This window comes from Eublepharis macularius, chromosome 7, assembly GCF_028583425.1.
Source record: "Eublepharis macularius isolate TG4126 chromosome 7, MPM_Emac_v1.0, whole genome shotgun sequence".
Classification (NCBI taxonomy): domain Eukaryota; kingdom Metazoa; phylum Chordata; class Lepidosauria; order Squamata; family Eublepharidae; genus Eublepharis; species Eublepharis macularius.
The window spans coordinates 144,234,563-144,451,298 of NC_072796.1; the positions used below are offsets into that span (position 1 = coordinate 144,234,563).

A 216,736-nucleotide genomic window follows, 5' to 3' on the forward strand; every position below is an offset into this window, starting at 1 on the left:
CCTTGCGTGGATGTGGTTGCTCTTCCCATGGAGGGCAGCAACAAAACACAATTTCCCGTGCAATAACAATGTCTCCCTATTTTATTTACAGTAATTGCATAATTTAACAGAACTATACCACATGTAACCATTGCGTGTATACACCTTTGCGTGTATTCTTTAGGTCTACTTGTGATCTGTGAACTACACAGTTTATTGGAACCAAATCTTGGACTATACCCAACTCCAGTTGGAATATAAGGCGAGCTTGTATGAAATAATTAATGTGTACATGGTGCTAGGAAGCATTTGCACTTTAATACCTGTTGCAATATTAATAGAGCACTTGAAGCACTGGACACTTTATGTATGGACTTTGGAGCATATATGACGCCTGCAAAATAATTTTTCCTAGAACTGGTTACATGTGGTATAGTTCTGTTAAATTATGCAATTACTGTAAATAAAATAGGGAGACATTGTTATTGCACAGGAAATTGTGTTTTGTTGCTGCCATACTTACCGTGTTGCTCCATATTTTGTGCTAATTACTTCCCATGGAGGGGGCAGCCCCAGTGGCAGCCCTTCCAACCTGCCAGCCAGTAGACCCCTGGAAGGGGTCGTGTCAGATTAGGGACTGGGGCGGGGCAGGGCGGGCAGGCTGCTGTGGCGACCCAGTGGCGAGGGAAATGCCCTCTGCACATACTTCTCCACCTGTCTCTGGAATTCAAAAGGGGGGCCACCCTTGCACTAGCACTATTGCAGGGGTGTACGGCTTGGGACCTGTTGGTCTGCATTATGGCGTGGGGCAGGTATACCCCCCCCAGCAGGCAAGAAAAAGGAAGTTAATCCCGCCCCTCATAGGCCCCAGCACATGGCCGATGGCCTAGGCTGGTGCAACATGCAAACCTCTTCAAGATGTCTCCTGGGCCTGAGGCCCTGCGCAGTCCCCCAGGCATGCACACATGCACGCGCACACACGACACACACGTTTTAGCCAGCTTTACCCAGGCTGTGTTGTGGGGGGCAGTTTTTATTCCCATGGCGGCACAACCTCCCTCCCCCTTTCCCGCCAGCTCTTTCCCAGAACGGTTTCAGCAGCAGCTTCTCACCAGCATGTTGTGGTTAAAAAATAGACGCCGCTGCTGACCTTCCCCACAGTCTGGCAGTGCCCCCCCCCGCCCCCGTGTACCCGGGCCTTCTCCGGGCCTCCGCTGATTTACACAGATAGCCAGCTGGGTGCCCAAAATGTGCAACAAGAAAGGGAGACGCCCTGGGGCCAAGGTACAGGGAGAGTGCCCCTCCTGGGGGCCATTTGGGCCGTGCTAGGCTGGCATCTTCCAGACCGTTTGCCCTGCTTGCTTATCCTCTGAAGGTGCTTTTCTTCTTTACTTCAGCCAGTTCATTAAACGTGAAGCACAATCGCAAGTACACAGCGAGAGACAACGTCTCCACACCAAACAATACGGGGGAATAAACACGCAGGTTGCATTAACTGGCACAGAATAAAGCCGTGCTCTGGTGTGATCTTGACCTTTGCTATTGCAGTTTAGAGCCTCCATTTCACCCATCCCCACTCCCTGCAAGGGAGTCTGTGTGCTTGTGGCTGGCGGAAGGGGGAGCTGTGCCCAGAGGCAGAGATCTGCCATCTATGCTGCACAGTTGTGCCCAAGCAGAGCTCAAGGGGAGGCTGCTCTGCCAGTGGGGTGGGGGTGTCCTCCTGGATATCTCAGCCATGGGGGCGCATTGCCCCTCCCCACTGGTCCCTGGCCCCTGGTGACGATATTGTGGCTGTTTACAAAAGTGACGGAACATCGCCCCAGAGTAGGGCAATATAGTTGTTAGCCTGCTATGTTGCCTCTCTTCACTGTGGGAGCTCAAAGTACATGGGGGGAGGGGAGGCAGCTTCCTGTGCCCCCCTCGCCACCATGCTTTGGGACCACCACGCTGGCAAAAGCAGGGCTTCCTGTGGAGAGGTGCCCCTCCGTGTCTCCATAGAATTCCTCTAGCACTAACTACTAGAATCTACAACAGACATTTTTGGAAATTACACTACCCACCCGGTGTGGTAGGGAAACAGATCGCCAAAGCCGGAATGACACCAGACAGGCCCAAACAAAGCAACACGAGGACGCCACGGGTGGCCCCATACGGCCCTCGCCTCCGGCTGTTTCAGCCCACCCTCAGTGCCCTACAGCCTGTGCTGGACAATGCCCCCCCCCCTTCTCACCGGCAGTGGGAGGCAAACCTTTTTCTTGCCCACAGGCAGCCTCGCAACCTTAAACAACTCCACACTCACAGCAATGCACTTCCCAACGTGGGCGCAGACTTGGGGGGCAAACCAAGACACCCACTTCGTCCCCGTATTCACCCTAATGGCACAGCCACCGGGCCTGACAGCACCCAGCCGCTCCCGCCACTTGTTCCTCTTCCAATGTTGTCCATGCCATCAAGTGACAATGATGCCCTTCCACTCGCTGCACTGGACAACCAGGTCAGTCCCTACACAAAAGAATAAACGGACAGGAATCTGACATTTAAAATCACAAGGCTCAAAAGCTGGCTGTGGGGGAACGTTTTCGTGTGCCAGGACATTCCGTGGCCAATGCTGATCTCATGGCGGCCGTCCTCGGCCAGAGAAACCTCAAGGGAAGACTGCAACGCCTGGTTGCTGAAACGGAGTTCATTCACCAGTTCAGAACGATGGACTCCCCAGGGCTGAATATGGATATCAGATTCTTACCTCACTACAGATGCTACTTTTCTCCATTTCCTCCCCCGCTTTAATCAACATGTCACATTGTCCCTCTACATCCTCTCTGACTTCTTTGCAATGCCCCCCCCCCACCTTCTGAATGTGATATAAAGACTCGGGGATCTCCATTCCTATTTGTATATGATGAAGGGCGCCTGACCCTCGAAGCTTATCCCCGGGAAACTCCTGCTAAAGCACCTTGCTCAGCTGCTGGAGGCCAACATGGCCGCCACCGTGGGGTCAGGTAGCAATTTTCCTCAGGCCATTTTGGCTAGGGATCCTGACGGTGTTTTGCCACCTTCTGGGCATGGAGCAGGGGTCGCTGGGAGTGGGGGTGAGTAGTTGTGATTTTCCTACATTGTGCAGGGGGCTGGACTAGATGAGCCTGGAGGTCCCTTCCAACCCTAGGGTTCTATGGCTACCCACCTGAAAGCCCGCTTTCCCAGGGTCTTTACATGCAGCCACTACCGAAGCTCTGCGTGAGCCCTTGATGGACAGAAAGGGGAGATGCGCTGATCCTTCAGCACTGCCACAGTCAGGGCTGGGGGTGTGGTGGCCAAGTCGCTCTTCAACTCAAGGCCAGCCCTAGATGTTGAGCAGTGCTGCAGCCTGGGTCCAAGAAGAGGCAGGGGCACATCACAGAGCCATAGAAACAGAGAGCTGGGAGTGGGCACCAGGGGCATCTAGTCCAGCCCCCTGCACAACGCAGGAAATTCACAGCTATCTTCCCCCCCCACCTCCCCCAGTGCCCCCTGCTCGATGCCCAGAGGAAGGCAAAAAAACTTCCAGGATCTGGCCTGGGAGGAAATCCCTTCCTGACCCCAAAGTGGCGATTGGCCTTACCCTGAGCACGTAAGAAGGGCCTAGCCCCAGCTCAGTCCTTCCTGCCCTCCCTCCCCAGATCTGCCGGAATTCTTATTGAGTCAGAGAATCATCATTGCTGTCAGGGGGGCATCTAGCCCCACAGCGACCGCCCCCATCAGAGCTCCTGGCCCACATGCTGCCCCACACCGCGCCCCAGAGGTCCCAGCCATGCTTGCCGCCCAGCCCCAGAAGAAAACACCGGCGCTTGCGGACTGTTGCCAGCAGAGGGCTCTGCTCTCCCTCCCCAAAAGCTCATGTGGTTGTTCGTGTTCCAGGTGCCGCTGGGCCTCCGCTCGACTGTGCTCTGCCTACCTGGCCGCTGAAGGCCGTTCTCCTGGGATCGCAGCGCACGGTCTCCAGGCTTTGCCCCGCAGCTCTGGTGGTGAAGCCAGTGCTGTAGAGCCCTCCCAAGACTTCCGGCGCAGTCCTGCTCTCGGCCTGCTCTGCTGGCACCACGGTGGCTCTGGCTGTGCCAGACTGTACAGCTTGTCCCTTGACCGAGCCATTTTCCTGGCTCCTCACAGTGGCTCCCATGCGGTCTGTACTCCACACCCGTCTGCCTCAGAGCCCGTGGAGCTGAGCTGCGGCCCTGTGGCAGGGCTGGTGATGCCAGAGGCAATTCCACCCAGGCAGCTTGTGGCTGGGGTCAGGCCAAGGAGCCCCCCGTGATGGTACATCGGTGCCCTCCTCATCGTGTGGCCCTGGGCAATCATGTGGCATGCAACCAGCACAAAACCGAAGGAGAGAACAGAAGAGCTACCCCAAGGTCCCCCCAGGGCCTCTTGTGCCGGGCCCCTGCGGTCAGCCTGCCTGCCCCCCTTGATAGCCTCTGCGCGGACAGGTCCTTGGGTCACTCCACCCCAGAGGTGGCCCATCAGGCCATTGGTCTGCTTAGGCCAGGATCTTGGGTTCCAACTGGAGGCGGCTGCCAGGCAACAAGAGGTCTTCCATCACGGCCCCCCTGGCGCTGGCACCTTCTGCATGCACGGCAAGGGCTGAAGCGCCGGGCCCCACACAGGCCCCACACAGGCCCTGCCGCCACTCCAAGGCACGCCCAGGGGCTCCTTAGGAAGGCCAGGGAGCCTCCCTGTTGGCCTTCGGGGGCCCACCTTTTGGACCAGGCCCAGCCTCTTTCTCTTGAACTGCCCCTTGAGCAGCGATCGATGGTGGTTCATTGCAGGCCCTGCAGAACTTCACCCCCTCCTGGCTCCAGCAGACTCTGGGGTGAAAGAATTGGAGCCTTCAACTTGGGTGGCTCACAGAGTAGGCCGAGACATCTGATCAGAGGCTCCGTCGGTGCCTCGAGGCAGATGGCATGCACCCCCAAGGCACAGGAGCTGTCAGGGCAGGCCTCTGAACCGGCCCACGGGAGCTGTGGGCTGAGGACCAGCTCCGTTGTGGCGGGGAGGGAAGGTTTTGTGGGGGGTGGGGGAGGCTGGGAGCTGCGAGGGAGAAAGAAGGGCTCTTGGAGTGAGTCCAGTGGCACCTTAGAGACCAAAAAGCTTTACAGGGTGCAAGCTTTCGAGACTCAGCGCTCCCTTCTTCAGTCACGGGTAGGAATGGGGATCCCTGGGCCTTAATACCCCAGCCAAAGGTGGGTGGGGTGTCACAGGGGCTCTCGTAACAGGAGTGGGTGGGCAAGCTCAGAGCAGACAGGCACTCAAGCCCCCCTCCCTCACCGGATGCCAAGAGGGTCTGCCTGGTGCTGCATGGACGGCAGAGAGATGGGCTGCCGTGGGACCACTCGCTGGAGAGAATGTGTTCAAAGCCCACAACTTCTGCCGGACTGTTAACTTTCCCCCGTTAACTTTCTGAATAAACTTTGTTGTTCTTAACTTTAAAAGCCGCCATGTCACACCTGCCAGTTTTACCTCTGTTCTCAATCCAGGCTTGGATGGGTCTGTCCTCAGGCCAGATCTGATTCCCTTGAACCCCTTTCTCTCTTCATTGCCCGCTGGTGGGAGACCCAGTTGCTTTCTGCAAAGGATCCCATGGAGGCTGAGCAGGAGGCCAAAGGCTGCCCTAGGCAAATCCTCCTTCCATGGCCTCTGCAGGACTTCGTGTGCTTGGAATCCAGCTCTGAGAGGCCCCCATTTCAAAAGCCTTGCTTGTTTCCAGCCGCACTGTAAAGGTGAGCAGTGAAGGATGGACTCTGAAACGGCCCTTGGTCAGGAAGAGTTCTGAGCAGAGGATGTGGCCAGCATGTGTGTGTTTGTGTGTGTACTTCTCTGCCAGGGCTGGGCTGGTGTGTCATCCCAGGGCGGGGATGTAATGGGAAGCTTTAAAGCAAGGCAGCACCCCAGCCGGGCACAGAGGCAGCGGCGGCAGCAGCAGCAAGAGCACAGCAGTGCACGGCGGATCCCAGAGCGTCGCTCAGAACCTGCAGGTAAGGGCATGGATGAGGGCAAGGCAGGGGCCTCTTCAGCCCTTGGCAGTGCCTCACGGGCAGGGACTGTCTGCACTGAGGCAGGCCATCAAGCAGGGGTGCCCTTCCCTGGAGATGGCGGCCTCCCGTCCTGGGCATCCCAGCTTGCCTTCTTGGCGTGTGCGCTTCCTCTGCTGGAGGCAACGGCTAGACAGGGCCAGGGTTCTTGTGGCCCCGGGGGCTGCTGTGGCCAGTCGCCGTTCCCTGTCTCCAGTGGAGGGAGGGCGCCACATGAAGCCCCTTAGCTTATTCCTGAACAGCTGAGCAGAGGTCTGGCTTTCCTCTTAACACCCACCCACATCTCAGCCCCTTCCCTGCCTCCCACCCGGAAATCCCTGCCCAGAATGGGGCTCTCCCATCACTCCCTGGCTGGCCTCCCAAACGAACACTTGGCCGTATCTTGCTCCTGTCGCCTGACCGCTCTGAGGTTTTGTGGCAAGCGACCTGGGAGAGCTGCCACTTCTGCAGAGGTGGCGGGCCTTGGTCCATCCTCACAAATCCGGAAGAGGCCCCTTGCCTGCTGGTCCAGGTAGCAGGGAGGCTCAAGGGCCTCCCCCAAGAGAGGGTGTGGCGGGCAGCTGGAGACCCAACAGCAGGGCCACAGGGAGCTGCCTTGTGGGGTAGGAGAGCAGGGAAAGGCAGGGGAGGGGGGGCAGGAGACTGGGAAGGCAGCCACCCGGCAACCCTTTCCCAGGTCAGCTGGCTAGTGCAGGGCAGGCAGCTCCACACAGCACCGCTCAGGCCAGCCATGGGCACTCTGACCTGCCGTGCTGCAGCTGGCCAGCTGGGTGGCCAAGCCTCCAAAGGTGTAAGGAGAAGCAAGGGGAGTGCTTAGCCCCACCCCAGGGGGAAGGCATGGAGACTGGCAGGGCAGCCTCTGGCCCGCTCCCTGAGCACCCCAGGCACGGTTTGGCCTGGCCCTGAGATGCCAGCTCCTAGGGAGCTAACCTGTTGCCAGGGCCCTTTGGGGTGCACAAGAGCCCCATGGAAAGGAGGCCCCACAGTCCCCTGTCACCTCCTTAAATGCATGACCCTTGGAACCCCAAAGCTTCTGGGAGCCCGGGAGCCCATTCTGCGGCCTCTGGCCTCTGGCCTAGCAAGAATGCTTGCTTTGCTCTGGAAGTGGCTGCCAGAGGAAGGTTGGTCCTATTTTTTCAGGAATCAAGTCCTGCCTCTGGAGGAAGGAAGCTTAGATATGCCAGGGATGAAAACAAGGCGCCTCTGCAACCAGCCCCTGGGGGTCCTTTAGAACAGCCCTTTGAGGCGCACCTGGAAACCGAGAGGGATTTGTTTACCGTCCCTTTTAATCAGGGCATGTGAACTTTTTCTGAGAGTGCTTGCGTTTATTTACTGTTCTGTTTTTAAGTCTGTGAGTGAGTAGTGGCCATTATGGTAAACGGAACCTCAAGAGTCTGAGGCAGTCTACCTCTGAAAGCCAGGTGCTGGGGGACAAACAGCAAGGGAGGCCGGCATGGCGTGTTTGTGCCCTTCTCAGAGAGAGAGAAAAGGAGGGAGGGAGATGGCAGGTGAGGCCGGCAGCCCATCCAGGCTGAGCAAGCGGCTGTCTGGGTGGCATCGTCAGAGGAAAGGGGTGCTGTGAGAGGAAGTGGCGGGTGTCGCTGGCTCCTGTGACTGCCTTTCACTCTGGCCCTGCTGCTGCCACCACCCAGGTGCAAGCCCAGCTCCGGAGGTTCTCCGCTGGTGGGACCGGGGGAGGTGGGAGCGGCTTCCAACCCCCTTCCCCCCCCAAAAAAAAAGACCAGACAGGCCCTGGAGGTTCTGAGCTTTTGGCAAAGATCACTTTGGGGTTCCTGTTGAGAGCCACTCCGAGTGGCTTAAGCAGGTGCTGTTCCTCCCTCCCTCCCTGCCTGCCCACCAGTTCCTGGGCAGTCGAGGGCCCTGGTCTCTCCCGGCCAGCCTTGGCACTCCAGGGTCCCTTCAAGGCCTTGCCCGTCCCCTGCTGCCGCCTGATCCCTTGCAGTCCTCTGGCAGTCTCAGCAGCCAGCCGGTGCTGGGCCAAAGGCGCTCGCTGTTGGGGGGGGGGGTCATCTGTAAACCTCTTCCTTTCCCCCGCCCTCCTGCGTTCCTTTGGGGACATACGGGGCCGACCCCTCCCCAGTGAGCTCTCCTGGTCTCCCCCCCCCCAGCAGAGATGCCACGGAGGGGTGGTGGGCTCGGGGGAACACAGGCAGGAGGTAGAGCCGCCTCCTGGGGTGTGCCAAGGCCAGTCCACTGGGGGCTTGCAAGGGGCGCCATCCCCCCAGAAGAGGGCAGGAGGTGCTCAGGCCCCAGAGGCCTTCTGCGGCTGTACCAGGGCCCAGTGAGGAGGAAATGACACACAGGGAGGGGACGGGAAGCACCTGGGCCCTAATTGCTTCATGCCTCTTGGGCCCAATCCACATAATTAGCAGCCTCCCGTGACATTGCACAGCCCCATCGCTGGTCCCTGCAGCCAGAGATCCCGGGGGTCCTGGGGGGCTGTGCAGTCTCAGCCTGCACCTCACTGGGCAGCATCGCTCCTCTGCCTGCATGAGTTTCCCCCCCGCCCCCCCCTCCGGGAGTCCCAGGGCCCTGCCTGGCAGTGGCTCCCCAGGGCCCCCAGACGAGGCCCCTTTGCAGCCCACCGGCTTGGAAGCCGCCTTCCAACTGCAGCTGCCTGAGCCCTCCGCCATGCCCCTGCCGAAGGGTTGCTGAACAGGAGCCCCCGTGCCCCCCCCCCAGGCAAGAAGCCCCAGCGCTTCAGCAGCCACACTCCTGTGCCTGGCTGGCCTTAGGAAGTTTTGTGGCATCCCTGTTGGTGTTGCCCTGCTGGGAATGAACTGGGCATTTGCTGGAGCATCCGGCCCTGCGAAGGCAGAGACCCGATCCTGGTTTAGGAGGGGGGAAGGGGTCGGCAGAGCCCAAGAGGCCAAGGGGAAGGCCCCCCCCCCTGCCCCGCCTGTTTGTCTGGAAAGGCCTCTCTCAGTTCTGGGGCAAGACTCACCCCTTTGCGCCTGTTTCTGTCCAGGGTGGCCCCCCCACTGCCATGATTAGCTATGTTTGGAGCGTGACCTCACCAGCCAAGCAGCCTCGTCTTCATTCTGAACACAGTATTAGCCAGACAGAATAAATCACACTCCACAAGGCAGCAATTAGAATAATGAGCGAGTGGATGGCGCTGGGGAGCCATGGGGAACTGGGCACAAACCAGTTTTCTAGCTGGGGGGCAAAGATGGGTCACCTGCCTGGCTCAGGCCAGTGCCACAAACCGGGCCAGCCGCTGAGCTTGGTGTGCAATTTCCCTAAGGGGGAGGACACCCCGCTGTGCCTCTCCAGGCACCACCACTCAGCTTTGTGGGCTTTCTAGACACGCGGCATTGCTGGACAGCCTGCTCATTGGCCACAGAGGAGGAGGGCAAGGGCACAACCCGGCCCAGGCAGCGCAAACCCTGCCCAGCAGCCTCATTGCCAGGCGCCCACCTCAGCTGAACCAGCATACCAGCCTTGGCCAAACCCACCTGCAGGTGCCCTCGGCCCAGGCAGACCCTGTGTGCAGCCCTGGGGGGGGGGGTTCCTCTGCGGGAGAAATGCCCCGATTCTTCCCTGCAGCCGGCCAGCCAAGCGGGCTGAGTCCGTCTGTGGCCGCTGGGAGAGGCGCCAACGAGGTGCTGCCCTGGGTGTCAATTCCATGGCAGGGGGGCAGGATGGAAATGCTCTAAAAGAGTGAATGGAACAGGTGGGACGCAGCACGCCAGACCCGTGTGGTTACGGTCGGGGGCTATTCAATTTATATCCCGTCCCGCCCCCCCCCACAGGCGGGCTTAGGGCAGGTCAATCAGGGACCATGAGTGAGGTGCTGGCGGGGGGCGGGGGGGGGCTCTTTGGTCCTTGGAAATTGATTTAGCCGAATGAAGAAACTGTCCCATTTATTCCTGAAGCATCTGGGACGCAAGGGAAGCCCAGAGCTGAATTCAGACTTCTGCTAGAGAAGAAGAATAGAATCATAGGGTTGGAAGATACCTCCAGGGTCATCTAGCCCAACCCCTTGCACAATGCAGGAAATTCACAACTACCCCCCCACCACCACACACACACCCAGTGACCCCTGCTCTATGCCCAGAAGATGGCAAAACACTGTTAGGATCCCTAGCCAAACTGGCCTAGGGAAAGTTGCTAACTGACCCCAAGGTGGCAATTGGCTTTACCCTGGGCATGTAAGAAGGCTGTGAGAACGAAGCACTGATGCAAGTCTTCCTGCCCTCTCTCATGATCTGCCCAGGTTCACAGAATCAGCATTGCTGTCAGGTGGCCATCTAGCCTCTGCTTAAAAACCCCCAAAGAAGGAGAGTAGTAAGAGAGTAGTAAGGGGCCTCTAAATCCCAACTTACTAAATGGCCTTTTGGGGCAATGCCATGGGGCCTCCTAAAGACACAGGGCCAGGGCCAGTCCAGCCCTGTGGAGCTTCCCTGAGACAGGCAGTCAAAGGGCTGGCTCAGCCTCTGCCTGAGTGTGTGTGTGTGTGTGTGTGTGTGTGGTTTGCCCCACGCCAGCAGCTGGGCCTACACAGGTTAAATGCAGCATTTGGGGGAAGGACAAACCTCCCTGAGAAGAACTGACAAGGCCCGAAATTGAAAGTATAGAAAAATATAGAAATTGTATAGAAAGTAGCGCCAGAACTGATTAGGGCCTCTGCCAGCCCTGCCACGTCAGCCACCGTGGTCTTGTAGACAGAGAGCTGGATTAGACCCGAGGAGACCCAGGTCCAAGCCCCTGCTCACCCTGCAACTCACTGGCTGACCCTGGGCCAGTCACTTTCTCTCCCACGACATGACCCCCCTGACTGGGTAGCTGAGAGGATAAGATGGAGCCGTGGTCACTGCCCCAAGCTCTTTGGAGGAAGGCAGGGCAAAACTGTAGGGAAGAAAGAAACCAGCAGGCACGTGGGGGGTGGAGGGTGGGGGGCCTGTAATGGGAGGCAGCGGCCACACGAACCTGAACAGGCTATGAGAGTGTTCTGTTCCTTCTCTCTCTGCAGAGACTCGGGCGCCACTTCGGCAGGATCCACACCCAGAGCACAGGCAGATACGTTTGCACCACAGCCATGTCACAGACCAAGCATTTGACCAAAGGGGGCACAGAAGAGATGCCAATCGTGCAAGTCCGCGAAGAGCCACAGTGGCCCTTTCCGTGTCCAACACTGCTGGGAGGGGAGGCCATCGTAGCAGGCGTCCTGAAAGAGCCCAGCAAGGAGAAGCTGACCATCCAGAAGGCCATGCGGAAGGGCCTCCTGACCCGAGGGACGGGCTTGGCTCTGCTGGAGGCGCAAGCCGTGTCTGGCTGCATCCTGGACCCCATCAAGAACCGGAAGCTGTCGGTGAGAGATGCAACCAACGCTGGCCTGATAGACAGAGAGTATTTCAACACGCTCCTCATTGCAGAGAAAGCCGTGACTGGCTACACCGATCCTTTCTCGGGGAATAAAATCTCCCTCTTCCAGGCTATGAAGAAAGGCCTCTTGGTCAAAGACCACGGCATCCGCCTGCTGGAGGCCCAAGTTGCTACGGGGGGCCTCACCCACCCCATGCACAGCCACCGACTCCCTGTGGAGCTGGCCTACAAGTGGGGCTACATGGATGGAGAAATGTGCCACCTGATTGCAGACCCTGCCAACCACTCCAAAAGGTGCTTTGACCCCATTGCCCGTGAGAACCTGACCTACACGCAGCTTCTGCACAGGTGCGTCCCTGACCCTGAGACTGGGCTGCTCTTGGTCCAGGTAATGGAGAAGGGCTCCATCATCTCAAAGCTGGATAAGAGCACTCAGAAGTCGTTGCAGTCGGCCACAACCAAGGTCAACGTGGGTCTTTTCCAAGGGCAAGAAGTCTCTGCCTGGGACCTCCTCTTCTCCAGGTACATCCCTCTGCAGAAGAAGCAGGAGTTGCTACGGCAGTACAAAGCGGGCACCGTCACACTCCAGGACATCGTTACTATCCTCAATAACACCATTGCTGAGACAGAAGCCGAAAGAGACCCCTGCCCCGGAAAGGAGGAAAGACCCAGCCAAGAAATGGAGGTCTCGAAAAGTGTCTCAGAGCAAGAAGAACTAGAGACAGCTCTGAGGTCGAGGATGGTCAAGATTTCAGCAGGCGAGTTCCGTGGGCAAAAGGTCTCCGTCTGGGATTTACTCCATTCCAAGTATATCCCCGAAGAGAAAAAGAAGGAACTTCTGAAGCTCTACAAGTTTGGCATACTCACCACGGACCAAATGGAGGTGGTGGTCACGGCCATCGTCACCAAAATAGAGGAAGTAAGAGCCAAAGAGTTGGGCCATGTGGGTGGCCCAGGCCAGGAGATGGACACCATGGACGAGTCTGACACAGTCGACCCCCAAGAGGAAGAACTGAGGAAAACGTTAGGGTTGATCTGCATCCCTGTAACTCTTGGGGAGTTCAGAGGACAAAATGTCCCTTTGCTGGACATTATCTCGTCGAAATATTTTCCGCAGGATAAAAGACAGGAGCTGCTGGGGCTTTACAGGGCAGGGACGCTTAGCACAGAGCAGATGACCGCAGCTGTGAGTGGCATCCTGGAGAAATTAGAGGCCAGTCGAAAGAAGCTCATTGTAAAAGTGATCAATCGGAGCCGAGAGGCGCCTGGCTTCTGGGAGGGCCTGGTGGCAGCCGTTGCCCCCTGCAGCAGGGACCCCGATGACCTGCTGAAGTCCAAAATGGTGACGATTCCCGCGGGAGAGTCCAAGGGCCAGCAGCTGTCCGTGTGGGACCTCCTCTTCTCTCACTACATTGCCCGCGACAAAAGGGAGGAGCTGCTGAGGAAGTACCGAGAGGGTTCTTTTGGTGTGGAAGAGCTCTCCTCCATCCTTATTATCCTGGCCTCACTGCACGAGTTCTTTGACTCCCTGGAGGAGCAGACGGCAACTGGAACAAGTAGGCACGTCCCAGCAGGAGGAGCCCCTGGTCCTGGCACGGCAAGACTGGAGGAGGAGGAGGAGGAGGAGGAGGAGGAGGACAATGGTGGCGATGAACACCCCGAGGATGACAAGGAAGAGCAAGACAAGGACGAGGCGTTGAAGTCCAGGATGGTTTCAGTTGCTGTGGGTGAGTTCCGTGGGCAGAAGGTCTCCTTGTGGGATCTGTTGCACTCCAAGTATATGCCCGAGAAGAAAAGGAGGGAGATCTTGAGGCTGTACAGGATAGGAATTCTCACCCTAGACCAAACGGAAACCGTGATCACTGCGATTGTCGCCAAGGTCGGGGGAGAAATGGCCACCCCAGACCGGCACGTGAGAGCCTCCAGCCGAGATATAAGGAGAGGGAGTGGCTGCCTTGCCCCAGAGAAGCCCAGGACCAAAACCTTGGAGATTCTGACCATCAACTTCCCAGTAGGAGAGTTCCACGGCCGGAGGGTCTCCATGTGGGACCTCCTCTTCTCCGCATACGTCCCTGAGGCCCAACGGCAGGATCTCCTCGCGAGGTACATCACAGGGACCCTCAGCAGCCAGGAGATTCTGGCCATTCTCACCACCCTCATCGTGGAGGCACACAAGCCGAGAAGAACCCCCAGTGTGCTCCACCCACTGAGCGTGCTGCTCCCAGAGGCCCTAGGGCTGCCCCAGGACCAGAGAGCTTCTGTGCACGACCTGCACTCTCCTCTGCAGCAAGAAGGCCCCAGGGCGGGCAGGCTGACGGTCAGCGAGGTCACCGTGACCACCACGGTCATCAGTGGGCCTGAGCAAACACAGGGGTAGCTCCAGCCGTGGGAAGGAGGGGGGCAAGGGGAGGCCAAACGCAAAGGGCTGGGGGGCACATAATGCAAGTGGGGTGGGGAGGGACCAAGGGACAGGCGGGCAAGGGCGGGGCTGGGCTGGGAGGACTGGCAGAAGGTGGGGAGGGAGACTCCGGCCTTATTCCGAGCCAAGAACCATCCGCAGGCCACGTGGCCAGCTGTGATGCGAGACAGGAATGCCACGTTCCAACCACACACAATGGATGGGAGGCAGCGGGGTGTGTGTGTGTGTGTGTGGTGTGTGTGTGGTGTGTGTGTGTGGTGTGTGTGTGTGTGTGCGCGCGCACAGCCTCACTGCTCTTCCCCTCCCCTCTGGGTGGCCTGCTGCACCATACCTGATGAAGAGCACTTGGAAGGGCGTGAAAAGGGAAGGGGGGGGCATCCCATAGGGATTTGTGCCTGGAGCCTGCCAGGGAGTGAGTGAGTGTGTGTGTGTGTGTGAGAGAGAGAGAGAGAGGAAGGGAGAGAGAGGGAGACCTTGCCCAGGGCCTTCTCCCAAACTGGACTTGAGACTCTTTTGCAAGCGGAGAAAGAGAAGTTGCCTTGCAATGAGATAAAGGAAAGTGTTAAATAAAGCAAGCATTGCCCCTGAGCAGGGAGGCCGGGGGCTGGCCTCAAGGGGGGCTCTGGGTTCTCGTGCATCTGCTTGCCCCAGAGCACAGGGGCAAGCAGATGCTGGACAGCTCAGCTCCCAGATGCTGGCAGGCTGGGCATCCTCCCTTGCCTTGGCCCTGGGACTGGCCAGAGAGCCCGGCAGGGCTCCATGGCCGCCCTTTGGACCCAGGGTAGCCATCTCCCAGGGGGCCTCACTCTCTCCCAGACTGGCAGCTGCTCGCCAGACGACAGTCCCCCTGGAGCGAATGGCTGCTTTCAAAAGTGAACTCTAGGGCATTATACTGCGCTGAGGCCCCTCCCCTCCTCAAACCCCGCCCTCTTCAGGCTCCACCCCAGAAAACTCCAGGAATTCCCCAGCCTTCAGTTGGAGACCCGGGCTGAAGCCCAAGGCACAGTGGCTGGGGAACAGGTGCGCTTCCCGGGCAAGTCCAAGCAGCAGTTGGGCTGCAACAAAATAAGGGAACGGCTGCAGCCCACGGCGTCACCACGAGCTGTTTGCCCTGGAAACAGCAAGGACGGAAAAAAGGGGTGGGGGGGAATCCCCTCAAACTCAACCCAAACAGTGCAATGACCCACACAAATAGGCCGAGGTACAGTAAAAACCGACCAGACGCGTTTCGGCCCTATATATATAAACGTATATAACAAACATCTATAATAAATACTCTCTAATATATATATATATATATATATATATATATATATATATATATATATTATAATTGTGTGGGTGTGTTTGATCATAAATTGTTTTCAATTGACCACTGAGGAAGGCCTGAGGGCCGAAACGCGTCTGGTCGGTTTTTACTGTACCTCGGCCTGTTTGTGTGGGTCACTGCACGGTACCATCATCAGGCCTTATGTTTTAAACTTGTTTTTAATCTATATTGGTGCACGCCTATAATAAATACTCTCTAATACATTTAGGTTGTTACTTAACCCCTCTATTTTGTTGCCCTGGAAACAGACCACCTGGAAAGGCCTTGAAGTGCAGCCCCCCCCCCGCCCCCCAAGCCCAGGAATGGGCCTTTGACGAGCTCAGCGCGGTGGGGGGGTGGGGGTGGGGGGGGGCGGGATCAGGGAAGAGCGGAAGGGGCGGCGCGGACCCCGCAGGAGCCGTCAAGGCCGTCGAACAGAGAAGGGCCTGCGGGACAGGGAGGCCAGCGGCCACTTCTCCGGCCCAGGTTTCGCTCGGCTTCCAACCGCCTCAGCAGGGCTGGAGAGGGCAGTCGACACAGCTGGGCCTTTTCGCCACTGAGCAAGTTCCCTCTAGGCCGGCCTCCAAGGGCTGGAAAGAAATCCAGGTGGGGTTTGGGGAGGAGAGGGCCTCAGAATGGTATAATGCCATAGAGTCCTCCCCCCAAAGCAGCCCTTTCCCCCAGGGGAACTGATCTCTGGCACCTGGAGATCAGGTGTAATTCCGGGAGATCTCCAGTTATCCCCTGGAGACTGGCGACCCTCCCCTCTCCTGCTCTCCGGCCCGAGGCTTCCTGATCTGGCGCCTGCTGACAGCTACTGAGGAAGGGAAGGACACAAGCAAGAGGCACGGCAGGGACCTGCACCTGTGTGGAACCTGAGCGGGTCGGGCCTCTTTATTTCAGCGTTGAAGGAAGGAAGGATGGAAAGTGCCCGGGGTGAGGAAGATGGGCGTGTACTAGAGACGGCTTCCTAATAAGTGCTAACCATGCCAAAGACATTACCATGAAATTGGTTTGACATTGATTCTTGCAGGAGATAGGTAGAATATTATGGGAAGGGCAGGGGAGAGGTGGAGGCAGAGAAGAGCTTTGGGGGGGGGCCTCTCCGTCCCCCCCCTCCATTCCCTCGGGAGAAACAGAACCTCTGGCAGCAGAACCTGCCCTTGGAAGTGTGTGAAGGGGAGGGAGCCCGGCTGTGGCCCCAGGGGAGAGAGTGTGAACCCAACAAATTGCCTCTACCCGCCCGGGGTAAGCAGAGGCCCTGGAAGTACTCGGCTTCCCCCAGGCATGATAATTTATTGTATTCTATGGATGTTTATCCCACTTCTTTGCCAAAGCGCTGGGCGTGTGTGCAGGCGCATCTGTGCCCCAGGCATGCCTCCACAAACCTTGTGTCGCGGTGTTTGCGGTGGTGTGCCAAAGCAGACCAGGGCTGAATTCAGCAGGCGAGCAACCGCCTGGCCTTGCCTCTCGAGAGTGGCGCTCGTGAGAACCAACCGCAGGCTTGTTTCTCATCAGGTGTTTGGCCTCGGAGGAAGCGGGGGGCACGGCAGCCTGTAGGAATGGCTGTCAGGGTGGGAGAAGAGAGCCGTGGGGCGGGGCAGGGCCCAGGTGATGCCTCCACTCTCCATCTTTGGAGCACGGCAGATGGCTACCGAGCTCCCACCGACGGCAAGGAGGGAAGGAAGAGAAGCCAGCGGCAGCCAGCCATGTTCCTTCAGTGCATGGGTGTGTGTGTGTGTGTGTGTGTGAGTGAGGGGGGGGGCATATTTGTTTGTGGTCCATAGATTTGTTCGGTCTAGTGAATGCCAATAAAACTCTTTCTAAATACTAAACTGGTGTCCTCGTGTTCTCAAAGGATATCCCGGCGGAAAGGGTTGCTTCTGCCTGGTCTGGGGCCCTAGGAAGGAACGTCTGCAGCTGCCAAGCCAGCCCTCCGCAGCCCAGCGGCAGCTGCCCTGCCTGGCCACGCCGTGGCTTTTCAGGCGCCGGCGAAGGAGGGACTTGCCTGCCAGGAGGTGCCCAACTGCCACCGGGCCCTGGCCTCTCCCCGAGGGTGCTTCTGGGGGCACGTGAGCCCCGTCCTTCATTCTCCCACCTCAGACATTTCAGCTGCGCTTCAGAATCCTGCCAATATTTCAAATTCAAAGTGGCTCCCATTTTACAAGCCTCTCCCACAAGCTTGACAGCTGCCCGGCTACAAGTGCAGCAACAAAGCAAACTTAAGTGGAGAAAAAGAAAAGGGACAAGAATGACGGGGGAAGGGTGGGAATCTCACGCACACGTGCGCAAGGCCCCACACAGCACGTCTGGCTCATCCCCGAGCAGATGAAACCTCTGCCTCACCCGGGAGATGGCCGCTGTGCCTGTTGGCATCCCTAGAAGGCAGCTGGCACCTGAACCAAGCTGGTGGGGACTGAGCGGCATATGCCAGGACTGGGACTGACCTATCTGAGCCAGCTTGGGGTGTGTTCACAAGTGCCTCTGATCTAGGGTCGGGGTGGGTCTGGATTCCCACTCAAGACTGAGACAGCCTTCTGTTGCAGCCCTCCTCCATGCAACGCAGGCGGTCGGGTGCAGCCTCAGCCGGGCCAGCCAGGTCTCCTCTGCAAAATGCCTGCAAAGGATCCCGTCTGGTCCTTCTGGGGCACCGATGCAGCCAAGGCGCTGGACACAAAGCTGCCGAAGGAGCCTGCTTCAGAGGGTTCGCAGGCGAGCACCTGTGAAGGGAGCCAATGCACCAGAAGGGCCGCTCATTGCCCACTCCTGCCCAACAGGTGTTTTCTGCTAAAAGGAGCTTCGGGCACCATGCGCAGCGTCTCTTGGCATCCAGAATCACCTCTGAGAGCCACCTTCTCGTCTTTCTAAAGTGCATCTTCCATTGGCTTTTGAAAGGTTACATTCAGTGTTATGGTGTGCTTTGTGCTGAACAATTCTGTTAAGCTTTTAACTTAGCTGCAAAGGCGTGACGAGTGCAGAGATTTCTTCACCTGGCAGATGGCCTTCGAAAGGCAGACTATCTCCTTCCTTCCCAAGTTGTGAGAAAAGACGGGGGAGGAATTAGAACAAACATTGCTGCGCCTTGTGCTGGGAGCAGGCCACACAAGCCTCAAAGCACAGCGCATCTTCCCACACTTCAGGGCTCAGGAAATGTGCTAGGCAGATCCCCACATGGGTGGGGGGAGGGGGCTGGCACTGCCTGCCAGACCGTTGTAGTTAAGGTAACCCCCACCTCCAAGTTCCAGGAGTATTCTGGGAGAGGGAGAAAGAAGTTATATCTGCCCACTTTCTCTCTCACACAGTTGTTTTTTCTCTGAATTGAAAAGCTGCACAGTCTTTTCTCAGAGGGAAGGCGCTCCAAACACTACACCGTTTGAGTTGCCCTGTTCTGGAACTCTTCCAGAGCCATACTATCATTTCTTTTTGAGATACGGCAACCAGAACTATGCATATAACCTCTGCCCGCATGAGTTCTGTGGGGCTAATCAGGAGCAAGGAGTGACTATGCAGATGGGGTCATCAAGAAAGGATTTTTTTTGGACATGGCATACACTTTTGAGATGAAGCACTTCTATCAGGAGATGGTTTGCACCTCACGAGAGTAGGGAAAAATTGTTTGGTAAGAGCCTTGCAAACCTGATGAGGAGGGCTTTAAACTAAATTCCAAGCATAAAACTGGAGACGAGAACTCTAAAGATCTGCAGGGAGTGGCAGTGGGGGTCTGCTATGTGCTAGGAAACATTGACTCGCAAGTAAGTACAGAAACAAAAACCTCAGGGCACATAACCCATTGATTCCAATGTCTCTACACTAATGCACAGAGTATGCAAGGAGGAACTTGGAAGTCCTAATACAGGAAGGGGACTATGACATAATAGGCATTACTGAGACGTGGTGGAATGACACTCATAATTGGAATACTAGGACTGAGGGATCCAACTTGTTCAAAAAGGACAGACAAATAAGGAAGGGGGGAGGAGTAGCAGTATATGTAAAGGAAGCATATATTTGTGAGGAAATACATATATCTGAGCATGGAAATTCCGCTGAGAGTCTCTGGGTAATAATAAAAGGAATAAGAAATAATAGTGATACTACGATGGGGGTCTGCTATACACCACCAAGCCAAGCAGAAGACTTGGATGAGAAACTCCTAGAACAAAGTTCACAAAGAGACGGGACACAGTGGTCATGGGACATTTCAATTACCTGGATATCTGATGGAAGCCTAAGTCTGCTAAAACTAAAAGGTCAAATAAAGTGTATTGTCGAAGGCTTTCACGGCCGGAGAACGATTGTTGTTGTGGGTTTTCCGGGCTGTATTGCCGTGGTCTTGGCATTGTAGTTCCTGACGTTTCGCCAGCAGCTGTGGCTGGCATCTTCAGAGGTGTAGCACCAAAAGACAGAGATCTCTCAGTGACACACACTGTGACACTGAGAGATCTCTGTCTTTTGGTGCTACACCTCTGAAGATGCCAGCCACAGCTGCTGGCGAAACGTCAGGAACTACAATGCCAAGACCACGGCAATACAGCCCGGAAAACCCACAACAACCGTCAAATAAAGTCCTGACTTGTCTTGCTGACAACTTCATTTTTCAGAAAGTGGAGAGGGAAACAAGGGGTTCTGCTATCTTGGACTTGATTCTCACCAACAGGGAAGAACTGGTTGACGAAGTGAAAGTAAGTGGGCCCCCTGGGTAGCAGCAACCATGTAATTTTGGAATTTACAGTCTTGGGGAAGGGAAAAGCTTTACATTGTCAGACATATAGGTTGGACTTCAGGAAAGCAAATTTTAACAAAGCTCTGCTGGGGAGAATCCCGAGGTCAGAAATACTTAAGGAGAAGGGAGTTCAAGAGGGGTGGGAGTTTCTTAAAGGCGAAATATTGAAGGCATGATCACAAATGATTCCTACAAGAAGGAAAAATGGGAGGAGCCTAAAGAAGCCAAGGTGGCTCCATAAACAGCTTTCAAATGAACTGAGAAATAAAAAAGACTCATTTAGGAAATGGAAAGAGGGCCTTATAACCAAGGATGAATATAAATAAATAACCAATGCTTGCAGAGAGAGTATTGGAAAAGCTAAAGCTCAGTATGAGCTTAGGCTAGCAAGAGATGTTAAAAACAACAAAAAGGGCTTATTTGCTTATGTTCAAAGTAAGAAAAAGAGCAAGGACATGGTAGGCCCACTGCAGGGACAAGGAAGTGAAATTGTCACAGGTGATGAAGAGAGGGCAGAACTGCCCAATTCCACCTTTTCCTCAGTCTTCTCCGGCAAGGGAGATGGTGCTCAATATGGCGATAACAGATGATGGGGGAAAGGAATTACAGCTTAGGATCAGCATAGAGGTAGTAGGTAGGTAAACACCTAGTTTCTTTAAATGAAACGAAGTCCTCAGGGCCAGATGAATTGCACCCAAGGGTACGAAAAGAACTCGCAGATGTAACTTCTGAGCCTCTGTCCACCATTTTTGAGAATTTTTGGAGAACAAGCGAGATGCCAGAAGACTGGAGGTGGGCAAATGTTGCCCCCATCTTCAAGAAGGGGAAAAAGGAGGATCCAGGTAACTACCGACCCGTCAGCTTGACATCTATACTTGGAAAAGTCTTAGAACAAATCATCAAACAGTTGGTCCTTAAGCATTTAGAAAGGAAGGCTGTGATTACTAAGAGCCAGCATGGGTTTCTCAAGAACAAGTCTTGTCAGACTAATCTTATCTCTTTTTTTGAGAAGGTTACAACCTTGCTGGTTCAGGGAATGCTGTAGACATAGCTTATCTCGATTTCAGTAAGGCTTTTGCTATGGTTCCACATAATATCCTTGTGGACAAGCTGGTAAAATGTGGTTTGGATCCTATTAGTATTCGGTGGATCTGTAACTGGTTGACAGATTGCAACCAAAGAGTACTAGTTAATGGTTCCTCATCTTCTTGGAGAAGAGTGACAAGTGGAGTGTCTCAGAGCCTTGCTACAAGTGACATCTTACACGTGAACGGCACTTGATCATTTTCGCAAGTCTTTCTGGGAATTGAAGTCCCTCTCCCCCACCCCTTTTCCTTCTGTTTCTTCCCCTCTCTGTTAGAATGGCTGCCTGAAGAGACGGAGAAAGCCTACGATAGCAGCTTTTGCAAATCATCTTGCTGGGGGGTGGGGGATGCTCTGGAGAAAGCTGACATGTCGGTGAAGTCCCAGTGTCTTTCCCCTCTCTGTTAGAATCGCTGCCTTAAAAGTCAGAGAAAGCCTGCTTTTGCAAATCGCTCCTCCAGTCACAAGCCTGCTCTCCGTGATCTTTGGGGGCGGGCAGCTGCAACTTTGCTAATCGTCTTGCGGGGGGGGATGCTATAGAGAAAGCTGAGAAAGTCGCAGCTGCCCACCCCCAAAGATCATTGAGAGCAGGCTTGTGACTGGAGGAGCGATTTGCAAAAGCAGGCTTTCTCCGTCTCTTCAGGCAGCCATTCTAACAGAGAGGGGAAGGAACAGAAGGAAAAGGGGTGGGGGAGAGGGACTTCAATTCCCAGAAAGACTTGCGAAAATGATCAAGTGTCGTTCACGTGTAAGATGTCACTTGTAGTGAGGCTCTCAGGAACTGGTCTTAGGACCTGTTCTATTCAACATTTTTACAAATTATTTGGATGAAGGAATAGAGGGAATGTTTATTAAATTTTCAGATGATACTAAATTGGGAGGGGTAGCAAATATGGTCAAAGACAGAGTCAGGATACAGGATGATCTTGACAGGATGGAATACTGGTGTAAAACAAATTAAAATGAATTTCAAAAGAGATAAATGCAAAGTTCTGCATTTAGGAAGGAATAATCAAATGCATAATTATAGGGTGGGGGAGATTTGTCTTGGCAGTAGCATGTGCGAAAAGGATCTAGGGGTCTTAGCAGACCACACACTGAACATGCGTCAGCAGTGTGATGTGGAAGCTAAAAAGAAAGATGTGATTTTGGGCTGTATCAACAGAAGCAGAGTGTCCAGTTCACACAAAGTGATGGTATCACTCTACTCTGCTCTGGTTAGACCTCACCTAGAGTATTGTGTTCAGTTTTGGGCACCACAATTTCAGAAGGATATAGACAACCTGGAACGTGTCCACAGGAGGGCAATGAAGGTGGTGAGGGGTCTGGAGACCAAGTCCTAGGAGGAAAGGTTGAAGGAGCTCGGAATGTTTAGCCTGGAGGGGAGACGACTGAGAGGTGATACGATATTCATCTTGAAGTACTTGAAGGGCTGTCATATAAAGGATGGCGCTGAGTTGTTTTCTGCTGCCCCAGAAGGTCAGACCAGAACCAAAAGGTTGAAATTAAAACAAAAGAGTTTTCGGCTAAACATTAGGAAGAACTTCCTGACAGTGGAACTGTCCGGGGTCTGGGTCCCAGCCCCCAGACTTGGTAGGAGGGAACAGCAGGTCAGCCGGGCTGACGGGCAAACAGAGGGGGCAGCCAGCAGCCAGCAGGTCAACTGGTCAGACAGCAGACAGCAGGTCAACTGGTCAGCCAGCTGACAGCAGGTCAACCGGTCTGACTGGCAGGCAGAGGGGGCAGCTGGGGGACAGCAGGCCAACCCCTCCCACGGGCAAATGGAGCCAGAACCTGCCGGTGCCGGGGGCAAGGGGCAAAAGCCCAGGGCCTCAGGAGGCAGGGGGAGACAGAGAGAGGCCAGCGAGTCCCACTCCCCTGGGGAAGGAAAGGGGACTAAGCAAGGCGGAAGGGGGCAAGGGCAGAGGGATTGGGGGCCCAGCAGTCACCCACCCAAAGACCTTACCTGAGGAGGAGAAGCAGCAGCAGCCCCAACAACCCAAAGCCACGCCCCAGCTAGAAAATAGTAGCCTGGCCCAGGAGTTGCCAAAAGCCAAGCCACTCCAGGTGGGGCTATTGGAGGCACTCCACAGGAAGCCCTGGGCAACCAGCCAAGGAGCCGCAGCTGGACCCACCTTCAGCCATCAGCTCAGCCAGGGAGGCCGGGCTGCTAGCCAGGGGACTGCAGCTGGACAGGCCTTCAGCAATCAGCCAGGGCAGGGAGGCTGGGCAGCCAGGGAACACGGCACTGCTGGTGCTGGTCAGTGGGGCCAGATCAGCTACCCCAGCTGCAACTGCTTGGTGCAGCCCAAGACCAGGCTGGAAGAGGGGTGGGACAGTAGAAGGAAGCCCTATAAAAGCTGGCTGGGAAGAGCCCTGTGGTGGTGGGTGTGAGTAAGGAGTGATGGAGCGGAGTGAGAGCAGTGTGATGCAAGCATGGAGGTTTGGAGGAGAGCTCTGGGAGGAAGAAGAGGACGCAGAGGGTAAGCAGGCCAGGTTGAGCAGGCCAGCGAGTGGACTGAGAGGGAGTCTGGGTGAGGTATACCGCCCCTCCTTCCACAGAGCAGGGTCCTGCAGAATCCCTGGCCCCCCTATGATGTCAGGAGCAGACCGCCCAGTGCCACGCCCAACGGCAGCGGCGGCAAGCCCTGACAGGAACAGCTTCCTCAGTGGAACAGGCTTCCTCGGGAGGTGGTGGTCTCTCCGTCTTTGGAGGTTTTTAAGCAGAGGCTAGCTGGCCACCTGACAGCGATGCTGATTCTGTGAACTTAGGGAGGGCAGGAAGGGCTGCATTAGTTCTCATGGCCCTTTCTTACATGCCCAGGGTAAGGCCAATTGCCACCTTGGGGTCATGAAGCAGGTTTCCTGAGGCCAGTTCAGCTAGGGGTCTAGGAGGTGTATTGTCATCTTCTGGGCATGGAGCAGGAGTCCCTGGGGTGGTCGAGGTGTGTGTGTGTGTGTCGTTGTTGTGAATTTCCTGCATTGTGCAGGAGGTTGGACTAGATGACCCTGGAGACCCCTTCCAGCCTTCTGATTCCTTGATTCTATGATATCCACCACACTCTCCTAACAAATTCACAGGCAGAGGGACTCAGGGGGCGGGGGGTGAAGGGGCCATCAGAGCGAAGAGAACCCCTGGAGCAGCACAGCCTCTCCCTGCCCACTGATAGGCAGAGATGGACCACCCGAGCTCACCTTGGCATCTCTGTCACCACCACACTGGGACGGGCTGGCATGTGTCAAAGGTGCTTGTGTCATCCGGGAAAATGTGAAGATACCCTCTTAGAACCTGCTTGATGTTTTTCACTGAAACAACAAATTTGACAATGGCTATTATAACTGAGCACATCAAGCTGAGCCAGGCTGTTGGTCGCTCCAGCTCCTCTGGGTCAGGCAGGGAGGCCTTTCCCTGAGGGGCTCCTGGAGACCCTTCCGGTGGCAGATGAGACTGTGGGGCCTGCTGGCATGGCAGGGGCAGGGGCAGGGGCTGTAGCCCTCTCTGGCAGACATGCGAACCCCTGAAGCTGCCCCCTTGGAGTCAGGCATGGCCTTGGCCCCCCAGGTCAGCTTTGTCTCCTGGGCTCGCTGGGGTCCGAGGAAGACGTCTTTCCCCTCCCCTGCCCCCCCACCCCTTTGCTGGAGCTGCTGCCAGAGCGTGAGCCTGGGGGCTTCTGCATACAAAGCAAAGCTCTACCACGGAGCCCTGGCCCCTCCCGATGCAATTGCTTGCGTCTTCCTTAGATAACACAGGCTTTTGAATAAAGGTCTTATAACAGTTTCCTTGACTAGGCCAGAGAAATTTCCCTTTGCTAAGAACCAGTTGCATATTTTTGTGAGTGGAATTTTTCTCCCAGCAAGCCTGTAAAAACCGGGGTGGGGGGTGGGGTAGGGGTTCCAATGTGCATTGCCTAAGAAGAACAAAACTTCTGAAAGAATTAAGGGGTTTTTTTTAATGCATGCAAACAGCTGATCAAACTGAATCTGAAAGTAATGGATTGAAGACGATTCAGTAAAAATGTGGTGCTGGTGATTTGAAAGAGTTCCTGATAAGGGATAGAGTTTTCTGTGGTTCTAGAGATAACAACCTCAAAGAATGGCTGCTACACGAGGGAGGCGTATCTATAGACAAAGCAGAGCCTCAGAGATGGCGAAGGTGCAGACCAAAGAGCTGAATTCAGGGGAAGGAGGCTGTCCATGGAGCAAAGCACGAGACAATAAATCTTCAAAACCAGAAATACCTTCCTTGCAAGCAATTTTGGGGCTCTGTGTGTGTGTGTGTGTGTGTGTGTGTGTGTGTGTGTGTGTGTGGAGGGGGGAGAGACATTAAAACAACATTTTATTTGAAGAGATCGCCTCCTCTTTCTTGCTGCATTGGAAGTGGACCTTGGTATACATTGGGTAAGATCCGCACTTAATTCAGACCCAGACTGCTAGCTAATTTCCCCATAAAATAGCAGTTCTGGTAACAATTTAATGGGAAGGAGGCTGTCCATGGAGCAAAGCACGAGACGATAAGTCTTCAAAACCGGAAATACCTTCCTTGCAAGCAATTTTGGGGCAGGGTGTGTGGGGGGGGGAGGGGAGGAGACATGCATGCAAACATTGTGGAATGCTGTGTCTTCCTAAATGGTACAAGGTGTCTGGAGAACTTGTTGCCATGGGAAGTGTAATAATTTTGCAGGATGCTGTCATACCACAGGACAAAAAAATGACGCCTACACAGCAGAGGGCACTCTGATGTAGAAGCAAGAAAGACTGGAGGCAGGGACCAGACTTTGCCAATGTGGTTGAACGAGACAATTACCCCACTTAATCTGGACGCCAGGGTTCAAGTAATTAGCAGAACAGGGTTATAAAAATTTGCCGGTAAGGTCAAAACTGGGATCAATAAAAATCACTGTTTTGGGATCCACTGGAACAAATATTCCAGACTGCAGGCAGGCTGCGTGGCTCATGTCAAGTACAAAAATGATGTCCATAAATTCTTGTTCATTGTGGTACCCAAGAATGTGACACCCATCCTGAGCTTAGCAGCCTGTGTGACAACTAAGTCTGGTTGAACATGAATTTCCATTACAGGGCCTTACTAATCTAGGGTATGAAGCACTCATACAGAAATACACGGATTTGTGACTTCCTGTTTGGGATCCATGGAGGTCTAACGCAGCTCCACTTGCGGAGCTGACCGGACTGCCGTTTTAACCGGCCGGCGGGGTGAAAATAGCCCGCGGCCGACTGCTCTCAGGCGGGGAGCAGGCAAAGAACGCTCAAGACCCTAGGGTGAGCTAGATCTCGGACGAGGGGGGGCTCTACACAGTGAGTCTCCCCCCGATCCTTGAGGTCCCACCTTGCGACGGGTCGGCTATAATCTCTGCGGCAGTTTTGGGGCCAATTCGGCTGGCATAAGACCTACATACCCAAGCATCGATTGGGGGAAGAAGCTGAGAGGAGAACTTAAAATCGAAACAGCGATTACAACCCGAGAAAAGTGAAGAGAAGGTAAAGATCATTATCTTCTGAGACGGGACAGATTGATAAAAACAGAGAGGAAAAAAAGTAGATTTTTAAACTGCAACAGACTAGTGAAAAGGAGGGGAAGACTCGGCAGGAATCGAATTTAAAAAGAGACTAAGTTTAAAGAAGTTATTAAAGAAATGGGACTATTGTTTTGAATACCTGTGGCTTTGGAGCTGTGAGAAAAAGACACCATCGCGAGATCTGCTGTGGGAAGACGGGAGACAGGAAGTGCGTAATAACAATAGAGTGGCTGGAGAGAAGCGGCCCTTGCTGGAGGGCAGGAAGTAGGGAATCGCCATTTTTGAAAGGGGAAGGGTCGCGGCTTCAGCGGAAGAGGAAGTAGGCCATCTTGGATTACAAAATCATAGAGAAACCATAGAGAAAAGACGCCCGACATTTTGGACTCTTTAAAACTTAATTTCTATAAGAAGACCGGGACATTTAAAATAGAAAAACGTTAAATTTTACGCCACGGAGTTAAGGAAGAGAGCGGATTCGTGGGAGCGAGCTAAAGCAAGCCCCACGATGTCAAAAAAAGAGTGGCAATCGGCAATAGAAAACCTGGATAAAAACCTGGACAAAAAACTTTTAGATATGATTAAAGAACTTAAGGACACGAAATTGGAGCTGATAAAAGAGGTTAAAGAGGTTACACAGACAGTAAAATCGGAGCTGTCAGAAGTGAAAAAAGGTATGGAAACAATACGAAGTGAATTACAAGGAACGCAGCAGAGAGTTAAAACAGTAGAAGACGCGATGGAGAATTTAGCAGACACGCAACAAACAGAGATGAGATTGGTGAAGGGGAGAATGTCAGTTGCAGAAACTAAACATATGGAGAAGCAGCTACGTTTTCGTGGCTTGCCAGAAGTGGAAGGAAAGTCAGCGCAAGAACAGATGACTGAGGTGTTGGCTGAGTACCTGGGGAAGGAGGAGGAGGAAGTTGTGGCTATCCTAGATGTGGCATACCGTGTGAATTCGAGAATAGCAACCCAGAGGAAACTACCAAGAGATGTGATTGTGCAGTTTACAACACGAAATATGAAAGAGAGGATTGTGACAAAACAGTTTCAAGATCCATTGGAGATTGATGGCAAGACGATTATTATAATGAAGGAACTGCCCAGATCAGTGTTACTGGACCGGAAAAAATATAAAGTGCTAATTCAGATTTTGAAGGACATGAAAATCAGGTACAGATGGGAGTTACCGGAAGGAGTGTCCTTTGAGTTTGGAGGGGCCAAAAAACGCATCAGATCTGAGCGAGAGATGGAGCGATTTATTAAGGACAATGAAAAAGACTTACCAACAAGATCATGAGTATGGAGTGTAAAGTATTATCTTGGAATGTAAATGGACTAAACTCACCGAATAAGAGGAAAAATACTTTTCACTGGCTACTAAAACAAAAATGTGACATTGTTTGTTTGCAAGAGACCCATATCAGAAAGCAGGATGTAAAATATTTAAAATCTGGAAAATTGGGCAAAGAATATGTAGCGGCCTCCAACAAGAAAAAAAGAGGAGTGGTGTTGTACATAAAAGAGGAGCTACAGCCAAAATTTGTTATGAGAGATGTGGAAGCTAGATTTGTAGCAGTGGAATGTATTTGGAATTTAAAGAGAGTGTTGGTAGTCGGACTTTATGCACCTAACGGTGCAAAAGAAAGCTTCTTTGAGGATTTAAGGAAGCATTTAGACGATCTTGCATACGACCAGATAATTCTTGCTGGAGACTTCAATGGAGTGACAGACTTGGAACTAGACAAAAAGACTACAACGGCACAAAAGAAAAGAGGACTATTACCAAAGCTTTTTTTTGAGTTGATTCAACAAGAGACTCTTGAAGATGTATGGAGGAGAGAATATCCTAAAAGCAGACAGTTTACTTTTTATTCTGCAAGGCATTCTACATTATCAAGAATTGATATGATCTGGGCCTCAAAAGACTTAGCATTATGGACTAAGGAGGTAGAAATAATGCCTATGGTAGGCTCAGATCACAACCCAATTATGTGGAAATTTGGAAAAAAGAGAAAAAGGAAAGCATGGAGAATAAATGAGGACTTGTTACAGGAAAGAGAGAATATGGAAATACTGAGAAGAGAGACAAAGTTTTTTATACAATACAACGTGAATAAAGAAGTACCAACCAATAAAGTTTGGGATGCTTACAAGGCGGTTGTAAGGGGCATACTAATGGACTTAAATGGTAGAGCAAGAAAGAAGAAAGAGGAGAAAAGACAAGAGATTGAGGAGAAAATAAAAGCCAAAGAAACACAGCTAAAAAAGAGACCAGGGAAAAAGAAGGTATACCAGGAAATTAAAATACTTCAAGAACAGCTAACAGCAATGAGCAATAAAGAATTGGAGTGGAATCTCAAAAGACTGAATCAAAAAGCGTTTGAGGGTGCTAATAAACCTGGGAAGTACCTGGCATGGCAATTGAAGAAGAAAAGGGAAAAGAAGATAATAAATAAAATTTGCGAAGATAACAAAACGTATTTGGAGCAGGCTACCATTAGTAGAGCCTTTTATAAATTTTACGCTAAGCTGTATAATAAAAAAGAAGTAAACAAAGAATCAATAGCGTCATATTTGGAGAAAACCAAACTTCCAGAAATCTCGGAAGCTTGGAGAAATAAGTTGAATAGTGAAGTAACTGACGAGGAAATAAGTAAGGCAATACAATCTGCAAATCTAGGAAAGGCGCCAGGGCCAGATGGACTTACGGCTAAATTCTATAAGACAATGGCTAATGAACTGGCACCATTCCTAAAAGAGGTGATGAATGGGGTTTTAAGGGATCAAAGGATTCCAGAAACTTGGAGTGAAGCGAATATATCATTGATCCCAAAAGAGGGCCAAGACCTGACTAATGTGAAAAATTATAGACCTATATCGCTACTCAACAATGACTACAAAATTTTTGCGAAGATATTGGCGGAGAGATTGAAGGGGTGGCTCTCGGAAGTCATAGAGGAGGAACAAGCAGGCTTTTTGCCAGACAGACAAATAAGAGACAACTTAAGGACAGTGATCAATGCTATTGAATATTATGACAAGCGTTGTGACAAAGAGGTTGGTTTCTTCTTTGTTGACGCTGAAAAAGCGTTTGACAATTTAAACTGGGACTTTATGTTTGCCACTATGGAAAAGCTACAATTGGGAGAAAGATTCATCAGAGCAATTAAGGAAATTTATAGAGACCAGACTGCAGCAATTGTGGTGAATGATGAATTGACCAAGAAATTGACGATAAGTAAAGGAACAAGACAAGGTTGCCCGTTATCTCCATTGTTGTTCATTTTAGTATTGGAGATTCTGATGATACAAATACGTCAAGATGATGAAATTCGTGGAATAAAAATAAAGGACTATTCATACAAGGTCAGAGCATTTGCGGATGACATAATGTTAATTGTAGAGGACCCATTGGAGAACATGCCAAGAGTGATAGATAAGATCAAGGAGTTTGGAGACTTGGCAGGTTTCTTCATTAACAAAAAGAAGTCAAAGATATTATGCAAAAATATGACTAAGCAGAAACAACAATTGTTAATGGAAACAACGGATTGTGAAGTAACAAGTAAAGTGAAATATTTGGGAGTCGAATTAACTGCAAAGAACATAGATCTATTCAAAAACAATTATGAAAAACTATGGACTCAGATAGAGAGAGACTTGATTAAATGGAATAGATTGAATTTGTCATGGTTGGGTAGGATTGCAGCAGTTAAGATGAATGTGTTACCAAGAGTAATGTTTTTGCTACAGACAATACCAATCATCAGAGACTCCAAACAATTTGAAAAATGGCAGAGGAAAATATCAGATTTTGTTTGGGCAGGCAAGAAGCCTCGAGTGAAAGTGAAAGTTTTACAAGATGCAAAGGAAAGAGGCGGAATGCAACTGCCCAATCTGAGACTTTATCATGATGCAATCTGCCTAGTTTGGTTGAAAGAATGGATGACATTAAAGAACAAGAAACTATTAGCCCTAGAGGGATATAAAAAAATATTTGGATGGCACGCATATTTATGGCATGACAAAGTAAAGGTCAACTCGATGTTCCTGCATCACTTTGTTCGGAGAAGTCTATACATAATCTGGAAGAAGTACAGAATTTATCTACAAGAAGGAACCCCTTTGTGGGTGGTTCCATATGAGGTGATAGACCCGAGAGCTGTTGATAATGAACAACAATGTTTAACGTATAAAGAAATAACTAAAACTGAAGCATCCAAACTTAGAATAAAGACACAAGAGGAACTATCACCTAACTACGATTGGTTCCAGTATAGACAGATCAGAGACTTATATAATTCGGACTCTGTAAAGGGAGGTATACGAATAGAGAATTCGGAACTAGAGCAGACCCTTCTTAAAGAAGATAAGAAAAGAATATCCAAGGTATACCAAGTACTGTTGAAGTGGTATACCGAGGATGAGATAGTTAAAACACAAATGGTGAAATGGGCTATAAACTTTAATAAAGAAATAACAATGGAGGCATGGGAATACTTGTGGAAAACTACAATGAAGACAACGACATGTACTAATATCAAAGAGAACATTCATAAAATGATCTATCGTTGGTACATGACACCAAAGAAGATTGCGCTAGGGAATTTGAATACTTCTAATAAATGCTGGAAATGTAAGAAGCATGAGGGCTCCCTCTATCATATGTGGTGGTCGTGTGAGGTAGCCAGGCAGTACTGGGGGGAAATAATAAGAGAAATGAGTGAAATTTTACAATTTCAAATTAATAAGAACCCAGAACTCCTGCTACTGAACTTGGGAATGGAGGGAATTCCAGCCCAACACAGGACGTTGATATTTTATATGACAGCAGCAGCTAGACTTTTGTATGCGCAAAAATGGAAAGTACAAGAAGTGCCAACTATTGAAGATTGGACTTACAAATTGCTGTATATGGCTGAAATGGACAAGATGACAAGAAAATTGAGAGATCTGGACTCAGGGCAGTTCAACACAGACTGGGAGAAGCTGAAACAATACCTGGAGAAGAAATGGGAGGTGGGAGGAAAACTGTGGCAGTTTGAGAACTACTGAAGTATTGAAGTATTGAAGTAGAGGGGGGAGACTTTACCGGGGGGAGAAGAGATAAATGTGAATTAATAAGCAGTCAGATTAATAGATTGACATATATATAGATATATATAGGTTAACAAACAGAACATAGAGAAAATAATTAATTATAAGGACTAAATATAAGGAGCGATTAACTAACAATATTTTCTTTTTTTTCTGACAAGTTTTGTACCAAACTGAATGTCTGAAGATATAGATGGGTCAAATTGATTGACTACGTGAGGAGAGATATATAGAACTATTATAAAAAGATAGAATGAGTAATATATATAGAGAATAAGTCAAATTGTTTGATATAAACGAATGTATGATCTATATGGTTTATGATATATAGAAATACCTGAAATTGAAAAATTGGGATAAATTGTTTATCTAAGATAGAAACAAAGGCTTACAGTTTGGGCATATAATGTTAAAAATAGTTAAGGATGTACTGCTTAGAATAACGGAGAATATATATTTGTTTTAGATAGAGGAAGCTAATAAAAGTAAGGGAAAGGGGACAAAGGGTTGGAAAGCTGTTGGAAGTCAACGAAAAGGGGGGGGAAAGGGAGGGGGTTAGAGATGAAAAAATTGGGGAAAATTGAATGTAAATGTGGAAATAATGGATTCTAACCCAATAAAAATTTTTCAAAAAAAAAAAAAGAAATACACGGATTTGTTTACAGGGCAGGGCTGTTTGCCAGCTCAGCGCTCCACTCAGATTAACAAGGCCGTCTCCCCTGTAATCCCCACCCATACAGGAAAAAAACATTTGCTCTTAGGGATACACTGAAATATGAGCTCAAAAGGGCGCGAGCACAGGGGCTCTTAGCCTGGGGCGCCCATCTGGGCCCCCACCATTGCATGCAATGAGTAGAAGAAGGTTCCCCACCCCCCATAGGACAGGAAGAGCTCCACCAGTTATGGACTAGGAGACCAGGAACAGCTGGGATGGAAACACTACCTGTTGGACAACACTCACATCAGTACATCATGATTGTAGCTCTGGACTATTGCATGGCTCTGTGTGGCCACTAGCGCATCTTTGGGGTGCATCTTTGTGATTTGCTAACGATCTTTACCTGGGGCAGGATGTATGGTGAATGCCCTATACCAGTGCAGACGGGAGCTGGTAGATATAGGGGTGGGATTTATCAACTGTGTCTGATACTGGGCAAGAATCCACACTGCTTATCTAATCTCCGTGGCATCTTGAGAGCTGATCAGGCAGGGCCCCCCCCCATTTTCGTTATCCCTTTGGTAATACTACGCAGTGCCCGCTCAGGGTCCCTCTGGACGATCCACTTCTGCACGAGCAAGCGCTGGTTGGAGGGGGTGCTCCCTGCAGACACACGTCAGCTGACCGGAACGGCTTCCTTTAAAACGAGAGCGCTCAAATGAGCTCGGAATGCGCCCCCCACCCCCGGGGAGGGAACACTCCTGCCCCCCTCCACCCCGTTTTCCTGCGTGAAAAGAGGAGACGGGAGGGGGGGGGCCTGCTGCTTTGCTGACTTTGCTCCTCCCCGTGGGGAATCTGCGCAGAGATTCCCCCCATGGAGCTGCGGAACCAGTGGAACAACCCCCCCCCCTTGTGTGCGGTGTCCGCGTGAGAAAATGGCAGCGGGGGGAGGGCGGGAGCCTTTCCTCCCCTCGCGGTGCCATTCCGAGCTCCTTTGAGCTCTTCCTTTTAAAAAAGGGGCAGTTCCCCTCAGCTGACGTGTGTCTGCAGGGAACACGCTAGAACCGGAGAACGGCGATGCAGAAACGTCTCATGTAGCAAGATCCTCAGTGAGGCACAAAACTGCACACCTTGCTGGACTGTTGTAGGAAGAGGGAATGCCCTGGCTTGCATAACAGAGACATGGCTGGAAGAAAATGACGTGGTGTGTCTGTTTCAACCAACTCCTCCTGGTTATGAAGTCCCCCACCAACCCCACACGGGGGGCCAGGGAGGAGTTCCTATGATCCTTCAGCTTCTGCAGACTTGCGGTACAAACTATAGTTGGTATTAACTGTATGCTCCTTACACGGGGACAGATTAGGTATCCTGCTTGTCCCCCAGTCAGCACCCCTTATGAGTTCATAAAATCATAGAGACTTGGAAGGGGCCGACAGACCATCTAGTCCAACCCCGGCCGGAGCCGGAAGAGCCTAAAGCCTCCCTGACCAAGATTCGTCCAGCTGCTCCTTGAAGACTTGAAGGGCTCTCAGATGTGATGCTGGACACACGGGCTGATGGTTCTGGGTGACTTCAACATCCACGCTGAAGGTGACTGTTCAAAAACGGGCACTACTAATTATAGGGAAACTTCCCGCCCTTCGGGTCCATTGACATTCTGGCGCGAAACCCCAAAGAGTTACATGGGAACTGATTAGTTTAGGCTAGACAGACTACAGACTGAAATCATCACAGTCTCTGAGAAAAGATACGGTGTATTGTTGAAGGCTTTCACGGCCGGAGAACGATGGTTGTTGTGGGTTTTCCGGGCTGTATTGCCGTGGTCTTGGCATTGTAGTTCCTGACGTTTCGCCAGCAGCTGTGGCTGGCATCTTCAGAGGTGTAGCACCAAAAGACAGAGATCTCTCAGTGTCACAGTGATCTCTGTCTTTTGGTGCTACACCTCTGAAGATGCCAGCCACAGCTGCTGGCGAAACGTCAGGAACTACAATGCCAAGACTACGGCAATACAGCCCGGAAAACCCACAACAACCAAAAGATACGTTGCTTGTTGCTTCCAGGGACGCTTGCTCCAGAAGTGAAAGTAAATACCTGCAATAGATAACAGAAAGCCCCCCACTGGCTCGGTGCATTGTAAGTTAGCAGTTTACACACTCTCGGATGATTTATACAGAATGCTACCTTAGCAAACAGTTAAGACCAGCACAGAATGCACAACACAATATTGGCAGGTATGCTGGCATACATGACACACCTGGCCCAGCAGTAGAAAAGACTTAGGAGAATGAAAGGAAAGCTTACATGAATATGGTTATTACTTCCCTTCCAGTGACAAACAAAAAAAATCACAACATATTAAAGAAGAAAGGGATAGCAGTGGAGCACTGCAGACTGTGCTCCAACTTACGAATGTTTAATGGCTAGAAATTAAAGATGTGTGTGTGATCTGAGAATCAAAGACTGCTGGAATTTTAGAAGTGGGACAGACACCTCGTCACCTCCCCAGAGAAATGTTGCAGAAAATCCATCAGAGTAGGCAATAAAAAGTAGAAAAGGTGCTCAAGAAATGAGGTACTGATCCAGGATTAATCAGGCCAACTTGAAAGGGATATTTACACAACATGGAAATCCAAAGGAAGTGTTCAGTGAAAATGCCCCAAATCTTTCTGTACACATATCAGGCAGTGGGTCAGCCACTGGGATTTCCAGCATAACACATCTGGGGCAAACTTTCCTCAGCTGAGTAGACTTGTAGAAAGATCCGTAGAAAGACCATAAAAATCAGATGAAGAAGGCTTTTGGTAGCGGTGGTGATTTGCATAAGCCATGGCTGATTTACAGAAGCACATTCAGCCTTGCAGAATGCTTGGATCCTGGCTCGACTTTCCATGGGAAAATGCGTTAGAGCTACACTGCCGAGAGTCCATGCATTTCCAGAACTTGAACCAGAGGAGCAAGTTGGCACGAGAACTTTGTAAAGGGACAGCTGTGGAGCCGCCATATCCAAGGCCTTGTGTGATTCACGGTGCAGTCTTAAGTGGGTCTACTCAGAATCTGACTAAAGCCTGCTGAATAGGCCTTACTCCCAGAAAAGTCTTCTCAGCACTTCACTGCCAGACCGCCAATGGCAATTTATTGTGTTGAAGCCATTCCGATATAAAAGGTGTCTTAGGATATTTCCTCCGAAGACGCTGGTTCCAGTCTCAGTAAAACGATATAGAGTCCATGCAGTCAAGGGGAAAGGGCCATCAACAGGAGGCCGATCAAATTGCCATGATGAACCCATATTGAGGCTCAGCTAGAAGGACCAAGCCTCCAGACCGACGATTAGAAATATGATAATGCATGATAATGCCGTGTAATTTATCATGTTAATAGTTGACAATCATTTCTACAGATGATAAATTTTCATTACATAATTTAAATATGCATGTTTTCCAGAGGGAAGATGTAGGATGTAGTGATAGCCTTCACCATTTAGAGGCAGCTCTTTTTACTGAATACTTTATACTTAATATACTATACTTAATAGTGTTAGAATTGGTAGTTTGTCATGCGATGATAGCTCTAGAGCAAGGCTTGAGACGGAGGTATAAGACGCTCTGGTTGAGCTGCGTGTTAAAGTTGTTTTTAAGCCATTCCTCATTTGGGTATTCATTGCAGCAGACCCAGAAATCTCACGCAGCCCGAGCCCACGTAGGTGTTTAACGGTCCAGGCCAGCGTCTCGCAGTTACCCCAGAGAACAAACTGGGAGCCACTGCAGAAGTTTCAACGTAGGGCTTACAGGTGAAGAGTGACAAATGCCAGTCCACGTTCTGGCTGGGGGGTTCTGGATCAACAGCAACTTCCAAAGAGCTTCAGAAGAAGAATGTTAATTAGGCAAATCCGGTGGTTGCTGAGGCACGCCTTTGTTCGCAGTTACAGCATCCAGGGTGGCGCAAGTGCCAATGGCAACCTCCTACAGGTTCAGCGCAGGCCTGGAGAGACAGCAGGGACACTTGCTCAATACATAAATAAATAAATAAACAAACAAACAAACAAATAAATAAAGGGATGGGCACAGGTGGAGAAGTTGTCCATCCACAGCTGAGCATCCTTGACGGGAGGGGGCTCCCCCACCGGCACGGCCAAGGCCACCCCATCCCTTCGGAATCATGGTCTGAGATGCAGACCGCAAGGAAAACTGTTGTGTTGTTTTGCTCTACAAAAGGTGACACCAACTCCTGGTAACCTGCTCCCTTCCGGCGCCCCAGGCGCGGCCGCCCAGGTGGATGGCTTTGCTGTGTTCCTCCTTCCTCGAGCAAGCCTGCTTCAAAGGCTTCCTGTCCTGGCAGCCGGAGAAGCCCCATTAGCTTTGCACACTCACTCCGCTCAGCGGTTAGATCTGGCTATAAACAGCTCTCCCGAAAAGGAGTCTGTCTAGTCCCATTAGTTAGCTGGTGCCCTGAAGCGACTTCCTGAAGGAAATTAGTTTCCATGTGTCTGAAATGCGTAAATAGTTCGTCGACTGTGGGAACCGGCGGGCTGGAAACGGCGCCCCCTGCCCTTCACTCTTGTATTTACTGCCTTTCCAAAAAAGGAGGGTGAGGAAGAAAAAGGGGGGGGCAAGAAAGAGGGAGAGAGAACGAGGTCCTCTTGTTTGCTGGGAAACAACGCAAGGTCTTGGCGTCACTCATGAGATAGGTGTTTTGTGCCCCCTAGCCACACATGGTCCTTTTCTGTTTGTAGCCACAGCACACAGGGAGAAGCAGCTGTAGCCCCCACCCATCGCCCCAGTAGCTCTGTGGGTGACCTGGTTTCTACAACTCAGCCCATCGCAGGTTCTTGGGGCAGTTTGAGAACACAAAAACAGCGGCTACAGCCACTTCTTCCTGCATACTGTGGTCATAACCCGAAAATAACTGGTGTGTGTCTGGAGGCACAACTGCACATGTGACACCAAGCCCTCGTGTTGTTTCCCAACAAACGAGAACTTTGCGGAGTGTAGACAGACACTCAGAAGTTCTGTTGTGCCTGGTCTTGGGAGGGAGTGTCGAGACAACCAGATTGCATTGGCAACGTGCTCTTGAAACCGCTCTTGCAAGCGGCAGCAGGTTAGCTTTTGATCGGTGCTGCCGTGTCTCTGTCGACATGCGCCAACCCTGTGCAAAAGGAGTCCATAAACAGAGGCTCAGTCCAGGCAAGACAGGGTGCTGCCAGTCAATGCGAAGGCCTCTTGGGGAATCAGGAGCCCCCTGTCCTCCCCCTGAAAGCAGGCATGCTCTCTGGGGCTGCAGCGGGGCATGCCAGCCCAATGGCTAGAGATGTCTTCTCTGTGGCTCGTGGCACCTGCTACTAGCTTTGGCTGATAAGCCGCCTGTCACCGTTTCTTAGAAAGCAGGATTTGGCCACAGTGGCCCCATCCAGGTTAGATTACTCTTTGTGGGGACGCCTTTGAAGAATGTTCATAAATGAGGATGGGAGCTCTGTCTCTCCAAAGATTATACCCTGAAAATCTTGTGGTCTTTAAGGTGCTGCTGGGCTCGGACCCAAAAGCCAACAGCCAGGCTATCGTTGGGGTGGGATGCAGGGACCACATCACCCTCTGCTGAAAGAGCTGCCCTGACGGCACTATTTAGAGCAGGCTGGTTCTTACATTTCAGGCCCTAAAGGGCTTGGGGTCCGGATAAGCAAAGGACCGTCTCTTCCCCTACTGAACTGCCTGCTGGTTAAGATCTTCTTCTGAGGCCCTGCTCGCTGGGCCTCCGCCTTCAGAGGCGAGTTGGCAGCTACGAGAGACAGAGCGCAGCTGTCTCAGTGGAGGCATCTCATAGGCAGAAAATGCTTTTCTTCTTGAAAGTCGACTGGCCCCTGCAATGCTGGCTTTTAGATGCCAGGCGAAAGTGTTCCTGTTCAGCCGGGATTTTAAACTGTATTTTATCTCCTGCCTTCTTCTTTCTCACTTATACTGTTTGCTTTTATTTCAGCTTTTCCAATGCTGGTTGCTGTTTTAAAATACCGATAATGGTTTTTACTGTTGACTATTAGTTCCCTGAATTGTTTCCATTTCTATTTTGAATTGTATTGTTTGTTGTTTTATCATGTTAGCCATCATTAGCAGATACTGGAGAGCAGGGGATGTAAATATTAAATCCAGCAATAATAACATTTTTATCACACACACACCCTTCCAGCAAGCAGCTCAGAGTGAATGCCCAGGTATCTTTCACTGTCTTGGCTGAACATAGAACAGCAGTGATGTAAAAGGAGAGGTTTTGCCAGCTTATTTTTGTTCTCTTTTCTGTGTCAAATTCCACGGACCTCCATCTTTTTTCTTAACAATCAATAAGCATTTCTGATGTTTTGTAAGCTGTACAATGCCAGGCTGGGTACCTGCAACAGGCAGAGGGTAGGAAGGCAGCCGCGAGGCTCACGGATCAGGCCTGGTGGCCATTCCCTTTATCCTGACCTGGGACGCCCTGGGACACGGAGGCAGCATCGGAGCAAGTGGGGCTGAGCTAGCAGCACGGGGGTCCTTTGGTCCTGACCAGCCCTGGGTTCAGTATAAACTTGGAAAACGCCCCCCCCCCAGCCTCTCATTCCATACCGACAGTCTCATGTTCTTGTTCTGTATTTCTAAAAAAGGTCCACTTTTGCTTCTTTTGTTTAATAATAACACCCAGCTTGAGAGTTCTAAAAGTTTGGTAACTATTTTGTAACTTTTGGTCAATAAAAAGGGATTATCCTGTCAATATAATGGCTGTAAAGATTAGGCTAATTAAGTTAAAGCTTTATTTTTCTGGCTTTTTTCATTACAAAATCATGAATTAGCCCTCCCCCCTGTTAGTTTCTCCTGCAAGTTCAGGCTCAACAGACAAGATGGCTAGGTGGCTTAACCTTTCCTGCCCTGTTGTAGAACTTGCAGGTTTTGGTAAGTGCTAGCTTGCCGAAACTTCTTTCAGCTTCTTCCACAGTCACTGGTTTTGTGCCATGTACCTGTAGCGCCAGGCACACTTCATTGACAATTCCTTGCCGCTACGGTTCCCAGGCCCCTGTCCCAGCCTCTGCCCCTCCAACTCTGCCTCTTACCTGGGGCGGGGGGAGGTGTGGGAGGCAGGAGCTCCGGAGCAGGGCCCCATGTGCTTCAGGGCCTTTGTGGTTGCTCTGGGAACGTTATTATTCCTGGAGCAACAACAAAGGAGGTGGAGCGCAGGCACTTTGCGCGTGCGCACGGTAAGTACCCCCCCCCCCCAAGAATACCACCCGCCCCAAGACACCCCCTGTCTCCCAGTTTGGACCCTGGGGGGCTTGGCAACCCTAGCTGTCACAGAGTCAGTCTCTCTACTGAAATCGTTTTCGTCTTGATTTCGTTCCCTCTGCTTCTCTGATTACTGTATTGCTGCCTGACTGCAGAAAGGCCTTGAAAAACCGAAGCGTAGATTGATTCGCTTTTTTGGTCCCCTTTCCTTTACGTCGTTACATTTCTGGCTGCCTGATTTGTATTTACAGACATGGCCGCATGGGGTGTATAGGTGTGTGTCTGTGTGTGAATCGTGACTGTGTGTGCATCAGACACTTGCGTATATTTTGGGCCTGCAAATCCAACCAGCAGCAGCAGCAGTTGCTCCCACCGTCTTCCGGTGCTTTGCTTTGCTCTTCCCACCGGGCGTCCCAGCCTCCCTCCCTGCCTCCTGCCTGTGCAAAGGAACTCTGGGCCTGGGAGGCCTTGACAGGATCGACCCAAAGGAGGCCGAGCGGTTCAGCAGGGGGCTTGAAGCGGCTGCTCGAATGCTGCTTCGGATGGGTTCCAGCAAATCTCGCAAGGCCCGGACAACAGATACGGAGAAATAAGTTTCAATAAATGTCCTCAGGCACGATCTAGAGTTGATCCTCATGTTGTTCTCCTCGTGGTAACAGGATTGCAGCCGGGGCTGGTGCCCTCTGGGCCTTCTGGCCCCAGTAAAGTGTCCCGTCCCCCCCAATGGGCATTCAGATGGAAAAGCTTCTTCCCCCGTCCTGCAGCCTGCTTGGAAGGGGAGCCCTGCCTGCCGCTTCCCTTTCGGTCCTGCTGGGAAGAGCTGCTCGTGGTTCTCCCAGCTTCTCGCCTAGTTTGCCCCTTCAGAAAGGGGTGGTCAACGGGGCCTGCTTCTTTCCCCTCATCATTAGGGTGTGTGTGTATGTGTGTGTGTGTGTGTGTATTATCCTGATGCAGATGAACCTTTGGGATTTGTGAGTGGGGGGGGGTTCAAGGTCCCGGCAGCCCTGGGGGAGGGAGATCCCATCTTCTGCAAGGGCTGACCTCCTGCAGGCTGTGGGCGAAAGCACCAAGGGCCAGGGCCAGCCCCTGGCATTAGAGTGCTGCTGCTGCCCCCTAGTGGAACAAGGGATAACTCACCAAGGGCCAGATTCCCTTACACCTAGGCTTTCCTGCTGCAAGGGGCTAGGGTTGCCAGGTCCAGGTTGGGAAATGCCTGGAGATTTGGGGGGGGGGGAGCCTGGAGAGAGTGGGGTTTGGGGAGGGAAGGGGCCTCCGTGGGGTATAATGGCATAGAGTTCACCCTCCAAAGCAGCCATTTTCTCCAGGGGAACTAGTCGCTATCGCCTGGATATAAACTATAATTCCGGGAGATCTCCAGCTACCACCTGGAGTCTGGCAACCCTAGGCTTGGAGTAGATGTCCTCCTGAGCCCTCCCCTGCAGTGCTGGCTCCAGGTTTGGGGGCCCCTGGGCAGAGAATACCCAGCCCCTTCCTCACACCCATTGCTACGCTCCCCTTCTTGCCCTCCCCGCCACGTGCCACCATCTACCTGGGCATCCTTCCTTTGCCCACTTGCCAGCTCTCCCAATATCTGCAGTCCCAGTTGCCTACACTGCCTGCACGCCCGCTCCCTGATGGTGGCGAGGGCAGCTAGGAGTGCCCCTGCCGTGGCCACGAGGATCGCTGACGCCTTGTGCACCACCCGCATGCCCTTTTCCAGCAGCCCAAGGCAGCACATGAAGCAGGGAGCAGAAGGGACAGAGCACTCGCAAGCAGGCCGTGGAAGGGTCTGAGCGCAGGCCTCAGAGGAGATGCGTGAGTAGGGAGTCAGCGGCGGCGGCCCCACCAGAAGCCATGGGCCCGGGCAGCTGCCCCACCTCGCCCTGTGCTGAGGCAGGTCCTGGCTCCCCCCTCCCCTGGGCCTGCAACACCCCACTGGGCGGGCCTGCCCACCTCTGCAAAGCAAACCAGGAAGCTCATGCTGTGTCCTCGGGGTACCTTTCCTCCACGAAGCCAGCGACAGCATCTTCTGGTTCCTGTGGCACAGAACAGGAAAAGATCGGACCTCTCGAGGAGCCCTGCCAAACCAGGCTGAAGTGAGCTAGCGTGTTTCCGAAGCCTCTTTCTAATAGCAGCAAGATTCTTCTGCTAAGCACAGGAGCAGAGTATGGGGGCAACTGCCAACCCGACTGCTGCCACTAGACGAGGTGGAAAACTTCAGCTGCTCAGAAAGGAGGGTGGAAACGGTTTCCAGGAAGCTATCGAATGAATTCTGTCATCTGAGAGGAGCGTTGGTTCTGTGGCGTGCTAACTCTTGCCGGGCAGAAGATGGCCCCCTTCTTAGGATATCTTGGGATCTGGAGTCCCATTTAATGAAACTGACAGGACAGATCTGTGGGGTCTGATGCTTTTTGGAAGTGGGACCGCCTCCATGCAGCAAACCCGAGGGGGCCATCAGTGCAGCCTTAACAGCGTGCCGTGAGCACGGGGTCCAGAGATGCTGGGACGGGGTAAAGGTGAGGGAATGTTTCCCCACAAGGGGTGGCTCTGCCGTAGGCCCGCAACTCTGGAGCAGGCGTGGGAAGACGAGTCCTCTGCTGGCGAAGCGCCTGCCTGAGAAACATGTACCCAACAGACGCTCCTCGAAAGTTCACTGCAAAACTGTTCTCTGGCCCCTTTGACACACTGCCAACCATCCAGTGATGCCGCGGTTCCTCTTTTGGATGAGTTCAGCTTGCCCCCAGATCCCCCCCCGCCCGGTTCTGCCTGAACCCTTTCTTCCGGCTCCGCTGTCTTATCCACAGATTGAGACCCTCATGTTTGCCTGCCTGGCTGCGCCTCAGTGTGGAAACAAACCGTTTCTGAAATTACTTTGGAGGTCCTGAGCCTGATTTAGCAACCTACATTTTTCCTCCAAGACCTCACAACTCCCTTTCTCAACTCTGCTGGTGCCAGTGTTGCCAGGAGCCTGCCAGTGGCATGCAAACTCCCAACGCTTTGCCCCTCTGCCCACCAATCGCTGGCAATCAGCAAGAGGACACAGGGCAAATGGCTGTGTGCGCCCCCATGCCCCACACATCTCCAGCTCCTCTTCCCAAGTATCCCTGCTCCCCCCTCCAAGCTACAGGGCTGATCAGAGGCCCGCAGGGCTGGGGGCGGGGGGAATGGGTAAGACACAGAGACCTGCCTCCCTCCACTAGAACATACATGTCCCTCCGTGGGCCACCCCTGCAAGCCACCTGCCCCCATGGGAGCTGCCCCCAGCAGCCAGGTGGGAAGGAGGCGAGGGGTGAGCATCCTCAGCCCGACGCCGGCCGGACAGGGACGCAGCTGGGACTGCGCTAGACTTGATCAAACAGAGTTCGTGGAAACTGGGTGGTGAGGTCTGAGTGTTAAGGAAAAATTTCTTTAAAGGTACTTTGCATTCCAGATTACATTTCCCAACAGCCATCACTAAGAAACCAAAAGTGACCCCTAAAGATTAATGAGCTTTATTTACAATCAAACCCAGATGCCGTGCCATGTTCCGACACATGCATAAAGATCAGCCATAGCAGAGAATCTTATATACTCTCCAAAGTATATACAGAAGTTTACAGAAAAGAGATAAAATTGTTATACAAAACTAGACACAAACAATTCTTCGGGATAAAATTCTTTAGGAGACATGACACAAAACAAGTCTGATTGACAAGGAAGTAAACTCTCTCTGCAATATAAACATGCTCCACGTCTGGTGCCACACAGGAATCTTAGGTGTCTTCCTGAGAGAGTGTTTATCCAAGCTAACTCCTTGAGTACAAAGTCAAAACAAGAGAGATACTGTCCTTGCAATGGGGCTTTCTAACCCTACTTAACCACAGCACGAGAGAGGAGTCTGCTTACAAATAACAACTTTTGCCTTCTGTGCAACAGGCCAACTCCAGTAAATGCTCATACGTAGGCCTTTCAGAATAGGGGTCATAGAAATTCCCTAGGACCGAGGCTCAGGGTTGCCAGCTCCCTGTGCCTGAGCGGCCTGGGCAGGGAGGGCACGGGGAGACAGGGGAGCCACCTGCCTGGGAGAGGGGCTTCCATGCTGGAGGGGTGGCTGCTGTCTGGATGGCCAAGGACGGTGCAGGAGCCGGCCAGGAGCAGATGGGACGGCAAGATCCATGCTCCTCACTGCAGCCAGTTCATACTTCCCCAGGAATGCTGTCCTCGCAGGACTCTTCCCTGTTGAACTGCGGCCAGCACAGGTGCCAAACAGAGGCATGGGCACTGACCGATGACTTCCCTTACCGACATCAGATTGGATGTGACCAGCAGAGTGACAATTGGGGAGTCACATCTGGGGTCTGCATTCCCACCCCTGCTGTGGAGCGGAGTCCCCCCATGCCACGCTGCCCCCTGCCACACAGGGTGCCTGGTGTGGTAATCCAAACAACACTCCCCCCCAATGTGTAGTCACGCTACAACTGTGTACACTCTGCCTCTTGGGGCTGCTCTATTGGGGTCCTATCTTGCAAGCCAGTGTTGTGTAGTGGTTAGAGCCTCAGACTTGGATCTGGGGGAGCCCCAGGTTCGAATCCCCACTCTGCCACGGAAGCTTGCTGGGTGACCTTGGCCAGTTGCATACGCTTACCCTAACCTACCTCACAGGGTTGTTGTGGGGATAAATGGAGGGGAAGAGAATGATGTGAGCCACTTTGGGTTCCCACTGGGGAGATAGACATGAGGTACATAAACAAACAGGGCAAGAGGAGCCATGAGTGTCTGGTCAGGAGTCCCATGCAGGAGGGAAGGGGGCAGCTAGTCCCCCTGCCCCACGCAACTGTTGTACCTCCCGTACCTCCCGCCTGCTGGCAAAGTATTGCCCTGAAGCCCAGGCCGCCAGCCTCCCTGCCCCCCCCCCCAGCACCACAGGTGGCCCTTCAGGGCACTGTCCTGGGAGGTGCCCCTTTGCATGGCACAGGGCACACTGCAGGGTGGACCTGCCCTGGGTTTCCCCCACACGCACAAACCGCCGGCCCTGGCTGGGGGAGTCTGCATGGTTGGGGGGGCAACAACCAGGGTCTGCCAGTCCTTGCTCACCTGTTAGGGGTGTGGTGCTTGGCCCCCCGTTTTGGGAAGGGGGTGCCACCTTGCTAGTGTGTTGCTGAGCAGCCTGTGTATTGCCCACCACTGAAGCACAGTGCTGTGTGCTCTAAGCGGGCACATCCAGGGTCTGAGAGAGAGCCTCATGGCACATTCATACTATCAGGGGCATCCAGGCTGGGGTTTAGGATGGATGTGGCATGTGGGATCTGGTCAGGAGGGGGTGCTCAGATGCTGGCAAGGGGCTGCCTTCACCCATAGTTTGCAAAGAATGGGTGCCTGTGGACTATGCCATGGTTTTTGCTGGCACAACTTTATGCCAGTTGTGAAGGGCATTCCTGGGCTAAAGAGGCTTAGGGAACTGACTTCCACCCCCACCCCCCGGCCTTGCCTCTTTCTGCACCAATGTACCTCCAGTGGTGCTGCACCTCTGGAATATGCTGGCATGGATCCAAGATCCACCAGTGTAACCCTGGGATCAGCTCCCTTTCCGCTCTGCACTTCGGGACTGTGCTAAGTGGATGGTTAAATTGTAGCCTGAAATGTCGAGCAGTGAGCCCAAAAGGTCCAGAAATCTGAGGGCAGGACTGCAGCCGGAGAGGTATGCCATGATGTTACGTGGAGCACAAATGAACGGAGAATACAGCCAAATGAACACCCCACGCAGTCTGTGTGGGAAGGAGGCAGTAACAAACAGGGAACGCACAGGTCATTGTGGCGCTGCAAAACTCCTCGCGAGAGGCCATGGCTTTCTGCAGAGAGCTGGAAATGCTGAGACTTTGTCGAGACCAAATTTCCACTGTCAGATTGGCCAATTCAGTGACATTTCAGAGAGACAATTTGAATATATTCATTCTCACGTCTAACATGAAGATTTCCCCCGTCACTTTGCACGATAATGTCAAAATACTTATACGTTATTCATGAGCACAAAACTATTGGCGGGGCTTCTTTGCACAAGGTGCCAGAAAGGCATTTGGGATTTTGGGTGGCAAAGAACAAAATGATAGCTTATGGCAGAGACAATGGAAGAATTATTTGTATTGATTTTCACTGTGGAAAACATGGAGCATGTTCACATGCCGGAGCCACTGTTTTGGGGAGGGAGGTCTGAAGAATCGGACAAATCAAGGTGATAAAAGATGAAGTTCCAGGACTATTAGGCAGTCTCCGGGTCCAGATGGCAGACATTCGAGAGTTCATAGGAAAGCCAAATGTGAAAGTCTGGAAAGTATTTTTATTTTATTTTTTAAAACTTTATTATGTTTATATTCCTCTCCCCTGAGAACCAGGCCCAGAGCGGATCACAGAAAAATTACAGAACAGCAGGATAATAATTAAAACACATACAATAAAAACATCGTGGCGTTCATATTGCACAGTCCCTCTACATTCACGAAACTCATGGGGTGTGTGTGTGGCAAGCTGTTTGATGTTTCAGCCAACATGGGGGATCGTATCCCCCTAGAGGGGGGAGGATGCTTGCCTCAACCACCAAATGCCTGGCAGAACAACTCCATCTTGCAGGGCCGGCGGAAAGAGAGTACATACGGCCAGGCCTGAGTCTCTACAGAGGGTTGTTCCACCGGGTGGTCAAGGCAAGATGAACCCCCCTGGGGCTGGGGGCCACCAGCAGACGTTGCTCTGCCAAATGAAGGACTCTGCAGGGAACATGGCGAGAGGTGGTCCCACAGGTGTGCTGGTCCAGTCAGCTAAGGGCTTTGAAGGTCAGTACCAGAACCTCGAACCTAATCGGGAATTCCACTGGGAGCCGGTGCAGCTGATGTCATGCAATTTTTTAAAAAAGAGGTCCAGAGGAGATGCAGGAAATGACCGGCCAGTTGGCCCAAGATCTGTTCCAGGTGAATTAAAGAGGGCACTCTTAGGAACAAAGTCTGCTGAGGGGGAATCAGCAAAGGGAAGTCCCGCCCCACCGATCATTTGGAGTTCCTCGGTAAAGGGAACGAGTAGGAGCATAAGGGGGATCGGGTAGACATTCTGTGCTGAGGCTTCCAAGAGACTTTTGACAAGGGGCCGCTTCAAGATTCCTGAGGACGCTTAACAGTCATGGGATAAGAGGGCAGATCTTGTTATGGTTTAAAAATTGGTTAAATGACAGGAAGCAAAGAGTAGGAATAAACGGGATAGTTCACAATGGAAGGAAGTGAACCGGTTCTGCGGGTTTGGAGCCGCAGACTGCTGCGCTTAGCACAGAGTGATTGCCCCCTCCCCCCATGAAGCCACCAAGAGATCTCCACCCATCTCCAAAGTATTTTGCATTCGTTTTAAAACGGCCTGGTTCGACTCCAGTAATAGTTCTGCAGACAATCCAGTACCACCACCAGCACCCCCCCCCCCAGTGCAGACAGCGGTAGGACAGTGAGGCTGGCTTCACACGATGAACGCACTGCGCTCTGCAGCACCCCAGTTTGCTTCCTGGCCCAGTACCCAGCACCACGGCTGAATGGCTTGGGTCCAGAGTACCAGAAGGACTGCCGCCCCCCACGAAGCTCTGCAGTCAGCTGAGATGGCTTCGCTCCAGGGACCAGCAAGGGCCAACACTCATTTAGCGGGGATTCATGCAAAGCCCTTCCGGCCTGGAATCCTCTTCCTCGGTGGCTGCGTGCGCATCACAGGCCTCCTGGCATCAGGTCAAGCCTTTTTTCTACATTGCAGAAAGCTTTTCTTCAACTGAACTCCTCTCCTGTGTTTTTAAAATGGGTCCAATTTTTGGAAGGTTGTTAGACATATAGCTCTACTGCAGCCTCCTCAAGCATTCCAAAACGGAACAGTTGTGCACAGATGTGCAGAATAAATGGTACTTCTGTAAAGAGCTCCAGGCTTTGCCTTCAGCGTTCAACAGGACCAGACTAACACTCGAGGTGTGGGAAGTTCCGGCATATCTCCTCCAGCAGACGTCTCCGCGTGTTCCCTTCCTCCAAGGACTTCTGGGGCGCCCTCTGCGCCTGACCACTCAGTCACGGGAGACAGGACTGGCGTTTCTCTTTCTGAGGGTCTCCACTTGCATACTGTTGTGTAACCTTTAAGCCTACTGCCATATAGAGCTACTGGCTTGTGTTATTGCGTCTCTCTTTGGACAAGCCTGAAAGGAAGTCTTCCTGATTAAATTGTCTTTCCTTCAGTGGTTCCCAATTGGCCTCTAGGTTCTTCTAAGCCAGCATGCTGCACCATGACGTGGTTTTACACAATGCAGAGCTGAGACAGGGGGCGGACCAGAAATCCACAGAGTCTGCCACACCCCCATGGGGGGGGGGGCTGGATATCCACAACCAGCCAACAGCAGATTCCATTACATGCTCATAAAGACCCCCGAGGCAGGCCTGGTTGTGAGACCAGACTCTGAGTCAGGACCCCCGGGGGGGGTTCCTGGGGCCCGGCTGACCCAGACTTGCTTCTGCAGCTTGAAAGGCCACCAGGACCTAAAGCAGGGGTGAGGGGGGACCGGTCACTCGCCCAGCATTCAGAGCAGCTCCGCACCCCACCCCAGAGCTACGGTCACCACTCTCTTATCTCTCCCTTTAAAACTAAGCACTGCAGCTTTTCTCCCCTTTTCTCTTTCTTGAGGCGGCGGCAGCGGCGCACACATCTTTGCTCTGGATGAGAAAATAAGCGCCGTGGCACCCTTTCCCAACAGCCTCTCCCCCTCCTCCTTCACACCCCCTTGCTCTGGAGAGGAAAGGAGCAGGCTGTTGTCTCTTTCCCCTGGCATCAAAGCAGTTATTTGCCTCTTCCAGGGAAAACAGAGGGGTGGTAACTGCATATTTTACCCCTGCAGGCAACTTACTTTGAGGGTGGTGGGAACAGTTTGCAGAGGAAAGGGTTTCCCCATCTGGACACACCAGGCCTGCTCTGAAATGCTACAGGCTCATACGGGAGAGGGCAGCCCTTGAGGGACGCTGCTGGCCCCAAGCCTTACGGGGCCGTAGGGGTCAGGACCAGCACCTTGAACTGGGCCTGGTGGAAGCACTCTGGGAGCCAGCGCAGATGGAAGACGACGGCGGGAGCGACGTGGTCCCCACGGCCCAGTCCAGCCGGCACGCTGGCCGCACCATTTCGTATCAACTTCCAGACAGTCTTGAAGGGCAGCCCCACAGAGAGTGCTTTGCAGTAATCTAGTCTAGATTCACCAGGGCATACGCCACAGGGGCAAGATCTGTTCCCCTCAGGGAGGGGTGCAGGCGGCTCACGAGGCGAAGGCGGCGAAAGCTGCTTCCGGCCACTGCTGCCACCTGTGCCTGGCAGCGGCCCCCAGCTCTGTACCCGCTCCTTTGGGGGCATGCAAACCCACCCAGAGCAAGGGAGAGCCCGTTTTCTGAGCCAGACGCGCGCCCCCCCCCAGTAACACCTCTCTTTTGTCGAGATGACGTTTCAGCGAAGGGCCTTGAGATGAGCGGCAGCAGCAGAGCCCCTGGCCACGCAAAACTACCCCACAAGGCGAGTCGGCCCAGGAGTGGCCTGCGGCGGCCGCCTGCAGGGCTCCGAGGTCCACTTTGGCTTCTGGGGACACAAACGGCTGGGAAGCTTCTGCCAACACGGAGGGCGCCTTTCCCGGCCCGGTGGTGGCTCTTTCGAGGCTGCCGACCAAGGCGGTGCCCCCTCCGCTGCAGGCCCTGCGGGGCAGGACGGGCACAGGCGGGCGAGACCCTTCGGCGCCCATCCAGACTAAGGCTGCCCCCGCACTGGGGCGGATCGGCGCGAGACGCACCCGCGACGGTCTCCGGGGCCACCGGCCCGAAGCGCGGGAAGCCGCCTTTCCCTCGGGGCCTGGGCAGAGGCGGGGGGGGGGGCGCCTTCGGGGCAAGAGCGCGGGAACGGAGCGGAGCGCGGGAACGGGGGGGGCGCTCCGCTCGGCCCGGCCTCCCCGAAGGGGCTCCGCAGACGCCGCCGCCGCAGCGGGCAGGGTGGGGCGTGCCCAGGGGCGGGGGCCAGGAGGAGCCGAGCCGAAGGGGCGGCCTGGCCCACTCGGCTCCCCGCCCGGAGCCCAGAGCCCGCGGAGGTCGAGCCGGGCCTGGGGCGACCCGACCTCGGGGGTCCCTAGATCTAGACTAGATCTAGACTAGATTACTGCAAAGCACTCTCTGTGGGGCTGCCCTTCAAGACTGTCTGGAAGTTGATACGGAATGGTGCGGCCAGCGTGCCGGCTGGAGTGGGCCGTGGGGACCACGTCGCTCCCGCCGTCGTCTTCCATCTGCGCTGGCTCCCAGAGTGCCTCCACCAGGCCCAGTTCAAGGTGCTGGTCCTGACCCCTACGGCCCCGTAAGGCTTGGGGCCAGGGCGACTCCCCCTGCACCCGCCCCGAAAGCAAGCGGCGCTCCGCTCCGGCCCCACCGCCGGGCCGCCCTCCCTCCTCCGCCCGGCTGCCAGGCGGGGGGACCCCCGAGGTCGGGTCGCCCCAGGCCCGGCTCGACCTCCGCGGGCTCTGGGCTCCGGGCGGGGAGCCGAGTGGGCCAGGCCGCCCCTTCGGCTCGGCTCCTCCTGGCCCCCGCCCCTGGGCACGCCCCACCCTGCCCGCTCCGGCCCAGCCTTCCCCGCCCGGGGGCACGGCCAGGGGCTGCCAGGCCCCGCGAGTCCCTCGGGGCAGGCGCCGCATCGGGCCCGCCGCCCCTGCCGTTGCCAACGGGGCCCTCCTGCCTCCCTGCCCGGGAGGGCGAGCGGGGCAGCCCGCGGGAAGGAGCGCGCGGCGGCCAGCAGAGCTCCGCGCCGGCCCGGCCCGGCCTCCCAGCGGTCCCTCCAGCGCCCGCGCCGCGCCGCTCCGCGTCAGGCGCCGGCCCCTCCCGCGGAGGCGGAGCGGCGGGCGGAGCGTGGCCGTGGGCCCCGGCGGGGCGGGCGCCGTCGGGCCGCGGGCGAGGCAGGCATGTCGGTGCCGGCGGGCGAGGCGGAGGGGGCGGCCGGGGCGCTGCGGCCGGCGGGCGCCTCGCAGGAGGAGAGCGAGGACGAGGGCGAGGTGCTGGAGGAGAGCCCGTGCGGCCGCTGGCAGAAGCGCAACGAGCAGGTAAGGCGCAGGCTGGCGGGGCGACGGGGCGCGCCGGCCAAGGGGCCGCGGCCAGAGGCTGCCCCGAGCCCACCCTTGCGCTGCTGGACGGGGAGCGCTCGGAGGCGCGGCGGAGCGCCCGCCTGGCCTGGCCTGGCCTGGCCTGGCCGGACCGCCCACCCGCCTCTTGGCAACTGGCGCCGGCGGGGCCTTCTGTCGTGCCGCCGCCCCGCCGGCTCTGCCCTTCTCCCAGGCGCTCGGCAGGCCCTGCGCGGGGGCTGGTGCTGGGGGGCAGCGAGGAGGCCCGGGCCGGCCCCTCGGCTCGCGTGCCCGAGGGCTGCCCTGCCCGGGCGAGCTGCCTGAACCGCCGCCGCCGCCCACAGTCCCGGGCCCGACGGGGCGGCTTGTCAGTGGGGCGCGGCAGAGGCGGGTGCGGCGGCGGAGCTCCAGCCTGGCCCGGCCGTCCGTGCACCTCCCTGGCCGCGCCCCGCAGGCCGGCAGCGGGGGGAAGCCGGGCGGTGGAGTGCGGCCTGCTTGCAGCCCTGGGGAGGGACGGCCCGTCGCCGCCGCGGCTGGGCTGGTTCCTTCGCGAGGCTGCTGGAGGCGCTTCCCCAGACGCAGTTCTGCGCAGCGCCCTTGGCTGACGGGCCGCCTTTCTCCGGGAGCGTCAAGGCGGACTCCGCGGTGTAAAGCGATGCAGTTCAAATGGCAGGAGAAGTCAAATGAGCACTGCAGGAAGAAAAGGGGTCACAGACATTAGAAACAGCGAAGAACATCAGCATCAGACATGGAATGTCAAACTGTGCAAGAAAAATGGCGCTGTGAAAATAGGTAGTGTGTGGCCCCCGCAGTGGCAGGGTTGGTCTCTTTATCAAAGCGCCTTCCGGGACCCTCTCATTCGCCCACGGCCCTGCTCGCTTTATAAAACTGCCTTCCCAAACCATTCCTGCTTTACACAGTTTGCAGAATGACACAAGTGCGGGAGCCACAGTAATACGGCACGAACATGAATCGGCAGTACCAACACGCACCCTGGTAGGCGGTCACAAGAATCTCTGCCTCCAGCTGCCACCAAAGCGGAGCCAATGGGGGGGGGGCAGCAGCAGCATTACACGCAACAAGGGGGGACCACCCAGCTCAGTAAAACAAGAAAGACCGCCTGCTCAAAAGTCAGTCCTCTTCGCTCCCCAGAAAGGGCCCTTAGAATGGCAAGCACAACCTGCCCCTTGCGCATACCTGGACCTGGTGCCTGGGGAGCAGATGGGGGAAGGGCCTTCCAGGGATGGGGGGTGCCACATCAGAAAAGGACCTGGAATCAAGCCCTGGAGAAAGGGGGGACCTGCCACTCTGTCCAGCCCCCCCCCCCCCCGCTGCAGCAGTCTGGGCCCACGACGCTCAGCTCCCCACAAGAGGCTGAGCTGTGCAAAGGAGATCCCGGGCTGGAGAGGAAGGTGGGGGCCAGGACAGAGGGAGGGGGTTGCGGGAGTCCTGGCCGCGCTCCCTGGAGAGCAAGAGTCAGGTTGGGAGTTGCCTTGACCCCCCCCGGCCCCCCCCCCCGCGCATATGAGGCCAAGCAGATCTTGCATCTCCTTGACCGGGGGAGGGGGGATCAGGTGCCGCCTCCGTTGCATAGTCATGGCTTGAATCACTTGTGTGCCAGTAAATCGATATATTCTCATGTAGTATCCTAACCTGTGCAAGGCTGACCGGTTGGTCAGGAGTAGCAGCAGAAGTTCAGGACTGACTCTTGACAAGGCAGTTCCTTAGTGTAGCTAGGATAGGGCAGGTCTGTTGTTCTTTACTTGCATGCACTTCTGTTTTTAGCATGATGGCAGGTGTAGCTGCCATTAACAACAACAACAACAACAACAGTTGATTCATATACCACCCTTCAGGATGACTTAACACCCACTCAGAGCGGTGTATAAAGTAAGTCATTATTATCCCCACAACAAAACACCCTGTGAGGTGGGTGGGGCTGAGAGAGCTCTAAGAGAGCCCTGACTAGCCCAAGGTGGAGGAGTGGGGAATCAAACCCGGCTCTCCAGATTAGAGTCCCGCGCTCTTAACCACTACACCAAACTGGCTCTCTTATGACATTCCTTAGAAAGTTTTAATTAGAGTTATCAAGACTATCCTAGTTCAGCTGGTTCTAATTTGAGTAATTAATTTATTCAAATAGTTTTCTTTCGAGGACAATCGCGTGTTAAAGTGAGAGAGGTTTAACTGTCACCTTCTGTGTAGCAAGTACTGATTTTTGTGGCGTGAGTTTTTTCTGGATTCCGAGGGTTAATTTGCACCTGCTTATGTTTGCTAAGTTCTTGCCTAATAGAAAGAGTTATGATGTGTTTTAAGTAAAAGCATCAGTGCAAAGAAGTTCTCTGTTTGTTCTGCTGCCAAAAGATTGGCCATCAGACCGATAATATTTCATCAGCCTGCAGGAGATAAATTTCTCTTAGCGTCTCTTAGCAGACCTAATTGGAGTATCTGGTGCTTCACTGATCCCAGTGAGACTTTAACTCTCCGAGAGCTGAATTCAGGGGAGACCTCTAGATTGGGTGTGCACAACGTAATCTGTCAGCCTTACAGACCTCCCTCCGGGGTGGGCAGCATGAATGAGGTCAGAGGGGGCTTGAAGTGGAGTGCTTTGTCTCAGACTTTTGTGAGTCTCAGAAGCTGGCACCAGTTCCTAGCATTTGGTGTAGTGGTTAAGAGCGTGGGACTCTAATCTGGAGAGCCGGGTTTGATTCCCCACTCCTGCACTTGAATCCAGCTGGGTGACTTTGGGCCAGTCACAGCTCTCTCAGAGCTCTCTCAGCCCCACCACCACCTTACAAGGTGTTTTGTTGTGGGGATAATAATAGCATCCTTTGTAAACTGCTCTGAGTGGGTGTTAAGTCACCCTGAAGGGTGGTATATAAATCGAATGTTATTATTATTATTATTATCCCCACTCTACCCTTGTCTGCCACCTCGTGTTATAGCCACAGGCGCTCCCCAGCATCTCCACAAGGGAGCGGATTGGGGTGTTCCAGAGCTCTTTCCATGAAACAAATGCAGCCTTCCAAGTGGTTTTCTGTGGCAGACATTATTTGCTTCCAGCCTCTCTAGCACTGACTGTGTACTTCAGTGTGTTGGTTGTTAAGCCCTGGTAGTGGCAAATCTTCACTGACGGGGAGGTGAATGAGCCAGTGGGACCACCTGCCACCAGGCAGAGCTCTGTCCTGGAGGAGCTGTCCTCTCGTAAAGGGCCTGCCTGCTGCAGCAGAGTCCCTCCTTTCCTCGCCGGAGGCTTCTGTGCGGCTTCCCTGCTGTTCTGCCCAGGCTGAGCATCCTCTTAGTAAAACAGGCGAGATCTCTTCCTTTCCTTTGCCCAGCCTCTGCCCCGTGGCAAGGGCCCCTGAAAGGACTGCCAGGGCTGCTGGCCGGGGGCAGGAGAGGTGCTAGTTGTCGCAGGAGAGGCTGCTGGGCGTGCAGAAGAGTGGCTTATCTTGCTTGAATGTGGCGCTCGAGCCAGGCTTATCAGAGCCACCTGCTCTCGAGAAGCTGTGGAGAGAGGGAAGGGCTTTGTGTGTCCATCCCCAAAGCTTTCCGCTTTCTGTGCTAGAGAGACGAAGCCTTGAGTGACCGCTTCCCGTGTGGGCCTCCCTGTGCGGAGCTTTCTGCCACCTGGCACTTGAGGACTGGTTGTGGGGAGGTCGGCCTGCTTTGTGTCTTGCCTGTGCTGCATCCTACAGGACCCCTCTTGGTTCCCAGGCCTGGTGTGAGTCCTGCAAAGGGGTGGCGGGGGGAGGGGGGAGGGACGCAGGGCTCCGATGCAACTCATAGGCACCGCTTGTCTCCAACTGGCTGCAACTGTAGGTTCCGGTGGGGCAGCCGTGTCAATCTATTGCAGTCAAGCAGAAGTCCAGAGAGAAGGTGGCCAAAGATCCCTCCCGTGCCTCTGTAATGGCAGCTCTGGGATCAAGGGGCATCTGGGTACCTGGTTCCACCTAGGGATGGGCGGTTCACCCCCTGGGCCTCTAGGCCAGATGCACCCATGGCCGAGCAGTTTGCATGACTACAGCTTTGTCCCAGAGCAGCAGTGGTGCCCAGCTGGCCTTTCATTAGATGATCAGCCAGGGCGGCCTGCAAAAAGAAGGAACAGCTGGAACTAGCCCTGCCTGGGAGGTCTTTTGGACTCTCGGAGGGGTACTGTGCAGTGCTTTACTTGCATGGCTCAGGCCCTTCCTCTTTGGCTCCTGCGGTGATGCTGCCAGGGAACTGCCTGGCTTTTTCAGTGAGAAGAGGAGGGCACACCCACTGGGGAGGGCCCTTTGCGTGCTCTTTGCCTGTGTGACGCCCCAAACTGCTGGGATGTTGATCAGGAGCTGCAGGGGATGGACAGGCTGCCCTGTGGAAGCAGAAGAGCGAGGGGAGCGAACGGAGGATAGAGGGGGAGGCCTTGCAGCCGTTGACAGCTGCAGAAGCTGCTCTTGGTATCGGCACATGACAAGGATCGCCTTGTTTGATAGGGATTGCTGTCTAATAAGACGATGCTTATTTTCTGTTCAGTTTTCAGTAAATAATTTCTAAGTTCCGTCACAATGGAAGCCATCACTGCCTCCTTCATGTGTGTAATGTTTTGCCATGTAAACATTTGTGTGTGCTTTATTTCAGCCATTTAAAGTGGAGTTTGGAATGTATGTTTACTGTGGTTAAAAATGCAGGCCTGTAAAGCAAGGAGGAGGGGGTGGGTGGGGGGTGAAACAGGCTGTGATCAGATGTCGCTGTGCCGAGAGGGGGATGGAGGGGACTGCAGAGCAGCCTGAGCTGTTCCGAGTGGAAGAGTTCCACGTGGTGTTCAAGTGTTGATCAGGGCTGTTCTCAGGGAAGATCTGTACCTATCTCGAAACCATTATGCTTATGAAATACTCTGAAACCAATATGCTTAAGTGCTTATAAACAAACTCTATTTCTGTTTAGCAAAGCGTCTGTTTTATCTAGAATATCTTCTTCCTCATAGCCACCCCCCATGCTGAGCGTTCAACCATTCTACCAAATTTAACAAAGCCTTCCTATACTACAAGTCAAACTGAGAGAACTAAGGTGAGGGCCTTTGGTGGCCACAAAAAACATTCCAGGAACACTAAGGAAGGCAGTGAGGCCGGATAACGCAGGTCTCATGAAGGGGAACAAAACACCACAAAGTCTCTGAAGTGGAGATGCAGTCCTCAATTCCTCTGGGTCTTCTTGTTGGATATCAAGCTTCTCGCTAACTCTTTGCACACCCAGTGGCTTGTAACCAGTTCCTTGCATTCCGTCATGGAAGGGGCTGTGGCTCAATGGCAGAGCACCTTCTTGGTGAGCAGGACATTCTGTGTCCAATCTAGGGCAGCATCTTCAGTTCAGAGGATCAGAGAGCAAGTGACAGAAAGACCCTTCTCTCACAGGGACCCTGGGGAGCCCCTCCCATCAGCTATAGGCGATAGGACTGAGCTGAAGAGAAGAAGGGTTTACGCTGCTGTAACGGGATCTCTTGCCTGTGTCTGAACTAAGCTTCCACTACTCCAAAGGAAAGATTTATCTTTTCTTTTGGATAGTGTTCAGCAACTCGTTCAAGACCTGTCAAGCAAAATTGTTCTTTGAACCGTTTGCTTATTAGTACATTTATTTGTAAAAGGTTCGTTATTGCTTTGCCGCTTCTAATCAAAGACACTTGTTAAGAGTTTATTTCTTTTATTGAAAATACACTCTATTTTTTTAATGGAGCAAGTAGTTAAAAATATATGATTATTAATATAAGTCGTACAAAAATAGAACACAGAAAGGCAAGCAGAATTAAATTTGCTAACATTTCCTAACTAACCCTTAAGTTTAAAATAATCAAAGTTCTTACAAAATGCATTAAGATTTTCATAGCCTACGTTGCAAAGATAAGAATCTCACCTAATTTGCATGAGATCTCTTCCAATCAGAACTCTTAACTCATTATCTAGATTAGCATGTTTTATAGGTTATCATTTGCAAACATCTAAGATGTTCTCACATAATAGCATAAGCAAACTATGATTGGTTTAATGCTTCGTTGAATATTCATAATTTCTATTGTATAAAAGTTTAATTAGCCAAAAATGACGTTATAGCTAACGTTGCAAAACAGAGCCATAAATCCGTGAGAAATGACAGGAAGAGTTAAGATACTAGGTCACTCTTGGTCCAGTCTCTGATAAAGAAACATTAATCTAGATGGAGGCCACTATTTTTAATTAGCTGTCAAAAAATTAAAGCGCACCTGTTTTAGCTACCTAACACTCTTAAAAAATGCACAGACAGTTCATGAAAAGTTTAAAAGTTCACCTAGAATACAAGCCATTAGTATGTATTAGCTTAGTATTGATTAGTATAATGTGCTTTAATCTATATATTACAACACTGCTTCTGAACATGGAGGCTCTGCTTGGCCATGGTAGCTAACAGCTATTGACCAGCCTTTTTAAAAAGCCATGGATGTATGACAGTGGTCATGGGCACGGTTACAGTGGCCTTGAGCTCCTTCCAGAATAGGCAGAGTAAGTTGTGAGAATTAATGTAATTTGCAGAATATAAAAAGGCCACGGAATCCAGCTTTCCCACGTGGAATTTGATCCCTTGGGTGTTCAGTATGACTGTTCCTTGCCTAGTGGGGCAGTAAAGTCAGGAGCTTTGCCTAGAACGTTAGTGGCTGTGATGGAGGGGGGGCTGTTGCTTTGGGTCTGGTGACCCCATCCGCACCTTATGTCCCCCCCCCCATGTGTTGACCCTAGTGTGTCTTCCCTTCAGGTAAACCAGGGCAACATGCCGGGTCTCCAGAATGCTTTCCTGGCCATGGACACGGAGGAGGGCGTGGAGGTGGTGTGGAATGAGCTGCAGTTTGCTGACCTGAAAGCTTTCAAGGCTCACGAGGTGAGGACGCCTACTCCCCCCCCCCCCCCGCCCGGAGAAACAAAACAGTGTCCCAAGGCCCAGCTTAGGTGGGGGGTTGGATGCTCAAGGCTGCCACACAATGTGGCACTTTCTCCTGGCCAGTTCCTCCCGCTCACACATGTCGCCATGCCCCTCCCCTGATGTTCCCACACGCGCTCCCTTCTCTGGTTTTCCTTCAGGAGAAAATCAAGACCATGTTTGAGCAGCTGGTGGTGGTTGAGCATCCCAATATTGTGAAGGTCCACAAGTACTGGCTGGCCATGAAGGACTCCATGGCCCAGGTGAGAGAGAGTGGAAGGAGCCCTGTGGGGGGTGCGGGGAGGCCCATCCCTTGCTCTTCCCAGGCTGACGCATGGAAGAGGGACGTTCCCGTAACAAAATGCATCCAGGCAGCTGGACTGGGAAGGAGCCCACAACTCCCTACTGTGACCTTGGGAGTGCTGAGGCCATTAGGGAAGAAAAGCTTGGGCTAGCTGGGCCCCCTTCCCAGTTGCTATGCTTTAAAAAGCCATCTTTGTCAAGAACCCTGTGTAGGACACGGAGCGGTTCCGGCAGTAGGCTAGATATTGCTCCAGGAAAAGTGTGGCGGGTGGCAGGGAGAACCTCGCTTTCCAGATGGCCGCAAGCCTGAAGAAGAGTCCAGCTAATTAAGTGTCTTTCGGCGATTGATTCTCGAAGCAGTGCTGGGTTTTAATGTGGCTTCTGGCGCTCACTGCCCTTTTCTCCTGCCAAAGGTGATCTTCATCACGGAATACGTCTCTTCGGGAAGCCTCAAGCAGTTCTTGAAGAAGACTAAGAAGAACCACAAAGCCATGAATGTCCGGGTAGGACCCGTCTCCTGCCCCTTGGGGCAAGTCAGGAGAGGAGGTGGGGAGTGGGCCAGGTTTTAAGAGGACGAAGGCCCCTTCTTGGGCCCAGTGCAGGAGGTGTGGAGGAGCCGGGGGGGGGGGGTGCGGGGAGACGTCTGTCCTGGGGAAGCAGCCCCACTTGCCAGGGGGCAGCTGGAAAGCATGCAGGTCAGGCTGTGGGGGTGGGAGGGAGGGAGAAATGCTTTCTACGGAGGGTCTTTCCAGAGGGAAGGAGTACCAGGCAGGGGAGGTGGCGTCCTTTTCCTTCTGGCAAATGCTAGGCGCTGCCCCTCTCCCCCCCCGCTTCCTGCAGCCCAAGGGCCAGGCCAGGCCAAAGCTTCGCCCGTGTCTGCTCACCTGGGCACCGAGCCATGTCGAGAGGCCTCTGCTGCCGGCGAGGGGGAGGCCTGCCCGTAGCCCTGGGCCTCCTGGGTGGGTTTGGCTGGGCAGGGTGTCCTGAGCTGAGCTCCTTTCTGTCTGCTTCCCCCTGCTCCAGGCTTGGAAGCGCTGGTGCACACAAATCCTCTCTGCCCTCAGGTAGGTCCCCGGCCTCTTCTTCCTCTTGCCCGACCCTTCCTCCCAGGGGCTCTGGCACCAAACGGCTCCTCCGTGGCCTCTCTCCCTCTCCTGCAGCTACCTGCACGCCTGCGACCCTCCCATCATCCACGGCAACCTCACCAGCGACACCGTCTTCATCCAGCACAACGGCCTCATCAAAATCGGGTCAGGTATGCTCCAGAAAGGTGTGTCCTGTTGCGCCCCTTGACGGAATAGTCAGGGGCTGCGGGATTTGTGTGGTTGTATTGTGGGCACCATCTGGATCAGTGAACAAAGCCCTGCTTGCCCCCAAGCAGCCGAAAAGTGTGTGAAAGTTTTGGGAGTTGCGTCCACCACATCAAAGTGCAGCGGAGAGCCAGGGGCTGGTGCAGCGGAGACGTGCTGCCGATGGTTGTCTCGGGGGCTAATAATTGCTGCTCTGGAAGCCTTTTCGTGCAAACAGGGAATGTAAGGGGGCCTGAATAACAACAACAACAATAATAATAACAACAGTTCATTTGTATACCAACTTTTTGGACCAACGAGTGCCCCACTCAGAGCGGTGAAGAAAGTCCGTGTTGTTGTTATCCCCACAACACAGCTGGGGAGCTGGGCTGAGGGGGGGGGTGACCCAGGGCCACCCGCTGCGCTCAGGACAGGAGTGAGAGTCGAACCAGCAGAGTGCTGACTCGCAGCCCAACCGCTTAACCGCTATGCTGCAAATCAGCGGGAAGGGATTGGCTTTTCTCAACTGGGGAAGCCCGCTGAACTGGGTCTTGGAAGGGGAAGCAGAGATTAAAGCTTTGGCCCTACAAAATAGGTTGAGAAGCTCGGTGGAAGAGAGCTGCACCCTGACTTTGCTAAGTTGTTAAGGGGGACTGTACGTGCTTGTGGCCAAGAGCTGAATGCTCACCCAGAGCCTGGGGTGTGTGTGTGTGTGTGATCCTGGCCGAGGCTCCCCAGGGAGTAAAAGAGAGGGTGCCTCGTGCCAGGCCCTGGACTTGGGACAGAAGGCCCTGTTGGCTACTCGCCTGGCAGCCCCACCTTGAAACATGACCCTGCTCTGGCACAGAGCACATGTTTGCATGCAATTGCCGCAGGGCATCTACTGAGGAGCTTCAGCAAGGAGAGACCACTGCTGGGGTCCAGTTGCATGGGAGAGGTTGCCCCCCTCTTGACGAAGAGAACAAGCGGGATGGAAAGAGAACTGCTGTCAAGGAGGGAGGGGCCCTGGCTCCTTGGAAGACCCTTTGCTTGGCGTGCCGGAGGACCCAGGGCCAGACTCAGCCTCTCCGGTTGGAAGGGCCAGGCAGGAGGTGCTCTGCCTCAGCCCCTGGAGAGCAGCTGCCGACCTGAGCAAGCAAAACTGGCCTTGGTGGACTGACCGGGCGGGGACTCACTCCGTGGAAGGCAGATGCACGAGGGGTCCCCTGAAAGAGCTGGTCTGAAGAGGCTGAGCCAGGAACGAGCTCTGAGGAGGAAAGGAGGCCTCCAGGACTGAGGTGACATGCTTGCAGTCCTCGTTTCCTTTCGGGGAGCAAAAAGGGCCCCCGGTGGGGGGTTCCACCTGGAAAGCCAGGCAGCGACAGACCAGAACTTCTCAGGGGGCTCAGGGTGGCCCGTGCAGTTTGGAGGACCTACCCAAGCAAGCGAGGTATACTAACCCGAACTTTGTTAAACAAATTGTGTTGGGTGTGATTTCGGGGGTGGGGACGGGGACGGTTGAGAGAGGATAGCAGGCCTCTTGAGGGTATCGTCAGCCAGGGGCCCTGGCTGCCTCTGCGGCCACGTGTGAATTTGTCTCCGAGAGCGGGGTGGGGGCTTGGCGCTGCTCCTTGTGTGGTGGTGGGGTGAAGGCTTCCTGGGACTCTGGGGCACAGGAGTGTTTGCTGCCAAGGGGACCGATCAAGGTCCTCCTTCCTGGGAGACCTACCTGGCACTTCACAGGGCAGGATCAAGGCCGAGAGCGGCTAAGAGCGAAAGCTCTTCCTTTGGAGGATGGGCTGAAGGTCAGTGTCCGCAGCAGGACGGGGGCCGGTACTCCCTGTTCCGCCCTCGGTCACAGTCCCGGAGACGGAAAGAACTGTGGCTGTTGGGCAGAGCGCCCTGGGGAGGAGAGGGCGCCACTTTCCTTTGCTCCTGCCCTTCTAGCAGCTTAGCGGGAGCCTTTCCTGGTATCCGTTCGAAGGAAATTAGCACTCTGCAGTCTAAAAGTGCACTAAAAATGGGGAGGTGTAGAATTGCCCTTCAAAGGGGATGGATTATTTGAGGTGCCTGAAAAACTGTCACACGGGCCTGGGGCCCGTTTTGATTCCACCCTTTCTTCCCCCCCACCCCCCCACCCCGCTTCCATGGTGTGTCAGCCTCCTCGATGGCCACTCACACCAGTGTGATGCGTTCTTCCTCCCGCCACTGTGCTGGGGTGGCTACTGACAGTTCTCTGCCTTGGCAAAGGCCCCACTCCAAGCTGTGGGGGAACGGAGGATTTGGGGTAGGTTATGCAGTGGAAGAAGATGAACGAGGTCAGATGCCACAGTGACATTAGTGCCCAGGGACGTGGCAGCCTTGGAGGGGGCGCGGTTCCTGCTGGTGCTTCTCCAGTGAGCCCATCCCATGGCAAACCTGCAAGCGGCACAGGAGGCACCTCCGTGATACACCCTGTTTGAGTGGCAAAGGTGAAACAACAGGGGCAGACGACGAGGGCAGGATGGAAGACCCAGATCCTTCACTGTAAGGCTGTCCTTCGTGGTCAAGGCGGCAGGGTGGAAAATGAGTGCTTTCACAGCAAGTGCCGTCCAATAACTGGATCTTACCAGGGCCAAGGAAATGGGCAAGTGGCAGAATTTAACTTTGCTTCTGACCCAGTTCAAAGACCCAAATGGCCCAAAACCAGTACATGAAATGGTGCCTCATTTCTGTTCCTCCATTAAGGCCCAGCTCTGTCTCCCTCCTTTTTTGGACGTGCCCCTGATATCAGATGTCATGTCTTACTGATATCAGATGAAGAGCTGTTGGTACGTTGCAGCAGGTATTATCTTTTGGTTTGTTGGTCTCTGTTATTGAAAATGTGGGCTGTATAAATGATTGCTTATATTTTTGCCCTGACCTGGATAGCCCAAGCAAGCCCGATCTTGTCAGATCTCAGAAACTGAGCAGGGTCGACCTTGGTTAGCGGTTCGATGGGAGACCTTCAGCGAAGACCAGGGTCATGGAGGCAGGCAATGGCCAACCACCTCTGTTAGTGTCTTGACTTGGAAACCCCAGCAGGGGTCGCAATGAGTCAGCTATGATTTGATAGCACTTTCCAGCACGAACATATTTTTATATTTATTTCCTGCTGTTCTATGTTTTTGTTGCTACTTTATGTTGTCTGGCATTCATTGAGAATTCCATTGACTAAAATCACTGTTGCTGATAGCTGCCTCGGGAACCAGTTTTCTGGTGGGGGATATTAGAGTAAACCATCCTACACGTCGTCTTTTTCTCTTTCGCATATTCTGCATCTCATCATGGATGGATTCGCCCCCAGTTTGGCACAGAATCTTTGCAAATGGTGAGTGATTTTGCTTCCAGCCTGCCTGGGCTGGGTGGTGTTGGCGCTGCTCCCGTTGCACAACCCCGCAGTGTCCAGACTCCTTCTCTTCCTCCCCTTTGCTTGAGGGAGGGATCTCTCTCAGGTGTCCCTTTCCGGCCTCAGGGACTGAAGAGTTAAAAGGGAGTATAAATTAGCATGCAGGCAAACTTAGTTTTGGGCGGGGAGATGCAGCCTTTGGGGAGAGCCCCCTTCACCCCACCTCCGGCGGCCTCCTTCCTCCCTCCCTCCCCGACCCCCTCAGGGCTGGGCTACTGCTGTGCGGCTCCTTCCGAGGGACGGCATTCTGGCCCGGTCCATCGGCCCCTGATGCGCTCTGCTCTTCACTTGCCTTCCCGCAGCCATTCCTGCTGATCTCCACAGCCCCGTCTGTGCTGGCCGAGAGGAGCCCCACAATCTGCACTTCTTCCCCCCGGAGTACGGCCGTGAGTGTCTGCCCCCTGCTGTGGGGGTGGGGGCTCCTGGCAGTGGGGCGGTGGCTTTGCTGCTGCTGTGAAGCAGGCCTGTGGCTTTGACTCTGCTTGGCTTTGCAGATGTGGCTGATGGGACAGCCGTGGACATCTTCTCCTTCGGGATGTGTGCTCTGGAGGTAGGAAGGAGGGACCTGGTATAGTCCCCCATGTCTGGGCTCGGGATAGCTCAGGGCGGGGGGGAGACTTCCTTCGGAGGGGGCTAGCTCTGCTCCACCACTGCTGCAGGAGTTTGGCCCCGGGCTGCTCCAGTGGAAGGGCTCCTCCTCTCTCTCCACCTCTGCTCTGCCCCAGTTGCTTCTGCTTGGCCTGCTCAGACAGCCTCTCCCCACAGATGGCAGTGCTGGAGATCCAGTCCAACGGGGACACGTGTGTGTCTGAGGAGGCCGTTGAGCGAGCCAGGCGGTCTCTGGAGGACCCCAACATGCGGGTGAGAGGAGATGCTTCCTGCTGCCCAGCACCACCCGAGGGGTGGGGAGGGGGGGCTCTGCACAGTTCTGCCGCTCTGGCCCGGGTCCTGTCTTGGCTTTGCTGGGGAGTGCCGAGGGTCTCCCCGCCCCCGCCCCCAGCTCTCTGAGTGTAGCCTTACCCGGACCAGGTGCTGGCCCGCAGAGACCTGAACTCTGGCCACCTTGCCTGCTTAGACCGACGTGCTCCTTGTGCTGTGAGTGCCAAAGCAGGCAGGCCTAGCCGGCAGGGGGTGTTCTGGTGGGACTGGCGTGCCTTCCTCACAGCCTGCCCTGACTCGCGTGTGGATGCCTGAATCCTGGGGTACCAAATTAGGGCACCTGAGAGAGACCTGCTTTCTTTTTTGCCTTTGTCAGTCCGGGCTGGCCTGAACCGTGGCTTGGTAGAGGTGCTGGTCCTGGTCTGCCGCCTGAATCCACGAGGCTGCATTAGGCCCTCTGTCTTGCCCCGCCACGTCCACTCCACTCTGACCGCTGGCATCTTCCTTGGGGAGGAGCGGCCTTTTTCTGGCTCTGGCGGGGTTGGGATGGCGGCCTGCTGCAGAGGAGGCCGATGTGCTGCCCCTGAGCTGGAGCCCCTTCTGGCCGGCCTCCTCCAGCCCTTCGGAGCAGAAGGGAGAACTGCCTCTGCTAATGCCCTGCCTGCCTGCCTCCCCCAGGAGTTCATCTTGGGCTGTCTGCTCCTGAACCCTGACAAGCGGCCCAGCGCTCACAGCCTGCTCTTCCACCGCGTCCTCTTTGAGGTCCATTCCTTGAAACTGCTGGCTGCCCACTGCTTCATCAGCAACCAGTGTGAGTTGGGGGCCTGGGGGGGGGGGCAGGGTGCTGAGAGGGCACAGCTTCCAAACGGGGGCCTTCCTGCTTAGACCCCCTGCCCTCCCCTGCCTCTGCTGCAGACCTGATGCCTGAAAATGTGGTGGAGGAGAAAACCAAGAGTCTGGACCTCAACATGGTGATGGCCGAGATGCAGCGCAGGGGCCGGCCACCTGTGCAGTGGAGGTGAGAGCCAGGGGCAGCTGGGGCTGGCTTCCCTGGGGAGGGGGGTGCCGCTGCAGCCACCCCAGGCTCGGGAGCTGCCTCTGGGCCTCCTAGACTTGCTCACTGCCCTGTGCCGTTTTTTTCCAGGTACTCCGAAGTTTCTTTTCTGGAGCTAGACAAGTTCTTGGAAGATGTGAGGTGAGCTTGTGCACATGCTTGGGAGAGTCTGGGATCGTTCCCCCCCTCGCAAGACCAAGGGAAAGGATCACCCCCCCTTGCCCTGGAGCGAGAGCCCTGCCTGGGCCCGAGCAGGAGGCTGATGGGGCAAGGCCTTGGCCCCCGTCTTGCTGGCGGCCTGGGTTGAGTTTCCTGACCTGTCTTTGCCAGGAACGGCATCTATCCCCTGATGAACTTTGCTTCCACCCGGCCCCACACGCTCCCACGGGCAGCCCCCCAGGCCTCCGAGGACCTCCAGAACACCACGCCCCCTACGCCGGAGCCCTTTGACGTGGAGACAAGGAAGGTAGGAGCAGCCAGAGGGGGGGTCCCTTCCCAGCACATGCGAAAGCCCCATTCCCCACCCTGGCCCTTGGGAGCACCACACATTGCGGGCAGCTGCTGAAGCTGGGGGCACAGGAATGTCTCACGGGGGCGGGGGGGCGGTCTGTGTGAAACTGGGCAGGTCCGTGTTCGAATCCCCCCTCTGCCATGAAACTCCTTGGTTGACTTGGGCCAGTCACTCCCTCTGTCTCAACCTCTTCTGCCTCTCAGGGTTGTTGAGATCATAAAGTGGTGGTGGTGGGGGGGGGGGGTAAGGATTCTTTCTCCTGTTCTGAGTTCCTTGGAGAAGGGTGGGATAAATAGCTGGCCCATGGAACAAAGCTGGGTCTTCCTGTGGAGCAAGGGGTGGAGCTGGCCCTCTTTGTGCCCCACCCTACCCGTGCAGGTCAGTTGACCTCGGGCCATTACTTGCAGAGAGGAGTGTGGAGAAAGGAGTGCCCCCCCGGTCCCTGCCCAGGTGGCCCAAGCAGGGGCCTGAGGGGCCAGGCCAGGGCAGGCACTGACGGGGCGAGGCCTCTGGGGCGCCTTGTGCCTGTCGTCATCTCCTGCGCCGTTGCCGTTGCCGTTGCCTTGAGGGGTCGTGGGTAAGCTGCCGGGGTGCCGCCCCCCGCCCCCCCGCTCCTGTGCTGCTTGCTGGAGTGGCATGGAGGGGGGGGGGTGCGCTGGGTGGCTCCACAGCTGCAGCTTCCCCTCTGAGTGGGCGCGAAGGGACTATGCTGAGCACGAGTTCAGTTTGTGGGAAGGGGATGCGGGAGGGGGACACAGTGCACCCCCCCTCCAGTGATGCCCTGCTTCTGGAAACCTGCTTCCCACATTTGGCAGGGTAGAAAGGCCCCCGCTCGGTCCCCAGGCGCCTCCCCTCCAGTGGCCACCCTCCTTTTCATTCTCTCTCCCCCCCTACCGCACGGGTGAGCCCTCCAAGGAGAAGCCAGGCTGCCTCTGCTCCAGCCGGCCGAGGGGCTTCTTTGGTGAGGACGGAGGCTGCTGTAGTCTGAGATGGCCTCCTTGGCAAGTCTGAGTTCTTAGGGGCAGCTGGAGCCCTCCCCCCACTGCTGCCACCATTCCTCCCCGTGGCCTTCTGAAGGCACGAAAACGTGTCAAGAGGATGGTTGGGAAGAGACCATCGTGGTGCAGAAGGAGCAGGATACAGTGGCAGGAATACCGAACTCATTGGACGTGCTAAGAACATTGCGCCACATGCACAGGGGGTGCTGTGCTCAGGCATGCCCAAAGGGCCACGGTGCAGCTGTGCCCCCCATGCAGAGGGCGGGGCGTGGGCTGGTCCTGAGGAACGTCTCTGCCTCTTGCAGGTGGTGCAGATGCAGTGCAGCATGGAATGGAGTGAGGAGAAGGGCCAGTGGCACGTAAGTCTCCGGGGGCCCTCTGAGCTGGGGGGGGGCAGGGGGGGGGCTCTGGCAAGGCAAGCTCCCCCAGAAAGCTGCAGGGAAAAGGAATGAACAATCCCCAGGCCTGTCAGTAGGGGAGAGGCCTCTGTTTGGGCCTCTGGCCATCAGCCCAAGGAAATACAAGTCTGCCTGTCTGTCTTTTCTGGTGGAGGAAGGAGCACAGACTGGGAAGAGGTTTGGGTCTTGCCTGTTCTCTCTTGCTTCTGCTCCCTCCTCTGTCGTGGCAGGCCTTTGCCACTAAAGACCACTTTTCTAAAAGTATACTTTCAGTAACTTTTTTTTTTAAAAAACGGAATATTTTATTTACATTAGAAGAGAAACTCTGTTTTTGGATATGTTTAGTGTAGTGGTTAAGAGCAGCAGGACTCTAATCTGGAGAACCAGGTTGGATTCCCCACTCCTCTCCTTGAAGCCAGCTGGGCGACCTTGGCTCAGTCACAGCTCTCTTAGAGCTCTCTCAGCCCCACCCACCTCACAGGGTGATTGTTGTGAGGATAACAATAACACATTTTGTAAACCGCTGTGAGTGAGTGTTAAGTTGTCCTGAAGGGCAGTATATAAATCAAATGTTGTTGTTGTTGTTATTATAAATTGATACATCATCAATATATTTAATTTTAAACATGGCCAAGTCTGTGGATACTTAAAGCAAGAGCCTAGAGCCATTAACATACAAGACAGGAGTTTTCACAGCCCTGAAGAATGCTCTACTAGGTTTGCAGAAAAATTGAAATCTTAAAAAAATACATTGGGGGTTTAAAAATCCTAAAACAATAGAACAATAGAAACGGCATATGTAGTTTTAAGAAACCAGTGCCCTCAATGGGCGTTGCTAGGCAACCGCATAGTGTTGTCAGCCTTCGGGTCTGGGTTTCTGACAGTAAAAGGCAGGGGGGGGGGGCAGGTCCCTTTCCAGGCTGCCTTGGCCTTTGACGGAGGACTCATTGGGGCCACGCCCGGCACAGCAACCACTAAGCAACTTGCTGCCACCTGACTTGTGTTGTAGTGGTTTCAGTTTCAGTTGAGGATCTGGAGTCCCAGGTTCAAATCCCCACTCGGCCATGGAAGGTTGCTGGGTGACCCTGGGCCAGTTACATATTCTCAGCTTAACGTACCTCGCAGGGATTTGAGAATAAAATGGAAGAGTGTAAGTTGCTTTGGGTGCCCACTGTGGAGAGAGGTGGGATATAAGTGAAGTAAATAAATAATCAATATAGCTGGAGATGGGCGGGGGGCAAAAATAGATACGTGGGTGGGAAGGAGAGAACGAAGCAGGGAAAGGTTGCCGGGAGGGGAGAGAGAGAGGAAGTAGTCTGGGGGGGGGGTTTGTACAGGAGAAAGATTCTCAAGGTGCTTAAAGGAAATAACACTGCGCTCTTGTTCCCCCCCTTGCCCTCCCAGCTCACTCTCCTCCTGGTCCTGGAGGACAGGCTCCATCGACAGCTCAGCTACGACCTGCTCCCAAGTGAGTTGGGCTCCTCCTTGCTTGCTTCCTCCCAGGGTCAGTCTCCACCCCACCCCCAGGAGCTGCTGGGCATTGCCAGCCGCCCCTTGTGTGTGAGGCTTTGGCTTACACTTGCTGGTTGGCACTTTCTGTAGCATAGAGAAGCCCCCTCCCTGCATAGGGAAGCCCCCCCCCCCCCGCCTTGCTGGGCATCCTTCTGAGAGCCAAGCTACAAGTGACGCCTGACACAGGCTGGACACTTGTCAGCTTCCCTCAAGTTTTGATGGGAAATGTAGGCGTCCTGGTTTTGCAGCTTGGCTCTCCATTACAGCGGCGAGACCAGGACGCCTACATTTCCCATCAAAACTTGAGGGAAGCTGACACGTGTCCAACCTGTGTCAGGCGTGACTTGTAGCTGTTCACCCCTCCCCAGCCTCCGCTTCTGAGTCCTCCGGGAACGTCACTTTTCCTTGGAGGCCTTCCGGAAGAGATGGGCGGCCAGCCATTGCTAAAAGGGGGTCCTGAGGATGTCACTCCCAGGGGAGGTTTTCCCCTGAGACCTTTTGATAAGTCCTAGTTAAAAAGACTTCTGAAAGCACGCAGCAGCATCTGAGGTCCAGCTAGCCACCCCCCCCTCCTCCTTTCTGCAGGTATTTAACCTGGGTGGGACGAGAGGCCTGAGCCCTTGGGCAAAAGCTAAAGGGCTCTTTCCCTGGAACCAGGGATCGTCAGCTTGGTGAACTTTGCAAGCCCAGATTTAGTGGGTTTTTTTTTTTTACATGTTAGATTTTGTAATTTGGAAAGTTTCTTTTTTGTAAGGTGCTTTGGGTCCCTATATGGAGAAGAGTGGCCTAAAAGTGCTTGAACAAAGTGTGGTTTCCTACCCCAAAGCCCCCCTGGCCACAGCACAGGCTGCCAGGGTTAGGGTATGCCAAAGAGGTGGAATTTTTGAATGCTCTGGATGTTGCCCCACAGCAGCTGGTCACAGAACCGAGCAGAGGGGAGGCGACCCTGGACTTAATCCTCAGTGGTGCTGCCCGGGACTTAGTGCAAGGCATGGGTGTGGTTGGACCAATTGGAAGAGTGGCCACAATGGCAACAAATTCAATTTATACGTGTGCGGGAAAGTGCCAGGAAACGCCAGCATGATCATCACATTCGCCTCCGAAAGAGGAAACTTCTCTCAAGTGAGGAATGTGGGAAAAAGGAAGGAAAAAGGAACTGTCAAGAGGGTCAGATCTGTCAACCATCCTTGAGCCTCAGTTAGGATGTATACCACAGGTCAAGGAAGGTGGTATGTAGTCCAAGGGGCCACTACTGGGTGGAATTAAAGGAGTACTAAAGGAGGAGCCGTTGACTCCCGATCAGTTCACTGGCCTTCATGGCTGAAGATGGGGGCGGGGGCGGGGGGGGGCGGGGGCAGAGTCCTGTTCCGGAACGGGTGTTTCCAGGAAGGGAGGACTTGTGGGGCAACCAGTGGCAACAAGGGAAGGAAACGTATAGGTAGAGTGCAAATGAACAGATCGCCCGGCCAGACAGGATCCACCACAGAGTTCTTAAAGAACTCAAAAGGGAATTTGTTGATCTTCCAACTAAGAGATGTCACAGGTCCCGAAAATCAGCCTCTGTACTGGAGGACGGGAGAGTGGACAATTTAACATCCTTCTCTAAAAGGGGATCCAGGAAGTTGCAGGCCAGTTAGCTTAATATCTGCTCTTGGTAAATCGATGGAAAGCATTATTAAAGATAGAATTGTCAAGCGTACAGAAGGGCACGCCCTGCTGAATGCCCTTTTAGAGTTCTTTCAAGTGTCAATAAACATGTGGACAGGAATGAGCTGGTAGACATCGTTTATTTAGGTTTCCAAAAGGCTTTTGACAAAGTCCCTCATCAAAGACTTGGGAGCAAAATTCACAGTCATGGGATAAGAGGACAAGTTGGCTAAAACCCAGGAAGCCTTAATGTGGTCTTAGCAGTCCTGGGTGACTGTGGCCGCAGGCCAACTTTCTGCAGGAATGGCCACAGCTGGCACGACGACTGCAGCTGTAAAAAGCACGCCTCGCCCCCCCCCCCCCGTGGCCAGGTGTTTCTCCAGGGACGAGGAGGAGTCTGGGACAGCCCCCGACTGTGCACCTGCTCTTTTTGGGTGGTGGAGGACACAAGCCCAGCTGGAAAAGATTCTGCACCAATTCGTGTATCATATATACAACCAGTCTGTGGCCCTCTTTCTTGTCTGGATTAAGTTTTGCTTGTTCATCCCCATCCGGTCCTGCACTGCCCCCCCCAAATGGTGAGCATTTCCACAGCCTCCCTGGAAATAGAAAGGAGATGGAAGAGGGCAGTTCATTCCAGTTCTCTGAATGATCTCTCCCAGCAGTTTCCTGTAGATATTAACCAGCAGGGGTGGGGGTGCCAGAAACCCAGGAGAAGAGCCAAGTTCCCCAGCTCATTTTCCAAGACCCGCCTTCTAGAAGGACAGGAATGAGCAGAGTGCTTCCAAGGCCAGTTCACGGCAGGTTGGTCCAGAAGGTGACCAGTGTTGGTGGTATCAAAATGTCTGGGGGTTCCTGGGCACCCAAGAGGAATTCCCCTCCCACTCCCCTCCCCAGAAGAGCAGCTGTCGGGGCAACCAAGGTGGCCTCTGTGCTCCGTCCAGGGTGGAGGCCAGATGCTAACCCTTTTCTTCCAGAAACATGCGGGGAACTGCCAGCAGCCCAGATCCCTGCACCCTCCCCTGTTATCCTCCCCCCATTCATTATCCGTTCTCTGCAGCTGACTGTCCAGGGGACCTGGCTGCCGAGTTGGTGCATTATGGATTCATCCGCTTGGTGAGTGCTTCCTCCGGCTTTGTGCAGGGGGGGGGGGAGGAGGAGGGCAAGCCGGCTGAGCTGCCCCCCCAGCTCTGCTAGCCCAGGGGAGGAACACGCGTTTCTGAGCTCTCTGAAGGGAGGGCAAATCCTAGAAGGGGGCTGGACTGACCTGCTGCAGCCAGAATAAGAGGTCTCCTGGCACCTCCCAGGCTGACCAGCGCACTGAGGCGGAGGCTTCCGTGAGCCAGAAGCTGCTTTGCTGAGTGCCTGTGGTGTGCAGGGGGAGGAGTTCTGGGCACCACAGCACCAGGTGGCTGGGGTCCTAAAGCAGCTTGGGGGCAGATTTCCCCAAGCGAGATTGCTGGCAGGGAGCCATGGGCTTAGGAGGCACTGGCAGTTGGGGGGCAGCAGAGGGGGAGAGACTGGAGGTCCCTGCCAGCCCTGTGATGCTGTGAAAGAAGGCACGTGTTTGTGGGATGTGGGGCATGGCATGGGGGAGGGAGGGGGGGCCTGTCTTCCTCACTCTCGCTCTCGCTCTCCTCTAGGATGACTGTGAGAAGCTTGGCACATTCCTGGAAAATGCATTCCATCGGCACCAGCTGGCTGCATCCTGAGTCGCCCCTGCTAGCAATGAGGTTTTGGGCAGACACCCCCCCAGCCTCAGGAGTGGGGAGGTGGGAAGTCCCCTCCGCCGCTCGCTCGTTCGCTCGCTCTCCATGCAAAGGACACAGACGGCATGAGGCCTCTCCGCCACTGGGAAGGGGTCTGTTTTGCTTGGGGTGGGAGGCTGGCAACAGTCAGGGACTGGGACAGGAGTTGGGGCAACCTCTGAAGGAACCGGAGTTCTGTGGTGACCCCCAAGTTCCTTAGCCCCCTTCAAGGGAAAAGAGCTGTTGCCAAAATGCCCCCTTGTGGGAAACCTCTCCAGCTGCCCACTGACCTCCTTGCTCTGGGCAGTGGCCTCAGGCCAGAATGATGTTGCGGGGCTGGTGGGAGCCAGGCCAGCACAGCAAAGCCCCGGCATTCTCAGTGGGTGGCTTCATGGGCCTAGCCCAGGTCAGCCCTGTTGTCCTCCCTGCTAAATCCTCACTCTTGGGCGGCCAAGAGCAAAATCCTGCTTGCTAGAGCTTCAGAGCCATCTGAGCTGCAGGGAACAGAGGCGGCCCCAGTTGCAGCACAGCTTCGCTGCCGCCGTGTTGAGCGCACTGCTCTTGGCTAGGCCTCTGCCACACCCGGGTGCCGTGTGGCGGTTGTGCTGCACCATCCTGGCTGCTGCTGGGTTTTCCTTGCATGTTCCATATCGTAGACAGTGCCTGTGTTACGCTGAGCCTTTGACGCAGTGTGGACTGTGCTCAATTCCCCACATGGCCTCCTGACATCACCCAGCTTGCCAGCGTCTCTGGTAGCAACTGGTCCAGTTAACTCATCACAGTATAACGAGCCCCTGGGGGCAACCTGTAACCCACTGCCTCTGCCAGCTGGCCTTGTTCCGAGCTTTCCCTGGAGCTAAGAAGGTGCTCCTGAAAACCAGGCCAAGGGAGAGGCCAAGGGAGAATTCTTCCCTGTGCTCCAGAGCAAGGGGAGAGTCGGGCCTGCCCTGGCTCCCCTGGGGCCTTTCCTGCTTCCTTTCCCCTGGAACAGCAAGCGAGTCTCGCTTAGCCACCAACAGCCATGCCTAGTAGGGTGATCAGTTGACTCCCACCGTGATTTCACCGGTGGATTTTCTGCCCAGTGCCAGGCGGATCCATGGAATAGGACCTTGGGGAGAGAAAAACATCTCCAGTGGGTGTTGGGGATGGATGTGAGAAGGGGAATGCCAAACCCCCAAGGTCGGCTGCCCAGCAAAGAGAGCAGGCTGATGGACTCTCGCCAGGAGCAGCCACTAGCACGGGGTCCTTCCCGTGGGTTAAATGGGATGCACCAGGTGCACACCCCTCGCAGGTGTACCACTTGTCCCCCGGGCATAGCAAGCCATGCCAATGCCCTGCATGGAACCCAAGTCCTTTTATTGCTTTGGCTAGGTTTGACTCTGTGGTGGGCCTGCCCTTGTGTTGTCTGGCCTGCTGCCGCCTTGCTTTCTCACCCACAGGCCTGGGCAGATCCCGGTGCCCTCTGCATGTAGAAGCAGGGAGACTCGGGACCACAGTGGGGGATGCTTCCGGCACAAAGAGGCCTGGACTTCACGGAGGAGGAACCCCTGCCTTGCGGCGGGGCTGGCCCACTCTGTGGGCTGGCAGGAGGCACAGTGCCCATTAGCCCACGCCGGGTTTCCTCTGAAACCCGCCACTCACTGAGCCCCACCTCCTGGACTTCCCTCCAGGACTTCCCAGAACACGAGTGGTCTTCCTGTAGAAGCCGCCCCCTCCTAGGGCCTGCTGCTGCTGCTGCTGCTGCATTTCCCCATGATCTGTTGGGCGTGGCAGAAGGGCTCCGTGGCTTAGTTTCGTGGCTCGGCTCTGGCTGTGTATGCTCAGCTTCACTCCCCAGCAGCCCCAGTCAAAGTATTTTGGGCAGGAGAGCTGGAGGGGGCCTGAGGGGGCCTGTTGCTAGTGGGAGCTGGCTGTGTGCAGCTCGGTGTGCCCTTCATCTTGCGACGAGTTGTGTTATTCACGCCCCGTCCACAGGTCTCCCCTGAATCCGGCTCCCGGAGAGTCCAAGCCTCGTTAGCTGAACACAGCTGCAGATTCTCCGGTCAGGCCTGCTCAGGAAGCTGAGAGAGACCTTCTCTCCTACAGGGCAGTGAAACGTTATTGGTCAGACCTCAGATCTTTTGCCCACAGAACAAAGAAAATTTCTTCGAGTTAATATTAAAGCATAACTCTTTTTTTCTTAAGCAAGAACTTAAATAAAAACAGGTGCAAATTAATCCTATGTATCCAGAATAAGTGCATGTGATAAAAACCAGATCCCTGACATTCACAAAATATGGATAGCCCAGCTATTCTAATCTCATCAGGTCTTGGAAGCTAAGCAGGGTCAGCCTTGGTTAGTACTTGGATGGGAGACCTCCAAAGAAGTCTAAGATTGCTACACAGAGAAAAGGATGGCGAACCACCCCGGAATGTCTCCTGCTTTGAAAACCCCATGACGGGTCACCATAAGTCAGCTGTGACATGATGGCCGAGAACAAAAAAAACCCCTTAAACTTTGCTAAATACATAATTATTACAGTTCTCTTAAGATGGAGATCATAAAACTGGCCCCTAAATGAAAATGAGTAGTGCCAGCTGAACTAAGATACATCTTGATAACTCGTTAAAACTGCATTTCCTCGTTTTTTCTTAAGCATTTCCTAGTTACGCTAAGAAACTGCCTTGCTAAGAGTCAGTCCTGAACATCTGGTATTGCGCCTGACGTTGCATCAGAACATACCGACTCACAGACATACGAGCGTTTCAGGTCATGACTGTGTGACAGTCAGCTGTGGTCCCTGGAAGCTCGGACCCAAAGCAGTGTATATAGTTATTGTCTCCTCTATTTTGTCCTCACAACAACCCTGTGAGGTGGGGCAGGCTGAGAGTATGTCACCCAGCAAGCTTCCATGGCAGAGGGGGGACTCCAATCCTGTCAGTCTAACACGCTGAGTCAAGTCCAACACCGGGCTCTGAACTCCACCCGTCTCTGGAAGAGTTCAAGCTGCTAGTGCATGTAGTCTGGTTGAAAGAGTGCACCAGGCTCCCACCTCCCTTGTTCTAAATGAGGGGGGTGGGCAGTAAAGCAATTTCTAGGTTCATGGAGGAGGGAAAGCTCTGTCCCAGTTAGCTTTGGCCTCCCCCCCCCCCATATCTTTCAGAAGTGGGGTTCTGGGAACATGAAGCTCTCCCTTGGTAAGAGGAGGGGAAGCCATGCCATGCTTTGAGGCAGCCTTTGGAGTTCAGGACGAGCCATGATTTGAGAAGGCAGCAGCTGCGATTCAAGGGAGGAATCTTACCCTGGTGCATGGCTAGATGGGAGGTGAAGAGCCAAGTGGAAAGAAGGGAGCTGGCTGGGGTGATTTTAATCTGAACAACAGACCTGGAACCCATAAGACAAATTTGTCTTTCTCTTTAGACAGAAGTTCAGGCGAAGGAGGATGTTCATAATCATATTTGCTCTTCTGTGCTCAAATCCTGCAATATGGTGTGATCTTATGTTGTTCTGCTGCTTTTTATTGTGTGAGAGCATCCATTGTATACCATACTCTCTAATATAAACAGTTCTCTTTCTGAAACGACTGTCATTTGGTCACTATACCCACAATAAGCTTCCTTCTTGGGCTAACATTTACCAAGGTACAAGAGAAGCAGGGAGCTACTACTTGGTGGACAATATCTCTAACCAGGACGGTTTCAAGACTTCCTCCTGCCTCCACGTTGACTGAGGGTCAAACTCTGTGTGCAGGTTTTTAAAGAACTGAGTCTGGCTTCCCAGACCAAACTCGGGTTCCCGCAGCCTTGCAGCAGCTGTGGCAAATGGCTGTTAAAAAATAAAGGAGGGCCCAATTGACCTCTGTGGCGGAACGGGCGCTGGCTCTCAGTCCGGGCAACCGAGCCGCCGCCAATGGCCTGCCAGCCCCGCTATCCGCCTCCCACCGCCCCTGGTGGGCGTGGCTCACCCTCTCCGTCGCTGCCACCACTCACTGGTTTGTACACTGCCTGACTGAGGGGCAGTGAGACCCCTCTGGCTGAACTTCTCTACTGGGAGGTGAATTCCCCCACTCTTTGGTTGGGCCCTGGAGAACTGGCAACCCACCAAGGTCTGGCCTGATCAGTTTTTCCCGGGCTCCCTCCCTCCTTGTAGCGTGCCAAGTGGGGGAGGTTACGTAGTCAGAGCACCACAAGGTCCTTTATATTCAAAAAAAGTATAATTTATTGACTATATACAGAGCACTATATGCAAAGCAGGTAAAGGCACCACACACAGGGGTAGACCCCCCCCCCCCCCGTTCAGAACTCACAGGGCAGAAAATCACACTGAGGAGAACCGCCGCCTGCTTTCCCTACCCCACTGTCCCCTGCTCTGCCTTAAAGGGCTGGGGGGGGGTCTGAGGGAAGAAGGTTCCCCCTTTATTCCCTTTCTGCTGCCTCCCAGGCCCGCCACATTTAGGGCCCGGGCACCCGGGTCTCACCCCGCAGCAGGAGCCTCTCCTTCTCCAACCAAGAAGGGTGACTGACATTTTTTCCCCTCAGGATCGGCTGAGTCTCTCCATTCCGGCTCCACCCCTTATTTTTCCCGCCCTTTCTTGGCCCCGGTGCAGCTGGGAGTTGTAGTCCAGGAAGAAGGGCGTCCCACACCAAGACTCCTGCAGGCCCCTCCCTGCCCCTTCAGCCCATCAAACCTCAGGGGGAACATCCCCCCCCCCCCACTTTAAAGACAGTTTAACAGCAACTGTCACTCATTTCACCCCTGGTAACCATTTTGTTGCAACCTCAATGCCACTGCAGGGGAAGAAAGAGCTCCCGCCTACCCTTCAAAGCTATTTCCCTTCCTTGAAATAGCCTGGGGGGAGGGTATTGTTGGGAAAAGCAGAGAGATCTTGAAGGACACTGGACTCCCCACTTTCCATGGAGTTTGTCTGACCCTTGCAGACTCGGTTAAGAGCGTAGGGGTTATACTGGATCCAGTGCTGCTACTAGAAAAACAAGTTAAGGCAGCGGCAAAAAATGCTTACTACATCCTCGCTCTAGCCTGGAAGATGGCTTCTTATCTCGACACGGCTGACCTGGCCATTTGGATCCATGCTATGGTAACATCAAGGCTTGACTATTGTAATGCTCTACACATAGGTCTCCCATCTAAGTTAACTAGGAGGCTCCAATTAGTGCAAAACGCTGCAGCTCAATGGTTAGCAGGAGTGAACAGGAGCATGAACATCACTCCCATCCTACAATAGCTCCCTTGGCTACCCATCAGTTACTGTGCTTAGTTCAAAGTATTACATAAAAAGTTCTTCACAGCTTTGGTCCAGCATACCTACGGGACCGCCTCCCTATGTTCCTCCACGGCAGCTTCGCTCATCTGAACAGGGTCTCCTTGACGGAATAACCGTCTGTAATTAGTGCTGCCAAGTGACCCGCTTTGCCCAACAACAAAAACACTGGAGCCAGGATGTTGTGATAAAGTGCAGATGGTGTATTGTACAAGTCCATATATTTACAGGTGCAAAAGGTGCTCAGCATACATACAGACAGAGAGAGAGCAAAAACCAGAGTCCAGTCCTTAGGTCAGTATCCAGAGTTATCCGAGTTCGTAGAGAGCGACAAAGGTTTGCACCAGGCACCAAGCTGAGCAGATCAGCACAGCACAAACCTTTGGCTGGACCTTTAAGTGTCCACTAGCCTATAGGGTGCAGTGGAGTCAGCCAACCAGCACAAGGCTGATGCAACCTCGCTGCAACACCAGCTTAATTGATCAGGTGTGAGCCTGTCAAAAAACTGCTGACTCACCCTATGTTAAAGGGGACAACAGCCTTTACACATGTGCAAGTGAGTTTATATTCTGACACTCCTGCAGGTGCCAGGGTGCACACAGGCGAAGTCAGCAGCAGCCCGTACACGGGCTTTCTCTGTGATGGCCAGTCCTGGCCCGTCTTAAGTGTGATCCAGTTTGCCTCATTATACCATCTCTGATACATAGAGCAACACCTCCCCAACATCTGTCCCCCTCCCTTATCTATGGTCAGGAATTACGGGGTGTCCCATTTGCCCCATTCTACCATGATTCTTGAAAAACCCACTACATCTAACTTGTCATTTCGTGTCAAGCACTCCAACTCCCTCATCTTAGCTTGCAGACTTCTGCTTGTTTTTAAAAATGCGTGGACAGGGTAGGTTAGGTTGAGCGATGGTGCCAGGCCCAAGGGCTTTCATGTTGAGTAGGGATTCAAACCCCGTTGTCCCAGGTCCTAGTCTGACACTTAGCACTTGGCTAAGCCAGCCATTAAAGCACCTTCCACATTGCAAAAGGTGCATCTTTTCCCTTGGAGCCTGGGTAACAGGTGCCTCTTTTTAGCCAAATGTGATGGAACGTTTTGCATACAGAACAACTCTTCGCCATGCCCATTGAGAGTCTCCCACTGTTGTCACTGTGGCCATGAATAATATTAGATTTATATACCGCCCTTCAGGACAACTTAATGCCCACTCAGAGTGGTTTACAAAGTATGTCATTATTATCCCCACAACAAAACACCCTGTGAGATGAGTGGGGCTGAGAGAGCTCCTAGAAGCTGCCACCCAAGGTCACCCAGCTGGCTTCAAGTGAAGGAGTGGGGACTCAAACCCGGTTCTCCAGATTAGAGTCCTGTACTCTTGAGCAGTACACCAAAACCCCAGATCAGGGAGAAAAGTGGAATTACGTGTGTGTGTATGTGGGGGTAGCAAATCATCCCTCAGCTTGGAGCCAGATGACCCTTTCGTTGTCCAGATAGATTAAGGCCTAAGGAAAAAAGGAGAGGGAACATGGCGCCTGAAGCAACAGCTCAAAATGGGAAGGTGCCATTGGCCCCAGACAAATCCCAATTATCAAGACACTTTTTTTGTGGAGGGCTTCTCTTTTTCAACCACATATACCTCCAAAGAGACTATAGTGCCTAGGAAATATATTGACTTTTATCTTTATTAATCATTTACCATCTGTAACTGTCAGATCTCTTACAAATTTATATTGTACCCACATCAGGAACAAAGTTGTTGTATTACTGAAAAGCTTATAGGGTTACTAAGAAAAGTGTTAGGTAGCAGGTGACTTGAAAAACCTCAGCCTAAGATCCTAAAGAGACAAGACTGCCCTTGTATAAACCAAGGGTACGACCGGGGAGAAGGCAGTTTCACATGTTAGTGAGAGAGGGTGTTTGTAGTCCAAGTTCACCCAGGAAGTTTTTATGGCCGGTGAGGATTTCGGCCAGCATCTCCCAGGTCTTACTGTGATACTGTAAGCTCTACACCACATTTTCTCTCTGTACAAGTTACAGTGTAAACGAGTCACATTAAACTCATCCACCCACCCAGTGCTCTCTGTCCTGTACCAAACATCAAATTGAGGGAATTCCAGCTACATGCATCTGTGGAAAAATGGCCTCATTGAACTGTTTCCTTTCAGTTCAGAAACTTCGCACCCCAAGCAGAGAACAGGCACTGGGCCTACTCTCTGCCTCCGCACCCGATGCTGAGCCAGGGACCCTCTACAGGCATATCGGGGCCGGGGGGGGGGGTCCACCGCTACAAATGCCCCCCCCCCGTGTCCTCCCCTGCCTGCCAGAATTCACCCCAGGAAGCGGGGAGGGCGTGGGGTAGGGTTGCCAGTCTCCAGGTAGTGGCTGGAGATCTCCCGGAATTACAACTGGTCTCCAAGCCACAGAGATCAGTTCCCCTGGAGAAAACGGCTACTTTAGGGGGTGGACTCTATGGAACTATGCCATGCCAAGGTCCTTTCCCTCCCCAAACCCCACTTTCTCTAGGTTTCACCCTCCAGATCTCCAGGAATTTCCCAACTTGGAGCTGGCAACCCTAGCGTGGGGCCCCCGGTCGGGCCCGGCCCTCGGGGATGAGTCCGGCCCAGGCGGAGGCGCCCCAGCCTGCCGGCCTCTCCTGCCGGCTCCTCCCTGCTCGCCCGGCCGCCTGCGCCCAGGAGCGGCCGCCTGCGCCCAGGAGCTCCCGCCAGCCACGAGCGCGCAGGGGCGCCCTCAAAGGGCAGGAAAAGCCGGGCCGAGGGCCGTAAAGGGAGCCGCCGAGGCCGAGGGGCTCCGCAGGGGGCCTCGAGTGGAGCCCTGCAGGCCCCGAGCGGCTTCCCTCCGCGGGAGCACAGGCCAGCCCGCGGGCCGCTGTCCCCTCGGGGCCTCCGCCGCTGCCTCCGCCGGCGAAGAGGGCAAAGGGCCGCTCGGAGGCGCCTGTCCCTCCGGAAGACCTCGGCTAGGCCACCGGGCCACGTTGCCCAGGGCAACTTTGTCTCGCGATAACAGCTCTGCGGTCGCGGCAGAAAAAGCCTTCCGCGCGAGATTTTCATTCCCTTCTCCCGCTTGCGCCGCAGATCTCGCGAGACTGATTCACTCGAGGCTAGGGGAGGTTGAGAAGATGGCGGCGGCGACGGCAACGGCGACGCTCTCGCTGGTGAGTGGCGGCGGTGCTGCCTGGCGGGCCGGGAGGGAGGGGCGGGCGAAGGGGAGAGCGAGGCGGTTCGGTGTCGCGGAGGGCTGCGCGGTGAGGATCGAGCGGGGACCGTGCCTGAGCAGGGGCGGCCGTGGAGGGGGCTGGGAAGGCGGCTGAACTACTCCTCCCAGCATGCCTTTCGCCCGCGTTGCCGCTTGGCGCCAAGGCCGGGAGCCGCGGGGGCTGACGGGGCTGGTGGTCCTCGGTGGCGAACGCTGGCGGGGGAGGCCTTGCGGGTCCTGAGAGGCCTCCGGGAGGGCCCGGCCGCCCGCAGAGCTGGAGGCGCGAGGGCAGCCGACGCTCCCCGGGGCCAGCTTTGCGGCCGCCTCCGCGCCCTCTGCGCACGCCCACGGGCAGGCCCCGGTGGCCCACCCCGGCCCGCTTTCGAGGAGGGCCGCCTGAATGCGGGCAGGGGCCAGGCTGCGGCGGGGCTCTCCTGCGCCCGTCTGCAGCCTTCGGCAGTGGACCAGCCGCCCGGTTGAGGCGCCTGGAGGCGGGGGTGGGGTGGGGGCTCAGGGGTTGCGCGCTGGACTGGCTGAGGTCGGCCCTCTCCTCATGGGCCGCTCTCAAAAGGTCCTTCTCCCAACTCAGTCTAGCCTGGAAGATGGCCCCTTACCTTGGCGTGGCTGATCTGGCCACCCGGATCCGTGGCATGCTAGCGCTGAGATTAGGCTGCTGTCATGCGCTCCCCTTGAAGTCTGTTCAGAGACTCGAGTTGGTGCAGAAAGTCATAGCTCCGTTATTATCAGGAGCTAGGCAGAGCATGAGAGCGCAGGCCTCTGATCTGGAGAACCGGGTTCAATAACCCACTCCTCCAATTGAAGCCAGCTGGATGACCCTGGGTCAGTCCAAGCTTCTAGGAGGTGGAAATAATCACATACTTTGTAAACCGCTCTGAGTAGGCATTGAGTTGTCCTGAAGGGTGGTATATAAATTGAATGTTCTTGTTGTTGTTATTCAGTGGAGTTGGCCGCCTTAGTCTGTAGTAGCACAATAGTAAAGAATCCACTAGCACCTTTAAGACTAACCAACTTTACTGTAGCATAAGCTTTCGAGAACCTCAGCTCTCATCATCTGATGCAAGTCACATGCATCTGATGAAGAGTCCTGTGGTTCTCGAAAGCTTATGATCCAGTAAAGTTGGTTAGTCTTAAAGGTGCTACTGGACTGTTTACTGTGCTATTGTCATGTACAAAGCCCTTCCATGGTCTTGGCTGCTCCTCATATCTGCAAGATTGCCTCTTCTCATGTTCCACTATGGCAGCTTTGCTCATCTGAAGAGGGCCTTCTGCATTTGCTTCCCATACACATGTATTCTCTGTGGTGGCCCCCACCTTATGGAATAGGCCTGGCTGGAGAAGCTGAGAAAACTCCCACTCTCCTGGCTTCCTGTAAAATATGCAAAACTGAATTATTTCAGAGGGTTTTTTTCGCAGGTAATAGGACTGTGCGGAAGAAAATGCCCCCGAGAGATGCTTTGATAAGAAAATGCCCCTGAGAGATGCTTTGATAAGGAGATGGGGGCTGTAGTCAGCACTGCTGTGTGCTCTTTTACTGTTGGGCATGCTCCTACTGTGTAGTTTCCATCTCATTTAACACGCCTTGTTCAGTTACTTAGGTTTTGTTTCAGCTTTGTATCCGGTTCCTGTAATCCATACTCTATTGGATTGCTGATTGAATGTCCCAGCTGTTGATCTTATTGACTTACATTGTGCATCCTGCCTTGAGTCTCAGTGAGAAAGGCAGACTATAGATAAGGCAAATAAATAAAAAAAAAGTGGTGTTACGACCCTTTTTTTCTCTTGGGTAGATTTTGCCTTTAATCTTTCCCTTATATCCCCTGGGTAGATTGCTGCCGCCTTGTATTCCAAGGTGTTTTATATAAATTTTCCCTTTAGTAACGTGCCTAAGCATCAGGCTCCTTCGTGGTGCTATGTGGCCCTGAGGGTAGGAATGGGATATAGCAATGACAGATACTCCGGGATAAAACAAAAACAAAGTATACTTTTATTTTTTTAAGAAGCGAATCGGTTTCATGTTATTTCTAAAACTTGTTGGTTTCAAAGAGTAGCTCTCAATTCTTAGAGTTACCTTCTTAAAGCCAGTCTCACAAATCTTTCCTGAGGCGTCACACACAGCTAGCCTCTCTTTCCCTGGCTGAATGTTCTTTCACAAATATGCTCCGTTCAGGTTTCTTTCAGAACTGCCTCAACGTGCTCAGGCTGCCCACAGCCGGCCTCTCTTGCCCTGACGGAATCTTTTCTCTCCACTCTCAGTCTAAAACTGCCTTCACTCCGCCCACCCTCTCCATCATCAGCCAATCATCTCCCTCACTCCTGAATGCCTATACGGGTCCTCCTGTGCTTCTGTCCTTCCTCTTCTCTCACAGAAGCATCCCCCCCCCCTATTTCCATTCTGGAGTGAGCTGTGGCTAACAATATGTATCCACCAGTCTTTTCTCGAGCCATAATGGTTCGATACCCAGTTTGCAGACTGATGAGTGGAAACACCTGTGTCCACCCAAAGCTACCAGCAGCGCTGACTTGCCACTGGGCCGGTGAGCACCTTGTGCCAAGCCTGAGCTGAGCTCTTCTTGGCTTGCTCGCCAGGCAGCTCCTGAAGTCCTGGCTCAGCAAGGGGCCAGAACTTTGATTTCCACAGGCAACCAATCACATCGCTTGAGCCATGTATCCTCAGACTGTGTCACTAACCTCTTGCACTGTGGCCATGTTCTGAAAAGTCAGGGAGATGGAAAATTTCACCAGCAACTTTACATGTCCTAGAGGCCTTCTCCGGAAGGGGGTAGCAAGTTAGCTCCTCCCGCTGGTGGGTGAATAAGGGGCTCCCATAGTGTGGTGTAAGGGCAGATGGGATGGATCAGTTGCATTGTCAGGTGGTGGTCACTCTCATCCCCTGACATCTTGGAGGCAGGCGTCCCTTTGTGAGGGTTGTTGCTGTAATGGTCTTGTTCGCTGTAGTTGAACAGCGGCTCTCCAAGCGATGTGGTGTTCTCTGCCTGTAACTGGAGATTTTACTTACTTTTCCATTGAACTGGCCCTGATATGAATGTTCCTAGTTTAAAACCTAGAGTAAAGTAGTAAATGAATTACCAGAGATAAGCGTTCAGAATGCTGTAATATGCCAGTGAACTGTATGGTTTGGATCTGCCAGTGTGGTAAAGTGGTTAGAATGTCATCTAGGACCTGAGAGACCCTGGTTTGAGTTCCCACTCTGCCCTGGAAGTTGGCTGGGTGGCCTTGGGCCAGTCACGCATTCTCATCCTAACCTTCCTCACAGGGTTGTTGTGGAGGTAAAATGGAGGAGAGGAGAACAATGTAAGCGGCTTTAGGTCCCCATTGGGGACAAAAGCAAGGTATAAATGAAGTAAAATAAATGGGATGGAGAAGAGCTTGGTAATGGTAGCGTGGGGAGTCGGAACTGTTTGTATCTCTTCTCCCCTCCCCATTCCTTTCCTGTCCTCTCCAGCATGAGCTGACAGTGGGGTTTCCAATAACTTCAAAGGTGGACATTGTGATACAGAAGTGCCCTTGGAAACAGCTGCACCCTGCACTAGCTAACACAACCACAGCAAGGATGTCTGTGGAACTCATCTGGGTCTATGTTGCTAGCCTTCCCTTCGTTTTGGCAAACTCTGTATGCAAAAGGTTCGTGAATCTCTTGGGAGCAGACCCTTGGGTGTGTGTGTGTGTGTGTGTGTGAGAGAGAGAGAGAGAGAGAGAGAGAGGTCTTCTGGCAAAGCCTGGCTCTGCTAAAGTAAGACATTGCATTCATTTATAACCCACTTTGTTGCTCAGACTCGGGGAGGATTGCAGAATACTACTACTATCTTCATTTTAGTCAGTCCTGGGCTCAGGAAGTATTACAAATGTGATAAGAAAGAACTGTTTACTTAATCAGCAAGTGAATAACAAAGTATGATAAAACATTTGAACGTAACAGCAAAGATTTCTAGTGAAACAGAATAATGCAGTAGGGCTGGGCAGGTTATAGATATTAGAAAGAATATTCAATCCATCAATAAGCAGAGTATAATACAAGATAAAACAATTCAGGTTAACAGCAGAGATTTGTAATAAAACAGAATTATACAGTAATGCTGGGATTAAGAGCTGGAGAAACAGTGCAAGCCAGCCTGTCAAGCTGCAGTACTTGAACTCTGTGGGCATCTTTTTGTGGCCCCTTAATCTGTTGTGGCTGAAGTTTTTCTGGAGGGATTTATTGTATTTGTCAGATGGGTTGAGGCCAAAATAGCTTGTGCCAGAACAAATCTGTAGGTCTTTCTGGTTCTACAAGTCTCCTTTTCACGTGTGTGCTGCAGTTGAGGAGCTCTTCTTTCCTGGAAAAAATCAAGCTGATGAAGGGGAGACCCCAACATAATGGGTTATTCTGGTCAAGTAGCCCCACCTTTTCCTGACCCCTGTTGAGGTTTGTTGTGTTTTCCCAAGGGAGGGGGAGCAACAGGTCGTGTTTGGGCCAAATTTCTTTGCTGTTGTTTGAAGCCAGCTAATGCCCTCCCCGTGCCCAGTCATGGGGTGGGGGAGAGTCTGTGATCAGGATTCCCCGACAAAGGCCGTAATTGTGTGCCAGCAAGTTCAGGGGAACTCCATGGGGCTTACTTGGGTGTAAAGATAGGCTGCATGTTCTTGTCAGCATAGAATCATAAGAGCTGGAAAGGGCCTTATCGTCGTTCTCTGCACCTGTGCCAGTTTGTCCACATCCTTTTTGAAGTGAGGCCTCCTGAACTTCACACAGTACTTCAGGCGGGGCCTGACCCCCGTGGTATATAGGGGGATAATGACATCCTGCGATTTGGATGGGATGCCTTTGTTGATAAAACCCAAGACTGCATTCTCCTTTTTAGCTGTTTTATCACACTGACTGCTCGTATTTAGCTTTCCATCCACCCATATCCCAAGATCTTGTTCACGTACACAGCTACCCAGAAATATATCCATCGTCCAGTAAGCATGTTTTGCATTTTTGTTACCCAGGTGGTGCACCTGGCACTTACACACGTTAAATCACATCTTATTCAAATCTGCCCACTTTCCCACCATCTTTACATCTTGTTGAATTCTATCTCTGTCTTTGCTGCTCCTCCCAGTTCGGTGTCATCTGCAAATTTAGTGAGTAATCCTTCACAACTTCATCCAGATCAAAACACTGAGAAGCGCTGGGCCCAGAACAAGGCCCTGTGGCACTCCGCTGGACACCTCTCTAATCAGATGTGAAGCTGTTGACTGCTAGTCTTTGGGTGCAGTTACCCAGCCAGTTCCCTGTCCATCTGGCCATCCCATAGTCCAGCCCAGAGTCCTCCAGTTTACCAATCAGAACCTCACGAGGAACCTTGTCACAAGCTTTACTGAAATCCACATAAACTACATCGACAGCTTTCCCGAACTCCAGCAAGCCTCTCTCTTGGTCATAGAAGGAGATGACAGGAACTGCTGGGCACAAATCCACGCAGGCTTCCCCGTATCACCCTGTTGCCCGTCAGATGCTTGCAGATTGATGCCTTTAATATCTGCTCCAGCATCTTCCCTGCGATGGAGGTCAGGCTGACTGGCCTGTGGTCTTCTGGGCAACCCTTTCCCCCTTACTTAACAAGGGTGTGCTTCTGTTCCACCCTTCTGGACAGACTGGTGGCAGGTTGGTGTTCACAGTGGTGAATGAAGTTAGCGTTATTATTATCCCCACAATACAGCTGTGGAGCTGGGCTGAGAGGAGTGGCTCACCCAAGGCTGCCCTGCTGAGCTCATGGCAGTAAAGGGATTCAAACCAGCAGAGAGCTGATTCAGAGGCCAGCCACCTAACCACTGTGCTACATACAGCAGCTCTTCTTGAAGATTGGAATGACATTTGGCCTCCTCGGTCTTCCAACATATCCCCCACCTGTCCTCCAAGTGGCCTGAAAGACGATCGACAAAGGGTCTGCAGGCTCTTTCAGAAGTTCTTGAAGCCCTCTTGGGTGCACCTCATTTGACTCAGGGGATTTGTACACATCCAGTTCAGCAAGGAGGTTCCGCACAACTCCTCTGCCCGTGTCAAGCAGCAGCCCCGCAGCCACGCTTTGCCTACTGCTACCTCTGGGTGGGCCTGTTCTCTCCTTCAGGGAGAAGGCTGAGGTAAAATAGGCATTGAGCGTTTCTGTCTTCCCTCTGTCCTTTCTGTTTCTTCAGTCTCACCCACCAATTGGGGCAACCTTCGTTTGCTGCAACATGTCTGAAGAACGTCTTTTTATTGTGGCAAGACCCCTGGCCAGCCTCAGCTCATTCTGAGCTTTGGCCCCTCTGACGGATGCCCTGTAGTGCCTAGCCACGCATAAATACTCTTCTTTGGATGCATTTCCTTCCCTCCATTTCTTGAACGTATTTTTCCTACTTGGCTCATCACAGAACCCGCCCCCCCTTTCCTTGCCATACACACCTGGCTGTCCTCTGAGTGGGCTGCCGGCAGTCCTTTGGCAGTGGGTCATTAAGTGGTTCCCCTGAAGACCCAAGAAAACACCCCCCCCCCCACCGCAGTACACTTCCCTGAGCATCCTGGATGGCAGCGCCCACAGGCCGTGAGCTGCGTCATCCCAACTGAGCACCCCTCTGCCGGAGTGCCTCTGAGGGAGTGCCAGCTCCACAGGGCCCTCTCTCACCCTCGGCAGGCCTCTCAGGTGCTCTCCCGCTGAGTGCTCCCTGCCCTGGCCGGCCCATGGCATAGTCCATCGAGGCTGTGCCTTCTTGAGCAAGGATCCCCTGCAGGACGGGTCCGAGGCAATGCCGAAGAACAAAGGGTGGGATCCTGCACAAAACCCTTCCCTGTTGGAAGGGTTTTTCCCCTTCAGTTCTTGCCAGCTGCGCCTTCCTGTGGGCCTGGAGATTCAGGATCTGCATTCCGCGGGGGGCATTTGGGGGGGCTGCAGGAGTGAGGAGGTGAGAAGTCTGCCTGGTGAAAATCCTTCCGTCAGTGGGAGTGCTTGGGGAGATCCCGGCACTCGGCTTCTTGTTGGAGGCGGAATGCAGTGCCCAGAAGTCGGACACCCTGTGCTGCTGCCTGTTGGCCCCGCGTGCTGGTACCCTGGCAAGGTTTTGAGCTGCACAGGAGACATCTGCCTGCCTTGAAGGAGATTGTGATGATAGCTTGCTGGAATAAAAATGTGTTTTGACGGGACCGAAAGAGACCAAGTGATACCTCTTATATGTATCCTCCCGCTAGCTGGAGAAGTTGATAGTATTTAATCTAGGGGAGTTAGCCGTGTTAGTCTTTAGTAGCAAAATACTAAAGAGTCCAGTAGCACTTTTAAGACTAACCAACTTTACTGTAGCATAAGCTTTCGAGAACCAGGGATGCATCTGACAAAGAGAGCTGTGATTCTTGAAACCTTCTGCTACAGTAAAGTGGATTAGTCTTAAAGGTGCTACTGGAGTGTTTGAGCTGTTCCAGTTGTTTCCCCTCCTCTGCCAAGACAAAAACAAGGCTCCAAAGTGTGATGCAAACCGGCCAGTGTCTTGTCTCTGGAGGACCAGATCCTGCCAATAAAACAGGGGCCTGTATTGTGCAGACAGCATAGGTGGCAGCGGGTCCCCCTGCCCACCTCTGCAGCTAGCCTTTCTCGAGCACCGCACAGAGACATCCTTGAGGGCGGTCATGTGGCAGCCGTTTGGGAGAGCTTGGGCCCACATTTTCAGGCATCCAGAGAGCTTCCGCAGATGGCAGAATAAGTTCGTGCATACCAGGCTGCAATGCAGAGTCCAGCCACTGGTTCCTGTAGCCCAGTGCTGGCTGTTCTGACTGGCGCTGTCTCTCCCAAGTCTCCAGCAGAGAGAGGTCTTTTTTGCCCTCTTTTGCCTGTGACCCTTTAACTGAACGGGCCTGGGCTTGAACCTGGGACTTCCTGCAGCCAAAGTAGGTGCCCCTCCACTAAGCGGTGCCTCTGGGGGCACTTTCTGCAGGGATTGTGTGCTGGGGCTGCCTTCCGGGCCAGGGTTTGCCTCTTCAGGGTGGGTGGTGGCTTTGGGCAGCCTTTTTGCATGGTGCAGGTGAGCGAACGCAGACTGTGTTTTCCCAGAGGCTCCATGGCTGAAGGATGAGGCGACCCCGTTCAGGCAGGGGTGGCCTTGGGGTTTCTACTTGGCAACTTCACCTCTCCCCATGAGAAAGAAATAGGGTGTGGCAAATCTAGTTTTTTTTCTATTAAGTTTTATAAGAAGCTGTTTAAGAAGGCATTTAAGAAGAAGTTAGATGGCCACGTGACAGCGATGATGATTTTCTGACTTAATATGAATGTACGAAGATTGGGAGTGGGAGGGCGTGAGGGGACAAGCGGTTCTAGGCTCTCGTGGCCCTTTTGTATACGCCCACGGCCATGCCGATCACCACTTGGGGTCGGGGAGGAATTTTCCTCCAGGCTACGTTGGCTGGATATCCTGGAGGTCCGTTGCCTTCCTCTGGGCATAGAGCAGGCCTCACTGAGGGAGGTGGGGTGGGGGGGATAGCTGTGAATTTCCTGCATGGGGCTGGACTAAGTGACCCTTAGGGATGCCTCACAGCTCTGTGTTTTTATGTTTCTAAGTGAGGAGATGCTCAAATGGTGCTGCTTTCCCATCTTTGCACATGCCTGCAGCATCATGCAGCTGGGCGAGTGGGTGATTTCCCACTGCAGGCCTTATGGAGCCTTTTATGGGTGAGGAGCAGGGGAATGTGGCTTCCTTGATTACTGCTGCAGTCCTTTTGCCTGCTGTGTACACTTGGCGCGGGGGGGCGGGGTCCCTCCAGGGTTTCTGGAGCATTGGCAGATGTGTCTTGGAGGGTGGTAGCCTGGGACTTGCCCCAGCTCAACTCTTGGGAGGTAAAGGCGGGTAAGAGAAGGCAGCAACTGGCCAGTTGCATTGATGGCCTTCTAGAATGGCAGGGGAGAGACAATACTCTGGTTGGAGGAAAGAATGCAGTGGCTGGGTGTATGTTTGTGGATCGCTCCCTGGTTGCTTGAAGCCCCGTGAGCTTTGAATGGCAGTGCTCGGTCTGAAGTGGGAAGTGTCTTGTAATGGCTGTCTCTTTCTCATTGCAGGGAACAGAGCCGGTCAAGGTGGAAAATGGGCAGAGCACAGCAGCCAAACTGGGGCTGCCTCCTCTCACCCCAGAGCAGCAGGAGGCTCTTCAGAAGGTGAGTCCCTAACTGGGCCCCTCCAGCTGGCATGCTTCTTCCTCCCCCAGGGGCTTTTGGGGGGGGGAAGAGTTCCATACCATTGTGTGGAATCAGAGCAATGGAGGGATGTGCTCGGGACGGCCAGTGGCCTTGGGAGCAGCTGCTTGTGCCTGGCCACTGCCTCGGAACACTTTGGCCCCCAGTGGGCTTTTCCGTCCCCCAAAGGCAGTGGATTAGGGCGTGTGGTCTGCGGAGCGGCACTCCTGTCTCCAGGAAGGGGCTCGAGGCTGGGCTTTGGGCAATGCCGTTTGTCTCTTGCAGCAGCCCAGGCTGTCAGTCAGTCGCTGAGGGGCATGCTCAGGGCCCTCTTGGCCAAGCTGTTTCCCCATTAGCCCCTTTTCTACGCCGCCGCCACCGCCCTTGCGTTTGGGTATGTGGGGAAAGGGGTTTTTCCCCTGAGTGAGCCTGCACCTTGCAGGGGTGCTTTGGGTCCCAGACAGAAACAAGTGGCAGGCTGGAGGCCTTGGCTTGGTTCCTCTGCCCTGGAAGGTCTCTTCCTTGTGCCCAGCCCCTTTGGCTGAGCCTCTCCAGCCTGTTTGTCCCCTTGGATTGGAGATGCCCGCCTGAACAGGTTGAGGTTCTGGCCCTGTATTGTGCCGATAGGTGGCTTGCCAGTCCAGTTCCTTTCGCTTTAGGGAGGCAGGTCTCATTCTCCCTGCTCTGTCCCCAGAGCGCTTCGGCTTTGCAGGAGCACAAGCCCCTGCCTTGAGAGAGGGCTCCTGGTCTCCAGGGCTCTCCGTGCCAGTTTGCTTTGTTGGTGGTATGCAAGACTGTGCCTTTCTCCCTGCTGTGGTGCTCATCATGTGCTTGGTGACCTTGAGTGCTGTTCTCCCCCCACCCCCACCCCCCCAGGCCAAGAAGTATGCGATGGAGCAGAGCATCAAAAGCGTCTTGGTGAAGCAGACCATCGCCCACCAACAGCAGCAGCTCACCAACCTGCAGGTGAGGCACCCCTCAGGGCAGTCCCTGCCTTTCAGTCTCCCTCTCCCTCGCCTCCCCCACCCCCTCAGGTGGAGCCCTTTATGCACTTAGAGCTACTGCACAGCCCTGAGATCTGCCTGGAGCCAGAGGTACTTTCGCTTCCGTTTCCGCTGTGAAATTGAAGTGCGTTGTATTTGGCCTGCCCTGCGAGGTCCTAGGGCCCCACCCTTGCTTGCACGCGTCGATGGGGGTGGGATGGGGTTGCTTAGCTGCCCGTGCTGAGTGGTGCTGTGGCCCTGCCCAGAATGGGTGGCCGGGGATCGCTAGGTGCAGTGTCCTGGCCCTAGCGGGAGGCATCCTCTATGGCAAGCAGCGGCTAGCTTAGAAGGCAAGGAGGCCCTTCGAATATGGTGAAGCCCCCCTCCCCCCCCCCCGCCTTCCATCTGCAGGTTGCCTCTGACTCAGGTGTAGTGGAGTTTGTGGTGGAGGGAGGGGGAGGGTTGATGCCCGGCACTTTGGGTAGTTCTGGCCACTGGGGGCTTTGTGGGCCTGGGGGAGCATCCCTGCTGTTAGTCAGCTGCTGAGGGTTGAACTCCCCACCCACCCCTTGCTCCCTGGGGCTGGCAGGGGGCTGTGCAGCGAGGAGGAGGAGGCAGGCAGGCAGGAGGAAGAAGGAGAGGCCTCTTTCGCTTGAGTTTTGACGAAACGCCGTCGTGTGCTCAGCTCCCACAGACTGAACTCTGTCTTTACTGTCTTTCAGATGGCAGCAGTGACAATGGGCTTTGGAGATCCTCTCTCACCTTTACAATCGGTCAATAGACACATTCACTTCTTCTGGGGCACTTGGTCTTAGTCAGGGCCTAGCGTGGGGAGGACTTAGCTGTGACCTCCCTCCCCCCCCCCACATACCCACCTGCTCTGGACTCACCCAGCCAACCAAGGCCAAGTGTAAGCTCCCCAGAGGAAGACCTTGGGCTGGGGGCAGCCGGGGCCGTGGAGGCATTGGGCTGAGAGAGACAGAGAGAGAGAGACAGAGAGCGAGCGAGCATTAGACCCAAGCAGCTGGGAGAGCCGCCTTTCTAGGGACGCTGGGGTCCTGGCCTCAAAGTAACTGCCAAGGTAACTCGCCAGTGGGCCAGCTTGGGACACCAGAGGCCTGGCAGCTAGGGATCGGGGCATCACGGGCACTCACATGCGAGTTTGGAGCCGCCTCCCAAGAGAATCCTAGGGAAACGTGGCCTGTTCCCTGAGAGGGGTTGGGGGGGCATTGTGGCTGCATAGCTTCTGCTTCAAAGATGTGGGCAGCTGTTAAGTATGTGTGCCCAGCCCTGTCCCAGGAGTGCAGAGAGGGCCAACAGGTGTAAGTGCAGTGGGTGACAGGAAGCAGCCACCATTCCCTCCCCCGCCATGGAAGCAGCAGCATGTCTGAACCCCAGTAGGCGGCAGGGTCTTGTGCCAACCCCATTCCAAGCCCAGTGGATCTTGCCAGCATGCCCCAGCTACTGCTGTGTGGTGGCGAAGCAGGAAGCTGTAGAATGGAGCCGAACGGCCTTTGTGGAGGCAGAAGAGTGGCGAGGGCACGCCTGCGCTGGCTTTGCTGGCTCTCTCCTGCTAGTAGAGGGCAGGGGGCAAACTCGGACAGGCTTCTTCCGGGAATGATTGACTTGCTGGGCATGTGGCCACGCCTCTTGTGGCGGCAGCTTCAAGTGGAGCCTCCATAGCAACCAGCTGTTTTCCTGCTGCCTCTGGAGGGCCACGTGGCACTGCTTGCTGCAGGAGGAGCGCTGCCGGGGTTGGCTGCTCTCAGCTATGCCATCCCTCTCCTTAACTCTTCAATCTGCTGGTTCCTGAATACTAGTGCTGGAAATGCGAACAGGGCATACCCAATTCCTCCTGCTGCTTCCACGTTTAGTGCGCAGCAGAGAGCAGGAGCGACCCCGGTGGCCCAGTTCCCAGCAAACGGGTGCCCCATGCCCCTCCCCGTGCACAGGGCAGGGAGACTTGGCTGGTGGCTGCAATCTCTCTCTTGGGAGTCGAGGGAAAGAGAGGAGTGGGTGGGGGGAGGTATGGACATCGCAGTCCCAGCAACAAGGCCGCCTGAAGCCTTTGTCCCAAAGAAGGAGTGTAAGCAGGGCGCCTGGGGTGCTCATGGGTGCCTGCATCCTCGTGGCTTCCTGTCCTGCCACAAAGGTTTCGGTGGCCCTCTTGGGCTCTTCAGGCATCACGCCAGCCCCCCGGTGGAGTGTAGGGTGGAAAGCTGCCCAGGGCTGCCAGGGGAGCTCTCCAGCTGTTTGGGCTGGCCTCTGAGCAGGGCAGGAGAGGGGGCTGCCCTTTCCCCATCGGAGTGCTTCTTCCTCTGGTTGGCCCCTCAGCCCAGGCCCGCTTGACGTGCCAGGCTCCAGAGCTCCCCGGGTGCCTCAGCCCGGTGACAGCTTGGTGAAGGTGCCCCTGCCTTTGGGTTCAGCCCAGCCCGATGCCTTGGGGCTCAGCCAGGGCATGGGTGGGGCTTACTGGCGCCTCTGTGCTGCTGGAAACCAGGAGGGTGTTTTGTGCACACTGATTTGTGGTTTTTTTCCTGAAGGTGCCTGAGGAGAGTGACTGAGAGGGAGAGGCAGTGCCGGTGCCAGGGGATGGGAGCGGCCAGGTGGGAGGGGGGGGTCATCAAGTGAGGACAGGTGCCCCAGACCGGATCTCTTGCTGCCCCGGGGGCGGGGGGGGAGGGGGTATCGGACCCTTGCGGCCTGCACTGGGAAGCGGTTGTAAGCTGAGGGCTGGGACTCGCTGGCCTTTCCCGAGAGAGCGTCCCTTTGCTGCTCCTGGGGGAGGGTGGTTGGGGGAAGAGCTTTGCCTGCCCCCAGCACCGTCCGAGCTGACCAGCCAGACCTTCTTTCCCTTCCCATACAGATGGCAGCTCAGAGGCAGCGGGCCCTGGCCATCATGTGCCGGGTGTACGTGGGCTCCATTTACTATGAGCTGGGCGAGGACACCATCCGGCAGGCCTTTGCCCCCTTTGGCCCCATCAAGAGCATTGACATGTCCTGGGACTCGGTGACCATGAAGCACAAGGTTGGTGTCGGCTGGCCTGCAAAGCCCGAACGTGGCTCGGCTCGGCTCGGGGAGCCACGGTGGTGGTTGGGACTGGACGGGTCTGCAGTGGCAGCTGCTGCTGCTGTTGCTGTTGCTGCTGCATCAGCCGCCTCTCCCCCTCTCCCCCAGGGCTTCGCCTTCGTGGAATACGAGGTGCCCGAAGCTGCTCAGCTGGCCTTGGAGCAGATGAACTCTGTGATGCTGGGAGGGAGAAACATCAAGGTGCGTTTGCACGTGGTGCCAGGGAGGTGCGTGGCTGGGGCACATTATGCCCGTCGAGTCCTGGACAGGCCCAGAGGATTCAGCCCCTCGCTGTGTTTTGCATCTTAGGCAGCCCTGTTGGCCCTCTCTTGTTCAGCCAGCCCTCTGGGTACGGAAATCTTGGTGGGCATCCCCCAGACGCTTCGGCAGACCCTCAGGACTGCATGGCCGAGAGCCTTGCTTTCAAGGGGGGGGGGGAAGGTGACCCCCACAGGGAACTGAATTCTTTCTTTATTACCACCTTTTGTGGAGATTCTCTGCTCCCATGGAACTGCGGAGTGCTTGTGGCAGGCCGCATGCAGCATAGCACTGAAGAGGAGCATGGGTGGGGTGGGGTGGGGGGTGTCTGAGGCATCTGCATCCCCGTGAAGAAGAGGGAGTCGGTTTGGTCAGCTGGTGAACGTCGGGGGCGGCACCTGGTGCCTTGGCCATTAAGAAGTTAAGACAAAGGCCCCGATGCGGCAGTGCCAGTGTCTGATGCTGTGCTGCCACGCGGCTGCCACTTCAGGGTCCCCTGGCCCTCGTGTGGCCGTGCCGCCAGGTCCCTGACGAAGAATCTCCTGCTTGCAGGTTGGGAGGCCCAGCAACATTGGCCAGGCACAGCCAATTATAGACCAGCTGGCGGAGGAAGCGCGGGCCTTCAACCGCATCTATGTTGCGTCTGTTCACCAAGACCTCTCCGACGATGACATCAAGAGCGTTTTTGAGGCTTTTGGGAAGATCAAGTCGTGCACATTGGCCCGAGACCCCACCACCGGGAAGCATAAAGGCTACGGCTTCATTGGTACGTTGTCTGCTAGTGGAGCTGGAAAGGTCCCCCCCCCCCCCCCGGCTTTGTGGCAGCTTCTGTTCTCTGACTGGCTTTTCCGGCTGCAGAGTATGAGAAGGCGCAGTCCTCGCAAGATGCCGTCTCTTCCATGAACCTCTTTGACTTGGGGGGCCAGTACCTCCGCGTTGGCAAAGCTGTGACTCCGCCCATGCCGCTCTTAACTCCAGCCACACCAGGAGGCCTGCCCCCTGCAGCTGCTGTGGCTGCAGCTGCCGCCACAGCCAAAATCACAGCTCAGGTAAGAAGCCAGAAAGTGGGGCTGGCTAGGCAGGTTGCCCTGTCCCAAAGCAGAGCACATACAGTTGGATCCCCTGGGATGACTGTCCTGGTATGGGAATCCTCTCCTGCCATCCCCCATTCAGCAGCTTCCCCAGATGCTTAGCAGAGGGTTTTGATGCTGAGTAATCGCAAAGAATCCAGTAGCACCTTTAAGACTAACCAACTGTACTGTAGTATAAGCTTTCGAGAACCACAGCTCCCTTCGTGTGGTTCTCGAAAGCTTATGTTAACAGTAAAGTTGGTTAGTCTTAAAGGTGCTACTGGACTCTTTGCTATTAGTTTGTAGTCTTTTGCGACTACAAACTAACGCGGCTAACTCCTCTTGATGCTGAGAAGCGCTTTTCTCCAGAGGAGGCTTCTGTATAGCTCCAGCAGGTGTATGAAGATACGAAATTGCCAGGCCCTTGGTCCACTTGGGCCTGTGTAGCCTGCCCTTTACTGGGATTTCCCAGCTCTGCTGCCTGAACCTTTCCGGGGAAATGCCAGGGGTTGACTCGAGGGCTCTAGGGCGTATGCAACGCTCTTGCTGTGCCCCTGAGCTGTGGGCAAGAAAGAGACGGTTGAGGCGAGCAGAGGAAGCCTCCTCGGCAGAGCTGATGTTATGCTGGCCTTTCTTTTGTAGGAAGCCGTGGCAGGTGCGGCGGTGCTTGGCACATTAACCACTCCAGGGCTGGTGTCACCAGCACTAACCTTAGCGCAGCCTCTGGGCGCACTACCACAGGCCGTGATGGCAGCTCAAGCCCCAGGGGTCATCACAGGTGAGTCTGGGCAGCTACCCAAACCGGAGGGAGGGGCAGGGGATGTTGCTGCCCGGCGTGCCCTGCCTGAGGAGCATGGACTCTTCCGCGGTGGCCCAAGGAGCGTTCCCAGGCAGGGCGCGGAGGGGAGGGGCACCCTGTTGGCAGCCAGCCCCCGGCTTCGCGCCCACCCAAGGGAGGCTGCCTCCATGAATGTGTTGGATTCTCTTTTGAAAGCATCTTGGCACAGACCGTGGCCGTGAATTCCACAGGTAAATTGTGTTGCGTGCAGAAGTTACTCCTTTTCTCTGTCCTGAATTAAACCAGACGATGGTTTTATTGGACAGCTTTGAGTTCCAGCATTATTTCAGAGAAGGGTTGAAATGTATTATCCTCTTTATTCTTTAATTGATGATTTTTAGAAAATAGAATGGTAAATTTTTCACCAAACAAATACTACATCCTAAAGTTTTCACGGTAAACTGAGCGCCCGTGAAGCTGCTTTCTGCTGAGTCAGGCCCTGGACTTTCAAAGCCAGGATTGTCTCCTCTGACTTGATTAAAAATAAAACTGCCCAGATTATAATACTCCTGTGGTGTGGCATCATTTGGAATACTGTGTGCAATTTTGGTCATGATGAAAGGTTGAAGAGTCTGGAATTTTTCAGATTAGAAAAGGGGATGTGATGGAGGTTTATAAAATTAGGCACGGGATAGAGAGAACTTTTTCTCTCTTCCAAAATATTAAAACTCAAGGGCATCCAGTGACGCTGAGGAGTAGTAGATTCAGGACAGACAAAAGGAAATACTTCTTGACAAAACGAGGGATTGAAAAGTGGACTTGGCGGCCACAGGAGGTCATGATGGCCACAGGCAGGGACAGCTTTCAAAGAGAAGGGGGCAGACCCACGGAGGAGAGGCCCCTTGGGGGCTGCTAGCCCTGGGGAGTAAAGGGGAACCCCCGCCGTCGGAGGCAGCCGAGCCCTGTAGACCAGTCCCAGGAGGCAGCTTCAGGGGAAGGCCTTGGCCTCTGTGCCCTCTCGCTGGCCCTCCCGGGTAACTGGTTTGTCCCTGTGTGAGGCAGGAGGCTGGACTGGATGGGCCCCTGGTCTGATTCCACGTGGCTGTCCGTGTGTCCTCATGAGTGGCTCTGCCGGGTCTGTCCCTCTCCTCCTGCCTGGTCTCTTAATCTAAATATGCCATGGATTCAGCCTGGGAAGTCCTGCTCACAAAACAGATTTACTATTATTATTGGCCCCTCCCTGGTGAGTAATAAAGGAAGGCCAGTTTTTCGCGGGCTTGTTACGCCGTCCTCACCCACCCTGGCTGCAGAGTAACTGGACAGTTTGGATATGTTCATACCAGTTTCATGATTTCTTTGGCTTGCTTCATCTTTTGCCACAAGACCTCCATGGATGTCAACGTTAAGTGTCTTTTCATGATATTGCCCATAGGTGGTAGTGGGATCCCCCGTTGTAGTGTAACGTACCACCTGTTCGTTAGCTACCTACAAGGCTCTTCCACTGAAATACATCAAGGGCTCTGGCTTCTGTATGTGCAAAGATGTTCAGAAATGCCAAAAGGTACTGGCATGTCTGGATTCATTGCACAATGATATTCTGGTAACGCGATAACCCACATGACAAAATGTCTTTCTAGATCCAAATCAGCATTCTACAAAACATCGCTGCCTCTCTGTAAAAGAGGCCCTTTCTGCTATCCCAAAGGGGCCATGGAACAGCAGCAAAAGTTGATGGGTCAGGGCTGACCTTTTCTCTTGATTTGTTTCAAATTCTTGCCAAGATGCCAACTTGGACGTTCTGCTTGCAATACTTCTTTTAGCTTGTTCCATTTGTTTTTGGTCCTTTTTCTTTGTTGGAGCACGCTTTCTGCTCTTTTAGCCAATCTGAACTCTTGGCATGATGATATAGTGAGGCTAAAAACCTTGGGCCTCTTGCAAACAGTCTTTTATTGAAGCTTTTATCCTAGGCCCACCCCCCCATCATGATCTAAGTGATGGGCACATTTTAAATCGTTGATCTTTCTCTGTTAACACTTGAGGTGGAAAGATCCAGAGGAGTTAGCCATGTTAGTCTGCAGTTGCCAGATAGTAAAGAGTCCAGTAGCCCCTTTAAGACTAACCAACTTTATTGAGGCATAAGCTTTCGAGAACCACAGCTCTCTTTGTCAGATGCATGAAGGGTAGGAAGAAACTGGCCAGAGATATATAGGTGTGGGGGAGAGGGTGCAGAGAGTGAGGGCCATGTAGATGCAAAGCAGTTGCAAAAGTCCTGAAGGAGGTGGGGTGCGCAATCCAGGCTGGGTGTGACCCCTTCCCTCCATCGCTGAACCTGAATGGAATGCCTGAAGGTAATGAGAGAACCATCCAGAGTCTCTATTCAATCCAAGTCAGACTGAGTCAAATTTACATATGAATTACAATTCAGCAGCTCCCCCCTTAGATTCTGTTTTTGAAAGGTTTCTGCTGAACTACGGTGACCTTTAAGTCCTTGATGGAATGTCCTGGTAGACTGAAGTGTTCTCCCACTGGTTTCTGGATGTTGCCATTTTTAATGTCAGATCTGTGTCCTTTAGCGCAGAGGTCGGCTGGTTTGTCCTATGTACAGAGCAGATGGGCATTGTTGGCACAGGAGGGCATATATCCCGTTGGAGGATGAGCAGCTGTAAGAGCCAGAGACAGTGTAGTTGATGCCATTGGGTCCTGTAATTGTGTTTTCTGGGTAGATATGTCGGCAGAGCTGGCATCTGGGTCTGTTGCAGGGCCTGGTTCCTGTGCTGGTGACTCTGCTGGCCAGTTTATGGTTGTTTGTGAGAAGCCGTTTAAGTTTGGGGGGGGGGGCTGTCTGTAGGCAAGGAGCGGTGGAAAGGGCTTCCCCCCCCCCTGCACCATTCATGGTGTCATAAACCTCCCTCTCCTCCCATCCCCATCTCTGTGGTCCTCGTTTCGGAGCCAGGGAGTCTCCTCCTTTTCAGCCTTCCCTTGTGAAGCAGGGGGGGGAGAGTTCAGCCCCTGCTGCCCTTCTCTGGGCCTCCATCTAAAGCCGGATGCGGATCTGTATGGCGTCCTTTTTCAGTACAGAGTTTGCCTTTTCTCTGCTGTAGCGTTTATGCTGATACTTCATCAGCTCCGCCCCCGCATAAACCCAGAGGTTTCTGGTCATTCACATCTGGTTTAGGTCTTTTGGACGGCAGCAGTAAATGCCACTGGATTCCTTGTTTCAACACGCACCTTCTTCAGGGAATGAATTTCACAGTCTGTTTTGGACTTGGCGACTGGGCCTCTATAGGTGCCTCCTGCAGAGGCGACTGTCTCCCCGCCACCACTCCAGATCCCTGATGATGAACAAATCAAATCACCTCTCTGTCCGGTTGAAACCAAAGCTCACACGTGGCTTTGGAACAGGAAGGCACCCGTGGAAGAATGGCTCAGGAAGGAGGGCCTGTTGAGGGGAGGCCGGACAAAACAAAGGCGCCTTTCCTTGCTGGCAGAGGACAGGGACAGAAGGGCAGGTAGAGCTCCCTTGGCGAGAGACTTGGAAGGGTTTTTAAGTCTGTTAGGCCTGTGCACACCCTCAGGGCATGCGGCGAGGCTGGTGAGAGAGCGCTTCCGTTTGCAGAAGGGGTGATTAATAATCTTCAAGAGCCTTGTTCTTCGGTGTGTCTGTCCAGGACAGGTGCTTGGAGGGCAGCCCTACTGGTATGCTGCAGTGCAATGGGGCAAGAGGTTGCCTTTTCCTTTACCCTGGGCCAGAACTCGTTGGCTCAAACTGGCAGCTGCTCTCAAGGGTCTCAAGTTGGGACCTTTTGCTTCACCTGTGCTTTATCTTAGAAATGCCAGGAGTTGAACCTGGCACCTTCTGCGTGACAGAAAGCATTTAATTTCTTGATGAGTTCTAATTCATCACTTCCACACTGTGTATTCCCTTTGAAGGTATTTTGATTTTAGACCTGCAATTGTTTTTTCCCTATAACTCTATTTGCTCCTCATTTGTTTGTTACAAAGTATATTTGGAACAAAATTGGCTGATGTTTTGAGCGTGATCTGGAGAAAAGGGGTTGAGTGTGTTCCACCAGTACGCTCCTTTTCAACCAGGAGGGTTCGTCCAGTCGTTCCCAGTAATAACATCAACTGAAAATGATCCTTTTGCTCTGATGGAGGCGAGACCCAAAGCATTCATTAAAGGTGGTGCTTTCTGACCCTCCTCATGGTCTTGCTGATCTGAGACCTCCTTGGGGGGGAGAAAGGGAAAGGAGCTGCCTCTCCAAGCAGCCTGCCTTGGGGGGCACCGTGTGCTGCTGAGGGCTTCCGAGGAGCCCCGGGCGACGACTGGGCATCCCCTTTCCACAGCAGTGATGGGCATGGTGTGGAGACAGGCCAGTGAGGACTCACCATGGCCTGGGTGGCCCCTGACGGACCATCGCTGGGTATGGCCACCACTCCGTCTCCTGCCCCTGAATTCCACAGTTCAGTTTAATTCTTCCTTCCCTGTTGCACCCTCCTTCCAACTACCCTATGGATTAGGTTGCCCTGAGAGAGAACAACTTTTGCCATCTTCTGGGCATGCAGTGTCACTGCGTATGTTGCGGGGGGGGGGGGAGGTAAATGTAAATTTCCTGCATTGAGCGGGGGGGTTGGACTAGATGACCCTTAGTTCCCTTCCAACTCTGTGATTCTATTATTCTAACTAGGCCAAGGTTACCAAGTTACCATCATGGTGAAGTGGGATTTGAACCCAGATCCAAGGCCTTTAAAGACTCTTGAACTGTCAGAGTTCTTCCAAGTCTGGTGTTGCTTCCTCTGAGGGCCAGAGGGCTTCCACACTTTCTGGCTCTCAGAATTCACGGTGATGTCGGCCACTGAGAAGTGCTTAGGGCAGAGATGCAGGAAGGCCCCTCTCCTCTGTCCTCTTGTTCTTGCTGGTTCTTTACTGAGTCTATAATAGGTGCTGTAAGGAAATTGCACACCTCCAAAAAGGCTTAGGATGTCAGCTGGATGTTTTCTGTTTTGGGGGGGGGGTTCCCCAAGGCTTCTTCCCCACCTGTAAGTCCCCCTCAGTAGCTGCAGTGGCCCAGTGCTCTCAGAATGGGGCTCACTCATTGAAAACAACTTTTGTGGAGTTCAGTAAAAGCAACAGGCAGTCGGTGCGTAAGACACTAACAGAAACCGCTGTCACAAGACAGGGCTATTGACACTTGCTAAGAGGTCTTTCAAAGGGGATGAGTCAAGTTCTTAATGAAGGAGAAGCCCAGCAGCAGCTACGACAGCAGAGGGAGTTAAATGGAAATTCCATGTTTAGAGGCAGTCTACATTTGAATGCCAGCCTGCTAGTTTAGAGAGGCTTTTTGGTCTAACGCAGCGGGGTTATTCCTGAGAAGGCGTGCGATGGGCCTGCTGTGCACTTTTTCGTTCTAGCCCCACTAAATACAAGGTGCCCAGCAGAGGAGAAATGCTGGTGTCTCCATGGAGGGTGGTGTCCTCCTTTGCTTTGCTCTGTGCTTTTGAAGGAACTGCTCGGCACCCTCTCCTGCGCAGCTCAGGAGGCAGAGACTTGGCCACAGGAATTCTCATCCTTCAGAACGAGTGTAGCACCCCTTGGGTGGGGACTGCTGGGCGTGGTGTGTGTGTGTGTGTGTTGTATAACGTGGTTGCCTAGTGCTGCTCTAGCCCACGCCTGCCTCTGTGCCTTCCCTGTAGGTGTGACCCCAGCTCGCCCACCCATTCCTGTCACCATTCCTCAGGTGGGAGTGGTGAACCCCATCTTGGCCAGCCCGCCGACGCTGGGCCTCCTGGAAACAAAGAAGGAGAAAGAAGAGGAAGAGGTGTTCCAGGAGTCTGAGAGGCCAGAGATGCTCAGCGAACAGGAGCATATGAGCATCTCGGGCAGCAGCGCCCGCCACATGGTGATGCAGAAGCTTCTTCGGAAGCAAGAGGTGAGGGGGGGGGAAGGGGCTTCAGTTTTGAGTGTTGCCACTAGGTGGGCCAGCCAGGCTCCCAGATCGATGCCCCCCCTTTCCCCCCATTCGGGGAGTACACGCAGCACCGGAGACGCTTGAGGCAGCCCGTGAGAGGCTTCTGAGTCCAGCGCCAAGGGTAGGGAATGGCACAGCCATGCCACAGTGCCAGCCAGGCGCGGACAGTGGCGGATCGCCTAGTACTGTGGACTTGCCCAGAGAGGTGTGTGTGACCTCCCCCCCCCCTTCTTTGTCCCGCAGTCAACCGTGATGGTCCTGCGCAACATGGTAGACCCCAAAGACATCGACGATGATCTGGAAGGAGAGGTGACTGAAGAGTGCGGCAAGTTTGGGGCGGTGAACAGGGTCATCATCTACCAAGAGAAGCAGGGGGAGGAGGAGGACGCTGAGATCATCGTCAAGATCTTTGTCGAGTTCTCCATGGCCTCAGAGACTCACAAAGCCATCCAAGCACTGAACGGTCGCTGGTTTGCTGGCCGGAAGGTGGTGGCTGAGGTGTACGACCAGGAGAGGTTTGACAACAGCGACCTTTCAGCATGAACTCTGCCCCACAGAGACTTCGTTCCTCCCCAGCCCCATGTTTCCAGGGAAGCGACTGGCCCAGCATTGTATTCTCCTGTGATGTATGTGTAGTTTTGGATAAAAATGCAAGGAAGACACTTCATTGTGTACCTCTGCGTTTGTGGCCCTCTCCCTGCACAGCTCGCAGGCAGGCTGTGTTGCTGGCTGCCTGCCTCTCGGCCTGGGGCTGCGACCTTCGTTACGAAAGGGGGTGGGGTGTCTCGGCATGGACTGGGCAAAAACGAGACCAGAGGGCCAGCAGGAAAACTACGTAGGCACGTGTTTCATTTACATAGTGTGTGTATATAGTCCGCCTCTCTCACCGAGACTCCATTTCAACACCGTATTCCAAGTCATCCATGTGTATGCACTGTGTGCTAAAATAGGATGAAACTGAGAATTAGGAATACATTTCGAATCTTCCTTAGGCTTGCGCCAAAACGTTTTTCCCAGGACATGATTCACTTCGGGAAGCAGTACCAGAAAACTTGCTGTCCACGTGTAGATTTTTCCATGGGTCCTTTGCCTTGTTGGCCACAGGGAAGGGGGAGATGCATTCAGTGCTGCTGCTGGGTGGCTTGGAGCCTGTTTAGGGTAGTGGTTACGAGCGGCAGGACCCTAATCTGGAGAACCGGGTTTGAGCCCTCACTCCTCCGCTTGAAGCCAGCTGGTTGACTTTGGGGGAGTCACAGCTTCTAGGAGCTCTCTCAGCCCCATCCGCCTCGCAGGGTGTTTGTTGTTGTGGGGATAACAACAACATGCTTCGTCAACCGCTCTGAGTGGGTGTTAAATCGTCCTGAAGGACGGTCTATAAAGTGAATGTTGTTGTTGTTGTTGTTGTTGTAAGGTCTGGCCTACCTCTGCTACGGTTGCCAGTTCCGTCTGGTGCTGTTCACTGCCTTCAGCTGGGAAACTGGCTGGGAACAGCCCCCAAACTGGGCAGGATTGAGAGTGTTCTGGGAGCTCACTGTGGCCTTGAAGGGTCTTCAGCTGGAGCTCTGGGCAGATGGCAGTGACGTGAAATACCAAGAACATGATGCGCAGCAGGAGGCATAAACTACAACATCTTTGTATTTTGCAGGAAGATTTAGGGAGTAAAACCAGAGCTTGCTATTATTACTGTTTGTCTTGGCTTATGGTCTCAAACAGCCCCCTACCCAGACTGAAATTCAACTTAGCTTGTATAGCTAAGCAGCCAAAGGGAGCACGAGTCTGACGACGTGCAATCCATTGTCAGGTCATCTCCTCTCCAGGCTAAACATACCAAGCTCCTTCAACCTTTCCTTATAGGTGTGGCCACAATTCAGCAGAAGTCCTGTATTGAAACCCACCCTGCAAGAGCAGTTTCAGCAAATCTTCGAGTCTCTGGTTGGGCACAACCACCTCCCAGTCCTTCAGACGATCACTGGAATATTTATTTTGGATAGACTGTTTTAGGTTGTTTCTAAGGCGGCGGCAATTTACAGCCCTAGTTTGCTCAGCGATAAAAAGGTAAAGGTCATCCCCTGTGCAAGCACCGAGTCATTACTGACCCATGGGGGGTGTCGCATCACGTCTTCTTGGCAGACTTTTTGTTACGGAGTGGCTTGCCATTGCCTTCCCCAGTCATCTACACTTTACCCCCAGGAACCTGGGTGTCCTGGGTGCTTCGCGATGGGAGACCTCATTTAGCTCGAGGAAGCAAATCCCATGAGGGACAGTTTGAGGGTGGGGGTTAGGGTTAGAGAAAAGGAGATGAGCCAGGAGCCTGGTGACCGTCACCCAACGCGGGGAAAGGTGGTTTTTCTTTGGAGAAAAGCGTCCCTTTCATGGCTGGAGTGCCCACTGCCTGGGCCGCCGTCCCTGCAGCCCTCATTTCTCCTGTGGAACAAGCCCGTGTCTCCTCCTTTCGGTGTCCTGGCTCCCCAGGAGAATAAGCACGGAGGGAAGGGAGACTCTAGACCTGGAGATTATCTGTGGAGGACGCTCACTTGAGGATAGGGAGCATCTGCCACTCTTACTTGTAACACAAATGGACCAGCTCTTCTGCTGTGGACGAGCCAGCCACACCAGCCCAAGGGCCCGAGGAAAGCACCCACTGCTCAAGGTGGAGGCTCCTGGGAGGCGGAGCTGAATGCTGAGGCCTCCTGGCTGTCACCCCTCTGTGGGCAGTTTATGTATGTATGTCACTTATAGTCCGCCTTTCTCAGTGAGACTCAAGGCAGATTACATAGCGTGAGATCAGTACAATCAGTAGCAGGGACAAGGGTACGCATTTCCATACAGTGTCAAAGACATTTCCATAAATGGTGTCATAGGGTAGATGAATACAAGTTTACAGAGACGGCGCATTAGCCAGGATCCAATATGGGGTTGAAGGATTGCTGAAACAGAACATAATCCATTCTAGGGCTGACATCAGACAACATGAAGCACAAGCAGTATATATGAGTACATATTCAAAGCGACAGATATGTAACGCAACATAATAGTGGAGCCCTTGGTTCCCAACTTATTGGCGAAACATCTGAGACTCCCTCCCTACAATACCACCCTCTTAGCTGAGAAAAAAGTCCTTTTTGAAGAATTCAGTTTTGCATTGTTTGTGGAAAGCCAAGAGCGTGGGAGCTTTCCTGGCCTCCTCAGGCAGGCTGTTCCATAGGATACGGGCCACCGCAGAGAAGGCCTGTGTATGGGCTGCAGTTGATTTTGCCCATGTGCTGGCTGGCACCTGCAAGAGACCCTGTTTGGATGAGCAAAGCTGCCATGGAGGAACACAGGGAGGGAGGCAGTTCCGTAGGTATGTCAGGCCAAGGCCGTGAAGAGCTTTGTATGCAACAACCAATACCTCGAACTGAGCATGTTAACTGATGGGTAGCCAATGGAGCGACTACAGGATGGGAGTGATGTTCAAGCTCCTGCTCGCTCCTGATAACAGTCGAGCCGCAGCATTTTGCACCAATTGGAGCCTCCTAGTTACCTTTTAGTTAACTTAGACAGAAGATGGAATAGTCAAGTTTTGATGTTACCATAGCATGGATCCAGGTGGACATCAGGCATCTGATGGCTGTGTCAAGAAGCCATCTTCCAGGCTAAAGTGAGATTGCAGAAAGCATTTTTTGCAGCTGCCTTAACTTGTTTTTCTAGTAGTAGCGCTGGATCCAGTATAACCCCTAGGCTCTTAGCCGAGTCTGCAAGGGTCAGACAAACTCCATTGAAAGTGGGGAGTCCAGTGTCTTTCAGAATAGCTGACTTCCCAACAAGCATCACTTGGGTCTTGTCTGGGTTTAATTTCAATTTGTTGTTTTTCGGCCATTTCATCACGGCTGCCCGGCAGCGATCTAAGATTTGCAGGGCATCCTAGGGGGACCTGGATAGCGAGATAGAGAGTAAGAGTGGCTGTCAAGGGAGGGGGCTCAGAGGAAGAGCGCAGACTGGGCCTGCACTGGGTTCCCCTTCCATTTCCCCAGAGGAAACCTGCATGTTACCTGATAGCAGAAAGCACCCCTCCCCCCCAACCTTCCCGCAGCCCCCGAGAAACCGCATCGTTGCGCGCATGATAGCAGCGGAGGGCGGAGGGTCCTTGATGCACCGGCATGGGATGGGCCGGGGCCCGGGGGGTTCTCTCAGAGCGGGCGTCCCGCAGCGCCCTCCCCGCGGACCCACCCAGGCCTCCTCCGCTGCTCCTGGCTTTTATCCGTCGACGGCCTCCCCGTTTCCTGGGGCCGCCCTGCCCTGCCTCGTGCAGCCGCCTTGCTGCTGCCGCCGCCGGCGAGGCTCCGGGCTCCAGGCGGCCCCTGCGTGGCGGGCCGGGGCTCCCCCCGCCCCATGGCATTGGAAGGGCGGGGGAGTGTCTTGAGTGCGGCTCTCGCGCGTTCTGCGCAGGCTCAGCGGGTGCTGCCCCAGCCGGGAGTTGGCCCCGCCTGCCTTGGCCGGCCCCGCCACAGCCGCTGCTGTCTTGGGCGGCGGGCTCCCGCGGCCGGAGCCGGAGGCGGCGTCGGAGCGGCCCAGCGGGCATGCGCCGAGGGGAGGGCTCCGCGCAGGGGGCGCCGGGAGCGGTAGTCCCGGCGCCGTGAGGGGCCGGCCGCGCCGCTTCTCCCAGCATGCCGTGCGCGGGGGCGGGGCGACGGGGGGCGGGCCGGCGGGGCCCGGCCTGCGTCTGAGGGAGGCCCGACGCGTCCACCGCCAGCCCCGGCAGCCCCACGGCCAGCCCCGGAGAGCCAGGCGGGGAGCCGGGCGGTCGGGCAGGCGGGCCGCGCTGGGCCGGCGGGCGGCGGAGGATGCTGCGCTGCATGCCGCCGCTGTGGCGCTGCAACCGGCAGGTGGAGGCGCTGGACCGGCGCCACTGCTCGCTGCAGGCCGTGCCCGACGACGTCTACCGCTACAGCCGCTCCCTCGAGGAGCTCCTGCTCGACGCCAACCAGCTCCGCGAGCTGCCCAAGGTGGGTGAGCCCCCGGGCGGGAGGGAGGGGGCGACGAGGAGGAGGAGCGGGCGGGCGGGCGGGAGGGGACCCTCGGGGGCCTTTCCTCGGGGGCTCCACGCCCCCCCCCCCGCCCGCCCGCCCGCCCGCCGGAGGAGCCTGGAAGGCAGCGGAGCGCCGCGCCCGCCCCCCCTCCCTCCGCCTCGGCCCCCGCGAGCCTGGCTGCCCCCCGCCCGCCCGCCCCCCCGGGGGCCACGAGCACGGCCGGCCCCGCGCGGGGAGAGTCCGGCAGGGCCGCCCCCTCCTCCGGCTCGGCGCCCGCTGCCCGCTGCTGCTGCCGGTGGTGGATGCTGCCGAGCGGCTGGAGCCCCCGGGCGGAGGAGCAGGCGAGGCCGCGGCCGGCTCAGCAAGCCGCGGCGGAGGCCTCCCTCCCCCCCCCGCCCTCCCCGGAGCTCCCCAGGGCTGGGCCGCGGGGCAGTGGCCTCCCCGCCCTGGGGGGGGGGGTGGTCTGCGCCTCCGCCCCCCCCCCGCCTGCCCTCCTCGCTTGTTTTGCACGGGCTGGACCGCAGATGGGGGGGCGGGGGACGGAGCGCCCCCCCCCCCCCGGCCCCGGGCCTTCCCAGCCCTGCCAGTGCCGGGGGACCTTATCCAAAGGCACGAGCCCCTGGCTGGAGGCGAACTGGCGGAGAGGCGCAGGAACCCGGCTGCCTCTGGGCGGGCAGGCCCGCGCGGGGGCCCTCGTTGACGGCCTCCCCGTTTAAGCAGGGTGGGGGGAGAACTCTCGCTGCACACCAGCCGGCAGGCAGTGTGAGCTGCTGCACGGGGTGAATGTTGTTCGACGTGGGAATATTTTCTGTCAGACGAGGTTTTTAGGAGGCGGCCACGGGAGACTTCCACACGGCCCTGACAAGGGCATCGCACTACCGGCTGCCTTATTTTCCGTCCTTTTCCTGATAAGTCTCCGCAGGGAGCTTGTCTTTTTTGCTGCTGTCAGATAGTGGGACGTTTTCAGTGACCGCCTCCCCCCCCCCCCCCGCAGTCTCAGCCAGATGTGCCTTGTCAGTGTATGTATATCTACAGGTCGAATTTTTGGTTCCGGTGTGCATTATGTTACGCTTCTTCACGCCGACACTCGTTTGCCGTGTTGTTGCCTACTTTCCGAATGTAGAGAAATCCTCTCGGAACTCTTCATGCTGCGCTTTGTTTTTCCCCACCCTGTATAATTTGGTATCACCTGCAAAGCTGGCCATTGTTCACCTCCCATTCCAGATCATTTATGGATAAACTAAATAGCGCTGGCCCAATACTGACCCTTGCAGGACTCCATTGCTCCCTTCCCACCATTGCAAGAACTGCCTGTTTATTCCACTCTCTGCTTCCTTTCATTTAACCAGTTTTTAATCCATGGGAGAACCTGTCCCCTTGTCTCATGATTGCTAAACATACTTAGGAGTTTCTGGAGAGGTATCTTGTCAAAAGACTTTTGGAAAAATACGATGTCTGTTAGATCCCCCCCCTTAATCATATTCTTATTAGATTTTTGAGAGACCTCTGAAATGTCAGTGAGGGAGGACTTCCCTTTGCAGGGGGGCCCTTCTGATTTCCACCCCACAGGCTTTGTTCCTTGACACTAATTTACCCGGGACAGACAAGCCAACTGGCCTGCAATTCCCTGAATTCTGTATTGACCGCTTTTTTTTAAATTGGTGAGAGCTTTACTCCTTTCCAATCATCTGGCACAAAGGTTGATTTTAGCCAGAATTTACATATGCTGCCTAGTTGATCAACTCACTTTTGAGCTCCTTAAGAACCCTTGGGTGTATGCCATATGGACCTAGAGACTTGGTTCTCAGTTTACCTAGCAGTTCAAATCTTCATCTGTTGTCACCTTAATTTGACTCGGCTCTTTGCCAAAAATCAGTGGCTCAGGTGTGGGTACATCCCCCCGCGTTTTTCACCGTGAAATCAAACACAAAGAATTCGTTCAGTTTCTCTGCCATCTCCCCTCTTACCTTAGGAAATCTTTTCATTCCTTTGTCATCCAAAGGCCCAGCCGCCTGGTTTCTTACTCCTGGTAAACGTATGCACTTTCTTCACCATCCTTCCTCTGAGACTCAGGGTGGGGTTCCATAATGCAAACACTGTGATCAGACAGCATAAGACAACTAACAAATAGTGCAATAGGATTAGGAATGCAGAGTTAGAGACAATTCAGATGAAAATCCAAGGCAGGGTATGCTATAAACAGTACAGAATGTGGCTTACAAAGCAGAGGGCAATGCAGTCAAAGCAGCGGAGACGGACGGTCATCATTGCAGCAGGCAGGAATCCGGTTCCGTTATGGAGGTGCCCCCTGGACTGTTCCATGCTACTACATTTTTCAAAATGCGTTGTTGATCATTACGGTTTCGTCTGTTTTTCAGAATGACCAAATGCACTTGAAGAGATCCTTTCTATTTGCCTTTACTGTTTCTGGACATCCAGTCCTCAAATTCTCTTTTCCCTTGCCGTGTGGTCAGCTTATGTTTGTTTTGCCAGAATCTGTGTTATTTATTTGTTTGAAATATTCCTGTGACTCCTCTTCAGAGTCCTGTGAGGTGGCTTGCAGTTAAGATTTCTGTGCGGTTCCACTTTATCGTTTCCTTTACTTGGCTCGTGTGCCACGCAGGTGTCCTTTTACACTTGGTGGTACCTTTCCCGATTTGGAGTATGCATCCCATCTGGGTCCCAATTTGTGGAATTCTAAATATTCTAGGTATTTTGGAGGGGTTGGACTCTTAATTCTCCCTTTTTACCTCCTCCTGACTTCTCTCAAACTAGAGTCTCGGGATCCAGCTCCTGTCAACTTTCTCCCTAGAGTTAATTTCAAAGCTGCTCTGCCACCTCTTTTGATATTAAGTGCCTCCAGCTTGGTTCCGTTTCAGCTCAAAGGAAGGCTGCCTCTCTTGTAGAGGTTTGACTTGTCCCCAAAAGTTCCCCAATGCCTAACAAATCTAAACCCACTTTTTTGGCACCACTTTCTCATCCATATATTGAGACCCCAATCTCTGACTCTTCAGCTGGCCCTGAATGTGAAACTGTTAGCAATTCTGCAATATACCTTGGCCTTCTGTCTAGAAATCTTCATCTTTCCTTCAGAGCCATGTGACTGATTAAATTTCCCAATGTCATTGGGGCCCGCATGTACCATGATCGCTGATCCCTCCCCTATTAGTTATCAGCTGATCTAGACAGTACTAGAGATGGGCATGAACCGAAACATGAACCAAAGTTCATCATGAGACGGGCCAGTTCTTTGGTTCGTGAACTGGCGGTTTGTCAGAGCTCATTTCTGATGAACCGCTATGATTTTTAGAGCCGTTTGTTTGGTTCGTTTTTCGGTTCGTCACTGCAGACAGCCTGGTGGTCATCAATCTGTTACCTAGGCAACGGGGTGTGGGGGTGGAGGGCTTTCTGCAGACCACCTCCAGCCCCAGAAGTGACGTATATATGAACCAAACGAACCAGTTTATGAACCGGGCGAGTACATGGCAGTTTGTGGTTCGTGAAATGCGACGAACCATGAGCTGCCATTTTCCCCGTTCAAGCCCATCTCTAGACAGCACACATGATAACTGCCGCAACCTTTGTGCTAGGCAAGCAGCTCATCAGACCATCAAAATGCCCATCCCGGCCCTGTTGCCTCTGTTCCTGGTGATCAAGCCTTCTAGTGTCAAAAGCCCGGAGAGGGATCCTCAGTACGAGCAAATACTCAGTTTGTCATGCAGAGGCAGGGGCCTGTTCTAAGGGATTATTTCCCCTCTCCTCAGGCGGATGCCCCCCAACCTCTAGACACTGTGTCAGTCTGTAGCTGCGGCCTACTTGGTGAATGAGTGAGGGCACTCCTTCTCCGGTGGAAGGGGAGAGTTAAGCTTGGAACTCGGCATGAGCCCACTCGGCTCTGTGGAGGAGTGGGGTTTCCGCTTGAGGGCAAGGCCAAATTCCAGGCTTCCCAAAATTCCTTTGCAAGGGAGACAGAATGAAGCCTCTTGTGCAACTGTTCCGCAGCTGCCATGCCACACCCCACCGTGATCTGGGCAGGGCAGGCCATACACTCTGTGTGTGTGTGTGTGTGTGTGTTGTGGAATGGCTGCCAAAGTGCATTTGAAGTGCATTCCTTGACCTGGAGAATGCGGGGTGAAGCAGCAGAAAATACGGCTGGCCAGCCTGCTTGCCTGCCTTTCGGAAGGCTGTTCCTGCAGCCAAGAAGCAGAGGCTGCTTGTCCGGCAAGGCCGCCAGTGTGTTTGGGGCGAGTGAGAGGGGGGGGCGCGTTGGAGGTGGGGAGCGTGTGTGGTGGGCCGGGGCACGCTGCTGCTGCTGCTGTTGCTGCTGCTGCGCTGCCCTTTCTTGGCTGCTGAGTCCCGAGGGGCAGCCATTGTTCCTCTGCTGAGTCTTGCCGCACGGTGAGGACAGTTTTATTCCGGCATTAGTGGGCTCTGTCCCTGCATGTTTATGCTGGAATATAGTTTTGTTGGGTTTGAGGTGTCCGCAGACTCCTCTGTTTGTTTCTGGACTGGTAACTCCTTGAGTGGCCGTGCCGTGGGCGAGCCTCTCTGCCTCTGGGCCCGTCTTCGTTCCCTGGCTGAGATTGGCAGGGTCTTCAGGGACCTGTGGTCTCTTGCTGCCCCACTGGCTTCTGCTCCCCATGTGGGGCCAGTGCCGTAGCCCTGGGCATGGCACGGATCTTGCTTTGAGCTCCTTTGGTGAGGGTGGAGGCTTCAGCACACGCACACCCCGTCCCCCAGAGATGCAGCGTACACTTCTGCTTCCTGCCAGTGTTTCCCAAGGAAAAAACTTTTGGAAAGTGGCTAAAGAGACTCAAAACCTTTAAAATATTCTTTTTTGGTACCCCTCATCCCCTTCTGCCATCCGAGTGGTCTAATGAAACCCGGAGGATGGAGCCCCGTTGTGTCAGAGCCGGGCTTCACAGGCTCCCAGGCAGGTGCTGAGTCTCCTTGGAGCCTCTCGAGCACCTGGGGAGGGCGGGGGGCTGCTCTTTCAGGGAGTCTCCTTGCGGTGCAGGCGCGGGGGTGTTGCTTGGTGTCCTGGCTGTTCGGGGGCCCTGGTGGGGAACCTGCGGCCTGGCCTGTGCTGGGCCCTCTGACCTGTCAGCGCCATCCTGGGGTGGGATGGGAGGTGTCTTCCTGTTGCGCAGGCACCCAGGGCTCTCTTGGAAAGTGCCACGTGTCCCAGCAAGGCATGTAGAGCTCCAGTCTCCAGGAAAGAGGGCTGTTTTACATTTTTTTTTTTAATGTATGGTGTCTTTCCGGTTATTCATGGCGGTTTACAAAAACCAAGCAGACGTTGCTGCACTGCAGTTAAGAATATGCATTGAATAATTTGTTCAGGATGAGGCTCAGTTCTTCTCTTGTGTGGGAGTGGGCTGTGCCCCTCCATGCCTTTGTGTGGGGATGGGGGACAACAAACCACCTGCTTCTCCTCAGGGGCTGCCTTGGCGGGGGGGCTGCCATCCCCGAATGGGAGGGGCCGAGCTGATTTCTGGGATATGAAATGAGACTCTGTGACCCTAAGGGCTCCACCCCCCCAGGAGTCGGGGAGGGGTGATCGGGCTTTCCTTCTCTTTCTGCTCATTGGTTGAGATCGGCGGGGGGAGGGCCCTGCCTGCTGAGAGAGCTGCCATCTTGGCGAGGGGGGAAGGGGGCTGAATTGTCTCTGTGTCTGCTGGGAGTTCAGCTAATCCTGGTGGGCCTTTCAGGGCCTCTGCTTGGGGCTTTGTCCGTAGTGGGCAGCCCCCTCCCCTTCCGACCCCTTTATCCTCTAGCCTTTTTTTGCCGTGCCTTTCCCACCCTGTGTGATTCCCCAAGGAATGGGGGCGGGTGGTGGAGAGAACAAGATGTGGAAATGGTGGGTGGGGCAGAGCCACGGATGGGTCCTGGCTTGGAAGTCCAAAGCTAAGGCAGTCGAGGCCTGGACCGATCCTGGAATGGAGGCCGCCTGGGAATTCTCTGTAGGCTACCTTAAGGATCCACAAAGGAAGCGCGGGTGTGTGTGTGTGTGGGGCGGGGTTCTAAATCCAGTCGGCAGTGTCTAAAGTGCCGGCGGCCAGAGCTGGCTCCCAGGTGGACTTGGCCTGCTCGTACAGCCAGGTGGTCTTGTGCTAAGGACCATGGAGGGTGGGGGGAGGTGTGCCCCTTTCTGCCCATGGATTGCCTGACTCGGCAACTCGGCTGTCCCTGCCCACCGGCTCGACTTGTTTTGCCGCCCCCAATCAGTGAGTGCGGCACAGGAGGCCGTGTGCCCAGGATGAGGCCCAAGGGGACACCGCCTGCAGCCATGCCCTCTTACCCATCCTGGCTGACAGTGGTGTGGGTGGGGAGGGGAAATGCTGCCCCCTTCTTATTTGGGCTGCTGCAGCTCCTGGCTCTAGCTCCTTGGCAGGCCTAGCCTGTTGGGGCCAGGAGGGCTGGGAGGCAGTAAGAGTGTCTGGCCACACCTGCTGCCTCTTACCTGGGGGTGCCCCTGGCAAGTGCTTGGGGTGTGACCCTGCCCTGCCTGCGAGGAGCAGCCTGGCACTTCCTCTCTCTGAATGGGCGGGAGGTGTGGGGAGGGAGGTGTGGGGAGGGGCTTGTGAAGTGGGGGGGGGGGCATTCTGTTTTGCTGCTTCGGCAGAGCGTGGCTGCCGTTGCCTGAAGGTCTTGGGCAGGCCTTGCTTGTCCTCTCTCCCAACTGCCAGCTCAGAGGCTCCTTCTTTGCAGGCACAAAGGCACAGCTATCAAGGAATCTTTGCCGTTTGTGTATTTTTTTTAACTATTGGTTATATTTGTGGGATCCCTTAATTGTATTTGATGTTTTAAGTTTTAGTATTTGTGGTGTTTTTAATGCTGGAAACTGCTTTGGGCCTCGTTCGAGGGAGAGGTGGTGTAAAACTCTAGAAAATAAACAAATAACCTAGAAGGAAGGCTGTGCTCTCCTCCGGCTGGCCCTGGCTCTGTTGCTGCTGTGCAGAATTCTGCTGGAGGCCTCTCTTTGGCCCTGCCACAGCAATAGCTGTGCAGTCGCGTCTTGAGCATCCCTTCTTGCAGGCTGGGATGGAGGGAGGTGCTGCCCTCTGCGTCTCAGGGGACTCTGTCAGGCAACACCTGTGGCCCTGGCTGTGCTGGGCTCCCCCTATCTCTGTGCTTGGGCTCAGGGAGGGGCACCTCTTCGTTCCAGAACATGGTGCCAGGAAGGGTCTCAGGGGCAGCTCACTTCCAGAGTCGGGCTGGGTGAGGGGTGGTAGTGGGTGGCTTATAAAGGACCCCCCCCCCTGCTTCCAGCACTCTCTTGTCAGCTGGGTAGATGTTAAATCCACATGTCTGGTGGGGGAACAAAGCAGAGGCGGTAGCAAAAAGGCCTTATGGTTGCCGAGAAGGGCTGGAACAACAGAGAATCTCCCGTGTAGTATTAATGTCTCCACAATTGTTTTTAATAAAGGATATATTAATTAAAAACAATTTATTAAAAACAATTGTGGAGACATTAATACTACACGGGAGATTCTCTGTTGTGACATTTATATTACCGTGTTGCTCTATTTTGTTGGAGAAGGGCTGGAAGGCATCATGTAGCTTCAGCCTAAGGCTGGGCGCGAGATGAAGGTTAGGCCTTCCTTCGGACCTGGTGCCTCAAAATCGTCCCCCGTCTAGTTTCTAGCTACTGGAAAGCAAGCTTTAAATCAAACTTGCCCCTTATGCAATGGGGCATTTATGCTGATGGTTGCCTGTCTTAATGTGTTCTGGTCTCCTAGTTAGGGACAGTGGAATTTGGGCTTTCCCAGTGTTTTTCAGGAGCCTTGAGGCTGCTTGCTGTTTCCAAGGACTGGTTTGGCCGCTGGCTGCCCTTGTTCTGGGCAGTGCGGTTTTCTCACTGCTGCATCGAATGTTGTGGGTTGGCCAGGCATGGGTGCCTGTGTGGAGGAGGGGGTGCCATCTTGCCGAAGCCCAAGGCTGCAGAAGTGTGAACTGTGCCCTGCCTAGTCTCCTCTGTTCTGGGCCAGATACCTCCAGTCCCCCCGAGTTCCTTCAACAGCTTTGCTGTGCTCTGCGGGATCCAGTGTCAAAGGCCACACACGCATCTTGTGCCCAACGTTTGCTGCTGTGATAGAGATGTGACATTTCCGGAAATTTTGACACTATGTGAGGGGGGGGGGCATGTTTTTACCTTTTTACTGAATGAACAACTTAAAACGCGTCATTCATAACTAAGCATATAAAATTATGGGTAAATTTAACTCTGTCAGACTTGGATTAAATAGAGACTATGAATGGTTATCTCATTACCAAAAGTAACTGCTTTCAGGCATTCTATTCAGATTCTGCCATGGAGGGGAGGGGTCACCCCCAGCCTGGATTGTGCATTCCACCTCTTTCATGACTTCTTGTAACTTATTTATATTTATATGACCCTTACTCCCTGCACCCTCTCCCCCCTCCCCACCTAAATATATCTGTGGCCAGTTTCTTCATACCCTCCATGCATCTGATGAAGAGAGCTGTGGCTCTCGGAAGCTTATGCCTCAATAAATTTGGTTAGTCTTAAAGGTGCTACTGGACTCTTTACTGTTTTGCTACTACAGACTAACATGGCGAACTCCTCTGACAGTTAGATTATGTAATAGCTCTCATTCTCTCTCCTTAGTTGCTTATACCCAAACGTTAGTGTCAATAATTTTTTATCAGGCATTTCTCCTGTGTTTTATCTTTGTATCATATTACTTTAATTTATCTTAGTTTTAACCTAAGTAATTGAAGAGATCTTTCCATTTTTTTCCAGAATTCCGCTATTCGTCTGTTGTGCACATAAAAAGTTAATTTGGCCACTGATGCCTGTTCGTAAATCTTGTCTGTCCACTCCGGCATGCCAGGGCTTAATTCTGTTTTCCATTTTGCTGCATATAGTATTCTTGCCGCTGTCACCAGGTATGGAGAAGATCTCCCTGTTCTCTTGTTACATTATTTGGTAAAATGTTTAATAGCATATTTTTTCAAATTTAGCTCACATTTGAGCGTAAGAATCTTCTGTATCTCTTCATGTACCTTTATCCAATATCTTTGTGCTTTCTTACATGTCCACCACATATGATAAAATGTTGCATCCATTCCTTGACATTTCCAACACTGTCCACTATAGTCCTTACTAATTTTCGCGATGACTTTGGGGGTAGTATAGCATCTCAAAAAACATTTTATACCAGTTCTCTCTTAACAACTGACAATCTGTGAATTTAATATCCTCAGTCCATAGATCTTCCCTTTGGTTCATAAGGATAGTTTCTCCAAAGTTTTTCCATCCATTTTAACATACAGATCTTAACTTCTTCCATTTCTGTGTGATGGTGCAATAAAATTTTGTAAATTTTCCCCAATTTCCCCTTCAGGTCACCACTTATTTATAATTCATTTTTTTTCTCTTTCTACTTTAAAAGTTTGTTCTGTGAACTTTGATACTATTTGGTGGTACATCAACCATGCAATATTTTCCCCTTGAGGTTGGATTTCTTGCCGTGATTCCACATTTCCTTGCTTGTCTATCATAGATTCATAGCTGAGCTGATCGATTTTACCTAGCTTCGGTAATCCATGCGACGGTCACCTCTAGACTAGACTACTGCAACTCGCTCTATGCTGGGCTGCCTGTGAGCTTGACCCAGAAGTTACAGCTAGTCCAGAATGCAGCGGTACGTGTCCTTACGGGGATGCTGTTTAGGGCGCATATCCACCCTGTGTTGTGCCAGCTGCACTGGCTCCCAGTTGAGTTCTGGATCTAGTTCAAGGTACTGGTCTTAGTATTTAAAGCCCTCCACAGACTGGGACCTGCATACCTACGGGACCACCTCTTCCATTACGTCCCCCGCAGGGCCTTGAGCTCTGCGGATAATCAGCTTCTGGTGGTCTCCGGCCCGAGGGATATTCGGCTGGCCTCAACTAGGGCCAGGGCCTTTTCTGCTTTGGACCCGGCCTGGTGGAACGCTCTCCCTATGGAGATCCGGGCCCTGTGGGACCTTTTACATTTTGGCAGGGCCAGCCAGACAGAGCTGTTCTGCTGGGCCTTTGACTAGGGGCCAGCTTTTTGCCCCCCTTCTGACCGCCACACCCTCTTTTTCTGTGGTGAATTGTATGTTCGGGTGGATATTGTTGAGGTGGTTTAAAAACTCCATCAATTCTTCTTCACCATGGCTCCAAATGATAAAGGTATCATCCATGAACCGGAACCAGACTGTAGGTTTGAGGGGTGCTGATTCTAAAACTGTTTTTTCAAAATGTTCCATGTAGAAGTTTGCTATAACCGGGCTGAGAGGGCTTCCCACGGCCACCGTATTCATCTCTTCATAGAATTCGAAAAGAGTCCAGTAGCACCTTTAAGATGCATCAGATGCATCTGATGAAGAGAGCTGTGATTCTCGAAAGCTTATGCTACAGAAAAGTTGATTAGACTTAAAGGTGCTACTGGACTCTTGTTGATTTTGCTACTGCAGACTAACACGGCTAATGCCTCTGGATTCATATGTTGCACTAATGTAAATAAAAGCACATGACAATAATCCATACTGAGCAATACTAGGCCAAGCACTTGTATTCTAGATGAACTTTCAAACTTTGCATGAATCGTCTGTGCGTTTTTTCTCTGTGTTAGGTAATTCTAACAGGTGAGCGTTAATCTTTTGACAGTTAATTAAAATAGTGGACTCTCTCGAGATTAATGTTCCTCTATCAGAGATTCAACCAATAGTGATCTCTCAACTTTTTCTAACACTTCTCAGAGATTTATAGTTTTGTTTTGCAAGTTTGAGTATAACGTAATTTTTTACTAATTGGAAGGTTATACAATAGAAACTATGAATATTCAGTGAAGCATCAGACCAATTATCGTTTGTTTGTGCTATCATGTGAATAGACCTTAAATATTCGCATATGATGATGCATAAAATTGCAAATTCAGATAGAATGTCGGAGCTCTGATGGAAGAAATCTCTTGAGAGAATTTAGGTGAGAATTTATCTTTACCTATGCATTTCATAGAAACTTTGATTATGTTAAACTTGGGATTTATTAGGAAATGTTAGCAAACTTATTTCTTATTGCCTTTCTGTGTTCTGTTTTTATAGGATTTATATTAATAACCATTTATATTTTAATTACTTGCTTCATTAAAAAACTAGGGTGTATTTTCAGTAAAGTGAAATAAACTCTAGACTGGTGTCTGTGTGTTTGATAAGGAGTTGCAAAGCGATATTGAACCCTATATAATAAAGGTACTGATAAAACAGGTGGTTCAAAGAACTTACCTGTTTGACAGGTCTGAGAACTAATTGCTGAAAGCTTTCCAAGAGAAAAGATACACCTTTCTTTTGGCTAGTAGAAGGTTAGTTTCAGACACGGGCAAAAGCTCGTTACAATAGAATTCGTTATTCCATGGGAAGTAACTCAATCCACGGGACATACTTGTCAGTTTTGATGTTGTATCCCTTTTTACTAAGGTTCTGGTAAAAGACACAATCGCGCTTATTAATCATTTTTTCCAGAGGATGTAACAGCCTTATTCCACCATTGTCTGACTACCAGTTACTTCCAATGGGATAACGACAGTAGAGACCCCCTCACCTCTGCAGGAGTATACCGCATACCCTGCAGCTGTGGACAAGTTTACATCGGGACCACACAGCGTAGCCTCCAGACAAGAATAAAAGAACATGAAATTGCAGACTTGGCCAACCTGAAAAATCTGCAGTGGCTGAACATAGCCTACCTTAAACAGGACACAGTTTCTTACTCCATGACACTAAAATACTGGACAACACATCCAACTGCTTTATCAGATTACAGAGGGAAGCCATTGAAATTCATAAGCATAAGCACAATTTCAGCAGGAAAGAAGAGAGTTTAAGAATGAATAGGGCATGATTTCCAGTCCTGAAAAACACCAGACTAACAAAATACCCGACATTTTACAATAGCCCTGCAGATAAGATTAGCATATCAACCACCAATTCATATGTAAAAGAACCTCCTCAGGATACAGTGAAGCTTCCCCCCTTTAGCATGCCAAAATCTGAGAAACTCTTACAGGATGACTCAGCCCAAACCCACCTTCCTAAGTAAATATAAATTACCTGCTAACATCCTCTCCACACTTTGACACTGAGAGATCTCTGTCTTTCGGTACTACACCTCTGAAGATGCCAGTCATAGCTGCTGGCGAAATGTCAGGAACTACAATGCCAAGACCACGGCCATACAGCCCAGAAAATCTACAACTAACTAACGTTCTCCGGCCGTGAAAGCCTTCGACAATATAACAAAGTTAGTGTTATTATTATCCCCACAATACAGCTGTGGAGCTGGGCTGAGAGGAGTGGCTCACCCAAGGCTGCCCTGCTGAGCTCATGGCAGTAAGGGGATTCAAACCAGCAGAGAGCTGATTCAGAGGCCAGCCACCTAACCACTGTGCTACATACAGCAGCTCTTCTTGAAGATTGGAATGACATTTGGCCTCCTCGGTCTTCCAACATATCCCCCACCTGTCCTCCAAGTGGCCTGAAAGACGATCGACAAAGGGTCTGCAGGCTCTTTCAGAAGTTCTTGAAGCCCTCTTGGGTGCACCTCATTTGACTCAGGGGATTTGTACACATCCAGTTCAGCAAGGAGCTTCCGCACAACTCCTCTGCCCGTGTCAAGCAGCAGCCCCGCAGCCACACTTTGCCTACTGCTACCTCTAGGTGGGCCTGTTCTCTCCTTCAGGGAGAAGGCTGAGGTAAAATAGGCATTGAGCGTTTCCACTTTCTGTCTTGAGTTTCTTCATTTTCATTCAGCAGTGGAGGTATCAGCCCATTTATCTTCCGTTTGCTCCTCACATATCTGAAGAACATCTTCTTGTTGTGGCAAGCCCATCTGCCCACTCTCAGCTCATTGTGAGCTTTGGCCCCTCTCACTGCTGCTCTGAAGTGCCTAGCTCCCTCTAGATACTCTTCTTTGGATGCATTTCCTTCCCTCCATTTCTTGAACATTTCCTTTTTCTTCCTTAGCTCATCACAGAGCTCCCTGTTCATCCACATTGGCTTCTCAGATCCTCTACCGTGAGGCACTAATCTGTCTATCAGAGCGGTATATAAGCGCTGCAGCTGCTGCTGCTGTTACCACATTTCCATCTTACTGGAATGGCGATAGCTTGGGCCTGCAAGAGCTCTTCTTTTAGGAGAGCCCACCCTTCACTCGCTCCTTTCCCTTCCAGCATTCTTGTCCATGGAATAACTCCCGTCGTATCTCTAAGTTTATTGAAGTTTGCCCTACTGAGGTTTAACCTGTGCGTTTAGCTACAACCCACCTTGGTGCCTCACAGCAAGAGGCATTCTAGGAGAAAGACGTGGCCACTTCTCCCTAAGGGCCCCACCGCTTTCACCCCAGCAACGAACTCTTCCTTGTTGGCTCATATCGAGTCCGGTATGGCCGAGCCCCTTGTCACCTTTTTCACCATCTGAGAAAGGAAGTCGTTAGGCAAGCTTGGCAGTTTCAGAGTGGCCATTCGTGTGTTCCAGGCGATTATTCCCTAGGAACTATTAACATGTATATTTCATTGATTTGTAGATGGGAGTGGGAAGAAAACCACAAATAATCCACATTTTAAGAAAAAACCCCAAGTTGTGAATTCACCCGACTGGCTGTGCAGGTCAAGTCAAAACCAGAGCTAAAACGCTTACTCCTGCGTCTCCTCTCAGACAGCAGAAAGGATGCTGTAATCACCGTTGGGTCAGCAGTGGCAGCAGTGCCACGGAGAGGGTCATGGAACGGAGGGGCCCCAGCAGCGTCCTGGGCAGAGAGAGATTCTGCTGATAGAGGCAAGGGGGCAAGGCATCCGGGGTGCCCGAGAGCACGGTGCCACCCTATGCATCTGCATTCAGGTGGAGTTTAATGGACCTGGCTCCCTAGCAAGCACGTTTAGGATTACAGGCCCTCTGTGTCAACTGTTCACAATGCTTGTGTTTTTCCTTGAATGTAAACAGTGTAAAGGTAGTATATACTGTATTGTCTTCAAACCTTCAGTGGTATTTTCCCAATAAAAATGATTTCCACAGACAGCTTTGGGAGCATAAGAGGCCTGCCAGATCAGACCGGGGCTCCGTCTGGTCTCACAGCTTGGCTTGCTCAGCGGCCAGCCAGTTCCCCCGAGGGCCAGGCAGGCAGACTGTCGGCCGAGGCCCTCCCTGGCGTTGCCTCCTGGACCGAGGGTTGCCTCTGAAGGTGAAGGTTTTCTTTGGAGTCACTCGAATATACCATTTAAACCTCATTTGATTTCCCCCCCTTAATCAGACTTTAAGTATTTGTTAGTGTTGTGACATGAAATTAGCACAGGATGCTTTTAAAATTTGTTTACTAAACATGGAAAATCTGATCATGCTGTACTTCGGGCCTCGGAACATGGTCTCGTTTAACTTCCTGGAAAACCTCCGTCCCTGAGGGGCAGAGGCCCAGGGGCTCGTCGGAGCGAGTCCTGCTGCTGCTCGGCTGGTGAGCTCAGCCCTCCGGCAGCTTCGCAGAGGTGCCTGTTTCAGCCCCTGAAGGCCTGAGTGGCGCGAGCCTTGCATGCGTGTCGGGCCCCCTCTCTCCGTTCGCCCCTTCGTGAGCACCAGGCTCTTTGACGCACGGGCCTGCAGCTGGGACTGGTGCTGAGGGGGGGGGAGGGCAGTTCCCACCTGGACCGGGCCTTCCTCGGAAGCAGCCCCCATCTTTTGGAACAGGCTGCTAACAGAAATGCCAGCAGGGGAGGCTGACCTGTTTAGAAAGGTTGGGGGATGATTCATGGTTTATTGGGGGCCCTAATACTAATTTAAGTGCTTGTACCCAACTTTTTCCCCTGAAGAGACCCAAAGCAACTGACTGCAGAAAAACCCGGTATTGAAATAAACCGATAAAAAAGACAAACAACAGACAACGTCTGGTCCCAGTCCAGGAATCCTGCAAGGGGCCCCTGTTATTTATCATTATTTATCAACATTTTTACCCTCCCTTTTTGTCTCAGCAGGGCCACTAAGGCATTGTGCCATGTATCTGTTCATTTATTATTTTATTTATTGTTTATGGAAATGTCCTTGATATTGACTGTACTTATCTCACACTATGTAGTCTGCCTTGAGTCTTAGCGAGAAAGGCAGACTATAAATAACATAAATAATAACAAATGTACGTTACTTATACTCTCTTTCCCACTAAGACTCCAGGTATATTACACAGTGTAAGCCAATACGATCAATGGTTGGTACATGAAATAAACAATACAGTAGGGTAAGGATAGCAGAAAGTTGAAAACAAGCACAGTTCCGAATGCGGAGCTGAAACTGCTGGAGCAAGATAAAAGGATTTGACATGACGTATTAAGCACCGCAGAAACTACCCAGCCTGAGCATGCCTACATCCACAGACATTACCCAATAGTATAGTCTACAGTCCCTGTCCCTTTGCCAAAGCCTCCCTCGGAACCATTTCCTTGCTGTACAGCCCTATTACCTATGTAAAAAAGCCCTCTCGAGTAAATTATTTCTGATTAAGCATAATGCTTGTTTCGTCTAGTTTAGGAACATAGAGCTGGAAGGGACATCAAGGGTCATCTAATCCCGCCCCCTGCACAATGCAGGAAATTCACAGCAACCCCACCCCACCCTCTACCTTTCTCAGTGGCTCTACCTTTCTCTGCTCTAGCCCAGAGGAAGGCAGAACCCCTCCAGGATCCCTGGTCACTCTGGCCTCAAGGAAAATTCCTTCCTGACCCCAAAGTGGCAGTCGGCATTACCACGAGAATGTAAGAAAGGCCACGAGAGCCTTGCACCAGTTCATCCCTTCATGCCCTCCCTGTCCTGATCTGCGTACATTTGTGTTGAGTCAGAGAATCGTCATATCGGTCAGGAGGCCGTCTAGCCTCCTCTTGAATACATCCAAGGAAGGAGAGCCCACCACCTCCCGAGGAAGCCTGTTCCGTTGAGGAACCATTCAGTCAGGAAATTCTTCTGACTGTTCCACCAAAAACTCTGTTGCTTTAATTTTAACCTGTTGTTTCTGGTCCAACCCACTGGGGCAACAGAAAACAGACCCCTTTTTTACCTCACACCTGCCCCCACGCACTGACAGTTCTGTTGTACTACTACTGATAGCTAAGATCAAGATGGGTAGCCGTGTTTGTCTGTAGCAGTGGAAAAGAGCAAGAGTCCAGTAGCACCTATAAGACTAACAAAATTAGTGGTCAGATATGAGCTTTCATGAGCCACTTCTTCAGATATCTGTAGCGGAAGACATCCTTTGCGTGTGTGTGCACACATGCGCACACACACCATCAAGTTGCCATCAACTTCTGGCAGCCCAGCAAGGGGCTTTCAAGGCACGTGAGAAGCAGAGGTGGGGGTTCCGGTGCCGTCCTCTGCAGAGTCTTGCGTGGTGGTTGCCCGCCCAAGTACTGAACCTGCCTAGTTTCTGACATCTGGTGAGATCGGGCTACGTCACCGCGCCTTCCCTCCCAAAGATTTCCTATATTATAAGTCAAACTGAAGGAGAGCTAAGGTGAGAGCTGTTGGTGGCAGCAGAAGTCTAAGGAAACATCAGGTGAATCGGGGAGGTAGCAATATACAGGTAGCGTAAAAGGGGCAAAACGCCACAATGATGAAATTATATATGCCAGAAAAAACAAATACAAGTGATGTAAAAGAACCAGATTTTAGCTAGCTATGAAATGCTTTTGAAAATTCTCAGAGACACAGGAACGCACATCTCGCACCTCTTGAGAATTCTTTCGACAAAACCCTCATTAGCTCTCTTACGTGATACCTTATATAGGCAGCAGCAATCACTCTTCAGATAAACCTTTATATATTTTTATCATGTGGTTATTTTGTAGATAAGTGATTGGTTTTCAGAAAATAGTATGACATCATGCATACCTTGAGATCATATCTGATAAGCCTTGTTAGATGGTCTTAGCTAGATTAAAAAGTAATTTTTAACCTTTACTAGTAATTAAAATGCAGTATATCTGTTATTTTGCTTTTGGGTGGGTGGCCATGTTGGGCTGCAGTACAACAGCAGGATTTGAGTCCTGTGGCACCTTAGAGACCAACCAGATTTTCAGGGTGTAGTGGGAATTTGGATTAGATCACAATATACTCTTAAATTACACGCCTGTATTCTACTGGACTATGTATGAACTTTAATGTAGTTTGCCAGCAGGATGTATAACCACACAGATGTTCCTTTTACTTTTGACAGCCAACTAAAAGTAGAGAATGGTGGTAAATGATTTTTTAATTGCTATAATGGACTAATCATGATCTGCGCACCTGTTTTTATGTCAACACCTAGAAATGTATGAAGTTTATCTTGCACCTGCAACATGGCGTCACTTCTGGCTTGGTAGAAGTCCGCATGACTGAAAATCTGAAGCATCAGTGAAGTCTAAAACCAGTCATATTTACATATTGTTGTCATTTGTGAAAGATCTGTTTACAGCATAACAGGAATATGGATTAGATCACAGCATGCTGTATTCTACTGAACTGAGTATGAACTTTAATGTAGTTTGACAAGAGGTTGTATAACCTCAGAGATGATCCTTTTATCTTTGACATCCAGTTAAAAGTAGTGGACGACAGTAGACAAACGGTTCTTTAATCGCTAGAACAAAATCAGTGAGGATCTTAACTTCCCTGTCACCTTCGGATGATTCCTGGAGTTAATCCCCGCTGATGCGGGGAGGGCGGAATATAAATGTAATAAATTAAATTAAAATTAAATATGCACCCTTGGCATGGCATCACTTTTGGATTGGGTGGAGTGTCCCATGATCGGAAGTCTAAAGATTCAGCTAAATCTAAACCCAACCATATTTTTATATCGTTTCATGGATGAAAGATTTCAGATGTTTCTATTTATAGCATACACTAATTAGTATAAAAGATGCAACCCAGATAGGGGATTAGGGTTTTGACAAAGGAAATCTCATGAAGATCTAGGAGAGAAAAATGTTTCGATGTATTGTCGAAGGCTTTCACGGCCGGAGAACGATGGTTGTTGTGGGTTTTCCGGGCTGTATTGCCGAAAAATGTTTATCTGTGCGATTATTGAAAATTCAATGCATTTCATAGTAAATCTGATTTTAAATCAATCTTAGATTTATTTGAGAGATGTTAGGAGAGTTAATCCTTGTTGAATGTACTTGTTCATTACTTAGGTTTTATTTTAATAATCCTTTATATTTTAGTATCTTGCTTAATTAAAAAGATTAGAGTTTATTTCAATAAAGAATAAACTTTAAACTGTAAAAGAAGTCTCTGTGTGCCTTGATGGGAAGAGTTAAAACTAGGAGAACCCTTACAAATTATTTGTGTTAAGTAACAGGTTCTTCAAAGAGAGAACTGTTTTTAGATCTCGTTAGCTAAAGTCTTTGGAGCTGTTAAGAGTTGGGATATAAATCTCCGAACTGGGTGCTTTGGAAGGTTTAATGAGGCATAGATAAAACAGTCCTGTTACAAAGGGGTACGCTTTCGAGAGTCTGGTGTCCAAAGAAGGGGGCTCTGGCTCTCGAAAGCGTACTCCCTGAAAATCTTTCTGGTCTCTCAGGTGCCACTGGGCTCAAATCCTGCTGTGCTTTTGCTGTTACTTTTTAATTAGATGTCATATACGCATAAAGGACACCAATATTCTCTTAACCTGCTAGTGAACTTCACAGAGTTCATAAAGTGTGTAGAGAAACGTGCATGTTTAGCAAATATATCAAGAGTATATTATGAGGAATACTTGACTTGGCAATACAACTTGTGAAAAGCATCTCAAGATCGCATATTGTTTGTGACTGTCATAAATGAAAAGCGTGAATAGTCAGTGTGATGTGGCTGCAAAGATGGCGAATGCAATTTCAGGCTGTATTAATAGAATTATAGTATCCAAATCATGGGAAGGCCTGGGAAGAGGGTGCAGCTCAGTGGTGGAGCCAGTGTTTCGCACGCCGAAGTTCCCGTTCAAAGGATCAGGCCATTTGTGGTGTGAAGGACCCCCTGTCCGTGACCCGGGAGAGCTGCTGCCGTCCAGCGTGGGTGTAAGGAAGGGGCTTGCTCAAAGGAAGCTTCACGCGTGTCCCGTAGTTCCCTTTGCCTCGTCTGGAGCTCCATCCGCTTCGAAGTGCTGCTTGTTAAGAAGGATGCAGACAAGTTGGAATGGGCTCAGAGGAGGAGAGCAGAGAAGTTTCTTGAAGGGGTCCTGTGCAGAAAGGTTGGAGGAACCGGGTAGGTTTCGCCTGGAGGAGAGGGAAGACGGAGGGGAGCTACGACTGACCGTGAGGAGAAAGGGCCAGGGCGTGTGTGTGTGTGTGTGCTGCTCCAGAGGGCGAGGCGAGGGAGCTCGTGGACGGAGTATTTGGAGGATCTTCCTGGTGGTGACCCGTGGCTGTGGGCTCGGTGAGCCTCCCCTTGCCGGGGAGCCTTCTGTAGGCTATGCCGTTGCTTTGGAATTCCCATTCTGAACAGGGGTCTGGGGGACTTGCTAGACCCCTTCTGTGTCTAGGCTTCTGTGGCTGACAAGCCTGCCCCGGCGCAGGGTTTCAGGAGGGCCTGAGCAGGCTTTCAGGAACCCCATCGCATGTCCGGCCAGGCACTTGCTCTGTGTGGTGCTGATGCAGATCCCAGGGCTGCAGTCTCCAGAGAGACGTGTCACCAAGTCGAAAATGGCTCAGGCTGGACCGGGGCCTCCAGGCAATTCCTGGCAGGGTGAGGGGCAAGAACGCTGCGTTCCCCCCACATTGACCTGGGCTGGGTGGCGGCTTCTTGGCATTTTCTGTGCCATGTGCTAAGGGGAAGGCGAGCCAGTTGGAACAGCACCCGCTGCCTTCCTTTTTAGGTCACCTCCGGCCAAAGAGCCAAAGAGCCAGAGGTGCTGGCTAGTGCCCGAGAGGTGAAGCTCTTTAGTTAGCCCAGCAGTGGGCGGGCACTGCCAGATTGCAGCGGTGGTCGTCTTGCACAGACTGGCTCGGCTCCCTTCTTGTCTGAGGCCTGGTCATGTGTGCAGGGCCTCCCTTGGAGGGCGGTGGTCTTTTCCGCACAAAGACTGGTGGCCTGCTGGGCAAAAACGAAGACCCCTGCCTGATGAGTGGGGATTTCCGGGGCACCTTGATTGCCCTGGCTTGCCTCCATGCGAGCCTGAGATTCGTAACAAACTCTGGAAACTCTTCGCAGTCTGGGGCCCCTGAAAGCTTTTGACCCTGGCTTGAGCAGCAAGATTGTCCAGGGCTCTCCTGGTGCTCACAGGGTGGCTTTCCACTTTGCTTGCACTGATCCTTTTACCTAGAGAGGCAGGGGACCTTCTGCATGCCAAGCAGGCGCACCGAGCCACGCGTCAAAGGGGGGTACTTACCTGTTCCTGGTGTCCTTTGAGTGGTGACTGGTGCCGTCACATGCCCCATGCGCTTCCCTCCTGCTGCATTGCGTGGGAAGAACTGAGTGGGAAGGGGGGGACTCCACCCTTTGGGGTGTGCATGTTACCCCCTGTGTCTCAGGACTAGAGGAGCCCGTGGCAGAAAGTCTGTCAGTTGAGCTCCAGAAGTTGCCTCTCGGCACTCCCTGAAGCTCTGAGCTCCCTTTCGTGTGACTGAACAGATGTCCACTGGAGGAACAGAACAACAGTGTGCCTCTATACTGCTCTTCTAGGCAGACGAGTGCTTGCTCAGAGCTGTGAACGTAGTCAGTGTGATTCTTGTCCCCGTAATGCACCTGGGGAGCTGGGCTGAGAGGAGTGGCCAGTTCATGGCAGTGGAGGCATTCAAACCACCAGAGAGTGCTGATTCGCAGCCCTACCACTTAATCACTGTGCTGCTGCTGCTCTGGAAAATCTGTGCGCTGTGCTTCGCAGCGGATTGGCTCCTGCAGTCCTTGTCTCCCTCGCTTAGAGTCCGCCCAGACAGGCTCATGTCCTTCAATCCTGCCGGATCCCACGGACTGGTTCTTTGGGTCCCAGCAGCACGTGGCTGCCCTGCGCCTCTGCAGAAGGCCGAATGGGGTTCTTGCATGGCTTGAGCACCCTCCAGTGGTGCATACTGTGTTGGCATCTGAGGGAGGGGGTTGTTGGCGCCACGGCCTGCTTGGGAATGTCTTGGCTGGTCTCCTCGTATTCCTCTTTCGGGCTGCTACTGGCCAGGAGTTTCTCACTTAAAAGTTGGGTGTGAGGGCCCTGCTTCGGACTGGTGCCTTGGAGGGAGGCTGGCTTGAACCTCTCCCCCCCCCCGCCACTCTTTCCCTGGTCTGACACAGCCAGGGGGTACTGATATGGGCACCTGCATGTTTATTCTAATCAGACAGATAGTGACTCTCCAGGGCTGTTGCCAGTTGGAAAAACGGTGCAGGAGGGAAACTTTGTCCCCCTCGCCGTGTTTCCAGGTAGATGCCGGGAGCTCTGCTGGGGCCTGAGGAAGGCTGTGTCTGGCCTGGCTGTGGTGGGCGGTCCCTCCCAGTGTGCTTTGACGGGCGGAGGCCTTGTCCACAGGCCTGGATCCTGAGCTCCTGCCTTGCAGAAAGGAGGCCTCCCTCTCTGAAGTTGCTGGCCTGGGTTTGGTTCACGGTTGCAGAGCTCCTTGGCCCAGGGTGTATCAGGCAGCTGCGTTCCAAGGAGTGTTCTTTTCCCGTGTGGACTGTGTATATTTGTCCACTTAAAATATTTGTGAGCTTGGGAGTTGCTCTCCCAAGCAACTCAGGACAGAAGGTGGATAACCATAATATGAAACTCAGTGGAACTGTGTGTAGTCATTGAAAACTAGTGTGTACGTTAACACACCAACCTAAAAACATCCTAAGCCCAGCTAGCAAAGTGTCGTCCCCCCCCCGCCCCCGCTTTGCCAGGCGGCGCCAGAATCTCCCTGGAATAACTCTGTTTTACAGCCTCACCAGAGGGCCGGAAGGGTAGAATCCTCCCTGACTTCTCCTGCCGCAGACGAAGGGGGCACTAACAGTAGACTTTGCAGTGATAAATAAATCCTGTGTTGGCCTCAGAAACCTAATTAAGGACTCCATCTTTGGGCTGTTAGCAGAGTCTGTCATTTAGCAGAGGAAGCGTGATCATAGGTGGTGGGGAGCTGGTTCTGCTGGCTGGTGTGTGGGTGCAGGAGAGACAATAACAAAGCATGCACTTGCTTATACTTGTGTGTGTGTGTGAGTGTGTGTGTGTGTGTGTGAGAGAGAGAGAGAGAGAGAGAGAGAGAGAGAGAGATGGATATGTCAACCTGTAAATGAAAGACATCCCGAACGTCCTATCATTAACAGACTTGCGCAGATCTTGCAAACTGGAGGATGTGGCTTCTTTTATTGAGTCAAGCCACCTCATTTTAGGTCTGCCTCTTTTCCTACTGCCTTCCAATTTTCCTAGCATTGTTGACTTTTCCAGAGAGCCTTGTCTTCTCATAATGTGACCAAAGTACAATAGCCTCAGGAAATAAGAGTTCTTTATTGTAGGAACTCCATGCTCTGATAGGAATGGAGGAGAGAGAGATCCTGTCTAGTCTAAGGATGCACGTGGATGCCCCAAGTTAGGACAAGTCCTGCACCCTTGATTGCAAGATGGAGGGGGGAGAAGGAGACGGACGGTGCCTGGGACAAGGCCAGGAAGAGGAGGGGGGGGGTCACGAGGAGGAAGCCCTGAGAACAGCCATCTGCATCCCAAAGGGATAGTCAGAGCAGGAGGCAGGACGCCCCGACCTCCCTGTCTTCCTAACTCTTTGGTTTGCCCCCCCCCCTCTGAAACCTGAGGAAAGGGACGGTGCCGGGCCCTCCTCTCCCCACAGTGGGGGCATGCTGGGAGAGGTGGTCCTGCTCCGGCATTCCCTCCCTCAGTCGTTGCAGTTTGCCAGGTTGTTTCTGCACGATCCTGTCTGCAGAAAGGCAAGTAAGAAAGGGGGACAAAGCCCTCGTTTTGTGGCCGGGGGCCAAATCCAGATGGGGCCTGCTCAGGTCACGTCATTGGCCATTTCTGGGCTTGGTTCCAGGGCTGCCTGACTCACAGGGCAGCAGGGGGCGGGGGGCGCAGTGTCCCTGCCAGGGGAGTCGCTCTTTCGAGTGCAGGATGCCTTGGGGGTCAGTTGCTGTCTTGGCAGGCCCTTCCCAGTTAGGGGGCGGAGGGACGTGGCCTCCCCACGGCGGGGGGGCGGGGGAAGACCTTGCTCTGGCTGCCTCTCCGTGCTAATGTCTCTTCTCCCTCCTCCTGGGCAGCCTTTCTTCCGACTTCTGAACTTGCGCAAGTTGGGCCTGAGCGACAATGAGATCCAGCGCCTCCCTCCCGAAGTGGCCAACTTCATGCAGCTGGTGGAACTGGACATCTCCCGCAACGGTGGGTGGGTGGAGGCGGGCGGGGGGAGGGCGGCAGGGCTGTGTCGCTGCTTGTCCCGCACAGGCCGATCGCAGGGACACAGGCCGATGTGGGTGTGGCGGGTTGGGCTCTGGGGCCCAGGGGCGGCGGCAGCGGCGTTCTGACGCGTGCGCGCCCTGTATGCTGGCTTTCCATGACAACTCTCATGGGTGCTGCTTGAAACAGGACATTGGACTCAGTGGAGTTCTTACGGTGGCCCCTGGGCGTGCACGGAGTGCCTCAGCACTTCCAGGGAGGCTGTTCCTCTTGTACCCACCCAAAGTGCCCCCCAAATCAGATGCTGCCACCCCCTCAGTGGGAAACTCCCTGAAAAGAGCTTTGGCTGTTGAAGGCTGCCGAAGACCCCTGATCAATACTTGAATTGAATCCTTTTGACCCCAGTATGGAGGCAAAACCTTCTAAGAGAGTCTGGTGCAGGTAGGCAGAGGGCGAGGGCGTGGCTGGATATTCAGAAGCTGAAAAGGTATTCATTTAAAAGGGAGACCAGAAGTTTACACGACAAGAAAAAGTGCAGCATCGCCCCGGGAGCCTCATGACTGAGCAGGGGTCTGGCCCCGGGCCTCTCTTGGCTGAGGCCCCCCTCCCTCCACCCCTCAGCACTGGCTCCGGTTTGTGGCTCAGAAGCACCGACGGCTTCCTCTGTCTGCATGCCGGGGGGGGCGGGGGCTCGCCTGCCCCTAAGCGAGTGGCTCTTGCCTGCCCTGCCTCCATGGGAGTGGGTCATGGGGGCGGGGAGGTGTGGGGCAGGAGCGTGTTGCAGGTGTGCCTCCACCAAGGCCCCTCTCACTGTGGTCTCTTTCTGTTTGGCTTTCTTCAGACATTCCAGAAATTCCAGAAAGCATCAAATTCTGCAAATCCCTGGAAATCGCAGACTTCAGCGGGAACCCATTGTCCAGGTACGGTTTCGCTCTTCCTTTGTGTGCCTTTTGGGGTCCACGTCTGTCCTAGCCGGGATAGGCCTGCAGGGAGTTTTGTCAGTCAGAAATGTCACCGAAACAATCGTAGCAAGAAGAAAACTCTTGGGCCTGCCCAGAGTGTCACCACTGCCAGGCCCTACAAACGAGGAAGTGGGAAGGCTGCTGCGTGGCCCCCCGGGAGTTCCTCTGTCCTTGGGCAAGATCTCCCACCCCCAGATCCTGCCTCGTAGTTCAGAATGCCTTCGGAGTAGTCTTGCCAAGGGGAGGGTGCAGAGGGCATCCAGGCTGTCCTGATGGCTGCCTCGCCTTCCCCTGCCGAACCTCACCGTGGCTGTACAGATGGGGGGAGGTGGAGGGTAGCTTCTCGACTCAGGACTTGTTTCCTTGAAGCGGGGAGTCAATGCCCGTCCCGCTCATTGTGAGACTTGAGTGATGTGGGAGCACCCGTTGCTGTGGGCGGGGGCGGGGGGGGGCCCATACTTCTGGAGTTGTTGCGCATGCCGGTCTTCCTTTTTGCACGCAGACTCCCCGAGGGCTTCACTCAGCTTCGCAGCCTGGGCCACCTGGCCTTGAATGACGTGTCCTTGCAGTGCCTGCCCAGCGACATTGGCAAGTGAGTTCTTGCCTTCATTGACCGTTGGAGGCTGGTGTGTGTGTGTTGCCCGTCATTTCTGTGCTGCCACTGGGAGGGCTGGACAGCCACACACTCTTGGATTTCCTTCTCTTGCAGTCTGGCCAACCTGGTCACCTTGGAGCTTCGTGAGAACCTGCTGAAGTCCCTCCCTGCGTAAGTGTCTGCAGATTTGTATCTGGGGCCAGCCCTGGGAGTGGTTCGTTGACCCGCTCTGTCTCTTCTGAGCAGAGAAGTAGACGGGTGACTTTGGAATGTGTTGGGCTGTTTGTGGGAGCATGGTTGGTCGGCACCTCTTAAGGAGTAGCTGCGCCAGCCTCAGTGGGGAGAGAAATGGCCGTCTGCGGGGATGCCCGTTCTACCTCCTCAGAGCTCCCCGCAGCCCTGACCACGACTTCTCCCTCTCCCCCCCCCCTGCAGCTCACTCTCCTTCCTGGTCAAGCTGGAGCAGCTGGACCTCGGTGGGAATGACCTGGAGGTGCTGGTGAGTAGGGGGGGTGGGGGGGCAGCTGCTTGTGGGCAGAGTGGGCAGGAGGAGGCTCAGCCCATCTCGAATTCCTTTGCTCCAACCTTCCTGGCAACTCCCAGAGGCCACGTGTGTGTGGGGGGGGGGGGTGGGGGGGTGGGGGGGGGGGCTGGATTCTTACTTGAAGCAACCTGCTCTGCCTGCCCCGTTTCACCTCTTCGGCTGCTGCTGGGGCCCCTGAGAAACCATTTTGCCTGGAGTATCTTGACCGAAGGAGAAGTCCCCTTGGGGGCTTGACGTAGTCTTTGTGGGGGGGGGGTGTCCCAGAGTCCAAGGGTGGTCATGTGCCGCTTTCCCTCCACAGCCAGATACACTGGGTGCGCTGCCGAATCTGCGGGAGCTGTGGCTGGACCGGAACCAGCTCTCGTCTCTTCCCCCTGTGAGTACTTCCTCCGAGCACCAGGCCCTGCTGTGTGCTCAGTTGTCAAAGGAGCAGCAGCGTAAACAAACGGGTGTGCCCTCTTCTCAGTTGGTGCTTGCACGGTATCAAAACCCAGTTTTTTAAATTTCCTATTTGCATTTTCAAGCTTTACGTTAGAGTATGACAGAAAAACAAATGACCAAAAGTGTACTTGCGTGATTCCAAGGACTTGCTCTCCGGCTTACAAGATGTGATTGCTTGTGTTGTTGTAACTGATTTTGCTCTGTGAGAACAGCAAAGGTTGCCTTCTCCCCAAAGATCCTCCCTGAGAGCAAAGCTCGTCTTCTCAGGCCTAGCTTCAGGTACCCCCCCTCCCCCCCTCCTGGAAATGAGGTGCTGGCTGCCTTTTCTGTGGTGGCACCCTAACCCTGCTGATGGCCATGCCTGGTGCCAGGTCATCATAGGTGCAGGCACCTTAGGTGCTTGAACACTCCTCTTCAGCCAGGCTTCTTGTTTTGGTGTTCCCAGCATATCTACGGGACCGCCTCTCAGCGTATATGCCCCGGAGGGTGCTTTGATCAGCCGGAAAAATGTCCTGGTGGTCCCTGGCCCCAGGGAGGCTTGCCTGGCCTCAGCCAGAGCCAGGGTCTTCTCGATCCTGGCTGCGACCTGGTGGAACTCTCCGTCTGCGGAAACCCGGGCCCAACAAGACATACTAACTATCCTTTCGTCCGGCCTGCAAGACGGAGTTGTTCCACCAGGCGTATGGCTGAGGCGGGGGTGTCGCTGTGCCTTCCTTCCAGCCTCTTGTCTGGGAGGGGGGAGTGTGACCCCCCCTCCCAAGCTTCCATCAGTGAGGTCGTTTGTTCTCTCCACCTCCCACACTTGGAAATGTGATTGGGGTGGGGCATATTGGGGACTGTCATCTCGAGTTTTATTATTACATGAACTGTATCTTATGTATATTTTTAATGTAATTTTTCACTGTTGTTACTCCGCTCTGAGCCCGTTCACGTGGAGAGCGGACTAAAATCAGAATCAGTCAAATCAAAAGGCTGTGTACAATATCTGCTGGCTCCCCTGGGCCAAAAGATGGATGAGGCAGGGCTGCCCTGTGCAGAAGCCATGTGGATCCATGCTTAACCCTGCCTAAAGTAGCCGTTTCTGCCTCTCGACTTGGAACAGACGCCAGGCTACCTGCCGAGTAGTATCCTGCCGCGGTCTGTTTTTTCAGACTGCTCTTGCTCACTTCTCTCCAGGCTGCGTATAACGGAGAGGTTGCTTGCTTGCTTCCGGGAACATCCGCTCTTCCCTCTCCCTTTCGACTCTGGGCCTCAGCCCCCTCGTTCTCCTGCCTTGCTTTGCCTCAGGCCGCATCTTCCGCCAGGCAGTTCTCGGGGCCACCTCCTCTCGGCCAGGCTTTCCCTTCGGACTGTCTGCACAGCCACTGCTGGGTCATGGGCTTTCTCTGGTGTAGGCCTGCCAGAGGGCACCTCCACTGGCCGTGTTTAGGGAAGGCCTGCAGGGCGCTTCCTTCAGGCGGCTTTATGTGGTTGGGAAACTGTGAAGAACATTTTGTGTTTGATTTTTGTGTCTTTATTTTATTAACTAAAAGAGCAGTTATATTTTTGTGTCTTTGCAACTTGTTGCATTGTCGGCCACCTTGAGTCTGAGGAAATAAGGCAGATACAAATTGTAAATAAAAATGTGATTATATGGGACTTCTAGGGCACCCTTCCGCTTACGTGAACGCCAAGTAGCTGCGTGGCCCTGGTTCCCAGCAGCCCACGTGTCTTGCCCAGGGTCCGGAGGACCACTCAGCCCCCGAGCCCAGGGCCTCTGCCGGTCGAGTGTGTCTGAGGCACAGTCTTTTTGTGCAGCCCTGGAATTCCCATCTGTCGTGGTGGGTCAGGGAGTAATTCCCCTTAATTTATTCAGGTTTCTTGGACTCTGTTCTCTTTGACCTTCAGAGAAATCCCACTCTCAGCTGATGCTTCCCTTCCTGCCCGTCCTTGGTCGCTCCTGTCGAGGAGAGAGTGGTGTTCCTCATTCCACTGAGCTTCTAAAACGCCTGCTGTACCTGAGTTGTCATTTACCCCAAGCCCTTCAGCTGCCCGTTCCTCTTGGTGTGGTAACATCAGCCCTGGGTACAGTCCCAGCTCGATGTACATGCTGGCGTTCCACGCGTGCCACACGTTCCTGGACCCCACTCAAGTCAGGACCAGATCAGTTCAGAGAGGAAGCCGAGGGTCCTCCCCCACCTCGCAAGGTTTCCCCTCGCCTCAGGTGGCTCTGAGGATCCATTCAGATGGATCAAGCAGCAGTTCTCAGGGCCACTTAAGGTGAAGAAAACAGCATGGGGGTGGGGGGGTGCCTAAGCCCTCTTCCTCTCCATGTGTCCCACACGTGGAAGGAAAGCGCAGACATCCAGAACCTGCCCTCGACCTAACCTGGGGAAACGGGGTAGGTAGCTAGGCGCAGAGCATCCTTGGCGTGTCTGCTTCTTTGGCCCTTCGGTCTCACAGTGGCTGTCCTTGTCTTCTGTATGTGAGTACGCAAATTCTAATTGCTCATCATTTACGCGACCTGGAGCTGTGATCTCCTTGTCCCTTCCGGACGATGCTGCTTAGCTCTTGCTGGTTTTCCCCCAAGGGCAACTTTAAAAGCTGCTTTGTGACCATTTTGATATTATCAGCAGTTTAGTTTCATTATGGGTCAGCTTCATTTCTTGCTATTTTTTATATTTTAAGATACACTTTTAAAGCGATGGATGCTGTTAAATTGATGTTTATGGTGCAAGCTGCCTCAAACTTTGGTTGCAAGGGGGGGATATAATACTTGTTGAAATAAACGAAGGGATTTGGCTTGGTACAGTAAGTGTCAGTCTCCGCTAATGAGGCATTTTGAAACGGGGATGCAGCAGAGACACAGCAGGAGCATGGAGGGCAGCGGGGAGGCAGGCGGGAGCAGCAGACCCTCCCCACCCCACCCCCACCCCACCCCCCATGGCCATGGCCGCCTCCGGACCGGGGTCAGATGCAGCCTCTCAGATCCGACCCCTCCTTCCTTGCAGGAGCTGGGCAACTTGCGCCGCCTGGTCTGCCTGGATGTCTCTGAGAACAAGCTGGAGCAGCTGCCGGGCGAGGTCAGTGGGCTGGTGGCGCTGACGGATCTGCTGCTCTCCCAGAACTTGCTGGAGAATATTCCTGATGGGATTGGTGAGTGAGGTTTCTGGAACGGGCCGCAGCCCCACCGCGTGCTGTGGGACTTGGGGGGGTGGGTCCTGCTGTTCTTTGGGGGATCTGCATGAGCAGTTGACAGGCTGGATAAAAATTGGGATACATTTTTCTTTTTAAAGCAAATTTTTTCCTTTTCAAAATAGGCTATATAAAATGTCAAGTATGCTATGCTAACATTTATAACCCCTTAAACGGAGTGGCTGGCCCTCTGTCAGAGTCTGTGGATTTTTCTAAAGAGCCACAGGCAAGAATCACCAGACGCTAAGAGCCCTCTTGAGTCAGCATGAAGCTTCACCTGTTGCATGAAAATCCTTGCAGCTCTTTCTAAATCGTCATATATACCGTTAGCCAGGTGGCTCCGACGTGCAGATCCTTAAACCTGTAGATCGGTGCCACTTGGGAATGAAGCACATGTTTCTGCAAACGGGGGTGGGGGTGGGGGGGGGAGATTACAAAACAATCTCAAAGGTTAAAAAAGTACGTCGAGGAGTTTAAAGCCTCCTCCCCCCCCCAGACTTGCGCAAAAAATGCCTTCACAGCCCCTCCGTCCCTGTTGCTAGTGGAGGCGGCAGGAGCAGCCAGCAGTGGGGAGGGGGAAGGAGAGGCTTCTTCAGCCCCCTCCCAGACCCTTGCAGGCCCTTCACACCCAGCCAGACCTCGGCAGGAAGGTGAGGCTGTCTAAAAATTGCTGCGAGCCCTGCTCTAGATCCTCACACACACGATTCAAAACGGGGCCTTGTGGCAATTTTTAAACCACAAAAATCACCTGTAAAATGGCATTGCCAGACAGAGCAGCGGCAGCCGGCAGACGACGAGCTCTGAGGGGAGGAAGAGGCGTGGATCTGTGGGAAGGGGGATCTGTGGGGAGAGGGAAGGAAAGGGGGCGGGTGCTTGGGAAGTGGGGGGAGCAAAGGCTGGGGAATGGGGTCCTCCCCCCCCCTGCTCCTCCCGTGGCACCACCACCCATGGGATGGGGTCAGAGTGCCTGGCAGGAGAGGGCAGCAAAAGTGTCTCAAAGAGAGGGGAGTTTGCAGCAGATGAGGGGGGGCACAGTTTAAGGGTCTTTGCGAGGCAGAGGGGACAGTCACACTGAAGGGTGCCTGTGCACAGGGAACCAACAGGTAAAGTGAGGAGAGCAGGGCACCAACAGGGAGATCTGGCTTGGACTACTACACAATATTTTGTTGCGGGCCCTGCTTGTATCTGCTGTCAAATTCCCTCCCCCGAGGGATCTTTCAGCCTGCAGATCAGGGCCCAGGGCCACGTGGCAGCAAAGCAGGTGCTTTTGCAATCTTGGGTAACCCTCAGAAAATCTGAAAAGTTGCAAAAATTGCATCAGGGAGTTTAAATCCCTCCCAAAACAAACCCTCAGAAAATGCAGGGTGGGACAGCACAGCCGACCTGCTGGGTTTCTTCCTTCAGGCAGGCAGCGAATAAGGGGGAGGGGGTGGCCTAAACCTGCAGGGTCCCTTTGTGTCTCTGCCGACTCTGGGCCACGTTCTCCTAACCACAGCGCAAGCCAGGAGGCCCTCTGAGCCACCGAGACTGGCGAAGCAGGCTGACCCTCGGGAGCTTCGACACCAGCTGTGGCCTTCTCCCGCTTACCGAAGGGGCCCTTAGCAGTGGCTGAGGCCAGTGCGGGGAGCTGCTTTCTCCAGCTCTGCACTGCAGAAATTGAGGGCAGGCGAGAAGTGGCCCCCACTCTGCCTGCGATAACAGGAAGTGCTGTTCCCAGGAGAAGAGACGGCCTCGCCCCATACCACCAAGAGCAGAGATTCCTGGTGTGAGGAGACACATCCCCCCCCCTCCTGCGCAGTGCCGCTCATAGCGCTCTCCCTTCGTTCCCAGGCCAGCTGAGGCAGCTCTCCATCCTGAAGGTTGATCAGAACCGGCTGGTGGAGCTGACGGAGGCGATTGGGGAGTGTGAGAATTTGTCCGAGCTCATCCTGACGGAGAACCTGCTGACGGTACCTGTGCTTGCAGAGGGGGTTCCGTTCCCTTCCTCTTCTCTGGCTGTCCTGCTGGGGGGTGGGGGGGGGGGTTGGTCTGGGCAGAGGGCGTGCTCTTGGGCTGCAGTCAGCCCAGGGGGTGGGGGTGGGGTGCCAGGCTTGCTTGCTCCGCCCCTGCAGTCCTCAGCCTGAGGCCTTCCTCACAGGGCTGGGCAGCACGCTTCCCCAGGGCAGGGTTGGACAGCCCCTCTGACCGCCTGTCTTCCTCTGGTGGCATCCAGGCCCTGCCCAAAGCCCTGGGGAAGCTGGCTAAGCTGACAAACCTTAACGTGGACCGGAACCGACTGCTGGTGCTTCCTCCTGAGATCGGAGGCTGCAGCAGCCTGAACGTGCTCTCTCTCCGTGACAACCGCCTGGAGCTCCTGCCCCCTGAGCTGGCGAGCACCGCCGAGTTGCATGTGCTGGATGTGGCAGGAAACAGGTGAGACGGGAGGGCGTGCGTGGCCTGCCCTCAGGCCTGAGGGTGTTTATCTGTTCATTCACTGTCTCTATAGGCCGCCTTTCCCACAGAGACTCTCAAGGGAGGTGATGCAGTGTAAACCGTGCATCAGTGGAGTCGATAGGACGAGCTGTCTCGTAAACAGTGTACTAGGACTCGGATTACAGAAATCTGAAATGAAGCATAGAGTATTACACATGTTATGTTAAGCAAGGCAAGGAAATGGCATTATATAAGTAGAAAACAATGCAGTAGGAGCAGGATATTACATATGGCTAAGTCTATCCTAGGCACGGCGATGTAGTCTACAGACCTGTTCTCTCTATAAAAAGCATGTTCCTGAGCCATGCTGTTATAATGTGGCCCTATTGCCTTTCTAAAAAAATGCCCTCCTAAGCAATTTCTTTTTTCCACAGTTGGTGGAATGATAGACCCCTGGGAGCCATTCCATAAGGTGGGGCCACAGCAGATAAGTGGAATTATGATGGAGCACTGGAGGAGAGGCGATCTGCAGATATGAGGGTCCAAGGCCATGAAGGATTTTTTAATAAGTTAACGTGTTGGGGCAGTATTTTGTTACTTAAAAGGCAAACTGTGTTGCTGACGACTCACTTTTTACCCTGGTGCGCCTGCACAGTCATTGACAACATGGCCTCCAGAGGCTGCCAGGCGAGGTGGGCCCGTCCTTCTGGAGGCTGTCACTGTGGGAAGGCCTGGCGAGGTGGGCCCATCCAGAGGCTGTGGCAGGAAGCCCAGACATGGCGGCGCATCCCTTCGGGTCCAAATGGGCCCGAGTTGGTCTCTGTTGGGCCACTGCAGAGCACAGGAGCGGTGCAACAAGCCCTGGAGTGTGCTCCTGTGCTCTGCAGTGGCTGATTTCAGCTTGTCTGAGGCCGAATTGGCCCGTTTGGGGCCGAAATCTGTCCACTGTGGAGCAGAGGAGCACTCCAGGGCCAGGCGTGCCACCCCAGCAGCGTTCTTGCGCTCTGTTTTCTAGAAGGAACAGGCTCTGTTGCTAGTATCTGAATAAAAGAACTCCTTTCCCCACTGCACCATTGTTTTTTGTCCTTTGCTTCATCCTTGGTGTGGCCCTCTTCTTTAGCATTCACTTTGTACGTGATAGCTGGTAGTTTGAATTGAACCTGATAACTGATGGCTGGCTAGCGGAGTGACTGCAGAATGGGTGTAATGCGCAAGCTGAGCCTAGCTCCTGACACAGAGCGGTAGCATTTTGGAGCATCTACAATCTCCTAGTTGACTTCAAGGGTAGCCCCATGTAGAATGCATTGTAGTAGTCCAGTCTCAATGCTACTATAAACACCTTCTCCTAAACAGCTCTGTGGTCCCTGAAAGTAAATGCCTAGGCCCCATCTCCAGAACCTGACACCTCTTGACATCATTGAGAAAATATTTGACTTCCAAGAGCTGGATAAAAATAAGCTGGACCCCATGATAGTTTTCTTCTAGTGGGAGGAGGGGGGGGATTCCCAGGGTCCCATTGCAGGCCTCCAGTTTCCCCTTTATTGCTCTTCCTGAGCATTCTTCCGTCCCTCGGGGGCAGCGTTTTCGAGATCGTTTCAGAGCATAGTGGGAGGGGTTAGACTCGGATGTCCCTTTCTACTCACAAAAATGCTTTCCCTTAGCAGAGATTTATCATGGGATCCAAGGGATATTTCTGCCTTGCAAAAAAAAAGTCATATTTATGGGATATTTGTAGAAATTTGTGCAAACTCAGGCCTTTAATGCTTGCCCCCTTGCCCCCCCCCCCGTGTCAAGAATCGTCATAACCACAAGCTGGCTGAGTGGAAAGGCAAGAGTAAACACTCAAAACTGGGCAGTGAAACCTCACTTCCCAGGGTAACAAGCTGCTACCAATCACTCTGGTGAACCGTCAACTTGGGACTAAGAGACAAGTCTCAAGTCCTACCAAATCTTAAGCGAAAGAAAGTCAGCCCTGCGAGGTAGACCACCTTGCAAACTGTAACGGGCTCTTTTGCCTGTGTCTGAACTAAGTTTCCACTACTCCAAAGGAAAGATTTATCTTTTCTTTTGAATAGTGTTCAGCAATTAGTTCAAGACCTGTCAAGCAAAATTGTTATTTGAACCGTTTGCTTATTAGTACATTTATTTGTAAAAAGGTTCTTTATTCCTTTGCTGCTTCTAATCAAAGTACTCAAACACTTGTTAAGAGTTTATTTCTTTTATTGAAAATACACTCTATTTTTTTAATGAAACAGGTAGTTAAAATATAAGATGATTAATATTAAGTCCTACAAAAATAGAACACAGAAAGGCAAGCAGAATTAAATTTGCTAACATTTCCAAACTAACTCTTTAAGTTTAAAAATAATCAAAGTTCTTATGAAATGCATTAAGATTTTCATAGCCTACTTTGCAAAGATAAGAATCTCACCTAATCTTCATGAGATCTCTTCCAGTCAGAACTCTTAACTCATTATCTAGATTAGCATGTTTAATAGGTTATTATCATATGTTTAATAGGTTATCTAAGATCTTTTCACGTAACAGCCTAAGCAAACTATGGTTGGTTTAATGATTTATTGAATATTCATAATTTCTATTGTATAACCTTCTAATTAGCCAAAAAATGACTTTATAGCCAGCTTGCAAAACAAAGCTATACATTTGTGAGAAATCACAGGAAGAGTTAAGATACTAGATCACTCTTGGTCCAGTCTCTGATAAGGAAACATTAATCTAGATGGAGGCCACTATTTTTAAATAGCTGTCAAAAGATTAAAGCGCACCTGTTTTAGTTACCTAACACTCTAAAAAATGCACAGACAGTTCATGAAAAGTTTAAACGTTCACCCAGAATACAAGCCATTACTGTGTATTAGCTTAGTATTGATTAGTATAATGTGCTTTAATCTATATTATTACAACAAGACTGTGTTCCACAGAACCATTACTCAGGTAGGTGTGGTGGATGGGCAAATATTCCCGCTGCAGTGAGAGAACCTGTGTGTATAACATCCCATAGTTATCCCACTTTGCCTTCCCAGAAGCGAGGGCGGTTCCCATGGCGTTCCACATCTCCATTTTATCCCCACAACCGCCCAATGAGGTAGGCTAGGCTGGAAGAGGGTGGCTGGCCCAAGTTCACTCGGTGAGCCTCCACGGTAGAATGGGTGTTTGGACCCAGGTGCCGTGGTGCAGCCGTGGCTCAGTGGCAGTGAAGGCTCCTCAGAGCAGGAGGGCCCCACGTAACCAGCCCCGGGGCGGCGGGAGCCAACCAGCAGAGAAGGAGGTGCAGGCATGCCAAGGCCTGCAGCCAGAAGCTGGGTCAGAAGCACCTCCGTCCTCCAGCTCTGACCCAGCAGGTGAAGGCCAGCTAGCCTCTCCTGGATCGCCAGTGCCTCTGGAACGCCGTAGGCAAAGGCGAAGGGCAGAATTGCAAGCAAAAAGGCGCCGTGCACGCTTGATGGCTCGAAGGCAGTGAAGATGAGTCTTTATAGGACCGTGCTTGAGAATCCGGCTGGATGCGTGACGTGTGGGCATGCAGACTATAAAGCCTCCCAAGAGATGCTTCTGGGTGCGGATGCAACGTGTATGTTGAGACACCGACACTACCTGGATTGATTACCGGAAGATCTGGCCTCAGCCCGTAGGACTCTGAACTTCGGGGATTCCCTCTCTGGCTGACTGCTGGAAAACCAGATCTCCGCCTGAACAACCTGACTTTGGAACTTCCTCTGGCCTTGTTTTTCTGAGGAACTGATGCCGGAGCCCAGCAACCGGTGCCCCAGGCCTCCCAGATTCTAGTCTATCACTTGACCACTGCACCAAGTTGTTGCTCGATTAGGGTGGGTAGTCATGTTGGTCTGCAGAAGAACAGCAGGGGTTGAGTCCAGGGGTGCCTTGGGAGACCCACAGGATTTTCAGGGTGCAAACTGTGGAGCGCCAGAGCCCGCTTCTTCAGACTCGGAAGTTTGCAGCCGGAAGATCTTGTGGGTCTCTGAGGTGCCCCTGGGCTCAGATGCTGCTGTCCAGTTTGTTGCTAGCTACAGAGAACAGCAGAGCGGCCCAACGAGGTCCTGCTTGGCTTCGGACTCGTTGGTAAGGTGCTTGCTGTAGCAAAAATCACGAACTATGACTGGGCAGGAACTTTTTTGACTAAGGAGGTCCCTGCAGTGACTGGCCAGCTGGAGACAATTGACTTTAGAGGGGCTTCCTTGAAATACGAAGGTGTAAATAAAACAAGGAATAGATTACGAAACCAAGGGAACGGGGGACCCATCTCTGAAAGTAGAATGTGCTGCATTCCTCTTTCTTGGGAATAAACCTCATTGAATAAAATGGGACTTCCTTGTGAGTATAACAGCTTAGGACTGCACACTCGTCCCCCTCTGGAATGACAGCACCCCGAGTTGAATGAGAGTCCCTGGAACGAAAGCGAGTGCTTTAGGACAGGAATGACAGCCCCCATAATGGAGCGATTTTTATTTATTCGCATGCTTTGTGTAGCCCTGCCTTTCTCACTTGAGACGCCAGGCAGATTATACAATGTAGGTCAATGCCATCAAGTGGACGGGACATCTTACAGACAATGCAGTAGGACTGGAATTGCAGAAATCTGAACAGAACATAAATATTATACATGACACATTACAGAGGGAGTGAATAGTAGTATGGAAGCAGAAATACCTGAGAACAAGATACAACGACAGGTAACACCTACCATACACAGTGTAATAGGGGTCATAAGGATCCATTAGGAGGTGAGATTTGGATTCTCCCCCCCCCCACTGCCACCCCAGCTACAACCCCCTCTTCATAGGCTGGAGAAAGGGGACGTATTTTCCAGGGCTGTTTTGACCTCCCAGGTCTTCTCAAATGTTGGGAGGGGGTGGGATAAAGTGCTGAATCCGGCACCTGGCGCACTCGTGCCTGGTTCTCCCTGCATACAACTGATTCAAGCTTCTCACAGAATAAGATTCAAGATGAATAGCCATGTTAGTCAGCAGCCCCAAAATAAAAGTCCAGGGTCCCCTTTAAGATGAACAACATTTATTTCAGTGGTATTAATGATGTCATTCTTTAAGGGGCTGCTGGACTGCCGGACACAGGGAAGCAAGCTGTGAGTGGAGGGTGTTAGGGAATGAGTCTTGAGTAGGCACGGGCACAAACCAAAAAACCCCCCCCAAACCACGTGATTCGTGGTTCATGGCATTCCACGGAACCTTGAAGCATGAACTTCTGACCTTTTTCCAGTTTGTGGTTTGTGGCCTTCCAACCGCCCTGCACTGGCTGCTGAAGCTGGTGCGGGGCATTTGAAACAAACAGCCCCTATCTTCTGTGAAACTGACAGCCAGAGCGGCAGGAGAAAGAGGCTGTCCCTTTCCCAGACCCAGTGCCGGTTCCAGGGTGGGGTCTGTGAAACTGACATCCCCCTTTCTGCTGCTCGGGGGCTGTCAGTTTCACAGACCCTGTGCTGGGTTCAGCCAATGGGCTGAAACTGGCGCAGGGTCTGCGAAACTCCGAACTGGCCATGGAGCGGCTGTGCTGTAAAAACTCGTTCCCATGGAACGTGTGTTTCGGTGCAAACAAACCAGCCATTCCGTGCGGAATCGTGTTTGGGGGTTTGTTTTGTGCCCATCTCTAGTTGCGAGTGACTCCCTTGGGCCGGTGCTCATGAGGCAGCTGATGATACCTTGTGACGGATTCATGCCCAGAGAGATCTGGGTCTGGTGCTAACCAAGTATGTTCTGCGACATCCTGGTAGGAGAATTGGTGACCGTTTCCACCCCTGCTGCTTGGCTTTGTCGTGACGTTTGGCGGTGTATAGCTCCTTGCTGCGGCAGCCTTCTGTGCGCCTCCCTCTCCGGACAAGTTCCAGGACCCGGGGAGAGCTGCATGTCACAGGGGGTGTTCTCTGGGTGGGTGGGTGGGTGGGGGCGGTTCTTGCATGCCACGCCCATCCCTGAGCTGCCGCTTTCTGATGCAGGTTGCAGCACCTGCCTTTCGCCCTGACCAGCCTCGGCTTGAAGGCCCTCTGGCTGGCAGAGAACCAGTCGCAGCCGATGCTGAAGTTCCAGACGGAGGACGATGAGAAGACTGGAGAGAAAGTGCTCACCTGCTACCTCCTCCCCCAGCAGCCATCCCCCAGCCTAGGTACACGGGCGTCTCTTAGCCATCCAGTCCCCCGTTTGGAAATGGGGAACAGCGGTGCCCCCCAGGGGCATCAGCGGCCCCTCCCCACATACCCTAACCCCCTTCCCTTTGCAGAGAATCTTCTGCAGAACAGTGTGGACGAGGGCTGGGCAGACACCAACCTCAACCGTGTCAGCGTGATCCAGTTTGTGGATGAGCCCAAAGCGGAGGAGGAGGAGGAGGAGGCTGAGAAAAGGGTAACGGAAAAGGCTGTGCGGCTGCCGGGGGGAGGCGGTCTGAGCACCGGCAGGGAGGAGGGCTCCCCTGGCAGCCGCCTGCAGGCCTCTCTGGCCTGGGCTGCCTCTCCCTCTGGTCCGAGGGATGGATGGTTGGCCCACGGGTGGCGGGCAGAGAAAGCACGGCCCCGGTGGTGGGGTGGGCACTTGGTCTTCCCGGTGGGCTGATCTCCCCGAACACACACAGATGTCTGGAGAAGAAGGAGTAAGAAGAGAACAGGAGGGCCCCCCCCAATCACAGAAGAGTGGAAACAGGCAAAAGCCGGTGGTGCGAGTGAAGAAGAGTATTTATGACTCAGATTAAAATCCGCGGCATGTTTTGCTATAGAGCTTCTTCAGGGGAATCTGCAAGTCTTTCCATTTTCTTACAGCAGGAACGCAGAAATGGCCATAGGTTTTACTTGGATCATAAAGACTCTTCTTCCCTCGCACCGCTGGATATGCCCGTTTTCTTTCTTCTTTGGAGTGGAAGAGGGAAATGCTAGGGTCCACAGTCCTTGTGCTGTGGGGATTTGCCGCTGCCCTTATGGGTGATCGGTCATCCCCCTGTGGGGCCATCAAGCCAACTGGGCGCAGCCCTCGTGTGCCCGGCCTTTTCTCTGGTGGCTCTGAGCAGGTCCAGCCTCCTCTCGTTTGGGACTCGTGTGGCGTGAGTGGGTCCACTCCGTGTCTGTGTTCTCTGACTTCCTCTTTTTTAAGGGCCTGCAACGTCGGGCAACCCCGCACCCGAGTGAGCTGAAGTTCATGAAGAAGGTGATTGAAGTTCGGCGTAATGAAGCTTATGCTGCCAAACTGGGTGCTGGCCGGAACTCTCCTAACTCAGGGGTGAGACGCTGCGGACCTTTGCAGGAGTCCTGATCGGTTGGAGGACGCCGGGTCGCTTGGCTCTTGTTTCCGACCCGTCTTGGCCTGTGTGTTGAGGGATGGTGGTCTTGACCCCCCCTGTGAGGGAGACTTTTGGGGCCGCCACTTCTAGCCTCCCAGGCCTCTGCATACGGCTCAGAGAGTCAGCTGGGTGCCCACCTGCTCTGCAAGCCTCTGGGGGCGAGGACTGTGGAGGTGCAAGTCGGCTTGTTCTCCAGCTCAGCGCAGCCAGCACAAAGGCCGCTCGCGCCGTTGTGATCGGTGAGCGCTCTGGGGGGCTTTTGAGCAGCACCGGAGCCGAGGGCTGTGCTTTGTGTTGCTGGGTTTTTGGTGGGCTTTTCGGCTCAGTCCACTAGCTGGCCGGTTTCAGTGATTTTCATTTATTGTTGATTCTGTGTCTGTTTGTATTGTTCTTTTTAGAGCAAGCTGCTTTTGTGGGTCAGTTGATTGAAAAGCCAATTAGAAATGTTCCTGGGGAGGGGGGCGGGGGTGGAGCGGGACACTGTTCGTTCCTCGGGACGGCCTCCAGTTCTAAAAACTCTTCCTATCTGGAATCTTCAGTTGATTTTCTCATAGTTGGTGAAGCGCCCTTTTGAACCCGTGGCTGCCTAAAACCTCCATTAGCTACCATTCAAGGCAGCCTTCCTTGCAGCCACAGTTTCTGTCCATCACACCAACCAACTCTGTGCTTTGCAGACTGGAAGTGACCCCAAAGGTCATCTAGTCCAACCTCCTGCACAATTCACAGCTATCTCCCTCTGCCCTCTCGCCTCCCTCACTGATCCCTGCTCTATGCCCAAAGGAAGGCGAAAACCCTCCAGGATCCCTGGGCAATCTGGCCTGAAGGAAAATTCCTTCCAAAGGGGTGATCAGCATTACCCCGAGAATGTAAGAAAGGGCCAGGAGAGCCTAGCTCCAGTTCATCCCTTCAGGCCCTCCCTGTCCTGATCTGCGTACATTCGTGTTGAGTCAGAGAATCATCGTTGCTGTCAGGTGGCCCTCTAGCCTCCTCTTAAATACATCCAAGGAAGGAGAGCCCAGCACCTCCCGAGGAAGCCTCTTCCACTGAGGAACTGCTCTGTCAGGAAGTTCTTCCTTGTTTAGCATCGGCAGGGCTGGGGAGTGGATTGCCGGCCCTCTCCTGCTCCTGAGCACCAGTGGTGGGCAGGCCCATCAGCGGAGCCGCCTGCAGTATATCCAGGCCAGGACTTCCCACCCGTCAGCTGCGCAGGGCCGAAGGGTGCTTCTAGAGGGTGTCGTGAGTGCAGAAAATACCTTTTAAGTTTGGTTCCAGAAGTTTCTCCCGATCGATTCTGCATATGCCGAAATCCCCCCATCAGTGTGCTGGCGGAGAGGACCTCTCAAGCAACACCCGTCCCAGATAAACCCTAACCCTTCATAGTTGTTTGGGGTTGGTCATGCATTAGATAAGAGCTAGGGAACCTGCCTGAAGTTCAGCCCAGCCATTCTCGGTGGGGTTGCACTTCCCCTTACGGATCAAGTTCTTTGCTTGGGGTGCTGCTAGATGCAGCAGCACGCCCCCCCCCCCCGTGTGTGCCCCAGTGGCGTCTGCCACAAATCACTTCCCCCCACTTTAGCTGAGTGCCTTGGTTGTGGTCCCGCACTGAACAGAGAATGCTGAGGCCCCCAGTTGATGCTCTTTATGCATGTTTTTAACCTGATAGCTTTCTTGGTGGTCCTGACAAGGGCAAAAAAGTGAGGTATAAATACCCCTTATTATATTATATACCTCTTGCACCAAAAATCAATAATACATTCAGTAACGGATCCTGAACAAACCTAGTGTTTGTAGGAGTGGCGGATATATCGCCTTGCATGGAACAACTCATTCCGTGGCGGAGTAGGAGGAAGCCCAATTCTTGAAATGCAGGGAAGCAAGATACTCACAGAGTTGTTGACGGCAGCAGGGCGATGTCGGCCACTTTATTTTTGGTAACCCCCAGGAGTCAAGGAAAGGGGCTGCATCACTGAACAAAGGCCTGGGCCAGCCGCAGGATATTCCAGACTTGCAGGGACCTGAAGGCATGCGAGTCCTTCCTTCACACTTGCACCTCTGAGTGCCGCAGCTGAGGGGTGGCTCCTGCGCCTGTGCCGCTGCCTGTGGGTCTTCTGGGGCCTCTTTGGGTCACTGTGGGGAAAACGGTGCTGGGCAAGGGGAGCCATTCACCTGACCTGCCCGGGAGGACTTCTGGGGGTTCTTGCCTGGTGGCCTCTGCTGCATAGTCGTGTCGTCATTTACTGGGGATTGTTCAGGGTTTTTTTACTGTTGTTTGGCTTGGAATTTTTATGTAAGAAGTGAGTTATAAGTACTTGAATTAGACACGGGTGCTGTACAAAACTGAAAAATAAACAGGCTTGTCAGATGAAGGACAGGAAAGGAGGGTTTGTGGGGTAGAGCCAGGGGGAGCAGATGTGTTCTGGGGGGGCTATGTACATGCCGCACATGACATGCCCTCTGGGGTAGTTAGGGAGGTCGCTGTGTTGCTCAGCTGGATTTGAGTCCAGTGGCACCTTAGAGACCGACAAGGTTTTCAGAGTGTCAGTTCTTCAGACTCTCGCAAGCGTACACTCTGAAAACCGTAGTTGGTCTGTCAGGTGCCATTGGACTCAAATCCTGCTATCCCTTCTGGGAGACACTCTTAATCCTAGAGCTGTGGAGCAGCTACATTGAAGGGCATCAATCATGGCAAAGGTTTACAGACAAGATATTGAAGATTCAAGTCTAGAAGTACCTTAAAGACCAACAAGATTTCCAGGGTATCAGATTTCAAGAGTCAAGTTCCCTTTGTCAGAGTCCAGGTATCTGATGAAGGGAGCTTTGACTCTCAAGAACTGACTCTACTCTTCCCGGTCTGTAAGGCGCTACTAGACCCAAATCTCGCTCTCCTACTGCAGTCCAGGGCAGCTCCCCACTGGGGGCAAAATGTGCGTGCTTGGTAACTGCAGGTTCCTTCTCCCTTCTGCATTGGGGCTGAGAGAGGAGAGAGGGGTCCGTTGTTTCCCTGTGCCGGCGGGTATCGCTGATGTGAATTGGTTCTGCCGCCCTCCTTACCATGTGGGTATGCAGAAAAGGTCTGTGGCTGTGATACTAGGCGTGGCTTTCTCTTAACTTGCTGTTTGCCTTGTGTATAGGAGAAGAGGCTGAGTGCCACATCCAACCAAAGTGAGGAGTCACAGGTCTCTAGCAGCACGCTCTCTGCCAGTTGCCAGGAGGAGCCCGTGAGAGACGTGCTGCAGACTGCAGGGCCAGAAGACGTGGGGACGGCTGGGGCCGCAGAGGTGGCAGCAGTGGAGAAAGGGCTACGGCCGCAAGAAGAAGCAAACAGAGAAGAGGAGGAAGCAACAGGAGGCCAAGAGGAAGAGCTTGAGGTGGAGTACAATGAGGTAGGGGCTTGGGAGCCCGCCCTCCTGCTTAGATACTGGGCTGCTGCTCTGAATGTCCATCAGCTGATGGGCGGGGCAGGGCGGGGCAGGGCGCTGTGTCTCGGCTTCGTTCTGCCCTGGAAAACTCAAAGTAGCTGTGCCTTCTGATGTGCTGGATGCTGAGGAAAGGGTCAGAAATAGATTGGCTGGAGGAATATAGGGAGCTAGAGAACGACAGCGATGCCGAATCTATGTCGCACTGATTAGTATGGGAACTCTCCTGACCGCTTCAGGCAGTCCATTCAACAAGGTGGGGGCCACCACAGAGAAGGCGCGTGTATGGGCAGCAAACAATTTTGCCCACTTGCAGGATGGTATGTGCAGTATGTTCTGTTTAGATGAGCAAAGCTGTCATTGTGGAGATTAGGGGGAGAGGCTTAAATCAACAGGAAAGGGACAGCCAATAAGCAACGCAATAGAATTTGGAGTGCAGAAATCTGGTAACAGCTGAAACCAAGTGGAAATAAAGCACGAGCATTAATATGTCACATTAAACAATGCAGAATTACATAGCATACATGTGAAATGTGCTGTCAAGTGGCAGCCATCTTATGGCAACCCTTATGGGTTTTCAAGGCAGATGAGCAGAGGTGGTTTGCCATTGCCTGCCTCTGTGGTAGTGACCGTGGGCTCCCTTGGTTGTCTCGCAGTCGAGTACTAACCAGGGACAACCCTGCTTAGCTTCCAGGATCTGACAAGATTGGGCTATCTCAGACCCTCTGGGTCAGGGCAGTTACATAATAGGACCCCACTTATAGCAACAGACAGCATGTTCCATACACAGTAGTATAATATACAGTCACCTTTCACTTTTTATCAAAGTATCTCTTTCAACCATTTCCTTACATCACAGTCCTATTGATGCAGTAACTAAAAAGCAAATGTGATTTTACGTTATATCATCAACAGAAGTATAGTGTCCAAATCATGTGAAGCGGTGGTGTTGCTTTATTCTGTTCTGGGTAGACCTCAGTTGGAATACTGTCTTAAGTTCTGGGCGTGACAGTTTAAGAAGGACGTTGACAAACTGGAACATGTCCAAAGGGAGGGAACAAGGGTGGTGTGGGGTCTGGAGACCAAGTCTCATGTGGAAAGGTTGAAGGAGCAAGGTACGTTTGGCCTGGAGAGGAGGCGACAGAGGGGCGACACGATAGCCCTCTTCAAGTATTAGAAGGTCTGTCATATAGAGGATGGAGCAGAGTTGTTTTCTGTAGCCAGGCTCAGCAGGTGAGACCAGAACCAATGGGTTAAAATTAAAGCAAAAGAATTTTTGGCTAAACATTAGGAAGAACTTCCTGACAGAAGGAACAGGCTTCCTCGGGAGGTGCTGGGCTCTCCTCCTTCCTTGGAGGTATTCAAGAAGAGGCTAGACTGCCACCTGACAGCCGTGCTGGTTCTCTGACTTGATATGAGGGAGGGGGCATGGAGGGGTGAGCCGGTGCCTGAGTCTCGCGGCCCTTCCTTATGTGCCCAGGGTCATGCCGATGGCCACTGTGGGGCCAGGAAGGGATCTTCCTCTGGGGAGTTTTCGCCTTCCTCTCTGGCCGTAGAGCAGGGGTCACTGGGGGTGGGGGGGTGGGGTGGGGTGGGAGGAGACAGCTGTGAATTTCCTGCATTGTGCAGGGGGGGCTGGGCTAGATCGCCCTTGTCTTCCCTTCCAGCTTGAGGTTTCTTGTGCAAAGAAGCCCCCCCTGAACAATTCAGTTTGCGCAGTTTGTGGAAAGCCAGACGGGCAGGGGCCTTCCTGGCCTCCTCAGGCAGGCCGTGGGGACCGCAGCAGAAGGGCGTTGTGTTCAGGCACTTGGTGATTTTGCCCATTTTCAGGGTGGCACCTGCAGAAGGCCCTGCTCCGATGAGTGAAGCTGCTGTGGAGGAGCACTGGGAGAGGGGCAGGCCTGGGGGTATGCAGGGCCACGGCCATGAAGCCCTTCCGATGTGATAGTCAAAACCGTGACTTGAGCCTGCCTGGTAACCACTGATGGGCAGCCAGTGGTGTAACTGCCAATCGGGGAGTCGTTTGCTGCTCTGCCAAGCTCCAGAAAATAGTCTAGCTGTGGCGTTCAACCCCAGCTGGTGTCTCGGAGCTGACTTCGAGGATAAAATGCATCCATTCATTCTTACACAAGTACCTCACCTTTCCCACCAGTGGGGATCCAAGGTGGCTTGCACAATTCTCCTCTCCCCTTTTATCCTCCCGACCACCCTGTGAGGTAGCGTAGGCTGAGTGTAGGTGATGGCCCAAGGAGTGAGCTTCATTGGCAGAGTGTGGAGTTGAACCTGGTTCTAATCACTGCACCACACTACACACGCACATGGCAGTAACCGAGTCTTGATGTTACTTTGACATGGATCTGGGTAGCCAGATCAGCCACGTCAAGGTAGTGGGCTTGAGGGCTGCAGACAAGATCCAGAAGGAGCAACAAAGAAGTATCCCCTTTGCCTGTGTTCAGGTGGAGATCATTAACTCAAGCCACCGCAGCCACCCCCAGCCCATAGCCTGAGCTGAATCCAGACTGAAAAGGGTCCAGAGCACACGAGAGAGATCCAAGAAGGCCTGCTGCGTTCTCGGCCATTTTCCCTGGGAATGGCAGATTAGAGACTGCGCAATAAGGAGCCGCATGGTTTTTGTCTAGGGATGGGTTTTAAAGTCATGGATGGATAATGGCCGCTGAGTGGCCGTGGGATGGTGCCCTGAGCGAGTGGTGATTTATCTGGACCTCAAGGGCTCGCTAATGTGGTCCTGACATGATTTTAGCAGCCAGAGTGCCGAGGATCCAGGGCCCGTGAGACGAGGGACTGTGGCTGGGGGCAGAGGCTCTGCTTGGCGTGCGGAAGGGCTCCCGTTCGGTCCCCAGCAGGGTCTCCAGTTCAAAGGATATGGTTATGGGACCAAGTGAGGGCCAATGACTTCATTGGAGCTTCTAAGCTGCCCAGTCCGAAGACCTCTCTCTCACATTCTGGGCAGCTTTTAGCTTAAGGCAAGGTCTGAAAGAAGTTGTCTATTCCTTCGAGAACCAGCTTCTCAGTACAAATCATTTGTGTGAGTTCTTCCTGTTGAACTCATTCCCATCAAAGCATGCAGAGACTTTCTTTAGAGTTTAATCTTTATTCTTTATTGGAATAAACGCTAATCTTTTTAAATAAGCAAGATAGTAAAATATTAAAAATGAATCCAATAATTGATTAACATATGAATGCAATAAAAAGTAAATCTCTTATCATCTCTCAGTTAAAACAATGAATGGTTTAAAATCAGATCACACACAATTCTCTCTGAAATGCTTTGAATTTCCATAGACAGATAAATACATTTCTCACTTAAAATGTTCTGAGATTTCCTTCATCAAAACTCTAGTTTCTTATCTTAGTGACATCCTTTTATACTAAAAGACATTTGCTCTCTCTAAAGTCATCTCTAAGATATGTTCCCTGACAATAACAGAAAAGCGTGATTAGTTTTAGATCTAGCTAATTTTTCAGATTTTCAGTCATGTTGATACTTTGCTAAGCCAAATGTAGCGTCATTGTACCACTTGCATAGATAAGACCCTACATATCTTTAGAAGATGTTGAAAAGATAGATAATCAGATTATACTTGTTTCTTCTTAACAATTAAAAAATCATTCCTTTTCCAACCATTTTTAATTGGTTGTCAAAGATAAAACGTGTGTTTTTCCACAGCTTTGCCAACAAACTTTGTTAAAGGTTATACAAAGTTCACTAGAATAGGGGGGTAGAACTGGAATATATGTGATGACCGTCGCCTCTCTGCTGCGGCCCCTCCGCCTGAGACCATGCAGAGCCCTGCCCTCCGAGGAGACCTTCCTGGCCCTGAGAGGCCCGCGGGCCTGGCTCGGTCCGAGGGAGCTTCCGGGCGGGCTCGTTCTGGCCCAGTGGCATGAGTGGGATTTTTGCCGTGGTTTCCTTGGGACTGAGGTGGTTATTTTTTCTCCTCGCTCTACATGCCATCCCTTTAAATTGGATTATTATTATTTTTTTTTGCTAAATTGCCCCTGTAATGATTCCAAGTAAATGTGTGCCTGTGCCTTTAAATGCTTGGTGTGAGCTAGGTGAAGAGTGGGGGTGAGAGAGAGGGATGAGTGAGCGATATGATTGGTTGACTGAGATTGTGGGCGGAGCGAACGCAGTTTAGACTGACAGTGCAGGGAGAAAGGGAGGAGTCAGAAGAAGGCAGGCCCGCTGTGGGCTGCCTGAGTACGTTGACGTGTTTATGGGAGAAATATGACCTGTGTGGACCCTGAACTGAGCCCGTTTGTGAAAGGACACTCAGTCAGGGAAAGGGAGGCCGGCTGTGTGCTGCCTGAGCAGGTTTCATATTTCTGTGAATGGGAGTCAGAGAAAGAGAGGCCGGCTGTGTGCTGCCTGAGTATACTGAAGTGTTTATGGGAGAAATATGACCTGTGTGGACCCTGAACTGAGCACGTTTGTGAAAGGACACTCAGTCAGGGAAAGGGAGGCCGGCTGTGTGCTGCCTGAGCAGGTTTCATATTTCTGTGAATGGGAGTCAGAGAAAGAGAGGCCGGCTGTGTGCTGCCTGAGTATACTGAAGTGTTTATGGGAGAAATATGACCTGTGTGGACCCTGAACTGAGCACGTTTGTGAAAGGACACTCAGTCAGGGAAAGGGAGGCCGGCTGTGTGCTGCCTGAGCAGGTTTCATATTTCTGTGAATGGGAGTCAGAGAAAGAGAGGCCGGCTGTGTGCTGCCTGAGTATACTGAAGTGTTTATGGGAGAAATATGACCTGTGTGGACCCTGAACTGAGCACGTTTGTGAAAGGACACTCAGTCAGGGAAAGGGAGGCCGGCTGGGTGCTGCTTGAGGAGTTTTAAGCATTTCTGTGAGAGAAATATTGAGTTAGAGAAAGAGGCTGACTGTGTGAAGCCTTAGAAGAGATCGGTGTGAATGAGAGTAAATGAAGTAACTTTAAGAACCAAGAACTACTTTTATGAAACCGATACGCTTCTTGACTAAATAAAAGTTTATTTTGTTTTGTTATATCCCTGAGTAGCTGTCGTTGCTATATCCCATTCCTATCCTCAGGGCCACATAGAACCACGAAGGAGCCTGATGCTTAGGCACGTTACCAAAAGGAAAACTTGAATAAAATATATTGGAATATAATATTCCTGGTGGCAGCAAACTACCCAGAGGGTGTTAAGAGCCAGTTTGGTGTAGTGGTTAAGAGCACGGGACTCTAATCTGGAGAGCCGGGTTTGATTCCCCACTCCTCCACAAAGCCAGCTGGGTGACCTTGGGCGAGTCACAGTTCTCTTGAGCTCTCTTAGCCCCACCCACCTCACAGGGTGATTGTTGTGGGGTAATAATAACACTTTGTAAACCGCTCTGAGTGGGCATTAAGTTGTCCTGAAGGGCGGTATATAAATCGAATGTTATTATTATTATTATTATTATTAAGGGGAAGATTAAAAGAAAAATCTACCCAAGAGAAAGTAAAGGGTCATAACAGCCCCCTTGAAGAATTTTTTTTGGCTTCTGTGGGTATGCCTCTGCTCCTGTTCTCTTAGCTCTAGGTGACCAAAATGGTGGTCAGTGTTACAGATGCACCTTCCTTGATTAGACCCGGCTTCTGCGCCCAGAACTCCTTTGAGGAGGTTGAAGTGTCTTCCCCGGTGGTTGCAAACCGGCCTCTGCTTGTAGCCTCTCCTCCCTCGCACCTCCCTGTTGTACTAATGCAAGGGGTGGGGGGATTTGCCCCTCATGCTGCCTCTGGGGCCCCCACCTCCCCGGCAACAGCAGTTTGGGCTGCAGCGGGAGGCGGGAGTGGCAGAAGGGCCTTCCATTGGCAGCGATCCAAGCCTCTGCCTTCTGAGCCCTCATTTGCCAATGGGCCCTTTGGCTTAACCCCGCCTCTTTTGAACCAGCACCTTTCAACACGCAGGTAGCACCTGCCTGGGCTTGTGGGGGGGGGGAAGCTTTTGGGCTCCAGCGTGCCCCCGCGAGAGAGTGCTGTCTGCACCTGGGGTCTAGGTAGACGCATCGAAAAGCTAAGCAGGCAGCGTGTGTAGAAGGGCCTGTGAGTTTCCTGCTCGAGAGGAGCCGTGTGCTGCGGTGTGGTCCCCCCCTCCCTCCCCCCTGCAAGAGTGCCTTGTTGCGCTGCTGCAGTTCGGGGTTTCTGGCAGAGATCTTTTCGTAGGTTCCTCAAAGCCAAGTGAGCGAGCCATTCCGAGCCTTCCTGTCCCATCTGAGATGTTTTCCTTGCAGCCCTCGGTGCATTTTGCCGAAGACACGCTTGTCCGCAGTGAGGATGATGAAGAGGAGGAGCACCGGTTCCCCGTGGGGAAGCAGCGGCTGATCCGCAAGGATACCCCCCACTACAAGAAGCACTTTAGAATTGCTCAGTTGCCACAGCCTGAAGCCGTGGTGGCCCTCTTGCAGGGCCTGAACCCTGATGGGGGCCCCGTGGCAGTGGAGGAGGAGCCACGCAAGAATGGGTGGGAGGAAGAAGAGCCCGCGGATGAGACCCCCGCGGCGCCTCCCTCTGCCAAGGTAGGCTCCTGGGCTCTCTCGATGGGAAGGGCGGGGGGCGGGGCTGCCTTTATCCAGCTGGCCAGGCTGTCCTCCCGCTTCCTCGCTGGAGGGAGGAGTCCCCTGCCCACCCCTTCTCTGCCAGTGGCTCAGGTCCCCCTTTCCCGTGGACCTTCTCTGCTCCTACGCCCAGGATGAGGGGTGCCTTCCCTGAGGCGGCGCCTGCCTGCCTGCCTGCCTACCTTCTGGGCTCCTTGCAGCTGCTGGCTGTGACGTTCTCGTGCAGGGGATCCTTGACAGAGCCAGCCACCATGTGAATGACACAGCCGTCTGACTCCACCCCATGCGACTTCCTGCCAGAGAGCTGTGCTGCCTCGGCGCTTGGGCTCTGGCCGTAGAACAGCAGCTCGGAAGGGAGCAGATTCCTGGGCTGCCGGTCGTGGCTTGTGCTGCAAGAAGAGCCGTGGCTCCAGGGGGGTGGGGGGAAGTGGAAAGACGAGCCTGCCGGTGTCTGCGTCCCCCCCCCGTAGTGACCCCCCCTCTCTCTCTGCCTCTGCCTCCCCCCCTCTCTCTCTCTCTCTGATGTGGGGCACTCGTTGGTGCTGGGGGTGGGGCCTGTCGACCCCTCTGTCTCTGGTGGCAGCCTGGTCCTTCTCCACTAATCCGCATGCCTCTCTGCTGGTTCCTGTCCTAACAGGGGGTGTCGTTTGATCAAGCCAATAATCTGCTGATTGAACCTGCTCGCATTGAGGAGGAAGAGGTCTGTACGCCTCCTGGCATCGTCCCCGCCTTCCCTTCCTGCCCCCTCCTCTTCTCGGGGCCCTCTTGGCCCCACTGGCCGGGGCTGCTGGCTGCGCCGCCTCCTCTCCCCTCTCTCGCCTCTTCTCTGCTTGACCTGGGAGCGGGCTGTGCCCTTGGTTCCACGGGGTGTGCCAGGCAGGGGAGGGCCTGGGAGCGGCAGATGAGCTCAGAGTTTCATGGGGCCGGGAAGAGGGAGAGTGACTTCTTGCTGCCGGGTGGGGTGGGGAGGGGTGGGGTGGGGTGGCAGAAGCATCAGCTTTGATTCACTTACTACCATCTAAATACAGGTAATAGTTATAAATCATGTTAACCAATACACCGAAACATTAATGATACGTTACCTGCCATTCTTGCTTCTCGCCATAAAATTTGACCTGTTTAATCTCGTCTGATCCATTCTATCTATTTTCCCTCTCCTTTTGGAACTTTTTTGCCCTACCTAAGGGTGAATAGCGTATGAAGGAGGTTTGGGGAGGGGCAAGGGGTTTAAAGGCTCCTGTGCTTTAAATCACTCCTCCTCTCGGAACACCCAGGTCGGAAGTGTCCCGCCTCCCCCCAGGAGCATTTTAGGCTGGGTGCCCTGCTGGGTGCCCTTCCTTGCCCCCGCCCCTCGTTTGTGAGGCTGCTGGCTGCCCTTTGGTCTAATCTTAACGGGGAGCCGCTTGACCAGAAGGCCCCGGGCCTTTCGCCCCAGCTGTGTCCTTGGCCCTGGGAACTTGGCCTTGGCATGGAAACCCAGCTAAGGATGGGCGGTGGCATCAGGCCTGAGGTCTGTTTCTCCAGCTGCTGTCCTGAGGGGGTGCCTGTGGCAGGATCCCCCCGCCCCCCCCGGAGCCTGGTCTTCAGCCATGACAGGCCAATATAGCACCAGGATCCCTGCCCAGAGGCCCTTCTAAGCACCCAGTGGCTGCTGTGTTTGGCACGTGTGGCTTGCAGGGGACATCCAGAGAGGAGGCCACAGATGCCGCCTGGCTCCCAGAGAGAGTGTGGGGGTGGGTGGGGGTGGGTGGGGGTGTTCTGAAGCTTTCAGACTTCAGAAGTAATCCCCAAGTAACCATGCTTTGGCTCTGGTGGTGAGTGCTTCCCTGTGCAAGGAGAGGCCCTTTGCTGTACTCCTTTCTGGCCTGGGCCCTTGGCCCAGAGGCGGAGGGGTCCCTTCTGTTGCCCGCCCTGCTTTTCCTGCCACCTGCTGCTCCCTCACGGCCTTCACCCTCTGCTCCCTCGGAGGGGGGGGGACCCCCTGCTGTTTGGTGTGCTGGAGGTGGGCAGAGCTTTCCAAGCATTAGGAGGGCTTCAAGTGCTGACCATGTTCCAGCAAAAACTGAAAGGAGCCCGTCCTCTCCGAGACTCGTATTGGAGCCACCCAGACCAGACAAGGGGCCTGGACAAGCTGACGGAAGTGCCCTTCGGAATGCTCCGTCTACCATCCCGCCTTGTGCCTTGTGCCAGTATGCTGACTGCCCCTGTACCAGAATACAGGGCGTTTCTGTTGGCTTGGCTGGGGTCCTTTTGGACCCCTTTGGGGGTGCCTGCGATTCAGGCTCCGTCCCAGCCAGGCTGCAGGGGGGCGTGCTTCACGGAGGAGTCCCACTTCTTGGACTCGTCTGGGGGAGGGGGAGGTCTCCACATGCCATGATACTTCTTCCTGTTTGGGTGGGGGCGGGCGGAGCCGGAGCCTTACCCGGTGGATTGGGGCCTGGTGTGAGCCGTGATGCCAGTAGCCCTTTCAGTGGTGACAGTGAGAGTGGTGCACCAAAGTGGGGCTGCTGCCGAGGGAGGGGTGTGTATTAGCCCGTTGCTCCCAGGCACAGGCAGCGCACACCTGTTGTGTGCCTGTGCTCGATGGGCACTTGGGCAGGAGCCCGGCGTCCCCATGGCCTGCCAGCTGCAGAGACGGCTCCATTTGCCCTTGCAGTCTCTCCTGCCTGTAACCTTGTCCCGTTTTGCTTCCAGCTGACTCTCACCATTGTGCGGCAGACAGGGGGGCTAGGCATCAGCATCGCAGGGGGCAAAGGCTCCACCCCCTACAAGGGGGACGATGAGGTAACTGCAGGGGGACTGGAGGATCACGTGGCCGGGGTGGGGGTGTTTCTAACCCTAGAGAACCTGGAGCTGAGCTCAGCGTAGCTCTGGGAGTGGGGAGGGAAGACCCAGGCTTCTCTTTTTGCTTTGCTCTGTTTTCAGGGTATCTTTATTTCTCGCGTGGCAGAGGAAGGGCCGGCTGCGCAGGCAGGTGTGCGTGTTGGAGACAAGCTCCTGGAGGTGAGAGGCCCTGGCCCACTGGGCAGGGCAGGGCAGGGCAGGGTGGGAAATGCTGCAGGGAGGGAGGTCCTCTGAGCTGCCCTCAGCACCTCTCTCTTGCTCCTCCTTCCTGCAACTGTGAGGGGCTGGGGCTTCGTCTGTTGGGCAGCAGATCGACGCGTGGCCCTGAGTCTCCGCAGGCTTGACCTGTGGGGCATGTTTGCGAGGTGCCCTGAGACTTGAGGGGCCCACTTCTGTGCCAGGCTGCGTCGGCAAGTTTCAGGGTTGTGGGAAGGAAAGCAAATCAGGTGGACAGAAGGGAAGTGCTGCTTTCGAAAACCCTTCTTGGGCTGGAAACAGTGGGCTGAATGGGAAGCCCCCCCCCCCCGGCCCCGCTCTTGCCCCGCCCTGCCCTCCTCGCGTCTTGCCCTGCCGCTCTCGGCCTTGAGTCGCTCTGCTCCCAGGGGGAACCCGTGGATCAGATGTGCCTCCCTTCCCCGGCTCTCCTCCCCGCGACACCCCCGTTCCCCTCTACTTCGAGGTTTGCTCGGGAAACGTCTGCCCAGGGAGAGGTTGCAGCCCTGCTGGGGCCATTGGCCTGCTGCCCTTCTGCGCAGGTGGGCTGCCTGCCTGCCTGCCTGCCTTCCGCGCTGCAGCTGTAGGGCGTGGAGAGGGGGGCTGGTTTCTTGGCGGCCGTGTGCTGTGGGGCGGGTTCAGCTACAGCTGCCCTGGCCTGCAGAGGCCAGGCACTCCCTTCTAGCTTCCAGCGGGCAGGGTGCCAGTGCAGGGGGGCCGGGCTGGTGCGAGTGTGCAGTGGCCGTCTTCAGCTGGTGGCCTGAGGGTGTGTCCTGCCCCCCCCGCCCGGCCAGGTGAACGGAGTCTTGCTGCAGTGCGCTGAGCATCATGTGGCTGTGGAAGCACTGCGTGGCTCGGGCAGCGCCGTCTCCATGACAGTGCTGCGAGAGCGGATGGTGGAGCCTGAGAATGCCATCACTGTGACGCCCCTACGGCCCGAAGATGACTACAGCCCCCGGGAGCGGCGGGGCGGGAGCCTGCCCTTCCCTGAGCAGCCTGACGCAGCCGCCTCCACGAAGCGCCTCTCCGCCTGCCTGATGAGGAACGAAAGGGGGCTGGGCTTCAGCATTGCTGGGGGCAAGGGCTCCACGCCGTACCGGCCGGGGGACACGGTGAGCAGCAGGCTGCTGAGCCAGACGTGTCCTGCTGGGGCTTGCCAAGAGGGCAGCACTCGGGGGGGGGGGGGGGCGGGCGCGGTTTAGCAGGGAACTGGCACAGGCGGCCGGTGACATTCAATCCCTGCCTGGCTGCTTATTCTGGGCTCGCTGCTGACCCTGCTGGGTGTTGGCTTCTGGGGAGGAGGAGAGTCGAAGGGGCACCAGCTTGGGGAAGCAGGCTTGGCAGAAGTGGAGGGCCTTTTTCCAGGGGAGGTGGCCTAACTTGCCTCGTTCTCCCAGGGAATCTTTATTTCACGGATCGCAGAAGGGGGTGCAGCGCATCGGGACGGCACCCTGTGTGTGGGAGATAGGGTCCTCTTGGTGAGTTGGGTCCTGGGGGAGGATCGGAAGGTGACCGGGGGTGGGTGGGGAGGGGGCTGGCCACCTGGCATGCAGAGGGGTGGTGGGCCTCGTGAGTGGTGCTTCTGCCCTGCCTCACTCACTGCCCGGAGTTGGGAGGTTTAAGCCTTCAGCTGATGTGCTCGGGGGAGGGGGGGACCCCCTTCTGGTTTCCCACCCCAGGGAAGGTGGAGCTGAGTTATAACCATTTGTAGATTGGGGGGAGGTGGGGGGCCCGGCGGAGCTCGCGGTATTTCCTCAGTTGTCGTCTGTCAAGGGTGTGCGAGTGCGCTGCTGAATGCTCCCTGGCCCTCTTCCACGGCACAGCCTTGGTTCGGAGGCTTCCCCCCCCCCCCCGCCCCAGTGTTTCCACTGCTCCGCCTGCCTTCCCTTCTGGCTCATGAATCTTGGCTGGCTGGCTGGCTGGCTGCCGGAGGGGCTGCTTCTCCTGTCTGTGCTGGTGGGGGGTTTCTGCCTGGCAGCCTCACCGAGAGCTCGTAAGGGTGGCTGCTGGCCTGCGTAAGCCTCGAGACGGACTGGTCAGTGCTGGCTTCTGTCTGCCTGCCTCTCTCACTTCCTCTTGCTCCGTGCCTGGACACCGTGCCTTCTGGCTCTCCCTGATGCGGGTGGCCTCTCTGGGGCCAGGGCAGCCTTGGCACGAGGGAAGGGGCTGGGTCGAGCTCTTGGTCAGGGTGTGGCCGCCTGAGCCCGGAAGCTTTCCTTTAGTGCCATCTGCCCTCCTGAGAGGCGTTGTTTCCCACGCCACGGTGTGCTTGCCCTGTCCCTGCGCCCAAAGGCTCAGCCGGCTGTGGCTGTGGAATGGGGGGTGGGGGGGTGGAGCCCGGGCCAGGCCTCTAGCCCCCTGGAGGTCTTGCCAAGGGCTGCTGTGAACCCTTTGGTGCCATTGCCGCGGGCCCGTGATGAGCAGAGGGACCTCCCGAGGCTGGGTGCTCTTGGTTGCCTCTGCGCCAGTGGCCAGGCCTGGCCTTGGAGGACGGGTTGCCTTGTCCTGGGGCTGTGCGCGCATCCCTGCCCCTGCCCCTGCCCCTGCCCCCGCTGTTCGGCTGGCACTGACGCTGGCTTGGCACCGTTCTAGATCAATGGGGTAGACATGACAGAAGCCAGGCATGACCAGGCCGTAGCGCTGCTTACCACCGCCTCGCCCGCCATCACGCTGCTGGTCGAGAGGGGGGAGGCTGCTGCTCCGCCCAGCGAGGGAGACCTGTCGCTGGGGCAGCGAGTGCGCGTGCACTCCCCCCCACCGCCTCCCACCCAGCAGGAGAGCCCGCCTGAGGAGTCCCGCAGCAGCCATCTGCCCCAGCCCCTGGAGAGCCAATACCCCGTGGAGGTAGGTGACCCATGTGTTGTGCGGGGGGCTGCGGGGGTGCGGGGGTGGGGGGGGAGAGACGTGCTGCCTTGTGCGGTGCCTCCTTTCTCGGACAAAGGGGGCTTTCCCCTCCCCTGGGGAGACTGCAGCCATTTGCGGCTCTGACCTGGGAGACCCCCTGCCAATGTAGGCCCCGGGGGGGGGGGCGCTCTGATCTGGCCAATGACCTGTGACGGTGGTTGTGGGTTTTCCGGGCTGTATTGCCGTGGTCTTGGCATTGTTGTTCCTGACGTTTCGCCAGCAGCTGTGACTGGCATCTTCAGAGGTGTAGCACCAAAAGACAGAGAGAGATCTCTCAGTGCTACAGTTGTCCTGTGACCTGTGAGTACTTGGTACATTTCAGCATCCCCTCCTGCTTCCTTGCCAATGGATGGCCCGTTGCCTCCCTATCCCAGAACCTTCTGCGGGTTCCCCGTCTGCCAGGGAAACAGGCAACTTTCTAAGTATGCTCCATTAATAGGTTCCTGCCACAGTATTTGCTTCTCTACCTGAATTTCGCAGGCCCCCATAGGGTCCTCCAAAACGTTCCCCACCTGTTCCTCCATGTTTGCTCCGGGCATCCCTTCCCAGAGCCCGGCGCGGTCTCCCTTTGTGCTCGCACACCCAGCCCTGCGTTCCTTTTGTCTGTGCAGGAGGTGTGCCTGGTCAAAGCTGGGGGCCCCCTTGGGCTCAGCATTGTCGGGGGCAGTGACCACTCCAGCCATCCCTTTGGCGTCCAGGAGCCTGGCGTCTTCATTTCCAAGGTAAAGGAGGAAGAGGGAAGCTGCTCGCAGGGGGAGTGGGGGGGCCAGGCTGCTGGAACCTCTGGAACTGGCAACTGGAATAGATTGGCATCCTCCTGCTCCTGCTACCCGCCTTGGGCAAGTGCATTGAAGCCCTGGAGCCCCCATCTTCGGTCGCCATGTTCTTCCCTGGAGAGCAGCAGAACGCCCGGGTTGGCGCTGTTCTGCACTTACGCAGAATTCCTGCATATTTGGGGACCTTCTGCTTGCCCCATGACCGCCCCTCGTGGTCTCGTTCCAACGCTGTCTCTGTAGGTCATCCCCCGGGGGCTGGCGTCCCGCAGTGGGCTGCGTGTGGGCGACAGGATCCTGGAGGTGAACAGCATCGACCTGCGCCACGCTACACACCAGGAGGCTGTGACTGGCCTGCTCTCCAACACTCAGCAGCTGAGGCTGGTGGTCAGGCGAGATCCACCCCCACCCGGGATGGAGGTAGGCGTGGCTGGGCCCTTCCTGTCTGCCCTGAGCCTGCTTGCGGGGAGGGCAGAATACAAATACGATACAATAAAATAAATCTCCCTGTGCATGACGGGAGGGAGGACACTGCCAGGAGAGTGGTTCGGCACCTCCTGTGACATGGAACTGGGAGACCCCTCACCCTGGAGTCCTTTTTCTGGAGGACCTCGTCATCATTTTGTTCCTTGTGCCCCCCCCGCCCCCGCCGCCAACTCAACTACCAGCCCCATGCCCTGTTTTGCTGCCGGGGTCTACAGGTAAGACCCAGCCAGGGTGAAGAGGGGTGTGGGCCTCTCTTCTGCCTCCCCCCTCCCTCCAAATGCAACCAATGGGTTGCTGTCGCCCAGGGAAGGGCTGCCCACTCTCCAGCAGGCCCTCCCTGCCCTGCCCTGCCCAGCATCCTTCCCTCCCCACCCTCAGGCGGTTCTGGCTGCTGCAAGCTTGTCTCTTGTCCGAGAGCTTCCTACGGAAAAGGTCTGGATCCCTGCCCCGGAGAGAGCTTTGCTTTCTGCTTTATTTACAACTCAGAAGAATGGTGGAGCTTGCTAACTGTCCGTTAACAACAAACTTGGGGAGAGGAGAGAACCTGGGGAAGAGGAAGCTTTGCATGGGCAGCTTTTCCTGCCCCGATTTCCTCTTGCTCTCCCAAAGCCAGGCATGATCCGAGCAGCTGCTGCCTGCACCTCCAATCCACCTCCAGAGACAGAGGCCCTTCTTCGAGCTTTCTGCATATATTAGTGCCTTGAAGGTGCCAAGTTCAAAATTTGGGGTGGCTGGGAATGACGTTGGTGGCCGCTTTTGCCAAGAGACGGAGGGATTGAGTAGAAAAGGGGGCTGGATCTCTCGGTCTGCTCAGCCTCTCCATTTTCTCTGCATCGGCAGGAGATCTGCATTGAGAAGAGGCCTGGGGAGAAGCTCGGGATCAGCATCCGCGGTGGTGCCAAGGGCCACGCGGGAAACCCCTTTGACCCGACAGATGAGGGCATCTTTATCTCCAAGGTACCAAAGGGCGCCCTCTGCTTCCACTGCTTCCCTCTCCCTGCCAGCCCTCGTGGCCTCTTCAGCAAAAGCCTTGGCCGTGAGGCAAAGGGAGCCATCGACCCACACTGGATTTGCGACGTGGTTGTGGGTTGGGGTGGGCAGCGTTTCAGTGCTGATTCCAGCGAGCACGGCTGGGCTTGGGAAGGTAAGCAGGCCTTGCCATTCCGCGTAGAATCTGTTGTGGCTTTCATTTTGAGAAATAAGTGAGCTGGTTGTGGGCAGGAAGGAGACATTTTCCTCCCGGCACAGGAAGAAGAGGAGATCCCAGCAGAGGCAGGTCCCACGTGACCGCCATCCCTGGAGGTCTGGTCCTTATTCCGTGTTTGCTTCCCTTCTGTTGCATGAAGAAAGAAGGAGGCATGTGCATTCAGTGAATTCCTGTCGAAGGGCTTGTTTTGCCTCAAGCAGAACTGGAGAGGCAGCATCTAAATTCCCTATATAAATAAATGAATGTCAAATTGGGGAGGGGTCCTAGAGGCCACCTTAACTGTTCCTGCTCTCAGGAAGGCCACCGTGAGGCGTGACTTGGGGCCCAAGGCCCCTTCAGTTTCAGGTCCCCAGAGCACCACTGGCTTGGGTCCGGGGGGGGGGGGGCTCTTTACTGAGTCATGACCCCATTGGCAGAACAATGCGGAAAGTAGGCTGCTGTGCTTGGGGGGCGGGGCATGCCTCCCGGGTGGGTCCGGGGAGCACTGCGTGGCTTTGGGGAGTGGCCTCTTTCTGCTCTGCCAGACCTGAGGCATCGCTGCTTCCGGCCGGGGTATCCGGCGCCCTGTAGGTCAGCTCTGCCGGTGCTGCGGCCCGTGACGGCCGTCTGAAGGTGGGCAAGCGCATCCTAGAAGTGAACCATCAGAGCCTGCTGGGCATGAGCCATGCCGAAGCGGTCCAGATCCTGCGCTCTGCCAGTGATGTGCTCCTGGTGCTTGTCTGTGATGGCTTTGACCCCAAGGCTGTGGCTGCCCTTGAGGTGAGTCGTGAGGGGCCAGCGGCTTCGCCTGTGGGGGAAGCAAGTTCCGTGTCAGTGCTTTTCTGCCAGACCCCAAGGGGAACCTTGTGGGCTGGGGGTGCAGGTTCCTGGGGATTGTCTCGCAGCCGGGGGCCGGGGCTTCTTGCCACAAGCACAGTTGCCTTCTTCTTGCAGACGTCTCCAGGGATCATTGCCAACCCTTTTGCAGCGGGCATGGGCCGCAAGAACAGCTTGGAAAGCATTTCCTCCATCGATCGGGACCTCAGTCCGGAAGAACTGGACCTCCTTCAGAAGGTACCAGGGCTGTCCTGCCAGGAGAGGGCCTGGCTCGCAAGAGGGAGGGGGCACCTTTCTTTCTGGCGGGGCTGCCCTCCCCCTTTCCCACACCGAGGCCTCCCTGCAGCCCTTGTTCCTCCCTGAGAAGTCTGGCAAGGCTGGGCTCTGACCCCTTCCTTTGTCCCCAGGAGATGGAGATGGTGAGGGAAACGACCCAGTGGGAGAGGGAAGAGATGGAGGCAGTGGTGAGACTCTCTGTGCCCTCTCCCTCTCTCCCTCCCTCCACCAACTGTGCTACCCCACCCAAAGGTTCTGGAGGAGCCTCTGTTCCCTGCAAGCTGTGCCCCCCCCCCCGCCCTCGCTGTGCCCCTGTTCAGGCCTGGCTTCTTGGCTGGGCTGGAGCCCTGTTCGGAGGAGGCTGGGAGAGGCGTTTGGGGTGGGACCTTCTGCTCTGTGTGCTTTGCTTGCCCTGTTGCTCCCCTTGCCTCCAGGTTCCCCCTCCTCTTTGCATGCCTTGGGCCTCTCTTAGCCAGTCTTGTGCCTGCCAGGAGCGAGCATGCTTGTTTGCTCCGGGGGGGGGGGGGGGAAAGTGGCTGAGTAGTCCAGAAAGGAAGGGACGTTCCCCCACCCTACTGAGAGACCTGCAGGTGCTCCTGGATGGGGTGGCCCAGCAGGTCCACAGGCTAAGCCACTTGGCTGCAAGCCCTTCAAATAAGATGTCCCTCTCCTCCCTCTGTTGCAGAGATGAGGGGAAACTGACCTATTCTGGGAGTGAGCGTTGGGTCGGCAGCGGGGATCTCGGGGTGTTTTTATTGACTGTGAAGCGGCTCCTGCATTGTCTCTTGAGCCCAGCGCCATCTCTGTTCTGGCTGGCAGCAGCCAGAACAGCAGTGAGAGAGCGGCGAGGACGATCAGGGGTCTGGAGACTGAGCCCTGCGAGGAAAGGCCGAGGGCCTTGGGAATGTTCAGCTTGGAGAAGAGGAGGTTGAGCGGGGGGGACGTGATTGCTCTCTTTAAATATTTGAAAGGCTGTCATTTGGAGGAGGGCAAGGAGCTGTTCCAGTTGGCAGCAGAGGACAGGACTCGAAGCAATGGGCTAAAACTACATGCACAAAGGTACCGGCTGGATATTAGGAAGAACTTTTTCACGGTCAGAGTAGTTCAAAAGTGGAATCAGCCGCCTCGGGAGGTGGTGAGCTCCCCCTCACTGGCAGTTTTCAAGAAGAGGCTGGACGAATATTGGTCAGGGATGCTTTAGGCTGATCCTGCGCTGGGCAGGGGGGGTTGGACTAGATGGTCTGTATGGCCCCTTCCAGCTCTCTGATTCTCTGATTCTTCGCCATCAGGGCCAGCAGTCTTGTCTATCATGTAACAGGCCTGGCGCATTTTAGGCATCCCTAAGGCTTTGTTCTGTCACAGAAGCAGGAGCCAGCTGTGCATCAGACTTCACTTCCTGTGATCAGGGAGAAAGAGAAAAAGAGTTGGAAGGGAGCCCAAGTGTCATCTAGATCAATCCCCTGCACAGTTCAGGAAATTCACAGCTATGTCTCCCCCCCCCCCCCCGCTTTCCTCCCCCAGTGGCTCCTGCTCTGTGCCCAGAAGAAAACCTCCAGGAGCCCCAGCAAATCCAGCCTGGAGGAAAATTCCTTCCTGACCCCAAAGTGGCGATCGGCATTACCCTGGGCTCATAAGAAAGGGCCACAAGAACCGAGCGCCAGCTCATCCCCCCCCCCCCCCGTGCCCTCCCTCTCCTGATGTGCATACATTCAGTTCAAGTCAGTGGATCATCACTGCTGTCAGGTGGCAGTCTAGCCTCTTCTTGAATACCTCCAAGGAAGGAGGAGAGCCCAGCACCTCCCGAGGAAGCCAGGAAGTTCTGCCTAATGTTTCACCAAAAACTCTTTTGCCTTAGTTTTAACCCACTGTTTCTGTTCCAACCGGCTGGGGCAGTAGAAAGCAACTCTGCTCCATCCTCTGTGTGACAGCCCTCCAAATACTTTAAGAGGGACCCTTTGGCTTTCACAGCCTGAGTTTGCTAACCAAAGCCCTTTTCGTGTGTAGAAAAGCTTCTGGAGCGGCCTGCAGTCATCCCCTCAGGTGTCTGCTTGCATAGTTCTGAGCTTGATTTGGAAGGGAAGGGAAGGGGCTAGTTGTGCAACTCCAGAATTTCAGCAAGCATTGACTAGGCAGCAAGAATGCTCAAGGGCAAAATAAGGTGAAATCATGCTTCCTTTCCCTGTCCAAAGATCTCCTTTTAGTAAAGGACTGCTGGCCAAGCCACCCACAGACCCGCCTGTACATTTTTTCCAGCTCTTAGTAAAAATCCAGTAGCACCTTTAAGACTAACTGGTTCTCAGAAGCTTATGCCTCAATAAATTTGGTTAGTCTTAAAGGTGCTACTGGACTTTTTACTATTTTGCAACTACAGACTAACATGGCTAACTCCTCTGGATCTATTTCCTGCTCTTACCACCTTTAAGTTACAAGGAGAGAATGGCAAAGAGTCCAGTAGCACCTTTAAGACTAACCAACTTTACTGTCATAGATCCAGTGGAGTTAGCCATGTTAGTCTGTAGTTATAAAATAGTAAAGAGTCCAGTAGCACCTTTTAAGACTAACCAACTTTATTGCTGCATACACTTTCGAGAACCAGAGTTCTCTTCGTCAGATGCATGGAGGGTAAGAAGAAACTGGCCAGAGAGATATATAGGTGGTGAGGGGAGGGGGGAGAGGGTGCAAATCTGTTGCTTCTGGTAATGAGATAACCATCCAGAGTCTCTATTCAATCCAAGTCTGACTGAGTCAAATTTACATATGAATTCCAGTTCAGCAGCTTCCCCTTTAGATTCTGTTTTTGAAAGGTTTCTGTTGAACTACGGTGACCTTTAAGTCCTTGATGGAATGTCCTGGTAGACTGAAGTGTTCTCCCACTGGATGTTGCCATTTTTGATGTCAGATTTGTGTCCATTTATTCTTTGCACAGAGGTTGGCTGGTTTCTCCAGCATACAGAGCAGATAGACATTGTTGGCACATGAGGGCATATATCCCGTTGGAGGATGAGCACTGATCTCGTTGTCAGAAGCAATAGATTTGCATCTACTCCCCCCTCCCCTCCCCGCCTATATATATTCTTACCCTCCACGCATCTGACGAAGAGAACTGTGGCTCTCGAAAGCTTATGCTACAGTAAAGTTGGTTATTCTTAAAGGTGCTACTGGACTCTTTGCCATTTTGCTACTACAGACTAACACGGCTAACTCCTCTGGATCTATGACGAAGGAGAGAATGGAAGGGGTTGGCTCCTGCCTTTGGCTTCTGATGGGGCTGGCCTCTTGGCCACAAGCTGCCTTCTGCGCCTCTGCCTTGGAAGAAAGGCAGAGGAGCCTGGACTCTGCTGAGCAGCGGAGAGTCTCACTTGGCATGCTGCAGAAATGCCTGGGCTGGATTAGCCCCAAAGGGCCAAACTGTTATTTTTGCCGAGAGTCCTTGAGATCATGCTGACGTCCGCTCCTGCAAGCTTGCACTTGCTTGGCTTGGCTTTCTGTGCTCCGTGTCTGCTTGGGGGCACCTGCCATCTTGCCTGGGAGTGCTGGGCAGCTTGGTGGAATGGTGAGGGTGTCGGACGGGGACCTGGAAGACCGGGGATAGCATCCCCGCTGTGCCTTGCGAGCTTGTGGGCTGACTGCGGGATGGCCCCACACACATGCCGCCCGACCCGCCTTCCAGGGTGGTTGTGGTTAGTCACTTTGTGTCCCTGTTGGGTCTAGGGAGAAAATCAGGCCGTCACTGGCCCAGTGGAAGTTCGGGAGGGTGACGGGTGGGGGCTGCCTGGCCCCCAGTCCCTGGGTGCAAAGGAGGTGGTTCTGGTCACCCTTTCGGTCCCTCCAGGTGGGGCCTCGCTCCCTAGTTTCCAAATGAAAGGCTGGTGGCTGCTTTGTGGGCTGCCTGGTTTTGCCTTCTGGAAAGGGCCCTGAGCTCAGAGCAGAGGGGAGGCGAGGGGAGGCGGCTGTTCCCTCTCTCCAAATCCGGATTCCGCCCAAGCTCGCTCCTGCGACTTGTGCGAGAGGTGCAGTCCTCCCTCCCCCCACGCCCAGCAGACACCAAGAACCAGTTTCCTCCCCTGTCTGGAGGCAGCATCAGCACGTCCCTCTGGTCTTCCCGTGCGGGAAACTTGCGCTGCTGGATTCGGCCCCTTCCCCTGCCATGGACTCTCTCTCTGTGGGCTGCCTGCCGTGGACCTCGCCTGCAGTCCTCCCCTTTCGCAGGGCCCTTGCCTTTCTCCCCCGTTTGGGTGGTGCCTGCAGATGAGTTGCTTCTCTTTGGAGTCAGGCCCTTTGTCCCCCTATGGCTGAACTGTCTGCTCTGCCTGCTCAAGAGGAGCCGCTCATCAGCTGCCCTGGAGGGCCAAACAAGAGGGCTGAGGCCCAGGTGGGCCCCTCAGGGTGCCCCCACACGCTGGTTTGGGGGGGGGGCTGGCTTCTCTGCATTTGGAGGCTCCCCTGAGTCTCCGTGGCTAGTAGCCACTGACAGGCTCTCCTCCACGAATCAGGCCGTTGCTCTTTTAAAGCCTGTGCAGGTGGCTCTCACTGCATGCACTGGCAGCCAATTCCATATTTTAATCACTTGTTGAGTAAAGAGGTCTTTCCTTTTGTCTGCCTTGAATCTACCCCCCCACCCCATCGACTTCACTGGAAGCCCCCAGGCTCTAGTATTTTGGGAGTAGGAGAAAAACTTCTTTCTCTCCATTCTGTCTATCTCTTGCACAATTGTGTAAACATCTGTTGTGTCCCCCCCCCCCGCCCCGCCCCCTTGGTCCTCTTTTTTGAAAACTCCCCAGCCTTTCTTCGTAGGAGAGGAGCTCCAACACCCCCCCCCCCCCAGTCATCTCGCTTGCCGTCTTCTGCGGTGTGCTTTTTGAGATACGGTGACAAGAACACCAACGAGGCCAGCCCATAGATCTGAACAGGGGCATTGTGTAATACGCGCTTTTTTATTGTCAGCCCCTTGCCTAATAGTCCCCAGCATGGGGGTTTGCCTTTAATCTGGTGTCATCTGCAGATCTGGCTGCTACACTGCTGGGCCCCAATCCCGGATAATTCATGAGCAAATGAAATAGCAGCGGCCCCAGGACTTGATCCTTGTGGGACCCGCTGCTCCCTCTTCTCCACTGTAAGACCTGCCCATGCAGTCCTGTGCTTTGCTTCCTCTCGTTTAACCACTTTTTAATCCAAGAGGCATCTATCCCCTTGTCCGCTGACTGAGCTTGCCCAGGAGTCTTGGAGAGGCACTCCCGTCAAAAGCCTTTGGAAAGTTCGAGTGTAGAATGTCTGCTGGGCCACCGCTCTCAACGTACTTGTTTAGTTTCTCAAAGAACTCCAAAAGGTTGTGAGGCAGGAATCCCCTTTGGAGACACCATGCCAATTTCCCCTCCGCAATCTTTGTTCTTCTGAGTGCCTAACAATTTTATCTTTGACTACAGTTTTACTAATTTGCCAGGGACAGACAGATGTTAAGCTATCTGGTCTGTATTTCCTGGTTCCCCTCCAGACCCTTTAAAAAAAATCAGTGTACTTCCCAGTCCTCTGGTACAGTAGCTGCTTTTAGTGACAAGTGATATATGCTGGTTACTGGAGCAACAGCTCCACATTTGAGTCCCTTTAGAACCCCTGGGTGCCATTGCAACCTGGAGGACGAATTTCCCCCGTCGGGCTTGTGCCCTGCCACAGCACTGCACGCACACACACCCGTGTAACCTGAGCTTGAGGAGGCCTCTTGCTCACATCGGCTGCCGCTCCAGCTGGTGGCCTTTCCCGGAGAAAGCTGAGCTACCACCAGTGGTCCCCGGCTGCTCAGGTGGCTTGCAGTACCGTTTGCTTTCTTGGGCTGAGGCTTTCTTGGGCTTTCTAAAATGAGCTGATTTCTGTCACCTTCTTGTTGCTTTGGCGATTGTAAGACAAAGGGGCTAGGCACGTGGCGTTGATGGAGAAGTGCTGCCTGGCTGGGCCCTCTCCTCAGTGGTCCCTCCTGCCAGCTGCTCCGCCGTGCGTCCCGTCCCCCCCCCCGTGGCTCATCTCCACGCTCTGCCTCGGGGGGGGGCATCCTGCTGCGCCCCTCCTTCCTCCTACCCTGGTCACGGCTGGGGGCTTCCTGCTCCTTTCTCCTGTCCCCGCTGACCCCCCCGGTCTTTGACCCCTTTCGTTCTCTCTTTGCTTGTGCGGCCCTGATTCTGCCTGTTGCCGGGAAGGAGCGGATGCGCAGGGAGCGGGAGACGGCTGCGCAGCTGCTGGCGGAAGCAGCAGAGGTGAGGCCGGAGGGGTGGGGGCAGTAAACGGATGGGACAGGGGGGACAAGGTGGGCAGGGTGGGGCGTGGCCTGGCCAGGCTGCTGCGGGCCTCCCCATTCTGCATTGCTTTCCTTCCCCAGGACGTCAGCGCAGGACCCTTGCAGTTGGATTACCGCACCCTGGCAGCGCTGCCCAGCAGCGGCCTCCCAAAAGCCACCCGCAGTGTAAGTGGAAGGGGCCATGTGGTGGGGGGGAGGGGGGGCAGTCTTTTCCTGGCGCTGGGAGGGAGGCTCTTTCCTCTGCCCTGCCAGCTAGCCAGGGCTCATTGGGTGTGCGTGGAAGGAAGGCTCTTCCGGCTGGCCTTCCCCTGGGGCTGGTGGTGAGGGGCAGAGCGGCGCCAGCTCAGCCTCTGCTCCAGGAAGTGTTGGCCGGGGGGGCGGGGGGGGTCGGTCTTGTTCCACAGAGGCCTCGGGGGATTCCTGGAGGGCAGGATCAGAGCAGCTGTTGGGCTGGAGCGTGAGGCACTGCTAGTGTCTATAAATGGAGCTGCTCTTCTCCCCTCTGCCCTTTCTGAGCGTGGTGGCTGTGTAGTCCCTCGGGGGGCCCTTGCGCAGCCCAGAGAAAGGCCAAGCGGCCGTGCTGAGGAAGAGGCTGGCAAACAAAGAGGATCCGGAGGCTGGTGGGCAAGCCCCTTGGCATCTCCCCCCCCCCCCGGGCATCTGGAGTGCCGCCTCTCTCTGGGCATCAGAAGAGCCGTGCTGGGTGACGCTAGTGAGGGTCTCGCTCGTCCAGCACCCTGCCTTGCCCAGTGGCCAACCAGCGGGCCTAGAAGCCGAGGCCCTCCCTGGTGTGGCTCTGGGGTCCCGAGGTTTGCTACCTCTGCACACGCCTTTTCGCCCTTCTGGGAAACCCAGAGAGAGAGAGAACCCAGCGGGACCAAGGACTCGGGGGGGGGGGGTGCCAGGGATCTTGGGGGCTGCCTCCCTTTCCTGGGGGTGGGGAGGGGGCGGAGGGGATTGCTGGGGAGGGTGTGTCTGGAAACATGATCTTGGTGCTGAGGCCTGAGTTGGAAGCCTGCCCAGGCTGGCTATTTCTGTCCTGGCTGGGGCGGGGGTGGGTGGGCTGGGGCGCAGAGCCTCCCTTTGTCTGCTGCGGGGAGCCTCTTCCTCCTCCCTCCGGCCTGGCACTGGCTGAGCTTTGTCCCTGGCACACGGGCAGGTAAGAGGAGCAGTCGTGGGCTGGAGGAGGGGGCTGGGGGTGGGAGCTGGTTCTCCTGAGGGTTGGTTTTAGTTCCTGCTTCATCACTCGAGGGACCTGCAAGCTGACGGGCATGAAGGGGATGAGGAGACCCCCCACCCCCCCCGAGAAGGGGAGGCAGGGGGGCGTCCCCGGATCCTCTGAGCCGGACTGCTCGGGCCCCCAGATCGCGTCCTGCGCAGCCTTGCGGGGCCTCTCCCGTGGGCCCCGTGACGAGCAGGGCAGAGCCGCCCCCTTTCCCGACCCTCCTCTGGGATTTTGTCCCAGTGGGTGGTGGTCTCTGTTCTTTCCTGCTACCTGTGTCAGGTGGGCTGAATGTTTTTCTGGCGTTCTGTTAATGGCCACTGAATCCGAATGAACCCCGAGGCACTTTCCGTGTGCCAAGCTTTGGCACCAACTGCCGAGGGCAGCTGGTGCTGGCGATCCTTCTCTGCCCCACACTCCGTGCTTTCCAGGCCTTTGGGGTGATGTCTGTGGCTCAGGGCAAGGGATGGATCCTGACCAGGGCTGCAGGGGCTGGGGTGGTGCTGGGCTTAAGAGGGGTCCTCCCAGCAGCTCATCCGGGGGCCATCGGCTCTCTGTGCCCTGTGCCCACGGCCGCCTCGTAAGGCCTGACTCCTGCCTAGAACCGCACGTGGGTCTCACCTGCCAGTCAGGGTGGGCCTCAGGGTGGGGCCCTTATGCTTGCCCATGAGAACTTGGCCGTGGAGCTCTCCCTGGGCTGTGGGTGTTTGTCCTTGCTCGGTGGGGAACAGCTTAGTTTCCAGCCCCCACCGGAGGTGTGCGTCTTTGCCCCAGGCAGCCAGGCCCCTTCTCTGGGCAGCGGCCCTGGCCTCCTGACTTCAGCCTCCTCCTCCTCCTCCTCCTCCTCCCCAGCTTCCCTCAACTTGTGAAATGGAAAGGGACTCCCAGGTGCTCCCTGTGCCAGAGACGTGTGTCACCCACCCCACCCCTGCCTCGAACTCGGGCTGGATGAGCAGCGTAGCCGTCTGGGCCGGCGGGGCTTCTCTCACGGGGCAGCCTGGCAAGGAGCATGCCCAGGGACAGGAGGAGCAGAGTTTGGTGGACTCTCAGCCCATCCCCTTCAGCGCCAACCCCTTTGTGGTGGCTAATCGCCAGGGCAAAGCCACCGGGAAGGCGTGCTTGGGCGGCCCTCCCCTTGGCTATGGCCAGGGCGGAGTCCTGAAGACCAGCCTCTACGCCAAGGCAAGCGGCTGCGCCTGCTGCGTGTGGTGGTGCTGCATGCCTGTGATGCGGTGGGCCTGGCGCCGTGGGCCTGAGCGGGCCTGAGGGTGCCCGTGGGGGGGGGGGGGAGGAGGGGAAGCTGGGCTGCCCTGGGGCCGGGTTTCCTTACGCTTGGGCCTTGAGTCTTTTCCTCTGCGTTGCCTGCGTGTGTGCCAGTTGCTGCTGTGCATGCCGTGGGGCGGGCCAGGAACTCTGCAAACCTTTCCGCAGGCATTGCGGAGGACATGCCCCCAACTTCATTTCCTAGGGCTTGAGGGGGGGCGGGGGGGGGGAGCTCACAGGTGGTTGGAAGCCGATTCCTGCGGCTTGGAAAGTGTTCTGTGTCTGCCAGAGGGGAGGGAGAAGCACGGAAGTCTGGGAATCTGTGGATCCCCATTCCTAAGCGACAGGGATCTTCTTCAGCCACTGCTCTGTGGCTTCTGAGATCTTCTGAGCGCACTATCAAGCATACATGTTTGGACTAGAAACTTGCTTTTTAAAAACAAATGGAAGCTGAAGAAGTTCCATGTGAAGTTGAATTCTGTCCCTTCTGTCCTTGCATAGAGTTCCTTGTAGAAATGAGCAGCTTTTCTCTTTTTGAAAAGAAGAGCGCTGGGAACACCAACACAGACTTGCAGGGGAGAATAAGGTGTTTCGAGCCGGGCTTTCCCTGGCCGCTGGCACACACAGGCCCTGCCAGATGGCTTCAAGGGGGCCACCGTGGGGAGGGGGCCGCCAGCTGTGTGGGCTGCTGGGACTTGGCCAGTATTCAGAGGAGGGGGTAGAGCACCTAAGCCCACTGGTGGCTCGTCTGCTTGGCATGCCAGAAGCCCCAGTCTTAGGCAGGAGCAAAGGTGGGCAATCTGGGCATCAGGCTGCTTTGTGTGCCAGCACTGCATGTGACCCGTCTGCCCCACTGGGAGCTGCTGTTCTCCAGGGAGTGTGCAAGGGGTTCCCTCGTCAGAGTGGGTACTGTTCTCCAGGGGGGTTGGTAAGCAGCCTCCTTGCTTTGCTTTTCAGGCCCTGGCGGGGGAGACCGACTCGGGTGCCGCCCGGCGAGATTCTCCGTACTCTCCTGGAACTCAGCAAGTGAGCCATGCTGTGTTTGGGAGTGGGGCAGTGGCGGGTGGGGGGCAGGTTTGTCTCTGCCTTTCCTGCTGTGGTCAGTCAGCCTCTCTGTGTGTCTCTGGTTCTCTCTCCGGCACTGCCTCTCCTCAGCCTCCTGCAGCCCCTCGGCCTGCTCACCTGGTGGGCAGAGAAACCCGCTTTGTAAGTGCCCGGGTGTGCTGTGCCACGCTCCATCTCTGCTTGTAGAGGGCGGGGGGGCTGCTGAGTTCTGTGCTTTGAGGGGGGAACTCTGTCTCCCCCCCCCCACACACATTGCGCGCTGCTGCTTCTGCATTTCACCCTTTGCCACTGCTGTGAGCTTCTGGATTGGTCTTTTGGACCGCTTTGGGCTGGAAAGCTGCTAGCTGAAGCACTGTGGGGGCTGAGGGACTTGTGGACTAAGGAGAGGGAGGGAGGGGGGTGGGAATATCCGGGGCTCAGCTCCATGCTAGATGGCAAGAGCTTGTTCTTTCAGGAGGGGCGGCAGACCCCGCGGGTGAGAGTGGGGCACGTGGCTCAGGCCTGCCCCCCGGGGGCCCTGCTGACTGGATGCTCCTTTGACTTGCAGGCTGCCCTCCGCTGCACCCCCACCCATCACGAGAGCCAGTCGGTGAGTCCCTTGCAAGCCACCTGTGGCTGTCTGGTGGGGCTGGCCTTGAGCCCCCCCCCCCCGGTAGGCCTGGGGACAGCCTCCCAGTCTGGCTGCTCTGCCCTTCGCAGCACCGGCCTCTCTCTTTCTGTTTCCCCCTCACTAACTGACAGACTAAGCCAGGGACCATCCAGCCTCTCTCCCGGGCACGGCCAGCCCCAGACTCCTCCAGGGGAAGGGGCAGCCCCAATCCGTTCCAGCAGCCTGAGCCCTGCTCCAGCACCCACACCTCTGTAAGTGGCCGCACAGGCCTCCCTCTGCCTGCCCCGTGGCTTCCCCGCCCAAGTCTGCCCGAGCAGCACGGCATATGGGGGGGGGGGAGGAGCATTCTGAGCAAAATCCCGAGTGTAGGGGCGGGGGGCTGTACTTGCTTGCAGCGGTTGCCCCCCCTCCCCACCCCCCAGGCAGAGGACAGCTATCTGGAGCTGGCTCCCTCAGTCCCCCCCCCCTTCTCCCTGCCCGGTCGACCTCAGTGCCTTGACAGCACTTTGCCTCTCCCGCAGCCCCCTGCTCCTCCATCGCCAGAGGAGAGCTCCATCAGCACCAAGCAGGCATACAAGGCCTTTGCGGCTGTTCCAGTTTCGCACCCGCTTCTGGAGCTGGAGGTGAGCCAAGGATGGCTTTGGGGTGTGGATGTTTGGCAGAAAACCCAAAGATTTCTGCAGGCACCGGGGTTTGTCTCCCTTTCCACCCTGCAGGAGTTGCAAAGCCAGAAAGTTCCAGAGAAGCCACCCCAGGCCCCGTCAGAGGTGAGTCCTGGTTGGGAGGGTCTTGCCGGCAGGCACCTGGACTGTGCATCCTGCTGGTGCTGTGGAGGGGGAGGGAGGGGGGCAGATCAAGCAAGGTAGCTGTGCCGCTGCTGCCGCCGCTGCTGTATGTAGGTGCCCTCGCCGGGAGGCTCGCACAGCCCCGAACAGAGATCCTTCCGTGAACGGCAGAAGTATTTTGAGGTGGAGTTGAAACAGCAGCCTGCAGAGAAGCCCCCCAAGCGGGTGTCCCTGGTTGGAGAAGAAGACTTGAAGAAAATGAAGGAGGAGGAAGGTGAGGGGGGGTCGGGGGCCTGCTGGGAGGCCAGGACGCTGCCTGCATCCAGAGGCGGGCTGTGTGTCCCGTCCCATTCCAGATGGATTGAGGGGCAGCATTGGTGCCCTCCTTTTCCTACGCCAAGGCAGGGCTTTTGCCTGGCAACACTCCAAGGCCTGCAGGGTTTCTGCCTGCTGAGCTGTGTGTCGTGTCGTCCCCCCCAAGATACCTGACGAGAGTAGTGAAATATTTGTCGTGGGGGGGGGGCGAGGGGAATGTGTCTGCTTTCCCTTTTCCCACTCGGGCGGCTACCCCCTGCCCCCTCTGGAGCTCCAGGGCTCCGTTTGGCTGGCCAGTCTCGGGGGCTGGCTGCTGGGCAGAATCCCTGGGATCGCTTTGGAGCCCTGGAGACGGGTGGGACTTTGGGGGCAGCTGCCACACGGGGTGCGTTTTTAGGCAGCCCTTCTTCCAGGGCGCTCAGGTAGAGGCCGTGATACCTGCCCTTCTATCTTCGCACCAGCACTGTGAGGTAGGTCAGGCTGCAAGTGAGTGGCCGTCCCCCAGTCACCCAGAAAGCACCATTGCAGAATTAGGATTTGAACCCGGGTCTCCCTGGAGAGGTGTTATGTGCAAGGCCTGCCAGGATGGGGGGGGGGGGCCTTTGCACCAGAGCACTCCTGAGGCTGGAGGCAAATGTTCCTCCCTCATTCTGAGGGCGGCGGTTCCTTCGGGGCCAGCTGTATGGCTCTCATGAGCAGGCCAGGGGCTGCCACACGGAGCCTTTTTGCCAAGAACGGTGGCAGCCCTCTCCCGGGGGGGCTAAGCAGGAGCCCCTCACTTGTGCGGCTGTTCCAGGGAAGGGGGCTTCCCGTTGCCGGCTGAGTCCTCTTGGGATCTCCCTGCAGCTGAGATTCCTTGAGGGGTGGGGGGTGGGGGGGAAGGCTTGGAGCTGTTGAGAGGTGCTGCAGTTTCCCCAGGGAGGGGCATCCCCGTGCAGAGAGATCTGGGAGGGAGGGAGGGGCGCGCTGTCTGTCCAGCTTCTTCAGTGCACATCCTCCCGTTTGGATTTCACCACTTGCTCATCTTGGGTCCAAGAACGTTGCCCCTCCCAGTCTTCTGCTGTGTTCGAAGAAATCTTGTTCATCGTCGTGGTTTCTGTGCCCTCCCACAGGCCAGCTGCGGATACTCTAAAGCCACTAGAGGCACGAGATGCTCGCCCGGTCTTTTCACGCGCTTTTTCCCACAGGCTCGCCGATAAAAGGGCAGGTGAGCGGTGCCCCCTCCCCGTCCTCCTTTTGCCACCGCTGAAGGAGGAGGGGGTCTCCCTCTCTCTGCTCCTCGGATCCTCTTCTGAATGTTAACGGTGGCTTCTGGCTCCGTGGCTTTGAAGGCTCTCTTCAAAAACACGTTCCTACTGTGGGACAAAGGCCCATCCGACGGCCTTTCCTACTCAGGAGAGAATGGCAAAGCTGCTCCTTACCCTAAACAGAGTGCTCCCATGCCGGTCCCAGAGTGCAAAGCGAATACAAAGGCCCCCGCGAGGTTCCCGGTTTTGTGGCCTCCCCAACTCTGAGAGTTCCTTTTGCCAGGCTGAGACTTCAAAACTGCCTCCGAAACTGGCCCGTCAGAGTCTTCCACCCTCCCCTCCAGAATCCATTCCAAGGTATATCCACAGATCTCTGACATGGTGGAGCGACAAACAGAAGCCACTCGTGGTCACCCTGTTTTTTTTGCGGGGGGGGACCACTCAAGCAAAAAAGTGTCTGGCCTCCCCGGGAGTCATTACTCCCTATCAGCCTTCTGGAGCTCAGAGCCATAAGGTGTGCCTTAAGGTCCTGCATATGCCCTGCGCAAGGCAAAAATGTGCCGACACACACACGGACAATGCCACTGCCGTGCATGACTTAAACAGGCAGGGAGGGGGCCTTCTGCTGGGAGCGCCCCCCCCCCATATGGGAATGGGCTGTCTAACATCAAGCCTACCTGCCCTGAATTGTTCCATTACCCAGAATTATGAATGGTTCGTTCCTATGAGGTTCCTAGGCCCTATTTTTTCTGCATGGGGCACACCTTCCATAGACCTCTTAGCCACACAACTCAACAAGAAATGTACACTATACTGCTCAAGAGGAGGGAAAGGGGAATCCTCCCTTGGGGACGCCTTGCAGATTCCTTGGTCCGGCAACCACCTCTATGCCTTTCCCACTCTGCCTCTTACGACTGTAACTCTCAGCAAAATGATTCCTCGGTCATTCTAATTGCGCCACCCTGGCCAAGGCAAACCTAGTTTGCCACTCTTTCAAATGGCTCATGGCAGAACCTACCAATTGCTCCTAGTTCCAGGCCTTCTTCAGGACAAGGCGGCCTGGATTCTGTGCAACTCACAGCCTGGCTCGTCTCACCCCTGGACTGTCATTTTCCTCCCCAGTCAAAAAGATTCTTTTGGCCATTCCTGGCTAAATGGAACAGATTTTCTCTTTGGGCTTAAATCCTACCACTTGTTTTTATCTTCCGTTTTACATTATTTAGTTCAGCTAGAAGATCAAGGTTTAGCTCACTCTTCCATTAAGGTCCACCGGGTGGCCATTTCCACCCCTCAAGACACTCTAAATGGGAAATCTTGCTGAACCTCACCAGAACGCAAGTCCTTCCTTAGAGGCCTAGCTGGGTTACCCGCTGCTGCCTCAAGGTCAGGCCCACGGCGGAGCCCCTCCCTGGGGCTCACATCTGTTCTGCTTAAGCCCTTCAAACCCATAACTGCCTGTTAGCCAAAGCAGCCCTTCTAGCGGCCACAACATCAGCAAGAAGGGTGAGAAAATGGCACGCCCTCAGATCAGACCCTCTTTTATAAAAATGTTTTTGGCTAAGGTTGTTCTCCAACCCGGTCTTGCCTTTCTCCTGAAAGTTGGGTCTGCATTCTACCTGAACCAGGACCCCTGTCTTCTTCCCGATGCCTCAAGATGCTTCAGAAAGACGTTTACGCACACTGGATGTTAAACACACCTTGGGTTTTTATTTAGACAGGACAGCTGCTTCTCAAAGGGACCTTGCCCTTCTTGTCTCGTTTAAAGGGAAGAAAATTGTTCAGAAAATCTCTCCTCAAACTCTTTCCAAATGGATAGACTGGTTACAAACAGTGCGGCCATGCCTGCCCGCTGCACATTCAAGCCCACTCCCCAAGGGCCTAGCCCGTGCCCATCCACCTGCAAGCGAGGTATTCTCTGGCTGATTTGTGTGCAGCCGCCACCTGGTCGACCCCGTCCACATTCCTTAAGCATTCTGACGCCGATGCTGACTCCAGGCAAGAAGCAGCAACCAGCAGTGCAGTCTGGAAGAGTCTCGTCAGCTGAAGAGCTTTATACCCTCTTCCAGGGTAAGTCAGCTCACTGATCTACCATGTGGGGCTGCACAGAAGCCACAACAATGAAAACAAGGTTGCACTTACCTGTAGCTGTTGTTCACTGGGTGGTCTTACGTGCAGGCGCACACCCTTCCCTCCATCCCCACCATGAGCCTTTTTTCTGCTTCTTCAACGGTGGCCTAGAGGACTGAGGCAGGGAGCCACTTGCCCGTCCTTTTATAAGCATGCCCGGGCGGGGGAAGCATGAAAAGGTTGGGCAAGCGTGTCATGCCTCTAAGAGCCTTAGAATACCCACAGCTGGCCTGTGCATGCGCAGACCCCACTCGATGAACCACAGTTACAGGTAAGTGCAGCCGTGTTCTGCGTGTTCTGCGTGTTCTGCGGTCGGGGTCACGTCAGCTGTCCTGTTCTGGGGGTAAAGATGGCTCTGAGGACAGGCCGCAGAAGCAGCTGCTCTGTTCTGCTTCCACCATGTTAATTTCTTCTTTGTGCAGCTCGCAAACTCCAGCAGAAGCGAGCCCAGATGCTGGAAGAGGAGGACGAGGAGGAACCGGAGGAGGCTGACACGGGAGAGCAGCCAGCAGGCTTGGGTGCTCAGTCGAGCATCGTGGTCGAGGGAGTCGAGTACAGGGTGGAGAAGCTGGACGGCGGAAGGGCTTTCCTGTCCCCAGCGGCTTGGTGAGCTGCATGGCCTCATCCCTCTGCTCCTGCCTTTGGCGTTAGCAGGCCTGAGTCAGCTTGCTGTTTACGTTGACTTTCCCTTCTCTGCGGTTGCACGGTCCATTGGATGCCCGTGCTTTTTAAATTCTGCAACCTGCCACAAGTCTCGGCGAGAAAGGCAGGCTGTGATGCCTTCGGTGCTCCTGGAAGCACGCCCTTCTTGCCCAGGCCAATCAGCCCCCTGGACCTTCCGAAGGCAGCTAGGGCCAGAGCCCTCCTGAGTCCCAGGTGGGGGGCGTTCAAGCTTTCTTCCGCAGCTGCGAAGACGTCTGGGGATAAATGGAAGGTTCCCAGGATGCCGATTCAGCTGGCCTTCGCCGTCATTCCTCTGGGAAGCGTGGGGCGATGGCTCACGGCTCTTTCCTCTTTGGCCAGGTGCGCGGAGTCTGACGGGCCCCCTGACTCTCAGAGGAACTCCCTGGAGGGGGGCTTGAGGCCGGAGCAGCCACCCGCTTCCATGTCTGAGTAAGAGGGGAGGATAGGGCGGGGGGGAGGCCCAGTGCTCAACCTTGGCGGGGTGTGTGATTCTCTGTGCTGTCCTCTTTGGCCAGGCTGAGCCCCGTTTATCCCAGAGGGGGCGAGTGGAACATGCCGGTGAGGACAGCCAAAGCAGAGCGGCGGCATCAGGAGCGCCTGCGGATGCAGAGCCCGGAGCTGCTCAGCGCTCAGGAGGCCAGGGAGCTCTCTCCAGCGGAGCGCCGGGCCCTGGAGGCGGAGAAGAGAGCCATGTGGCGAGCAGCCCGGTAAGGGAGGGGGGGCGTGGGGAGGGGCCTCTGCAGTCCCCCACCCCCAGGATTCAAGCAACCCCCCCCCCGCCCCACACGCACACACACCACTTCCAGCTGAAAGCAGCCCAGCAAGGGATGCGAGCGCTAGCTCAGAAAGTCCAGCCCGTGCCACGCCCTTTTGTCTTTGCCTGAGATGGAGCTCTTTTCTCCCTCTTGGGGGAGGCAGGTTCAGGACAGTCAAAAGAACTTCTTTACTTGGTGGTAATTAAATTGTGAAATTCGCTACCGACGGCCATAATCAGTAGCATCTTGAAAGGCCAACACATTTTTCCGGGTTATCGGCTTCTGTGAGTCAAAGCGCATTTCATCAGATACTATGTTGGCCGTACTGATGGCTTTTAAGGCCGGTTAAGCAGGATCCTGGAGGGGGGGCGGCGGCATCGGTGGCTGCTGGCCCTGGTGACTGAAGAGAACCTCCACCGTCAGCCGTGACCCTCCAGATCTCACTGCAACTTCAGCCTCTCTGCTCTGTTGTTGGCCCTCCGATGTATCCGGTTGACCGCTTGACACCAGGCGGTGGTGTACTAGATGGACCTCTGGGCTGCTAAAACCCACCCACCTCACAGGGGGATTGTTGTTGTGGGGATAATAATGACATACTTTGTAAACCGCTCTGAGTGGGTGTTGAGTCATCCTGAAGGGCGGTATATAAATCAAATGTTGTTATTATTATGGTTGATGTTTACAAACCTCGTTTGCACATCCGCCCCATGCAGGCCCGCGGAGATGTTTTGGGCAGGCAGGCCTATTGGGTTCCAGGCTACAGGAGAAGGAGGTGGACTGCTCTGCAGCCCTCAGGGGTCACTGTGCGGATAAGATCGCTCCCATCTGTTCCAACTCAGACTCCTCTTCTTTAGCAGCAACAGGGGCGGACGGCCCCCGGGTGCCAGTTTGTCCAGTGGAGTGGGAGACCGTTCAGGTTATACAGCCTGAGGATGCGGACAGGGTTCTTGCAAGTCTGAGGCCTGCCTCCTGCTTACACAACCCTTGCCTTGCCCTCCTGGCTGCTTCAATCTGCTGGGGGGTGGCCGTGGGTCCAGGAGACCTTAAGGCCCGCCTGAGTTGGAGTGGCTGCCCCTGCCTGGAAGGGAGCAGTGGTGTGTCCACTCCTAAAAGACCCTCCTCTGGAACCTGAAAGGTTCGGGTTGCCAGTCCCACAGTGGGGGCAGGGGATCCCCCGCTCCCAGCCTCCACCCCCCCACACACACACACACCATCACTCACTTGGCTGATGGGGGGAAAGGCAAGGGAATAGCTGCCGCCGCCCCCCCCCCCCCGGCACGCTTCCAGTGCAGCATGGCCGTGTCACTCCCAGAAGCGACATCACCGCGACAGCCCCGGGAGCCTCCTGCACTTAGTGCTGGGCCATTTGGGGCTGGTGCAAAGCACGGGAACTTGTGCGACGGCCTCACTTTCAGGAGTGAAGTCATCGCACTATGCCAGGAGCGCGTGTGCGAGAGAAGGTGCGTGCCAGGTTCCTCCTGCTGGGAGGTTAAGGGGACCTGGCAACCCTGCAGAGGCCGAATAATTACCACCCGTTTGTGAGTGGGGGCTGACTGGATTGGTTTCAGTTTCAGGCCTGGTTGTGGGACTGAAGCAACCATGGTTGTCCTGGATGGACAAGGGCGGGGCGGGGGGTGACTCAGTTTTCCTGGGCCTCTGGGCAGCTTTGGATACCATCAGTCACGGTATCCCTTGGGGGGGGGGCCTGCTCTGCAGTGGTTTCGGTCCCACCTCAAAGGCAGGCCTCAGAGGGGTGCGGAGGGACTGCTGCTCCGCCCCTGGGCCTCTGGGGTCCTGCAGGCTTCCCTCTTGTCCCCCAGGCTTCCCTCTTCCTTACTTCATTTCCGCCCGGCCTTCCTCCGCAACGGGGACCCAAGGCAGCTCTCATCGTTCCCCTTTCCTCCGTTTTATACTCACGACAACCCAGTGCGGTTGCGAGGCTGTGGCTGGCTCAGGGGGGCACCCGGTGGGCTTCCCTGGCGTTCCAACTCCGGGCTCCCAGGCCCTAGCCTGGCACGCTGATCACGACATGTCACACAGGCTGCTGTAGAGCAAGAACAATTACGCTGTCTGGACTTCAGTTTGGAACAGATTTCCTTTTAAATGTAACCTGTGCTTTAAGTTATTGCAGGAATAAATCAACACTTTTTCTCCCGTACATTTTGTTTGAGGTTAAGGTGTGTTTGAACCAGATTGTCTGGTTTAAGAGGCAAGCTGAAGAATTTGGCACCAGCTTCAGCTTCCAGACCGTCCCTTTGGGTCGCCCCACATAGGGCACATTACGGGAGAGACCGAGGCACGCGGTGTCATGTGACAGCAGCCAGTTCCTTCCCCGGGCGGGAGGGCAGCACTCGACTCCGCGGTCAGGGCTGGCAGAGGTCACTGGCTTCCAGGTGGAGCCCCTGACCCAAGGGGTTGAGTTGAGCAAGGCCACGCCCGTGTCTGCGCAAGAGCTCATGGCTCCCACTCTCCGGGTGAAGATCCTCACGTCCACAGAGGGGACCTGCACGCCTGTGGCTCTGGGCTGTCTCTTCTTTGGAAGAACAGACACACCTACAAAGCTCTGTGTGCTGGTGGAGAGTGCCATCAAGGCATAGCTGACTGATGGCGACCCCTGCTGGGGGTTTCAAGGTGACTTGCCGGGGGCCGGCCTCTGCAGCCCTGGTCTTCCTCCTTGGAGGTCTCCCATCCAATGACTAACCAAGGTGGACCCTGCTTAGTTTCGGGGATCTGACAAGCTTGGGCTGGCGTGAGCTATCCAGGTCAGGGCATGAAGGCTTCGACTGAACCAGCCCTTTGGTCTGTCAAGGTCAGGGCACTCTCTCTGCAGACGGGCAGCCGTCCGCTCAGCGGGGTCGCTGGTAGGGGTCTTTCACGTCTACTACCGCCGGATCCCTTTAGAGGGCAGTGCCAGTTGAAAGCGTTTCCTGGGCCAGTTTCTCCTTCTCTTTCTTGTCTCTTTGTTTCCTTTTAGGGTCCAGTTCTAGTAAATAAAATTAACTTTTTCCTGACTAAATGTTCACCTGAAGTTCTAATTGCTGCCAGTCACATTCTCAGCAGAAACTCTTACTTGAAAAGCCCCTGAAATACTAGTTTGAATCTGCCTGCCTTGTCACCGTGGAGAAAATAACTCTTCCGCTGATGGCATCACCTTCTGCCCTGTCGGTCGGGATCGCTGCCTGCTGAGCTGGAGTGTTGGGCAGGGGGCTGGCGGGCCTGACTTACACTGAGCGGGTGCGGGGCACCCACTCTCTTTTTGCTGAATGGGGGAGGACTGGACCCCTGGCCTCCAGGCGAACTTTCCAGAAATGCAGAGTTCCTTATGGGTGGAACAGAGGACTGTGGCGTGAGGCTTTTGCAGGCTGTTGGGCTTCCTCCTCAACTGTGAAGCCCACGTAACTCACCTTCCTGATGCTCCAGAAATGGGGGGCGGGGGGGCAGGAGTGGGGCTGCTGCTGGGCTGGAGGGCTCCAGGGGGAAATTGCTTCAAGTATTTGAAGGGCTTGTCATATAGAGGATGGAGCAGAGTTCCTTGCTGTTGCCCCTGAGGGTCAGACCAGAAACAACGGGTTGAAATTAAAGCAACAAGAGTTTTTGGCTAAACATTAGAACGACCTTCCTGACAGTCCGAGCGGCCCCTCAGTGGAAGAGGCTTCCTCGGGAGGTGGTGGGCTGTCCGTCCCTTGGAGGTATTTAAGAAGAGGCTAGATGGTCACCTGACTGCTATGATGCTCGGGAGTGGGAGGGCGTGAGGGGACGAGCGGTTCTAGGCTCTCGTGGCCCTTTCGTATACGCCCAGGGTCATGCCGATCACCACTTGGGGTCAGGGAGGAATTTTCCTCCAGGCTACGTTGGCTGGATATCCTGGAGGTTCGTTGCCTTCCTGTGGGCATAGAGCAGGGCCACTGGGAGCGTGTGTGGGCAGGGGGTAACTCTGAATTCCCCGCATTGTGCAGGGGGCTGGACTAGATGGCCCTTGGGGTCTCTTCCATCTCTGTGTTTCTCTGTCCTCCTCCAGGCTCAGCCCTGGTCTCTGCTCAAGGCACATGCTTGGGGGGAGACCCCCATTCCGTCTTCTGGCCCCTTGAATGTTCTCTCCTCTTCCTCCTGCTCTGCTTCTCTGGTGGACTGAGCTGGTCTTGGGGGGTCTTTCAGGGGGCCAGCAAGCTCTCTCCCCACCAGAGTTCATTGGGCTGCCCTTTCTGTCCAGTCTTTCTGTCTGTCTGTCTGTCTGCCTTTCTCTCTGCTTTTCCATCATGATGTTTGCGTGGTCTTCCTCCTCTTCTTCTCAGCTTTTCCACCCTAGAAGAGAGTGTTAAACAGTACGAGCAAGACCTGGCCAGGAGGCTGTACCAGGCCCGGCAACAGGCACCAGGGCAGGGCCTTGCCACGCGCGTGCCAGTGCCTGCAGGCCAACCCAGGTGTGCAGAGCTCCCCACCCCCTTGTGCAGAGCAGGGCCCTGCCCCGAGACACCACTCACCCTGCCCCCGAAACAAGGGGCTGCTGCACATGGGCAGGAGGCCAGGCCCCTTCCCTTCGCCAGCCCCCTTCCCCTGGGTTGGGCTCTCTTCCCTCTGACAGGGCCCACTTTAAGCAAGAGTAAAGTCTCAGGATCGTCTAACAGACAGGCGCATCTGACTTAGGTTGCGATGGCTGGAGTGATTCGAGGTGTCCCTTGCTGTATCAACAGGAAATCCGCCACTCTGGGCAAGAATCCCCACAGGCCCTCTGGTGTCCTCTGGTGTCCTCTGGGGTGGTTGTGGAGCGCAGGCCCCCGTGGCCCTGAGGGTGGTCCCTCCGTGTGCGCGTCCGATGGCGCTGTGTGTGCAAGCGACGCTTCCCTGGCCCCCCAGCTGCACACCAGCTCCCCTCACACCTTTCCTCTCGTTCGTTCTTCCCCCTGTATAGGATGAAGTCTCTGGAGCAAGATGCCCTCAAAGCCCAGATGGTGATTGCCAAATCCAAGGAGGGCAAGAAGCGCGGCACTCTGGAACAGCTGGCAGAGTCGCCCTCGCCGGCCCCCACTCCGTCTCCAACACCCCTGGACGGTACTTGTTTTGGAGCCCCTTCTGGCAGCGGAGGCTGGGTTGTAGGATCGAGAGGCTGGGGCAAACGGGGGGCCCAAGAGGGCAGCCTTTGCGTGATGGTGGTTAACTCAGTCGCCTCCTCTCTTACAGATGGCAGCTCCCGGAACGTGGCTTCACCAGGCAGGCTGGTAGGAGGCGGATCCAGGGCAGGGGGCTGGGGGGGGGGCTGGATGGGCAGAGGGTGCTGCTTCTTGAGGCCTCCTGGGGCCCAGCTAGTGGGTTTCGCTGGGGCAGGCTCTTCCTTGCCTGGTTCCGTGAGAGCAGCACATGCTACTGCCTTGGGTAATGCACGAGAGAGTCCATTGTGCCCGACACCCATTGCTGATGGGTCATCCCTGCTGTATGCAATATGCCTGTGCTCCCCACTCCCCACTCCCCTTGGCTTTGCTCTCCTTTCAGCTGGTGTTGCCAGAGATGCCCTCCTCTCCCCGCCCCCGCGGCACAGTCTACTGTTGCTCTGACTAGAAACGGCTGCCGTTTTCTGTCCGGGGGGGGGGGGAGTGTTCATCAAGTGGCCTGTGCAGACGCCCTTTGGACTGGTGTCCGCAGAGACTTGCAAGGGAGCCCTTGTGTCCCAGGGGCTGTGAGCACTTCTCCACGCAGCCATTGGGTGTCCTTGGCGGCCTCCCTCTGAGGTGCCTTTGCACCCCACTGACTGCATACAGGCCTGCCTCTTGGTGTCTGGCAAGGGAGAAAGAAGTAGGGTGCTTTCTGGAGCCATGCTGGCTACCTGCTGCCTTCTAGATAGGGTGGTAAAGGGGAGAGCCTGGGGCCGCAGTCAGGCTCCATGCCACGAGAGCCTCTTCTGAGCGGCCATCAGAATAGTCCCGCCTCGACCTCTGAGCCGCTTGAAAGCCTCTCCCTGCCAGGGGTTCTCTCCTGCAGACCCGGCCTGCCTCCTCTCTGCCCCCTGTGTGCAAAGCACCCGTGGGCCTGGGCACCTCTCATCACCAGCTGGCCTCCCCAGGACCCCGGCTCCTGAGCCCCCCTTCTTGCGCCTGGGCATTCCCTATTCATCTCTTCTCTTTATTTCTCTGTCTCCCACTTCCCTCTCTCTGTTGATCCTTCCAGTCTATGCCTGAAAAGAAGTTTGTCTACAGGGAATTTGCTGCCATTCCTTCTTCCAAACCTGTTTATGAAATCCAGGTACAAGCAGCATGCTGTGTGGGCTCCGGCAGCCAGCCTGGAAGCAGTCCTTGCCTGGCACTTGCTCTCTCGCTCTCTCCTGTGGGCTGGGAGTAGGAAAGCCTCCAGGCACCCTGAATAGCTACGTAGTGAAAGGATAACCGGAGCCTGTGGACTGGCTGTTGTGGAGCTGTGTCTAGGAGACCTTTGGTGGTCCTCTTTGGAGGCAGTTGAGAGCTTCACCGGCATTTGAGGCCTCAAGTCCGCAGTGGATCTGCTGAGGTTCCCGCTGTCGAGCTGGTCGCGTAGGGAGAGGATTTGGCCCAGCATGGCGCTCTTGTATTCATTCATTTATTGCCAACCTTTGCACCCACTTCACGGTTCTCAAGGTGGCAAGCATTAAAACATTCCGAGCAGTAAAATAACTTTTAAAATACCAGTATCTAGAAAATATTTAAAACAATGAAATAAATCTTATAAACACACAAATGGAGGAGGCTATAATAAGAGTTAGTGGGGGAATGCCAAGCAGAACAAAAATGGCAGAAGATCACAAGCTCCAGAATCTGGGCACCGTGATTGGGAAGGCCCTTCCTCTGCCGCCCCCACCTGAATCGGGGCCTCTGCGGGCGGCCTTTCTGGTTGGGTGGGTTCACATGGGAAGAAGCAGTCCTTACTCCCATAAGGGCTATAGAGGCCAATACCAGCACCTTGCATTGGACCTGGGAGCAAATTTGGGAGCCCCTGTAGATGGAACGAAACTGGAGCAATATGGCCCATTTGACTTGCCCCTATCAGCGTTCTGGCCGCGGCATTCTGTGCCAAGTGTCGCTTCCAGACAGTCTTCAAGGGTAGCGCCACCTGTCATCTACGGAGGCCAGTTCGTGGTCTGAGGGCACTGTCAGAGTCCGGACTGGACTTCCCAGCAGGTCTTGACATGTCGGGTACCTAATGGCCAAGGGCAGTGAGCCAGCCAAGGGTGGAATCTGTTCACACTGCCAGAGGCCAGGAGAATCTCTTTGGGGGAGGAGCCCTTCCAGCTGTCCCTCTGACCTGCCCGCCTCTATATCAGTCTTGCTCTTCTGATCCTCTCCTTGGGGCTGTGGAGGGTGGGCACTGGAAAGAGAGGGTGGTCTTTGCGGGCACTTCTGTGCGTTGCTGAGGCTGCCGTGGAGATTTGTGCCTCCTGGGTGCGCCTCATTCCAACGCCTCTCCTTTGCCGCTGCGCTCCACTCCCCCTGCCAGTTTGCTCAGGTTCCTTCTAGGATCATTGCACAGGCTTTGTGATGGTTGCCTTATGACTGCATCTGCTGGGTCAGGAAATCCAGCTCTGGCTGGCTGGGACCCTGGAGGAAGGGCAGGAGGCCCTGGGGCAGCCAGGTCTGAATGTCCTCTTGTCATTCCCAGACTCCCGATGGGGGCGGCACCTGCAGACTTGTCCATGATGCCAGCAGCTCAGGTGAGTGGCCGTCCTGAAGCCGACTTGTCTCCTGGCCCTGAGGAGCGGGCCAGCCTGGACTCCTCCCTTCCTTCTTTGCCTTTCTGCACCTTGTGATGATGAGCCAGGATAGCTGTGGGTGGGATGGAATGAGAATGCTGATGAGCACCCCCCACACACCCCGCACCCCCGCGCACGCGCGCGCACAGTCTGGAATTGCAAGTCAGCATGCCCCGCCCACTGCTGGTTTGGGGGATGCCCCTGGAGGCTGGCTAGTTGTGGCAACTTACGAAGAAGGGGGACCCTTGACTGGAAGCCCTTTGGGGCTGTGGCGTGGGACCTGGGCAGGCTGAGAGCTGCGACTTCGGTGGCACAAGGTGTGCGCAGTGATCCAAAGGCTTTCCCAGTGGGAAGCTATTCTTAAGGTCCCTGCCTCGGAGGGTTTGTAAGGAAGGGTGGCTTTGCAGTTCTGAGAGAAGGCCTTCCAGGTGTAAAGGTGGCTCCTGTGCCCCTCACAACTCACTTCCCTTCCCCCTGAAAAGGTTCGGCCGTGGGTATGTCCCCCGCCCAGTCTCTGCGTCTGCTCCAAAATGGCGCCAGTTTCTTCTTTGCACCTGTCGGCAGTGCAGGAAAAGAACCTTTTCTGCTGGCACTTCTTGGGTGGAGGGTAGATTTTGACTGGGATTGGCAGGATGGGCTGGGCCTAAAGCCGGGTCTTGGCTGTGAGGGAAGCAAGGAGTGGGTGCGCGGCGGCCGAGGCCTTCCCGACTGTTTCCCTGGAGAGGAGCGAAAGGGGCCACTGGGGCTGCCTTCCTCTTCATCCGCACTCTCTCTCTCTCTCTTCTCTCTCTCTGTTCCTTCTCCAGGGAGCCAGGAGCAAGACAGACAGGCAGAGGACCCGGAGCTTCCATTGGCACGTGGTCCCTTGACTCCCAGCACCTCCCCTCGGGAAGAGCTGGGCCTTTTCAACAGCAAGCGCAAGCTCCGCCACGCTCAGCACAGCCTGGAGACTGCTGTTCCGACATAAAGGTCCTGCCCGCTGGGCCAACACAAGAACCAAGCAAGGGTGCCAGCTCTGCAGACTGCATGGATTGGCACCAGCTGCTCCTCCTCGGTGACACTGGACAGAACTGAGCTCTCGGAAGCTCAGCAACCTTCTTTCAGGCTGTGAAGCTTCCTCCTCTTCTCACGATGCACTGGGGCAGGTTCCAAGATAACTTGGACTGGCAGCCGCGGAGGAGGAGGAGGGGAGCAGTGGTGTGTGGCGTGTGCGTCTCTTGTGTGGGAGCGTGTGTGCGCGAGCAAGCTGCAGCTGCATTGTGACGACTTACATGGGCCCTGTCCTTAGCCCCAGGGGGTATTTGCCAAATAGCTGGTGGATCGTTCATGCCCTGGCGTCCCCCCACCTTTGCACGGGAAGGCGTGGGGAGGAGGACAGCGTCCTGGTGCAAAGGGGCGAAGGAGCCTGGCTGGTTTCTGCCATTGCCCTCCTCTTCCGCAGAGGATAGGTAATATCAGGGCAGTGATTTCCAAGACAGGGCATGTTTTACAACTCTGTGTGTGTGTGTGTATGTGTGAGAGAGAGAGAGAGAGAGAGCGTGCGTGCGTGCATGCATGAGTGTGAGAAGCAGCGATGGCACATCGGTCTCACTTACAAACAAAGTCAGGAGGCAAGTTATGATACCTGCTCAGCAGTAGCAGAGATAGAGCAGTGGGAGGGGGGAGCAAAGGGTAGGGGCAGAGTAGTTGGTTTAGAAAGTGGTGATGCAGATAGAAGGTGCAGGTCAGCGGGGGCCGTGGGGTTTGGAGTGGAGTAGCACAGCATAGGCGGGTGGGCGAAATAGCGGCTTGGCAAGCAAACACCAGAGATCAGTCAGTGCCAGTGAGAGAGCTCCCCGGAGAGCCGCGTGTGAGGCTTGTGGCCAGGCTGCTGCAGCCCTTCTTCCAGCTTCTGGAGCCCGTTTGGGGGAAAGTCGATTTGGGGGGGGGGGAGATGACTGACGGGGTCATTGGTGGCTGTGTGCTCCAGCAACTTAGTGGTCACGTGGTTAGTGGTGAGAAATGGACTGACTTGGGATCTGTGTCCTTGCCTTGCCCGCGTACCTGCCGGGGCAGCCTCTTCCGAACTGACTCGGCCTCCTGAAAGTCTCTGGGCATGCCAAAACCAAGGGGTTGTTTTATCAGAACACGTCAGGTCAGTTTTGGGGGTTTGGAGTGGGAGGGCTCCTCCCAGTGTCTCAGTGGTGGCTGCTTCTACATCAACAATTAGAGCTTTTTGATTTTAATCTAATTTTAGCCTTTGCTTTTAATGAGCAATTTTGGGGGGTGGTCAGGAGGTTTCTTTGACTAACTTATGACTTCTCTAGGTGCTGGGCTGTGGCATGCCTGTTCTCTCCCGGGACACTCCAAGGGAGACCAGACTGTAACTAGTGACATTTGTACAACCAAAGAAATCTATTTTGTGGTTCAAGGACAATAAAGTTTACTTTACATTTTAGAGATGCTGCCGCCTCTTCTTTCCTAACTGTCTCCAGGAGAAGCCCTCAGGGGCCTCCCAGCCTGCTTTCTGTAGGCAATTCTGCCCAGAAACACGTTGACAAGGGGGAGGCAGCCAAGCAAGGGGGAGGAAGGTGCAAGACCCTCCCTTGCAGAGCAGCAGGCAAGTGAGAGTTCAGTAAGCAGCCACTGAAGGATGAATGGACTCTGTTCCCCTCATCCGGCGCCACAGCCAAGAAGAGCCCTTCCACTCACCTGCCCACTCAGGGGCCACTGATGCTCGCCGGAGACCTGGTCAGGGTCGGGGTGGAGCTGATGCCGCCGTTGGGCCAGCCTCGAATACCCTTTTGTCTTTTTAAATCAAATTTTCATTTTCTTAAACAAACAACAATTTTTTTGACAATGAGTACAACAACTATAACAGATTACTGTTCTTGTGATGTTACATTGTTGGTGATCAATTCCTTTTATATTGACTTGATGGATCTAATCGCGTTCCAAGGCTGATTAACGTTCCAGTCTGATATTTAGCAATTGCATGTTTAGTTTCTGATAAGATTTAGAGAGTCAATTTGATCTGTTATGTTTGGTAGACAGGTCTTGTCCCAGAGTTGTTAAATACAAAAATCTGTAATATTTAGATTGTGTTACGCATTTTGAGATTTTACATTTTGAAATGCTTATAAACAGTATAACTTAGCATTTGTAAATGGTACACCAACAATAAGTTTGTCAAAGTAATATAGTATGGATTCTATGCTTGTGTATAAACCTAAAAAAGGAAAAAGAAAAAAATTATCTCCCTTTACCCCCCTCCCACGTAGAAAGATTATATGGCATTATTATGATTGTAATTGTTCCCCCCCTTCCTTCCCCCTTACAAAAACTAGAAAACTCAAAATAAAAATTAGCTATAGGTTATTTCCTAGCAAGAGGCTAATTATGAAAGCATGCTAGTTGTACAGCCCCCAAAAGACCCTGTAGGGAGTAGTCTCCTGTGGGTCTTTGTACAACATCTGGGGGGCTGTCATTAATGGGAGCAAAGAGAAAAACTGGCTCCCCCCACCCCCTCAAAACCTCCATACAGTGAAGTGACACAAACTGCTAGCTTGTTTTAAACCATGAATTCTAAATTCTGATTACTTCCCCCTCCCTTTTTTCTCCGACTTTAATAACAACAACAACACTCGATTTATATACTGCCCTTCAGGATGACTTAACACCCACTCAGAGCGGTCCACAAAGTATGTCATTATTATTCCCATAACAATCACCCTGTGAGGTGGGTGGGGCTGAGAGAGCTAGAAGCTGTGACTGACCCAAGGGCACCCAGCTGTATAGAAAAGAAACAGATTTTCCCAACTCCTGGAATGTTCTTCATTATTGATTGTTGTGGATTTTCCAGGCTGTATTGCCGTGGTCTTGGCATTGTAGCTCCTGACGTTACGCCAGCAGCTGTGGCTGGCATCTTCAGAGGTGTAGCACCAAAAGACAGAGATCTCTCAGTGTCACACACACTATTTCCGGGCAATACAGCCCGGAAAACCCACAACAACCATCGTTCTCCGGCCGTGAAAGCCTTCGACAATACATTCTTCATTATTGTTATTCAGTCATTTCGAACTGGGATTTTGCTTTCTTTATAAGGAGTAGGTGGTTGAATGAGTTTCCTCTTTTGTGCTGGTTTTAATGGGTCTGTAGAAGAGATGTCCAGTTTTATCCTTAAAGTGGATGTGTAGTTTGGAGTAATTGATCCATTTATATTCTACTTTCGCATCTCGTAGTGTTTCTGTAATCGGTTTGAGATCTCTTCTCCTGGTCAATATTTCCTGGCAATAATAATAACATTTGATTTATTTACCGCCCTTCAGGACAATGCCCATTCAGAGCGCTTTACAAAGTATGTTGTTATCCCCACAACAAAACACCCTGTGAGGCGGGTGGGGCTGAGAGAGCTCCAGAGAACCGTGACTAGCCCAAGGTCACCCAGCTGGCTTCAAGTGGAGGAGTGGGGAATCAAACCCAGCTCTACAGATGAGAGTCCTGTGCTTTTAACCACTTGAACAATTTTTGTTTCCTGGCAATTTCTAGAATTCTTTTCCTTGTCTCCCAGTCTGGAAAAGTAGCAATGATATCTCTTGGAGCTTTCCTATTTGATTTTAAAGGACCGACCCAGTAGGCTTTGGAGATTACTGGAATAATGTTTTTACCTGGATGCAAAAAACTGGTAATCCAGTTAGCTAAAAATAAAGATAGATCTTGTTTTGCTGTTATTTCCTTAGTAACCCCCTAAATTTAAGATTCTACTGGTACGTTATTACTTCCAGGTTTATAAGCCTTTCATGCATTTCCTCATTCTCCTTTTGCAGATTATGAATTACGTTTTGCAGAGTTAAGAGATGTCTTACCCATTATCAGTTTTTTTGGATAACTTTCATTTTAACTTGGAGATCTGCTAACTGGTTAAAGAGTGGCTTTATAAGAATTGTCATTTTATTTAGGATGTTAACAGCCCAATCCTAAGAAGGCGGGGGGAGTGCATAGGGAGAGAACCAAGGCTTACATGGGCATAAGTGGCTCCTACGTGGGCGCAAATGCCCTTCCGCCGGCGGTAGCATGAGGCAAGCTACAGCCATTGGGCCACTGCCAGCGGGAATGCATAGCGGGCAGGCAGAGGCGGAGAAGCAGCGCAGGGCCCCGCGCCAGCGCAGGAGGGGGCAGAGTTAGTTCGTTCCCTAAGCCCCGCCAGGCGCAGGAATGCCCACAACGGCGCAAAAGAGCTATGCCACAGAAAAAGGTGGCGTAGCCCATAGAGGCCCATTGCCGGGGAAAACTCAGCCCCCTCTCCGAGTGCCCAGCCCTGCCCACATGGCCTGAAGGAGCATAGAATGGGAACTACCACGGGGGTGGGGGAATCCGCATCCGTTTCCGGGGCAGATGAGCCCCCCCCCTCCCCGCACCCAATCACCTGCTCACGCACCCTTCAAAACGTCTGGCCGCGCTGCCCATGACCTCAGGTAAGTGAGCACGTGGCCAAAGGCTCTGCCCCTCGGACTTCTGCCGTGGGTACTTTGAGCACGAGGCGGGAGGGTACGCACAATTGCACAGCCGTGATGCCCTGCTACAAGAGCCCCCTCCCCACTGTCTTTCCCACGAGGAAGCCCACACAAACCTCCAAGTGGCGACCAGAACGGTTTGTATGGCGGCAGCAGTCCTGTCAGCACCCTTCTCCCGGACCATGCAGGACGTTAAAGTGGCTACCAGCACTTTGAATTGAACACAGTACTAATCGACAGCTAGTACAGTTCTTTGAAACTAGCAAGATGAGTTCCCTATAACTCATGGCTGTGTTTTGTAATAATTCAGGTTTCCAAGCTGTCTTCAAGGGCAGCCATACACAGAGTACATTATTGCGATCTTACCTAGATATGATCTGAGCATGGAATATGTGTTCGGTAAGGGCTGCACCCAGTACATCAACCCAAGTTGGGTAACTTGGTTAGATGAGAACCTTCATCTGTGCCCCTGGGCCTAAGAGCAGCCCCAGGTGGTAAACCTGCTCCCTTAGAGGGGAGTGTAAACCCATCCAAAGTACACTGATGCCTCAACTCCTATGTGACTTAATTATCTGCTAAGAGCACCTCAGTCTTGCCAGGATTTAGGTTCTCTTACCCGCCCCCCCCGCCCCCCCCCCAATGGCAATCGATTAAAAGCCTCCCCTCTCTCCAGCCTCTGGTGAAAAAGAGAAATAGAATTGGGCACCATCTCCGCGTGAGTGGACCCTCGCTCTGTATCCCCAGCCAGCCTCTCTGAGTAATTGCAGGTAAACCACTGGGGGCAAGGGTGAGCTCGGGGGGTGGGTGGGGCGCGCCCTCCCCTTCCTCCAGCCCCAGGTCATTTCATTGCGCTTGTCCTATACATTCTTTCCTGAGTCAGGGCAACTGGCTGAGGACCCATTCTAAAGGCATTATTTATTATGTTTCTAGTCTGCTCTCCTCACAAGCGGGCTCAGAGCGGAGGACAATAAATATAAAACAGCATAACAATTTAAGTCAACTAAAACCAAATAAAACAGCGATTTCTAAAGGATAGCGGCAGCAGCACGCACGTTGCATGACCCAGCAATAACAGTAAACCATGGGGCTGGGATACTAAGTGCTAGATGTTCGCAAAATAAGGGGATTGGAAACCTGCCCCTCCCCCGCCTGTGGCAGGAGGCCGGTTCTATGGCCCATCCGCCTCAACCACTATATGCCTGGTGGAACATCCCTGTCTTACAGGTCTGGCGGAAGCCTAGCCCTGCTGGGCCTCCATAGACAGAGTTCCACCAGGTGGGGGCCTGGACTGAAAAGGCCTTGGTCCTGGTTGAGGGAAGGTGAACCTCTTTGAGGCTGGGGACCACCAGAAGATGTTTATCCACTGAACAGAGCATCCTCTAAAGAATATAAGGTGAGAGGTGGTCCCACAGATACGGTGGTCCCAATCCACTAAGGGCTTTAAAGGTTAAGACCAGCCCCTTGAACCTGATCCAAAATTCCACTGGCAACCAGTGCAGCTGGCCCAGGCCTGTTGTTATATGTGACCGGAATGGAGTCCCAGTCGGAACACGCGCTGCCACATTTTGGACCAGCTGCAGCTTCTGAAGCAGACCCAAGAGAAGCCCAGCATAGAGCAAGTTGCAGTAGTCCAACCTGGAGTGACCATTGCATGGATCACTGCAGCTAGATTGCGGGTCAAGAGGTAGGGTTGCCTGACCTGGTGAAGATGGAAAAAGGCCGATCTGGCAACCGCTGTGACCCGGGCCTCCATCAATAAGGAGGCATCCAAGACTACAGCCATGCTTCTCACTGCCAGCACGGGTGTAAATGGCACACCATCAAGGGCTGAAAGCTGGACCCCAAGACCTGACAGCCTGCAGCTCAGGCGCAGGACCTTTGTCTTAGCAGGATGCCATTTCAGTTGGCTCTGATTTAACCACCCAGTAACGGCCTCTTAAGGCCCTGGCCAAACTATGTGGGGTGGCATCCGTCCATCCATCAACAGATACAGTTGGGTGTCAGCATACTAGTGACAACTCAACATGAAACTCCACACCAACTGGGTGAGGAGGTGCATATAGATGTTAAATTACATCAGGAAGAGTATCACCTCTTGGGGCATGCTACACACGAAGGGGTGGCAAGGTGATGTCTCCTCCCCAAGCACCACTCTCTGTCCCCGACCATGAGGAAGGAGATCAGCCACTGTAAGGTGGTACCGCAGATCCCATCAGCGAGGCAGTGGGCCAGCAGGTCGTAGTTGACCATGTCAAACACTGCCATGAAATTTAACAGCACTAGCAGCGCCGACCCGCCTTGATCCAGGTGTTGGTGGAGATTGTCTGTGAAGATGACCAGTGCCATCTCCATCCCATGACCAGGGTGGAAGCCAGACTGGAATGGATCCAGGACAGAAGAGTCCTTCAGGAATACTTGCAATGGTTCCACTACCACCTGCTCAATCACCTTACCCAGAAATGGGAGGTTCGAAACTGAGCATAACTGGATGGGTTGGTGGGGTCCAAATATGGTTTCTTTAGGAGGGGCCGCACCACCGCTTCCTTCAACACTCCAGGAAAGGGCCTAGACCTCAAGAGATTGACAATGGCCTCCAAGGAACCCCACAGCCCACCAGTGTTGGCCTTCGCCTGCCATAACGGGCAAGGGGCCAATGGACAGGTGGTGGGCTTCATCCTGGGAGAGCAGACTGAAATGATCCAATACAGATCCAAAGACGGCCAAGGGGCCTCTAGTTCCTTCAGTCAACCATGGCTGGTAGGGTGTTGTGGGGGACAATGTTTTGCCCACAAAATAGCTCCCAAAGGCCTTGCCGCTAATTCCCGAATTTGCAGTTTGGCAGTCGCCCTGAGGCAGGGAGTCCAGGGACCAAACTTTTTAAAACAATTGTGCTGGGTGTGAGCTGGCAGACCCAAGGGAGGCGGCGGCATAGAACTCCTCCTTTGTCACCTTCACTGCCACCTCATAGGCTTTCATAAGCATCCTATAAGGATGCCCTTCTTGCCTCCTCATCCTCACCCCACCTCCACACTCACTGGAACCGCCTCAGCTCCTGCTTCATCCAGTGCAGCTCCGTTATATATCAAGGGGCCAACTTGGTGCAAAGGCAGAGAGGGCGACAGGGTGCGATTTTGTCGATGGCCATGGAAAGATGGACACGCCACTCCTCCACTAGTTTATCCAACGAACCACTGGGGGGCATCGGATTCCACACAGTAGTTTGGAAACCAATTGGATCCATCCAACTCCACAGGCGAGCATGAATCCGCTCGCTGCCTTTGCGGGAGGGGTGGGGCTAGCGTGCTGCATGAGCCTTCAGGATGAAATGGTCTGGCCACTGCACTGCTGCAATTATATTCAGACCCGCCCGTATCCCCATCCCAAAGATCAGATCCAGTGGGTGGCCTGCTTGATGTGTGGGAGCGGATACAAACTGAGATAGTCCTAGTGTTGCCATGGAAGACACAAAGTCCACAGTCTGGCATCGTCAGCATGGACGTTCATACATCTGTGCTTACAGTGGAAAGTGTAGGGCAGATACTCTGCGGCACAGCCACGATTTTCAGGAAGGGAATCTCAAGAACTGAGTCAAATTGAGATGCAGTTTTAGACCGATTGGGGGGTTTAAAAAATCAGTAAGTCTCCAGGTCCTGAACTCAAAGATGAGAGTATTTGTCTATTAATCCATATGTGGAACTTACCACAGAAATTAGCCACAGTACCAGAAGACTGGAGAGCAGCAAATATTACACCGATTTATAAAAAGGGATCCAGAGGGGAATCGGGAAATTACAAGCCTGTTAGCCTAACATCTGTCCCAGACAAACGGCAATCAAATATAGAATTGTTACGCATATACAGGAACAAAGCCTGTGAAAGGAAAGGAAACGGACTTGCCAAAAACAATTATTTAAAATGAAGAAAACTTTTTTATAAGCAGACTGCAGAGAGAGAAACCCTTGCAAACCGAACACACAATTCACTCGGCTAGGAACCGGAAAATTCCAGTATTTGTATAATTTCTCACAAGATCAGTCAAGGAGGAGAAAATCGATAATGCATACAGAAGAATACAGAACAGAATGTTTATTGGTATTTTGTGTAAACAGGCTGTAGTTTTCTCAGAACAAAGGAAAAATATACAATATACATCTAACACCCACACCGCTCCCAGTACATACATGTGCAGCAAAGTTTGAGTTCTCTGGCTACCCAGCACTTGGTTACTGCAGAGACTGCTTACGTCACTTGTGCACCACTGGGGGATCAGCCAAGTGCCAGCAGACCCCCCCCCCCTTCCTGTAGTGCCCATTGTAGATATGGTGGTTGAGCAGTAGACGTCTATGTGGTACAGAGAACAGCTACCAGTATTTAAGAATTTTTCAAAACATTATTTAAAAGGGGAGAAATGTCTGCACTCATACTTTTAAGCATGCACAGATCTGACCAAGGGATCCCCCGTCCCTTTGTACATACCTATCATGGATCTTCTGTTAGGGCAGGCTCTCTAGCTTATAAAGTTCCAGCTGGTTAGGCAATTCCTGTACCTTCCGTGGTTCAGGTCTCCAGCCTGCACGTGGCCGCTGGCCGCTGGCTGCAAGGGTCCAGCTCTCAGCTCCTTCAGCTTCCAGCTCAAACCAGCCAGCAAGAGCCTCCTCCCTTTTTGAAATATCTCGGGAAGCTGCTGAATTGTCTGAAAATATTTTAAATGTACTGTTTGTTTTTTGAATCAGTAATCATATAGTTATGTTGTTGTAGCAATATTTTAATATATAATGTTTTAAGTATTTAAAAACTGTTCTTTTTTATCTGTACTTAACTTGGCTGGTCTTGCAACCGTAATAAATGATTGATTGATGGATAATGTTAAATTTGTTACAGTTTGAAGTAGTTAATTTTTTAAATTTTGTCGAAGTCTTTCACGGCCGGAGAACGATGGTTATTGTGGATTTTCTGGGCTGTATAGCCGTGGTCTTGGCATTGTAGTTCCTGACGTTTCGCCAGCAGCTGTGGCTGGCATCTTCAGAGGTGTAGCACCGAAAGACAGAGATCTCTCAGTGTCACAGTGTGGAAAAGGTGTTGGCAGGTCATTTATATCTACTCAAGAAGGTAGGTTTGGGCCGAGTCATCCTGTAAGAGTTTCCCAGGGTGCGGAATGCTAATGGAGGGAGGCTTCACTGTATCCTAAGGAGGGTCTTTTGCAAATGGATTGGTGCTTGATATGCTAATCTTCTCTGCAGGGCTATTGTAGGATGTAGAAATTCATAAGCATAAGCACAATTTCAACAGGAAAGAAGAGACTTTAAGAATGAATAGAGCACGGTTTCCAGTCCTGAAAAACACCAGGCTAACAAAACACTCTACATCCTACAATAGCCCTGCAGAGAAGGGCTATTAAACAACGTTTAATTCGTGTAAGTCTGGTAAATTGTGAAGTTGCTGCATTTAAAACTCCTTCACCTCCTTGGTTCCCAGAGTTGGGAATTCTCCTCAATGACCTTTAACAAAATGGAATCCTCGGGTAAAGGTCTAGTACTTCATGTTTTTGCCCACCCACGGAAGCCGATCAAAGAGAGGAACTTTCTTCACACGTCCTGGGAATTTGTAATCTCTCCTTTGAGAGCCTGTCTCCCTTGGGGGGGTGGGGCAGTCTAGCAAAGTGGTTGATGGGAAACGTTTCGTCTTACACCTGCCGCCACAGCCATCTGCACAGTGAAGTGCTTGAGTGCTGAATAATGGGGGCCCATTTCTTCTCAGTCAGTTACGTGCTTGCAGCTGGGCCCCAGCCCACAGACAGCTTGCAATTCTGGTGGTTGCATTATTAGGATCAGTTCTAAGATGGAGGGCATTTCTTCACAATCACTTTTTCTCAAGAGTTTCATGATTTTGCCATCAGTATGGATTTCAACATGCGATTGGCTGCCTTTTCATCCTAGTAGCAACAGAGTGGTGGACAGGGCACATCAAATCTGGCCTTTCCAAGAAAGCCCTGCCCTCATCGGCTCTTTCATGATAGATGGCTTTACCTACAGTGCAAAGGGGGGGGGCTAGTAATTTCAAGTGAGATGCACTTTCTAAGACTCCTTAGCTGCTTTTGGGGGGCATAGATTTGTGTATTGCTTTAGATATTGTTCCACAAGATCACTGTAAAGTGATACAATCACACTTGTAACCTGTGTGCTTGGATCTTTTAAATCTCATGGTAATCCTTGTTTTAGATTCCTACAGGTGTTTGGCTACCCAATAAAGGAGAGTGGATTTTGGAACAATGGGACTCTCAAAGACCTCTTGGAGCCAAGAGTTGACCACCTGTGCAAGTCCTCTCCACCCCAAATCCTACCTACAGTCCTCAAAATTTCAGGTATGGATAGTTCTACTAGGATTGCCCAGTCCCAAAGTTTCATGACTTCTTCACAGGCTATGGATGACAGGCTATGGCAGATAGACCCCTGTACCATCACAGCAAGAATCCAGGCTCTTGGTTAGAAGGTTTTATTCAGGAACCAAATCATTTCCACAGATATGTCCATAGAATTACTCAGAAGCAAGGTAAGCAACTAAGCAGTAAGAACAGGTTGACAGGAATGACAACATGTGGGAAAATCCTCTTAACTCACACATTTACTCCTTCCCCCTCCCATCAGCAACACAGGACTTTTGGCACGAGCCCGTCCTGAGAACATCTCACGTATTTGCACTATCAAGTCTAGACGCTGAGAAAGCAGGAGATCAAAGTTGAAACATAGCAGTACATGGGAGTGAGCAGCGTACAAGGTCAGAAGCACTAGGAGCTTCTACAGAGCTTCTACAGATAAGGCACCTGCAGCTTCAATAAGCCTGTGAATGCAAAACAGTTATGGCATTGGCAATATGACATCAAGGTTTAGCATGAAACATCAGCATCAAGTAATGGCATGGATGGGGCACAGCCATGACAGTATTTGAGGGAAGCTGTGCCCCTTTGCTTGTTCAAGTAATTGTAGGGCAGTGGTGTTATCTGTGCCACCTGCACCCTCCTGTTTTAAGCAACCCCTGCAAGGGAGTGACGAATGGCGTGTAAATCTAGCACATTAATGTGCAAGCCAGGCTCTGAGGGAGACCATATCCCTCGTACTGAGCTGTTCCCACGGTGGGCGCCCCATCCCTGGAGAGAGGTATCAGTTGCGTGATCCCAAACGGGCAGCCCTTGAGTAAGTTGGAAGGCTTCACCCTCCATCACCAAAGGGATCTTGTTACAGACCTGTGGAAGGAGATCCTGCACTCCTGTGCGTGGCAATGGGGTTGAATCTATGTAGAAACCAATTCCGTGACGGCTTCATGCATAGGCGCACAAAAGTGACCACAGCCGTTGTGGAGGCTATGAGGCCTAAAAGGTTTTGTATCATCAGTTCTGGTTGGAAACACACTCTAATGAAGGGGTGTGCAATGGACTGTAAAGATTTGGGTTTTTTCTCAAAGAGGAAGGCACTACCCACAGAAGAATCAAGTTTGCCCTCAGTATTAATAATAAATTGTAATAGCATTCGATTTATATACTGCCCTTCAGGACAACTCAACACCCACTCAGAGCAATATACAAGGTATGTTATTATTATTCTCATGACAATCACCCTGTGAGTGGGTGGGGCTGAGAGAGCTCCTAGAAGCTGTGACTGACCCAAAGTCACCCAGCTGGCTTCAAGAGGAGTGGGGAATCAAACCTGGTTCTCCAGATTAGAGTCCTGCTGCTTCTAACTGCTACACCGAACTGGTTCTCTATACACTTTATAGATTGGATCGATACCAAGTTAAAAACGTAGAAATATAGAAACATAGAGCTGGAAGGGACACCCAAGGTCATCTTATCCAGCCCCCTGCACAATGCAGTTATCTCCCCCACCCCCAATCTCCTCTGGTGACCACTGCTGTATGCCCAGAGGAATGCAAAAAACCTTCAGGATTCCCAGCCAGTCTGGCCTGGAGGAAAATTCCTTCCTGATCCCAAAGTGGCGATTGGCATTACCGCTAGACTTCTTCCACTTGATAAAGAGCCCTAAACGTGAGACTGTGGTGATGGTAAGGTTGAGGTGAGCTAGAAGCTGAGACCGGGACTGCGCCACTAGTAGCCAGTTGTCTAGAAAAGGGTCAATGGCACATCCTTGAGATCTAAGGGGGGCAATTTTCACTGCAACACATTTGGTAAATACATGTGGGACTGTGTCATGGCAGCATGGTGTGTTGATAGTATATCACTCTGCACTTGAAGTGTAAATACTTCCTAGGGCTTGGATCAATAGGTATATGAGAACAGGCATCTTTAAGTTCTAATACAACAAACCAAACATTTAATTTTAACAATGGCAAAACCTTGGGAAATGTTAAAATTGTAAACTTCGACATTTAGGAACTTATTCAGCTGGCGGAGGTCCAGGATGGGGCAGATCCCACCACCTTTTTTTCCACCAAAAAATACCTGGAGTATAAACACACCCCGTGGAGATGCCCTCAGGTGCCCTGCTGTGTGGTTTTCAGTGTCTGCGACTGAGGCTGCTTTGGTGGCGGCTTAGAGGAAGACTTCCCACCCTGGAAACAAGGGTTGAGACGTCTTCTGGAGGATAAGGTGAATCCCTTGAAGTGGGGACTGGTGCTGTTGGGGTTGATATCTGTAACGAGAAGCTTGCTTCTGTTCTGGCGGATCTGGATGTTAGGCGGTTCTTTTTCATTTGAGAAAGTGAATCATTGTTTTCTCTGAGAACAAGAGGTGGCCTTCAAAAGGGAAGTAAGTCCTCAGTGTTGGATATTTTGTCTTGGGACAGCATGGTAGAGCGGAGCCAGGCAGAGTGCCTTAGCGCAACAGTGGATCCCACAGACGTTGCTGAGCAGCCTGCTGTGTGTTTGCCTGCCGACGTTCGTTGCTTGGCAAGCCTGGTGGCCTCCCCTTACAGGACCTTGGCCAGAACACGGTACTCCTCTGGCAGGTGTTGGAAGTAGGCTGACAAATGCTACCATGGTTGTACAATCCCATGATCACTTGATAATTAATGAACTGGAAGTTAAGAGTAGACTTTCCTACCCAGAGCATCCATTTCCTTCCCCTTCTTGTCAGCTGGGGCTGACTGAGATCCATGTCAGCACTGCGCTTGTCCCTCTTTAGCCCCCGGCGACGATGGGGGTGGGTAAGGAGGAAACCGCAGTCCTGCTCCTTTAATTTATACAGTTGTTCAATTTCCTTGGACGTGGCGGGAATCGAAGCAGTTTTTTCCTACACACCTGAAAAGGAAATGCTATGGAAGCAGGGACATCTGTGTATAGGTGGTTTTCCACCTAGGTAACAAAAATGCAGAGCATGCATACTGGATGAGAGACACACTTCTGGGTCTTCTCTGCGCAAAAGAATAAATTGACACAAATCTGACATCAAAAATGGCAACATCCAGAAACCAGTGGGAGAACACTTCAATCTACCAGGTCATTCCATCAAGGACTTGAAGGTCACTGTAGTTCAACAGAAACCTTTCAAAAACAAAATCCAACGGGAAGCTGCTGAATTGGAATTCATATGTAAATTTGACTCAGTCAAGCTGGGATTGAATAGAGACTATGAATGGTTATCTCATTATCTGAAGTAACTGACTTCCTAAACAGAAGCAAACTGATCTCCATATCAGAAGCTACTGTTTGCATCTACTGCTGCAAACAGCTGCTGGTGAAATGTCAGGAACTACAATGCCAAGACCACGGCAATACAGCCCGGAAAACCCACAACAACCATCTTTTCTGATAGTTCGTTTCACGATACTTCCTCTTCTTGTTGAGGGTGAAGACACTGCAGGGGCTTTGGTCCCTTCCATTCTCCTTTAAAAAGCATGCATGACAGGAAACTGCTTCTCATTGAGCCAGATGTTGAGGAAGCAAAGCAGTACCTACCCTTTCATATCAGTTTGAATCACTCCAGAGGGTGTCAGTCTCGCCATACGGCAAAGGGCTTCCAGGCAAAAGGGGAGCACATACAAAGCTTAAGCAAGTGAGCCAGCCTCAACCTTTCCCAGCAGCTTCACTCAATGGCAAGTTCCAACTTCCTGGTTCTATTGGGAAGTATCAGAAAGTTCGGTAGTGACCAAAGTGTCTGCTTCCAAGGATTCAGGTGAAAGAGGCGGGAATGGGGAGAAGTTCTCTTCTCCAGCCCCACCCCAAACCTATCCTGCACAGCCTGCTGCTGGGACGGCGGGGTCGGGGGGGGGGTGTTGCTTCAAGTTTTTATTTTCTAACATTTTCTATGGCTAACGTTTTTTTTAAAAAAAAAAATACTATGTGATGACTAATTACAGGTGGACTTTTAACGACTCAGGCTCCACTGGTTTAACTATTTTGCACAAGGAACCAACTCTTTGCTACGCGTACTGCCAGCTTTTTTTCTTCTGAGAAGAGTTCGCCTCACCCTCTGAACAGGCTAAGAAAAAGACAGAGCCGCTTCCAGGGCGCCTGTTCACCTCCCCTGCAAAGGCTGCAGAGCTTCGGCGTCCTGGTCCGTTGCTCTAACAGCCCAAGATCTTCCAGCCCTAAAGAAGGAATTCTCACCTTGCAGTGCAGTTCCATAAGGGCTACTTCAGAAGGGCCAAGACCGAAGACAAACCCACCTGAACCAGCCACAAGCACGAGAAGGTGCTGTTCACATCTCCCTAAGGAAAAGAAGGCGCGCCCCCACCCCTGACCTCTCGAATTCAGGAACTCTACCTCAGCATCAGTAACGGCGCAGCAAGAGTTGCATTGACTCACCCGAAAAGGCCTCCTCATGTTTCAGTTCTTGAGTCCTAGCCCGCCTCCACCCGCCTCCTTCCTCAAAGCAACGGGGAGGCCTCCTGCTCTCTGTGTAACCGACTCTTGTCTGCACCTGACTAAAGGTCCTACTGTCTCAAAAGAAAGATCTATCTTTAACTCCTGGAGAGCTTTCAGCAATCAGTAAGGCCTGTTAAACAGGACTGTTCCCTGAACAATTTCTGCTTATCAGTACATTATTTATATAAGGTCCTTTTTGCAATGATTCTTCTCATCAAAGCACACAGAAACCTTTCTAGAGTTTATTTCTTTTATTGAAATTACACTTTAGTCTTTTAATGAAGCAAGTTATCAAAGTATGTATGGTTTTTAATATAAATCCTACAAAAACAGAACACTGAAAGGCAATGACTATTAGGTTTACTAACATTTCCTAATTAACTTTAAGTTTAAAACAATCAAAGTTTCTATGAAATGTGTTAAGATTCCCATAGCATACAATGCATATAAAATTCTTAGCTAAATTCTCATGAGATTTCTTCCAATCAGAACTCTAACATACTATCTGAATTTGTATGTTTTATAGGTTATCTTATGCAAATCTCTAAGATCTTTTCCGTGTGATACCATAAACAAACTCTGATTGGCTTGATGCCAAAAATGACATTATATCCAACTTGCAAAACAAAGCTGTAAATTTGTAAGAAATGACAGAGTTAAGTTGGTAGATCACATTGGTTCATTTTCTGATAGAAGAATATTAATCTAGATAGAGTCCACTATTTTTAATTAGCTCTCAAAGATGAAAGCACACCTGTTTTAGTTACCTAACATTCTGGGGGGGAAAACACAGACAGTTCATGCAAAGTGGAGAAGCTCACCTAGAATACAAGCGTATTGCTTTGCGTTGCTTCGTACTGCCTACTGCCGTGTGCTTTAATCTGTATTGCTGCAACACCTGCCTCCAAACCAGAGAGGCAGGTAAGAATACCGTGTTTGCAGCTTGGTGGCCAATACCCCAGACAAGGGAGGAAAGAGGCCGCCTCTCCTTGAGTCCACACGCTGATGGGTGTGGCAAAGGCACTTGAAGCGCTTTTCCCGGAAGCTCAAGTTCCCCACATGCTCTTGCCTCCCCGTTCTTCTTGCTGGGGTTTTTAACCAGCTGGCCATTGGGCTGGGGCAGGGGCTGACGGTGCCACCGACCAATATGGGGCCACAAGCCCTGCCGTCGGAGCTCCCCCTGGGAGGCGGGCTCTGGGAAGCCGCGGCCTTGGTTCCTCCCTCCTCTCCCCTGCCTCCTCCCCTGGGGCATCTCTGGTCTCTCTGCCAGCTGGAAGCTCAGGATGAGGGCCTCCACGTTTGTTAAGTGGTATCGCACTAGGGTGCGAGATTCCCAGGTTTGCATCCCGATCCTACCACGGAATTATTGAATGATGTAGGACTTAACCGACACAACAGGGTTGTTGCGAGGTTATTATTTTATTTATACCCCCACCTTGGAGACACAAAGTGGCTCACCTGGGGTTTTTCCCCTCCATCCTCACAACCCTGTGAAGCAGGCTAGGCTCAGAGCATGCAACTGGCCCAAAGACACCCAGCAAGCTCCCGTGCCAGAATAAGGACTTGGATCTGAGCCTCCTAGGTGGTAGTCCAACACACTAACCACTATGCCACACTGGCTCTCAAGGGAGAAAAAATATTATATAACTAGCAACAAAGCCTGTTGTGGGAAAAAATCCACTGGGCTCTAGAAAGGGCAGGGCAAGTGGGCGGGCGTTGCCCCCTCCCTGTGCCCCATCTGGGCAGGGGGGAGTGGCTGGCATTGTCCCCTCCCCTACACCCAATCTTGGCAGGGAGAGCACATTGCCCCCTCCCCTGCATGCCATCTGGGCAGGCAGAGGGAAGGAGACCTGGGCCGAGCATTGCCCCCTCTGGGTAGGGGGAGGACAGGGTGGCCGGGCAGACATTGCCCCCTCCCCTGCTGGCCCTCTGGAGGAACGAGCCGGCTCACCTGGGCTTCCTGTGGCGGCGGCGGCCTCTGGAGGCCATGCAGGTTTTATTCTGGTGCTCCTGCACAGGCACATCAGGATAAAAAGTGCGTCATCACCAATATGGCTTGCCTTTTATACAGAAAGATGGAGGAGTGGAGAATATAGTACAATTTTAGTCCCCGCTGTAGAAAAAAGTGAGGTGCAAATGATTCAATAGCCAAAGTGGATAACCCACCTTGGAGGACCAATCCCAACCATTAGTACAAGTTAACAAGTATATGTGATGATATAAATCAAGAATGAGAAAGCCAAACCCTCCTTCAGTAAATGGAAGTTGCATCTTCTTTAGAGAAATTTGAGAGGTAACGTCCCCTTCCATGTATCTGAGGAAGAGAGCTGTAGAACAATTTGAGCTGAAATATGCTCTGATAGTGTTTAGAGTGCTACTCACTCCTCTGTAATTTCAACACTAAAATTACTCATAGAGGACTGGCTTTATACATCATGATTCTGCCCTCCCGGGAGGAGATAATGTTCATCTTACACAGAAATTCCCTGACTTGTTTCCCTCCACTGTAAAAAAATAACTCAAAGCAATTGTTGGGCAATGCCTTTATTGAATTCCAGCATGAAAACAGAACTAAACAGAGCTTTAAATAAAACAAAAGAAACATCTCCCATAAATAGCTACTATGTTTTTAGAGCCTTTTTATTTTTTCAGTCAGGGGTTTTTGCTTCTATGGCGCTTCTTGCCCTTTCCTCATAATCAAACAATATTTCTTCCCCTGGCTGTATGTCTCTTTTGGCAGTGAGAATGAGATGTGGTTTCCCATCTAACACAACTAATGTAGTTACAGCATTTACCTGTGTTTTGCTGTGGTTGACTAACCTTCCAAGTTTGGCATCTTCCTTCATGGCATCAATACAGTGTGTTTTATCATTAAATTTAAAATAATACATGTAGCAGTGCTTCCTTTCACTGCAACTGTACACTTGTTCTCGCAGCTTTGCTTCCCTGAGGTCTATCACCTCCCCACAATACTCCAGTAAAAAATCCCCCTTCTGAAAAGGTTTCTTGGCTACCACTCCTCGGCTGTTCTCTTCAGAAGAACAGACTTCAAAAAGCTCCTGTTCTTCAGCATTGCACATTGCGACAGCCACGTTCTGTTTCCATTTTTGACAGTCAGCCCATTGAGAAGACTCTGGGGGTGGGATTGCCTTCAAGAGACACAAAACAAAACACCTGTCAATAATATCCTATTACACTACTGTAGCTTATTCCAGCCAAAGCATGGCCTATTAACTTGATTCCAGGTATGAAAATCTGCACTGTCAGATATTAACTGTTTAAATGACAGTTCTGAGCATATGAGCTCTTTCAAAATCCCACCCACCCTGACAATTTGGGGGTTGTAAGATTTGGTGCTTTGATTGTGGGAAAGTTTATCCAGAAAACTCCCACCTCCATCAGGGTTTCACAGTAATTCATACTGGGAAGTAGGCAAAGCATTCTTTAGCAGATATATTGCGGCCAGGGAACTTATTTTGATGTCAACAACAGTAACAGGGTCTAGATTTATGGAGATGCCAAGATTCTGCACAGCCGAGAGGTCAGTAAGAAGTGATTCATCCCCAGACTGAGATGAACCCAGGCAGCTTTCTGAGGCACCTCTGGAACGTTTGCGTGGCTATGGTCAGAGCTTTTGTCACCGCACTCCTAGTCCTCTGGAAGGAGGACATGAACCAACAGGTTGACCCGATGGCTTGTAGGTACTCTGTCTCAAGTGGCAGGGCCCAGGGATCCCCCCCCCGCCAGTTGCAGATAAATCCTCTAGCATCTGTACCAAATTGGACTGTACATTTCAAGCAGCAGGGTCCAGTGTGCTGACTTGTCCCATTGTTTGGGATAGCTTTTAGTTTAGCCAGCCTGACGATATGGACAGGATGTTTGCGCTGCATGCTCTGGGAACATTTGTGCTATGTGCTGTGGCAAAATCCAGATGAGGTGACGGCGGTGTGCTCTGTGTGGGGCTGCCCTTGAGAAGTACTTGAAAACTTCAGTTGGCACCGAATGTGGCTGCCAGGATGTTGACTAGACCATATCACTCCCGGCTTGACACTTCTGCAGTGGTTTCCAACTAGTTTCCAAGCCCAAAGCAAGGTTCTCTAAAGCCCCGTATGGGTTGGGACCAGCATGCAGCGGGTATGCCTAGTCTATAGGAACCTGCCAGACTGCTAAGGGCATCTTCTGAGGCCCTGCTTGGAGCACCTCCATTTCCTAAAGTTAGGCAGGCAGCAGCTTGAGAGGGGCCCTTTTCAGCTGCAGCACCGAAAGGGCTGACCTCTTTCCTCAGGGCTGTCTCCTTTTCCGTGTCTGAAAAAGGGAGCTCTGACTCTTGCAAGCTCACGCTCTGGAAACCTTGCTAGTCTCTGAGGTGCCACCAAATTAAAATCCTGCTGTTCCCATTTCTACTTTTGCCTCCCACCCACTGACGAAGTGGTTTTTGTTTAGTTGGATCCCTCCTTCTTGCAACACGGGCTTTTAATTGGTTTTATGATGCATGTTTGACCTGTTAGATGCCTGGGGGCCATTCTTGGGCAGGAAGGATGATTACAAATCCTGCCCATAAATAAACAAAATGTGCAGCGGTAGGTCTTGTTTCTACGGCCCAGTGACCTCTGGGAATGCTCTGTATCTATATTGACAATCATGTCACCATTCAGTCCCTTACAGCCATCAGGTACAAATGCACAGACATAAGCCCAATGGCCTGAGACCGATTCAGAGGAATTTCGGGCTCTTCATGGGCAGAGACACAAAGTCGACCAGGGGATCTAAATTGTGCATGAAAGGCTGATGTGTGGGGCTTGGTCGGGTGTGGGTCCTCTCCCCTTCCCACCTCTCCTTGGGGACACAGACTTCAGCTGCAGGGGCCATCCAGGTGAGGGTCTCTTAGTCGAGGGCAAACCTACCACTTCCTTCCACTGAGCAGGAGGGCTTGGTGTCACTTTTTTGCTTATGTTCAAAACCCTCATGTTTTACTGCAGTTGCTGATATATAAAGTTAGCAAGGAGGCACCTCTTGGACAACAGGTATGCTTGGACTGGAAAATGTTTTGTGGCTACCTTTGGTTTCTTGTAATGGAAGTTTCTTACTGTATAGCGATGCCTTTTGCAATAGTGGTTTCCTACCCTTTGTCCTCCTATGGCAGGGGTCCACAGAAAGGTGCCATAGTGTCCACCAATACCTTGCCTGGCACCCACTAAGTGCTTTTAGAAAGTGGGTGGGGGCTGGTGGAACTTCTGCCCAGCAGGGCTTCTGATCTGGCCACTGGAATTTCGTTTGGCTGTGCAGATTTTTTTTAAAATGTTGCTTTGGCAGCAGCTGCCATCACAGCACAAGGGTCTTCACCATGCGATTGGTATGCTGCCTTTTGTGGCTGCACCTACCACACTGTGTCAGAAGTCCAAAGGTGTCAGCAGGCTCAAAAAGGGTGGGGCACATAAACGAGAGGTGGGCATGGTTTCTTGTAATGTTTCAAAGTACCTTTCAGCTGCCTTGTGATAACCAGATTTCATATTAATTGCTTTGTGAATGTTGCAATGAATTTTACCTCATCCCAGTGTGAGGAAAGCAATTTTATAGCTGCATTGAATGGTGAAAATGCCAGATACGCCATTTTCAGTAACTCAGGATGGCTTTCTCTCAAACATGCCACCATGCTTTTATTTATTAACAGCGTATACAATAAACATCAATAAAAATCATCTTTGATGTCAGAATCAACCAGATGGCAGAACAAACCGTATTCCAAAGTTTGTAACTGAGCATTTTAACAGGCACTGGGAAAGGAGCCAAAGAGTCCTATTTATTCTATGGGCTCGAAATTAGTTTTCACAAGACCTTTATAACTATTTTCTAGTTTTTTTAATCTAAAATTTGTTTCCATCAGTTACCTCCTTTGGGTGAAATGTTTTGGTGTCAAAAATACCCAGGTTATACCCATCTTCAAGAATATCAGGGACGCTTCACAGAAGGATGTGTTCCCTTCAACACCCTTGACACCCAAAACTTTGAAAAGGCAGCTTGTCTCACAGTGAGGTATTTTGTGTGATACTCATTTGGCTCAAATGTTTTCTTCATAGTATTTTATTGACTCCTGACACAAATCTCAAAGATTGGGGATCTTTATTTTATATTCTTGCCTCACCTTCATTTTCCGCTCGGAGAGTTTGATGTGAGATGGTTCAGCACCTTCCCTGCTGGTGCTTGGCTCAGATTTGGAACTGGGCTCCTCCGTTGTCCTGAGCAGGGTGGATGTCAACTGTTCCCTGAACGCTTCTGAGAAGAGCTCCCCTTCAGCGGCGGAAGCTTGCACAAACACGCTCTCCTCCAGAAAAGGCTTTTTGACTGGTGGTGCTCCAGGTGTAGCCATTTCTGAGGAAGGGCATATCCAGCTTGGCCTGCTTTCTTTCCATAGGAGTGCTTTTTCATGATGTATCTTAAGTAGGTCTTCTTGGAGATCTGCAGCCTCAGTTGCTGATGGCATTGCCTCTCCCTCACCTTCGCCTTCTTTTGGGTGGCCTTTTTCTGAAATGATAGATGGTCGCTGTTCAGAACATTTCCTTTCCCAAAATTCTGCATATTCTTTTGCCTCTTTGACCTCTCGTTGAAGCTCCTTAGTTGTTTTTCGCAGGCGCTCAATTGTTTCATTAGCCTCCTTGACAGCTTGCTGTTCATTCTGTAGTTCGTCCTTTATCCTTCTCTGAATTTCATCTATCCTAGATTTTACATCATGGGCCTGCTCTTTGAATACTTTTATTTCACTCCTCCTCTCCTCAGCTTCCTTTTCATAATTTCTCAGAGATTCTTCGTGCCTCAAAAGCTTTTCTTCCTTTTCTTTTGCTTCATGCAACATTCGCTGCAGTGTGAAAAACAGAAACTGCTCAAACTGGGAGCACGCAGCTAACATCTCGTCCAATCTCTCTTCCTCGGAGGTCTGTCAAGAAAAATGAAGAGAGGAAAAATCATTTGACTATTGGGAATTGGGAATCTAAGGTACCTGTGAAGAAGAGGGGATTACTTTGCCTTCAGAATTCACAGAATTCCTGGTACAAAATGCCCCATACTTCAGAAAACATCTTCAAGGGATATTCCCTTTTTTAAAAAAACACACACAGAATTGTGGCTCTTAAGAAAGTTCACAGTGCTTCCTACCTGCAGAGGCTGAGGTAGGATTTGGGATTTTTATCTCACTCTTGTGTCCCTGGACATTCTTCAGCCTCTGCAACTGCTTGGCTGGGTAGAACTTTTCAGGAAGGGCTCGAGGAGAGGGACAGATTTCATCACTCGAGCCAGAATTTATGGCTCTACATAGAAAAGGGTGAGGGAGTTGGCTGGCAAGTACCTCCTGAACCCAATGACCAGGCTGCTTCCTCTGTCGCTGGGGACAGTAATGACTGCTCACAGGGAGAGGATCAGACATATTTACCAAGCAGGGCAGGTCCATGGACTTTCTCACGAAAGAGGGAAGCACCATCAGAGGCTCTTTCCTCTTCCTGAGAAGGGATGTGTGAATGGAACCAACATATGCCGCGGCAGTGTACCTTTGACAGCAGCACATAACAGCTCTCTCTCTGACACACACACACACACAAACAAACCTACCAGTGGAGGAGCTATGAATGTTCATGTTAATTTTTGCACATTTATATCCCACTTTTCTCCATAAAGACACCCCCAAAGTAGCTTTCTGTGCTTTCTCTTTCTCCATTTTAACATCAGAACAACTGTGAGAAGGAAGCTCAAGTGCGTGTGACTGGCACAAATCACCGAGCCAAATCCCATGGGAGGGGGACGATTGGAACCGTGGCCTCCCGGGTCACAGCCCATCACTGTACCCCCACATCCCACTGGACCCCAGCAGCCTGAGCATTCTCACGCAAGTATCTGGATGGCCTTGCTGTGAGTCCCAACCCTCTCTACCGTGGGGCCAGGCAGCAAAGAAGACTTAAGGAGGCATGAAGACGCTCACTCACACCAGCCAAGAAAGCATAGAATCTTAGAGTTGGAAGGGGCCATACAGACCATCTAGTCCAACCCCCTGCCCAGTGCAGGATGTTCACATGGTGCAGGGGGTTCACATGGCGAAGAGGTGGCCAGCTTTGCCTGAACCAGTACCGTATGAATGTCTGCTTTCTTGCTTGGTCCACCGAGGAGTCAGGGGAGGTTTTTACAGGGCCATTTTCCCGTCTATTCTGGCCTTACTGGTGCTGCAGCAAGCGAGGGGCGGGGTTGAGGGGACAGACACGGTAGCGGCATGTCTATGTGAATCAGCCTCCTGGCCTGCCGCGGAGAGCCAGCTCTTCCTCACAGGACACAGCCTGCCCGCCTAGGATCCCGGGCTAGCCCGCCCCCTCCCTGTCCCCATCCATGCCCCTCCAAAGCTCTTTGCAGGAGCACCCCCATCCTCCCTCAACCCCACCCAGGCGTCTCAGTGCTGTGGACTGTGCCCAGGCAACTGCGGGTGCGGGGGCCGGGAGCCCTCCGCCAGCCAGCTCTTCAAGGGCTGTCAGAGCCCCGAGGAAAGGGATGGGGCACGGGGGGGGGGCGTGCATTTCGAGGGCCCCTCCCTCAGTCCAGCCTGAAACGCGGCCACCTCGCTGGTGGTACCAGGCTGGCTTGTGAGGGCCAAAAAGCTCCCCACCCCTAACCTGTCTTCTCCCCTCCCCTCCCAGACATTTATTCCTCCTCTGCTGAGCTGGGAGCTGGGGGGGGGGGGCGGCCGGGGGGCCGCAATGTGGCCGGACAGCAGCCGGATGCTTCCTCACCTCCATCCCCTCGTCAGCCACACGGTGGGCCAGAAGGAACGGCTCTCTGGTCTCTGCGGCCGCCGGGATCCCGACTCCGGGGCTTTCCCTCGCTCTCCCAGGAAACGTGCCTCCGGCTAGGGAAGAGGGCGGCCGGCCGGGGGCTCCTCGCCGGCCAGGCTTCGCAGCCAGCAAGCAGGGGGTGGCCGGGGGCAGCCACGTGCCCGCGGATTGATCTCCTGGGCTACGATCTTCCACACGAAGCTCCTCCAGGCTCCCCCCGCCCCCCCTGCTAGGAAACGAAACCGGAGGGCTGCGGCCCCTCCCTATTCCCCCCGCCCCCCCCGCCTTCCAACCAATCAGAGCCCCCTCTCTTCTGTAAACAGAGTCACATGATCGTGGGAGGAGGAGGGGAGGGGGAAGGTGGGCCGGATCACTTCCCCAAAGATCTCGTCTGGAGTGCAGAAAGGATGCAGGTCAGGGAGCGCTGCCTGGATGCGGCTCCCCGGGCTTGCCTCTCCCCCCCCCCCCGGCCCAGTTGTGACCAGGGGGGGAAGGGCTGCCTGCCAGGGGGAGGGGGCCAGGCAGTGGCCAGTGGCTGTGGCGCAGCATCGCCCAGGACCCGCCCCCGCCCCCGCCCCCATTCACATGCACAGCGCAGAACTTTTTAAAAAGGGTTTTGTGGGTGGAGGGAGAGGCTGTCCACTGTGGAGAAAATGCGCCTTTGGGTGGGACCTTTAAGATCCAAACTTTCCCACCCACCCGCATGGCTTTTCTCCCGTCTTCCTCAAAATTCTGAGGTAAATTTTCTGAGAACCGGGACCCACTCTGAAATGCCCACCCCCCACCTTGTAACCTCCCTGGATCAGTGGTTGAGGGGAAAAGACAGTTAAGCAAATGAAAGCAAGAAAGAAATGTTCCCTAAGCACGGGTTCAAAGGCATTTCTCCTTTGCAAGCAAGGCAGACTAGGCTTCATATGAATTTCCTTTCAGCAACACATCTTATAGCCAGTTTTACAGTTTCAAAAGCAGCAGGTAGACCTGTTCTCCTGTCGCTTCACTCGAGTACCGCCACTGAGCCCTGCAGAGTGATGGAGGAGAGGACGAGCGGTGGCTTGCCTGCCAATACTGCCCTTTCACGGTCATACGTAGATTCTGTTCTGTTTCTGTGTTCTTTTTTTCAAGTACAATCAGGGAAACATACTTGCATTCATTTCCTACTTTCCACGAACCAATAAAATATTGATAAAATCTATTCTGACAAAAAAAGAACCATTCTGATATGGCACCAGAGTATTACAAAATTATAAGTATCTACCCAAGTCCTGGTGGGGGTTGTTTCCCGGAAGAGCTCGGGGAAGGACGTTCTGCCCTCCTCCCACTGGGCGAGGCAGGCTGGGCTGAGCGAGTGTGGCTGGCCAAAGGTCACTCAGCAAGCGTCAGTGGAAGAGTGAGAATTTGAACCTGGGTCTCCCAGAGTCTAGTCTGGTACTCTAACCACTATATTACAATATCAATAGGTGCAATGTAAAAAAAAAGAATACAAAAATGATCACAGCCACATTGGTGCGCTTTTTTGTGTGTAGTCAACCTCTAGCCCTTTTCATGGTGGTGCTAGAAGGGGGAAAGTGCACCTGCACAACAAACAGGGCAAAACTTCTGTCAAGGACAGCTGGGAGTTCCAAGGAACTAGTTGATGAGGTTTCAAACTGAGATTACATTTAGATGCCTGGTTTTTGTAAGCTTCTGGGTGAAAGATATGTGTCACTCTGATGCAAATGTCACTCTGAGAAATCAGAACCCTGCCTGTGTCACCAGAGCCAAAGCTAAGGGTCAAAAGCAACACTGAAAGCTTCCATCTTCGTCACCTGCCAGAGAACTCCACACAATTCTGCTCTTTAGAGCCTAAGGCTTGGCATCAGAAACTAAACCTCCCCCATCCTAGAAATGCAGAGTGGGGTCCTAAGGCTTTCTTGTCGTGGGGGGCATCCTGCCCCTGCAAGTCCCTCTAGCCCAGTGTGTGGCCAAAGCTCCTAACCCCTTCTTGCTTTCCTTTGCAGATATCCAAGGAAGAGGAGCTCCATGAGCTTTTAGCCTCGTGCTCCCAATTTGAGCAATTCCTGTTTTTCACCGTTCGGGATCAGGTGTCTAAAGCCAAGGAAAATGAAGAAAAAATTAGGCACCAGGAGACTGCCTTGAGCGACTTGGCTAAGAAGGTGGAGGAGAGGAGGCAGGACTCAGAGGTCCAAGTCATTAAAATTATACTAGAGGAAATCCAGGCAGATCAAAAGAAGATAGAGAAAACACTGGAAACGCTGGAGAAAAACATTGAGGAGAAAATGAAGAAATCTCTCAAAATACATGCTGAGAATATGGAGGACAAATTTAAATTGCTGGAAGCAAAATATCAGGAAGCCTTCCAATTGTCCCAAAAAGAAACTGAGAAAAAGCTGAAAGCCCTGGAAAGATCCCTCCAGGAGTTAAAAACAACATGTGGCAATGTGGAACTTCCTCCCTCTCCATAGAAAAAAAGGAAGACATGGCATTAAACGAAAACATCAGGTGCTAGAAACCCAAGAAAAACCCAAGAACAGTAACTTGCTGCCATCTCCATCTGCACAGCTGACTTCCCCTGGAGCTGGACCAACCAAGAAAGCCACAAAAGCAGCCTCCACTGCCTCCTCTATGCCAACTACTGTGGTGAAGCTGGTCCACAGAAGAAAGGGCCCAGATCTGTCACATGGGCCTCACTGAGGAACACATTGAGAAATACTATCAAGAAAATATCACTCTATATGAATAGGATAAGTTTCCAAGCTCAGAGCTCACTCTTGAGCAAGATGCTTTTGGTTAAAGGATTTTTCTAGACCTCTCTTCCCAAATCCCATTATGAGCATACACCTAAACTAAAAGCACACAGATACGTAAGGTAATCTTGCTCTAATGTCAAATTCTTCCTCCTTTACTTCTGAGATAACCTGCAGGTCAGAAAGGTCTCAGGGTAGGTGAGCAAGATCTCTGAGTGGAAACATCCTCATGTTTTGGTTATTTTGATTAAGATTTACCCTTGGACGAGCTTCTTCCCAGAAGTATAACAAAAATATGGCTCCAGCTTTTGAAATGTTTGTATGACTCATTTGTCACTCAAGCTTGTCGGGTGGCATGCATTCTGGGAAATGAGTCATTCTGTATTAACCTTTTTGATCTAGTGCTAAGATATGTTCTCTGTTGTAACTGTTCTTTACATGTATGAGCCTGAAAAGGTAATATGTGCCTGGGTTT

The 216,736-nt window shown here is 53.5% G+C and overlaps 4 protein-coding genes across 16 annotated transcripts; 3 read left to right on the top strand and 1 right to left on the bottom strand.

The window, feature by feature from the left end:
- The first annotated feature begins 50,099 nt into the window (after window positions 1-50,099).
- Window positions 50,100-74,793, top strand: NRBP2 (nuclear receptor binding protein 2). 2 transcript variants are annotated; one of them, XM_054984612.1, is made up of 18 exons: window positions 50,100-50,546; window positions 57,327-57,449; window positions 57,650-57,751; window positions 58,205-58,294; window positions 58,815-58,855; window positions 58,952-59,061; window positions 62,385-62,408; window positions 62,789-62,872; window positions 62,981-63,036; window positions 63,252-63,347; window positions 64,044-64,176; window positions 64,281-64,383; window positions 64,510-64,560; window positions 64,750-64,885; window positions 66,234-66,287; window positions 67,731-67,794; window positions 70,546-70,601; window positions 71,129-74,793. In XM_054984612.1, the coding sequence occupies exons 1-18, from the start codon at window positions 50,409-50,411 to the stop codon at window positions 71,195-71,197; spliced, it is 1,530 nt and encodes a 509-aa protein (XP_054840587.1). In that variant the 5' UTR covers window positions 50,100-50,408; the 3' UTR covers window positions 71,198-74,793. The 2 variants fall into 2 exon arrangements, with proteins under 2 accessions (XP_054840587.1, XP_054840588.1); XM_054984613.1 differs by having other exon boundaries at window positions 50,214-50,546; window positions 58,952-59,046.
- A 4,816-nt stretch (window positions 74,794-79,609) lies between these two features.
- Window positions 79,610-101,691, top strand: PUF60 (poly(U) binding splicing factor 60). 3 transcript variants are annotated; one of them, XM_054985081.1, is made up of 11 exons: window positions 79,610-79,669; window positions 88,788-88,883; window positions 89,778-89,867; window positions 90,607-90,657; window positions 92,751-92,912; window positions 93,063-93,155; window positions 93,765-93,978; window positions 94,071-94,261; window positions 94,925-95,060; window positions 100,755-100,990; window positions 101,273-101,691. In XM_054985081.1, exons 1-11 carry the CDS (start codon window positions 79,634-79,636, stop codon window positions 101,570-101,572), a joined length of 1,605 nt encoding a protein of 534 aa, XP_054841056.1. In that variant the 5' UTR covers window positions 79,610-79,633; the 3' UTR covers window positions 101,573-101,691. The 3 variants fall into 3 exon arrangements, with proteins under 3 accessions (XP_054841056.1, XP_054841060.1, XP_054841059.1); XM_054985084.1 differs by lacking the exon at window positions 79,610-79,669 and adding an exon at window positions 83,203-83,373; XM_054985085.1 differs by lacking the exon at window positions 90,607-90,657.
- Window positions 101,692-105,719: 4,028 nt separating this feature from the next.
- Window positions 105,720-190,843, top strand: SCRIB (scribble planar cell polarity protein). 10 transcript variants are annotated; one of them, XM_054984892.1, is made up of 46 exons: window positions 105,720-106,014; window positions 129,252-129,369; window positions 130,226-130,304; window positions 130,849-130,938; window positions 131,056-131,112; window positions 131,377-131,440; window positions 131,787-131,861; window positions 134,917-135,061; window positions 136,931-137,049; window positions 137,313-137,512; window positions 143,499-143,665; window positions 143,780-143,901; window positions 144,640-144,765; window positions 147,958-148,209; window positions 154,494-154,778; window positions 155,455-155,517; window positions 157,512-157,601; window positions 157,743-157,820; window positions 158,669-158,986; window positions 159,272-159,352; window positions 160,467-160,718; window positions 161,390-161,500; window positions 161,795-161,971; window positions 162,878-162,994; window positions 163,815-164,003; window positions 164,178-164,297; window positions 164,468-164,524; window positions 170,525-170,581; window positions 170,704-170,787; window positions 172,697-173,026; window positions 174,065-174,133; window positions 174,263-174,313; window positions 174,720-174,761; window positions 174,914-175,033; window positions 175,304-175,405; window positions 175,499-175,549; window positions 175,682-175,841; window positions 179,679-179,862; window positions 180,280-180,369; window positions 180,456-180,647; window positions 184,988-185,116; window positions 185,605-185,744; window positions 185,874-185,911; window positions 186,855-186,929; window positions 188,316-188,367; window positions 189,213-190,843. In XM_054984892.1, exons 1-46 carry the CDS (start codon window positions 105,853-105,855, stop codon window positions 189,371-189,373), a joined length of 5,841 nt encoding a protein of 1,946 aa, XP_054840867.1. In that variant the 5' UTR covers window positions 105,720-105,852; the 3' UTR covers window positions 189,374-190,843. The 10 variants fall into 10 exon arrangements, with proteins under 10 accessions (XP_054840867.1, XP_054840871.1, XP_054840874.1 ...); XM_054984896.1 differs by lacking the exon at window positions 186,855-186,929; XM_054984899.1 differs by lacking the exon at window positions 184,988-185,116.
- A 16,398-nt stretch (window positions 190,844-207,241) lies between these two features.
- Window positions 207,242-213,766, bottom strand: LOC129333547 (N-lysine methyltransferase KMT5A-like). Its single transcript, XM_054985274.1, has 3 exons — window positions 213,476-213,766; window positions 210,856-211,644; window positions 207,242-207,862 (listed from the first exon to the last, which is right to left on the bottom strand). Exons 1-3 carry the CDS (start codon window positions 213,479-213,481, stop codon window positions 207,362-207,364), a joined length of 1,296 nt encoding a protein of 431 aa, XP_054841249.1. The 5' UTR covers window positions 213,482-213,766; the 3' UTR covers window positions 207,242-207,361.
- Between the last annotated feature and the right edge of the window lie 2,970 nt (window positions 213,767-216,736).

Excerpts from the sequence above, each read along its gene's own strand:
- SCRIB (XM_054984892.1), top strand. The coding sequence starts at position 105,853 with ATGCTGCGCTGCATGCCGCCGCTGTGGCGCTGCAACCGGCAGGTGGAG. Across the intron at positions 135,062-136,930 it reads GAATATTCCTGATGGGATTG|GCCAGCTGAGGCAGCTCTCC; the intron begins GTGAGTGAGGTT and ends CTTCGTTCCCAG. Across the intron at positions 137,513-143,498 it reads CTGGATGTGGCAGGAAACAG|GTTGCAGCACCTGCCTTTCG; the intron begins GTGAGACGGGAG and ends TTTCTGATGCAG.
- LOC129333547 (XM_054985274.1), bottom strand. Across the intron at positions 207,863-210,855 it reads TCTCCGAGCGGAAAATGAAG|GCAATCCCACCCCCAGAGTC; the intron begins GTGAGGCAAGAA and ends TGTCTCTTGAAG.
- NRBP2 (XM_054984612.1), top strand. The coding sequence starts at position 50,409 with ATGTCGGTGCCGGCGGGCGAGGCGGAGGGGGCGGCCGGGGCGCTGCGG. Across the intron at positions 64,561-64,749 it reads AAGTTCTTGGAAGATGTGAG|GAACGGCATCTATCCCCTGA; the intron begins GTGAGCTTGTGC and ends TGTCTTTGCCAG. Across the intron at positions 67,795-70,545 it reads CAGCTACGACCTGCTCCCAA|CTGACTGTCCAGGGGACCTG; the intron begins GTGAGTTGGGCT and ends CGTTCTCTGCAG.
- PUF60 (XM_054985081.1), top strand. The coding sequence starts at position 79,634 with ATGGCGGCGGCGACGGCAACGGCGACGCTCTCGCTG. Across the intron at positions 79,670-88,787 it reads CAACGGCGACGCTCTCGCTG|GGAACAGAGCCGGTCAAGGT; the intron begins GTGAGTGGCGGC and ends TTCTCATTGCAG. Across the intron at positions 93,156-93,764 it reads TGGGAGGGAGAAACATCAAG|GTTGGGAGGCCCAGCAACAT; the intron begins GTGCGTTTGCAC and ends TCCTGCTTGCAG.